A 280,675-nucleotide genomic window follows, 5' to 3' on the forward strand; every position below is an offset into this window, starting at 1 on the left:
TTTAAGGGTTTTGTTTTGTTTCGTTTCACCCTAGTATCACAGCTTTGAGGGCATTATTCTCGGTGCAAGCTCCTAGTTTCTTTGAGGAATGACCTATTGCTTGATTCTTCTTCTTCTTTTTAATCGTCAGAAGTCATCCATGTTGAGGGTTTCAGAGGAGAACTGCATGAGACTATGGGACTCCAGAAATCAAATCCTGGGTCTTTCTCTTCCGGGACTACGATCTTCAAATAACAAATTAAGAACCAGGCTTCCCTGTCTGCACATAAAGTATTTGACTCACTTGTAGCCTAAATTTCCCTCTGCCGCCGGGGGTGGGAGGTACAGATTAATGCCTGCGTTCATTTTTTTTTTTTTTAAATTTTTGGATAGGATGACAGGTAGGGTCTATCATGTTGTCCCTGGGACATAACAGCAATCAGATCCTCTGCCCGACCACCTTCTTCTTCCTCCTCCTCCTCCTCCCCGGCCTGGTCTCTGTAGCAAAGGTGGTTAATCTGGGCTGGAAACAGGGGTAACCCACAAGGATTTAAACTCTCAGATTAGCCCTCCGAGGTTCAGGCTGTGGGAGTATCAGGGTGATTCGCTGCCCCAGGATTCTTTGTTCTGGCCACCATAGAGGTAGTGCAGGTAGTGTTTGATTGCCTGGCTGAAACGGGGACTGGAGCCTGCTGGGTAGAAAGCTTGAATCACAGACTAGGAACCCAGGTTCTGTTGGGGCTGACAGTTTAAGAAGCTGGTGTGGTCTTGTGTGAGGGTGTTTCGGGGACCCCCGGTGTTCCAGAGTCTGGGTGACACCGGGAGTTAAGAGAGAGCCACTCTGGGTGGTGTGAGCTGGCCGGCTGGCTCCTGCTTTCTGTGGTCATGTATAGTCTGTGCCCGCTGCAAATGTTGCATGCATGCATTCATGCCCTGACCCGGTGACAGGCTAGGGGTGTGTGTGTGTGTGTGTGTGTGTGTGTGTGTGTGTGTGTGTGTGTGTGTGATTCACCTGCACAGAAGGCACCTACTGGGGGGGGGTTGTAAACACCACATGGGTGACATGTAGGGGTGTCTCCTAGAACCACAGTGAAGTCACACCTCGTGGTGCGAACCTTGCGGGTTCAAAACACAACTTGTCCTTCACCGGCCAGAGGCTCGCTGCTGCCGCCGCCGTTCCAAGACTGTCTGTCTGTCTGTCTGTCCGTACCCCTTCAGCTGTCATGCCGAATGAAAGAGGCTGGTCAGGACAGCCTCTCGGAGGCTAAGCCTCTCTCCGGTGGGCAGGTGGTTGCCCTCCTCCTGCAGATGGGGAAATGGGCTAAGCCGGACTCTGAGCCAAGGCAGGAAAGCCCCCCACCAAGTTAGGGGGTAAAACGAAGGGATCGCAGGGGTGAAGTGTTCGAAGGGATCAAGGAGGGAGCAGAGCCTAACAGCACTTTCCCAGAGCTTTCTGAAAGCTCTGAATCTTGGCCCTTTCTTCCCCTCCACTGCGGTTTGAAGCGAGAGCAGATTTTCTTCACGTCTCCCGCCTGCCCCGTCTTTCGTCTTTCCTCTCCCTCGATGCCCTTCAATCGAAGAAGCTGAGTTAGACATTTTCCTCCGTGGAAACAAAAGTTAAAGAGAGTTCCTGACCTGCTAGCGTTCATACTTTAACAGACACAGTCTACCTTTGGATGGCCAGCAGGCCGTGTGTGTGTGTGTGTGTGTGTGTGTGTGTGTGTGTGTGTGTGTGTGATTGTATATGTAAATACATGGTGAGTAGAATTCGGTACAAATGCTGATTTCTGAAGTCCTGGGTAATGAGTGGCTATACAAGAGTTGAAAGATTTATGCATGTGTGTGCGTGCGTGTGTAAAAATACCTTCTCTGTAACCACTGGTGCATTGAGCCCTTTGCATGTCATTTTTTTTTTCGTTTTTGTCGGGGGATTTTTTGGTGTTGTGTGTGCCAATCCTGGGCACTGTCCCTGAGGGTTTTTTTGGGGGGTTTTGTTGTTGTTGTTTGTTTGTTTGCTTGAAGCTAGCGCTCTACCCCTTGAAACCACAATTCCTCCACCTCCAGCTTTTTGGTCGTTCATTGGAGATAAGAATCTCACGGACTTTCCTGCCCAGGCTGGCTTGGAACCCTTGATCCTCAGATCTCAGCCTCCTGAGTAGCTAGGATAACAAGCATGAGCCACCAGTCCCCTGGCCTCCCTTCGCATGTAAATACAAATTCTTTACTCCCACGTCCCCTAAAATGGCCCAACATAAGTGGGTTGGGAGAGAGATACACGGTTCTCAGATGGGACTAGAGACTAAGAAAAGATAGGAATGGAACTTAGGGAGCTGTAGGATGGCTCCCCAACACTGCCCAGAGCTCCCACACATTCACACAGAGTAACCTGGGCTCCTCACCCCAGGTTTGACTGGCAACAAATTAAAAAAGAAAAATCTTTCACCAGAGGTTAGGTGCGTCCAACCTTTTACCCAAGACAGAAAGATAGGGTATGTGGAGCCCCCTGGTGGTGGGTGGAAATTGGGGGGCAAGAGACCATGAACCCTGAAACTTTCTAAGACTGAGCTCTGGAGACCCCCCTGGAGCATGCAAATCCCTGGTCTCCAGGAATGGATCCTAGGCTAGATTTTTTTTTTTTTTTTAATTTTCCAAGCCCGAGAGCCCCTGCAGGGTCTCGACTTTGCTTGTCTACCGTGGGAGTGGCCCAGGGACCTGCCCTGTTGTCTTTGCCCCTCACTTTGTGGGGCCTCAGGTGCCTTTGGGGGCTACAAGGAGAATTGAGACCAGAAGCCCAGGCCTCAGTCCTCTGTGATGGAGGTCCCAGAGATTCTGTTCTAGGACATAGACGCTCTCAGCTCTGCCTTGGGGATAACCAGAAATGTGTGTGTCCTCAAACCCAAGTCTTTTTAAAACAATTTTTTTTCTTGGTGTTTTGTTTTGTGGTGTGGTGTGGTGCCAGGAACTGAGGTCTAAACTCAGCCTTCCCACTGTCCCTGAGCTCCTTTGGCTCAAGATTGGTGCTTTACCACTTGAGCCACAGCTCCACTTCTGGTTTTTTATCTTAATTTTTCTGATTAATTGGGATTAAGAGTCTCAGAGGTTTTCCTGCCTGGGCTGTACTTGGACCACAATCCTCAGATCTCAACCTCCGGAGTAGAAGGAGCTAGGATTACAGGCGTGAACCACCGGTGGCAACACGGCTCTGATTTGATGATGGACTTGATTTTGGGGCCCTATCACCCCAAGGAGCAGGCCAGAGCCGGGTGAGGAAGATACAGGGGCTCGGTCTGTAACCTTAAGCATAATGTTTCAAATTTCCCTTTTCTCATTGATAAAGTACTGATGATAGCATATATCTCAGAGGTGTTAAAAATATTTGAATATTCTCATTGAAAGTAGATGCTTGATGATGTTGTCCCATTAAGCAAAGACAGGAGGGAGGGAGAGAGGGAGGGAGAGAAAAGAGACAGAAAGGGAAGGGAAGGGAAAGGAAAGGAAGGGAAGGGAGGCCTTTAGTAATAACGTCGAAAGAGTCCAAACAGCTTCCCCTACCCAAGCCCCCTCTGAGCACCCCAAGAGCCCAGACAACCTTACCAGGATCCAGGCACAGGGGAGATTGCGTTCATCCTACACAGTTGTCGGCAGAAGGAGGAGTATCTTATTGCCCTTCCCAATAAACATCTTTACTCCCAGGGGCACCGAAGTGAACCCCAGGAGCTGCCCAGTACTTCATCATGCAGGCCTTGCTGGCTTTCTTTGGAGAGAAAGGTCTGGCTGCACCCCCCCAAGGGCAAGAGACCCAGGGGCCTTCCGTGGCCTCCCTCCAGGATGCGATCGTGTTTACATTCGTCTTTCCTTTTATTTTATCTTTTTTTTTTTTTTTTTCAAAAGAGCAGAAAGTAGCCACCCAAGGGGAGGTGGCAGGGGGGTCAGCTGGGGGCAGGCACCGCGTCCCCCCCTCCTCGCCTTTGTGGAGAAACGGGAAATCTGAGGGGCAAACGCAGGAAGCGGGTTGAGCCCAGCTGCAGCCTACAGAGGCCCCGGCCTTGGGTGGCGGGCAGAGGAGGGCAGGGCAGGGCAGGAAGATGACCCTGGGTGTCCTAGACCTGTCACAGGCCTGTGGGGTGTCAATGGTGGTGCAGATTCTCACTCGATTCCCAGACGCCTGCTGAACCCCGCATTTCAGCTCCGAACAGCAGCAGCAACAAATCAGGGGTGAGGGGAACGAACTTCGGGTGGTCTGTATCGAGGGCCTGGGAAAGGAAGCCCCTCCCAAAGTCTCTAATCTCCCTGGACTGTGACCCCAAGATTCTCCCCGCTTCCCTCTGTACCCCATTCCCATAGGGAGACCAGCTCTGATGCCGCCACCACGTTCAGATGCCAGCCCGCCCAGTCTCTTCCAGCATGAATAGTATTAAATGGAATAAAACAAAAACCTCCCCCCCGCCCCCGCCTGGGGTTCTTGCTCTGTGTAAAAGAAAAGAAAGCAAAAAAAAAAAAAAAAAAAACCCAAAAAACAAAACAAAACAAAAAAAAGTGGTTGACCAAGGTAGGCAGAAAAAAAAAAAAGCAAAAAAAAAAAAAACCATGATTTCCCCCCAGGAAACTTTCATTTCTGCTCTTTGCTCTTATTTTCTGGTAGGTTTCGAGGAGAGGTGGGGGGGGGGGAGAGAAGGAAATTTGACACATATTTAGACCAAAAAAAAAAGCTATTCCCCACCCTCCCCAACAATCACCGAAGACTGTAAGGACGAGCAAAGAACCAGGAAACCAAGCCTTTGCCCGTGGTGACACTGAGTCTTTGTCTTCTTTCCTGAAGCCCCCAGGACGGCTGACCGCTGACCACAGGGGTCAGTGCCCTGGGAGACCCAGGGAAGGAACGGAGTGGGGGGGGAAGGGGAGGAGGCAGCGTTCACCCCAAACCAGGCAGGATCGGGGAGATTTGTAGTGCTCTGGCCTTGAGGATCTATAAAACCCGAGTTCGTCCTGGAATTTCCATTTTCCCCTCACACACCTCCCCTCCCCGAGTTCTGCCACTCAATTCTTTTTGTTGTTGTCGGTGGTGGTGTGTTTTGTTTTTCTATTGAAAAACTCCAGGGAGGGTGAGGAGTAGAGACTCCCCCCCCACACTCTGTCCTCACAAGCCGAGTCAGGCTAAACTTCTTATTTTATTTTTTCTGAACTGTCGTGTTGCTAACCCGCTGGGCTGAATGGGTGGATTTGAACTCGCCGAACGTCTGTCCCAGCGATGCCTCTGTGCCTTGTGGATCGGATCATTCCAGGCCAGGCCTCCTCCAACACCCTCCACCCTTGCGGGTACCTGCAGAAAATCTGCAGAAAAGGCAGAGGAGAGTTGGTGAAGCCTGAAGTTTTTCTTCTTTTTTTTCCTTAAGTCGGGGTGGGTGGTTCTACCACTTGAGCCATACCTCCCCTACCAGCTTTGGGCGATTCATTGGAGATAAGAGTCTCCTGGATTTCCCTTCGTCCCCCTGTCCCACCCCCCCCACTCCCCAGGCTGGCTTCAAACTATAATCCTCAGATCTCAGCCTCCTGAGTAGCTAGGATGACAGGCAGGAGAGCCAGTGATCCGGGCTCAGACGTGGGATTTAAAAACATTTTGTAGAGAGTGGGCCTGGGACAGCCCCCCCAAAAAAATTGTCCCCCAGTTGCACCTGGGTAAAGTGAATGCAGGCAGACAAGAATCCCTTCCAAGGAAAAGGAGATCTGGGGAGGGGAACACCTCTCGGTTTCCTAGACCTTCCAGTATATATCTTCCTAGCCAGGGCTGTAGTCCCCCCAAAGCACCCCAGAATTCCACAGACACCCTGCCCCTCCAGGCCTATGTGGTGTATAAACCCCCGAGGCCCGGGTGGCTTCTCACCCTCTCCACCTCCTATTGGCTGCTCCTCCTCCCCAGGCAACCAGCACTGGGGTCTCTTGGTCCTCCCTCCCACCCCCGCTCCGAAACTGGAGGTGCCCACCACCACCCCCCACCCACAGATGAGAGATAAAGGATCCAGGCGCTGACCTAAAGACCCGGATCTGGCCTTTTCCGCACCCCCAGAGCTACACCCGCGAATCCACTTCCCCTGTAGCCGCTGACCCAGCGCCGGCCAAAGGCTGGGTAGAAATCAATCTACAATCGGCCTGGTGTTTGCACGTGTGGAATCCGGAATGGGTATGCACAGGACTGCAGGGGTGTGTGTGTGTGTGTGTGTGTGTGTGTGTGTGTGTGTGCGCGCGTGGCCATGCACGAGTGCCTTTGTCATGTGTGTACCATGGCTGGCTGGTGTGCACACTGACATGTGAATGACATTTACAAATCGTACCTTACAAGGACACAGGCCTTACACTCGGGGTGTGTGTGTGATAGTGTGTGTGTGTGTGTGTGTGTATGTTTGCGCCGGGCCCTGGGGTTTGCATCCCTGAGCTTCTTTTTGCTTTCCCACTTGAACCACAGCACCACTTCCAGCTTTGTTGCTGTGGTCGTTCATTGGAGATAAGAGTCTGATGGACTTCAGGCTGCTTTGATCCTCCGATCTCAGCCTCCAGCCCTCTCCAGGCAGTTGTCAGTCGATGTATCTGCCCTGGGACTGAGCTCCAAAAAGAGTCCCCCAGGATGGAGCGTACCCCACCCCCCTCTTCTCCACCCAGGCTGCCCAGGAGGCCCATTGTGACTCAAACAGGGTTCATTTGCAAATTCATTCTCAGGGGCTGGGCACTTCAGATCTAGCCAGAGTACAGGTCAGCTCCCGTGAATGTAGGGCTGTGGCCCCTGGCTAAGGGACCCCCCCCAAAGCCTGTGAGGGGGGGCAGGTCTGAAAGCCAGTCAATCAAAGCCAGGAACCCAAGGGCCCTAAGTCCTGCCAGACCAGAACGGAGGTTCTGAGCTCTAATGCCCCTGAGAGATGAGAGACCCCAGAGCTCCCAGCACTAACTCCCCAGCACTGAGCTGAAGCCCCTAGTTAGGGGTATCTACCCCCCTACTTGTACCTTCCAGGACAATCACCTGGAGACAGACAGACAGGCAGACAGACAGAGACAGAGACAGAGAGAGAGTACTAGGGCTTGAACTCAGGGCCTGGTCACTGTCTCCTTGCTTTTTTCCCCTCAAAGCTGGTGCTCTACTCCCTGAGCCACAACACCATTTGTGGTTAATTGGAGATAAGAGGGGATGTGACCAAAAGGGAATGCTACTACACTCCATTGTTGGTGGGAATGTAAACTGGTTCAACCAATCTGCAAAGCAGTCTGGAGGTTCCTCAAAAGACTAAACATAGAGAGCTTTCCATTCCCATGCATTTAGCCAAAAATCACAAACAAGGCCACACTAAAGCCACCAGCACAACTATGTTCACTGCAGCATTATTTACCATAGGTAAGATATGGAACCAACCCCGATGCCCCTCAGTAGATGAATGGATCAAGAAGAGATGGTATATATTCACAATGGAATTCTAGGCTTCCATCAGAAAGAAGGACCATTGGAGACAAGAGTCTCACAGACTTTTTTTTTTTTTTTTTGCCAGTCCTGGGGCTTGATCTCAGGGCGTGGGCGCTGTCTCTGATTTTCTTTTGCACAAGGCTAGCATTCTACTGCTTGAGCCACAGTGCCACTTCTGGCTTTTCCTGTGTATGTGGTACTGAGGAATCAAACCTAGGGCTTCATGCATGCTAGGCGAGCACTCTACCACTGAGCCACATTCCCAGCCCTCACAGACCTTTTCTGACCTGGCCGGCTACAAACTATAATCCTCAGATCTCAGCCTCCTGAGTAGCTAGGATGACAGGTGTGAGCCACCAACACCAGGCAGGAATATCCTTAGAAATGTTTCTGTACCCTTGTAATCTATTGCAGAATAACATGTGTGACTGTACAGTGTGTGTGTGTGTGTGTGTGTGTGTGTGTGTGTGTGTGTGTGTGGCTGCCCCAGGTGGCAGTGTTCAGCATCACCACCTCTCCTTGCCCCAATCTTGGGGATCCCTGGACAACCACACCTGCCCCCACAGAAGGCTGCCACTGGCTGAGGGAAGATGGGGGGGAGGGGGAATCTCCACTCTGTGTTCAGACCCCTTTGCTCTCAGCCACCTCAACGTTGATTGGGTCCAGGTTTGTGACCAAGAGCCAGACCAGAGTCGTCTGTAAACCCCACCTGACGGCAGGGCTTCTTGGCTGACGCCTGTAGTCCTTCACAACCCAGGAGGCTGAGATCTGAGGATCAGGATTGGGGTTCCAAGCCAGCCTGGACAGAAAAGTCTGCGAGACTTTTCTGTTCAATGAACCACCACCACCCCAAAAAAAAACAGCTGGAAGTGGCACTGTGGCTCAAGTGGTAGAGCACCAGCCTTGAGCAAAATAAATAAGCTAAGGGACAATGCCTAGGCCCTGAGTTCAAGGCCTAGGACCAGCGTGCGCGCACGCACACACACACACACACACACACACACACAGCCCAGGACCGATCAACATTATACCTGAAGATCTGCCATGTCAGTACCTTGGCAAGCCAAATGCCAAATGCAGCCCCTGTCCTGGGTTTGCTGTACGCCAGCCCTCCTAGCGATGTGGAAGAGATTGACAGTGCCTTCACCATGACCCCGAAGGAGTTGGTTCCTCTTCTCTGACCTGAATTGTGCAGCTGAGATCAGGCCTTCCACATCAAGCTCTTTTGTTGTTTTTTTTTTAAAATGTTTTGGTACGTATTCAAGTTCACACTCCACCCAGCGTCTGAACAAAGAAAGCTTCCATGCACCAGCCATGGAGGTCTGTCTACCTCTACACAGTGGCTGGTGGTGGCTGGTCTTGGGGGGGGGCGGGGGTTTCTGAAATTACCCTCTACCTCAACTCCTGACCTTAATCATTCCCACACAAGCCTCCTGGCATCGAGCCTGGTCCAGGTTATCAGGGCTCTGCTCTAGGCCTCCAAAGGTAGAGACAATCAGCACCACCACCACCACCGCCACCGCCCCCTCTCCCGGGCTCAGGCTGTTTAAACCAGAACAGTTAAAACAGGAAAATCTGCAAGGCCTGCGTTCAGGAGGAATCCGGCTATTGTTGGGTCAAGAGATGATATTTTTTGTTCCTAAAATAAAAGTTACATTTGCTGCTTTAGACACGCACTGTGCGCACGCGTGCGCGCGCGCACACACACACACACACATAAACACACACACACACACACACACACAAGCTCAGAAGGCAGCCATAGCTGCCAAATGGGAAAGTTTCCTTTGCCATCCACAGTTGAGGCCCTCCAACAAGCCTGAATTTCACTAGGCTTTGAGGGGTACGTTCACAGACGAAGCTTTTGTTCATCTCTCAGGCAAAAACAAAAGGATTTCAAACTCCATTTCTCTTGCCAGACACCAGTAGCTCATGCCTAGAATCCTAGCCATTTAGGAGAGGCTGAGATTGGAGGATCTGGGTTCAAAACCAGCCCCAGGCAGGAAAGACCATGAGACTCTTTAACTCTCATTAAAATAATAGCTAAAAAAAAATAATAAAATAGCTAAAGCTAAAAAAAAAAAAAGCTAGAGGTCTTGTTCAAATGGTAGAGTGCCTGTCTAACAAGTGTGATTCAAATCCCAGTATTATCAAAAAAACAAAAACAAAACGGAGTGGGGGGAGGGACGGAATCCTTCTTCTAGAATTTATAGATAATAGAAACACCAGCTATATAATCTCAGCACTTGGGAAACAGAGGCAGGAAGGTCTTGAGTTCAAGGCCAGCCTGGGCTACATAGAAAGACTGTCACACACACAAAACAACAAAACCAAGGGGCTGGGAAAGTGGCTCAGTAGTAGAGCGCTTGCCTCGCATGCATGAGGCCCTCGGTTCGATTCCTCAGCACCCCATAAGCAGAAAAAGCCAGAAGTGGCACTGTGGCCCAAGGGGTAGAGTACTAGCCTTGAGCAAAAGAAGCTCAGGGACAGTGCCCAGGCCCTGAATTCAAGCCCCACGACTCACACACACACACACACACACACACACACACACACAACCAACAATAAAACAACAGCTTTCAGAAACTAGCTGGAGAGGGGGAAGAGGGGGACAGGTATAGCTCCACTGGTAGAATCAATGTGTACCATGTGTAAGACCCAGGGTGCATCCTCCTAGCCCTCCCCACCAAATAAATAACAAACTCCAAGGAAAGCAGGGAATCTAGGCAGATCATAAGTGGGTGCATCTTAATGGAAGCGGGGGCCCCACAGACACCTTCCTCCCCAAGTTCTCGGCCATCTGAACACCAGGGCCAGGATGGGAGGCGAGAAGCCTTGTTAGCCCTGTGTCATATGTCAGATGACTTTTTTATTGCTATTGTCGGTCGTGGGTCTTGAACTCAGGGCTGGGCGCTGTCCCTCAGTTCTTCAGCTCAAGGCGAGCACTCTATCACTTGAGCCACAGCGCCACTTCTGGTTTTCTAGTGGTTCATTGGCGACAAAGAGTCTCACGGACTTTCCTGCCCCAGGCTGGCTTTGAACCCCGATCCTCAGATCTCAGCCTCCTGAGTAGCTAGGATGACAGGAATGAACTACCAGTGCCTGGATGTCAGGTGACTTTTTAAAGACTGTCCCTGGACCAGTCATCAACAGTGTTCACCTGCAAAATGCACATTGTGTGTGTGTGTGTGTGTGTGTGTGTGTGTGTGCGTGCGCATGCGCCAATCTTAGAGCTTAAACTCTGGGCCTGGATGCTGTCCCTGAGCTTTTGTGTTCAAGGCTGGTGCTCTACAATGTGGAGCTTTTTGGTAGTTCACTGGAGATAAGAGTCTCTTCAAGTTTCCTGCTCGGGCTGGCTTTGAACCTTGATCCTCAGATCTCAGCCTCCTGAGTAGCTAGGATGGCAGGCGTGAGCCACTGATGCCATCTACAAAGTGCAATCTCAGGTTCCACCATACCTCATCCTTCTTGGGAAATCACACTGGCTTGGGGGAGTGGGAATTGGGGGGTGACCAGGGCTAGCACCCCAATGCAGAGGCCCCTCCAAGCGTAGAAGGCCAGCAGTCCCTGGGGTCCTCGGGCGGGTAGCTTCTGCGGGCAAGAATGACGGCCGTGAGATTCCGCTCTGACTGAGTTTGTTCCATTCCGGGAGGAATAATTTGTTTCGTATTGGAATCAAAGCGCCTCTCTTGGCTCTTCCGTTTTATCTCGGCCGCTCAAGGCCCCGTGGGAAGGGGGCTCAGCCAGGGCCCAACGGCTGCTTTCCATTAGGGCCAGCATGGTCTCCATTATAACGCCGGCTCCGTGCAAGAGTCTGTCCCTGCTAACGGGACGCAGCTGACCCTCCTCTGTGCCCTGACACTCCAGGGACCTGCCCCTCCCTACCCTGGTACAGATACCTCCACAGCGGGAAGAAGAACTGGGTGCCTGGAGCTCACCTAAGCCCTCAGTGCATGGACATCAGCTCCACAACAGGGCTGTCATGGTGCCTGCCATTCAGACAGCATCCCCTCCAAGGGCACTGGAGGCCTCTATCTGCTTGGTGAAAGGAAGTTCACAGGTCTCTGGAAATATAGGACCACAGCCTACCAAAGGTGATGGGAGAGGAAGAAAATATTGCAGGGTATTTCAGTTTTGTCTGAAACCTAAACCAAACCCTGTCAACCTGGCTTTATTGTGACTCTGTGTGTGTGTGTGTGTGTGTGTGTGTGCCATTCCTGGGGCTTATACTTATGGTGGGCATTGTCCCTGAGCTCTTTTTGCTCAAGGCTAGCACTCTACCACTTTGAGCCACAACTCCACTTACAGTTTTCTTGTGGTTCATTGAAGATAAGAGTCTCATGGACTTTCCTACCCAGGCTGGTTTCAAACCAGATCCTCAGATCTCAGCCTCCTGAGTAGCTAGGATGACAGATGTGAGCCACCAGTGCCTGGTAATGTTGTAGGTGTGTTATTGTTATTGTTGTTGTTGTTGTTAAGCTAGTTTGGCATTGGGGCTGGGAAGGTGGCTCAGTGGTAGAGCGCTTGCTTTGCCTGCCTGAGGCCCTGGGTTCGATTCCTCAGCACCACATAAGCAAAAAGAAAAAAAGCCGGAAGTGGCGCTGTGGCTCAAGTGGTAGAGTGCTAGCCTTGAGCTGAAGAGCTGAGGGACAGCGCCCAGGCCCAGAGTTCAGGCCCCATGACCAGACCAGACCCAAAAAAAAAAAAAAAAAATCTAGTTTGGCATCAACCGCACACATAGTCTAACCTATCAACGTACAGAATATATATTTTTTTAATTTATTATTTGTTTTTTGTCGGTCATGGGGCTTGAACTCAGGGCCCGGGTGCTGTCTCTCAGCTCTTTAGCTCAAGGCAAGCACTCTACCACTTGAGCCATAGCACCACTTCTAGTTTTTCTGGTGGTTTGTTGGAGGTAATAGTCTCACAGACTTTCCTGCCCAGGCTGGCTTTGAACCACAATCCTCAGATCTCAGCCTACTGAGAAGCTAGGATGACAGGTGTGAGCCACTGGCGCCTGGCTCAGAAAATTTAAAAAAAAGAAAGAAAGAAAATCCATGTTAGACCAGTGGCTCACACCTGTCATCCTAGCTACTCAGGAGGCTGAGATCTGAGAATTGTGGTTCAAAGCCAGCCAGGGTAGGAAAGTCTGTGACACACCTGTCTCCAATGAACCAGCAAAAGGTCAAAAGTGGATGTGTGGTTCAAGTGATAGAGCACCAGCCTTGAGCCAAAAAAAAAAGCCAAAGGAGAATTGCCCAGGTCCTGAGTTCAAGTCCTAGAAAAAGGAATAAAAAAGCCACAGGATGAGGGAGAAGAGAATTCCAGGACAGGCTCAACCACAAGCCTGACTGATGCCTGGCCCACCCAGTTCTGAGCAGGTGCAGCTCTGAGCAAGACGGTGGGGAGAAGGATCTCAGGACAGCCTGGCTGCAGGGGGGAAAGGGGGTGTCCTCCGCTGAGAAATCCCCTACACCTCAAGTTCTGCTGCTTAGAGAAGCCAGAAATCAGCTTCTCTCCCAGCATTCCCCAGGGCCTTGGGCTGCCCAGTGGCCACATTTCAGGTGGTGCCACCATTGACCACAAGGGGGCAGAGCAGAGCCAAAGTCAGTGAGAGAAGAGTTGTGAGCAGGCAGGTTGCATTCACAAACACACACACACACACACACACACACACACACACCACCTCACTCCACCCAGGGGCATGGCCTGGGTCAGGGGAAGGGGGCTTCCCACAAAAACTAAAGTCATGGGCCGGGCGCTGGTGGCTCACACCTGTCATCCTAGCTACTCAGGAGGCTGAGATCTGAGGATCACAGTTCAAAGCCAGCCCGGGCAGAAGAGACCTTGAGACTCCTATCTCCAATAAACCACCAGAAAACCGGAAGTGGTGCTGTAGCTCAAAGTGGTAGAGCGCTCGCCTTGAGCTGAAGAGCTGAGGGACAGCACCCAGGCCCAGAGTTCAAGCCCCAAGGCCGACCAAAAAAAAAAACCTAAAGTCTTCCATCCCAGAGTCCAAACACCCTCCGGGAGGAGGAGAGGAGAGGCTCAGGGGTTATGTTTAATAATACTCATCATAATAGTAATAGTTACTAGTAATGTGTTGTACAGAGAGGCTACCATAGTCTAGGTAGGTAATGACTAGACTAGGCCACCAGGTATTCATTACCTGACTAGCTACTCAGGTACTCAGGAGGCTGAGATCTGATGATCCCAGTTCAAGCCCAGCCCGAGCAGGAAAGTCCATGGAACTCTTTTTTTGGGGGGGGTCCATTCATGGGGGCTGAACTCTGGGCCTGAACGCTGTCCCTCAGCTCTTTAGCTCAAGGCACGTGCTCTACCACTTGAGCCACAGTGCCACTTCCGGTTTCCTGGTGGTTCATTGGAGATAAGATTCTCACGGACTTTTGCTGCCCAGGCTGGCTTTGAACTGGGATCCTCAGATCTCACCTCAGATCTCAGCCTTCTGAGTGGCTGGGATGACGGGTGTAGGCCACTGACTGGTAACAACTGGTTTTTTTTTGTTGTTTTGTTTTTTTTGAGGTGTCAGCAGAGCTGTCTAGATCTCAAGAGGCTGAGATGTGAGGATCCAGAATTGAAGCCAGCCTGGGGTAGGAAAGTCCATGAAACTCTTTTATCTCTAATTAACTACCAAGTAGCCAGAAGTAGAGTTGTAGCTCAAGTGGTAGAGAACCAGCGTTGAGTAAAAAAAAAAAAAAAAAAAACAAAAACAAAAAACTAAAAGACAAGTGTCCAGGCCCTGAGTTCAAGCCCCAGGACTGACAAAGAAAACAACAAACAATAACAAAACCAAGGACTTCAGCCAACAGGAAGTTGCGGAGCAGGTGTGGAAACCCACGCTTCCCTCCTCATTGACCACCACTTCCCCTACCTCAGTGCTGCCTTCTCCCTTGTTCTTTAGAGCTCAAAGACACTTCTGGAACACAAGATCTCAGCCCCTACTGAGTCACTGGGAAAATTGATTCATCATACAAAGGAAGCTTGGGGCATGGTGGTGCATGCCTGTAATCCCAGTACTCAAGAGGCAAAGAAGAGGGGGGGATCTTGAGTTTGAGGCTAACCCGCCTAAATTGCAAGACTTTGTTTAAAAAAACAAACAAATAGGGCTGGGAAGGTGGCTCAGTGGTAGAGCACTTGCCTTGCATGCTTGAGGCCCTGGGTTCGATTCCTCAGCACCACATAAGCAAAAAGAAAAAAGCCGGAAGTGGCGTTGTGGCTCAAGTGGTAGAGTGCTAGCCTTGAGCTGAAGAGCTGAGGGACAGCACCCAGGCCCAGAGTTCAGGCCCCACGACCGGACCCAAAAAACAAACAAACAAACAAATAAACAAAAAACAACAACTAAGAGCCGGGGTAGGGCACTTGCCTGGACCTGCAAGGCCCCAGGTTTGGTCCTCAGTCCTGCAAAACAAACAAGACATGGAATTGTCTTTGATTGTCTTAATGAAGCTACACCAAGGGGAAATAAAAGTCTTGGGGAATAAATACCCCCTGCTTCAGCCGCAAAGCCCCTCCCCCCCAAAAAAAACCCCAGGGTTATCTCTGTCCTAGCTCTAGTCCTGGAGGGAGACAGAGCATGGAGCAGGAGGGTGAACTTTCCCCTAGAAAATGGCTCAGCCAGGATCGGGGGAGGAGAACCAACAAGTCCACACTCTCAGCATCCAGGGAAGGAGAGAACTTCTGATGGGAATCCTGAGAAAGAACTTGCCACCATTTTTTAAAAATATTTACATGCGGGCTGGGAGGGTGGCTCAGTGGTAGAGCGCTTGCCTCTCATGCACGAAGCCCTGGGTTCGATTCCTCAACACCACATAAGCAGAAAAAACCGGAAGTGACGCTGTGGCTCAAGTGGTAGAGTGCTCGCCTTGAGCTGAAGAGCTGAGGGACAGTACCCAGGCCCAGAGTTCAAGCCCCACAACCAAAAAACAAAAACAAAAAAACCCAGAAGATAGTAATGGATGGATAGATAGATGGATGGATGGATAGAAGATAGCGATGGATGGATAGATAGATAGAGGATGGTGATGGATGGATGGATAGACAGAGGATAGTGATGGATAGATAGATAGAAGATAGTCATGCATAGATTACCCATAGATAATGGATAGAGGGACAGATATAGTGATGGATAGATTATGCCTAGATAAATGGGCAGACAGACAGACAGACAGATACATAGATACGTAGTTACATAGATAGATAGTGATGGACAGATCACCCAGGGATAGATGATAGATGGACCAGGAGAGCAAGTGGCCCCTTGGAGGCCTCCCCCACCCCACCCCGCCCCGTCCATGGCGTGCCAACCGCAACAGAGACCACCCTGATGGGCGCAGCGCACCTCCCCCGCTCGCCAGACCCCCCTTGCCCCCCCTCCCCGCACAGACCAGGGGCAGCCCCCCCCATGAAGGGGACCAGCCCGGCCTCACCCAGGTGCAGTGCGCAGCGCGGCCGCCAGGGGGCGCGCGGGCCCCGGCCTGCGGGAGCCCGGGGCTGCCAGGGGGCCTGGTCTCGCAGGGCCTTCCCTCCCTCCCCTCCCCACTTCCTGCGGGGAGAAGGGATCAGTGGGGGGCAAACAAGCCCCCGTCCCCCCAAAAAAAATAGATTGAGACGTCTTTGGTCTGGAAAGGCAGGCCCTGCGGATGACGTCATGGGAGAAGGCACCTGCACCCCCACTTTGTTCCTCCCCACACACTTCCCTTCCATCCCCCGTGCAGTTCCACGGGCGACCGCCAGGAGCGCTGTGGGGCGGCCTCCAAGGGTGTGTGTGTGGTGTGTGTGTGTGTGTGTGTGTGTGTGTGTGTGTGTGTGTGTGTCTGTCTGTCTGTCTGTCTGTCTGTGCCAGTCCTGGGGCTTGAACTCAGGGCCTGGACACTGTCCCTGAAGCTTTCTTTTGCTCAAGGCGAGCACTCTACCACTTGAGCCACAGCACCACTTCCAGCTTTTTCTGTGTATGTGGTGCTGAGGAATCGAACTCAGGGCCTCAAGCATTCCAGGCAGTCTACCACTGAGCCTCTTTCCCAGCCCCACTTTTAGCTTTTTTTTTTTTTGCTTAACTCTGACACTCTTACCACTTGTGCCACAGTTCCACTTCTGGAGATGAGAGTCTTGTGAACTTCCCCTACCTGGGCTGGCTTTGAACTGAGATCCTCAGATCACAGCCTCTTGAGTAACTAGAATGACAGGAGTGAGGCACTGGGCCTGGCTGGACCGTTTTTGTTGTTGCTTGTTTTCTTTTAGAGACAAAGTGTCCTAGCCACTCAGAAGGCTGAGATCTGAGGATCTCCATTCAAAGCCAGCCCAGAGCAGGAACATCTGTTAGACTCTTATCTCCCATGAACCACCAGAAAACTGGAAGTAGCACTGTGGCTCAAATTGTAGCGCACTCTCCTTGAATTGAAGAGCTGTCCCGACAGTGCCTAGGCCCAGAGTTCAAGCCCCAAGACCAACAATAAATAAAAAATAAAGAGACAGAATGATCTGGAAGCCAGGGGTATGAGATCTCTCCAGGCTTCTATTTTTTACAAACAAGGGATTGGGAGAGAGATTCATCTTTGAGGTGACTCAGGATGGAGGCCTCCACTCCTCTCTCCCCACCCCTCCCAATGCAGTTAAGAAACCATCAATGTTTGCAAATAATGCAGAGTTGTTTTGTTTCTGTCCTCCAATCTGATTATTCCCACGGAGGGAGCAGAGTCAAGGCCAAACAATCCAAACTAATGGATGACATGGATATGTTTGGTCGTAAATGCCCTGGGATGATTTTTAATACTAAATTCGAGTTGGTATTCACTGTATTAGTAATTCCCAAGTACAAATAAACTCATTAATCCAGGGATGTATTCCCCCTCGGGAAGCTACAGATGGCTTTTGAAGGGTCTTCCCAGCAGAAAACTTCTTCTCCCTGCCCTCCTGGAGTGTTCCAGAAACTTGGCCAATCAAATGTTTTTCTCCTCAGTCTTTGATGTTTGAACAGACTGATGGTGGGCATGATCTTTGGTCTTAGTGGTTAAGAATGAGTTTAGAGTCCTAAAGATCAAAAGGGAATTTAGGGTCCACTAGGAAAGTCAAAATAAAGACACAGGAATTCAATTCCTTCGTTAACTCACTCAAGCATCGATGAATCAGGTAGTGTGCACCACACACTACCCTGGGTATTTGTCCAGATTCATTTCATTGAGCAGATGGGGACAGATGCAAAACCTTTCAAGAAATTTGCTTAGGCCGGGAGCTCACGCCTGTAATACTAGCTATTCAGGAGGTTGAGAACAGAGGATTGCAATCAAAGCCACACCCAGGCAAGAAAGGCTATGTATGAGACTCATCTCCACTTCACTTCCAGAAAACCAGATGTGGAGCTGTGGCTCACGTGGTAGAGCTTTAACTTTGAGAGAGAAAAAAAAATTAAAAAGCTCAGGACTGTGCTCAGGCCCTGAGTTCAAGCCCCAGGACTGGCACACAAATAAATGCTTGGCTAGTGCCAACGGCTCACATCTGATGTTAATGCTAGTTACTCAGTCAGGAAGCTGAGATCTGAGGATCGTGGTTCAAAGCCAGCCAGTGCAGATAATTCCTAGAGACTATTTCCACTTAACCAGCTGAAAGCCAAAAGTGGAACTGTGAGTCAAACGGTTGAGTACAAAAAGCCAAATGAGAGTGTGAAGTTCTGAGATACACACACAGAGAAATAAACAGAGTTCTTGGGATCATTAGAAACAACAAATCCTAACGGGGCGCTGGTAGCTCACGCCTGTCATCCTAGCTACTCAGGAGGCTGAGATCTGAGGATCATGGTTCAAAGCCAGACCAGGGAAGGAAAATCCATGAGACTCTCTGATCTCCCTTGAACCACTGGAAGTGGCTTGTGGCTCAAAGTGGTAGCGCTCAGGGCCTTGAGCTAAAGAGCTCAGGGACAGCGCCCAGGCCCACAGTTCAAGCCCCACGACTGACAAAAAAAAAAAAAAAAAGAAGAAATGCTCAGCACAAGGTATGATAGATCTAGTAACTAGCGTTTATTTATTCCAGCCAGAGTCAGCCTCCTGCAGATCTCCTGAGAGCTGTGTATTGCGTGCTGGCCCCAGGGTGCTCAGAAATGAGTCAAATGTCAGTTTCCAGCCCAAATTGCCGCGAGGGCTAATTCCCGGTGCTTCTCATTGCTCAGCCTTTCACCATCTCTTGCAACAACTGATAATAGCATGAACCCAACGTTGGTCAATTTTTCACCATTTGTTGCCAAACCGACCTCACTTCCTGCAAAGTAACCTCATTTCTGTTTTCGATAGGGCTCGCGGGTTCAGAGAATACTGAGGACACAGTGGATCTAGATTCTGCGAGAGGGCTGATAACGGGGCCTGTGGTCTCTCTGTGGCCAGGAAGGCAGAGCAGTTAGCAAGACTTCTAACTGGCCTAAATGATCCCTTTCCAAACCCATTGACAGAGCTGAGAAGGTTGGCTGTGAGAACCTGGAAATTAAAACCAGTGTGGTCATGAAAAAAAAAATCTCTGGGCTGGGAAAGTGGCTCAGTGGTAGAGTGCTGGCTTCACATGCCTGAGGCCCTGGGTTCGATTCCTCAGCACCACATAAGCAGAAAAAAAAAGCCGGAAGTGGCGCTGTGGCTCAAGTGGTAGAGCTCTAGCCTTGAGCTGAAGAGCTGAGGAACAGCATCTAGGCCCAGAGTTTAGGCCTCACGACTGGACCCAAAAAAAAACCAAACCCATTGACAGAGCTGAGAAGGTTGGCTGTGAGAACCTGGAAATGAAAACCAGCATGGTCATGAAAAAAAATATCTCTGGGCTGCGAAGGTGGCTCAGTGGTAGAATGCTGGCCTGACATGCATGAAGCCCTGGTTCGATTCCTCAGCACCACATAAGCAGAAAAAGCTGGAAGCCGGGCACTGGTGGCTCACGCCTGTCATCCTAGCTACTCAGGAGGCTGAGATCTGAGGATCGCGGTTCAAAGCCTGCCCGGGCAGGAGAGACTGTGAGACTCCTATCTCCAATGAACCACCAGAAAACCGGAAGTGGCGCTGTAGCTCAAGTGGTAGAGCGCTTGCCTTGAGCTGAAGAGCTGAGGGACAGCACCCAGGCCCAGAGTTCAAGCCCCACGACCAACAAAAAAAAAAAAGAAAAAGCTGGAAGTGGTGCTGTGGCTCAGGTGGCCTAGAGCGCTAGCCTTGAGTACAAAGAGGCTCAGGGACAGTGCCTAGGCTGTGAGTTCAAGCCCCAGAACTGACAAAAAAAAGTATATATATATATATATATATATATATATATATATACTGGCTCAAAGTGGTAGAGCGCTCACCTTGAGCTGAAGAGCTGAGGGACAGCGCCCAGGCCCAGAGTTCAAGCCCCACGACTGACCAAAAAAAAAAAAAAGGGGGGGGCTAGGAAGTTGGCTCAGTGGTAGAGTGCTTGCTTTGCATGCCTGAGGCCCTGGGTTCGATTCCTCAGCACCACATAAGAAAAAAAAAAAGCCGGAAATGGCGCTGTGGCTCAAGTGGTAGAGCGCTAGCCTTGAGCTGAAGAGCTGAGGGACAGCGCTCAGGCCCAGGGTTCAGGCCCCACAACCGGACCCAAAAAAAAAAAAAAGGGTGGAGGGAGGAAGGGATGATGCAGAACATGATCTCTGAAAGTTATGAATGGCAACCCAGGACTGAGTCCCCCTCTCCCCTACCCTCCCCCCCCCCCCCCCCCCCCCGCCGCTGTTGAACCCCCTCCTCTAACGGAAGCCGCAGGTCTAGGGCCTGGTGTCCATCTGTGGCCTGCTCCACCCTCTCTCCTTGTGGGCAAAATGCACATTTTGTTCCACTTGCCATTTGCTTTGCCATGAGTAGACTGCTTTGCTCATCCTTGTCTGAGTCCGGCCTTGAATTGTTTCTCCGAGAAAATCAAGCACTCCCTCACCCGAACCCCCGACCCCCCCCAATCTTGGGTCCCAAATCTGGCCAACCCATGAGAGGTCACCTGAACGATGGAGAATTACGGGGGCATCAGGAGCATGGGCTCAACCCAACAGCCGAGAGACTCAGGACCTGCAGGCATTTGAGTTAGTCACACACCCCAAAGGCTGAGAGTCTAGAGTCAAGTGTGCCCTATTTATTTTTTTTCTCAGCCTTGGGGCTTTGACTCAGGGCCTGGGCGCTGTCCTCGAGCTTTTCTGCTCAAGGCTAGCACTCTACCACTTTGAGCCACAGCACCACTTCTGGTTTTTGAGTGGTTCATTGGAGTTAAGAATCTCACGGGGATGGTTCTGTCTAGGCTGGCTTCGAACCACGATCCTCAGATCTCAGCCTCCTGAGTAGCTAGGATGACCTGAGTGAGCCACTGGTGCCTGGCCATTTATTTATTTATTTATTTTTAATAGGGTAAGTTTATAGTTTCCTAGAAGTGAGCTGTATCTCTATGACAGAAAAGAAGTGATTTAGGAGTGAAGGTAGGGGGAAGACTAATTTAAATCTTGGCTGAAGACTTAAACCTTGCTAAATATCTGGGTTTGTGCCTGCATGTGCCCAAACTGTTTATAAGAAATGAGTAATCAAGGGGCTTGGAAGGTGGCTCAGTGGTAGAGCGCTTGCCTTGCATGCATGAGGCCCTAGGTTCGATTCCTCAGCACCATATAAGCAAAAAGAAAAAAGCCGGAAGTGGCGCTGTGGCTCAAGTGGTAGAGCGCTCGCCTTGAGCTGAAGAGCTGAGGGACAGCACCCAGGCCGAGTTCAGGCCCCACGACCGGACCCCCCCCAAAAAAAAAAAAAAAAAAGAAATGAGTAATCAAATCATGCTACAACGACAGCATTATTATTTTATTATTTTCTTAATTGCCTGTTCTGTTTTCCTTTTGTGGTACTGGGGAGTGAACTCAGATCTTGTGAGTTTTTTTTTTTTTTTTAGATCTTGTGAGTTGTGAGGGAGGCACTCTACCACCCAGCCATGCTTTGGGCCCTTTTTTCACTTTTTGCTCTGTTTTTGTCAGTCTTGGGGCTTGAACTCAGGGCCTGGGCGTTGTCCCTGAGCTTTCTTTGGCTCAAGGTTAACACTTTACCACATGAGCCACAATATCACTTCTGGCTTTTTTCTGTGTAGATGATACTGAGGAATTGAACCCGGAGCTTCATGCATGCCAGGCAAGCCCTCTACCACTGACCCACCATCCCAGTCCACCAGAAGCCTTTCTGCCGCCTCCCTTTGCCCACAGAACCCTGTGAGCTGAGCCAAGGCGCTGCCCAGGGCCCAGGGCAGGGGCAGCTCCGGGCTAAGCAGGCCTAACCTCCAGCTGGCTCTCCTCAAGGAACCCGGAATGCTGCCTAGCCTGTCCTACAGGCTGTCTGTGTCTGCGCACTTGTCTTTCTCTGAGTGACATTCTGCCTCCAAAGCAAGGCTCAGCTGTGATACAGCACCAAGGTCCTGCCCTTCTGCTGCCCACCCTCCCCCTGACCCTGGCCCCCAGTAGAGCATTGTGGTGAAAGGCTTATTATCCCACCACTCCCTAGGCTGAGACAGGAGGACTAGCCTGGGCAGGGTGGGGTGTGGTGTGTGTGTGTGTGTGTGTGTGTGTGTGTGTGAGAGAGAGAGAGAGAGAGAGAGAGAGAGAGAGAGCGCGAGAGAGAGAGCTGTGTCCAAAAACAAAAAGAAAAACAAAACAAATAGCTGGGGGTCAGTGGCTCACACCTGTCATCCTAGCTACCCAGGAGGCTGAGATCTGGGATCATGGTTCAAAGCCAGCCCAGGTAGGAAACTCCATGAGACTCTTATCTCCAAATAACCACCAGAAAAGCAGACCTGGTGCCATGGCTCAAGTGGTAGAGTGCTAGCCTTGAGCTGAAGAGCTGAGGGACAGCACCCAGGCCCAGAGTTCAAGCCCCACAACTGACAAAAAAAAGACAAAACAAGTTAGTTAGTATGCACATCTTCCAAAGATGGGATTGTTTTTTGTTGCTGTTGGTCATGGGGCTTGAACTCAGGGCCTGAGTACTGTCCCTCAGCTCTTCAGCTCAAGGCAAGCACTCTACCACTTGAGCCACAACACTACTTCTGGCTTTTTCTGCTTATGTGGTGCGAACCCAGGGCCTCATGCATTCGAGGCAAGCACTCTACCACTGAGCCACCTTCCCAGCCCCTCCCTGAGCTCTTTTGATCAAGGCTAGTGCTCTACCACTTTAAGCCACTTCCGGTCTCTCTGGGTGGGAATGTAGCTTAGTGGTAGAGTGCTTGCCTAACATTCATGAAGCCCTAGGTTCGATTCTTTAGTACCACATACACAGAAAACACCGGATGTAGTGTGCTGTGACTCAAGTGGTAGAGTGCTAGCCTTGAGCAAAAGAGGCTCAGGGACAGGGCCCAGACCTTGAGTTCAAGCCCCAGGGCAGGCCAAAAAAAAAGGTCTCATAGACTTTCCTGCCTGGTCTGGCTTTGAACTACAATCCCTAGATCTCAGCCTCCTGACTCCTGAGTAGCTAGAATGACGGGCGTGAGCCACTGGTGCCCTGTAGAACTTTTCTAATAATATATAAAAAGGATTTTTTTTTTTTTGCCAGTCAGTCCTGGGGCTTGAACCCAGGACCTGGGCACTTGTCCCTAAGGCTTCTTTTGCTCGAGGCTGGTACTCTACCACTTGAGCCACAGCACCACTTCTGGCTTTTTCTGTTGATGTGGTGCTGAGGAATGGAACCCGGGGCTTCAAGCACACTAGCTGAGCACTCTACTACTAAGCTTCCTTCCTTCCTTCCTTCTTCCTTTTCTTCTGCTTGACTTCAAAGTGTCTCTATTTCCAAGTGCAGGGATTATAGGTATGTATCACCACACCCAGTCCAACTAACAATTTCTATTCTGGCTAACGTCTGGCTCCGTGTAATCTTGCATGTGAGTAAAATGACACAAGCCGCTGACTCCTGTCATCCTTTCAACAGCCATACCATAAATATCTGGCTGAGGTGACGCAGCATACCTTCCTGAAAGCAGCCCATCTCCATACTTCCTCATTGTTACCCACAGAGGCATCTGGGCCCATTCTACACTGCCAGCCACACCGGTCGCCAAACAAACAAACAAACAACCAGAAAATAAAGATCTTGGGTTTCCAAGTTCCCTTCAGGGCTCTAGTGGCTCGTGCCTGTCACCCTAGCTACTCAGGAAGCTGAGATCTGAGGATCCAGATTTGAAGCCAGCCTGGGCGGGAAAGTTTGGGAGACTCTTATCTCCAGTTAACCAGCAAAAGGCTTCACGTGGAGGTGTGGCTGTAGTGGTACCAGCCTTGAGTGAAAAAGCTCCCTCCTCTCCACTCCCACCGAAGGTCTGGGCTTCCTAGGCAGGAATTACCAGGGAGCCTCTCAGGGAGAGGTGTTTGGCACTTGCTTGGCCGTGGCAAACCTCTAAGCTGTGGTACTGACTCACCAGTCCCCCCAGGCGCCGATACCCAGATATTCAGGAGTTATCAGGCCACTGCACTGGCTGTAAAACTCCAGGCAGGCTGTTAATTTCCTCCCTTCATCTCTAGACCCTGGCCCCAGCACCGTGCTGACACCCACCACCAAGTTCTTCACTCCCCAGTCTTCCTTTCAGCACGGAGCTCTTCAAATATTTGGAACTAATTTCCCAACACTTTATCCTCCACTGATTTCTATAATCCTCCCATCTGGGACCTGCTCTCTCTCTCAGGCTTCAAGGTCCTGGTAATTACTTATCCTTTCTAACTCAATTACAGGAGTTTATTTATTTATTTCAACTTCCTCTTTCCTTTCATTGTTAAAGCCAGAAGGAGAATTGGATTAAGAACCTGAGATATCTCAGACCTCCCTTCCTGGTTGGGCCTTGTTCCCTAGAGATCTCATTTCCAACCAGTTCTACCCCACCCACCTTACTCTTTGTCATTCCACCTGCAAAAGGAAAAAATGAAGCCCAGGCTCTGGTGGCTCACAATGCCAGTGATCCTAGCTACTCAGGAGACCCAGATCTGAGGATCATGGTCCAAAGCTAAGCCCACACAGGAAAGTTTGTGAGACTCAACACCAAAAAGTCAAAGTGGCGCTGTGGCTCAAGTGGTAGAGTGCTAGCCTTGAGCAAAAAAAGCTCAGGGACAGTTGCCCAGGCCCTGAGTTCAAGCCCCAGGACTAACACACACACACACACACACACACACACACACACACACACACACTTAGAGGCATATATAAGAGTCTGGGGGCCAGACACCTGTGGCTCATGCCTGTAATCCTAGCTGCTCAGGAGGCTCAGATCTGAGGATCAAAAATTCAAAGCCAGGGCTGGGAAGGTGGCTCAGTGGTAGAGTGCTTGCCTTGTATGCATGAGGCCCTGGGTTTCATTCCTTAGTACCATAAAAACAGAAAGAGCCAGAAGTGGTACTGTGGCTCAAGTGGTAGAGTGCTCGCCTTGAGCTGAAGAGCTCAGGGACAGAGTCCAGGCCCAGAATTCAAGCCCCACGACAGACAAAAAAAGAAGAAGAAGAAATGAAAAAGAATGTGGAGAAGGAGCATCCGGACCTGTGAGCAGCTCTTTGTCTTTGTAAATCCCATATAGAGTTGAGAGCAGGATTTTTTTTTTTTGGGGGGGGGATGAAGTGGGGGAGGAGCATTCATTTGTTCATTCATTCAACGAATAAGGCTTTGAGACACTTGCAAGTGTCAGGCCCCACGCTGGGCAGCATTGTGAGATGGATGAGGTGAATGAGACAGGGAGTTTGTTCCCCTGGGACACTCAGGGTTTGGGGGTGGGGGTAGCCCAGACAATGAGCGTCCAGTGACAGACATGGCAGAGAACTGTGGGAGAAATACTATCCACCCCCAACACACACACACACACACACACACACACACACACACACACACACACACATATTTCTCCTTTCCACAATCATCAGACCTACACCTCCAACTCCCAAACCAGAAGCTCAGGGCTCAGAGCAGCCTCCAGTTCCCGCTCCGGGGCCAAGCTGACTTTACTTACTCAGGAGTAATGGAGACTGGGTCCAAAGACCTCACAGTGAACTCCCTACACTCCATCCAGGGGAGTCTCTCTCTCCCTCCCTCTTCTCCATCTCTGTCTCCTCTCTCTGTCTCTGTCTGTCTCTCTGCTTAATTCACTAAGTAATTAATTTGTGCTAGTCCTGGGGCTTGAACTCTGGGCCTGAGTGCAGTCTCTGAGCATTTGTGCTCAAGGCTGGTGCTCTACCATTTGGGCCACAGCTTCACTTCTGGCTTTTTTTTTTTTTTTTGTGGGGGGGGGGTAGTTTATTTGTTGTTTAAGAGTCTCATGGACTTTCCTGCCCAGGCTGGCTTCCAACTGTGGGTCCTCAGATCTCAGCCTCCTGGGTAGTTAGGGTAACAGGTTAGGCATGGATACCCAGATGATTGTTCGTTCATTTCTTTCTTTCTTTTTTTCTTTTTTCTTTTGGGTCCGGTGGTGGGGCCTGAACTCTGGGCTTGGGCGCTGTCCCTCAGCTCTTCAGCTCAAGGCTAGCGCTCTACCACTTGAGCCACAGCGCCACTTCCGGCTTTTTTCTTTGTCCTTATGTGGTGCTGAGGAATCGAACCCAGGGCCTCAGGCATGCAAGGCAAGCGCTCTACCACTGAGCCACCTTCCCAGCCCTCTTTCTTTCTTAAATTTTTTTAAATTTTATTTTTTGTCGGTCATGGGGCTTGAACTCTGGGCCTGGGCGCTGTCCCTCAGCTCTTCAGCCTCAAGGCGAGCGCTCTACCACTTGAGCCACAGCGCCATTTCCGGTTTCCTGGTGGTTCATTGGAGATAAGAGTCTCATGGACTTTCCTGCCTGGGCTGGCTTTGAACTAATCCTCAGATCTCAGCCTCCTGGGTAGCTGGGATGACAGGCGTGAGCCACTGGTGCCTGCCCAGGATTTGAGTCTTTACTGTGGATTGAGTCTTTTTGTTCCTTCTCCAGGCCAGCTAGCCAGACGGCACCCTCGGAAGTGACCACAACCAAACCTCTAACACCCACTTGGTCTCTCCAAATCCACTTTGGCTCCTGATCACCAGCCTGGATGCTTATACTAGAGCCTAGATTTTGCCATCTTCTCCCAGCTACTGCCCTCTGGTTGCCACATTCTTTCCCTGAGCCTCACCTCAGCCTGGAGCCTAGAGGCTAGGTGAGCAGAGGTAAGAAAAAGTTACCTGTCCTAAGGCTCCCAACAGAGAGACTTGGGTCACTTCCTCATTTCCAGCAGGACCATAAAGCTGAGAAAGCTCTGTAGTAGATCTTTATCATTTTGTTGTGTTTTGCTTAGCTTTCCTGAATACTGGGGTTTTACATCCTCTTTTGCAGAGTGTTGGTAAGAGGACTCATTGTTGTTATTTATGTATTAATTGTGCTGGTCCTGGGACTTGAACTTGTTTAGCTTTGTATTCTCCAGGCTCAGGCCCTACCCCTTGAGCCACACCTCCACCTCTGGCTTTTTTTTTTTTTTTGGTCGGTTGTGGGGCTTGAACTCAGGGCCTGGGCGCTGTCCCTCAGTTCTTCAGCTCATGGCAAGCGCTCTACCACTTGAGCCACAGCACCACTTCTAGCTTTTTCTGTTTATGTGGTGCTGAGGAATCAAACCCATGGCCTCATGCATGCAAGGCAAGTGCTCTACCACTGAGCCACCTTCCCAGTTCCCTGAAGAGAGTTTTTAAACACAGGAAATAACAATATAAAATAGAAACCAATTAGGCACAGTGAGTAACACTCATAGGAAGCACTTGATCACTAAATTTACATTTCAGCAGACAGAATTACCAGGGCAAATCCTTCTAAGTCCTGAGCTACAGTGCAAAATGCATCTCTCAAGGAGGGGGTGGGGGTGGGGGGGGGGGAGGTGGCAAGAAAATCGTTTAAGGAAAGCTGCATTCAGCTTTGTCTGTCTGGAACTGTGGTAAAAGGTGAGAGTAGGAAGGCGGCTGGCTCCTCATACCTGTAATCTCTGCACTATGGAGGCAGAGAGGCAGAAGTTCAAGACCAGCTTGGAGCTACATAGAAAGGCTCTGTTAAAGGAGGAAGAGGAAAATGAAAAGGAGGAGAGGGGAGGAAGTAGAGGGTGGAAGAACAAATAAGAGGAGGAGGAGGAGGAGGAGGAGAAGAGAGGAGGAGGAGAAGGAAGAGGAGGAGGAGGGGCGGAGGAGGAGGAAGTTGTTGTTGTTGATGATGATGATGATGATTCCACTTCCAACTTCCAAGTCCTCCCCAGATGTGCATCTTTGGAAAATAACACCTGCAAAGCTCATTGAATGAACCCGAGGGGAAGTGCAGGCACAATTTCCGGATGCTGTTATAGGGAGAGCTCTGGATTTCTGTGCTTTGCTTGGCCTGTGTTACATCCTCCAGGCCGTTTAATCCTATGAACCGTCAGGTGTGTTTTCCCTGTTCTTCCCCGACCTTCTTCTCCTTTTTAAAATAACAGATGACCTAATGGGGTTCAACACTGACGATCATTTTTGGTTTGTTTTTAAATCTTGCTGCCCTGAACGCCATGCCTTAGGCCTTGAGTGGCATCTTCTCAGAAAGCAGTGAACAGGCTATCATCATGGAGGGAGGTTGGGGGGACTGAGTGGTGTGGTAGGCACAGGGGTACTGGCCCCAAAGAGATGGCATCTGATTCCCTGTTTCAGCACCGTGCTACGTGGTTGTATGTGAAGGAGAGGACTGTGTATTTGCTGAAGATTTATGCAGCAAGACCCCGGGTTTAAGCCCTTGAAATCCAGGTGCAATGCTCTGGGTCTGATCCCTAGTTACCTCCCCCCCCAATCTTTTTTTTTTAATTTTTTGGTGCCACTATTAGAGCTTGAGCACTGTCCCTTAGCTTTTGGGCTCAAGGCTGACCCTCTACCACTTGAGCCACACCTCCACTTCTAGGTTTTCACACAAGTTAACTGGAGGTAAAAGTCTCCTGGACTTTCTTGGCCTCAAACCTTGATCCTCAGATCTTGGCCTTCTAAGTATCTAGCTAGGATTACAGGTGTGAGCCTCCAGCACCCATCTCCTGACCTTTGACTTGTACATATTGGTGCCACTGCTTCATGAATGGCAGAATGACTGGCCTGCACTATCACACCAGACTTTTTTTTTTTTGGGTGGCTTTGAACTCTTGGAGTTTAATTGATTTTCTGGCTTTGGCCTCCTGAGTAACTGAGATTTCAGGGAGGAATCTCTGTGGCCAACTTTTTCACTACATATCATCATCATCATCATCATCACCACCTTTGTCTTTGGTTGTCCAACTCTTTTTTTTGGGTCCGGCCATGGGGCCTGAACTCTGGGCCTGGGCGCTGTCCCTCAGCTCTTCAGCTCAAGGCTAGCGCTCTACCACTTGAGCCACAGTGCCACTTCCGGCTTTTTTCTTTTTGCTTATGTGGTGCTGAGGAATCGAACCCAGGGCCTCAGGCATGCAAGGCAAGCTCTCTACCACTGAGCCACCTTCCCAGCCCTCAAATATATTTTCTTTATAAGGTGGAGACAGAATAATGGAAAAGTAACTGATTAGTTCATCTTAGGTTATCATTTCTGTAAAAAGATTAAAGCCTAGGAAACTTCAGGATAGGGCTGTGGAAATTGAGGAAATTTGGCCCTTATCTCCATAGTGCTGACCTCTCTGCGGGTGGGATAATCAGTTTACTGTGAGCTGGGTAACAAGCATCTGTACAGGGAGTGACCTCGATTTGATTTTTAGCCTAGTCTGAGCAGGAGCTTAGTCCAAAACAATGGCCTTCTGCAATTTCTACTTAACAATGGGGAAGATTATTTCTAGTTCCTGTATAGCCTGCTGCCTTTCCTGGCACAGCTCTCCTTCATGTGTGGCTTTTTTTTTCTTCTTCTTTTTTTTTGGTGCTGGTACTGGAGCTGGAACTCAGGGCCTAGGCACTGCACCTTAACTTTTTTTTTGGTCAGTCGTGGGGTTTGCACTCTGGGCCTGGGCGCTGTCCCTCAGCTCTTCAGCTCAAGGCAAACGCTCTACCACTTAAGCCACAGCGCCACTTGCATTTTTCTGGTAGTTCATTGGAGATAAGAGTCTCATGATTTTCCTGCCCCTGGCTGGCTTTGAACCATGATCCTCAGATCTCAGCCTCCTGAGTAGCTGGGGATGATAGGTGTGAGCCACTGGCACCTAGCAATGCTGCAACTCTCAAATGCTGCCATTGAGCTTTTTTAAAATTAGTACTAAGGTTGAATCTAGGGTGTTGTACATCCTAAGCAAGTGATTTATACTAAAGAACATCTGGTAATGTGGTTTGGTGGTAGGGTGTTTGCCTAGCATGCATGAAGCCCTGGGTTGGATTCCTCCACATACACAGAAAATGCCAGAAGTAGTGCTGTGGCTCTCTTGGTAGAGTGCCAGCCTTGAGCAAAAGCAACTCAGGAACAGTGCCCAGGCCTTGAGTTCAAGTCCCAGAACTGGCAAATGAATAAATAAATAATAACATCTCCAGCCTTTATCCTGATCTTTTTTTTTTTTTTTGGGTCTGGTCGTGGGGCCTGAACTCTGGGCCTGGGCGCTGTCCTTCAGCTCTTCAGCTCAAGGCTAGCGCTCTACCACTTGAGCCACAGCGCCACTTCTGGCTTTTTTCTTTTTGCTTATGTGGTGCTGAGGAATCGAACCCAGGGCCTCGAGCATGCAAGGCAAGTGCTCTACCACTGAACCACCTTCCCAGCCCCCCTTCCTTTTTAAAATCTCTCAAATGACCGTATTCCTTCCTACTCTTATCTCCACTGTTCTTTCTGATTGGGAGAGGTTCCTCCCTGGTTACAGTTGGCTCTTCTTCAAACCGGAAGCTATTTGTTCCTTCCTTAGGGGACCCTTTGCTTCCCTTCTAGGTTAATTTCCTTATTATCATTTGCTTCCACAATTATCAGTCATTCTCCCTTCCCCCCCCCACTTATGACACTTAGTTGTAATTTGCAGTTAATCATGGGATGATTTCATTAATGACTTGTTTCTTCCTGTGCACCCTAAGCTGCAGAGATGGAATTGTTTTGTTCATCCATGTCTCCATTATCCAGCCCAAAGCCTCAGTCTGAGTGGCTAGGACTGAGGCACTTGGTTTTGGAGTGCCAGAGAGGAGTACTGAGGATATGGGTACTGTCTCTTAGCTTTTGCTTTTTCTTTCTTCTTTTTTTTTTTTTGGGCCAGTCCTGGGGTTTGACCACTGGGCCTGGGTGCTGTCCCTGAGCTTCTTTTGCTCAAGGCTGGCACTCTACCACTTGAGCCACAGCACCACTTCTGACTTTTTCTGTGTATGTGGTACTGAGGAATGTTCCAGGGCTTCATGCATGATAGGCAAGCACTCTACCACTAAGCCAACTTCCCAGCCCTCTCTTAGCTTTTTTCCACTCAAGGCTGACACTCGTAACACTTGGCTTTGAACCCTGATCCTCATATTTTAGCTTCCTGAGTAGCAAGGATTATGTAATCCTTGGGTGCCTGGCCACGTTTGGTGGTTTTTTTTTTTTATTTTAAATACTATTTTAATTTTTAACTTTCTATTTATTCTCTCTCTCTCTCTATATATATATACATTCTCAGTGGGGCTTGAACTCAATACCTTTGCTTTCTACTAGGCTTTACTTATAGAGTCTGTGTCCACATGGAGGTATTCTAGGGGCAGAGGGTACCCTACAGGAGCTTTATAATAGGTAAATATTCAGACAAACATTGTATTTTTTTTAAAAAGGATCTAACCCCAGACTTCACGCATTCTAGGCAAGCTCTCTACCCTTTACCTCTCACCCTGCCCCTAGCCCCACAATGCTCATTTTGCAAGCAAAGTCGTTTCGTTACATCCAAGCTGCTCAGTAAAGGCAGGACTGTGAAATTTCCCTGCTGCTGCTGCTGATGTAAGACCACAGGAAGAATAGGTAGACAAAAAGGGGGTGGGTGGGTTGGGCCACAGGTAAGGCTCCCTGCAGACAATTGCTCCAGGTGTCTGTATCTTAAACCTGGGAGGGGAGCCCTGGGGAGGGGGGGGGGGAAGGCTGGCTTGCATGGGGGGGGGCAGAGCGCCTGCGCAAGGTCCTAGGTTCAATTCCCCCCTCCTCCCCGGCCCAGGTTGACCAAAGAGGAGGGGGGCAAAGAATCTTGGGCTCTAGTCTTTGACGTGTCCGAAGGGATCGTCCACCGCTCAGTCACGCCGTGGCTAGCTCTGGCCCCGCACCTCCATCCAAACCCAGGGGAGGAATCTGGGGAGCAATGAAGTGGGGAGCGGTGGTGGGGACGGGGGTGGGGGGGAGAGAGGAGTGTACCCGAGAAGTGGGAGAGGGAGGGTGCAGAGGCTCCCAAGACCCAGGACAGGTGCTTGGGTTCTGTCCTAAAAAAAAACAACAAACCCCCGCTCGCTTGGGGAATTCCATTCGCCGCAAACCCCCTTTCCCCCCCCCCTCCCCTCCCGCCCCGAACCTGATGGCGGACCAGCCGGGTGGAGAGAGGGAGCCGCCGGGCTCTGCGGCGCGGCGCGGCACGGCGCGGCGGTCAGCTGGTGCAGCCGCGGAGGCGAGCGATTGGCTCTCACGCGAGCGGGCGGAGCGATGGGCGTGTCCGCGCGGGGGAGGGCGGGGTTTGGAGGCGCGCGCGCACGGCGGGGGCGGCGGCGGCGCGCGCGCGCACACACGAGCCGGCGGTCGGTGTTTGGCAGCGGCGGCGGCTGTGGCGGAGGGAGCGCGGGGCCATGGCGGTGCGCGGCGGCGGCGGGAGGAGGGTGTAGTGCGCGGTGTGGACAGACAGGGGGTGACGGAGAGAGGCGAGGAGGATGGGGGCGCGGGAGCCGGGCGCTGGCGGCGGCGCGGGGTGCTGACGGCGCGTCAGGAACCGGCGGCGGAGCGGCGGGCAGCAGCCGCCGCGGCGCAGGGCAGGTGAGTGCGGCGGCGGCGGCGCGGGACCCGGATGCGGCGGCGGCGGCGCAGCCGGAGAGTCTTGACTGGAACGCTTGTGTGTGTGGTGGGGGGTGTGTGGAGAGGCTTGCACCCCAATTTCCTGTCAGCGTATGTGTGTGGAAAGGTGTGTGTGTGGGGGGGGCTCCGCCTGGGGCTCCCCGAGATCAGCGGCGCCCCAAGGCCTCCGAGGCTCCGGGCAGCCCGCCGCCGGGGCGCCTCGCGGGTGGGGCGGGGCGGCCTTTGCCCCGGGCCGGGTCACACCGCCGACACCTCGGGGGCGGGGGGGGGGGTCCCACCGCCCCCCCCCCGACACCTCGGGGGTTCCCCCCCACACACCCCGCGACTCCCTGTCAGGTGCTTCCTTCTTTTTTTTTTTTTTTTTACATTTATACGGAAATGTGTGTTTTAGGGAATTCCGCACTCGAGGGTGGGGTGGGGGGGCGGCGCCGGGGCCTAGGTTTCCAATGCACCGGTGCATTCATTCATTCATTCATTCGTTCGTGGGTGGGTGGGTGGGTCCCGGATGGGGTGGGGGTGGGTGGGGGGAGCTGCATCTCCTGGAAGCCATGGGCAGTGTGGTCTGGGTGTGTGTGTGTGTGTGTGTGTGTGTGTGTGTGTGTGTGTGTAGGGGGGAAACCCCTTTATTCCTGCCGAGCTATCTCTGCTTGTTGCTGCTGCTAACCTCAGTTGCTTAAACACAACCCCCCCATAAAAGCGTGTCTCCTCCCCTTCTCTCTGTCTCTCTCTGTCTTTCTGTTCCCCCCTCTCTCTCCCTCCCTCTCTCTCCCTCCCTCCCTCTCTCTCTCTCTCTCTCTCTCTCTCTCTCTCTCTCTCGTGCTGGATGGAGTCCTGAAGTGTCTTTTCCAAGTCTTGGTGAATGAAGGCTGACTTTGGTCTCAGGTCCTAAGAGAGAAGGGTAAGGAAACCCCAACGGGATTGATTCAGAAGGGGTTTAGGATGGACAGTGACGAGACACCTTGAACTTGAGTTGCTATTTATTTATTTATTTATCTGTTGGTCCTGGGGCTTGAACTCAGGGCCTGAGTGTTGTTTGTCCCTGAGCTTTCATCGCTCTAGTCATTCCCTCCCCCCTCCACCCCCCCCCCCCAAAGCTAGTGCTCTGCTACTTGAGCTACAGCTTTTCTTCTCGCTTTTTTGGGGGGTAATTAACTGGAGTTAAAAAGTCTCATGATTAGGCTGAGGAACCCCGTTCACAGCCAGCCCGGGTAGGAAAGTCTGTGAGACTTATCTCCAATGAACCACCAGAAAATTAGAAGTGGAGCTGTGGCTCAAGTGGTAGAGCGCTGGCCTTGAGCTGAAGAGCTCAGGGACAGACAAGCCCCACAACAGACCACCCCCCCAAAAAAAAAAAAAAGTTATGACTTTCCTGCCCTGAGTTGGCTTCAAACCATGATCCTCACATCTTAGCGTTCCAAGTAATAAGGGTTACAGGCGTGAGCCACCAGCTCTGTGCTTGAGATGCTTTCTGTTGTCTAACCAATCTTAAGTGACACTTGAGTTAACTTGTTACAGAGTATAAAGGCAAGGGGAGTTTTGGAAACAGACTCCTTTTTCTGTATTGCTACATCCTTTAAGGGAGTGACAAGTGCTTGTGTAAACATCTCTGTGGGCAGTCTTGCTGTCTGGTGAAGTCACCATAATTAAATTAGATGAGTACTCACTTATTTTGAAGTACTGATGGATGTTTGGAAATATGATTCCTAATAAAATCATCTCCAGCGAGTCAGGGTTCTCAGCAGTTCATTAATCATTTGGGGATTTTTATGTTACAATGTAAGGTTTTATGGTAAAAGCAGAACTGTGTAAGGGACATACTATTTTTAGAAGGCAGGTATGGAACTAAAGTGAAAATAATTAGGTTTAAAACTGGAATTGTGTTCCCCTAGGCCAGTGTCATTTTAAAAACAAAAACAAACAACTTTACACCCTGATTCACATGCTGACTGGGACATTCTCCTTCATGGTGTTTTTCTACAAGTGGAGAAAATCAAGTTTTGTTTTTTTTTGTTTTTTCTTTTTTTCTTCTTCCTTCAGTGGCCTGGATGGGGCTTGAACTCAGGACATGGACACTGTCCCTTACCTTTCTTCCCCCCGCCCCACTCAACACTGGCACTCTACCACTTGAGCCACAGCTCCATGTCTGGCTAATTGAAGATGAGTCTCATGGACTTGCTTGCCCTGGCTGGCTTTGAACTTTGATCTTCAGGTGTGAACCATCAGCTCCTGGCTCTCTCAGACTCCCTGGTCTCACTTTGAACTAAGATCCTCTAGATCTCTACTTTCTAAATTGCTAGGATAATAAGTGTGAGTCACTGTCTGCATCTCTCTTTTCCCTAGTAGAAGCACTAGTAGCCACAGTTGAAAGACTGAGAGAATTTACCTCTGGAGTTCTAGGCCTCAACCTGGGCTAGGATAGCAGGAGGTAGGCCAAGGTGCTTTGCCCAGTCTTTAGGTTCTGGGTTTTGTGTGTTGGAGATTGAACTCAGAGTCTCATGCATGCAAGCACTCTACCACTTTGAGCCAAACTCCTAGCTCTTTCCCCCCTATCCCCGCCCCCCCCCCCCCATTCCCCTACCCCCCAGGAAGGGTCTCCACTAACCTTGCCTTGGGATCTCAGAGGTGTACCACCAAGTCTGGCTGGCCTCAGATTTTTCATTGATAGAATGTAGATGTGTTTGTGGCAGATAGATGGATGTAGTAGAAGGGCAGGGGGTAGATGGGATGACTGGCTATCACACAATAGGAAAGGACCCAGCAAGTTACTAGAGTGTTCTGCCTTTTTCTCTCTTAGCTTTTATTGACATTTCCTTCTAGAATTCTAAACATCCCATTGCCTGAGGGCTTTCGTTTCTCTACCTGTGTTTTGTTTTGTTTTGTTTTTTGCAGTTGTGGGATTTGAACTTAGGGCATGGACACCATCTCTGAGCTCTTTTGTCACAACTTTTTTTTTTTGGGGTCTGGTTGTGGGGCCTGAACTCGGGGCCTGGGCACTGTCCCTCAGCTCTTCAGCTCAAGGCTAGCGCTCTACCACTTGAGCCACAGCACCACTTCCGGCTTTTTTTCTTTTTGCTTATGTGGTGCTTGGGAATCGAACCCAGGGCCTCATGCATGCAAGGCAAGCACTCTACCACTGAGCCACCTTCCCAGCCCCCCCTGAGCTCTTTTGTTTAAGGCTAGTGGTCTACCACTTTGAGCCACAGCTCTACTTCTGGTTTTTGAGTGGTTAATTGGAGATGAGTCCTATGAGGGCTGCTGCCCAGACTGGCTTTGAACTACAATCCTCAGATCTCAGCCTCCTGAGTAGCTAGGATTACATATATAGATACGTATACATATGTTTATCTTTCTCTCTCTCTCTCTCTCTATGTGTGTGTGTGTGTGTGTGTGTGTATATATATATATATATCCACATTTCCAGCTCTTCTTTAAATATTGTCAACAGGGCTAGGAAGGTGGCTCAGTGATAGAGCGCTTGCCTTGCAAGCCAGAGGCCCTGGGTTCGATTCCTCAGCACCACATAAGCAAAAAGAAAAAAGCTGGAAGTGGCGCTATGGCTCAAGTGGTAGAGCGCTAGCCTTGAGCTGAAGAGCTGAGGGACAGCACCCAGGCCCAGAGTTCAGGCCCCACGACTGGACCCCCAAAAAAAAGTAAAAAAAAAAAAAATATATTGTCAACAAACTATTAACCTTTTTTTTTTTTTTTTTAAACCAGTCCTGGAGGTTGAACTCAGGGCCTGGGCACTGTCCCTGAGCTTCTTTTGCTCAAGGCTGGCACTCTACCACTTGAGCCACAGCACTACTTCTAGCTTTTTCTGTTTATGTGGTATTGAGGAATTGAACCCAGGGCTTCATGCATGCTAGGCCAGTACTCTACCACGAAGCCACATTTCCAGCCTGCAACTCAAAATTTTTTAATCCATGGTCCTGAATTAGAAACCTATTTTTTTTATCCTTTTAATTTTTTTTTCAGTCATGGAGCTTGAACTCTGGTCCTGGGTGCTGTCCTTCAGCTCAAGGGGAATGCTCTACCACTTGAGCCACAGTATCACTTCTGGTTTTCTGAGTGGTTTATTGGAGATAAGAGTCTCACAGACTTTCCTGCCCAGGCTGGCTTTGAACTGTGCTCAGCTTCCTGAGAAGCTAGGATTACAGGTATGAGCCATTGGTGCCCAGCCTGATGTCCATTTCTTGTTTTCTTTTTTTTGGTCGGTCGTGGGGCCTGAACTCTGGGCCTGAGCATTGTCCCTCAGCGCTTATCTCAAGGCTAGTGCTCTACCACTTGATCCACAGTGCCACTTCCAGCTTTTTCTGCTTATGCGGTGCTGAGGAATTGAACCCAGGGCCTCACCAATGCAAGGCAAGCACTCTACCACTGAGCCACTTTCCCAGCCCCATGATGTCCATTTCTTAACCTATTATTTTCATGAGAGTGTGTCTCTGCCCCCCTCCCAATTCTGCTTAGGTGAAACATCTACTAGCCATTCTTAATTCATCTCTGCCTCCATCCCACACAGAATGGGTCCTCAACAAACCTCCATAATAGATTCCAAATATAGCAAGCCTCTGGTCTTGCTGATTTTCACACCATCTGGCCCATCATTGCTTCTTTTCCTGCTCCAGTGGCTCATTGTGCCAAGATTTTACCTTTTGTTTTCTCTTTGGAGATAGGGTCTGAATTACATAGTTCAAATGGTTTTGAACTTGCTATATAGCCCAGGGTGGCCTCTAACTTCGATCCTCCTGCTTAGCAACCCCCCAGTGCTTGGAATACAGGTGTGTATCAACAGTCTTGACTAAGAACTTTGTTCAATCAAAATCTGGCCACCTTCCTTTATAGGCACATTCGTGCAAGAGAACATGGGTATGTGTGTGTGTGTATTTCAGAACCAGTTGATTTAGAGTTATGGTCTTTGGGGATAAATGTTTCATATGATGTTTGTTACTGATTTGAGAACTTTGTCATGTTGTGGAACAAGACAGATTAACTCAGGACTTTTTTCTGTCCAAGTCTGACCTGTGATTGAAGAAGGGTGTGGGGGCTGAGAAGGTGGCTCAGTGGTAGAGCGCTTGCCTTGCATGCATGAGGCCCTGGGTTTGATTTCTCAGCACCACATAAGCAAAAAGAAAAAGCTGGAAGTGGCGCTGTGGCTCAAGTGGTAGAGCGCTAGCCTTGAGCTGAAGAGCTGAGGGACAGCGTTCAGGCCGACGACTGGACCCTCCCCCCCCCCAAAAAAAAAAAAGAAGGGTGTGGAAACACCAGAAATATACTATTCCATTGTCAAAGTAGGATACAGAGGACATACCTTGGAAGAAGAAATTTTCTTCTCTTGTACTTAACTTGAATGTTAAGTACAAGAAAGAAAAATGAAGAAGGCATGGATATTCAAGCCAGCATGGGCCGCCTGTCCTTCTTTTACCACAAGATGAAAAAATGAGGGGGTCCCTCAGCTCCCTAATTTCCACACTAGAAAAAAAAAATCACAGGAACTTGAAATTCAGACAGGAATAGAATTTTAAGGACCCTCACAAAAAGGAGAGTCTCATAGAGTAGAAGTTTTACCAAGGATTTAGTATGACAGGATAGAAGTAGGGAGGAATGAAAGAAAAGAAAAAATAGAACAAGCCAGGCGATGGTGGCTCACATCTGTCATCCTAGCTACTCAGGAGGCTGAGATCTGAGGATCGTGGTTCAAAGCCAGCCCTGAGACACGAAAATCTCCAAGAGTGTTATCTCCGATTAACAACCAGAAAGTTGGAAGTAGAACTGTGGCTCAAGTGGTAGTGCCTTGGCTGGGAAGGTGGCTCAGTGGTAAAGTGCTTGCCTTGCATGCATGAGGCTCTGGGTTCAATTCCTTAGCAGAAAAAGCTGGAAGTGGTGCTGTGGCTCAAGTGGTAGGGCGCTAGCCTTGAGCTGAAGAACTCAGGGACAGTGCCCAGGCCCAGAGTTCAGGTCCCACGACTAGCAAAAAAAAAAGTGGTAGTGCCTTAAGCAAGAGCTCAGTGACAGTGCCCAGGCCGAGTTCAAGCCCCACTTCTAGGACGCGCTGCTCCCGCCAGGCAAAAAAGAAAAGAAAAGAACATTTCTTGCCACTCCAGACAAGGAATGGGAGAAAAAGACCCCAAATAGTTGCTCTTAGCTGTGGCTTCAGGCGTTTTGAGCTGGGAAGTACACATGGTCATGTCACCTAACACCCCCTGATTACAAGACAGTGCTTCTGGGTACCTAGGAGGTGCCATCTAGTCCTGTCCAGCACACTTCCCTTCTCCTTACCCATCTTCGTGTTCTCTTGTCTCTTTACTCTCTTCCTGGCTCAAAGGAGAAGTCAGATCCAGACAGCTGCCGTCTGTGTCTCCTAGCCTTGTAACCGAACATCTCCCAGACAGTAGGAAGACTGCAGCCACTCCGGTGTTCAGTTTTCACTCCCGGTTCTGCTACAGTTCTGCTATAGTTATTCTTAATTTCCCTGTCTCCTCATCTATCTTTTCTGTCTCATTTCCCTCGCCCTCCTCTCTCCTTTAAACTCCCACCTCAACTTCCCAGCTTTTGGGGAACTGGAATTTTCCCAATGTCCCTTGTTTCTTCATTTCCTGGTTTGAACAGGCAGCGCTGTTAAGAAGTACCTGCCACAGTCCAACGTCCACCAGTCCACGTGGTGAGATGGGCCGCCGTCTTCTAGCAGAACCTTTCCACTTTTCTTAGCGCGTCCGGATTTTCCATGCAGGGGGGGCCTAGCTGCGCTCGCACTTCCTCTTTCGCTGCTGCTTCACTACAGTTAGTCTGTAGCTGTGTGGACTGCCTCAGGCTAAATGTTCTGAGTCACAAGCTTCTGGTTCAGCGAGGGAAGTGGAAGGATTCCTTGTGTGGTTGGGATGTGCTAGGGCCTTACCAGCAGGTGATCTGATAACGTAGATTGCTTTTCTCTAGTTAAGGCTAGTCTTCTGAGTCAAGGGACTAATGACTATTTTCTTTCTTTTTGTGAAGTAGTGAGTAAAGGTTTTAATTAAAAGCCATTTCTAAAGCAATTGTTTATTTTGTGATGGTACAGGGACTTGAACTAAGGGTTTCATGCTCTTGCTCAGCTCAGCCTTTGTCTCTAGGCTGGCAGTCTTATCACTTCAGCCACAGCTCCACTTCTGGCTTTCTGCTGGTTAATTGAAGATAAGAGTCTCTTGGACTTTTTCTGTCTGGTCTGGCTTTGAACTATGATCCATAGATTTCAGTCTCCTGAGTAGTTAAGATTATAGGCATGAGCCACCGGCACCCACCATTAAAAGACATTTCCGAAAGAGGAATAGCATTGAGTTAAAAACAAAAAACAAAAACTTATTAAGTAGGCAGGTGTTGGTAGTAATCTTAGCTACATAAGGAGACTGAGATCTTAGGATCACAGTTCAAAGCCAGCCTGTACAGAGAGGTCTATGAGACTCTTTATCTCCAGTGAGCCACCAAAAAGCCACAAGTAGAGTTGTGGCACAAGTGGTAGACTGCTAGTCTTGAACACAAAAGCTCAGGGACAGTGCCCAGGCCCTGAGTTCAAATCTCAGAACTGGCACCCCCCCCTCCAAAAAAAAAGTGAACACCTTCCCCCCCTCCTCCCCAAAGGCTAATAGAGACTGTCTAAGAAGTACTAATAGAGACTAAGTACTAATAGAGACTGTCTAAGAAATGTTGGGGATGACTGAAAGAAGATCATGCATACATGGCATCACATACCTTCTCACATTTATTTATTTCTTTATTTTAATGTTTTGTTGGTTATGGGCCTGAACTCTGGGCCTGGGCGCTGTCCCTCAGCTCTTCAGCTCAAGGCGAGCGCTCTACCACTTGAGCCACAGGGCCACTTCTGACTCTTTCAGCTTATGTGGTGCTGAGGAATCGAACCCAGTGCCTCATGCATGCAAGGCAAACACTCTACCACTGGGCCACCTTCCCAGCCCCTACCCTTCAGAAAAGCTGAGATTAACTGGAATTCCCACATACTTACTTTACTGATATCCCAGGGTAACAAGAGACCAATTTTGTCAGGGATTATGACCTGAAGTCTACCACTCCCCCCTTAACCCCTCTCATGGTTACCTCCTGCTAGCCTGTGTGCATTTCATTCCTATCCTTAGTTCTTTGGTACTCAGCCTTCCCAGGGCTGAGGGGAGGTATGGCAGTGTGGCTGCAACATTTACCCTCTTTACCTGGTTCCAGGCTAAAGCAGTTAATCTAGAAGTTTCCTCAGAAGATTTATAAATCTTAACACTGGCTGCTCTTAAAGCCCCAGTTCTAGGATCTTTTCTAAGTTTCTCCTTCCCAAGGACATCCCTCCCCCACTCAGGTTGAGAACAGGGTCTTGGTATGTAGCCCCGCCTGGCTGGGAACTGGAGATCCCCCTATCTCAGCTTCCCAAGTTCTGAAATTACAGGTCTGCTTCTTATTTCTTCATTCAGGGTACCAGCCTTGACTATTGAGCCCATTGCTTGGCCCATTGAGTGCTAACCTGGAAAGTCCCGGTTTTGTGGTGTTGCTAGGCCAGGTGTGCTACCAGGGGGCTCTTGCTGTCCCAGTCCTCTAGGGCATTGGGGGCGGGGGGGGGGGGGAGGATTGCAGCATCTCTTGCCCCACAGCCTGGTGGCCCAGCTGTTGCAGCCGGTGGTCTCCCCACCAGGCAAGTGCTCATTTGCCTCGAGGGGAAATGTGATCCTGATTATCCTGCCTGCAGCAGGAGGATTACGTGGATTAAAGGAAATCCGGGGTAATCCAGAAGCTTTATTTTGAACTACAGTTCAACCACATTCCTGACCACAGTGTGTGCCTGCATCTCTAATAACTAATTTATCACATTTGCTAGCTGTAGCCCTTTTCCAGTCGCAGTCCTGTCATTTGAAGTCCGCGGCCGTTGCCAAGTGGCAGGAAAGACCGGAGAGGAGGGAGGCAACCAGCCGATTGCCTTTGTGATTTAGTGTTGACAAGGAAACCTCAGTGCTTGTTGGACCTTGAAGAGCCAAATTCCACGAATTCCTCACCTGCTGAGCCACTGGGAAGAATCTGTGACTGTCAATGGGAGGTCAGACTCCATCTTGACACTTACTGACTCGTAGTCCAGTGAGTAATCAGCACTTGAGATTACTCTGGAAATATAAATGTAATCTGATGTGCAGTTTTTCCTTTATTGATAACTGGAATCCCTGCCATCAGAACTGTGTGAGATGCTCAGCATGCCTCAGACAAGTTACACATAGCACCTCGGCGGCGGCGGTGGCTTTCTCTATTAAATACTTGAGGTATGAGCATTTAAAATGATGTCTTCTCCCCCGCTCCCCTGGTGCTGGGGCTTGAACCCAGGGCCTGGCTACTGTCTCTGAGCTTTTGGGCTTGAGCCACAGCTCCACTTCCAGCCTTTTGCTGGTTAAATGGAGGTAAGAATCTCAGGAGCTTTTCTGCCTGGGCTGGCTTTGATCCTGAGATCTCAGCCTCCTGAGTAGCTAGGAGTGGTGTGAGCCACCAGTGTCCAGTCCTTCTTTTTTGCTAATTTTTTTTTTTTTTTTTGCCAGTTGTGAGTGTTGAACTCTGGGCCTGGGCACTGTCCCTCAGCTCTTCAGCTCAAGGCTAGTGCCCTACCACTTGAGCCACAGCACACAGCACCACTTCTGACTTTTTTCTGCTTATGTGGTGCTGATGAATCGAACCCAGGGCCTCATGCATGCAAGGCAAGCACTCTACCACTGAGCCAACTTCCCAGCCCCTGCAAATGTTCTGAAATGGGTTTTATTCTGACCGTCATGGGGCTTGAACTCTGGGCCTGGTTGCTGTCCCTCAGCTCTTCAGCTTGAGGAAAACGCTCTACCACTTGAGCCAAAGCGCCACTTCCAGCTTTTTCTGCCTTCTATGGTACTGAAGAATTGAACCCAGGGCCTCATGCATGCAAAGCAAGCACTCTACCACTGAGCCTCTTTCCCAGTGCCTATCCTGACGTTTTTATGCAGTACACTTCAAGCATATTTTTTCCTCTTTGTCTTTTGTGTCAGGTATAAAAAAAAAATCATTGAAGACTCTCTAAGCAGTTAAATGATGTGCTTATAATTACATCAACACATCTTTCTCTTAGAAATCGCTGTTTGGCTCGTCTCCTTATGGAGATCTAGTTCTAGTTCATTTTGCAAGGGGAAAGAACACTTTAAAAATGGGAAGATGAACTTCCTAATTCTTAGTTGTGCTCTCTGAGTTTCCTAAAGGTTGGTCACAGTATCCATTGAAAAGAAATTGCAGAAACCATTCTTATGGAATAAATGAATTCTTTTTTTTTTTTTTTCACTCTTTCAACAAATATTTATTGGGAATCTACCAGGTTCTAGGAATTGTTCTGGACACAAAGGACATGATAGTATACTCCAAAGACAGTAACTCTGCTTCCATGGAACTCCCATGTTAGTGAATTGGAATCAGAGAAACAAGTAACTAACAGAGGGCATGTTAATTCTTTTCTTTTCTTTTTTTCTTAGTTAAACAATTATTGGAATAAATGAATTCTTAAGGAATTATGTATTTTGCATACAATCAAGGCACTGGCCCAGGTATATAAGCAAGAGAGAAAGTAAGTGTCTTTAATAAGGTTATGTTGGTGTTTAGTTGGATTGGGACAGATTTTTAGCTTACTTTGCAGAGTTGTTTGGTTGTACCAGGGTTTGACCTCAGGATCTTGTGCAGGTTGCTCTACCACTTGAGCCACAGCTCCACTTCCAGCTTTTTATTTATTTTATTATTTTTTGTCTGTCATGGGGCTTGAACTCTGGGCTTGGGTGCTGTCCCTCAGCTCTTCAGCTCAAGGCTAGTACTCTAACACTTGAGCCACAGCACCCACTTCCGGCTTTTTCTGTTTATGTGGTGTTGAGGAATCGAACCCAGGGCCTCATGCATAGGAGACAAGCACTCTACCACTGAGCCACCTTCCCAGCCCTACTTCTAGCTTTTTAGTAGTTTGTTGGATATAAGAGTCTCATGGATGTAGTGGGAAAGTGGCCAGAGTCTCATGGACTTTCCTACTTCAAACTGTGATCCTTATATCTCAGCCTCCTGAGTAGTAGCTAGGATTACAGATGTGAGCCACCAGCACCTAGCTACTGAATTATTATTATTATTTTTTGGTCATGGGGCTTGAACCTGGGGCCTGGGCACTGTCCCTGAGCTCTTTTGCTCAAGGCTAGTGCTCTACCACTTTGAGTCATAGAACCACTTCCAGTTTTTCAGTGATTAATTGGAAGTAAGAGTCTTATAGACTTTCCTGCTTGGGCTGGCTTTGAACCATAATCCTCAGATCTCAGTCTCCTGAGTAGCTAGGATCATAGGTGTAAGCCACAGGCACCCAGGTGAATTTTTTTTTTTTGGGTCCGGTCGTGGGGCCTGAACTCTGGGCCTGGGCGCTGTCCCTCAGCTCTTCAGTTCAAGGCTAGCGCTCTACCACTTGAGCCACAGAGCCACTTCCAGCTTTTTTTTTCATTTTGCTTATGTGGTGCTGAGGAATCGAACCCAGGGCCTCTGGCATACAAGGCAAGCGCTCTACCACTGAGCCACCTTCCCAGCCCTGAATTTTTTTTTTTTTAATAGTGAGCATGATGGATAATATTTTTTCTACTCACATATCAAACCCCCTATTTTCTCAGCTATGACATGCTTGTGTGGGCTTTGTTCAGAGAATTTGCTAACATGAATGTCTTTGTATTGCTTCCTATTTATGGTGACAGTGAAAAACAGGTATGACATTACTAAAAGCTTAGGTGCCTGACTTCATCTTTTTTTTTTTGGTCAGTTGTGGGGCTTGAACTCTGGGCCTGGGTGCTGTCCCTCAGCTCTTCAGCTCAAGGCAAGCACTCTACCACTTGTGCCACAGCGCCACTTCCAGTTTTCTGGTGGTTTATTGAGATAAGAGTCTCATGGACTTTGCTGCCCGGGCTGGCTTTGAACCGCGATCCTCAGATCTCAGTCTCCTGTGTGGCTAGGATGACAGGTGTGAGCTACGAGCTCCCGGCTTCATCTTCTTAAACATAGTAGTGGTTGAGGAACTTACTTTAAAAACTGTTACTTTCTAAACTATTCATATACCTTTTTTGCTGAGGCCAAGAACATGTCCGTCAGTTACTTTAGCATTTTACTTCCCTAGAAATAGTGGTAAGCACATTAACCTGTGTGTCAGTTACCTAACAATAAGCTAATGCTTTTCCAGTATACCATGGGCCGTCATTGAGCTGACTTGGGTCAGCGCTCAGACCTTTGGAATATCCAGTCAGTTCTGCTGAGAGCAAGTTTTCCTGGTTCAGAAGCTGCAGACTTCCTCAAAATCATGGCACCGAGCCTCTGTGGTGTAGAGCTCCCTAGTACAGTTGAGCGTGGAGGCCAGGAGAAAAGGCCATCCGTTCCAGCGCATGAAGGCTGAGCTGGCCTTGCAGAACTGTAGAGCCGGGAGCCCAGCACACAGTCTCTTGGCTACACGGAGCATCTTCTGAGCACTCACGCTCTGGGCCAGCATTGCTGATGCCAAGCTCCAGTTTCATCTCAGGCCCTTGCTGCACATGTGCTTCTGCAGATGTCTAACCAGTGAGCAAACCTAGATGGCTGGGCATCTGGGTACTGAGCCTGGAGGGCCAAGCAAGAGACAAACTTCCTTCCATAATGTTACCATTGGGGCATTGGGATTGGGATGATGGGGGGCGGGGAGGGAGGGGTCATTTGTAAGAAGCATTGATTTGAAAACGAATGCAGGAAATAGTGTGAAATTGTATGTGTGTGTGTCTGTATGTGTGTATGTGCGTGATGTAGTGCTGATTATGGATCCTGGAACCTCACAAATGCCACACAAGTGTTAGACCACTGAGTTTGACCACGAGCTCAAGAAAAAAAATGGGGTAATAGGGGGTAGGGGAATACTACTGAGAATTTTACCCAGGGCCTCATGAGTCTCAGTACTAAGCTAAAGCCAGCCCCCCCCCCCCCCACCTATTTCCCACCTATTTTTCTTACTGTATTATGTGAAATTTCAAATACTTAGGGCTTTTATAAACTGAGGGCACTTCTTTGTATTCTTTCTTCGTCATCTGTCACAAGCATTCTCCCCACCTGAGAGAATGCCTGTAACCTTTTTAAAACAGTGGTTCAATTGTCTCTTGGCACAAGTGGATGCTTTTTATTTAGCCAGAAGACTGAGTCGTGGGCGTTTGTGTTCGGTTTAAGATGCTTTTAAGGATCTGCTTCCCTAGTTCCTTGGGGCGGGACTTTGGAGAGGTCCAATCCAGATCTAGCGTGCCACACCAGGTCTGAATATGTTCTCTGTTCTACTTGCAGCATTTGCCAGTTGGTCATTAAACAAGGGATTTCTTTTTGATATGTTTCTGTTGGCTAAAGAAGTGATCATGGGGAAATTATCTTTTATTTTTACCTGTAATATTAGAGTTGTGAGTATTTTATTCACAAGACATTTGTTGAGAGGATGTTTAAGGCTGTATGACATCTTGGGGAAGCAAAGTTGAAGAAGGCTCATAGCTTCTGACTTCAAGGAACTAAATATAGATAGACAAACAGCGAATTGTTATATGTGTGATTGATCCTCAAATTGTGGGATGGAGGTTTCTGGGGGTTCCCGAGCTCTTGGTTGGTGGAAAGTTAAACTGTTTTCAGAACAACATTACATTGTTTGTCTTTGCCTTTTTGCTCTCAAGTCTTTCACAAGTATACAACAGCAGTAAACTTGTGAAATCTCTGTAGAGGTGGTAATCTAATCTTACTGTTTTCTGTTAAGCCAGACAAAGGACGTTTATAAAAACATCAAACATGTCATTCTTCTCAGTAACAATTTTCTTTTGAAAAATATAATTTTCGAGGCGGGGAAGGTGGCTCAGTGGTAGAGTGCTTTCTTTGCATGCATGAGGCCCTGGGTTTGATTCCTCAGCACCACAGAAGCAGAAAAAGCCAGATGTGGTGCTGTGGCCCAAGTGGTAGAGTGCTCGCCTTGAGCTGAAGAGCTGGGGACAGTGCCCAGGCCCAGAGTTCAGGCCCCACGACTGACCAAAAAAAAGAAAATTTTATATATATATATATATATATATATATATATATATATATATATATATATATATATATATATATATAATTTTTTTCCAAAAATAGAAATAATTTGTTTGGCTGGGCCTGGTGGAACATCCCCTTTGGGAGGTTTTAAGAAGGACTCTTATGCAATACTAGTGTATTCTGATTGTCCTGGCACAGGTGAATTATAAAGAAACAAAGGGCTGAAGCAGAGACTTGAGGCTAAGGTAGGAGGATCTGTCAGTCATTAAGCAGTGGAGCCTACTGGGGCAACATAGTGGAACCCTGTCTCAAGAAAAAGTGGAAGCAGAGATGGGTTAGGAGAGTACCAGAACAGCACAGACAAGAAATGGGCTGCTAGCTGACTACGGCTGCATCCGAGCAATGCAGTTGGGAGACTGCAGGCTTTGAGAGATAGAAATGGGGTTTTGTGTCTGTCTCTGGGCTGGTGGATGAAGAGTTGCAGAGCAGAGCAGTGGCTCTCCATGTTTATTTTAGCCTGGTTTGAAGTGAGCTCACAAGTCCAATTAAAGGTGTCAGGTAGACAACACACAGCTCTGAAGCCCTGGAAGAGACTCCCACCAGAGATAGGAATTTTAAGTCATTGGTGTTTGGTGATAGTAAGCTTCAGGGACTGGTAAGATTCCTAGTCATAAAGTAAAGAGGACGAGAAGATGAATGAAGCCTGAGCCTGGGATACTCAAGCAATTCCCAGTTATTCTTAGTAATGAACAGAATTTTTAAAAAGCACATAGCATGCATGTGTATTCTCCAGTAATACACTCCCTCTTTTCTTTCTTTTTTTTTCGACTGGTTATGGGCCTGAACTCTGGGCCTGGGTGCTGTCACTCAGCTCTTCAGCTCAAGGCTAGCGCTCTACCACTTGAGCCACAGTGCCACTTCCAGCTTTTTTTTTTCCTGCTTATGTGGTGCTGAGGAATCGAACCCAGGACCTCAGGCATGAAAGGCAAGTGCTCTACCACAGAGCCACCTTCCCAGCCCCTACACTCCCTCTTTTCTATAGTTACATTTGACCATGTGTTTTTATTTCTAATTTAGCACTAGTAAGTAGAAACAAATCTTAGGACTCATTCCTAGAGATAAACCTCCAGCAATACAAATAAATTCACTGGATGAGTTCATTTGTTGTAACATTGTTTGTGATTGCAGTCTAAATGCCTGTAAGTAATGGGATGCCCCCAAAGTGGAAAGAATGAGGATCTCTGGGCTGATACAAAGTAATTGCCAGGGTATTATTAAAGAAAAGAAGCAGAGTGCTAAACAGTATCTATATAGGATGTTACTTTGGGGGTGAAAAGAAGAATGGAAATAGGGAAATAGATGTGTATTTGCTCATTTGCAAAAACTGATGCAGGAAGCTGGTAAAACGGGTTTAGAGAGGTTGGGGACTCTGTGGAAAGGGTTGAGGAGAAATGAGGTAGTAGGGAAGGGAGTTAGGGGAGGTCTCTCTCTCTCTCTCTTTCTTTCTTTCCTTCCTTCTCTCTCTCTCTTTCTTTCTTTCTTTCCCGGTCGTGGGGCCTGAACTCTGGGCCTAGGCGCTGTCCCTCAGCTCTTCAGCTCAAGGCTAGCACTCTACCTACCACTTGAGCCACAACGCCACTTCCGGCTTTTTTCTTTTTTTGCTTATGTGGTGCTGAGGAATTGAACCCAGGGCCTCAGGCATGCAAGGCAAGCGCTCTACCACTGAGCCACCTTCCCAGCCCCTAGGGGAGGCTTTTCTGAGCAGATCTTCTCATATAGTTCTGTCATTTGGAACTACACTGATGTTTTATTCAATCAAAGGTAAATACATAAAAGCTATTAGGATAGGAAGAAAAACTCAAAATAAAGATAAGTGAACATGACTTCATCTATCCTAGTACATAAAAGCACATGGAAAGCGAGAGTAAAAACTAAATGAATTACTGCACAGAACTCTGCATGTAAAACCCCATGCCAAAATCTGTAATGATATTCTGAATTCAGAAGCTTTATTTTCTCATAGTGCTGTGAGTTAGGCTCTCCTACTGTTTATAACTCCAACCTTTTAACCTTTTTTCAATCTGTATTTTTTTCCCTTCTTGCAACACACACACACACACACACACACACACACTTTTTACAGTTTTATTCTTTGAGATAATTGGAATACGTTCCTAATATTTTCAGGTTTTTTCTTTTATCTTTTTATTTTTTGGTTGGTCATGGGGCTTGAACTCTGGGCCTGGGCGCTGTCCCTCAGCTCTTCAGCTCAAGGCGAGCACTCTACCACTTGAGCCACAGCGCCACTTCCGGTTTCCTGGTGGTTAATTGGAGATAAGAGCCTCATGGACTTTCCTGCCCAGGCTGTCTTTGAACCTCAATCCTTAGATCTCAGCCTCCGGAGTAGCTAGGATTGCACGCATGAGCCACCAGTGCCCGGCTTCACATTTTTTAATATGACTTTTGTTTTTTTCTTTTTTTTCTTCTTAGTACTGGGGATTGCTAGACAAGCACTCTACCATTGAGCTCTGCTCCCAGCCCTATTTTTGTGTTTGTGTGTGCGCGCGCGTGTGTGTCCATGCTCACACGTGTGCGTACTGATATGCTTGAATTCAATGTTTCACGCTCACAACTGGTACTCTACCACTTGAACCACATCCCCACTTCCAGCACAGTTTTGAGGGCTTGTCTACTTATACAGGCTCTTAACTATTTTCAGATCTTCACCTCCTAGGATTACAATTGTGAGCTACCAATCCCTGGCTTGATCTTTTCAAATCACTAAGTGCTTCAAGTTTTGTTGTTGTTGTTGTTGTTGTTTTTTAAAGTAGAGCCAGGTGCCAGTGGCTTATGCCTGTAATTCTAGATACTCAGGAGGCTCAGATCTGAGGACTAAGGTTCAAAGCTAGCCCTGGCAGGAAAACCTATAAGACTCTTATCGTCTATTAAATCACAGAAAAGCTGTAAGTATCACTGTGGCTCAAGTGGTAGATTGCTAGCCTTGAGCAAAAGTTGCTCAGGGACAGCACCCAGGCCCAGAGTTCAGGCCCCATGACCGGACCCCCCCACCCCCCAAAGGAAAAAAAAAAAAAAGAAGGAACACTGCTGAGAAGCGCCTCTGTCCCATCCTCATCACTGGTGTGCACTGTCCTAAGCCTCTCCTGTGGTATCATGTGCACAGAAGGACAGATAGCCAGATGGACTGATTGGTCAGTTTTATTGTATTCTGTTCTGTATTCTGCAGTGTTTTGCTTTGTTTTTGGTGTAAGTCCTGGGGCTTGAACTCAGGGCCTGGGCACTGTCGCTGTGTTTTTTTCCGTTCATGGTTAGCACTTCGCCACTTGAGCCGCAACACCACTTCCAGCTTTTTGGTCGTTAATTGGAGATAAGAGTCTCATAAACATTCCTGGCTGGGCTGGCTTTGAAATACGCTCCTCAGCCTCCTAAGAAGCTAGGATTACAGGCAAGAGCCACTGGCACCTGGCCTTCTTTTTGTCTCTTCCTCCTCCTCCTCCTCCTTCTCCTCCTCTTCCACTTCTACCTCTACCTCCATCTTTTCCTCCTCCTCCTCCTCCTCCTCCTCCTCCAGCTGGGTAGCCCAAGCTGGTCTCAGCACTAGTCTCGTGGTCTCATCATGTTTGGCCTCATAGTGAACAACACTTATTTTAATTTGACAGAAGAAACATCAAATGAAATGGAAGCAATGACTGGCCTGGGCAGAGCCTGTGTCACTCAGCATCCTTCCCAGCCTATTTGCTCTTAGTGCTTGTTAGTCTTGACATCTACTGGGAATGTACAAACTCCAATACACTATGTCTTCTTTCTTCTCAGCGGTCAGGGGAGCTTGATGAAGGCACAGTGCTTCAGCCTGGTTTTCCTGCAAGTGCTGTTCTATGCTTTGAGTTGCCTTTGCAGCCATTGTGGTGCAGGTATGGGCAGCCAGGGATGGGTGCTAGGCAGATTCTTGGAGCTCCATGCTCTTGGCCTTCAGAGAGCTTGGGCTTCAGCCTGAGATTCCTCTTTTGCTCTGCTGCCATTTTGGTGAAAGACCTCATGTTTTATGTCTACTGGGAAAATGACAGCCAGACTTCATCCCTAATGTGTAGAGCCTACTAATTAAAAAAAAAATGACAATTCAATAAAACCATTGGTCATAAGCTGAGGGCAAAGGAACACAGGTAAGAAATATAATAAAAAGCTCTTTAACTCCATTGGATCTTCAACCTTTATATTAACATGGATAATTTTAAGCAATTAAGTGCCATGTAGTAATAACATTTTAATACAGTACATTTAGATTAATACCTTTTCTCTTCTTTTTTTTTTTTTGGTAGTGTATCTTCTGATCTGAAAGTCTTCCATGAAAACCACAGTTTCAAAAAATAAGTCATGTCATCTGTTTTCTTTAAAGATTAAAATGGGGGCTATAATTTTGAGGTAAGTGCCAATTTATATTTTTAAGTTCCTTACATAAAATTCAGAAGGAGAATGTGCACATTGGTTAGATTCTGAATCTTGTAGCTAAACTCTGAATTGTGTATGTGTGAAATCTTAGGCCTTGCTTTAATGTAGTCTGGTATTTAGGGTTATTAAACATAGAATTAAGATGAGAACTTTTTGAAGGATAAAAGGAGGAGTGGTATCAAAAACTTTTTGGAGAATTGAAAACTAAAGAAACTTGAGGTTTCTTTCTTTTCTTTTTTTTTTTGGTTTCTTTTCTTTTTTTGGTTGGTAGTGGGGCTTGAACACTGGGCTAGGGCGCTGTCCCTGCGCTCTTCAGCTCAAGGCAACTGCTCTACCGCTTGAGCCACAGCACCACTTCCGGTTTTCTAGTGGTTTTTATTAGAGATAAGAGTCTCATGGACTTTCCTGCCCAGGCTGGCTTTGAACCTCGATCCTCAGATCTCAGCCTCCTGAGTAGCTAGGATTATAGGCGTGAGCCTCCGGCCCTTGGCTGAAACTTGAGGTTTCTTTTTTTTTTTTTTTTTTTGCCAGTTGTGGGGCCTGAACTCCGGGCCTGGGTGCTGTCCCTGAGCTCTTCAGCTCAAGGCTAGCACTCTACCACTTGAGCCACAGTGCCACTTCCAGCTTTTTCTGCTTATGTGGTGCTGAGGAACTGAACTCAGGGCCTCATGCATGCAAGGCAAGCGCTCTACCACTGAGCCACCTTCCCAGCTCTGAAACTTGAGGTTTCTTGAGGCAAGTCTCAGTATGTAGCCTGGGCTGGACTTGCACATGTGATCCTCCTGCCTTAGCCTCTTGAGTCTTTGTTAAGCATGTGCCATTGTACCTGGCTAAGAAACTTCTTTTGGATTTGACAACTAGAAAGCCGTTGACCTCAGCAGGGACCATTCCAGGGAGATGTTTATGGCAGAATGGAGCAAAGAATGTAGAGGAAGTGGCTAGGTCTAGATAATTCATTTATTACACCAATGGTAGGTCCTTGGAACACAGCGACCAAGTCCAGGAACACTGGAGATAGCAGGAATGATACTTAAACATAATTAATGCCCAACTGTTTTCCTAATTCCATCTTCTTCTCTCCTTCCCTCCCTCCCTCCCTTTTTCCCTCTCCCTCGCTTGCTAGGTATTTCAGCACTACCAAGTAGTAAACTATTCTTTAGAGTAGTTTAAATATTAAAGAAAATGACTAATCTCTTACCCTGAGGAGGCTGGAAAGTTGCAAAGACATCATCAAAGGGCTTCAAAGGGCTTACCTCTTACATAAGAGCAGCAGCCTTCAGAACCAAAACAGAAGGACAAAAGAGAAGGGATGAGTCAAGGAGCTTTTAGGCAGAGGAAGAAAATTAGAGCATTTGTTACCTTTACTTTAAAGTTAATTATTTTTTTTGTGCCAGTCCTGGGGTTTGAACTCAGGGCCTCAGTACTGTCCCTAAACTCTTTTGCTCAAGGCTAGCACTCTACCACATTTTGAGCCACAGTTCCACTTCCTGTTTTCTGATTAATTGGAGATAAGAGTCTTAAGGACTTTCCTGCCCAAGCTGGCAGATCCTCATATCTCAGCCTCCTGAGAGTAACTAGGATTATACACATGAGCCACCAGGGCCCAGCTGCCGCTGAACTTTTTTGTTCAAGGCTGGGGCACTACCATTTGAGCCACAGCTCTACTTCTTATCCTACCTTTTTTGTGTGATGTTGTGAATCCATCAAACACAGTGACTCACATGTGACAGAAGTACCCTCTACCTCTGAGATATAACCTTAGCCTCTTTAGCCTACTTTCTTTTTTTTTTTTTTAATGTGTGCTGGTACTGAGACTTGAACTCATGGCTTCGTGCTCTTGATCTGCTTTCTTACTCATGGCTCTTACTCATGAGCCATGGCTCTAGTCTGGTATTTTGCTAGTTATTTGGAAATGGAGTCTCACAGACTTTCCTGCCTGAACTTTGAACATAGATCCTCAGCCTCCTGTGTAGCTAGGATTATAGGTATGAGCAACTGGCCTTGGCTTATCCTACTTTTTTTTTTTTTTTTTAATAAGGTGGGGGTTAAAACTTTCAGACACATAGCTATAGTTAATCAATGGCAATTTGGGATCAAGGGAGAAGATAACACCGAGGAAAAACATTGTAGGGTAATTATCAAATTCAGCAGTTCTTAATGAATAGCTGCATTGTGCTGAGCACGCTCACAGACATGACCAGTGTTTCCAAGAAACTGACGACCGGAACCAACAGGGGAATACCAGCCTAGATTAGATGAGAGAAGGAAGGAAATAGGGCAGGTGGTAGAGAGTAACTGGCTGGCCAGAGGACATTAGGTAAGGTGTGAAAGACAAGAGTGAGGCGTGCAAATCAAGCTAAGTGCAAAGCTCTGGACTGATTAGAGCCGGATGTGCTTTAGGCATTAAAAAGAATTCCCTCCCACTGGATCTCAGCAGGTGGCTGGGGACCAGAGTAGGTGATAGAAGGCCAAAGAGATAGGCAGGAGAGGGCACACAAGTCCCCATGGTCAGGGCAAGGAGTTTGGACCGAAGTCTTACAAGTTTTGAGCATGGAAGCATCATGGTGTGTGTTAGATGCCTTGCTTGCTGTCGTGGTGGAAGATTACAGGTGCAGTGCATCCTAGAAAGTGCAGTGAAAGGCTGCTGAGTGGGCCAGTCTGGTAGGGCTGCACTCTTCCCCTGAGCTGTGTCCATAACATCACCCCGCTTTTAAAGGCTACATTTAATAACTACCAAGTTTGAAAATTTTCACCTTGGTGTGGACTGATTTCCTGGTTCATAGCTAGGGAAAGATACTCCCCATTTCCCTCCATGCTGTTAAAGGAAGAAAATGATGGTGGGGTTGCTCCTAGTATAGAGATGTTCTTGGCGATTTCACCTTCTATGCAGTTAGGATAGGGACAATCTCAAGAAGGCTCAATAGCGACATTATTTAGGTGCTGGAGCCTTATACATGCTGAGCACTGAGCAAATATCTCTGTGCCTCCTAGCTAAATGACCTGCCTTAAGTTGAAAGTCTGCCTTTAGGAGCTTCTCGCTGAGTTGTATAATCTTTATGAACAAACGAACGAGCACTCCAGTGATCAGTGGTGTGGTTGAAACTTGCCTTCCAGCTTTTGCCAGTTCCTTTTCCTCCCGTTGTTCTTCTCTGCCTCAGGGCTCTTTTCATTCATATGTATTGGATGTTTACGCAGTCAGAAATAATGTTCATAAAGATGATATTGTTGGGCGCCTACAGTTTCTGGACCTCTGATAATGTGATGTGCTCTTTGCTTTTCCTGAGAAAATAACTGTGGTCAGATTGTCCTGTAGTCTGCCCTAGACAGTGAGCACATTGTGAAGGAAATGGGGCTGTCTGCGTTGCATGACCTTTCCAATCTGGCCTGTTTGAGGCAGTAAGCAGCTCACGTAGCCTTTTGACTGCCACATGATGGAGGAAGTGGTACGTAAAGATGTGGACACAGCCGCCTTGTCCTCTAAAGAGTTTGCCAGTGTAAGAGCATGTTAGTCACCTATGCTGTGAAATACAGCTTTGCCTAGTAGGTTCCTAGTTTTATACACACAACACATAGAGTATACATACTAAAGGTGTCATTGTGTGGTAGTACAGGTTAAGTGTCCTGATCTGAAATGCTTCATAATCCAAACTTTTTTAAAATTTTTGTATTTTGTATTTGTTTTGGTCTGCTGTAGAATTGCACCAGGGTCCTGTGCTTGCTTGGCAAGTGTGCTTTCTCTGAGCTACATCCCCGGTCCTTCGAAAGGGTTTCTCTCTTTTTAATGAAACAACGTTTCACTGTGTTCCCACGTGGGTCTCAAACATACCAGGTCCCACCACACCTGGCTGCTGCCAAACACTTCGAATGTGAGACCACACATGGGAAATTCCCCACCTGACATGGTGTGGTGGCTTACAGTCAAAAGTAGACGTACTCAAGCGGTGTGTAAAATTTATCTCTAGGCCATGGGTACAGAAGTATGTATAAACATAATTGAGGTTTGTGTCCAGACTCGAGTGCCATCCCATAGATTCCTCATTCCATGCAGGTGTTAAAAATCAGAAAGGGAGCGCAGCAGTAGAGCACAGCTGCCCAGGGCATTGATGAAAGGGAACTGGGCAACTTGTGGGTGGAGATGGAGAGAGGGAATGGGATCGAATGAGGGAACGGATGACACTACCTGAAAGACAATGTTCTTATTTCCAGATGTACGTCAAAGAGACCCCACTGTATATCACCTCTGAAACAACAATAAATTGGAAAAAAAAATCAGGGATAGACAATGGCTCAGTGGCAATGTGCTTACCTAATATACCTGAGCCCTAGTCTTCAATTCCCATCATGGAAAAAAAAGTCCAAAATTTAAAATGATTCTAGTTCTGAGCATTTCAGATAAGATACTCAACCTTTAAATCTTTTTTCTCCTGATCATGGGCCTTGAACTCAGGACCTGGGTACTATCCCTGAGCCTCTCTCTGCTCAAGGCTAGAGCTCTACTACTTGGGCCACAGCACCACTTCTGGCCTTTTCTGTTTATGTGGTACTGAGGAATCGAACCCAGGACTTCATGCATGCCAGGCAAGCACTCTACCACTGATCTACAGTCTCAGCCTCAACCTTTAAATTTAAATAGAAAAATAAAAAATCACATTTTTTCGGTTTGGGAATATGAAGTCAGAGCTTCATACTTGCCAGGCAGGTGCTCTATCTCTTGAGCCTTGCTTTCCAGCCCTTTTTACTTCTATTGTTGTTGATTTTATCATCATCATCATCATTATCATCATCATCATCGTCGTTGTTGTTTTTATTATTGTCAGTTGTGGGGCTTCAACTTTGGGCCTGGGCGCTGTCCCTGAGCTCTTCGGCTCAAGGTGAGCGCTCTACCACCAGAGCCACAGCGCCACTTCTGTTTTTTTTGTAGTTCATTGGATATAAGAGTTCCACAGACTTTCCAGACTGATCTTGTTTTGAACCATGATGCTCAGTTCTCAGCCTCTTGAGTAACTGGGATTATAGGCATGAGCCACCAGCACATGGCTTATTTCCATTATGTTTCCATTATGTCTTGAGTTTATAACCAGGCTGATCCAGACTTAAGTCCTTCTATTCATGTTTGCTAGGAATCTAGGATGACACATGTACCACCACACCCTGACTATTATTGGTTGAGATGGGGTTTTGTGGAGGTGTGTAACACTTAGGGAGACAGAGGCAGGAGGCTCTGGCATTCATGGCCAGCTTAGACTGCATAGTAAGACCCAGCCTCAGAAAACAAACAAAACAAAGTAACATCAAAACAAGTATAAATGTAAAGAGTTCAGGTCTTTTGGGTTACCAGATGTCACGATATGAGAGGAATTATTATCCTCCAAACTAACAGCACTGGGTCCATTGTGAGTGGGCCATACGCTGGAACGGAGAGACGGTTTTATGACAGGAACATGTGGTGCTGCCTCAGCTCATTAGCCCAGGATATTTGTCCATTTTCCTTTGCTGTGACAAAATAACCAAGTCTGGGTGATGCCTAAAGAAAAAAGATTAATTCAGCTCCATTTTTTGGAGCTGCCTGAAGGTCAAGATCAGACAGCCGTCAGCCTGGCCTCTGCCCCACAGCTGCTCACCTGGCAAAATCTGAAGCCTGAGCATGGGGTGGGTTGGCCAGCTCAGTTGCAAGAACAAAACTGGGGTCCCATGAAAACTTCAGCTGGTCCCTCAAAGGCAAGTACTCCATCAAACTGCTAGGCTTGGCCTCTTAAAGGGCCACCCCTCTCTTGCACGTCAGCCCATTGGGCACCAGACTGCCTTGAGGTTCTTCCCTTTTGGTAAAGGTCTAGACCTGCCCACCTCCCCTGGCTTACTGTGTCCTCTAGAAAGAAGTCTTGGTAGTCAAGAGCTGGTAGCTCACACCTGTGATCCTAGCTGCTCAGGAGGCTGAGATCTAAGGATCACGGTTCAAAGCCAGCCTGGGCAGGGAAGTCTGTGAGACTCTTAGCTCTCATGAATCACTCAGAAAACCAGAAGTAGAGCTGTGGCTCAAAGTGGTAGAGTGATAGTCTTGAGCAAAAAAGCTTAGGGACAGTGCCTAGGCCCTGAGTTCAAGCCCCATGATTGACAAAAAAGAAGCTGACGTCCCCAAGAAGAGACACTTCCTCAGTGTTCTGAACACTGAGAGGCAGGCACGAAAGCTGCTCACAGAAGCATTTTGTCATTCCTGGCTGGATGGCCCAAGAGGAGAACTGGTCCCCAAACTAAAAGCTTCAAAACACACAAGCAAGTAATAAATAGTTGTACAGAGCAAACTGAAATCACCATGCAGGGGAGTAATCCTGGAACGGGTGGGAAGAAATCCCAGCCTTTGTAGGATGCTCTTTTAATTTTTATGGCTTGTAACTTAACTTTTGAAATGACAGTCGGCAGAAATAGCTGCACTGTGCAGAGCGTGGAGTAGAGCTTTCTCTCCAGCTGTAAGCTATTTAAAATTCTTCTCGTGTTGCTGTTTGCCATCCAGATGGCTTTCTGGCACTGGCACAGTTCCTAGATGTGATGTGAAGGCCCGTTGGTTACTCACCAGCTCCTCCACCGCGCCGGTCCACTGCGCCTTATGACTCACTGTCACAGTGGTTCTGCGAGCGCACTCACTTTCAGTCACTCCTGCCCACTGTGGTGGCACTCGTAAACAAGAGCCAGCAGGAAACGAGAGGAAGAGCCTTAACATCCACAGTCATGTGTACCCGACGCCGGAGCATATCAGGGCATCCCCACTGGAGCAAGAAAAAGAAAGGCAGCTCACCACACAGTCGGTCTTCTGACTCAAACACATGTCCGGGTGGAGGCACCAAAGTATACCGGGGGCTCGGCAAGCCGCAGTTGTCTCTGTATTTTTGCTTCACTCCTGTTGCCTCAGCTCAAGTGTTCATCTTGGAAGTCAGGTTGGAGGGGGTACCCCTCTGTCTGCAGCATGTCCCTGGGGTCTCTACTATGCTGACAGCGTCCCATTCCTCATCCTGCCGGCTCTTCAGTTACCTGTTGGCTCTCTGCTCTTTATGAACTGCTCTAATCAAACTACTTCTACCAAGTAGACCTCCTTTGCCATGTCTTCAAAGACTAGACAAGGCCAGCATTGCCTATTCCATATTGGGAGTGAAACCTCGTCCCATTAAGTTTTTGTTTTTGTTTTTGTTAATATAAAGGTGATGTGTAGAGGAGTTAGAGTTTCGTAAGTCGGGGAAAGAGTACATATAAATTTTTTTTGGGGGGGGACGGTGTCAACCCTTCCCTCACTCTCCCAGTTTTTCCCTTGCATCTCCATCCACAAATTGTATAATTCATTATCAGCCTAGTGTCTAGTGAGTACCACTGCTGCATTTGTTCCCCCTTGGTCCCTCCATTTCTGTGCTCCCCTTACTCTCCCAAAGACATATAAATGAACAAACAAGACAAAAAGAAAAGAAAAGGAAAATAGCAACAAAGAAAATACCGCTTGTTTCATTTTTTTTTAAAGTAACTTGTAATGTTCCATATATGTGTATGTTGCATAATGGTTAACTCAGGGTAAACATTCTCCAGTGTTTACCGTTTCCTTGTGATGTGGTCTTGAAAGTCTTTGCAGCTTTTGATGTGTACGGCACCCCATTGTGTCTGTGGTCCCACACCATGCGGGGGTGCCTAGGCCTTCTTGTCCTGCCTGTCACTTGGTGTCCTTGAGCAGTCTCCCCCTATACCTTGCCATCGCATTAATTTGATGCATTTAGGGAAATAATCAGGGTGCAGGCAAACCAGGGGGATAAGCTCTGTCCAGCAGTAATAAGTTGCTTTGGTCTGACAAACTGCCAGAAAGGTCCTCCTTTCCCTTGCAGTACATGTTATAGATACATGCCTAAATTCCCCGCCCCCCCCTCTTTTCCCTAGTCCTGGGTCTTTAACTCTGGGCCTGGGCACTGTCCCTGAGTTTCTGTGGCTCAAGGCTAGCACTCGTACCATTTGAACCACAGCACCAGTTCTAGCCCTTTCTGTGTATGTGGTACTGAGGAATCAAACCCAGGGCTTCATGCATGCGAGGAAAGCACTCTAACACCCAGCCCTAAATCTCTCTTTTTTTGGGGGGGGGGGTCCGGTCATGGGGCCTGAACTCTGGGCCTGGGCACTGTCCCTCAGCTCTTCAGCTCAAGGCTAGCACTCCACCACTTGAGCCACAGCACCACTTCCGGCTTTTTTCTTTTTGCTTATTTGGTGCTGAGGAATCGAACCCAGGGCCTCATGCATGCAAGGCAAGCGTTCTACCACTGAGCCACCTTCCCAGCCTCTAAATATCTCTTTTATCTGACAATTGTGTTTTAAGTTATTGGGAAAATTGAAGTTATTTAAAATTCATCTCTGTGTGTGTGTGTGTGTGTGTGCGTGCGCGCTCGCGTGTGTGTGCACACATGCGTGCATGCACGCGTGCATAGCAGTCCTGGGGTTTGTACTCAGGGCCTGGGCATTGTCTTTCAGCTTTTTTGCTGAAGGCTAGCACTCTACTATTTGATCCATAGCTCCACTTTCTTTTCTTGTTTTGGTGGTTACTTGGACATAACGAATCTCATGAGCAGCCAAACCATGATCCTCAGATCTCAGCCTCCTAAGTAACTAGGATTATAGGGATGAGTTGTTGGAACCTGTCTCTGGATTATATTGAAATTCAAGGTTTCATTGTAGAATGCCGGCTCTCTCTCTCTTACACACACACACAGACACAGACACACACACACATTTTTCTAAGTGTCTTTCTTTTCTGTGTGACCCAGGCTGACCGACCTTGAACTTAGGGCCTCAACCGATCCTCCTGCCTCAACCTCCCAAATGGCTGGCTTGTCATGTTTTCCTATTAACATTGGTCAGTGTATTTTGCTCTGAATCCTAGGGCCCCATGGTTATGAGTGTGCCTCAGCCCCATGATGCCTCCTGCTATGGCAGACATCCTTGACATCTGGGCGGTGGACTCACACATAGCATCTGATGGCTCCATCCCTGTGGACTTCCTTCTGCCCACTGGCATTTACATCCAGCTGGAGGTACCTCGGGAAGCTACCATTTCTTCTATTAAGCAGGTATGCCACTGGTTAGAAGTTCTGGACTCCCACGGCTATTCTCTGCATCACTTTATTTATGTAGATCCTGGGAAGTCAGAGAGAAGTTTAACCTGTAAGTCATTATATTTGAAAGGTTTTGGTCCATGTCTTGTTTCATGGACATCTCAGCCAAGCTTATACTGTTCCCACTTGTGGCTAGATCTTAGGTCACAAGTGACAACTGAATTAAGAAAAATTGGCTTACATTAGCTGTTTTGAAATGTTTGTTCGGGTTTCTAAAACTGTCAGAGTTGAGTTAAAAATCTTTTAAGTGGCTGTCTTTGAACTTGTTATACTAATTTTCTCTCATGATGTGTGATTGGTCCCATTCCTCCTCATGCTGACTCTCAGGGAAGAATTGTCTACCAAAGACCAACATGCATATGAAATCGCTTTTCTAAACTTTCTCTTTAATGTTTTTCTTCTTTTTGTCTTTTAATAGGGTCTTGCTGTGCATCTCAGGTTGGCCTGGAACTCAAAATATAGCCCAGGCTCATTTTGAATTCCAGAACCTCTTACTTAAGCTTCTTTTTTTTTTTTTTTTTTAGTACTGGAGATTTTTCTTTCTTGTGTTTGTTTTGTTTTCTGTTTTTTGAAGACAGGGTCTTGTATAGCTGGCCTGAAAATGGTTAGGCAGGTACTCTCATCACTGACCCACACCTCCAGCCATTGTGTTTACATGTTATTCCTTTTTTTTTTTTTCCTGTTGGTTGTGGGGCTGTTCTACCACTTGAGCCACAGTGCCACTTCCTGCTTTTTCTGCTCATGTGGTGCTGAGGAATCGAACCTAGGGCCTCATGCATGCAAAGCAATCACTCTACCACTGAGCCACCTTCCCAGCCCCTTACATGTTATACTTATGGTAGGGCTTAGAATTCACCTCGCCAGGCCCGTAGTACTGTGTACTTGGTTTGCCCATTGGAGGTGTGAGTTGTATGCAGTGCTGCAGAGTGTTCTTGGATTCCTGTGCCAGGACTCCGGTTGTAGAAGGTATTATTTCTCCTGCAGATGCTATGGAAGCAAGTTCACCACTACCCAATGTTCAACCTGCTCATGGAAATTGACTCCTATATGTTTGCATGTGTGAATCAAACTGCTGTTTACGAGGAGCTCGAAGATGAGACGCGAAGGCTTTGTGATGTCAGGCCTTTCCTCCCAGTTCTCAAGTTAGTGACGCGAAGTTGTGACCCAGCAGAAAAACTGGACTCAAAAATTGGAGTCCTTATAGGAAAAGGTAATTAAAAAGTTCCTAGCATGGATTACTAATATACCTGTTGTTAAATGTATAAGAGTTACTGCTTTTCCAAGTGCATGCTGTCCATGGACCAACAGTGTTCACAGTTTGAGAATAAGGTAAGTGCAGAACAGAGAGTAAATGTTTGGAAATTCCTCTAGCAATGAGACATTGCCACAGGATCCTAGAGCTTATGTCTGATACCTATAGACATACAGTGACCTGAACAAGAGACGGCAAAGGATTAGTTAGAGGCAGGCTGGTGGAGGAACCGAGAGGCATGGACAGAGTTGAGCCATTTAGAAGATGGAGTAGATGTGACTTATAGTGGATAAAAGATTTTTTTTTTGTTAGGTGCATATGGTATCTAGTGTCCTTGTGTGTAATCTGTATTATCTGTACACAGAAAGAATGTGTACCGGTTGTGATAGACAAAATGCTCTAGATGCTTGAGTCTCCCCCATTTACAGTCCAGAGCTAAAGCTATCCGCAAAGATCATATTGTATCCACAGAATGTTGTCTCTGTGCTAGTGTTTGCCCTGCCATTCCCCTCTCAGATCTCTTCTCCCACACACAGGGTTTTGCTGTGTCACTCAAGATAGCCTTAAACCTGTGGTCATCTTGCCTTAGCCTCTCTAGTGTTGGAATTACAGAGGTGTGCTACCATGCCCAGCTAAGATTCTGTTTTAAGGGCATTTTTAGGTTCCCAGAAAAGTTTACAGGAAGGTACAGATGTTCTTAAGCACCTTGCCCCCCTTCCCACCACACAGTTTACTGTGAAATAACTTTGTAGGCTTATTTTTTTAATACCCTTTGGAGCAGCATTTAAATTCTTAGCCTTTCTCATATATTTGAATTGTGTCTTCTTTGATTTGTAAAGAAAGGTACGTGCCTTTTCTTTTTTTTTTTTTGGGTCCGGTGTTGGGGCCTGAACTCTGGGCCTGGGTGCTGTCCCTCAGCTCTTCAGCTCAAGGCTAGCGCTCTAGCACTTGAGCCACAGCACCACTTCCAGCTTTTTTCTTTTTGCTTATGTGGTGCTGAGGAATCAAACCCAGGGCCTGAGGCATGCAAGGCAAGCGCTCTATAACTGAGTCACCTTCCCAGCCCTGTGTGTGTCATTTTAGGTGGTTTAAATTGCATAGTTACACTGGGCACTGATGGCACACGCCTGTAATCCTAGCTACCCAGAAAGCTGAGATCTGAGCATCACTGTTCAAAGCCATCCTGAGCAGGAAAGTCTGTGAGACTCTTATCTTCAACTAATCACTAGAAAGCCAGAAGTAGTGCAATGGCTCCAAGTGGTAGAATGCTAGTCTTGAGCAAAAAAGCTCAAAGACAGCACCCAGACCCTAAGTTCAAGGCCCATGACCACCACTACCACCACCACCAAAAAAAATAATGTATATTACAAATTTTAGTGGTTATATGGCAGGTATGTAGTACATATTGCTTTAAAGGTTTTAAGTTTGAGCAGACTTAGTATTTATTGTGTCACCTGACTCTTTTTTTTTAAGCTGGCCATGGGTCTTGAACTCTGGGCCTGGGCACTGTCCCTGAGCTCTTCAGCTCAAGGCTAGCATTCTAGGGCTGGGAAGGTGGCTCGGTGGTAGAGCACTTGCCTTGCATGCATGAGGCCCTGGGTTCGATTCCTCAGCACCACATAAGCAAAAAGAAAAAAGCCGGAAGTGGTGCTGTGGCTCAAGTGGTAGAGCGCTAGCCTTGAGCTGAAGAGCTGAGGGACAGTGCCCAGGCCCAGAGTTCAGGCCCCACGACTGGACCAAAAAAACAAAACAAAACAAAACAAAAGGCTAGCATTCTACCACTTGAACTACGGCACCACTTCCAGCTTTTTCTGTTTATGATGGTACTGAGGAATTGAACCCAGGCTTCATACATGCTAGACAAGCACTCTACCACTAAGCCACCTTCCCAGCCTTCACCTGACTTCTTTAGAGATCTTTCCTGATACTTTCTAATTTTGTCTGTTTGATGAAAAGCCAAACATCCAAGTTAGTTCTGGTTGAAAGTACTTTGATTTTCTTTTATGATTGTTAGCCTTTGAAATTGACACCTTTACAAAATGTGTTTAGGTCTACATGAATTTGATGCCTTGAAGGATCCTGAAGTGAATGAATTTCGGAGAAAAATGCGCAAATTCAGCGAAGAAAAAATTCAGTCTCTGGTGGGATTGTCGTGGATTGACTGGCTGAAGCAGACGTACCCACCAGAGCACGAGCCATCCGTCCTTGAAAACCTGGAAGACAAACTCTATGGAGGAAAGCTCATCGTGGCTGTGCACTTTGAAAACAGTCAGGTATCACCGTGGTTTTGAAGGAAATTCTTGGTATTAAATCTCTGCTTTTCACCTGAATATGGCTTCTGTCTGGGACGTGTCAGAGCATTTCAGATTAAGATGGGAAGGATGTTTAAAATTCTGTACAGCAGTATAGATCTACTGCACACATGCTATTTTTGGTTTAGAATAGTGTTGTACAATTGCACTATTCAGTTGTTTTTTACAGTTAAAAGAGGTATTGAAAACCTCAATCATAGAGAGACTTTTTATTATTTATTTTTAAATTTTTCTCATAAAGGTGAGATCTGAGGATCTCAGTTCAAAGTCAGCCTGTGCAGGAAAAGGGCAGATGAAGTCCGTGAGACTCTTACCTTCAATAAACCACTCAGAAAACCTGAAGTGGCGCTTGGCTCAAGTGGTAGAGTGCTAGCCTTGAGCTAAAGGGCTGAGGGACAGCTCCCAGGCCCAGAGTTCAAGCCCCACGACTGACAAAAAAAAAAAAAAAATTAGAGTAGCTGTGATAAAGAATCCTGCCTTCTGACATTTTCCCCTTATATAGAGAAAATACAATTGTTATCATCTCTCAAATTATAATGTGCTTGAAATTTCGTCTGAGTGCCAGGCGCCTGTGGCTCATGCCTGTAATCCTAGCTACTCAGGAGGCTGAGATCTGAGGATCGCGGTTCAAAGCTAGCCTGGGCAGGAAAGTCCGTGAGACTCTGATCTCCAATAAACCACTAGAAAACCAGAAGTGGCGCTGTGGCTCAAGCGGTAGAGCGCTCTCCTTGAGCTGAAGAACGCAGGGAAAGCGCCCAGTCTCAGAGTTCAAGCCCTACAACCAACAAAAAACAAAAACAACAACAAAAGAAATTTCGTGCCGGGCGCTGGTGGCTCACGCCTGTAATCCTAGCTACTCAGGAGGCTGAGATCTGAGGACCTCGGTTCAAAGCCAGCCTGGGCAGGAAAGACCATGAGACTCCTATCTCCAATAAACCACCAGAAAACCGGAAGTGGCGCTGTAGCTCAAGTGGTAGAGCACTCGCCTTGAGCTGAAGAGCTGAGGGACAGTGCCCAGGCCCAGAGTTCAAGCCCCACAACCGACAAAAAAAAAAAAAAGAAATTTCGTCTGAGTGAAGACTTTAAGTATCCTTTCAGTACTGTTTAGGGATTTCTGCAAGGGCTAGAGAGGTAGAATAGGGACATTACTGCTGAAAAGTGATTAACATTCAATATGGAAACAGTGGCTCAGTACAATTTACCTTTCTGGGTCAACCTGACTTTCCTTATAGATGGGTTAAGTCTCTCCTGGGGTATACAAATGTTAATATAACCATCATAGTAAAGGGCACGTGAAAGGAAGTGTTGAACAGAGGGAAGAGATGAAGAGGGTGGAGTCTTCCTGGATTTCAGGCAGTCGTGGAGTTTTGAGAGCATGTGGTCAGACTCTTAATTCTTTCCATGGTCCCTGCTGGCCTGAGCCTCTGCTCGAACCCATCCACTGCAGGTGCGCAGGCTTTGCCTCTGAAGAACAGTATCCTCACTGCACAGGCATGTGGTCGAAGTTGGGATCAAAATATTTTAGATTCTGCCTTGCCCTCTGTGACTTCTGCCCATCACCATGGTGTCTGTGTGGTCTTCCAGGTGCCCGATTCTCAGCTAGTGTCTCCTTTGTTAGATGCTAGACACATCCTGATGAGCTCCTGGACTTCTGGATGATACAAACCAGCAAACTATTAAGCTGTCAACATTGTTTTGAGCAGTCACATAGAAGTTTTAGATGTATTTGGCCAAGTAAACCTCAAATTTTCATTTATTACTGGTGGAATTTCATGAATGCCTGTCACCAAAAATGCAAGAGTGACATCGTCAGAATAAAGGCATCTGGCGGCCTCCTCCATCTTGGTGCATCCTAATCCCCCCTCTTTCCCTCCTCCTGCTTCTGTAGGCATCTCACTTGCCCACTTCACTGTCAGCTGCTGAGAAACAGCACCCAGGGAACACTAAACTAAAAATAAAGTGTGATGTAACAAGTTGTTCATTGGGTTTAAAAAACATAAGGCTAGTAGGAATGCTAGCGAGCCACTGCTGTGAACGCCACCACACCGTGTGGATGTTGTATCGTCAGGATGAGCCAGCCTTCAGGTGGCATATAGAAATGAGGTGGATAGAATCTTGGGCCTGTCATCTCAGTTTTACAAAGCAGCAGTCCTGGAAGTCAAATCCCATATGTATTATTGAATGGGGGACTACTGGTGTGGCGTGCCTTGCACACAGTTTTGAAGTCCTTGGTTTGTATAAAATTGAATTATATATAAATCTATTTCCTTGTGATGCCCTCCCACCGCCATCTCCCCACTAACTGGTGAGCATGAGTGCCTTATCATTTACCCCACAAACATTTTTCTTCTATTGTGTTTTTGTTGTTGTTGTCTTCTAGTTTTAAACTTGTACATATTATGTTTTTGTTTTTTTTTTTAACTGATTCATTGAAGGTTCTTGATTTATTTTAGAGGGAAGACAGGCTGTAATCCTGTCATTAATATGTTCAGCAAAGATGGGTGAGGTGGTGTGCAGTTCTAGAAATAACAGAAAACGCCCTAAGTTTAGGTTGAACCAGTTTGACTTGGAGATACCCCATGAAAAAGGGAGGTGACTTAGTGAAAAATACTGCAGAAATCAATGTCAGGTCAATATAGAGTTTGGTAGAATTGGTAGAATTGTAGTTGGTTGCTTTGAGGGTTTTGAGGGTTGCTTCCTGTGTGTGGTATGTGATCATGTGGTGTGAAGTTACTATGCCAGATCATGAATTCATCTGTACTGTTTCTTTTTCCATTGAGTTTTATGATGAGCAGACATAGTACTGCTCAGGATATACAGGACCTAGATTCCATCCCCAGTACTCATTTGTACATTTGGACAGAATAGATAATTTATAGTTAAATCTTTATAAAGGACTATTCTTACCAGTGTTTAGCCTACACATTATTCTTTTTTTTTTTTTCTCTAGTGCTAGAAATTGAACCTAGGACTTCGTGCATGTTAGGCAAGCACTATACCACTGAGCAATCCTCCCAACCCCAGGTTTTGTAGCATTTTAGAGAAAGATGTGTATAAGAAAATCCCTAAGACCCGTTACCTGAGAGTAATCCTTAGTTAAATACTAATCTTACTGCTGGAGGTGTGGCACTCAGTATACAGTAAAGTGACTTACAGATTGTCATAGACAGTTGTCTCAGACAATTTTTTATGTGGGCACACAGAATGTAGAAAAATCTACTTAAGTAGAAAGCATAATTATTGTTGTTTAGTATTTGTTGTTCCATGCAAACAAATAGGCACACCTGCACATACTACTATATTCTAATTTCAGTGGTGGTTTCCAGCACAAGTATAAAGTTCACGTTCTCTCTTAAACATTCTGTGTTTGTAGGATGTGTTCAGCTTTCAAGTATCCCCTAATATGACTCCTATCAAAGTAAATGAATTGGCTATCCAGAAACGCCTGACTATCCATGGAAAGGAAGACGAAGCCAGTCCCTCTGACTACGTATTGCAAGTCAGCGGGAGAGTGGAGTATGTATTTGGAGACCATCCACTAATTCAGTTCCAGGTACATATGGGAACTTTTCTTCCTGATGTAAGAAAAGGCATGCCTACAGAAAAACCACACAGAACCCAGTAAAACCCACCGCCCCCACCCCGAAAACCACTTGAGGCAAGGATGGCCTGTATCCTTTTGCTGGGGAGACCGCTGGGAATGCATACCTAGAACTGTGTACTGCTAAAGGGCGCCTCAGGGATCCTAGGACAGTGTGCCTGCCGTGCAGGAGCCATACTCACCTTTCTGGCTGATGGGCTGAAGTATGACTTTGGCACCTGACTAGTAGATTTAAGTCCAGGTCTTGCACATCCCAGGTATGTGATTTACCCCTTCTGGGTTATGAGTAGTTTAGCTGTTAAGTGAAGGAATAGTTTCTCACCTAGATAGCTGTGAAGATTAACACTGACATGTAAAATTTCAGTTGTTAGGTACTTGAGTGTTCAATACAAGATAGCTATTTTATGTGTAGTGTTTTCTTTTTTTTTTTTTTTTTGCTGGTCCTAGGGCTTGAACTCAGGGTCTGGTCACTGTCCCTGAGCCTCTTTGTACTCAAGGCTAGTACTCTACCACTTAAGCCACAGCGCCACTTCCAGCTTTTTCTGTGTCTGTGGTACTGAGGAAATGAACCCAGGGCTTCATGCATGCTAGGCAAGCACTCTTACCACTAACCCACATTCCCAGCCCCTTATGTGCTGTGTTGTTTTTGTGGTGCTGGGAATAGAACTGGGGGTCCCTGTACATACTAGGCAAGTGCTACATCAATGGGCTAAATCTTCAGCCTAGAATTTTTTGACACAGGCTGACATCCAACTGGTGATTCTCCTGCTTCTGCCTCCTAGGTGTTGGAATTACAAGCATCTGTCACTATGCTTAGTACTATGTAGCAATTACAAATGATCTTAACTCTTGATGTGGATTATTTAAGGTATGCTTTTGCAGGGCCATGGATATGGTGGTGTTCAATTTTATTTTATTTTATTTTTTTTTGCCAGTCCTGGGGCTTGAACTCAGGGCCTGGGCACTGTCCTTGAGCTTCTTTTGCTCAAGGTTGGCACTCTACCACTTGAGCCACAGCACCACTTCTAGCTTTTTCTGTTGATGTGGTATTGAGGAATCAAACCCAGGGCTTCCTGCATGCTAGGCAAGCACTCAGCCACTAAGCCGCATTCCAAGTCCCTCAAATTTGTTTCTTTCTGTTGATTTCTGTGTTTGCCTGGAAGTCCATACATACCTCCTTATTTCTTGCCACTGTAGTATATCCGGAACTGTGTAATGAACAGATCCCTACCCCATTTTATACTGGTGGAATGCTGCAAGATCAAGAAAATGTATGAGCAGGAAATGATTGCAATAGAGGCTGCTGTAAACCGACATTCATCTAACCTTCCTCTTCCTTTACCACCGAAGAAAACACGTGTTGTGTCTGTAAGTTTCATGTGGGAACCTTCCCTAACCCCAAAGCCATGTGATTTGCTGGGAAATTCTAAGTCTCACACATACTTCCTTCATTCACTTAAAATAAAACTGGAAATTGAACTAACTAGGGCATTGGTAGGCAAGTGCCATAGCGCTTGAACCATATCCCCAGCTCTTGTTACATATTTGAGACAAGGTCTTGCTGTATAGTACAGGCTGGCTTTGAATCTGTTATCTTCTTGCTTCAGCCTTTCAAGTGCTGAGATTACAGGTGTATACTGCATCTGGCTCAAATTAGTGTTTTTGATATGATTTGCCTGTAATTCTTTCAGTATTCAGTATTTTGGGCACTGCTTTTCCCCCCAGAATATATTTGTATAAAGTAGATAGGGTTTTTGTTTATATAAAGTTAATATTTTCCCACTGACTCAATCTTTACATATTTACATTCTTTTTGACAATATGGCTATAGTAATATAAGTAGTCAGTCTCTGCAAAGTTTTCAGTACTGCTCTTAGCAGTGGTGGAATGTTGCCTGTGTTTCATTTTACCATCAAAACCAAGTGCTAGTGGCTATAACGCTTAGTTTATTAGGATTGTTGTTGTTATTGTTTTGTCTCAGCAGTTAATCATCTCCTAGTTAATCAAACCTGGGGCTGTGCCCGCCACAGCATGCTCAGCAATGCTACATTGACTCCCTGTGATTGCCAGTTGTGGGACAGAGCTTGTCTTCATGCTTGTGGTGCAGTGACAGACAGCTGGTGCTGTGGTAGAGTGCTCATTATGTTCACTAAAGTATCTCGGTACTTCATTCTTTTACAGCATGTTTGGGACAATAACAACCCTTTCCAAATTGTCTTGGTAAAAGGAAACAAGCTGAACACAGAAGAAACTGTAAAAGTGAGTACTTTCACACATGGGCTTTTGCCTCTGCTGTGCTATTTGAAGAACTCCCTCAGAGACTCAGTAAAATTCATGAGGATTAAGTTTTACACATTTCCATCCATTACACGAGATGGAACCTGACCACTTGTCCTAAGACTACTGAGTATTTTTGATGTATTGTTTACCTACTGGAAAGATCCTCATTTTCCCAGCATGCATCATGTAGAGAAGCTTGCTTTTAGATCAGGAATTTGGCAAGTGAAATTTAAACCCCCAACCTCAGGTCGTAAGTTTCTGTGCAAGCTTCCCCTCCTCTCAGTCTTGCCCCGAGCTGTGCTCAGCCTCCACTTTTAGCTTTTATTTTCCCTAAACTTGCTGAGCATGGAGGAAAATAGATGACTACATTCTAGACCACAAGTGGGTAACACGTGGGGCTTTATTGCACAACTCTATACAATTAGCTAAAGACCTGATGAGACATTTTGCCTGAGTGGCAAACATTCGTTTTTCCCTATTTTGTTGGACAGGAAATTAAGAGAATAGTTTTGTGATCTTAGAAAGTGATTCAGTTAGTTGGACATGTTTGTTGGCATGAAGTTACACTCAAGGGAACCTTGGCAAAAAATTACCAGTCACTTGATTTTTTTTCTTCCCTCTTGCTATGCTTCCCAGGCTGGCCTAGAACTCCTGGCTCAGTCTCCTGAATGCTGAGATTACAGATATATTCACTACACCCACTTGCTTTTTGTTCAGAGATATTAACAATTCTGTAGCAGAGTAGAAAAGTAGTTACCAGGTCTGAGAGGTGAGAAATGGAGGAAAGTAGGCCAAAAGGTACAAAGATAGTTATCTTGGATGAACAGTCCCAGAGATCTGAAAATATGATAACTTCAGTTAATAATACTGTGCACATACTGAAAATTTGCAGAGTAGATTTTAGGTACTCTTACCAGGAAAAAAGGGGGGGAAGGAGGAAAATTATATGTGATGCTAGGTATGTTAATTTACTTGAGTATAGTAATCACTATGTAGATGTATATATTAAAGCAATAGTATACCGTAAATGTGTACAACTTAATCTTGGAGTTTGCTGTGATTAAGGTAAGGGTTTTGGTCTTCTTCTCACCTAGATATCTACCTCCCTCCCCTTTTTCCTATCACCCCAGGGCCGCCTCCATATTAGGCAAGCACTCTAACTCATGAATTATACCCCTAGCTCTTTTGTTTGTATTTGTTTCTGAGATAGGGTCTTGCTAACTTTTGCCTGGGCTAGCCTTATACTTAATTCTCCTAGTCTCTGCCTCCTGTGTGGGATTGTAGGTATGCCCACCCATGCCCAGCATAGATGTTTAGTTGTTTATTTATTGCCAGTTCTAGGTCTTGAACTCAAGGCCTGGGCACTGTCCCTGAGCTTCTTTTGCTGAAGGCTAGCACTCTATCGCTTGAGCCATAGTGCCACTTCTGGCCTTTTCTGTTTATATGGTACTGAGAAATTGAACTCAGGGCTTCATGCACGCTAGGCAAGCACTCTACCACTAAGCCACATTCCCAGCCCAGATGTTTATTTGTGTGTGTGTGTGTTCACTGTCAACTTGTCTATTTTAGTGATGATTTAAAAAGCCTTTCCTTCCTCTTACTTTCTGAATGTTTTCATAAAATTTTTCCTCTTTAATGTTTGAAAGAATTTGTTCAAACCATCTAAAGACTTTTAATTAGAAATTTATTTTCCTTAGTGGACATATACATATATACATATGTCAAATATATATAATATATATATGCAAAACCTTGTTTTTCTCTTAAGTCTGGAGATTTTGTTTTATCTTATTAATTTTATTTTCTTAAAGTTCATAGACATCCTATATATCACCTTGTTCCAGCATAGCGAACAGCTACAAATTTAGCAGTTTAAAATAACACTTTGAGCTTACTATGTGCAGCTTACAGTGTAGGTTCTTTGCTTATGCTTATGGTCTTACAAGGTTATAATGAATTGAGTGTTGGATTGTAATCCAGAAGTTAAGTCTGACTGGGCTGCATTTCTTTCTGAAAGTATCCTTTTAAAAAGTTTTCTTTGGGCTGGGCACTGGTGGCTCATGCCTGTAATCCTAGCTACTCAGGAGGCTGAAATCTGAGGATCGCGGTTCAAAGCCAGCCCGGGCAGGAGAGACCGTGAGACTCCTCTTTCCAATAAACGACCAGAAAGCCGGAAGTGGCGCTGTAGCTCAAGTGGTAGAGTGCTCGCCTTGAGCTGAAGAGCTGAGGGACAGCGCCCAGGCCCAGAGTTCAAGCCTCACGACCGACCAAAAAAAAAAAAAAAAAAAAGTTTTCTTTGGGGGTTGGAGGCGTGGCTCAGTTGATAGATTGCTAGCCATTGAGCAAAAGTGCTGATTGTCTCTTTAAATATGCTAATATCAGGGCTGGGAAGGTGGCCCAGTGGTTAGAGCACTTACCTTGCATGCCTTAGGCCCTGGGTTCGATTCCTCAGCACCACATAAGCAAAAAGAAAAAAAGCCGGAAGTGGTGCTGTGGCTCAAGTGGTAGAGCGCTAGCCTTGAGCTGAAGAGCTGAGGGACAGCGCCCAGGTCCAGAGTTCAGGTCCCACAACCGGACCCCCCCCCCCCCCCAAAAATAAGTTAATATCAGTTCCTCATCATTTACATACTTTGAGTATAGTATATAAAGGTGATGTAAAGGTTTGCTTGCATTGCTATTGTGTAAATTCAGTGGTTGACGATAGTATTCAAGAATGCAGATACTTCATTTTGATCAGAATAACCTGCTGTTTTGCTTTCTCTTTTCCTGCCCCCTCCCTTATTGATCAACAACTTCCACTGAGCTTCTCTGTACCACCTAATTCATCATTGCAATGTATTTCAGAATTAGTCGCCCTCCATCTTTGGCAGTGCTGGGGATTGAACCCAGTGCTTTGTGCATCCTTGGCAAGCATGTTTCCACCAATATTCACCTCTAGTCCTTTAGCTCTGTCTTTATTTGTATACTGATATACATTCTAGTCATTTAGCTCTGTTTTCAACTCTCCTTGGCCTCTCATCTCTGGATTTAGAGACAGTGAGGACACACACACACACACACACACACACACACACACACACACACACACACACGAGTAAAATTTTCTGAGACATTTTATGTGTACTTTGTATTATCTTACCTCGAAAGTGGACCTTAGGGGTAGAAAAGGTCAGTGACTTCTTAGGTCATCATGGATATGAATATGTCTTCAGTTAGCTATTGACTTATAAATGACGAACTCATAAATTATTAAGAAATAGGAAGAATGGCCTGCTCATCCACTCATTCTTTCCCAACTATACAGAAGAGTAGAAAGGCCCCAACTAAATGCAGTCTGTGGTAATGAGCACTTGGTAGTGTTTTTTTTTTTAGCATTGTTGCTTTTTTTTTAGACTGTCTGAACCACTGGGACCTCTGGTGTGTCCACCCCATGAGATTTTGTAGCTGGCCTGTTACTAAGTGAAAACCAGGTCACATTCACCAGAGTTTATGATACTGTGTAGACACAGGCTTTCTAAAGGACGGTGTGTCTCTGCTCTTAGGACATCATTCTTTGTTCTGTAGAACAGTCCTTTCAGTTGTGAAATATTCATTACCTTGTGCATTTTTTTTTTCTTCTCCCATTGTAGGTTCATGTCAGGGCTGGCCTTTTCCATGGTACAGAGCTCCTGTGTAAAACCGTTGTCAGCTCAGAAATATCAGGGAAAAATGATCACATCTGGAATGAGCCACTGGAGTTTGATATTAATACTTGTGACTTGCCACGAATGGCTCGATTATGTTTTGCTGTTTATGCAGTTTTGGATAAAGTAAAAACGAAGAAATCAACTAAAACTATTAATCCTGCTAAGTACCAGACCATCAGGAAAGCTGGAAAAGTGGTAATGATATTCTAACTTGTGAAAATAGTTTATATAGTGAAATAGTTTTCAAAGCTGTTTGAAGTAATTGAGAAGTATAATAAAAGTATATCACATAGTTTTGATCCCTGAGAATTGATTTAAGATGACATTCAGTCTCCATGATTATGTCATGTTCTTTTGGCAATGTTACTTTCAGGGAGGTCACATATTTTAACAAGAAAATAAAAAAGATGCTTTAAAAATAACCAGTATAGAACTGGATGTTGGTGTCTCATGCCTGTAAACCTAGCTACTCAGGAGGCTGAGATCTGAGGATCGCAGTTCAAAGCCAGCCTGGGTAGGAAAGTCAGTGAGACTCTTATCTCCAATAAACCACCAGAAAACTAGAAGTGGCGCTGTGGCTCAAGTGGTAGAGCGCTCGCCTTGAGCTGAAGAGCTGAGGGACAGCACCCAGGCCCAGAGTTCAAGCCCCACAACTGACAAATAAAACACCAACCAACCAATCAACAAACAAAAAAACTCCTCTAAGTGGGTGCTCATGCCTGTAATCCTAGCTACTCGGGAGGCTGAGATCTAAGAATCGGAGTTCAAGTCCCAACACTGACCAAAAAAAAAAAAAAAAAAAAAAACCCAAAGCGTATTTGGAAGTAGAACTGTGGCTGAAAGTGGTAGAGTGCTAGCAAAAAAGCCCAGGCCCCAGGTTCAAGCCCCACAGCTGACAAAAACAAAACCAAGACAAAACTGGTCCACAGTCACTTAAAACATTCTGGATGCAGATATGGTTGTGTGTGTTTTAGAGTCTGGGGTCTGGGATGCAGGCATGCGGTGAAGCCTACCATACTATGAGGTGAAGGATGAATACTAATGGTGTATATGGCAAATAAGACTTATTAACTGCCTGTCACCTCTGTCCATGTTTTGCTATGGTCCCTTTAGTTAGGAAGAAGCCTTTAGTTTTGTTACTTTCAGTTGGAATTGGATTTTGAAATTTTAGATAAAGGCCGATGTCTACCTGCCTACTAACAGGGTCTCTATGTAGCCCAAACTGGCCTTGACCTTCAGACCCCCAAGTACTGTGCCACCACATTGGGCTTAGAATCAGCAATGTTTGTTTCTTTGCCACTTCTGGAGACCTAGATCTATAAGTGCCCCAAAGAAAAAACCTGATACAGGCTAAAAGCTCTGTGTCATCCTTTTTCTTTTCTTTTTTTTTTTTTTTGCCAGTTCTGGGACTTGAACTCTGGGCCTGGGCACTGTCTGAGTTTCCTTTTGCTCAAGGCTAGCATTCTACCACTTGAGCCATACACAGCACCACTTCTGGCTTTTTTGTGTATGTGGTACTAAGGACCTGAACCCAGGACTTCATGTATGCTAGGCAAGGACCCTACCACTAAGCCCTCATACTTTTTCTTGTTGAGTCATTAGAGATTCCTAATCATTGTCAAAGACTGTACAGCAAGCATAGCAGATTTCTATTGTGGTATGTTAATTAGCATTTAGGTTTTCCTTAGCTGGTACAAATATGTCTGTCATTTTTCCATGTGCATCTTCCTTTCATTTTGGGTGATATTTTTTGTGGTGGTAGGGGAATCATATTCATTTCTAAAGAAATTCCTAGAAATACCATTGAAACAGAGGGCCTGAGTTGGTTCGTGCCTTGAAGTTTATTCTTAGTGCATTTATACAGTGATGTCTTTTTCAACAGCATTACCCTGTAGCATGGGTAAACACGATGATTTTTGACTTTAAAGGACAGTTGCGGTCTGGGGACGTAATTTTGCACAGCTGGTCTTCATTTCCCGGTAAGATTTCTATCCTAATTCCTCGTGTTGCCCTGTGTTTCTTTATGACTCACCATCCTAGCATTTTACTAAGTAAGTCATCATTTTATGTCTTTATGACGTATCCCCAACCAGACTTATACAGATCACTTCAATACATTCATAAAATGATTTGTTTCTGACTGTACTTTTTTACTTTTTACTTCACTGAATGAGTTCTCGCTTTAATCACAAAAATTCTCATAAGGAATAGTATCTTCCTCTTGTCTTATTCCTCTTCTTCTTTTTTTTTTTTTGGCCAGTCCTGGGGCTTGAAATCTGGGCCTGAGCTCCTTTTCCCAAAGCAAACAAGCACTCTATCTCTACCATTCGGGCCACAGTGCCACTTCCATCTCTCTCTCTCTCTCTCTCTCTCTCTCTCTCTCTCTCTTTCTTTCTCTCTCTCTCTCTCTTTTTTGATGTTCCTGTGCTTGAACTAAAGGCCTGGGCACTGTCCCTAAGCCTCTTTCTGCTCAAGGCTAGTGTTCTACTACTAGTGCCACCATAGAGCCACTTCCAGCTTGTTTTGAGTAGTTTATTGGAGATAAGAGTCTTAATTGGGACTTTCTCCCCCAGGCTGGCTTTGAACCATGATCCTCAGATCTCAGCCTCCTGAGTAGCTAGGATTATAGGTGTGAACCACCATGCCCCAGCTACTTTTTCTTTTTTGTTTTTTTGGGCCATCCTGGGGCTTGAACTCAGGGCTTGGATACTGTCCCTGAGCTTCTTTTATGGTTTCTTTTTTCTTTTCTTTTCTTTCTTTTTTTCTTTTTTTTTTTTGTCGGTTGTGGGGCCTGAACTGTGGGCCTGGGTGCTGTCCCTCAGCTCTTCAGCTGTAGACTAGCACTCTACCACTTGAGCCTCAGCCCCACTTCGGCTTTTTCTGCTTATGTGGTGCTGAGGAATCGAACTGAGGGCCTCATGTATGCAAGGCAAGCACTCTACCACTGAGCCACCTTCCCAGACCCCCTGAGCTTCTTTTGTTCAAGGCTAGTGCTCCACCACTTGAGCCACAGTGCCACCTCCAGCTTTTTCTGTATACGTGGTACTGAGGAATCGAACCCAGGGCTTCATGCATGTTAGGGAAGCACACTCTACCACTAAGCCACATTCCCAGCCTAAGACGTAAGTTTATATATGGGAAATTTTAGATTGCTTTTTCATCTTGAATTTAGTTACCTATAAAATTAGAAAGTTGTATTCTCCAAACTCCAGAGTTTTCTGACTTCATTGCAGTTCTAAAATTCCATGTGCAAATCTGCGAATGTGCATTACCTAGGTGGCCAAGAGATGTTGTAGACCAAGAGATGGAGAAGACAAACCACAACGAAGGAGCAAAAGTAGCGGTCCATTTTTGTGAGCCTCCTCATGGTAGATGCATTACAAACTCACACTGAAATTATTTTCAGGCATTAACAAGTAACCAGAAACTTATTGATAGAAGTGATTACCAAACTCTCTGCAGTGACACACTTTCTAGGCCATTTTCACGGGATGAACTCCATAGCAGGATTCTTTTTTAAGGTTAGTTTCAAAAGCGCTTTCCTAATAATCAAAAATTATTTGCATGTTTCAGATGAACTTGAAGAAATGTTGAATCCAATGGGAACTGTTCAGACAAATCCATACACTGAAAATGCAACTGCCTTGCATATAAGGTTTCCAGAGAATAAAAAACAGCCATACTATTACCCTCCTTTTGATAAGGTAAGCTATTTATTTAAAGGGTCATAATGTGTGGAATAATTACATGAGTATTCTATTCCCTGGCAATGTGCGTTTAGAGGTCAAGCTCAGTGTGTCAGTTTTTCTGTCAGAACTTTCCATGTGTTGGCAGTGTGATTCAGTGGAAAGGCCACAGAAGGGGGTGCCCTCAAAGTCTCTTAGGCTTGGTTTATCACTGACTAAGTAAGATGTGGAATCTCTGGACTTCAGGGTCGGTCTCTCTCTCTTTTTTTTTTTTGTACCAGACCTGGGGCTTGAACTCTGTGCCTGGGCATTGTCCCTGAGCTTTTGTTCTCACGGTGAGCACTCTGCTACTTGAGCTACAGTCCCACTTCCATCTTTTTTGGTATGTTAGTGAAGATAAGAATCTCAGAAGTGCCGGGCGCTGGTGGCTCATGCCTGTAATCCTAGCTACTCAGGAGGCTGAGATCTGAGGATCACGGTTCAAAGCCAGCCCGGGCAAGAGAGACCGTGAGACTCCTATCTCCAATAAACCACCAGAAAACCGGAAGTGGCGCTGTAGCTCAAGTGGTAGAGTGCTCGCCTTGAGCTGAAGAGCTGAGGGACAGCGCCCAAGCCCAGAATTCAAGCCCCAGGACCGAACAAAAAAAGAGAAAAAAGATGTGGGTCAAGTTGTAGAGTGCCAACCTTGAACAAGCATGCCAAGCAAGCATGAGACCCTGAGTTCAAGCCCCAGTACCAGAACAACAACAACAACAAATATATGTATATGTGTGTGTGTGTGTGTGTGTGTGTGTGTGTGTGTGTGTGTGTGTGTGTGTGTGTGTGTGTGTGTGTGTGTGTGTGTGTGTGTGTGTGTTATGCAACTCAATATTTCTTCCGTCATTTTTTACTTCAACTGGGTTGTATCCACTCATGAAGTAACTTTCTCATTTCAAATTCTTTAAAGTATTGTTATTCTGGTTGTGGTGTTACATACCCGTAATCCCAGCACTCAGGATTCTGAGGAGAAGGGATGGTGACTTTCAGGTCAGCTCTGTAATGAGATTTTGTCTCAAAACCAAACCAGAATAGAGTTTTGATATAAGGAAGGACATGCATGAGGTCCGGAGTTCCATCCCCACCATCACTAAAATGAAGTTTTTTCTGACTAGTAATTTATAATCAAATTAAACTTCTGTGCAGTAAAGCCTTAGCTCTGCATCTTAGTTTGCACTGGGCAGAAAACAACCACATTCTGTTCCTCATCTGCTACCTTTCTGTGGTGGCTGACTTGTCCTAGATACAAATTCCCCATCACCCAGGGTGACTGGTGCCACTCTCTCGGCCTCGTGTGACTGGCCAGCAGGTTTTTCTTTTTTGGGTCTGGTCGTGGGGCCTGAACTCTGGGCCTGGGCGCTGTCCCTCAGCTCTTCAGCTCAAGGCTAGCGCTCTACCACTTGAGCCACAGCGCCACTTCCAGCTTTTTTCTTTTTGCTTATGTGGTGCTGAGGAATCGAACCCAGGGCCTCAGGCATGCAAGGCAAGCACTCTATCACTGAGCCACCTTCCCAGCCCGAGGCCAGCAGGTTTTTAATGACGGGCTGAGCTGGAGCTTGCAGTTTACAAAGATAGCATCCTATACAAGTATTTTCTGCATTCGTATTTTCAAGAGAGGTTTTTTTAAAATGTCATCTACAATGCCGGGCGCAGTATTCCTAGTTACTCAGGAGGCTGAGATCTGAGGATCCTGGTTCAAAGCCAGCCCAGGTAGGAATGTCTGTGAGACTCTTATCTCCAATTAACCATCAGAAAACCGGAAATGGTGCTGTGGCTCAAGTGGTAAAGCGTTTGCCTTGAGCTAAAGAGCGGAGAGACAGTGCCCAGGCCCAGAGTTCAAGTCCCACGACGGACCAAAAGTAAATAAATGAGTAAAAATAAATTTCATCTACAACTGTCCATTCAGCCTTCCTTTTCCTTTATTTTTCCATTTATTAGTTTCATTCATTGTTTATGTGGTACTAAGGAATCGAACTCAGGGTAGAGGGGTTGCTAGGCAAGCCATATTCCCTGCCCCCTTTGCCTTTTTAATACCGTGGAATGTCTGCCTTGAAGATCAATTAGGAATAGAGATTTTAGTTAATATATAAGTGTGTTTATATTTAATTGGTTTCCTTTTTATTTTTTTTCTGGTCTTGGAGCATAAACTCATGGCCTGAGCACTGTCCCTGAGCCTCAGTGCTCAAGGCTAGCACTCTACCACTTGAGCCACAGTGCCACTTCTGGCTTTTTCTGAGTAGTTTGTTGGAGATAAGTCTTACGGATTTTCCTGCCTGGGCTGACTTGAAACTGTGATCCTTAGACTTGAGCCTCCTGAGTAGCTAGGATTACAAGTGTGAGCCTCTGGCGCCCAGCTTAATCAGTTTCCTTTAATCACCCATATTACATACGGTTATAAAATAAATAACCCCGATGTAAGAGGTCAGAGTTCCCACAGGTCCTGTTCTTTTCATTTAGGTTAATGCTTGCCTGTTGTAATCACTCGCATTTGCTTTTCAAGTCAGATGTGGCTTATGGTTATTGCTTGGCTTTAATAACTGCAATCATCATTTTATCATCATAACAAACCTATGGTTGTTTATACTCTGTCTATACTTGAGAATATAGGGCATAGTAGTTATGGAGGATTGCCTGACTCAGCCACGTGATAAGGATCTTTCCGTGCAGTACTTAGAGGGTACCCAGAGTTCTTCCTGCTGGACCAGCGAGTACCCTGTTTTCAAGAAGGAGCTTCCTATGTTAACTTAATGGATTTGCAAAATACGTTTAGGCTTTCCCTTGTTGCTAAGCCCCCCTTACAAATGGCAGTGCTGAGGATCCAACCCAGGGCTTGGGATAGGAAGTGCTTAGCCCAAGCCATACCCTCAGCCCCACCCTCCACTTCCAAGATCTAAGATTGAGAAAAAGCATAATGGACAAAGCTTATTCTATGCTTAGTAAAATTTCATGAAAAAAGAAAGAAAGAAAGAAAAGTACTTTTATCTGCACAGAAGCTAGGTTCTCTCTGGGAGTGGCAGTCTCATTGTTTTCCTGTTATCAGGAGTTAACAGCACTCTTTTTCTTATTTGTGTGTGGGGTGTGTGTGCTTGTGTGCCAGTACTGGGTTTTCCACTCAAGGCCTGGTATTCTCCCTGTTTTGTTTTGTTTTGTTTTGTTTTTCCCTTCAGGCGGGCGCTCCATCACTTGAGCCACACACCTTCAGCCTAGTTGTTTTTGCTGGTTGATTGGAGACAAGGGTCTCTGGCTGTGAACCTTGATGGTCAGATTTCAGCTTTCTTTGAGTAGCTAGGATTACAGGTGTCAGCCACTGGTACCTGGAAAGTACTGTTTTTCTTTTCAAATTCATGTTTCTATTATAAAGCAAAGAAATCCCAGGTCATATGTAGTTTCTTGTAGTCAAAGTAGAGTTCTTTATATTTATTTTTTATTTTATTTTATTTATTTATTTTTTGGGTCTGGTTGTGGGGCCTAAACTCTGGGCCTGGGCACTGTCCCTCGTCTCTTCAGCTCAAGGCTAGTGCTCTACCACTTGAGTCACAGCGCCACTTTCTGGCTTTTTTCTTTCTGCTTATGTGGTGCTGAAGAATCGAACCCAGGGAGTCAGGCATGCAAGGCAAGCGCTCTACCACTGAGCCACCTTCCCAGCCCAGTTCTTTATATTTATGATGCTGCAAGTATGAGAAGTAAAATTTAACTTCAACTTCTTTTTAAACAGATCATTGAGAAGGCAGCAGAGATTGCGAGCAGTGACAGTGCCAACGTATCGGTGAGTATCACGGTTGTCACTGGCCCTTTCTTATGCTGGCGTTGTGTGCATTGTTAGGGACCATCATCTCACTTATAGTAATAAATGTGGATCACCCACTACAACTGTGCTTACCCAGGCTCATGGGCTGCCTTGCATATGAGTCTCCCATGCGTTCATTACCATAAATCTGCCTGATTACAGATGTACATCTGTTGGTCTATCAGGTAATTACTAAGACAGGTAGATAAAGAATATAGGTAGGAGGTTGCATTTGTAGATGAATGTCTTATTCTAGTAATCCTTTATTACATTTTAATTTTACTTGAATCTGAGGCATGGATGTGTCTTCCAGTGTATATGTATATACACACATATACATGTCTGTGAATAAGAGTGTCTTTTAGGTCTAGCTTCCATGTATGAATGAAAACACAGCATGTTTTGTTTGTTTGATTGTCTTATCCTCTCAATATGCTATCTTTTAATTGCATTTTCTACAAATGTCATGCTTTTATTTCTCTTTATGGTTGTATAATAATCTAGAATGTATATATGCCTCCATTGATTCCATCATTTGGCTATTGTGAACAGTGCTATAAAACCATAGATATGCAAGATCTTTCTAGAATGTTGATTTTTCTGTCTTTGAAATATATGCCCAATAGTAGTATGGTGGAATCATAAGGAGGATAATTTTTTTTTACTTATATTGAGTGTACATATTATAGAAGTGTATCTACCTATATGTGTCTTTTTAGAACCTCTGTTCTGATTACCATGGTAGTTGCACAAGTGCACCTTTCAACAGTATATGACAATTCCTTTTTCCCTTCATCCTTGCCAGCATTTATTGTTTCTTTTTTTTTTTTTTAATGGTCAGTATTTCTTTTTTTCCTCTAGTCCTGGGGCATGAACTCAGGGCCTGTGCTCTGTCTCTGAGTTTCTTTTACTCAAAGCTAGCATCTAGGGGCTGGGAAGGTGGCTCAGTGGTAGAGCACTTGCCTTGCATGCATGAGGCCCTGGGTTTGATTCCTCAGTACCACATAAGCAAAAAGAAAAAAGCGAGGAGTGGTGCTGTGGCTCAAGTGTTAGAGTGCTAGCCTTGAGCTGACGAGCTGAGGGACAGTGCCCAGGCCCAGAGTTCAAACTCCAGGACCAACAAGAACAAAAAAAGTTGAGATGCTTTGCTAACTTTTTGTGTAGGTGTCCTTCAACCAGTTTCACAGTCTGAGTAGATGGGATTGCAGGCATGAACCACCCACTGTTCCAGACCTTTTATGTACTTATATTACATGGATATACATATGTATATGTGTATAAAAAGTATACACACAAATTATTGGGTAGTAAATCATTATTATTATTTTTTTTTTTTTTTTTTTGTCCAGTTGTGGGGCCTGAACTCTAGGCCTGGGCTCTGTCCCTCAGCTCTTCAGCTCAAGGCTAGTGCCCTACCACTTGAGCCACAGCGCCACTTCCGGCTTTTTTCTTTTTGCTTATGTGGTGCTGAGGAATGGAACCCAGGCATGCAAGGCAAGCACTCTACCACTGAGCCAACTTCCCAGCCCCGGTAAATCATTATTAAAGTATCTAACAGGCTTTTTATTTTGTTTGGTTGATTGTCTTCTGAAACTTTGTCTCTCTGTGTAGCCCAGGCTGCCCTCAAGCCCATAATCTTCCCGTCTCTGTCTCCCAAGTGCTTAGATAACAGTCACTGAATTTTTATAATAATTTTGCCAGTCCTGGGGCTTGAGATCAGGGCCTGTGTGATGTCCCTGAGCTTTTTTTGCTCAAGGTGAACGCTCTGACATTTGAACCACAGCCCCACTTATAGATTTTTAATAGTTAATTGGAGATGAGAGTCTCATGGACTTTCCTGCCTAGTCTGGCTTCGAACTGCCATCTCAGCCTCCTGAGTAGCTAGAATTACAAATCTGAGCAACTGGGGTCCAGCTACTTTAAATTGATTTTTTTTGAGTAGGACCTCCTTATATAGAGTAGGCTGCTCTCCAACTAAGGATTTTCTTGCCATAGCTTTCCAAGTGCTGAGATAATGGGCATGTGCCAACATGCCTGGCAAGATGCATCCTTCTTTGCTCTTCTTGAGATCAAACCTGGGCCCTGCCCAGCCAAGCAAGTGACCTTCTCATAAGCTACATGCCCAGATCACGTGGCCCTTCTCCTACAGATATAGATGTAAGCCAATGTGCAACCCAAGAAGGAACTTTGGTTTTCACCTCATGTGTTCTACTCATCTTAGGGTGTTTGGTTGATAGAAACTACAAATGAAAGAAAAGTCCGTTGAGTAAGTGACTGGTTCTTAACCCAAGAGCAATGCTGCCATCTAGCGTTTCCATATAGATTTTAAAAAGCGGCATTCTTCCTTTATAGAACTTTTTGAGATTAATTCTTCATCTTCAGCTTATAAAAGGATCCACTTTCATTAGCGTCTTTGTGGAGTCATATTATTGTATCTCACATAGTGAAGCTTACGTTTGGGATGTTGACACAGTTGAATTCTGTGAATATTTTACTTTGTTTAACAGAGTCGAGGTGGGAAGAAGTTTCTTGCTGTACTGAAGGAGATCTTGGACAGGGACCCCTTGTCTCAGCTGTGTGAGAATGAAATGGATCTTATTTGGACTCTGCGACAAGACTGCCGAGAAAACTTCCCACAGTCACTGCCCAAGTTACTGCTGTCCATCAAGTGGAATAAACTTGAAGATGTTGCTCAGGTAACAAAGGACCATCTCTGTAACTCCTCTAGAGTACATGTATTACTTGTGGGTTTATGGAAAGTACCGTATCATTGGATGGATTTATTTCCCCCTATTTATTTATTTATTTACTTTTTCTAGTCAGGTTCTTACTGTGTAGTCCAGATTAGCACCGAACTTGAGATCTTCCTGTTTTAACCTCCTGAGTGATGAGATTACAGGCATGCACTATCATACCTGGCCAAGCTAAATTTAATATTCTGCATACATAAAAATGTAAAAATTGGGGAGAACTGGTTGGTGGCTCATGCCTGTAATTCTAGCTACTCAGGTGGCTGAGATCTGAGGATTTTGGTTTGAAGCCATCTCTGGATAGAAAAGTCCATGAGCCTCTTATCTCCAGATAGCCAGCAAAAGCTGGAAGTAGAGGTGTGGCTCAAGTGCTAGAGTGCCTGCTCTCAGGCTTCTGTGAAATGAACCTGAAGATCCCATAGTGAGTCTTGTGGAACTGGTTTTCTGTGCTAGATCTCATCCTGTTAATGACTGAATAGTACTCTCTTAGAAATACTTTTCTTCTATTCATTCATCAGTTTATGAGCATATAGGTTGTTTTTTTTTCCCCCTCAGTTTTGGGTCTTACATTAAATCTTTAATCCATTTTGAGGTGTTTTTTGTTTTGTTTTTTTTCCTAACTGGCAAGGTAGCAGTGTCTAGTTTTAGTCTGTGGATATCTTATGCAGTGGAGATGCGTATCACATTTTTTTCTAGCATCATTTATTAAGAAGACTGTCTGTTCTCTGAAGAACATTCTTGGCACCTTCAGGAAAGATCAGTTAGCTTTAGATGTGTGGGTTTCCTTCTGGTCTTGCTGTTCTGTTCTGTTGATCTCTGTGTCTGTCCTTATGCTAGCATCATGCTGGGTTTTTTTTGTTGTTGTTCTTGTTTTTTTTTTTTTTTTTTTCTGGTCCTGGGTCTTGAACTCTGGGCCTGGGCACTATCCCTAAGCTCCTTTTGCTCAAGGCTAGCACTTTTATCACTTGAGCCACATCAGCACCTCCGGTTTCTGGTGGTTTATTGGAGATAAGAGTCTCACAGAGTTTCCTGGCCTGTCTGGCTTTGAACCATGATCCTCAGATCTCAGCTTCATGAGTACCTAGGATTACAGGCGTAAGCATCCCACTCAAAGTCCTTTTAATTTTATATTGAGTTATCAACTTGAGAGTGGGAGCAAAGAGAGTTTGAATTTCACCTCTAAGTGTTTCTAGATTATTGCTTTTTTTATTACGCCTTTACATCACGTAATATCTTGTGCTTCAAGAATCCCCATATTGGGCTGGGAAGGTGGCTCAGTGGTAGAGCGCTTGCCTTGCATGCATGAGGCCCTGGATTCAATTCCCCCACACCACATAAGCAAAAAGAAAAAAAGCTGGAAGTGGTGCTGTGGCTCAAGTGGTAGAGCGCTAGCCTTGAGCTGAAAAGCTGAGGGACAGGGGCCAGGCCCAGAGTTCAGGCCCCACGACTGCCCCCCCCAAAAAAAAACAACAAAAAAAGAATCCCCATATTCAGTGTCTTATTCTATTTCAGGTAAGTATCTAGTAGCTCTTCAAACTTACGTATAGAATATTTCATCAACAGATACTTTGTCCATCCATATTAACCCGAATGGATTCTGAAGGCATTGATAATTAAAGTGGTTTTTCTTTCTTTGTGGCTTGTCTCTGTGATTCTGTGTGCCAAAGGAAAGCAGATTGCTTTTGTCTTCCATCATTTCTGAACCCGTTTTAATTTTGAACAGCTTCAGGCACTGCTTCAAATTTGGCCTAAACTGCCCCCTCGAGAAGCACTGGAGCTTCTGGACTTCAACTACCCGGACCAGTACGTCCGGGAGTACGCAGTGAGCTGCTTACGGCAGATGAGGTAGGCCTGCCACCTGCTTTCCCTGGAGGCGTGTGGAAGAGGGTGTGGGCCTCAGTGTCTTAGGAGAGAGGAAAAGGTCCATGAAGTTTGTTTGAGACCTGGTAGCCAGGGGTTATTGGTGTGCTGGTCACTCAGGTGCCTCCTGCCTAGTCTGTACCAAACTTCCACACTGAATGTACGTCCTGAGCTATGCCATTTACATGATGTCTTGGCCGTGAGCCATGCGATAGGGTAAAGAAACTCCATTGAAACCCGTTCCTAGGTGCTAGTCACAGGCTGTGCTTATCAGAGGGCTTTTCACAGGACAGCGGCAGGGCTCTGTTCTTCACACACTCTATTCCACCCAGGATTGAGCCACCTTTGTATTATCTTGGTATTTTGCCGTGAGATGAAGAGCATGTTGTAGTTTGTGGGTTAAGTTGGAGTCCTGCCTAGGTTCCTGATAGTTTTGGCGGTTTCCCCATCCTCGCTTTGGGAACTGTTGTCAGGAATTCAGTGACGAGCCCATGTCCTCCTCTGTAGAGATGCTGCTTCCATCTTTCTACCTAGTAACTTATAAATATAGAATTAACTTAGGCATGCTTTAAATTGTACAGAAACACTCCCTTCCTTTCTTTTGAGCTAGTGAAAAGTAAAACAGTTTGCTTACATGCTTACGAAATTTTTTGTTAAAAAATGATTGCTTGGGTAAGTAGAAAAGATGCTTTGCATGATCCCTTGGTGGACGCCCCACTTTACTTCCCTTGGTAAAAGTGAGCTCTCATGCTTGCCACCTCCGCCATCTTTGCTGTGAGGCTGTGTCCAGCGAGATTGGCTCATGACCAGCCTGGACTCGAGCCCAGCCACATGGCTCAGAAGGGCCGTCTGCCACACGTGGTTGAGGCATTCTGTGTTCTGTGTCTTTCAGTGATGAAGAGCTCTCTCAGTATCTGTTACAACTGGTGCAGGTGTTAAAATACGAGCCTTTCCTCGACTGCGCGCTCTCTCGATTCCTGCTGGAACGGGCGCTTGCCAACCGGAGGATAGGGCAGTTTCTGTTTTGGCATCTTAGGTAAGTCATTCTCTTTAGTTCCAGTCCCCTGTGTGCTTGAGCTACTATGTCCGGTGTTGTAGGTGCCATTCTGTGCAACGCTCACTACTCTAGTTGTTTCTGACAACCCAGCTACAACATGTACATCGTTTCCACACTACCTCACCCACTCCCCTCTCTCTTCTTTCCCTTTTGATTTATTTATTTCTTTACTTATTTATTTTGGTTGCTGAGGACCAAACCCAGAGCTTTGCACATGCTAGGCAAGCTATCGTTGACGTATTCCCCCCGTCTCCCGCCCCCCCCCTTGAACAAGGAAGCTTCATAAGTTGAAAAACTGAGCATCTTGCTAATAATTGCGCATGCCCTGAGCAGTTCTTTTGTTTGGGTGGCATCTCTTATTTCTTTCGTAATAGAATCAAGAAGTTCACATTTTCATGTGGCGATCTGAGCATGGGGAAGACCTTGTATACATCCCTCTCTGCAGGTCTGAGGTGCACATCCCTGCTGTCTCCGTCCAGTTCGGAGTGATTCTGGAAGCGTATTGCCGAGGGAGCGTGGGGCACATGAAGGTCCTCTCCAAGCAGGTACCCCGGCTCTTGTCCTCACCTCCTGTCTTGCATCATGCCCTGTAGGCCATCTCACCAAGCACCACATCTGCACATCGCGTCATTGAGATGCTGTAACTTACAAGACTAATAAGAGTCCTTTAAGACAGCTCAGGAAGTTTCAGATTGTACAGGAGAATTCTAACCAAATGCCATAGGAAACACAAGCAGCCAGGACTGACTTCCTCAATTATATAACTTTCCTCACGCATTTGACCTGCCAGAGAAACTCCCAGAGGCTTCCTTTAGATGGTTTTAGGATTTAGAACTTTCCTGGCTGTTTTTTTTTTTTTCTCTTTTTCTCTTTTTGGTCGGCCACGGGGTCTGAACTCTGGGCCTGGGCGTTGTCCCTCAGCTCTTCACCTCAAGGGTAGCATTCTACCACTTGAGCCACAGCGCCACTTCTGGCTTTTTCTGCTTACGTGGTGTTGAGGAATGGAACCCAGGGCCTCATGCATGTGAGGCAAGCACTCTACCCCTGAGCCACCTTCCCAACCCCCTTTCCTTGCTATTAAAACAACTATATCGCCGGGTGCTGGTGGCTCACGCCTGTAATCCTAGCTACTCAGGAGGCTGAGATCTGAGAATCGCGGTTCAAAGCCAGCCCGGGAAGGAGAGACCGTGAGACTCCTATCTCCAATAAACCACCAGAAAACCGGAAGTGGCGCTGTAGCTCAAGTAAGAGCTGAGGGACAGCGCCCACAGCGCCCAGGCCCAGAGTTCAAGCCCCAGGACTGACAAAAAAAAAAAAACAAAAAACAAAAACCAACTATATCTAACCCACCTTTCTGGAAAAAGCCCTCTGGGGATGGTAGTAACAGCTAATATCTATTCACTGCCTATTTAGCTCCATTATTCCTCACAGGAGCATGTGACTGATAGTATTAATCCCATTGGTTTCATAGACCACTTAAATAAATCTCACCTGTCCACCTGACTAGTGTTCAGGCCTATCGTCTTCTAGTCTAATCTCTTCTCTATGACTTGGGCTTTTACAATAACCATCAAAATGTAGCCTCTCCTCACCATTTATACCCTTGTGCCTTTGCTCCCCCCTTCAGTCTCTAGTGAGCTGGAAAAGTGATCTTTATGGCAGGTTCTAGTGTGCCATTTCCTCTTAAAATTCCTACAATCATTTTTCCCTATTGAAAATAAAATCGAGAATTTCTGCCAGAGCCTAATAAAGTTGATCCTCTTCCTTTGCCCTCATCATGGCCGCTGTCTCCTTCCACCCCCTCACAGCTGCTCAACCCACACCACACACTCTCAGCGTGCCTTTTCAGCAGGGCATATTTATGAACAAATGATGCTCATCCTTCTTCTCTTCTAATGAGTTCTAAGAGGAAGACGGTACCATTTACATGGCAGCTCTTGTTATCTGTAAGCCAATACAATGACGTGTTGAAATGCTTCTGGTATTTGACTTATGCCATTTGAGACACTGTTCGAGGAAATGAGTATCAACACAATTAGAGATGGGGCATGAAATTACCCGACTGTACAAACACAGAAGAAACTCAAATTTGAAGTACTTCAAAAAAGTTCCTGTTTGTGTAACCCAGTTTTCATCTGGTTCCCTTGTCACCAGTGTTTGCACAGCCCCTGAAACTGTTAAGAAGCGCAGAGTCTGTGGTTTTGGCAGACGGTTGACTTGGCAGGCTTCAGCCATCTTGATTTTATCATCTGGCTACGTAGAACCTTCTTAGTTTCTTATGAGCAAGGTCTCGGCTTTATGTGTAGAAACTGCATGCTTAAATTCCTACTTTTACCATAATCTCAGTGGTTTTTCTGGCAGGGAAGCAAAAGTTCAGAATGAAAATATGATATAAAAGAAATCTGCTTAGTATTTAAAAAAAAAAAAGAAATCTGCTCATGGAATTCCAAATCACAGTGTTCATTATGTTGTTTTATGTTTGAAAAGATTTCTTTTATATTTTTAAAATCATTTATTGCGTTCAGTTAGACTGCTATATTCATCAAGTGTGTCTTCTGATTTGTGAGTGGCTGAGGATAGCATTCCTGTAAATTTTATGTAATAGGACACAAAAGACTTTCAGTTTTTAAAGCAGATTTTTTTTTTTTAAAGTAATGAGATTTGAACTCTAAGCTGCATACTTGCTAGACAGCCACTCTACTGGTTGAGTCATGCCTTCAGACCTTTTTCTTGCCCTGGGTTATTTTTGAGATAGGGCTTATCTTCCTGCACACGCCCTAGAGGACAGTCTGCCTATTTAAGGTTTCCTGTTGTAGATAGAATGTCAGGCACCAGCCTCCATGCCCTCCCTTTTCCACTGAGACACAGAGTCTCCTGGACTTTCTGGCCTACAGCTGGCCTAGAGCCATGATCCTCTGATCTCAGCCTAGGATAACATATGTCAGCCACCACACTCAGCTGTGGGTTAAGAAGGGATCTCACAGACCTTTCTGCCTGGGCTACCCTTAAACTGCTGTCCTCTCATTCAAGTAGCAAAGATTATAGGCATCAACTACTACTAGTGCATAAATGTTTTGTGTGTATCAGAGTTTGGACTCGGGGTCTCAGTCTCAATGGCTTTGCTTGCTGAGCTGGTGCTCTACCCCTTGAATCATGCCTCTAGTCCTGCCTTTTGCTGATGATTTTGGAGAGTGTGTAAGTTTTTCTACCTGACTTTAAACTGAGCTCATCCAGAGCTCAAGTTTCTAAGTAGCTAGGATTAAAGGCATGAACCACTAGCACCCGGCACATAAATGGTTTTGATTTTCTTGGCCATTGCTGATCTACCTGTAGTACTTGCATATTTGCATGTATCATAAGTTGCTTCTTCCTTCCTTCCTTCCTTCCTTCCTTCCTTCCTTCCTTCCTTCCTTCCTTCCTTCCTTCCTTCCTTCCTTCTTCTATCCATCCAGAACTACATTATAAAAAAAAGCAATTTAGACTTGGACAACAAATACTTTGCAGTCACCCATTCTAGCTATCCAATTAATGGAGAATCTACTGAGAAGATGTTGTACATAGTGATGGCAAGAAATAGAAATTTCAGGGTATGGTTGTGGTGCATACCTGTAACCCTTTTGAGTTCAAGGCCAGCCTGGTCTACATGGCAAACCTCATCTCAAAAAAAAAAAAAAAAAATAGGGGCTGGGAAGGTGGCTCAGTGGTAGAGCGCTTGCCTTGTATGCATGAGGTTCGATTCCTCACACCACATAAGCAAAAAGAAAAAAGCCAGAAGTGGAGCTGTGGCTCAAGTGGTAGAGTACTAGCCTTGAGCTGAAGAGCTGGGGGATAGGGCCCAGACCCAGAGTTCAGGCCCCACGACAGGACCCCCCCCCCCAAAAAAAAAAAATAGAACAAATAAGTAGCAGGTTGTTACATAGATATTAAGGTTGACTATCTGGAATGTCAGTCCCCCGATTTTCCTGTCACCTCTGGGCAGCACAGATGGAGGGAGTGTTTGGGATGATGGTCTTTCCTCAGTCTCTCCTCAGTGACCTGCACATCCATCCTCATGCTTTCATCCTTGCTGTTGCTAGTTTTTTGTTTTTTTTTTTTGTCGGTTGTGGGGCTTGAACTGGGCCTGAGCACTGTCCCTCGGCCCTTCAGCTCAAGACGAGCGCTCTACCACTTGAGCCACAGCGCCACTTCCAGTTTTCTGGTAGTTTATTGGAGATAAGAGTTTCATGGACTTTCCTGCCCAAGCTGGCTTTGAACTGTGATCCTCAGATCTCAGCCTCCTGAGTAGCTAGGATGACAGGCGTGAGCCATCGGTGCCCGGCTTAGCTGTTGCTGGTTTTAAGCAGGGTCTCACTGTCTGGCCTGTAAATCTCCATCTATGCAGTTCCTTTTTCCTAATTTGTAAGATTTAAAGAAGGAAGACTTAAAGGAAGTTAAGAGCAATGATGATACCTCAAGCGATGTGCCAAAACAAACTTTCATTTTCCTGTGTGTAAAATACTTGTCATATGCTGTTTCTGTTTCAGCTATCACACACACACACACGCATGCACGCGTGTATCCATGTGAGGAGTGTGCCATTTACTCATGTGATCACATGATGTCCTAGTATGTTTCCTTTCAACCTTCTTTTTCAGGTGGAAGCACTCAATAAGCTAAAAACATTAAATAGTCTGATCAAACTGAATGCAGTGAAGCTGAACAGGGCTAAAGGGAAGGAGGCAATGCATACTTGTTTAAAGCAGAGTGCTTACCGGGAGGCCCTCTCGGACCTGCAGTCTCCTCTGAATCCGTGCGTCATCCTCTCCGAACTCTAGTAAGTGGCTTCTGCTTTTACGCTGAGGCCCCCATGAAAATAGCAACGCTGAAAGGAATGCTGGGTCACGAGCAGTAGCCCTAGTCAGCAGAGTAATTAAGTGAGGAAGACCTGGTCCTCAAAGGCCTCAGAGACTGCACTAGTGTTCTGCCCATGGGCCAAATCTACCTGTGGATTTGTCCAGTCATCATACATGAATTTCCTTCATCCCCTGTGCATTTTAATTTCTCTATTACTGGTTTATAAGAAAATCCTACATGACCAAATTTTGGAAACCATAATGGATTATTTACTCTGTGTTAAAATGGGGTACTGGATGAATTTGGAAATATTTCCTCTTTGTCATTTATAAACAAATAATAAGTTGACAGACAAGCAATGAATGTCACTTGTGTTAATACAGTACCAATGTACTGTATGTATGGTTCACTTGTTCAAATGGATCCCTCGTTTTGAAACCTTGAGTACGGTTCAGAATAATCCTAACGTTAATCCAGTTATAGTTAATCCATGTTATGGTCACCAAGTGGGGAAATGAAAAGTCTAAGGTGCAAGGTGGCAAGAGGAGCAGTTGTTTGGGGCGGTGGGAAGGAGAGAAGGCCTTGGGCATCAGCTGGCATCTAGCCCAGCTGGCATCAGCACATGCCACCCCCATCCTTTCTACCAAGAGAAGGTCCTCTACCTCTGACGGTCACACACCCCAGAAGGAGTAGGAGAGGGGTGTCCACATCAGGTCACCAGGGGAAAACAACCGTCTGGGCAAATGACTTCATGCAGTGGGCTGATTTTCCTGGCTGGTTTGTTTCAGTGTGGAGAAATGCAAGTACATGGACTCTAAAATGAAGCCTTTGTGGCTGGTGTACAGCAATAAGATGTTTGGTGAGGACTCCGTGGGAGTGATTTTTAAAAACGGTGATGGTGAGTCCTGAGATTCTTACAGCTCCACATTCCTTGGGAGATTTCACTTGAGACACTTACCCCCACTTGACCCTCCAAGCTCATAAACATACTCTGACCTCAAAGCATTCTCTCAGTAAATATTTCTGCATTTATTTATTCACTCAGAGACAGGATCTTCCTATGGAGCCCAGGCTGGCCTCACACTCACCATCTTCTTGCCTCAGCCCTCTGAAAATGGGACTGAAAGTACTGTTTGACATAAGACATCATCCGTTCAGCTCTTCCACTTTGGAAGAACCACAATTCACTTGTGATTCATAAGAACTGTCTGTGTAGCTCTAAAGGCAAACAATAATGGAGTATAATACAAATGTAAGCTAATCCAGTTTGTGAGCAGTTTAAAAGCGTTTTGCTTAATTTCTGAAGTCATAGGATCATGGTAACAAATAAGCTTATGATATAGTGAATATAGTCAACAAAGAAATTTTTGGAAAAAAAAAATCCATAGCACATTTGCTATGGTTTTGCTTAGATTTGACTGAGTTGTCTAAGGTTACATTAATGAGTTACTTCGAATATAATTAAGCAGTGCTCTCCCTTAGATTTACGACAGGATATGCTGACACTCCAAATGCTGCGCTTGATGGATTTACTCTGGAAAGAAGCTGGTCTGGACCTTCGGTGAGAATTGTGGTGAATTAATGTCTGTGTCTCGTAGTGGATTCCCCCACAGTACATTGGTTCCTCCTTCCTGCAATACATTATTTTAAACGTGATCAGTTTTAAAACTGGACAGGTGGCCAGGCACTGGTGGCTCACACCTGTTATCCTAGCTACTCAGGAGGCTGAGATCTGAGGATTATGGTTCAAAGCCAGCCCACGCAGGAAAGACTGTGAGACTCTTATCTCCAATGAACTACCAGAAAACTGGAAGTGGTACTGTGGCTCAGAGTGGTAGAGTGCTAGCCTTGAGCAAAAAAAAAAAGAGTTGAAGGACAGTGCACAGGCACCGAGTTCAAACCCCACATTCGACAACAACACAAAACAAAACAAAAAAACCTCCACAAAAACTGTATAGGTGCTTGAAATTCCAGAATGAATTATAAGGTTTGGACAGACACATTACAGTCTGTGGTTTTCTTGATATTCTTTCAGTTTTAGGGTTTGAACCCAGGGCCTGGCTCTTGCTAGGCCGAACTCTACCACTTGAGCCATACTTGGTTTGCTTGTGTTTTGGTTTGGTTTTTTTGAGACAGGGACTTGATGTGTAGTGAAGGCTGGACTTCTACTTAGTACGTTGAGTGCTAGATTACTGGTGTGTACTACCATAGCTGGTTGAACCCATTGCTATGTATTTTTTTTTTTTTTTTGGGGTCCGGTCGTGGGGCCTGAACTCTGGGCCTGAGTGCTGTCCCTTAGCTCTTCAGCTCAAGGCCAGTGCTCTACCACTTGAGCCACAGCGCCACTTCTGGCTTTTTTCTTTTTGCTTATGTGGTGCTGAGGAATCGAACCCAGGGCCTCAGGCATGCAAGGCAAGCGCTCTACCACTTAGCCACCTTCCCAGCCCCCCATTGCTATGTATTGACTGAAGCAGACATTGTAGTAGGTTCTTTACCAAGTAATAAATATGTAAGCATAACACATGAGAAAAATTAGGACAATAAAGATTTTAAAAGTAAGCATTACAGAAATATTAAATAGCAGGCGGGAGTGGTAGTGTTTGTTTGCCTAGTATGCATGAAGCCCTGGGTTTGATTCCTCAGTGCCACATAAAAAAGGCCAGAAGTAGCGCTGTGATTCACTAGCCTTGAGCAAAAGCAGCTCAGAAACAGTGCCCATGCCAGGAGTTCAAGCCCCGGAACTGGCAAAAAAAGAGAGAGAAAGAAGAAAAAGAAAAGAAATATTAAGTAGCAGAGCTAAATTCAAATCTAGGACTGTCAAAGTTTATTATTTTCCCATTCTGTCTAGGTGAGAAAACAATAGCTGTGCCTTCATTCATCAAGGTATAGCGATCCCAAAGAACCTAAGTATAGGAATGGAAAAGAGTTTTCTACTCGTGGATCTTCCAGTGTCACGATTGCAGTTCTGATAGGCAGAAGGAAGTCTGCTGCACTGCTCTTTCCTCTCGTAGGACCGTAATAGGGAGCAGAGAGCATAACCACCTGCAGACAACCTGGCGCACCTCTACCAGAGTGCCCAGCGCCATCCTCCTGCTGTTACGTCAGGATGCTTTTGGGAGAGCTGTTTAAATCAAACATACTAGTAGCTGGGACCAGTTAGCAAATGAAGAATAATCCATAGTGAGGAGGAGTGATTGATCATTGTGGAGAAGCCACATTTACGGCTTGAGAACTATAAACCCCGTGGCTGTCGGTGGCTGCCACAGTGGGTCTGCCCTGGCCCTTTGCCGAGGCTCTTTGTGGCCGCTGATAAAGAGGCAGCCACATTGCTGTCTGCTAGGAGAAGGCTGTGTACCCACCCGAAGGAACTTGTCTGTCCAGCGGGATCTGTCCTGACTTTTTGTCCTCTGACCCCATGTTTAAAAAAAGGATGAAGGGCTTCAATTCTTTGAAGAGTTCATTTTCCAACTTATCTTTTTTTTCCCACCAAACTTTTGTGACAGTTTCTATTAATACACGCGCCCCACCCCCACCCCCAGGGGTCCTATTGTGTTTGGCTTTGGCCAGCTGCTCAGGTTAGACTGGGTCAAGCAGCACACTCTTGTAAGTTCAGTCCCAGATATTTGGGGACCTTCTGTGTGTGTGACTATTTTAGCACTTGTACTGGTGCCCATGCCTGCATGGGTGAAAACTGATGTGGTTGCTTCATTTCCTCTGATGTCTCCCAATGCTGTTTGGCGTGTTTCTTACCAAACGAGAACAGTTGTTGGCCACCAACATGTTGCAGGACTTTACTGCTTTTGGGTAACAAATGGCAGTGGTCAGTCAGCTACTGTCTAGTCTCATAGGTCATCCTTGTGTAAACTCTGGCCCTTGGTAGCCTAGCCATCCTCTGTGTCACCTCATCCCTATGAAACCAGTACTGGGGGGGTGGGACTCAGGGCCTCATACTTGTTAGGCAGGTGCTCTCCCTCTCCCCACCCCCCACCCCAGCCCTTTGAAATCATTTGTTTGATGGCTATCCTCACTCATCTCTTGTCTTCTTGGTGTTACTGGGTTTTTAACTTAGGTCCTTGTGCGTATTACTCAGCTTGCTTCCTTAGCGGGTGCTCTACTACCATGACTTCAGCCCTGCTTTTTGCTGGTTAATTAGAGCTGGAATCTAGTGGGCTTTTCTGCTCGCTCAGCCTCCTCAATAGCTATGATGATAGGCATGATCACTGGCAGCCTGCTCCATTCCTTTTTTTTTTTTTTTAAGGAAATGGACTTTTTTTTTTAATGAGAATCTTAAACTACCAGTTAAAAACAATTCTTTTCAAAGAGAAAATTTCAAAATTCAGTTGCGATTAAGATGAAAGTTCATATCCCTAGAGTAAATGCATTGCCTCCCACTCCTTTCGCTTTTATATCTGAGTTGCACTAATGGGTTTAGTGAGGCAGAATTTCTAAATGAGTTCAGTGGTACAGCTGCCAGCAGCCTTAGAGGAACAGAGAAGGAATGTGAAAGTAGCATAAGCATGAGGTAAAGGAATCATATGCCCTCCTCAGATGCGGGTCGATATGGCATCCGTGCCATTTAGAGGACACACATGGGGGCTGCCGGCCCCCCCTCACCCCCTCCCATCCCCTTCCCCCTGCAGACAGCTTATTTCACTAAGTTCTTGTTTAGTGGTAAAGGTGACATTGCTCCTTAGGTCAGAGAGTATGGGAAAGGAAGATCAACATTGCTAAAGTGTCGTCCTTTGGTTAAAAGAGTAGAGAAGTTCAGTGCAAAGAAGGTCTAGATAAGATGACCGGGTTGCTCTGGGAGTTTGTCCCCAGCGTGACTTCTGTCAAAGAGTCTCTCTGACAAGAGTGTTTTTTCCTTCCCGCTGTGAATGCTTTCATCGCAGCTGCTTTTGAAGAGGAAGCTTGCTGGCCTTGTGCCAGCTCGGCTTGCAGGGGAAGGGGGGGCAGGGGCGGGGCCGGAGAGCCAGAAGCTGCCCTCTTACCCTGGCAGGGCTGGCTTTGCTCGTCCTATGCCACGGACAGGAAAGGGTGTCAGTACCCACAGCAGTCCTCTGCCTCTCATGGACAGGTGCTCTTTCAGCAGGAGAAATAGATGAATAGTGCAGATGTGAAGCAACCCATTGATCTATCCATCTGCCAGAAGGTAATTAGACAATTCCGCTTGGACTTCCTTGGGTATTATTAGAAAGGTACTTAAAGAGACAGGATGAGCTTGAATTTTTCTTTGGAAGGAGTTTTAGAAACTAATATATAAAGTTCTTCTCTTAGCTGGTTGTTGTACACCCTAACATGTATCTCCCCCCCTTCCCCCCCTGCCCCCCTGCCCCCCTGCTACCATCTTCCCCTCCTCCACACCCAAGCCTTACCATGTACTGCAGGGCTCTGCATTGTCTTTCACCACATGCTCTCCCCTGCCCCCTCCTCATGGAACTCTCCCTGACAGCCATCCATGCCCCCATATTGCATGGTGCATTTGTGACGGTTCTTTCTGTCTCACCACCTGACAGGCAGGAAGGTGGGAAGGGGCACCATCTGACTGCGTTCACAATCTAGCTGCCCCCAGCTGTTTTCCAACCCCGTATGTTCTGTCCTCTGTGTATTCTGTAGCAGTCTGACCCTTATCAGAACCCTTCCAAGAGGCCTTCTTCCACTCTCATATTGCTCTTGGTATAAAACCACTTTTAGAGAATATTTACAACCAATGAGAAGAGAAAATATATAAAGAAAACATTCATCATAAGGAAAGTGTCTAAGATCAAAATATGCAGAGAATGTGAGTAGCTAATTTATAAAAGAAACCTTCTGTTTGGTGGTGTTGTTGTTTGTTAGTTTTTAAGAGAATCTAACTGTAGAGCCACGGCTGGTCTTGAGGTTTCCATCCTCCTGCCTCAGCTCCCGAGTACAGGGATTACAGGAACGGTTAAAAGTGTGACTTCGCAGCCGGGCGCCGGTGGCTCACGCCTGTAATCCTAGCTATTCAGGAGGCTGAGATCTGAGAATCGTGGTTCAAAGCCAGCCCGGGCAGAAAAGACCTTGAGACTCCTATCTCCAATAAACCACTAGAAAACTGGAAGTGGTGCTGTAGCTCAAGTGGTAGAGTGCTCGCCTTGAGCTGAAGAGCTTAGGGACAGCGCCCAGGCCCAGAGTTCAAGCCCCATGACCGACCAAAAAAAAAAAAAAAAGTATGACTTCCCCTCTCCCTCATCCTTCCATCTTTCTGTGTGTCTCATCTGTGTGTCGCAGGCTAGCCCCAAACTCAGGGATCCTCCTGCTTCAGCAATCTTGAGTGCTGGCATTATGGGTATGTACCCACACACCTGCCTGTAGATATATTTTCAAGGCAGCTGAATTAAATGTTGGACATGAGAGAAGGAAAAGACTGATGACCTGAAGTGTCTAGGCTTGAACAGCTGGAAGAGGGAAGTTGCTGTACCAAGACAACATGTTGAGTGCTTATCTGGAACATGGTACCTATTAGATGTTTGTAAACCCTGGCAGCCTCCTCTCTGCTTTCATCTCCCATGCGCCTGTCCATCCACACAGGCAAATAGAAAGCTTCACTAGCACAACTATGTAGCAGATGACACATGTAGTCAGAGCACTGGAATTCTCGTGAATGATCCCTAACAGAAGGCAGAACTTGTATTTTCCCTCATAGCAAGAACACATTAATGTGTGCTGCAGGGGTGTCAGTAATAACAAAACCGTTAACAATCAAAGGAAAAACCCTAGCAACTTACTCTTTTCCTTCTGCAAAGGGCAGCATGGTTCTTGACGCCCATTTTCCCCTTGCAGGATGTTGCCTTATGGCTGCTTGGCAACCGGAGATCGCTCTGGCCTCATCGAGGTGGTAAGCACCTCGGAAACCATCGCTGACATTCAGCTCAACAGTAGCAACGTGGCTGCCGCTGCGGCCTTCAACAAAGATGCCCTTCTCAACTGGCTTAAAGAGTACAATTCCGGGTCAGTTACCACTTCTTCCCCATGCAGCCAGGCAATGGCTACCCACCCAGGGGAAGAACCACCCTTACCCACCTCATAGAAAAGCAGAAGTGAGAAGCAGGTGTCTGCAAGGACACGTCAGCCTCCCTCCCGTCTGTGCACCACCACAACAGCCACGCTGAGAATGCCGACAATATAAGTTGCAGCCTGGGCATGTAAATGTTTTAGAGATAGCATAAGTTTTTAATTATGGGACTGTGAGATTAAGTAACTTCTGATAGGTTAACTGTATGATAGAAGCAAATGAATCTGTAGACTCTGGTCTCTCCAAACAAATACTTCAAAGTCAGATTCCGCCTTGGTCATTCTGCCATTGGCAGTGTCCAAGGACTTGGATCTGAGAGTCAAGTTTCTGAGTTTTGGTCTTGAGGCTTTTTCTCCCAAGAGCTTGGTTAGTCACCTGTGGCTGAAGTGGTTCATTTATATGGTTGGGGCCACAGTACTTGATTCTTCCAAATGGGATTCTCCTTTTGAGGTCAGAGCTGACAAAAATGCTCCCTACCCCAGCATGAGCAGCACAGCCTGCTGGTGCTTCTCACCACCCTGAATGTGACCCTGGCCTCCACGCCCACCCCAGAAGTAGGAGTTTAATTGGCTGAGGCTCAGTTACCTGTGCTCCTCCGCCAACTCAGCATGCGCAGCCCTATGGCCTTGGCAACTAAAGCGTTGCAGGTTCTCCAGTTCCCAGGGAAACGGGTGTGGTCGGGCCTCATCCCACACACAGTGGGCTGAGTACCGTGGTGGCTTCCATTTTCTCTTTTGTTCAGGGATGACCTGGACCGAGCTATCGAGGAATTTACTCTATCCTGTGCTGGCTACTGTGTAGCTTCTTACGTCCTGGGCATTGGTGACAGACACAGTGACAACATCATGGTGAAAAAAACCGGTCAGGTAAGCTGCAGTGCGGGGTCTGCGCAGGCCTCAGTCGTGGTCAAGTCCCGTCTCTGATTTCCCTCCGTTTGCTGCAGGCCCTTGTTTCACATACTGCAGTGCTGTGCCTGTGCATCTGTTTACTTAAATGTGGTTACTTTAGTGTTTTAAAATTAGGGGAAAAAGTATTGTGGTTATTTAAAAATCTCCTATGCTTTCGGTACAAGATAACTGCTTAGCGGCCAGGCATAGTGATACATGTCTGTAATCCCAGCACTTGGGAGACTGAGGAGCTGAGGAGTGAAGATTGTGAGTTTGTCCTCCATAGTGAGATCCTGTCTCAGTTGATCAATAAAACAAGAAGAAGAAGAAAAGAATATAACCAGTGGCAAAAAAAAAAAAGAAAGAAAACTTGGAGCTGGTGCTGGTAGCTCATGCCTATAATCTTAGCGACTCAAGAAGCTGAGATTGGCTGGGAATGTGACTCAGTGGTAGAGTGTTCTCCTAGCACGCATGAAGCCCTGGGTTCAGTTCCTTGGCACCACATACACAGAAACAGCCAGAAGTGGCGCTGTGGCTCAAGTGGTAGAGTGCTCGCCTTGAGCAAGAACAGCTCAAGGACAGTGCCCAGGCCCTGAGTTCAAGCCCCAGGACCAGTTAAAAAAAAAAAGAGGCTGAGATCTGAGGATCAAGGTCAAAGCCAGCCCAGGCAAGAAAATCTGTGAGAGTCTTCTCTCTAATTAGCCACCAAAAAGACAGAGGTTGACTCAAGTGGTAAAATGCTAGCCTAGGAACAGTGCCCACACCCTGAGTTCAAGCCTCAGGATTCTCTCTCTCTCCCTCACACACACACACACACACAAACATACACACACGCACACGCATGCACGCACGCACTCCCAAGTTCTGGTTACTTGGATCAAACGCTTCTATTTATCTGCATTTGTTCCTGACACCACTTAAGACGAATAATGAGAAACATTAAGCATAAACATGTAAACCCAAGAAGTCAGTGATGATAGGAAAAGGTCATCAGGGCTCGGGGTGACCCTGGAGAGGGGGCTGCAGCACACAGCTGAGAGAATGGATCCTTTCCCAGAGTACATTCAGCTTAACACTAGAGTTATTATTGAGTGTCACGATCTGAGGGCATGAGACATGCCCTCAGATCCCAAGGCTGTGGGCGAGCTCAGGTGGAGCTGGATGGTGCATGCGGGGCCAACAGAAATAGTTGGCCCCAGGTGGGACGATGCAAAAAAGAAAGGCCTGTTTGTTCCTCAGCTCTTCCACATCGACTTCGGACACATCCTCGGAAACTTCAAATCCAAGTTCGGCATTAAAAGGGAGCGCGTGCCTTTTATTCTCACTTACGACTTTATTCATGTCATTCAGCAAGGAAAGACGGGAAACACGGAAAAATTTGGCCGGTGAGTATTCTCATGTCAAGGTAAAAACGTTTGACATTTTGACATCTGACCAAGATATATATTTAGGCCTGGGAGGCCCTCAGTGTACAATAGAGGGCTTAGGGGGCAGAGCAGGGGAGGGGCCTATCAGGTTCAAAAGTGCTCAGGAAGGAGCTTGCTGGAGATCAGAACTGAGCTCCTAGGCTGGGAAGGTAGCTCAGTGGTAGAGTGCTTGCCTTGCATGCATGAGGCCCTGGGTTCCATTCCTCAGTACCACATAAGCAGAAAAAGCCGGAACTGGCGCTGTGGCTCAAGTGGTAGAGAGCTAGTCTACAGCTGAAGAGCTGAGGGACAGCATCCAGGCCCACAGTTCAGGCCCCACGACCAGACCTCCCCCCCAAAAAAAAAAAAAAAAAAAAAAAAACGAAAACAAAACGAAAAAACTGAGCTCCTGTGTGGTATCCACTCAGTTCGTATGCAGCCTTATGCCCGTGCCACAGCTGTCTCTGAAGCAGTATAGTGCTGGGGTTAGCTTGAGCCTAGGTTGCAGGCCAGGCATGGACACCCACATGTCCACATGTGCTATTTGTCTTCTTGCTGCTTCCTTATCTTAAAATATAGACAAAAATAATGAACTTTCAGGCCTACTGTGGTAACTAGGGATGTATGTCACATGGCCAAAATACACTATGTGTCCACAAACGAGTGCCATTGTAACCTTGTCCCCTGTCCAGACTAATGGAGCATGTCCATTTCTGGGGCTGGTTTTCTCTGGCAAAATCTGTTAGGTTAGGATGACTCTGTTGGAGATGATCACCTTGAAGAAGAGATGAAAGGCGGGATGACAGGGAGGAGCCATGCAGAAGTACCAGCATGATTTGGGGGTTTAGTGTCTGGAGTCCACACATGTGCAGAGCCCAGAGTGTTCAGAGTCCACGTCTCATTTTAGAAGCAGTTCTCGCATTGCATGGAAAGTGGAAAGCCTAGGCGGTTGCATGGCCCTATCATACAGTTCCAATTTAGTTTAGCTCCTGGAAAGGTGTGTGTGCGTGCTTGCGTGCGTGCATACATGAGTGTGTGATGGTAGAGAACTTAATCACTGGATATGCATCTTAGTCCTGGGACCGTGTTTCCAGAAGTCAGCCTGAGAACTGAAGCTTGAAATGGATGCAACTGTCTGAGCCTAACTTCTTTCCCTTATGCTCATCTCCATGGCCCCGTGCGCCTCGCCAAGGTTCCGCCAGTGCTGTGAGGACGCGTACCTGATCCTGCGGCGGCATGGCAATCTCTTCATCACCCTCTTTGCCCTGATGCTGACCGCAGGCCTTCCCGAGCTCACGTCGGTCAAGGACATACAGTATCTTAAGGTACACGGCCTGCCTTTGTGCCTTGCATTGTCTGTGTGGAGCTCATTTAGGGCCACCCATTTCACAGGAAGCGAGGGAAGTCATTTCCCGTGAGAGCTTTTTAGTGAAAGGAAAAGAAGCCAGAGAGTACGCATGGAGGAGGAGCTTGTGAGCCAGATGAGGCTGGGCCAGTTCTTCCTCCCCAACTTGCCTTCTATTCCAGGCTGTTGGCTGGCCAGGGAAAATATTTTGAGTATTTAGCAGTGATTGAGAAGCTAATTTTATCCATGACAAGGCCACATTTTCATGCCACTTGGTGGTCATCCTTCAGCCACTAAAAGCATGGTGCCTGATGGCGGCTGAGGGAGTCATAGCCAAGCCAGTCTCCCGATAGTGCTGTCTGTGTGAATCTCCCCTGAGGATAGATAACAATGGGACTTTCCCCTTGCCCTTTCAGGACTCTCTCGCCTTAGGGAAGAGCGAAGAAGAGGCACTGAAACAATTCAAGCAGAAATTCGATGAGGCGCTCAGGGAAAGCTGGACCACCAAAGTGAACTGGATGGCCCACACAGTCCGCAAAGACTACAGGTCCTAACAACGCCTCGGTTCTCCTAACCCCCCGTCAGTCTGCTTTCCTCCTCGTTTTGCACTCGCACTGAATTGAACTGGACCCCGCCAGAGATGTTATAAAGGGAATAGACTCCTGAACTGCGGCGTCATTAAGAACAATGCCCCCACCGAACTCTGAAGAGCCCTGCCACCTCCACCTCCCCGCTCCCCGCTCTGAATGCCCCCAGCTCATCATGAGTGCTGCCAAGTGATGATGATCATTTCCTGCTGAAACTGCACGCCAAGGAATGCCGCTGGGCCCGCGTGAGGTCTTTTTTGTTTTTAAGTTTTTGGTACTTTACAGGAGAGGTGTAAATACTTCTTTTCAGTGTTGTGCCTGTGTTATTACTTAGCCAACAACCTGTCCACGCTGGGGCCTGGGCTGTGTTTGCTTCCAGTGAAGCTGCAAAGAAAGGTATCTTCCTTCCCTTTTTAAATTGTGTAGAGTACAAATTATAATATAATTTGAACTTCAGATTATTTTTCAAAAGGAATCTTTTAAAAATCTGTGGAAACCCATTAATTTTGTTAATATTTATCTTCCATGACAGCATCCTTCCAAGCCAGACTTGCTGAAAATCTATGGGTGAGGCAGATATAATATATAATATAAATAGATATATAAATATGCTGCATATATATATATTTATAAGATTTCTAGTGGGAGTTCTGTATAAAAAAAAAAATGTTTCTTTGGTATGTTCCAGCCTGATTTAAGCAGAACTTTGTCTTAAGTTATCTTTGTTTTAACTGTGCGATCCAGTTCTTCCAGCTGCTTCTGTAATGAGGCACATTATCAATACCAATTTTATATGGTATCTAGGAAAGAAGTCGCTTCCTAGAACCTAACACATGAGCAGACATATGCAAGAAAGCAAGCAAATGAAAAGGAGCCTATTTATGGCATCATCTCCAGACCTAAAATTCAGTATTTTATTTTAGTACAATGCCAGCCTGTTCTTATTGTATTTATTAAAACTTGTAATAATGTGATTTTTTTCAATGATATTAGTTCAAATCGAATGGTTTCATGCCACACTGAAATCGTTTAATTTATTTGTTGAGGTACCATAAAGCTAGGGTGCTAGGTGGCAAATAATGTTTCTGTGCAATAGGAGCACTGGTTGAATGTGTAAATGAATGCTCTTTCTGGGGGCTGGGGAGATCCAGCACAACTACTGCTTATTCTCCAAAGAATATTGGGAGCTCTCGGTCCTCAGTGACGTGAGACAGACCACTGAGTGGTTGCCCTGTGACTGAGTTTTCTACAGGAATTTTATTAAAGATTGTTTAATTTTGTCATCCTTCTTAATGTTCTCAGTCAAATAAATGGGAGCTGGTTTTGGCCGTTTGGGGATACGTGAGCCTCTTCTTTATGAGCAATACAGGTCTTTGGAACTTGCCTAGAGTTCCTGAGAAATGGCTAAGTTGTTAGAAAAAAACACTTCCTGAGGAGTGGGCCGAGGGTCAGGGCCTCCTCCCCAACCTCTGCCCTTGTTTCCTAGGCCCCTCGGGCACACTGCGGGGCACTTCCTGGAGTCTGAGGGGAGCCCTCAGGTTTCCCATGGCTTTGGAAGGTGCCTGAGGTCTGGGGAAAGCTGTTAGTTACTTGGCACCTGCCAGCCATGTTGGTGCTCTCTTCTATGGGGCAGATGCTCAGAGCAGGCCAGCCACTCTTGAACGTGCCAGCCACAGCGAGGGGTTGGTTCTGAGCTTCCATTTCCAGCATTTCAGGAATGAGACTATAGGCTTGTCTAGCAATAACTCACCTTACATGCAATGCACCAAGCCACAGGCCAATGGTTTGGGAAGTAGCGTTACCAGAAGAAGGGGGAACCATTGTTTCCAGGGGGTGTCTCCGTAGCCCAAAGGAAGGCCTTGGTAAATCCATGCCAGCACTGGGAAATGTGTCTTGGAGAACAAGAGGGAAATGAACTCAGCAGTGCTGGACCCAGAATTTTGATTATCCCAGTTGTGTTCTCAGATCCAAAACTGCTGAGAAATTATGCAAGGATGGGTGTGAGTCTAACCACAAAGCTATCTATGTCTCTTATTCCTATTGCCTTCTTGTTTTCTGACAGGGTCTTGCTGTGTAGCCCAAGCTAGCCTTGAACTTTCAATCTCCCTACCTCAACCTCCCAAATGCTTGAGTGACAGGTATATGTTAACACATCTGGCCTATTGTTACTTTTAAAAAACTTTTTGCCTTTCCTGGGGCTTGAACTCAGGGCCTTGGTGCTGTCCCCAAGCTTTTGTGCTCAATGCTAGTGCTCTACCACTTGAGCCACAGTGCCACTTCGTTTTTTGGTTGTTAATTGAAGTGCCTACAGACTTTCCTGCCCAAGCTGGCTTTGAACTGTGATCCTCAGATCTCAGTCTCCTGAGTAGCTACGACTAAGGTATGAGTCAAGAGCTCCTGGCTTTATTATTTTCACACCTTTCTGCTGTGGTAGACTGTACAACCTGGTGTGCTTTTTACTAAGATAGGGCAGTTCAGTTATGCTTATGCACTATTTGCTAGCTTGGTTTGAATACACAAAACAATAATTCATATGTCCCATAATTAATTCAGGAGACACAGTTTCCACACAACAGCCATTTAGTCTTTTTATTTATTATTTATTTATTTATTTTTGTCGGTCACGGGGCTTGAACTCTGGGCCTGGGTGCTGTCCCTCAGCTCTTCAGCTCAAGGCGAAGCGCTCTACCACTTGAGCTACAGCGCCACTCCCCCATTTAGTCTTTTTTTTTTTTTTTTTTTTATTTTATTTTATTTTTTTATTGTAAAGCTACTATACAGAGGGTTACAGTTACATGAGTGAGGTTATGAGTACACTTCCTCTTGAACATTGTTACCCCCTCCATTGTTTTCCCCCTACCATCCCCTCCCTCCCTCCCTTCCCCGAGGTTCCATTTAGTCTTTTTAAGGTTCACAGAACCACATAATTTTATCTACTGTTTAATGAAATGATCTAATCAAAGTCTAAAGATGACTTTATATGACTTTTTCAAAAAGAACATATTCCTAAGCTAGGTGCTGGTGGCTCACTCATGTAATCCTAGCTACTCAGGAGGCTGAGATCTGAGGATCAAGGTTCAGTGCAAGCCTGGGCAAGAAAGGCTTTTGTGAAAGTCTTATCTCCAAGAAAAACTACCCCAAAACTGGAAGTGGCTCAAAGTGGTAGAGAACTTACCTGAGCTGAAGAGCTGAGGGACAGTGCTCAGGCCCAGAGTACCAGGAAGAGATCTTATTAGGCACCAGTAGCTCACACCTGTAATCATAGCTATTCAGGAGGCTGAGATCTGAGGATAGTATTTCAAAGCCAGGTCTGATGCCAGCCCAGGCAGGAAAGGCCATGAGAATCATCTCCAATGAACCACCAAAAGCCAGAAGTGGAACTGCAGCTGAAGTGGTACAATGCTAGCCTAGTCTTAAGCCAAAAAGCTCAAGGACACTACCCAGGTGCTGAGTTCAAATCCTAGAACCAGCATCAAAAAAAAAAAAAAAAAAGGAAAAAAAAAAAAGCTGTGTAACTAAATGGTTTCTTATGTGGGTACACATCACCGAAGCACAATCAATAAATTGACAGTGTATTTAAATTTTGTTTGTCCTGTTATTGCCACTTTGGTGGCAGTGGTCCTTGGTGTAGGCTCCTAATGACTTTTTGTCAGAAATATCTCCAGGTATGCTGCAAAAATTTCTCACTAATTTGTATTTATCATTTTACTTTAAGAAAAAAATTTGGGGGGGGGGGGGGCTGGGAAGGTGGCTCAGTGGTAGAGTGCTTGCCTTGCATGCCTGAGGCCCTGGGTTCGATTCCTCAGCACCACATAAGCAAAAAGAAAAAAGCCGGAAGTGGCGCTGTGGCTCCAGTGGTAGAGCGCTCTCCTTGAGCTGAAGAGCTGAGGGACAGCGCCCAGACCCAGAGTTCAGGCCCCATGACCGGACCCCCCCCCCCCCAAAAAAATTTTTTTTGGGGGGGGGGGTACTAGTGCTGTAACTTTGCTTTCTTAAAGCTCAAGACCCGCACACTACCACATGAGCCATGTCTCCACTTCTGTCTTTTGGCTGGTGAACTGGAGGTAAGGCTCATGGATTTTCTTGGTTTGGTCTGGCTTTGAACTTTGATCTTCAGGATCAAAGTAGCTAGGATTATAGGCGTGAGCCATGATACCCAGCCTGGTATTTTTCTTTCTTTTTTTTTTTAACAAAAAAAAAATCCAAAACAAAACAAAAAAACATGTTTCCATTCTGATGTTTTCTTGATATGCTTCCAGACAGAAAATATGTCTTATTTTCCCCAGTTCAGGAACCAACTGCTCTCGATCAGAGAGCGCAGGTGACTCACCAGAACCTGTACCCATCTGCAGGAACACAGGCAAAGACGCCAATTTTATTTCACAGTTTATTATAATAAAACTATTTGTGAACCTCTAGTGATTGTGGTCTGCTTTGTTTTCCGTTTGGCTTTAAAACACATCACATTATTTAAAAAATAAATTGTAATTGCTATGATTACACATAATTTTTTTTCCTGACCCTTGGGATATTAGTTTCAAATGACTTGGAAAATTAAAAAAAAAAGGAAACACTGCAGACTAAATGTACCAAGTACCTGTGGAACATAAATTTAATTACTACCACAGTCCTTAAAAAGTCCTGACCGTGACTTCTTCAGACTACAATTTATGAAGAGAAATCACTCAGGAGTCTCTGGGATTTCTCTGTTGTCCACCACGAGGGTGTGGACAATGCCCTCTCTCCGCTTCCCGCTGCTCACCGCTTTTATGTAACAGTCGTGCTTCCCAAGGCTGAAATGCGTTTCCGTCCCGTCGTCCACAAACTCACCCTGCAACAGGAGGGAGAGGCATCAGCACCCCAGAAACCTCTGTCTGCAGCATGAACACCAGCTGAAGGGGAAGCTTTTGCTAGCTTAGAACCTGAAGCTTGGATTGGATGCTCTTCACATGTCCATGGGGAATTCAGAGTTTCTGTGTTTTTTGTTTTTGTTTTTAAAGTGCCGGTCCTGGGGTTTGAGCTCAGGTCCTGGGCACGGTTCCTGAACTGCTTTTGCTCAAGGTGAGTGCTCTACCACTTGAGCCATAGCTCCATGTCTGGCCTTTTCTAAAGAGTTTTTTGGAGATAAGAGTCTCATGGACTTTCCTGGCTGGACTGGCATCGAACTGTGACCCTCTGACCTCTCTCTCCTGAGTAGCTGGGAGGACAGGTTTGAACCACCAGATGCCTGACATTGCAGTCTGGAATATTTAATCTCCTTTCATTATCAAAGCTCCACAATTAGAAGCTGGGCATGATGGAACACACCTATAATCTCAGCACTCTGGAGGAACATGAGATCAAGGCCAACCTGGGCTACACTATACAAAGAAGACAAAAAGCAATATCTCAATGGTCAATACTGAAATGATTATTTTGGGAACTTACTGCTGTTTCCATTTGCTTTCCATTGCACCAGACATCCATAGTGTCTTTTTCTGTAAAAATAGCATACATTTCAGAAGTTAGGAATCTATGATTTAAAGATGACAAGCTTGGCACACTGCATTTCTAAATTACATTAAACTAAAACTCAATTATTTTATTTATTTATTTAGTTAGTTGATTATAGGGCTTGAACTCTGGGCCTGGGCCCTGTCCCTCAGCTCAAGGCTAGTGTTCTACCACTTGAGCCACAGTGCCACTTCCGGTTTTCTGGTGGTTTATTGGAGATAAAGAGTCTCACAGACTTTACTGCCCAGGCTGGCTTTGAACCACCATCATCAGATCTCAGCTTCCTGAGTAGCTAGGATAACAGGCTTGAGCCACAAGCACCCAACAAGTCCATGAGATTTTAATCTCCAGCGCTAGAAACTGAACTGTGGTTCAGGTGGTATAGTGCCATCCTTGAGTGAGCAAATTAAAAGGACAGCAGCTGTTCAAGACCCAGGATTAATATGCCATTCGATTCTATAAAAATGTGTACTGACTTACCCAGAACAACTCGGAAGTCTTGACCATCCAAGTGCAGCACCCATGTGTTGGTGGTCTTTGATCTGTTTTCCATGTACTTCTTGAGGCTCTTCCCATTAATTTCTAGAGTATATTCATAAGCAAATCCAGTGACAGCGTCAATGTTTATGGTGGCTTTGGTCTCTGCGGCTCCAACTGTGAACGTTTCTTTGCCCACCAATTTAAACATCCATTCTTTTCTTATCTTTTCCTATGTAAGTACAATAAAATACGAATGTGAATGTACTACCTGATTAGAAATACCATGCAATCTCAAGAAAAAGTACAGAACTACTACTCAGTGAGCAAATGACCCATGCAATTGAAAGATCTTTTTATTAATTCATGATGTCAAGATTTCTAGAAAAAGCCGGGCGCTGGTGGCTCACACCTGTAATCCTAGCTACTCAGGAGGCTGAGATCTGAGGATCGCGGTTCAAAGCCAGCCCGGGCAGGAGAGACCGTGAGACTCCTATCTCCAATAAACCACCAGAAAACCGGAAGTGGCGCTGTAGCTCAAGTGGTAGAGCGCTAGCCTTGAGCTGAAGAGCTGAGGGACAGCACCCAGGCCCAGAGTTCAAGCCCCACGACCGACCAAAAAAAAAAAAAGATTTCTAGAAAAGAGTTGTTTTAAGCTTAAGTATTCCACATCTCTTCTCTGAGTTCTATAACTATTATGAGCTTGCTTTGCCCAGTAAATAACTGGCCACAATCCTAACTGTAACTACTGTCAGAAAAACCCAAGTTCCCACACGAAGAGGCCCAAGGCGACCATTTCCTACCTTCCCATCTACGTACACTACTCGCTTTCCTGATGTTGTCCCGTGTTCGAATTCAATCTTGTGGATTCCATCGCTCAAGGCCACATCCCACACAGCTACAAGATCTGTCATTTTTTCCATGCTGTAGAGAGAGATGAAAGCCATTGTATTATGGGCCAAAACTAGAACAACTATTCCAATATAAAATATCAGACTTTATTAAAGGCCCTAAGATTACCTAAGAAATCCTCACAGACTATGGAACTGTTTTCTTCCTAATTATTGTTTCCTCATGAGATGATATGAGTATACAGCGGGAGTAATTCCAAACAAAGTCACCTTAGTGCTAATAGGATTAAGAATCTATCAGTTTATCCTGTGTAGCACTCTCGGCTTGGTTGTGGCTTGGTTGTAGCTTTATACACGAGTCTGTTTAAAAAAAAAAAAAAGTCTCCTATTTCCTTAATCCCCCCTCACCCCATTAAAAAAGCCCAGAACTCAGTGGTTTGGCTTTGTTTATTTTAGATCTGATCACTTTCAAAACAAGACCTCTCTGAATTCTTCATACTTAAAACTAATCACTGGGGATTCATTGTAACAAAAACAAAGCTCTAATTTATTATAGTGGAACCGAAGAAAAAAGAGCTATGGAAGCAAATATCCTAGAAATGAGACAAAAATAATACAAGTTAGTAATCCTGAGGATTATTATAGGAAATCTAATTTTAAAACAAAGGACTCTGCCTTGTCAAGAGTTTCTGGAGCAGTGTAAACTGTGTGTGTGTGTGTGTAACACACCGGTTTTGGAGCTTTGAACTCAGATCCTGGGTCCTGTTCCTGAGCTTTTTCACCTACAGCTGGCATACAACCAATTACTTGAGCCACAGCCCCACTTCCAGCTTTTTGCTGGTTAATTGGAGATAAAGTGTCTCAGACTTCCTGCCTAGGCTGGCTCTGAACCATGATCTTCAGATCTCAGCCTTCTGAATAGCTAGGATTACAGGCATGAGCACTTACACTTGGATCATTGTTTTTTTGTTTGTTTGTGGGGCTTGAACTCTGGGCCTGGGCACTGTCCCTCAGCTCTTCAGTTCAAGGCAAGCGCTCTACCACTTGAGCCACAGCGCCACTTCCGATTTTCTAGTGGTTTATTGGAGATAGGAGTCTCATGGTCTTTCCTGCCCGGGTTGGCTTTGAACCACAATCCTCAGATCTCAGCCTCCTGAGTAGCTAGGATTGTAGGCGTGAGCCACCGGCACCCAGCTCATTGTTCTTTTCCTGTATCTAAATTAGAGATGGCAATTGAACTTGATTTCATCCTGGAGTAATTGCCAAGAGCTTTGTGCCAAAGGACCAGCAGACCCACATCCCTGGCAAAGGAGGCGTAGACAGTGGCTACCTCCAGTGGGTGGACGCTTCCTCTGCTCTAGATGGCAAAGTAGGCACCTTGTGCTTTGCATGCTACAGTGTGTGTCCTTGGCAGAGCCGACATGATTCTCTTCTGGAATACCCGGATAACCTTGGAACCATTCAAGGCAGGTTTTATGGCAAAGCAAGTCATTTACCTTTCATCATCTTCAAAGATGGGATTGTCGTCTCCAGATGCCATGGTTGGCAAAAGTCTTTAATCCAATTAGCAGGCAGGAAAGAAAAACATAAAAAAAGCAGAGATGCGGCAAAGAAGATTGGGAGCAGAAAAGAAGACATCTACAAAGAGTTTCTCTTAACTTTGCAATCCTGGTCTCAAACTGCATGCAATTTCTGAAGAAATGGCTTTTACATACAATAGAATTGCAAACTTAATTTCAGAGGAGTTCAAGCATGCAAATCAGCTAACTTTTTTTTTATTTTTTTGGTTGGTCATGGGGCTTGAACTCAGGGCCTGGGCTGTTCCTGAGCTTTTTGCTCAAGGGTTAGCACTCTACCACTTGAGCCACAGGGCCACTTCCTGCTTGCTGATGGTAAATTGATAAGAGTCGCACAGACATTCCTGTTCAGGATGGCTTCAAACCACAATCCTCAGATCTCAGTCTCCTGAGTAGCCAGGATGAGCCACTGGTGCCTGGCTATCATTTCTTAAAATTAAGGAGTAAACTTCTAACTCATTTCAAATATTGCATCATCTCTGGTCCGCAAACACTCTTAACAGATCCCCTGGGTTCTGTGCTTCTCAAAACCCCAAAGAATTGAGGCACAACTCAGGGACTACAGGAAACTCTTAAGATAAACACGATGCCTCTGGACATGCTGTCTTCACAGGGCATTTTAGAAGGGTTAAATAACAATCCACTCCCACCTCTCCCCCGCCATCACTAATAAGTGATGAATTTAGGGGAAGTGGTCAGGGGTATTTATACCAGCTCTTTAAGAACAAACTTCAATCACTCAATTAAGCACAATCAACTTAATAGTGCTGGTACTGAATGCACACAAGTTAACAGGTAGTGCTGGGCGCCAGTGGCTCACGCTGGTAATCCTAGGTATTCAAGAGGCTGAGATCTGAGGATCATGGTTTGAAGCCAGCCTAGGTACAAAAGTCCCTGTGAAACTCCTATCTCCAATTAACCACTCAAAAACCAGAAGTGGCACTGTGGCTCAAAGTGGTAGAGCACTAGCTGTGAGCAAAAAGAAGCTCAGGGACTGTGTCTAGGCCCTGAGTTCAAGCCCCACAACTGACAAAAACAAAAAAAAAAACAAAAAAACTAAGATTTTTCCTAGGGAACTGGAAACTATCCTATAATCATTTAGAAAGAAAAGGAAAACATTCTATTCAAAGCAGTAGAAAAAGCCAAATAGCATACTGTAGACTAGATAAGCCATCCTATATAAATCAGAGGGGACTTAGGGAGAGCACTCGAATTTTGCTCTATGAGATTCTAGAAAGTTCAGCAATGCAGTGTGCAAACCTGAAAGTACTGCCCTCTTTTCCGGTGCCACAAACTTCAGTATCTCCAACCCCACCCCCCCCCCCCAAGAAAACTGGGGGATGTCTTAATTCTAATAGCTTTTTATACACAAGTGTAAAAGACTGCACAGAAAGTTGGAAGGAAGTTCCCAGATTATACTGGACTTCAGATACTTTCTCTAAACCATCAACATTTCCTTCATCCATTCAACAATTTTTCAAAGACTACCTAAAAATCAGGTTTTTCTTTTTTTTCTTTTATGGCACTAGGTTTTGAGCTCAGGACCTCACACTGGCTACGCAGGTACTCTACCACTACAACCATACTGCCAGTCCTTTTTGTGCTTGTTTTTATTTATCTTATCCAGTCACTTAGCTGGCATGAGTTCTGCAGGGGAAGAATTCACCATGACATTTCCATGCTGTTTTTTTGTTTTATTTTGTTTTGGGGTCTGGTCGTGGGGCCTGAACTCTGGTCCTGGGCGCTGTCCCTCAGCTCTTGGCTAGCGCTCTACCATTTGAGCCACAGCGCCACTTCCGGCTTTTTTTTCATTTTTGCTTATTTGGTGCTGAGGAATCGAACCCAGGGCCTCATGCATGCAAGGCAAGCACTCTACCACTGAGCCACCTTCCCAGCCCCTCCACACTGTTTTGTTTTGTTTTTTTTCTGCTTATGTGGTACTGAGGAATCAAACCCAGAGTCTCATGTATGCAACACAAGCACTCTACCACTGAGCCACCTTGCCAACCCCAAACCCCAATATTGGGGTTTATTGTTATATTTATTCCTGGGGCTTAAACTCAGGGCTTGGACACTTTTCCTGAGCTTCTTTTTGCTTAAGACTAGCGCTCTACCACTTGAGCCACAGAACTACTTCTGGCTTGTTCATGTGGTGCTAAGGAATCAAACCCAGGGCTTCATGCATGCTATGCAAGCATGTTACCACTAAGCCACATTCCCAGCCCTCCACACTGGTTTTTAAAATCAATTTCACCCCTTTTACCATTCTACCTTCTCTTATCCGCTGACCTGCCTCCCCCCCTCCCCCCCCCTTCCCGAAACAATTTCAACAAGTAATGTATTTCAGACAGTCTCAAGTTTGTTTGTTTTCTCTCCCTGGCAGCCTGAACCATGGCCGTCATCCTACCTAAGACCTCCCACAGAGCTAGGCCCACAGGTGTGATCACTGTCATGCCTGGTTTATTTTGTTGAGATGGAGGTCTTGGTAACTTTTTGCTGGGGCTGCCTCGAACCTCCATCCTCTTACATAAGCTCTCTAGAATATGCAAATTCATAGAGTCAGAAAGCAGATCAGCAGTTACCAGGGATTGGGGGCAAAAGGAGGAGAGGGAGGTATGGCTCCATGGGTACAGTGCCTGTATTTAAGGGGCTGACGAAGTTTTGGAAAATGATGATGGAGGAACAACATTATGCATGCACATAATGCCACTGCAATGTACCCTTACAACTGGTACATTTGTCTTAAAACTGGTACATTTGCCGGGCACTGGTGGTTCACGCCTGTAATCCTAGCTACTCAGGAGGCTGAGATCTGAGGATCAAGGTTCAAAGACAGCCCTGGCAGAAAGGTCCCTATAAGTCTCATCTCCAATTAACGACTCAAAAACCGGAAGTGGTACTGTGGTTCAAGTGGTAGAACACTGGTGTTGAGCACTAAGAGGCTCAGGGTCAGTACCCAGGCCCTGAATTCAAGTCCCACAACTGATCAAACAACAACTGGTACACTTATGTTATATATCTTTACCATAATTTTTTTAAAATGTCCTGTACATATCATTGTCAGTATGGGATTTAAACTCGGGGCTTTGTGCCAGCTAGGCAGACAAACTACTACTTAAATCACACTTCTATACCTTTTTAAAATAAATTTTTTCCTACGGTTATTTTTGAGATAGGGTCTTGCTTTCTGCCTAGGCCGACCTGGAACGAGACAATATTTACAATTCCCACCACAGCTGGAACAACAGGCACACACTACCATACCCAACTTCTCTGCTGAGAGAACTGGGGTCCTGTTGTTTTGCCTGGTCTGGCCTGGAGCTTATGGGATGCCATCCTCCCAACCTCAGCCTCCTGAGTCGTAGCTGGGATAGTCAGCATGAGTCACCGGAGCCTGGCTTACAGCACATATGCAGTGGACAAACTGGACTGTAGGTGAGTTATATCAATAAGGTTGTCAAAAATAATAATAAGTTCCACGCTGGTCGTGTTCCTTGGGGTCTGATCACATCTATCCCTGTCCCCAATTTCTCCTCTTTGCATAGCAGTAATCAGAAATGTCTGTCGTATTTGTTAGGAACTCAGTTTTAGACACACATGGCATAGTCTATATTCATCCAGAATGCGAGTAGTTATCTCACTCACACACACACACACACACAAATGGAGAACCATATGGGGGGGAGGGGGGAAGAGGAGGAGAGGAGGAGGAGGAGGAGGAGGAAGAGGAGGAGGGTGCAGCGTCTGGGTGATCAAGAAGGGAAAGAGACAGTGAGGAGGAGGAGGGAGGAAGAGGAGGAGGAGGAGGAGAAAGAAGAAGGAGAAGAGGAGGAGGAGCAGGAGGAGGAAGAGGAGGGAGGAGGAGGAGGAAGAGGAGGGAGGAGGAGGAGGAAGAGGAGGGAGGAGGAGGAGGCCGGGTCCCGGTCCTTGAGGACCCAGGTTGTGCAAAATCATCCATTCTGATCGTGCTGGCCAGGGGGCCAGGCAGACCCGAGGGGCCCATCCGTCCCCCGCCCCGGGATCTTTCAGCTCCAAGGTTTCCCCCAGCGACGGGTCTGACCTTTAATGGGGTGCAGACAGGTCGGAGGCCACAGCGGGGTGGGGTGGGGGGACGGGACAGGACTCTCCCCCCTCCCCACCCCACCCCGACGTCAACCCCGACACTCCGTTGCACCGCCGCCCCCCCCATCCACGCGGGGGGGGGGGGAGTCCCCGCCCCGCGCCCGTCGCCGCCAAGGGGAGCGAGGACTTGACCGAGGGTGTGGGGGGGACGGGCGGGCCGCGATCTCACCTGTGCGCGGTGAGCTGCGGGGATGGGATGGGCGCTGGGAGACACCGGTTGATTCCGATCCTTTTAGGCCGCGCGGCCTCCGCCGGGAGCCCGCGGCGCGCAAGGCCCGGCCGGCGCGAGGCGGGGCGTCACGCTCCGGGTCTCCCGGGGCGCCCCAGCGCACCCCGGACCCAACCCCCACCCCCTCAGCCCGTCCCCCGGCCCTGGCCTTCCGCCCCGACCCTGCTCCGCGCCCTCTCTAAGGCCCTGCGGCCGTGAACAAACCCGAGCGTGGCACTGGCTCCCCAGCACCGCTCTAGGGAGCACCCCGACCTCCCCCGCCCACTTCTCTCACCCCCTTAATTTTTTTCCTCGGTGCTAGTCCTGGGGTTGGAACTCAAGCCCTAAGCGCTGTCTCTGAGCTTTTTTTTGGGGGGGGGGGGGAGGCTAAAAACTGGTGCTTCTGCCACTTGAACCACACACCTCCAGCATTTTTTTTTTTTTTTGCTGGTTAATTGCAAGGTAAGTGTCCAGGACCTTCTTGCCCGGGCTGGCTTCGATCTGCGATCCTTACAGATCTCAGCCGCCCCGCACCCCCGAAGAGGTGACCATCACAGGCATCGAACCACCAGCGCCCGGTGAGACAGAAATACAACTTTAAAGGTACGGTTCTACTGAGCACTCGACGTCCAAGTGCTGCGGGATGGGGATCTTATTAGCCCTGCACACGTTTGGCTCTTCGGTCTGGACTCATCCCTAACTATCCCTGTAGGGGGGGGCTCGCCCCCGTGCAGTCACGTGGGGGGGCCTCCAGACCCCCCCCCCCGCCCATCCCGGAGATCCTGGGATCAGCGGGACCTGCAGCACCAAAGCTTCCGAAGCCTCTCGGGCGATTCGCGTCGGCAGCAGCTGGGGGCGGACCCCACCCCCACCCCGGGGCCTCGGCAGCCACTATTTCAATCCCGGTCCCTTCCACACCTTGTCCACGGATCAGGCTTCGCCTAAGGGCGTCCTGAGGGTCGTGTCCAGAACTACACGTGGCATCTTCGGCCTCTCCGCAGTCCGACGTCTGGCTGGGCCTAACACCTGGTGGGCCTCTGGGAGAAGGGAAGGCTATCCACACACCATGTATAGACTACAGGTCCCGCAAAGGCCAGCGGATCCAGCGCACAGCCCAAGCCGGGGACGTCAAGGACATGCTGGCGCGGGAGGAGACACACAAGCCGCTCAGCAATCACGTTCACCTGCAGCCATTTAAAACAAACAAACAAACCACCACCCACTTCCGGCGCCTCCCAACGACGCGCCTCTCGTTGGTGAGTGACAGCACCTGGCAGCCTATAGCCGCAAGAGCAGATCCACGTTCTCCGTAGGTATTAAGCCCCGCCTTAGAAGAAGAGCCAATAGGAAGGCGGCGTGGGCGGATCCAACTCGTCCTTCCTAGTGAAGCCCGAGAGACTCGTTCGCGAGGGGCGTGGCCGAGCAGCGGCGAGGCCGAACGTCACGCTCGGGTTCGGCTAGCCGGCCTCCGTCGGCCGGCCCTAACGGTCGCGGGGGCGGGGCTCCAGGTGGCGGGGCGGGGAGCGGCGGGGCGGGGCCAGGCTGGGCGGGCTGCAGGCGGGAGGCGGCGGCGGAGGAAGGTGAGTGTGTGTGTGTGAGGGGAACGCCACGGAGGAGGCGTGAGAGGATTTCTCGGGGGTACCACCGTGCCGGGGGTGTGTGTGTGGGGGGGTTGGTACTGAGTCTCGTCATCCGGGGAGGCCCCGGGGTCGGTTTCCCGCCAATTAGAGCGGGCCGCGGCCTACCTGTGGTGGTGGTGGGGGGGGGGGCGGAATCACCGAGGGCTGAGGGGATTTCTCACCGGGAACCCCCAGACTGGCTTCACACTGGGGTGTGGAGGGGGTGCACTCAGCCTTGTCAGCGTCTTCCCCCCCCTCCCGCCCGGTACCGTGTCCCGCACCCCCCCCCCACCCCGGCCCGGTTCGCAGGTGCGGCGCTCGCGGCCTACCTGGCCAGCGGCGTCCGGCTCGGCGGGTCCGCGGTTTGTGTCCCTCGCCCCCCCACATACTCCCCCCCCCCACCTCCTCACCCACATCCCCGGGGCCGGGGGCGGGGGGGGGGGGGAGCCGGGCTTTGTGTGGATAATAAAGCTTGGTTAATGCCGGCCTTTCCCGGTGATTGTGAGGACTGAAGCAGCCGGCGGCCAGCTCCCCCCCCCCCACACCCACCCACCCACCCACCACACACACACACCCGCACCCCGTGCCACGGGTTAGCTTGGGGGGGACGGGGAGCCGGCTGTGGGTGCTGGGATTCCTCAGCCTCTGGTATCCCGGGCTGGTCGTCCGAGGGTGGCGGAGGGGGGTAGGTAAGCGAGACCCCTCCCTCCCCCCTCCCACCCCACCTCCCCCTCTTCCCTGTCTCAAGCTGTTTCCAGGATTGGGGTGAGAGTGTGGGGGGGGGACGGGGGAGGGGTTCAGGGCCTGCGGTCAGGGATGTGATTTATTTACTTATTTGTGTGTATTTGTTTATTCTTTGCCTGGGGCTTGAGCTCAGGGCCTGGGCACACTGCCCCTGAGCTTTTCTTTTGCTCTACCACTTGAGCCACAGCACCACTTCCACCTTTTTTTTTCTAAGTGGTACTGAGGAATGGAATCCAAGGTCTTCATGCATGCTAGGCGAGCACCTTCCCAGCTCTATTTTTTATTTATTTATTATTATTATACTTGGGATATTGATTGTCAAGCAGATTGGAACTTTCTTTGTCCACCTTTTGGGGATAGTTAGTTGGCTTGGAGTGGGGCAGTGTTTGCTTTAAGGCAGGCTCTAGGGGCCTTGTACTGGCCTCCGGTTGTAACCTCTTCCCCAGGTGAGAATGGTTTCCTTCAGATGACATTCCCCCTTAATTTGTGGTGGGTTCCGATCTTCGTGATAAACACCAAACAGTAGGTTGTAATATTTTGGGTGAGATTTTTGTTTGTTGTTGTTTTTTTGTTTGTTTTTCACTTGGGATAGTTTTTTTTGTTTTGCATTTGGAATTGAATTTTTGTATAGAGGCTTTGAAAGAGTTATGTTCATTATAGTAATTTGAAATATATACTTAATGAGAAAAAGTACAGATTTCAATGAGACTTGCTTGAGAAAGAATAGTTGCTAGTCATGTTTTACTATAGCTAGTTTATCTCCCCAAAGTGATGAAACAGCTTATTTACAATTTTAATGTATGGGACATGTTGCAGATCTTCAGACCTTTAAGGAGAAATTTAATAACTCTATACTTTTTTTATTTGGCTTTGTATGTCTTGAACGGAAGAATTTCAATACCCAGTCCCTACTCCCATGCTTACTTTAGGTTTTTAGGACATGGATTAAAGTTATAGCATTTGAGCAAAGGGATGACATTGTCCAAAAAATATGCTCATTACCTGACTTATGAAACTAACCTCTGTGCACATCACCTTTATAATAATAATTTAAAGCCTTGGTCCTGCAAAGCATTTGGTCTCAGTGTTCCAAATCTGTGTTCTATACCAACCCAAAGTGGTGAGTGGGCTGCTTTTGCACATTAGCATTAATAGAGACATGGAAAGCATTATGTTAAATTATCGTAGTAACTGGAAATACATACTTTTGAGAAAGCTTAAAGATTTGGGTGTGAGTCACTTGAGAAAGAACTGTTTCAGAGACCACAGAATGCCCTGGTCTTTGTGTTCAGGGGATAGTTTGTGGCTGAGAATGCTTCAATGTGGTGCTCTTGCAAGCCAGAATAACCTAAAGGAACAACAGGGGGCTGGGAATGTGGCTTAGTGGTAGAGTGCTTGCCTAGCATGCATGAAGCCCTAGGTTCAATTCCGCAGCACCACATAGATAGAAAAAGCTGGAAGTGGCTTGCCTTGAGCACAGAGAGGCTCGAGGACAGTGCCCAGGACCTGAGTTTAAGCCCCAGGACTGGCAAAAATAAAGGAACAATAAACAGAAGTGATGGTTTGTACCCGGCCAAATGTTTCGGTGAAGCTGGGAGAGGGAGGATGAGGGAGGAGGCTGTGGGGGCGTTAGCCTCACTGAGGAGGTGTTCAGGCATCAGTGGTTATCAGTGCCAGGCCTGTCTGCTCCGTTCTCACTAACAGTTTGAACATTTAAGATTTTGCTTTGTATCTTTTTGAAACCTAGATGAAGATCCAGTTTCTGACATGAGATTCACTGAGTGATCATTTCATTGAGATCAACTTGAATAACCAGGTATTCAGTGCAAGAGGAATACACCATGGCTGAGGTATGTGTCATGTGACTCCTTTTAACTAATAATCCTGTCAGGCAAATGATGCTCAGAGAAGTTAAGGAACTATTTAAGGCCATTGGTTAGCAGCTCTGATCAAGACCTCTGTCCCGATATGTGCCAACCATTTGGTTCTCTGTGTGTTTTCTAATCTTCACAATAACCCTGTGAGCTTAGTACTTTTATGATCCTCATTTTTTTTTTTTTTTTTTTTTTTTGGGTCCGGTCGTGGGGCCTGAACTCTAGGCCTGAGTGCTGTCCCTCAGCTCTTCAGCTCAAGGCTAGTGCTCTACCACTTGAGCCACAGCGCCACTTCCGGCTTTTTTCTTTTTGCTTATGTGGTGCTGAGGAATCGAACCCAGGGCCTCAGGCATGCAAGGCAAGCGCTCTACCACTGAGCCAACTTCCTAGCCCTGATCCTCATTTTTGATAAGGATACCAAGTGTCTAGCTTACTGTATAGTAGAATGTCACACAACTATGCCCGAATGCCTGGACAGCTCTGTTCCGGTCTCAGCTCTACTCTTCTAGCTGCCATTCTCAATTTTCATGGGGTTAGGGCTTTTTGGTTTTGGTTTTGGTTTTTTGGAGGCTGTGTGTGGGTGTGTGTGGGTGTGTGTATGCACGCATGCCAGTCCTGGGGCTTGAACTCAAAGCCTGACCCCTGTCCTTGAGCTTTTAAAACTAAAGGTTAATGCTCTAACACTTGAGCCATACCTCCAGATGTGCCTTATTTGTTAGTTAATTGGGCCTAAGAGTCTCACAGACTTTCCTAACCAGGCTGGCTTTGAATCTTCATCCTCAAATTTCAGCCTTCTGAGTAGCTAGGATTACAGTTGTAAGCTATTGTCTCCTGGCTCTTCTCATTCTTGTTTGTGTTGTTGTTATTGGCCATAGGACTTGAACTCTGGGCCTGGTTGTTGTCCCTGAGCTCTTCAGCTCAAGGTGAGCACTATACCACTTGAGCCACAGCACCACTTCTGGTTTTCTGGTGGTTCACTGGGGATAAGTAGGAACTTTGCTGCCTGGGCTAGCTTTGTCATGATCCTTAGCTTTCAGCCTCCTGAGTAGCTAGGATGACAGGCCTGAGCCACTGGTGCCTGGCCCAAAGAAAAATTTTGATAACCAAAAAAAATTTCCCTCTAGAATTAGCAGAGTTAGATAATAAAAGTAATGGATGGTAAAGTAGCCGAATTAGAAACAGTTGTATGTACCAGTCAGAATCCTTGATTGCTAGTTCGTGGTCTACTTAGGAATAGCGACTGCCTAACCACCTGGCACTCCCTTATCGTTGGAGTCCACCGAGTTGGAAGATGACCTGTAACTGTGGGTTAGACGCGGTACTCAGAATTTTCAGTAGCATCTTCCAAAAGAGAATAATCATTTTAGTGTCACATACTTTTCACATGTTCTAGATGAAATAGTCTCTCATTCTGCGTACGTGTAAAACCCCAGGCTGTTTTCTTGTGGAACAGAGAACATAAGAGTGTTAGTACTAGCCATCTGGGTAGTCCTATACCTTTGGCACAGGCATGGAATAATCTACACTGCAGAGCAGTGGACTCCTTGAGCTATAATTCCCTATAACTTCAGTGATACATTTCTCTTTTTCTTTAGGGCACTCAAATTTATTTATTACCAGTCTCTACTTCTGATTCTTCAAAAGAAGTAAACAGCACATCGTCAGCATCTCCTAATACCCAGGATTCCAGTCAGCTGTCACAGAGACTCCTGATAGAAAAACAGGTAAACTTGAAATATTGCAAGTGGGAAATCCAAACCCCAGTACTGCAAAAAAAAAAAAATTACTTTTGACAGTTTTAGCCGTCTTGTAAGGGAAGAAGAGCCTTTTCTTTAGTTAAACAGTGCATCTGTTCTCATTTTTATAAGATATCCATAAAAACCTATATTTATAAAACCCTTTGGAGGAAATGGTTCTGTTATTGAGAACATAGGAAATGTTATGTGAAGGTTTCTCTTCATGTCCTTTTTCTCTCCATGTACTTGTAGCAGGAAGAAGCAGAATGGGAAAACATAAACACGCTGTTGATGACATATGGCCTAAAACCTTTGTGTCTTGTCAAGAGGACGGACCTTAAAAGTAAGGAATCCTCTGCTTGCCCCATAAGTTCGACAGCTACTTTTCCTTTGAGACAATAGTCCGTCCTTACAGTATTTTGCACCATGTGCATCGTGTGTTTAAAATGCAGATCTCATTGTTTTTGATAAGCAGTCTTCACAGAGGATGAGGCAGAATTTGAAGGTGCTGATGGAGGAGACATCACGGCAGCAGAAGATGATCCGAGAGCTCATAGACTGCAACCAGCAGCTGAAGTGAGAGCGGGACAGGCTCCTTCCATTGCTCATAACCTAGGAATGCTGGCCTGGGGTGTAGCTCACATGTAGTGTGGGTCTCTCGCTCTGTCTCTCTCTTTTTTTTTTTTTTTTGGTGCCAGTCCTGGACTTGAACTCAGGGCCTGGATATTGTTGATTTGAACTTCTTTTTGATCAAGGCTAATGCTCTACCACTTGAGCCACAACGCCACTTCTGACTTTTTCTGCTTATGTGGTGCTGAGGAATTGAACCCAAGGCCTCATGCATGCAAGGCAAGCACTCTACCACTGAGCCACCTTCCCAGCCCCATGCAGCATTTTTTTTTTTTTTTTGTAATTAGAGATAAGAGTAACAGACTTTCCTACCTAGGCTAACTTTGAACCACAGTCCTCAGATTTGAGCCTCCTGAGTAGCTATGATTACAGGCATGAGGTACCAGTGCCCAGCTTAGAGTGTTTCTTTTTATCTCAAGACTCTGGGTTTTATCCTCAGTACTAAAACAGAAGAAGTAAGGCTAGCATGGTGATACATATCACAGCTACCAGGGGAGATGGAGGCAGGAGGATTGGGAGTTTGAGGCTAGATTGGCAGTTAGTAAAACTCTGGGTCAAAAACAAAACAGCCAGGCACAGGTGGCTCATGCTTATAATCCTAGCTACTCAGGAGGCTGAGATCTGAGGATCATGGTTTAAAGCCAGCCCAGGTAGGAAAGTCCAAGAGACTGATCTCCAGTTAACCACCAGAAAACCATAAGTGGCACTGTGGCTCAAGTGGTATAATGCTTATTTTGAGCTGAATAATTCAGGGACAGCACCCAGGCCCAGAGTTCAAGCCCCACAACTAACCAAAAAAAAAGCAAACAAAAGGGCTGGGGGGTGTGGTTCAAGAGATGGAGCACTTGCTGAACAATCCAAGGCCCTGTTTCAGTCCCCAGGTCGGGGAGGCAGAAGAGGGGGGAGGGAGAGAAGACATAAAAGTAGAAATACTAAAACTGCAACAGACTGTCTAGAACATCAGTAAGTTGTTCAGTGGGTATGGGTATGTTGGGGAATGGCTTGACTTTAATACTAAGAGATGGATTTGTGTCTTGAATTAGAAATGACCTTCAGCTAGAACAAAACCGAGCAGACCATCAGGAGCAACGGGCTAATGACTTAGAAGAAGTGATGGAGGGTGTGAAATCCAAAATTGGTGAATTGGAAGATGAATCGCTTAATAGGGTTTGCCAGCAACAGAGTAAAATCAAAGAGCTTCAGAAGGAACAGAGAGCTTTACAGGTACTGTGGCTTACACAAGTCCTTCGTTTACTGCTCCTATCTGATGTTACTAAAGTGCCGCTTGTGGTCTGGGTGACTCAGGATGCTTTCACGTGTGTGTCTGTGGCAAAGAACTGCAGTCAAGGGAACTCCACAGATGTCTGAGGTTCGTTGAAGATGCCCGCGGAGAGGCGATTCACATTGGCATAGGTTTTTAATGCCATCACTGCCCAGTCTTCGTTCACTTGGTGTGGGTTTCTCCTTGGTTGACCTGTGCCACTGCTACCTTTTTGAGGCTCTTTGTTTGGCTCCCAGAACCTTTGTTTCTCTCTCACCTCACTGGTCCTTCTTGATGTCTGGTTCTGGTTCTTCTCTTCCCCCTCACCTCTTAGTGTTGGGATGCCCCAGCGCTTTAGTCCGTGGAGTTTTGGTGTGTACTCCAGTCTAATTCATGGTTCTAGATTTACATCTGTAGCTCAAGCCTCCCTTCCCACTAATAACAGACTCAGCCAGCTGCCTGCTTGTATTTCACTTGGAAGTCTAAAAGGCAGCCATAACTATTATGCACAAAAACTGAGTTCTCTGGTACTATCTCAACATTAAATACTTCCCAATGTCACAGTCCCTTCATTAAACTTTGGGTGTTCATGATGGAGCCTCTTGGCACAGTCTATCCACATTAAAAGAAATAGAAAAATGAAGGACAGGAGAGTGAGGAGGGCTGTAGGAGGGACACTAGATTTGGAGTGGACTGAAGCAGACTTTGGGTGTTTACTATGATGAAAGGAAATGAGCATTTTGTGGCGATAACCAATTAGGGAAGGTGAAAGTGTCTCTGTCACATTATAGTTCACTATTTAGGCACATTCTTTGATTTTTTAGTATATGATCATTTGCACTTTTTAGATGGGTTAGTGATGCATGTTTTGCAAGTTGGACCAAGGAAACATTGGTTTTCTATGTCAGAGAGGTCAAGGAACCGAAGTGTTAGAGTTATGCAGAAAGACTGTGGGAGAAAGATTTCATGTGGAGATAAGTAATTATTCAATTAATACCCAACCTTTTTCCATTTAGCCTGTCAGGTAAGAGCTATCTATGTGGTTTGCCTGGCCTCTATATAAGGAAAGGATTGGTCCTGGCTAGGCACTGCTGGAAGGTGGTAGAGTTTTAGGAGGTGAGGCTTAGTGGTGGGAGGTCCTTAAACCATTTAGGGTCATAGTCTTGTAGAAGGTTATAGGACCCCAATTGTGGCTCATGATGTAAAGAAGTTTGCTCTGCCATGTGCTCTTGCCATGATGTGTGGGCCTTGCTAAAGGCCCAAGAAATGGGGCCACTCGTTCTTCCTCTGGAGCACCCGAAACTCTTAAGGCATATGTATACATGTATATATATAATATTATATATTATGTACATATTATATATATATATATATGTATTTTTTTTTTTTTGCCAGACTTGGGGCTTGAACTCAAAGCCTGGCCTCTGTCCCTGAGCTGCTTTTGCTCAAGATGAGCATTCTACCACTTGAGCCACTGAGCCACATCAGGCTTTTTATGTTGATGTGGTGCTGAGGAATCAAACCCAGGGTTTCATGTATGCTAGGCAAGCAGTCTACCACTAAGCCACATTCCCAGCCCCTAAACTTTTTTTTGTGCCAGTCCTAGGGCTTAAAGTTAGGACCTAGACTTTGTCCCTGAGCTTCTGCCCAAGGCTATCACTCTACCACTTGAGCCACAGCACTACTTCCAGCATTTTCTGAGTAGTTTATTGATAACAGTCTCATGGACTTCATTGTCCCGGCTGGCTTCAAACCACAATCCTCAGATCTCAGCCTCCTGAGTAGCTACAAGTACAGGTGTGAACCACCAGCACTGGCAATAAGATTAATTTTTAAAGAAGTCAGACTTTTCAAAAGTGGCTGTATCAATCAATTTACATTCCCACTAAGGTATAGATGAAAATTTCTTTATGCTGGTAGTGGGCTTGAGCCGAGGATCTATATTTTTTGTAAGTAAAGGTAATTTGACTTCTTCTTTTCCTATTTGTATCTCACTTATTTCTCTTGCCTTATTATTCTAGCTAAGAACTCAGTCACTATATTTACAGTTTTTCCTCATTCAGTATAATATTAGTAGTAGGTTTATTGTCGCTTTTATTATGTTGAAATAAGATCCTTTTATCCCTAACTTCTTGAGGGTTTTTTGTTTTTTGGTCTGGTCGTGGGGCCTGAACTCTGGGCCTGGGCGCTGTCCCTCAATTCTTCAGCTCAAGGCTAGCGCGTTACCACTTGAGCCATAGCACCACTTCTGGCTTTTTTTTTTTTTTTTCTGCTATGTGGTGCTGAGGAATGGAACCCAGGGCCTCATGCTCATGCATGCAAGGCAAGTGCTCTACCATTGAGACACTTTCCCAGCCCCTTCTTCAGGGTTTTTTATGGAAGGATGCTGAATTTTGTCAGATGCTTTTTCTATATCTACTGAGATGATCGTGCAGTTTTTGTCCTTGCTTCTCATATATGCTGTGTTACTGATGTGCATATTGAACCATCCTTGCATCCATCCATAGAATGAAACAAGTTAATCATATGTTTGACATTTGCATGTGTGTATACTAAGGCTTGAACTCAGGGCCTCTCTTGTCTTTTTTATTATGGCTGGTGCTTTGCCAGTTGAGCCATACTTCCAGTCCCAACATTTTGCTGGCTAATTAGAGATAAGGGTCTTGGAGGGTTCTGAACCATAATCTCAGATCTCAGCCAGGCATGTGCTACTGGTGTCCTGTGTATGTGAGCTTTTTCTTTTTTTTCCTTTTCTTTTTTGATTGGTTGTAGGCCTTGAACTCAGGGCCTGGCTCCGTCCCTGAGCTCTTTGTGCTCAAGGCTAGTGCTCTACCACTTTGAGTCACAGCGCCACTTCTGGTTTTTGAATAGTTAATTGGAGATGAGAGTCTCATGGATTTTTTTTCCCCGGGCTGGCTTCAAACTGCGATCCTCATTATAAAATCTTGAATATGTGCAAGTATACATTATGATTTCCTTTTGAAGTTTTCATATTGACATAGTACTATTCTTGCACCCATTTAAAAGCATCAGGCCAGGCCTGATTTATTTATAAATAAAAGAGCATGAGTGCTGACATTCCTGAGTGGCCTGTGAAGAAGCCTCTGTGTGGAACTATTGGAAAAGCACACCCTGGGTGTGCATTTCATAACCATCTTCACAAAAATCTCTTGCAGATGAAATGCCAACATTACAAGAAGAAACGAGTGGAACAGCAAGAGATTATTACTTCTTTGCAAAAGGAGATGTGCAGACTAAGGAAAGAGGAGGAGGAGCGTGTTATCACGCAGAACAGAGTGTTTTCCTACCTCTGCCGCAGAGTCCCCCACAGCATCCTGGACAGACAGTAATGCTCGCTACCCACCCCGCTGACCCTGCTAGGCCCCGTTCTTACTGTGAATCTATGTTGGAAGTGGTCTTTCCCGTAATAACTGGAGGAATTCTCCTGCTCCTTGTGATTTTCTTCCGTAAAGCCTGTATTTTTTTTTCTTTTGACACATCACTCTGGAGGAATGGAGTTAGACATTTGTTCAAAATAACAATAACTTGAAAATTAACAAAATTGAACTCCCGATTAATTTTAAAACTTTAATTTTTTTTTATTTTAACTGGTCTGCACATATTAATGGGATACTGTTTCAGTACATGCATAGATTAACGCTCTACCACTTGAGCCACAGCTCCACTTCTGGCTTTTTAATTGGTGTTTAAGTGGAGACAGAGTCTAATGGATTTTCCTTTCCAAGCTGGCTTTGAATCACAGTCCTCAGATCGCAGCCTCCTGAATAGCTAGAATCATAGGTATGAGCCATGGGTGCCTGAATTGCATTTCTTTATGGTGAAACTTTCAAAGTCCTTTTACCTTTTGAAATGTGTAGTAATTTACTACTGATAATCTCCCTGGGCAACAGCATGGCATAGCTTCTTACTCCTATATAATTGTCCCTTAGAAGCCACTGGTCAACTTTCCCCCCTTCTCTTCCCCTGGCATTCTGTCCTCCACTTCTGTGAGATCAACTCCTTTAGGTTCCACATTTGTGATCATAAACTTGTCTTTCTGGGATTAGCTTATTGGACTTAACATCACCTTTAGTTCCATTCCGACAGGGTTTTATCCTTCTTTAGGGATGAATAGTATTTCAGTGAGTGTGTATACCACTTCTGTATTATCTGTTCATCAAATACAAGAAGGAGTTAGCTCTGCCAGGCCCTCCTTCAATTTTCTCTAAGAGCAATGTTATGACCACTAACATGCCTTGTTCTATAATATGTAAAAAGATTTGAGAATCAACAGCAGTGTTGCTTGCCCTGAGCCTCCTGGATAAAATCTATTTCTTTGTTCCTCTGTTTAATGTTAGTGATGCATTCTTATATGGAAGCAGGTAAAACCTGGTATTCTAAACATATTCAAGTACTACTTTCCTCTCTGTTCATATCACCAATTTAATAGACAGGTTTATGTGTTTCAGTTTATTTTCAATTTTCAAAAATTGCTTTCTAATAGAGCACTAGCCTTAAAGAGCTGAGGGACAGCACCCAGGCCCAGAATTCAGGCCACACAACCGGCAAAAAAAAAAAAAATTGCTTTTTTTTTTTTTTTGTCGGTCCTGGGGCTTGAACTCTGGGCCTGGGCGCTGTCCCTGCGCTCTTCAGCTCAAGGCGAGCGTTCTACCTCTTTCTACCTCTTGAGCCACAGCACCACTTCCTATTTTTTATTTACTTTGAAGTACATAAAGCATTTACATAATTCTAGAGTCAAAACCACAATGAATTTTTTCCAAGAAGTTGTATATTTATTCTTCCCCTCTAAGCTTACTCTTCCTTCCCTTATAGGTACTTGATTTTAAAGGTTTATTGTGAATTTTAGTAATGTAAACAATACAGATACTATATTCACATCCTCTTTCTTGTCTAAAAGCCCTAACTCAGTGCTACAAGCTTCATTTTAACCAGTCTCACTTTTTCATAGTAGGATCGAGAATCTACTGACGAGGTGACAATAAGTGAGTCAGATGTATAAGAAGCTAAAAGTATAAATTGTTTGGATGACTGTTAAAATATGTATGTGCAATCTTATCCTTTTGAAGGAAAAAACAATTTCACGATAAATGTAGTATAATGGGCAGTAGGTAGGTGTGAGAGATTGGAACGATAAATGTATAATGGGCAGTAGGTGTGAGAGATTGAAGAGGGAGCACGGGAAGGGGTGGGTGAGAGGAGGAATTGTGATTTAACATTATTAGCAATGCAAGTGGTGTCAGAGCAGAGCACACACCAATGAGAAAAGCCTTGAGGTATGCGGAGGTGGGAGGAGCGTGCCCATGGTGAGACTGGAGGCGGAGGGATGGGTCCTGGGATGGCTTGCCGGGGAACTCGGGAATAGTGAGGGGGCCCAGTAGGTGGCTTTGTAACTAGACTCTCAGGAACTGTCCATTTTAATTGCAGAGAAAAGGCTTTCCAATTAGAGGAATACCCAAGCAGGAAGGGTTAATGTGTTTGGGAATGGTAGGTAATCCAAGAGGGCTGAAGTACTGGGTGTGAGAGGTATGCCCCCCATTGTGTAGTGTCTCCCCCCACGCTTCCCCCAATTGGGTGGTGCTGTCAGGTCCCTGATGCCTTCACAGCCACCACTACCCGCCATGTGCTTCCTCAGCTGCAGTATTGTCTCCCCAGTTCAGAACCCTTAGGGATCAAGTGCCTGTGGCTCACGCCTGTCATCCTAGCTACTCAGGAGCCTGAGATCTGAGGATTGTAGTTCAAATCCAGCGCTGGCAGAAAAGTCTATGAGACTTATCTCCAATTAACCACCAAAATCTGGAAGTGGAGCTGTGGCTCAGGTGGTAGAGTGCTAGCCTTGAGCAAAAATGCTAAGCGACAGCACCTGGGCCTGGAGTTCAAGTCCAGGACTGAAAAGAAAAACAAACCCAAAACACAAACAAAAAATAAATTTTTTAAGAGGCCAAGTGCCAGTTGGGTCTCATTTGTACTCCTAGCTACTCAGGAGGCTGAGACCTGGAGGATCACAGTATAAGGCCAGCCTCTGTTGAAAACTGAAAGACTGGAATTAACCAGCAAAAAGCCAGACTAGAGGTGTGGCTCAAGTGATAGAGCATAGTAATACCAAAAAAAAAAAGAGTCCCTAGAGTTCTTTCCCAATACACACGTTTGAATTCATACAAATTTTCTTTTTAGATAAATGTTAAAGCATACCACTATAATAAAGCATACCAGCTATAATTAGGTGATAATATTCTGCTTAAGAAAAAATACATTTGAGCTGGGTGTGGTGGTTCAAGCCTGTATTCCTAGCTACTCAGGAGGCTGAGGTCTGAGTATTGTAGTTCAAAGCCAGCCTGGGCAGGAAAGGCCGGGAGACTCTTATCTCTAATAAACCACTCAGAAAACTGGAAGTGGCTATGGCTCAAGTGGTAGAGCTCTTGCCTTGAGCTGAAGAGCTGAGGGACAGTGCCTAGGCGCCCAGAGCTCAAGCCCCATGACTGACAAAAAAAAAAGAAAATAATTCAATATGTCTTCTGTTTTCTAGGTTGCTTTGTCTAATTGATTACTATGAATCTAAACTTAGAAAAATCAATTCACAAAGGTATGACTAATCCTGGATTAGAATTTGTAATGAAAATGAAAGTTTTAATTTTTGAAACTTGAAGTACATTATGGAAATCTTTGTACTATTATCACAGTTAAAGTTCTTTTATAAAAATCTAGAAGATTATTTTACAAAGGTTAAAATGTATATATATATATTAAAAATATGTATATTTCATAATCACACAAGTATTGGTGAGAACAGAAATATTTTGTTTTATTGACAAGCTGTTCCTCAAGTTACTAGCACTACCCAGTCACTAAAATGCTGGCAAACAGGGCACCAGTGGCTCACACCTGTAATTTTAACTACTCAAGAGACAGATCTGAGGAGAGCAGTTCAAAGCCAGCCAGGGCAGAAAAGTCCAAAAGACTTATCTCCAATTAGCCAGCAAAAAGAAACTGGCCTAAAGGCATGGTTCAAGTGGTAGAGTGCCAGCTATGAGAGAAAAAGCCAAACAAGAGCATGAGCCCCAGTGCACACACACTGGGCACAGTGCCACATGAGTATAAGCTGGGGCGGCCCCACTATCAGAGAATGTTTTTTTTAATAATATAAATGCTTGTGTTTGGTTTGTTAAACAATTCCCCCCCCCCCCCCCCCATTAGGCCTTATAGCCTTCTAGGCAGTGAGGTGAGGTAGAGGTCCTCATCTTCCAAGAAGAGAGATGGTGAACAAGTGCATTATAATACTGGGCAGTAGTGCCATTCTGTGAGAACCAGTGATGTACTTTAGTTGGGTTCATTTTTGATTAGGATTTAGGATTTTTATTTTTTAGAAAATAGACATTTCCACGTAAAGTTCATAGCACATGTCTTTTCACAGGCAGTACAAAGAAGAGGAGAGTCAGTCAGAAGAAGACAGAGACTTCAGAGATACGGATTCCTCACCAAGCTATAAAGGCCTTCTCATGGTAGGAGGGCTGTCTAACCAGTGAGCACTGCTGTAGAGTCAAGTCACCCAGGGAGATTCACTTTGTTTTCTGTGATGTTGCAGTCATTACAGAATCAACTCAAAGAATCAAGATGCAGGATTGATACCCTTTTAGGTGAGAAACTGGACCTCCAAAAAGATTTGGAAAACAGGTGAGAGAAACTTCAGTCACCTTTCCTTATCCTTTGAAAAGTAAACACGTGCTGGAATTTGGAATGTGGAATGAGCCATTCCAGACCTTTACTCTCAAACTCGCCCAAGCACTGGGCACTCTTACCCGCGTATTACTCAGCTGTCTGTCATGGCAAGTGGCTGCAGCGGTTGGAAGCCCAGTAGTGGGCCGGAGATGGAGACAATGGCTAGGAGCCAGCATTGACAAATGGAAGACTGGGGAGAAGGTTGGAATAGACTTAGCAGTTTTCACCTTTATTGAACTCTCATTGATGTCCAATACATAGTGTATATTTGAGGTGCACAGTGTGAAAGTGTGGACAGTCAGTGGGGATAATCACCCTGAGAGTTTCTCTCACCCCTATCTTAATCTCTTCTTTCTCTTCCTCATGCGTTGGCCTCAGCCTGTGGTCTGCTTTCTATCATTATACATTAGCTTGTGATTTCCTGAAATTTATCAAAGCAGAGCCATGTTTTTTTGTTTGTTTTGTCCATCGTTGGGGCCTGAACTCGGCCTGGGTGCCATCCCTTAGCTCTTCAGCTCGAGGCTAGCCACTTCTGGCTTTTTCTGTTTATGTGGTGCTGAGGAATCGAATCCAGGGCCCCATGCATGTGAGGCAAGCACTTCCCAGCACCATGCAACAGGTTTTGTTGTTGTTGTTTTTTGGTAGGTTTTCCTTTTTTTTTTTTTTTTGTCGGTCATGAGGCTTGAACTCTGGGCCTGAGCACTGTCCCTCAGCTCTTCAGCTCAAGGTTGGTACTCTACCACTTGAGCCTACAGCGCCACTTCGGGTTTTTTGGTGGGTTATTGGAGATAAGCGTTTCATGGACTTTCTTGCCTGGGCTGGCTTTGAACTGTGATCCTCAGATCTCAGCCTCCTGAGTAGCTAGGATTACAGGCGTGAGCCACCAGTGCCTGGCTCTAGGTTTTCCTTTTTTTTTTTGGGTCCGGTCATGGGGCCTGAACTCTGGACCTGGACCTGGGCGCTGTCCCTCAGCTCTTCAGCTCAAGGCTAGCGCTCTACCACTTGACCCACAGCGCCACTTCCGGCTCTTTTCTTTTTGCTTATGTGGTGCTGAGGAATCGAACCCAGGGCCTCTGACATGCAAGGCATGCGCTCTACCACTGAGCCACCTTCCCAGCCCCATAGGTTTTCCTTTTTTAACTTAGCATTTTTTAATTATGAAATTTAACTTGACAAATTATAGTTGTATTTGCATATCTCATACATTTTACATATTTGAATACAACTACATATATTCTTATATATGTGTATTGGTAAAGTTATGTTTTGTGTGTGTGTGTGCATATATATGTATATATATATATGGGTATAAAATAATGTGATTTATGAATGTAACAAGCTAATTAGCAGACCAATGACCTCAAATACTGGTAATTTTTTATAGTGAAAGCATTTAAAATTTACTGTCTTAATGGTTTTTAAATGCCCACTGTGTTACTTACTGTCTCATACCAGTGGGTTTCTCCTCAAATTCAGGAGAAATCAGTGGAAATCTAGAACCAGCAGAAAGGTACCCAAGCAAAGCAATGCAAGGCAGCGCCACCTGCTGGCTATGAGCCATTAGACACAAAGTTGGCCCCCTGTCGAAGGCTAAACATTGTTGTGGTCATTGATAAGAAGTCTGCAGAGCTGCGGTAGGACAGTGTGTGTTTGTTGGTGTGAATACATAGGAAGGACTAAGAAGGTGCTTGGGAATAAAAGGCAAGGTAGAAGAGAGTGCATACTATCCCCCTGTGGCACAGGAGCCAGGGGATGACATAACGGAAGGACACGTGGCGTTTAGGTAGAGGGAGGTCTTAGTCTTCAAAGATTTGATCCCTAATATTCCAGCTTGATAAAGCTGGGTGGTAGATACACCAGGATTTGATATAGTATTCTCTGTGATTCAATCTGTATATTTGATAAAAAGTTCTAGATTGGCCGGGCTCCGGTGGCTCACGCCTGTAATCCTAGCAACTCAGTAGGCTGAAATCTGAGGATCATGGTTCAAAGCCAGCCAGGGCAGGAAAGCCTGTGAGACTTATCTCCAATGATCCTCCAGAAAACCAGAAGTGGCACTGTGGCTCACGTGGTAGAGCACTCGCTTTGAGCTGAAGAGCTCAGGGATAGCGGCCCAGGCCGAGTTCAAGCCCACGACCAACAACAACAACAAAGTTCTAGATTAACAACAAAAGTGAAAGAAAAATTTTAAATAGGAATTGTACAAAAGAAAGATCCTAATGTCCATAAGTACTTCATCAGAAATACTTTAAGAATTTCAGTATGCTTGCTTATGACAATAAACAATACAGCACTGTTTTGTTTATTGAATCCATTTGTCATTTTGTTTAGAAAGTTAAATTGTATTCCATATGATTTTTTTTTTCTACAGGCCAACACAGCATGAATTAAGACTTTATAAACAACAGGTGAAGAAATTGGAAAAGGCCCTTAAGAAAAGTGTTAAGTAATTATATTTTATCCAAGATATATCTGTTATCAGCATTTTGTTTGTTTCTTTGTTTATTGCGCCAGTCCTGGGGCTTAAACTTTGGGTCTGGGACACTCCTTGAACTTTTTTGCTCAAGGCTGATGGCTCTACTACTTGAGCCACAGCTCAAATGGTGGTTAACTGGAGGTAAGAGCCTCAGACTTTCCTGCTCCGGCTAGTTTTGAAACACGATCTTTAAATATCTTGCTGCCTGCCGATGTTTTTATAGTTTGGAAATTTCTCAGTACCTACATGTGGAAACAAGTTCACTTGCCCTTGCTATGTGGGGGGTAGTAGAAGAACTTGAGTAGAAATCAGATCCTTAATCAGATTTCTAATCATCCATTGGGCAAGTGAGCCAAACTGAAATTAGCAACTTTTGTTCACTCACTGCCATAACATAAGCAAGATACAGGACCACCAGGGCTGGCTCTTTGGGTTCTGTTTTGTTTTGTTTTTCCCCTGTGGCATGGCCCTAGGTGATTACCAGCCAGATGCTGGCAGGGTGACCATCTTTCTGCCTAAAATCTCTGCCCACAGGCTTCTGATTTTTGTTTTGTTTTTCAGGGGAAAGGGATGAATGGAGGGGGGGGCGGTAGGGGGCGGAGGGAGGGATAAGAGGGTGGGGAGTGTCTGAGAACAGACCTTCAATACAAACAAGAGATGGAAAAGAAAATTGAGGACACCCTGGCAGTACAGCCTAGAGGTTGCAGTACTGCCACACAGTGGTAACCTGGCAGCATTGCAGCCTGAGGGAGGGAAGAGTTTTGTGAGTGTGTAGGCCAGGGCCCTCTCACCCTATTTTAAGAAAATTTCACATCCTTTTCTGTGTCTGGGTTCCATTTTGGTCTTGGCATCCTCTGCCAGTGTTTCTTCTCTTTCCCTTTGAGTTTGGATTATCCCTGAGGCAGTAAGAGTCCAGCCTTTCCTGCCTGGCCTGCCTTTGAACCTCGATCCTCAGATCTTGGCCTCCTGAGTAGCTAGGACTACAGGCATGAGCCACTAGTGCCCAGCTAGATTTGTTTTTTGAGAGGTCCTCTTACTGTGTTGAGGCTGACCTTGAATTTGAGATCTTCCTGCCCCTGCCTCCCAAGTACTAGGATTATAGTTGTGTATTCCAGTGACTGGCTAGTAAAAGGTTAAATGGTAGTTAAATTCAGATTGTTTGCTTGTACTTTCTCTAAAAGCCATATTAGCTTCTCAGTGTGTTTTTGTATTCTACGTATATAATACGTTTATGGTGCTGCTTCCAGACAGTCTCTATAAATGACGGATGTAGATAGGGAGTCCAGTAGAGAAGCATTGTGAGCTCTGGAAGAAGGAGGCTGTCTGCTTAGTTCTGCTAGCTGGTTTGATGTGGGCATATACTTGCCAGAGGGCAGAGAACAGTCACTGAGGGCAGTGCAGAGCCCTAGGATAGTAACTGGGGTAGCCTGGCACCGGTGGCTCACGCCTGTAATCCTAGCTACGCAGGAGGCAGAGATCTGAGGATCACGGTTCAAAAGCCATCCCGGGCAGGAAAGTCTGTGAGACTCTTATCTCCAATAAACCACTAGAAAACTGGAAGTGGCGCTGTGGCTCAAGCAGCAGTAGAGTGCTCACCTTGAGCTGAAGAGCGCAGGGACAGCGCCCAAGCCCAGAGTTCAAGCCCCACAACCAACAAAAACAAAACAACAACAAAAAAGAATAGTAACTGGGGTGAAAAGTGAATCAGGAAGAAGCCTGGATGATGGATACCACTACTGATGTCTCAGGAGGCTGAGGCCAGCCTGGATACGGCCAGACCCTATGAGCAGTGCAGAGCCGCTAAACATGACAGGATAGAATTTTACTAGTCTGTTTTACAAATGTCAGGCCAGAACCCATTCACAAGTCATGGGGTCCATTTAGTGGGTTGGTGTCCCAGCTGAAAACTGATGACATTGAAATTGAAGAGGGGGTAATTATACAATATTTGGAGACTCTTTGGAGGTCTGAGGAGGAATGGAGGATATTTCCACAGCCTGTCTGCAGCGGTGTTTTGAGAAGGAGAGCGTTCAGTCTTAGGCTTCTGGTCTGTCCTTTCTTCTGAGTCCTTACAGCCATGGCACAGTGTTCTCTGGGTCTGTGTATTCTCCTGACAGCCCACAGGTCACTGTAGTCTCCTTTGCCACAAGTAGAAAACGAAAAGCGAGGCCAAGCTGTGTGGATATGGCTGCTCTGGTACCCAAGCCAGCGTCCTGCCACTGCAGAGTGTGGCTCTGGTATACTGGGCCTGGAGCCCGTGCCCCTCTTCTACTGTAGTTCTTCCCTGTGCTGCTGTTTTGGAGGGTGATTGGAGTTTTCTTCTTCAGTCTGGTCCCTTCTGTGTTCAGGGATGCCTTTTGATTTGAGGTCTGTTGGGAGGACAATATGACATGCATTTTCTGTGTGTGCATGCTCATTTAAAGCCTGCCTGTATAGAAGTCAAATGATACAAAACCCTTAGGAGGCCAGCTGGTTCAGTGAGTTGCCCATTTTAATCTAGTGTCTCAGAAAACATCTTGTATTATCTTGACTTTTCCCCCCTCTTCTTTAGATTACAAGAGCTTATCAGTCCTAAAAAGACTGAGGACACAGAAAGAAAAGATATGCCCAGCAAAGAAAACCATCAACCAGCCCTAGTTGACCAGAGATACTTTCAGGTATTGAATCGCTACTGTAAAGAATGGTGGTTGTGAGGACCTTGCTTTCTGTGGCAGTGTAATAAACCATCATGTGGTAAGGAACGCTTGTGCTGCCCGCCCTTGGCATCTGGGGGGAATCGGTTTCAGGACACCACACTCTGCAAAAGCCCACCTAAAAATGCCATAGTGTTTGTATATAATAGAGGTGATACTTACATGTCACCTGCCAGTCCTCGTAGGACCTAGTGTAAGGGAAGTGCACTGTAAGCAGCTGGAAGGTATCATTTGAGGAATAATGACTAGGAAATGCCTGTCCATTAATTTTAATTTTTTTTTTTTTGCCAGTCCTGGGCTTCAACTCTGGGCCTGGGCACTGTCCCTGAGCTCTTCAGCTCAAGGCTAGTACTCTACCACTTTGAGCCACAGCACCCCTTCAGGTTTTTGAGTGGCTTATTGGAGATAAGAGTCTCATGGACTTTCCTGCCTCGGCTGGCTTTGAACCGCAATCCTCAGATCTCAGCCTCCTGAGTAGCTAGGATTACAGACATGAGCCACCAGTACCTGGCTTACCTAGGGTTTTTAACTGTTGAATTAATTACTAATATCTGAACATTAAGAGATTTTACTTAAGTCTTCATCTCTGGCTCCCCTTATTTCCTGTGTGTTCTTGATCAGCAGTGAGTCTTTCCTGGGGATAGCTTGAGTGCTCAGCTAGTTATGCCCCAATCCCATCTTACTCCCCCATGCCTGGTTCCTCTGTGTATGGGAATTGTAGTCTCTTGATGACCACTTTTTTTTTTTTTTTTTTTTTGAGAGTCTGGTCGTGAGGCCTGAACTCTGGGCCTGGGCGCTGTCCCTCAGCTCTTCAGCTCAAGGGTAGCGCTCTACCACTTGAGCCACAGCGCCACTTCTGGCTTTTTTCTTTTTGCTTATGTGGTACTGAGGAATCGAACCCAGGGCCTCAGGCATGCAAGGCAAGCGCTCTACCACTGAGCCACCTTCCCAGCCCCCACTTTTTTTTTTTTTTTTGGTCTGTCATGGGACCTGAACTCTGGGCCTGGGCGCTGTCCCTCAGCAATTTAGCTCAAGGCTAGTGCTTTACGACTTGAGCACAGCTTCTGCTTATATAGTGCTGAAGAATGGAACCCAGGGCCTCCTGTGTGCATGGCAAGCACTCTACCACTGAGTCACCTTCCCATTTTTTTGTCTACTGGGTTGAAAGACACTTCCGTCATGTTTCTCTGTATGTATAAATGGATTCCTAGATTCTTCTATATTTGTTCTAAGCTCTGTTTTATTGTAGGTTTTGATACCCTTTGAAACCAGTATTTTCACATTTTTCTTGGCCATGTTCTTAAAACACATGAAATAATTTTTCAGGTTAAAAAAATCCTATTGAGATAAACCCTAGTTGTATTAACTTTATGAATTATGATCTGGATGCAGTAGGCTCATGCCTGTAATCCTGACTACTTGGGAGACTGAGATCTGGAGGGTTGAAGTTTGAGGTCAGCCCAAGCAAAATGTTTCTGAGAATATCTGCCCCCCTCCCCACCATTTCAACAGAAAAAAAATGGAGTACAGTGGTACATGCCTGCCATCCCAGCTATGCTAGGAGCTTAAACAGGAGGATCTCAGGCAAGCCAGCCCAGGCAGAAATCATGCTCCTATCTGAAGGAAAAAACGACAAAAGGTTTGTAGGTATGGCTCAAATGGTAGTTGTAGCTTGAAGAACAATTGCAGAGGAAAATGTGGTTGTACTTTTTAAACAAAACACTAGACATTGAAAAATGGGTAGGCCTTATGCTTTGCTTTTTAAACATGCTGTTTGGGGTTCTTTTGCTTGTCTTTCGATGATATACAATAGAGAACTCAACATATGTGGGCTGTGGTTACATTAGCATACACAGTAAGATACTTAAAATTCAGTTCGGGCATCAATATTAGAGAGTTACTAGCCATATGAGTATTATGAGGTTATAGACTTGGCCATGTGGTATTGTGCGTTTATAGACTTGGTTAGCCCTGCTTTTAGGAGAGATGTGCTATTTGAGGGTAAAGTCTCGGTGTTTCGAGGCACAGAGGCACACGTCTGTATCCCAGCACTTGGGAGATAGAGGCAGGAGAATCATGAGTTCAAGGCCAGCCTGGGTGACTCAGTGAGCTCAAGACCAGCCTGAAATGCATAGCAAGACTCTTGACTCAAAAAAAACAAAAATAAAAAAAAAATTTAAAAGAACCATGATGTCTGTATTTCTTTAAGTAGTTCAACTAAAAATATAGATAGAGCAAGCAAATATGGCCAGATGTGAGCTGCTGGATCTAGTATTGACCACAAGGAGCTCCTGACCATCAGTCTTGTGAATCAGCCTGATGGGGCTCACTGTGTCGGGATCCTGGGTTAAACATGATTCTGCCAAGATAAAGCCAGCCACATAGCTGCACACATTTTTCTGTTGGTTCTTTTCTCTGGAGAATGCTCAAACAGGGCCCCCTTTCTGTTCCTTTGAAAGCTTTCATAATAAGAAGTTGGAAGAAAGTACATTCAAATGCCGGGAAGACGTCCCAGCCTCATCCAGTCCCCAGCTTCTCCCTCCTGCTGTGTCCTCTGCCTTAGGCTCAGCCTGCTTCTCTGTGAGCACTGTACCTGGAGGGGTGCTCAGCTCCCTCTTGGCTCCCTCATTTCTCCAGGTCCTGCGCTGGCCTTGGCTTGCCCAGAATTGCAGGAAAGGGCTGGAGGTGGAGAGCAGACTGAGCCAGGGCATGATCTGGTTCGTGTAGGTGCATCCTAGCACTAGTGCCTGGGTGCTAACGGATGCAGATAGAGCCCACCCAGGAAGAGCGCGGTCTCCTCATTGTTCATTTACCGGAAGAGCATTAGTTATTTTCTCAATTGAAATAGTATTCCATGGCTGGGAAGGTGGCTCGGTGGTAGAGTGCTTGCCTACCATGCATGAAGCCCTGGGTTCGATTCCTTAGTACCACATACACAGAAAAAAGCCAGAAGTGGTGTTGTGGCTCAAGTGGTAGAGTGCTAGCCTTGAGCAAAACAAGCTCAGGGGAACAGTGCCCAGGCTCTGAGCTCAAGCCTCGGGACCGGGGGAAAAAAAAAAAAGTATTCCTAGATGAATTATATAATAGAACTGAAGTGAACAAGCACATTCTCCTAAGCTATACCAAAACAAAAAACCAACACCAGAGGCTGCATTCTCGGAGGACCTGTTTATTGTGAGCTTTTATGGGGGAGGAGAAAACAGCAGGCTTTTCTATAGGTCCTGTGTGGTCTCACACGTCTTCCCCAGTGCGCTTCTAACAGCCAGGCATCTCTCGCCAAGACCAGCACACCATGGTGTGTCTGGGACTTCTTTTTAGACTTCCTCCACCCCGACCCTCGCCTGAAGGTCTCTTAATACCCTACCTAGCTTAAGTGTGAGGGGGCAGAAATGAAAATAGAGACTAGCCAAGGATGTCCAGCTGGTTACGCTTCATTACATGGGTGGTTTTAAGGTAGATTTTAGTTTTTCTGGAAGGTTCTGGATCTTCTCAGAACTCTCTTCAGTATCTGATGATCCTGCTTACTGGCTGGCACTCTACCAACTGAGCTACTGATTTCTTGGATCTCATTGGAACTGTTGAACCATGTTAATAAGGTTTACCACAGCGTGGCAAGCGTCAGTCTCCTTGAAGGTCCTTTTCTGTTGGGACAGGGTGTCACTGTGTAGCGCAGGCTGGCTCTGAACTCACAATCCTGCCCCAGCCACTTGACTCCTGGGATTACAGGCATGTACCATCACACCCAGTTATTAATACCTGGGATAAGTGTTTTGACAGGAAACACTGTGTCTTTTAAAGGTGCTGTGTAGCATCAACTCCATTATTCACAACCCCAGAACTCCAGTAATAATTTACAAGCAGAGCAAAGGAGGAGCCCCAAATTTCAACAAAGACCTTGTGCAAGACTGTGGATTTGAACATCTCATTCCAATAATAGAAATGTGGGCAGATGAGCTGACATCCCTAAAGGTAAGACATGAATGCTCTTCACCTGTTTGCAAGTCTGTTGAACTCGGTGGCTTTTCTTAGCAGGACATGGCTGCTGCTGCTGCTGTTGATTTTGTCTGAAACTATAAGGGTGGTGGTGCACGGCTGTTAGCTGCTTGAGAGGCTGAAACAGGAGGATTGTAGTGTGAGGCTGGCCTCACACTATGACTTATTTAAAAACAAAACTAGAGCCAGAAAGGGGTGTGAGCTGCGGCTTAGTGGTGGACCGCTTGCTTGACAAGTTGGAGACGCTGAGTTCGATCACCACAAAACAAAAGTGGAACCTTGCTCCTTTTATATCTAGTGTGCATTAGTTGTGCACAGTAATAGGTTTATGACATTTTCCTATCTGTATGTAACTCTGATGATAGTTCTTAGCACTTTCTCTTGAACCCCTACACCCCATCCTCTTCTCCCAGTACTCCTATTTTATTTCCATGGCTTTTTTTTTTTTTTGTGGGGGGGGCTATTTTTAAAATCTAGACTCTACATATGAAAGTCAAGTGTGATACCTTTCAGAGTCTGGCTTACTCACTTAACATAATGTTCTCCAATTTATTGGGTTTTTTTTGGTGGTTGTTGGACTTGAACTCTGTGCCTGGGCGCTGTCCCTCAGCTCTTCAGCTCAAGACGAGTGCTCTACAACTTGAGCCACAGCGCCCCTTCCGGTTTTCTGAGTGGTTTATTGGAGATAGGAGTCTCACGGCCTTTCCTGCCCGGCTTGGCTTTGAACCTTGATCCTCAGATCTCAGCCTCCTGCGTGAGTGGCTAGGATGACAGGTGTGAGCCACCATGACCAGCTTCAATTTTCTTGAACAATGACGTAATTCAGTTTTTTTACAGGTGATTAACAGTTCACATACAGCTCATTTTCTTTACTCATCGGTGTGGCTTGGGCACCTAGCCTGGTTCTAGACCTGCACGTCGCAGGGAATGCTGTAGGCAGTGTCGCTAGTGTATAGAAGCTCATGGAGGCTTCATCCTTTGTTTTCTGAGCCCCTCCACACTGGTTTCCTTAGTGGCTGCACACTGTGTGTGACAGGCTGAGTCCTTTTTCCCTGTGTCCTGGGCTGCACTCATTTTTTAAATTGTGTTTATGATTGCATTCTGATGGGGTGAGTTACAATCTCATTTGGAATTTAGTCTGTATTCCTTTTTTTTTAAAGTTGGTTATGGGGCTTGAGCTCGGGCCTGGGCAATGTCTCCGAGCTTTTTTTCCTCAAGGTTAGTGCTCTACGACTTTGTACCACAGCACCACTTCTGGTTTGGGGGTGGTTCATTGGAGATAAGAGTCTCAGACACTTTCCTGCCTGGGCTGGCTTCCAACCATAATCCTCGGATCTCAGCCTCCTGAGTAGTTAGGATGACAGACGTGAGCCCCCAGCCCCCAGCAAGGATTATTTGGTCTTTGTGTGATTAATTTTTGAGCTCATTGAATAATCTGGATATTATTCCCCTGTCATATGAATATGAGCAAAGATTTTCTTCAATCTGTAGGCCATCTCTTAGTAATTGTCTCTTGCTTTGCAGAAGCTGTGGTGTATGTGGGTGTGTGTGTAAGTGTAAGAATGTCTTGGGGTTTGTACTCAGGGCCCTGGTGCAGTTCCTTGGCTTTTTTTTTTTTTTTTTTTTTATTGTAAAGCTACTATACAGAGGGTTACAGTTACATGAGTGAGGTTATGAGTACACTTCCTCTTGAACATTGTTACCCCCTCCATTGTTTTCCCCCTACCATCCCCTCCCTCCCTCCCTTCCCCAAGGTTCTTTTTTTTTTTTTTTGATTGTGATTAAATGATTACATAATTTCAAAGTCACAAGTTCATTCTAACTTCCCTGGAGCAAATTGTCTACCACAGTCTGTAATATATAACAGTGTTCACATGTTATATACCATATTTGTGATCAGCAGCATGAGGATATTTAGTAGTGGTTCAACCAGATGAGCGGGAGTTCTTTGTTTCTTAAGTCCTGTTAGTTTTGTCGTATCACCTAACCTTTTGGATTTAGCATCCACTTATGAGGGAGACCATGTACCGTTTGTCTCTTCGTTCTTGGCTTACCTCGCTCAACATGATTCCTTCTAGCTCCATCCATTTCCCTGCAAATGCCATTATTTTGTCATTTCTAATGGCTGCATAATATTCCATTGTGTATAGATACCACAATTTTTGGATCCATTCATCTGTGGTGGGGCACCTAGGTTGTTTCCATATCCTAGCTATTGCGAACAGTGCTGCAATAAACATCAGTTCCTTGGCTTTTTTGTGTAAGCTGCTGCTCTACCACTTGAGCCACAGCTCCACTGATCCTCTCCCCAAGAGGTGCTGGGCAGTGGTGGTGGGTTCTTGCTGACATTGTTTTCTGTGTAGGAGAGGCAGAGTCTGCTGTGTAATCTGAATACTCTGAGCATGCGCAGGGCAGCCAGTGCAGTGCCTGCTTGTGCTTCTGCCTTCCACGTGAGAGACTCTGCGTCCAGGCAGAGTCTAGGCATAAGTCTTGGAGGCCTCTCTAACGTAGCAACTGGTTAGATACGGCCATCTTCCCCAGATTATATTTTCCTTTTCTTTTTTTTTTAATCCGGTTATGGGGCTTGAACTCTGGGCCTGGGCATTGTCCCTTGGTTCTTCAGCTGAAGGCGAGCACTCTACCACTTGAGCCACAGCACCACATCTGGCCATTTCTGCTTGTGTGATGCTGAGGAATTGAACCCAGGGCTCATGCATGCAGGGCAAGCACTCTACCACTGAGCCACCTTTCCAGCCCAAGATTATATTTTTCTTAGGTTGGGTTTGACTGAAAAGAGGATTGTTTTGAAGGGTGAGTGCGTAAGCGATGGGCCATACACACATTATAGAATGTTACTACATTTATGCTTTATTTTATTGACGTGTACTTGTACACACGGGCTCAGTCTGGTATTCCAATACATTTTACAGTGCGCCACGTCAGATCAGAGCCATCGGCGTGCTCCACCTCCCACGTTGTAATTTGTTGAAGTTGGGAGCAGTCAGCATCTTCTCTAGGGACTAGCCATTCTGCACCACACAACACAGAGTTGTCAGCCTTCCTTATTCCGCCTGCTCCTTATTCCGCCTGCTCCCACCGTCTCCATCCCCCCACTCACCCCCTCTCCATCCCCCCTCCCCCTACCTGCTCCTCACCCTCTTCTGTCTCTTCTCCCCAGTGTTCCTCCAAGTCTCTGGAAGCCACCCCTCCATTCTCCCTGGAGGAAGGTCACTCTTTAGCTCTCATCTCTAAGTAAAAACGTGGTGTTTGTCTTTGGGAGTTTGGTTTATCTCACTTAACATAATGCCTTCTATTTCCATCTACATGACTCAAAATGACAGAATTCTAGTCTGCTATGGCTGAATAATACCTACTGTATACCCTCCACACACAGTTCCTTTGTCCATTCATTTGTCTTGGACACAAAGGTTGATTGCATATATTAGCAATTGCAAAAAATACCACAGTAAATGTGTGAGTGCTGGGATCACTTTGACATGTTAACTTTATTTGGTTTGGATGCATCTATCTTAATAGAAGAATGCTGGATCAAATAGGAGTTCTGTTCCTAGGTTTTTGCTGTACTACACTATATTCCCACCAACAGTATATAAACGATGGCTACTCTTAGTGGAATATTATTCAGCCATAAAAGGAATGGACTAAGTGGACATTGTGTTATGAATATGTGTGTACGTATGTGAGTACATACATACTTCTGTGTCATTTTTGCAGTGCTGAGAGTTGAACCCAGTCCCCTTATACTTCAGACAGTCTACGCTGAACTGTGCTTCTAGCCTAGCTTTGTAATACTCTGATTCTCCAGCATAAATTTGTAAAATTGGGTTTTTTTAAACCATAGATCACTTTATTTATAAGTGCACCTGTTGGTAGAAGGTTGTGTAACAAAGGTATCCTTATCGTACTGCGGAGAGACTTTTCCCCCCATATCTTTAATCTTTCAATTCTAGCGTTTATAATGTTTATTTGCATTGGGTAGGGTGGTCATGTCTGTAATCGAAGCTATTTGGAAGTCAGAGATCAGGAGTTTCTCAGTTTGAGGCCAATCCAGCCTCAACCTGGTGAGGCCAGGATGATCAAGAGCCGGAGGTCAGGCTGACAGAGTTTTAAGAACCTTCACCAAGGTGATGATGCTACATATCTATGTCTCCAGCCTGCATGGCTTGCTGGATTGTATTAGTGTTGCTGTTGAGACCAGCTGTCAAAATGGGTATTTATCATACCATGTAGTGTGTTTTGTCATAAAGGATTTGTACAAGACCCTGAAGATGCTGTCTGCAGAGCTGGTCCCGTGGCACAACTTCAGAAAGCAGAGCGAGAACGAAGGTGTCAGAGTTGAGGACCTGCTGCTCATGGTGGACACCATGCTGGAGGAAGTGGAGAATAAGGACAGACAGGTACTCGGGGCTCCTGTGGCTGCTCTTCTCCACGAGAGCCAAGGTCTGAGGGTGTGCACACATGTGCATGGCGTTTTCTGCCCCCTTTTGAACAGGACAGCAAAATGCCGAACCTTCAAATGCTGCACGCTATTGTCTCCCACTTCCAAAAACTGTTCGACGTGCCGTCCTTGAACGGAGTGTACCCGAGGATGAACGAAGTGTACACGAGGCTGGGGGAGATGAGCAACGCTGTGAGAAACCTCCAGGAGCTCTTAAATTTAGGTGAGGGCCTTTGTCCTGTCGGTCCCCATTTGAAAACTGCTCTCCTTGAGTCAACAAAGGGTAATTTATTTTATTTATTTTTATTTTTTTGGAAAAGTGTTGCTCAGTGTTCAGGGTGGTCTGGAGCTCACTGTGTAGCCCAGGCTGGCCTCAAACTCATAATCCTTCTATCTCAGCCTCTTGAGTGCTAAGGTTATAGACGTGGGCCACCCTACCAGAGGAAAAATTTTTGCTGGGTGCCAATGACTCAGACCTATAATTCTAGCTACTCAAGAGGCGGAGATTTGAGAATCAGAGTTTGAAGTCAGCCTGGGCAGGAAAGTCCATGAGACTTCTATCTCCAATTAACCAGCAAAAAGTCAGAAGTGGAGCTCTGGCTCAAGTGGTAGAATGCCAGCCTTGAGCAAAGCTCAGGGACAGCGCCCAGGCCCGAGTTCAAGCCCCAGTACTGGCACACGCAAAAGAAAATATGAGAGTTTTTCTCAGCTCATTGTTCCTTAGCTGTGACCCAAACCCACTCTATCCAGAGTTCTTGGGCTTATTCATCAGCCTTGTGGGATTTGGGGTTCGGAGTAAACTTAGGAGTCCTTCTGGACAAGGCCTTCTGAGGAGCAGGGGTGTGCACACACAGCATAGCTGCCTGCTCACCGCACAGTGCTCCTCCCCTACAGACAGCTCGTCTTCGCTGTGCGTGCTGGTGAGCACGGTGGGCAGGCTGTGCAGGCTGCTTCACGAGGACGTGAAGGAGCAGGTGAAGCGCGTGCTAGGACCTGAAGACCTCCAAAGGTACTGTGTGAAAAGAACCATCCAGGGCTGGGAAGGTGGCTCAGTGGTAGAGTGCTTTTCTTGCATGCATGAGGCCTTGGGTTCAATTCCTCAGTACCATATAAACAGACAAAGTGCTGTGGCTCCAGTGGTAGAGCGCTAGCCTTGAGCTGAAGAGCTGAGGGACAGCGCCCAGGCCCAGAGTTCAAGCCCCACGACTGACCAAAAAAAAAAAAAAAAGAATCATCCACCACTCTTGAAGTAGCATAGTTAAAGTCCTGCAAACTCCTCCTACGTTACTTTACCTTTCCTGTTCGGAATGGCACACTTTAAATAACGCCAGCTCTTATGGATGGACAAAGTGCCAGCATATTGAAGATGAAAATAGATGGTAAGCCAGGCACCGGTGGCTCACGCCTGTCATCCAGCTATTCAAGGAGGCTGAGATCTGAGGATCACGGCTCAAAGTTAGCCCGGGCAGGAAAGTCCGTGAGACTCTGATCTCCAGTGAACCACCACAAAAACCAGAAGTGGTGCTGTGGCTCAAGTGGTAGAGCGCTCGCCTTGAGCCAAAGAGCTGAGGGACAGCGCCCAGGCCCAGAGTTCAAGCCCCACGACCGACCGAAAGAAAAGAAAATAGATGGTAAACCCAAGTGCATGGGAGGTGGCCAGGGAGTCCACATACATCCTGCAGACTGTCTTGAGACCAGGAGCCATTACCATGGATATTTGCTAATTATTTGATAGGAGGCAAATGGGAAAGGTTTTGGGGGTGGGGGTTAGGCTTCACTAACATAAAAGTAGGTGTTTAAAGAAAAAAACTAGACTGGTCACCAGTGGCTCACGCCTGTCATCCTGGCTACTCAGGAGGCTGAGATTTAAGGATCACGGTTCAGAGCCAGCCAGGGCAGGAAAATCCGTGAGACTCTGATCTCCAGTGAACCACTCAGAAAACCGGAAGTGGCGCTGTGGCTCAAGTGGTAGAGCGCTTGCCTTGAGCTGAAGAGCTGAGGGACAGCGCCCCGGCCCAGAGGTCAAGACCCATGACTGGGAAAAAAAAGTCTTTAAGGCATTTTAAAAGACATTTAGACTGATCCCCAAAAGATAAGAGCAGATATTAAGGAGGTGAGCAGAGCTTGCAGCAGCGGCTCTAGGCTGTGTTTCGTGGCAGCGGTGTCTTGGCTGGGGCAGTGTCTGCAGCCACGTCACTGCAGGGGGGCACGGGGACCCTCAGTGGGAAACGTGGTGTAAACGGTGCATTTCTTAAACAGCATTATCAGCAAGTTGGAAGAACATGAGGAATTTTTCCCGGCATTTCAGGCTTTTATTAATGATCTACTACAAGTCTTAGGTAAGACTCCACTGGCTGTGGCCGACATCTTAGGATGTGCGCGCATGGGTTTCCGAGAGGGGCGCACCTTCACTACCCGGGCCACTGTTTTCACCCAGACTTGGTGTGAGAGTTCATAGGCAGGGGCTGCCTTGTCTGGAACTTTCCATTGGAATGGCATTACTCTGTCAGGCCCTGTCTCACTCTGTGGTGTAAGAAGTGGTGGGGGCCGGGCGCTGGTGGCTCACGCCTGTCAGCTACTCAGGAGGCTGAGATCTGAGGATCGCGGTTCAGAGCCAGCCCAGGCAGGAAAGTCCATGAGACTCTTCAGTAAACCACTAGAAAACCAGAAGTGGTGCTGTAGTTCAAGTGGTAGAGTGCTAGCTTTGAGCTGAAAAGTTGAGGGACAGCGCCCAGGCCCAGAGTTCAGGCCCCACGACCGACAAAAAAAAAAGTGGTAGGGGAAGCCCTGTGCCCTCGGCGGAGGGTCTCCTGCGGGAATCTGAGGCCAGAGAGAGGTGCTTTCTTATTTAAATGTAATTTCTTGTGGCTGTAAAATTAATGTGTTTTATTAAGATCAATTCTGTGTGTGTGCACGCATGCGTGTGTGCATGTTTATTGGTTCTAGGGATGGAACCCGAGGCCTGTGTGTAGGCAAGCACTCCACCATGAGCTGTAGCCCCAGCCCTGAGTCGCTCTGTACAGTGCTCATTGGAAGATGAGTGTGTACATAAACGAGTCAGCCCTCGACTTTTGAAAAGGAAAGGATGCCTGGTAGGCAGATAGTGGGAGGCTTAAGTTGACCTTGGTAGAAAATAAGAACACAGAGGAGCTCCGAGCGTTGTCTGTAGCCAGGGAACTGAGGGGCTCTGTGGTTGCTTTTGTGGGCTCCAGGTGCCAGGTGTCTGAGTCCTGTCCGCAGAGGGAAAGCAGGGTTCTGCTCCTTGCGATGATCATTGACTGGATCTGTGGTCAGTAGATTGCATGCTTCAATAGTGAACATTTTGCCAGGTGCTGGTGGCTCACGCCTGTCATCCTAGCTACCCAGGAGGCTGAGATCTGAGGATCTCAGTTCAAAGCCAGCCCGGGCAGGAAAGTCCTGTGAGACTCCCAATAAACCACTCAGAAAACCTGAAATGGCACTGTGGATTAAGAGGTAGAGTGCTAGCTTCGAGCTGAAAAGTTGAGGGACAGTGCCCAGGCCCAGAGTTCAAGCCCCACCACTGACAAACAAAAATACAACACAGTGACCATTTTGGTACTGTGAGGATAGCTACGACTTGGGACAGGTACAAGCTTCCTCATGGGCATCTTTACACAACAAGCCTGGAGGAGAGCATGTGCGTTAGAATGCCAAATTTCTTGGCTGATGAACTCTGCATTGTGATCAAGGTTAAAATTCTGGAGTTAAACATTAAATCTTGGGGGTTGGAGGCCTGGCTCCGTTGGAAGGGCACTAGCCAGTGAGCAAAAGAGGCAGGTACTGAGTTTTGAGTCCTGGTCACACACCTAAAAGAACTGAAATACTGGCCTGGCACTGGTGGTTTATGCATGTCATCCTAGCTACTCAGGAGGCTGAGTACTGAGGATCATGGTTCAAAGCCAGCCCAGACAGGAAAGTGTATGACACTCTTTATCTCCAGTTAACCACCTAAAAACTAGAAGTGGAGGTGTGACAGTACTCAGGCGCAGAGTTTAAGCCCCAGGACAGGCATTAAATAAGGAAAGGCAAAAAATAAACATTGGGAAAGTTCCTGTTTAACAAAACATACTATATATTATTGGCAACAACATTATTGACAACATATTATTGACATACTATATTATTGACAATATCTGGTTGTCAGCCAGGTATGGATCTAGGTTGTGTATTATATTTCTTTTTCGTGTCAGTGGTGTGGTTGGCTGAGAAAACCCCCAGGTCGGCGAGGTCTCTGTGAGGTTCTTTTAGAAGGCAGTTTCCTTACCTAGTGAGGAACAGAAGTCAGGGGACCAGTAATAACGAGTATCCCTTCCACGATCAAAGATAAGAACCAAACCCTCCCTTCTCCCGCATCGTGATATTTTGTGGTGAGTTCAGACAGGCGAGTTCTGACCGAAGCTAAAGGCAGCTCGGCAGCATGGCTCACGCGTTTTAGGCCAGTGGGGACCTCCCGTGGGGCGCGCCTCAGGGCACGGGCTTCACATGAGACAGGTGGCCGTGCCAAGCGGTTCCACCACCCACTGCTGAGGGTGCTAGGGGCTCATGCTGGACCAGACACCCCAAGGGGCTCTGAGCCAAGGCGGGCTCACACGCAGCCCCGGTCAGACAAGAGCCCCGCGTGCCCCACACCGTGCCGTCACCACCTTGTGTGCTGGAAGCTTTCACTTTCAAGTTACTGTTCTTTATTCTTGTTTTTCTGTTACAGAAATTGATGACTTGGATGCCATTGTACCTGCAATAAGGAAATTAAAAGTACTTTCATACTGAAAACAAACCAAATCATTTTTACTGTGTAAATTGTATTCCTAACCTTCTAAGCATTACAGAACTGATCTTATTTTAAGACAAGAGTTCTAAAATGTATTAGTCTCCAGAATTCATCCTTTTCTTAGTATTTGGGTCATTCTTCACCATATTATGTGTTTTTTTTTTAAATTAGCCTTACAATTCTTCTACAGAAAATAGCTGCTAAGTTATTGAAATATTGAAGTAATTTATTAGATCCTGTAATCATTTCTTAATTCTTGAGTGCTTTACAGTTTGTGGTCATTTTAAAGTAGTTTGTGTGTGAGACCCAGGGAGAGAGAGATTGCAGATGACAGAAAAGTTGGATTTAAGTTCAGGGCTTAATGGCCTTTGGATCAGGCAAGAGGAATCCCAGCCAGAAGGGCCTCTGCGCTCCTGGCACCGGTGTCAAGATATTCTTTAGAGCAGTCCCCATTCAGAGCAGGAGGGAGGAAAGGAAGAAAGAGAAAGAAGGAAGTGTGTTCTTTGTGTTAGGGCAGGATCTTGGATCCCAGGGTAAGAGAGAGAGAAATCTTGCTGAGAGTGTCCAGTTGGCAATCTTGTTGTAATTAGTTTTATAAGGATATAAGATTTCAAATAAACTGTGTAAAGACTTTCCAAATCTGAGCGCTGGTTGACTTATTTGCACTACTCACAGCGAAGGTCAAGACTACTCGCACCCCCACGCCCTGCCCCAGCCGGCCCGGCCCGACCCCATCCACAGCGCTGTCCTCGCCCCTCCCCGCTTCTCCACGCCAGCAGCCAGCCCCCACCCCCACCCCAGCCAGGGCCGCACGCTACATCCACGAGAGCCACTGCAGGGCCGCCTTGTGCTCCTCCCAGACCCAGCAGGCTGGGTTTGATTTCTCATCATCGCTGCTAGGATGTGGTAAGCATTTCCGGGAAGTGTTGTGGTGGGCTGGGAAGTCAGTGGCAGCAGACAAGCCTGCGGGCATGCTGCTGGGGCAGGTGGAAGACAGCGTCTTCCATCCCTTCTAACTTAAGCATCGTGCTTCTGTTAACTTGCAGCTGCGCTTCTAAGCAGGCCTCGTCGCAGAAGAACCCATGCTGAGGGTTGTTGGGTACAAAGTGGGTTTGGAAGCTGGGAGTGGCCTGCACACCTGTAACCCCCGTTCGCTGGAGGCAGAGGTAAGAGCTCACACGTCTCTGACAGGCACTCTGCCACTTGAACAATGCCCCCACCTTTTGTGTAGTGTTTTCAGATCGGGTCTCATGTTTTTGCCAAAGATGGCCTTGGACTGATACTCCTATTTTTATTGTCGAAATTGCTGGGATTGAAGGCATGCATCACTATGCCTGCCTGGCCTATGAATTAATTTAGAAGCAACGTTTTGATGCCTAACAGACATGTAAATGATATATAAAGCATATGCAATTAGGTAACAGTCTGATAAACATATGCCTATAAATTCATTGCAACAGTCAGTAGACATACCTCTCTGTCCAAGTTTTCTAACTTCCAGTCCTTCACTATTCTCTCCCATCCTTAGGCTCCAGCTCATCTGCTTTCCATCCATAGATTAATTTCACTTTATCGATTTTATATCAGTGGAATCACATATCTTCTTTTTTGCTTACAACTTTTGGGCACGATTTATTTTTGTTTTTCGGGGGGTCTGAACTCTGGGCCTGGGCACAGTCCCTCAGCTCCTCAGCTCAAGACTAGTGCTCTACCACTTGAACCACAGCGCCACTTCGGGCTTTTTCCAGGGCCTCATGCGTGCAAGGCAAGCACTCTACCACTGATCTACCTTCCCAGCCCTATTTTGAGTTTTTTACATGTCATTGCTTGATTCATTCTTTTCTTAGTTTTCTGCCGCATGCCTTGTGGTGGTTTAATATATATTTATTGAGTCGTGGTACAAAGGGGTTTCAGTTGAAGTCAGGTGAGTGCAATCCATCTTGGTGAATGTCCCATCCCTCAAGTTACACAGTTGCATTTGTATCTGTAAGCAGTGTGCATAGTGTCCACCGAGTATAATGACTGCATTTGCTCCCTCTTCCTTCCCCGCCCCCCCAAATGTATTTCTGCTTTCTGAAGTCCATTTTGTTAAATGGTTCTTTGGTTGTTCAAGGGAGTTGCACCCTTGGACTTACTTAGTGTACCATCCTTTAGTTAATCTGTTTCTGTGTACATGCGTAGAGCCCCATATATATCATGCATACTTGTGTATTAGCTCTAACTGCCACATGTGAGAGAATATGCGCCATCTGTCTCTGAGCCTCACTTGCTTCACCTAATGTAATTTTTCTGGGTGCAACATCCATTTCCCTGAAAATGACATTTTCTGAAAGACGAGTGAAATTCCTTTGTGTATATGTACCGCAGTGCCTTGGACCGCTCGTCCACTCTAGAGCATCGGGGCTGTTTCATAACATGGCTACATACACCACAGTTGCACGTTCCTGCTGTTGGCATCATCCAGTGTCTTAAGCACTGCCGTGTGCATTGTCAGGGTTTGGTGTTGATCAAGGGTTTGGCTCTCATAGGTGGAGGGTATATGTTGGTTTCTTACGTCATCCTAGCTAACGGGAGATTTAGAAAAAAAAAATTTTTTTCCCCGTCATGGGCGTGAACTCTGGGCCTGGGCGCTGTCCCTCAGCTCTTCTGCTCAAGGTGAGGACGCTCTACCACTTGAGCCACAGCGCCACGTCTGGCTTTTTCTGCTTATGTGATGCTGAGGAATTGAACCCAGGGCCTCATGCGTGTGAGGCCAGCACTGTTTCACTGAACCACCTTCCCAGCCCCTAGAAATAACTTTTGAGGTCTGACAATGTGTAGGCTTTCTTGGATTGTTTTTGCAACTTGAAAAGTTTTTAAGTATTTGTGTTGTTGTAGCTGGAGATCAAACACAGGCAGGTGACACCGTGATGCTGTGTGCAACCAATTTTCCAAACTGGTTCCACCCATGTATATGTCAGTGTAGCCCAAGCTGTTGCTGTCGTGCAGTATTTATTCTGATTATTAAGGAAACGTATGGGACATCTGCTTTTGCAGCACCTATGAGTCTTTATAGATGATCTCTAAAGTCATTTGCAAGTTGTTTTTGCCAGTCCTGGGGCTTGAACTCAGGGCCTGGGCGCTGTCCCTGAGCTGCTTTTGCTCAAGGCTAGCACTCTACCACTTGAGCCACTGCTCCATTTCCGGCTTTTTCTTTGTCTGTGGTACTGAGGAATTGAACCCAGAGCTTCATGCATGCTAGGCAAGCACTCTACCACTCAGCCCCACGCCCAGCCCTGTAAGTTATCTTTTTAAACTATTTTTTGTTGGCATCCATCAGTGGTGTGGGGAGGGGGATGGAGTTCTGCATCTACGCGCAGTGTCTCCCATCAGTCACCCCCTTCTGAGACGATGTGTCATGTGCAAATAAACTAGCCTGGCCTCCTTCCTCCCTCCACCCCGGTCTGAGGCTGTCTCTCTCTCCCGTCATTCATGTCACCTCTCAGCTCTTGGTTTCCTTGGTTACAGTGATATTTGTGTGTGCACTGTGGGTGAGTATATGCACAGGTGAGCACATAGGACAGTTGTAATCAGCTCCAGAAGTCAATGCCCACATGGCTAAAGGAGGAGAACAAGATGGAGAGAGCGAGGTGAGCACTTCCCTGCGGGGCCTATCAGAGGATGTGCGTTCACGGGGCGGGCCGGACAGGTGGCGTAGTCCTGTCACGGGCAGTGTGCGCGCCGAGCCCTTGTCCTGGCCATCAAGTGAGTGCGCGTCCGGCCAGCCAGGCCATCGGGGCCAAAACCCCAAGTCAAAGTGCGGCGTGTGTTGAGGTGCTCGTTTGCTCTTTTCTGCAGTGAAAATGCTGTCGTCGGCCGGGGGTTCATGCCCTGGCTCCCGGGCCACATGCTGCCCACGCGTGGCACCCGCCTTTCCCTCCTTGCTGGAATTGGTCGTGTGGCTGTTTGTAGCACTAGACCTCGGCGTGGGTGCTGAGTGCCTGCTTGTGGTGGCAGCCCTTAGGGTCCAAGTGTGCAGGTGTGGGCAAGGCCCCGCAGCCGCTGGGCAGGAGCGCTCGGCTTCCCACAGGCTGGCCACACCATCGCCACAACCAGGCCTGTGATTTCACTGGCCCTGTTACATTCTTCTCGAGGCCTTGTGTGGCGGGAGGAGGTGGTAGAGCCGCGACCTCTGTCCCGCAGCGTCCTTGCACAGGGCACACGTGTGGGTGGGAGCGTGCAGCTGGTGTCCCCCACCCTATGGCTGCACGGGTATAACAGAAGAGACGGCTGCGCAGCCACGGTCCGCCGTAGAAACTGAGGCCAGACCAGCTTAGTGGAAGAGGTGACTGCACTCAGGAAATGGCAGGAGACCCTGCGTGATTAGGGCCACCGTGCGAGGGACATTGGATGGAGGCTGGTGGTCCTCGGGTGCGGAGGCCGGGGGCACAGACATGAGTTACCACGCAGCAGCATCGCGTGGAGCCTCCAGAGCCTGCCCACTTCTCTAGGAGGCCCTGTGCTCCAGGGGGACCATGGCTGCTCAGACGCCGCGCCCTCACCACAGCTGCAGGACGTGGAGATGGCGGGGAGAAGCGGTGTTGGCATCAGCCCCCGGGGCGTCCGTCCGGCGTCAGCTCGTACCTGGAAGCCATGAGTGGGTGTGGGTTGTGTTGGGTGCATTGGGGGGTTGTGGGGAGGTGTTGGGAGTGGGGTGTGGAGTGTGTGTAGGTTGGGTGTTGGGAGTGGTGTTGGATGTGAGGTATTACGTGGAATGTGTTGGGTGCGGGGTGTATGGAGTGTATGGGGTGTGTGGTGTGTTGGGTTTGGGGTGTTTGTGGTTGTAGGAGTAGGGTGTATTTGGGGGTGAGATGTATATGGACTGTGTGGGTTGTATTGGGTGGGGGTGTTGGTATGTGGGGTATGTTGGGTGTGTGTAGAGTGGTGTTGGGTTGTGGGGTGTTGGATGTGTGTTGGGTATACTGTGGGGTATGTGCTATGTGGGGTGGGTGGTGTGTGTGAGATGTTGGGGTGTGTAGTGATGTGGGTGTGTGGGGTGGACTGTGGGGTGTGTGCTGTGTGGTGGATTGGGGGTGTGTGGGGTGTGGTCTGTTGGGGTGTGTAGTGATGTGGGTGTGTGGATTGGGGGTGTGTGGTCTGTTGGGGTGTGTAGTGATGTGAGTGTGTGGGGTGGACTGTGGGGTATGTGCTGTGTGCTGTGTGGTGGATTGGGGGTGTGTGGGGTGGACTGTGTGCTGTGTGGTGGATTGGGGGTGTGTGGGGTGGACTGTGGGGTATGTCTGTGTGCTGGGTTGTGGACTGTGGGGTGTGTGCTGTGTGCTGGGTTGTGGATTGGGGGTGTGTGGGGTGGACTGTGGGGTGTGTGCTGTGTGCTGGATTGGGGGTGTGTAGTGATGTGGGTGGATGTGGTGTGTGGGGTACATGGTAGGTTGGGGTGTGGTGTTTTGGGGGTGTGTGTTGGGACGTGGTGTGGGGTATATGTTGGGGGTGGTATGTTAGGGTGTGGGGTGGATTGGGTATATGGTGTGTTGGGGAATGTGGGGTGTATGGTGTGCTAGATGTGTGGTGGTTTGGGGCAAGGAGTATGGGTAGGGTGTGGGGTGGTGGATGTGTAGTGTGGTGGCTATGTGGTATGTTGAGGTGTGGGGTGGATTGGGGGGGTGTGGGCTGTTAGGTATATGTGGTATGTATGGAGGTGGGTGGGGGTGTGTTGGGGTGGTGTGTACTGCGTGTGTGAACTGTGGGGGGGTAGATTGGGGGTCTGTGGTATGGGGTATACGTTGGGGGTGGTGTGTTAAGGTGTGGGGTGTCTGGTGGATTGGGGATATGGTATGGTATGTGGGCTGTTGGGTATAAGTGGTGTGTTGGGGATATGGTGTGTTGTGTGTGTGGTGGATTGGGGGTGTGGTGTGTGTTGAGGAGGGATGTGTGGTCTGTTGGGGTGTGTAGTGTTGGGGGGTGGGATATGTTGGAGGTGTGTGTGGTGTGGGGTAGATATTGTGGGTGGTGTGTAGGAGGGGTATGTACTGTGTGTTGGATATGTGTGGTGGGTGGATGTGGTATGTTGGGGTGTGTGGTGGATTGAGGATGTGTGGTGTGTGTGCTGTGCAGGTATGTGGTGTATGGTGTGGGGTGTACTGAGGTAGGCCGTGGGGGGTATGTTCAGTGTGGTCTGTTGGGGTGTCTGGTATGGTATGTGGGGTGTTGGGATGTGGGGTGGGTGGGGTGTAAGTGTAGGGGTATGTATTGGGGTTGGTGTGTACTGTGGGATGTGTGGGGTGGATTGGGGGTGTGTGGTGTGTTGGCAAATGTGGGGTGTATTGTATGCTAATGTGTGGTTTGGGGCATGTGTGGGGTATCTGGTGGATTGGGTTGTGTTGGGGGGTGTGGGTTGGACTGGGGGTGTGGTGTGCTGTGTTGAGGGATGTGTGGTCTGTTGGGGTGTGTAGTGTGGGGGTGTATGGGATCTGTTGGAGGTGTGTGTGGTATGTGTTGGGGGCGGTGTATTGTATGTTGGGGGTGTTAGGTGTGGTGTGTAGGAGGGGTATGTACTGTGTGTGATGTGTTGGATGTGTGGGGTGGATTGGGGGTGTGTGGTGTGTTGGCGAATGTGGGGTGTATTGTGTGCTAGATGTGTGGTTTGGGGCGTGGGGTATGTAGTGTGGTGTGGTGGGTGTGGTATCTTGGGGTTTGGCGTAGAAGGGGTGTGGGTGTGTTGTGGGGTGTGTAGTATTGAGTTGGTTGTATGTGCTGTGGGTGTGTGTGTGATGAGGTGGGATGTGTGGTCTGTTGGGGTGTGTAGTGTCGGGGGGTGTGGGATGTTGGAGGTGTGTGTGGTGTGGGGTATATGTTGTGGGTGGTGTTGGGTGTGACGTGTTGGATGTGGTGGGTGTATGTGGTGTTAGGGTGTGGGCTGAATTGGGGAGGTGGGGGTATGTGTGTGCTGTGTAGGGTATGTGGTGTGGGGTATGTAGTGTGGGGGTGTATGGGTGTGTTGGAGATGTGTGGTGTGTGTGGCCTGTTGGTGTCTGGTAGATTGGGGGTGTGTTGTGTTGGGGTGTACGGTGTGGGGTATGTGTCGGGGGTGGTGTGTACTGTGTGTGGTGTGTTGGTGAATGTGGGGTGTATTGTGTGCTAGATGTGTGGTTTGGGGTGTGGGGTGGACTGGGTGTGTGTTGTGTGGGGATGGGATATGTGTTGGGGTGTGTTGGGGTCTGGTGTAGGAGGAGTGTGGGTGTGGTGTGTGGTGTATTATGAATTGGGTGTATGTGCTGTGGGGGGGGTGTGGTGTGTGTGATGAGGTGGGAGGTGTGTGAGTTGGACTGGGGGGGGTGTTGGGTATATGGTGTGTTATGTGTGTGGTGGGATGTGTGGTCTGTTGGGGTATAGTGTTGGGGGGTGTGGGATGTTGGAGGTATGTATGGTATGGGATATGTGTTGTGGGTGGTGTTGGGTGTGGTGGGTGGATGTGTGTGTTGGGGTGTGGGCTGGATTGGGGATGTGGGGGGTGTGTGTGCTGTGTAGGGTATGTGCTGTGGGGGTGTATGGGTGTGTTGGAGATGTGTGGTGGTGTGTGGTATGTTGGCGTGTGGGGTCGATTGGGGGTGTGTCGGGGATGGGATATGAGGAGGGGTGTGTACATACATTGGGTGGTGGGTGTGTGCTGTGGGGGTGTGTGGGTTGGACTGGGGGTGTGGAGTGTGGGTGTGTTGTGTTGGGGGTGGTGGGTGTATGGTATGTTGGGGTGGTGTGTGGGGTGTGGAGTATGTTTGGGTGTGTGGGGTGTGTGGTGGATGGGGTGTGTTGTTGGGGTGTATGGTGTGTTGGGGTGTGGAATACAGAGTGTGGTGTATTGTAAGTGGTGTGTTGTGTGGGGGTCAATGGCGGATTGGGTGGTGTGTGTGGTGTGTTGGATATGTAATGTGGTTGAGTGTTTGCGTGTGGTGGGCTGGGTGTGTGTTGGGGTGTGAGGTGGTTTTGGGGTGTGTTCTGGTGTGGTGTGTGGTATATGTTGGGGTGTGCTGGGCTTGGGGCCGGGCGCACTCACCACCGGGAGAAGCCCCTGATGAGGTCTTCCTCCTGCAGCTCCACCAGCACCTGCGCCAGCCAAGCCTGAGCCTCTGGGGGGCGCGTCGGCCCACCCGGCCCCACACCCGCCCCTCCACACCCGGCCCCGCCCACCCGCCTGGCCCCGCCCCTCCACACCCGCCTGGCCACACACGGCCCCGCCTGGCCCCGCCCTCCACACCCGCCTGGCCCCGCCCGGCCCCGCCCCTCCACACTCGCCCCGCCCACCTTCCCCAGCTCCTTCCGGCGGCGCGAGCCCGGCGGCCGGCGGCTCTTCACCGCCACGTCCAGCGACCGCAGCTGCGCCTCCTCCAGGGGCAGAGGAAACTCGAACCTGCGAGAGGCGGCGCCGGTTCCCGCCCGTCCTCTTCCCCCCCCCTCCCCACCACCCGTCCTCCCTCCCGACCCCGCCGGCCGGCCGCGGCGCCGTGCCAGGCTTGCGGCGGTGACCCGCGGGCCCGAGCCTCAAACCGGACGCCGGGACCCGGGACCTCCGGCCCGGAGAGGACGCGGCTGGGGGGGGGGGGAGGACAGGAGAGGACGCGGCTGGGGGGGGGGAGGACAGGACGGGGGAGGGGAGGGGGAGAAGACGGGGGAGGGGGAGAAGACGGGGGAAGCACGGGGAGGGGACGGGGGGAGCACGGGGAGGGGGGAGAAAACGGGGGAGGGGGGGACGGGGGAGGCACGGGGAGGGGGAGGACCGGCCCCGGCTGGCGGCCGCTTACGTCTGGTCGAACACGGGCTCGAGCGTGCGGGGCCTCACGGCCGTGCACCGACGGCCGGCCCAGCCGGTGTCGGGCAGCAGGTAGACGCGGACGTAGGGGTCGGCGAGGCCGCCGCTGCGGCTCGGCGTCAGGTCCCTGCGGGACGGCGGGCTGTGGCGCTGCGGGGCCGGCTCTCCTGCCCGCCTCACCCGCAGCGCCCCGAGCACGCACGCGAGGCAGCGCCCCACATCACCCTCGGCGGGGCCCCCGGCCGCCTCACCTGCAGCGGCCCACGAGCACGCGGAGGCAGCGCCGCAGACACACGTAGCGCACGGTCAGTTGCACCTCGCCGAGCCGCCGCCGGCCCCCGGCGCTGCGGAGAGCGCGCGTCAGACCCTGGGGTCTGCCCCAGCCACACCCCCCGGACCCAGCCCCCCCCCCCACGCCAGAGACACACACCCCGGCTCCGCCCACAGCCCGAGCCCCACCCCCCGGTCAGAGACCCAGCCCCGCCCAGCCACACCCCCGGACTCGCCCCCCCTCCCCCCCGCCAGAGACACACCCCGGCTCCGCCCACTGCCCGGCCACACCCCCGGACCCGCCCCCCGGCCAGAGACACACCCCCCGGCCCCAGCCCCGCCCCGCCAGACACACCCCGCCCGCCCCCCCCCCCCCCCCCGGCCCCAGCCCCGCCCCACCCCCGGACCCGCCCCCCGGTCAGAGACACACACCCCAGCTCCGCCCACAGCCCGGCACACCCCCGGCCGCCGTGGAGCGGGGGTTGGTTCCAGCACGGCCCGCGCCGTCCCTCGCCCGCTGCCCCGGGACCGCGGCACCGGGCGACCCCCCCCGCCCCCCTCCCAGTAAAAGAAAACTTGGGGGGCGGGAGGCGGGCGCGGCGCCCGGGCGCGGCGTACTCAGCCTGCGGGCGGCCGTCGGGCAGGTCGAAGCGGGACGAGGCCAGGGAGGAGGCGAGGGAGCCGAGCGAGGAGCCGAGCGAGGACGCGAGGGGGCCCGGCCAGGGCGGGGCGCGGGCCTCGGGCCTGGGGGACTTGATGGGCCCCGGGGAGTGCGGGCCGGGCACGGCCAGGAGGACGAGGCCCGCGCCCTTCCTCCCCGCGGGCGCGCAGGCGGGGCCGGGGTGCGGGGGGCTCCCCTTGGCGGCGGGGCCGGGGTGCGGGGGGCTCCCCTTGGCGACAGGACTGGACCGAGGGGACGTCCCATCGGCGGCGGGGCCGGGGTGCGGGGGGGTCCCGGCGGCGGGGCGCGGGGGGCACAGCGCATCCGCGTGCTCTGCTGCGGGGCGCGGGGCGGCGGCCGCCTCCTCCGGGGCGTCGGGCCCCTCGCGCGGGCTCCACGGCTCCCGGGGCTCGGGGCGCAGGAACTGCAGCGGGGAGGGCGGAGTTAGCGCCGGGCACTCGCGGCAGCGGGGGGGGGGGGGGACGGGGGGGGAGGCGGGGCGCACCCGCAGCACCAGCCGCATGCTGACGAGGCTGCGCAGGCCCGAGCGCTCGAGCGGGAAGCGGCGCTGCAGCGCGAGGTCGGCGCAGGCCAGGACGCGGCGCAGGGGCAGCTCCAGCGCGCCCAGCAGCGCGGCGTCCCGCGCGGCGTCCAACACCTGGGGGGGAGGGGTCAGCGGGGTCACACCGCACAGCCCACACCCCCGCCCCGCCCGCCCCGGCCCCGGCCAACCTGGAGACGGAGGCACTGAGCGGACGCCCGGCGCACGAGGAAGGAGAAAGCCTGGCTCCACACGGGGTCCCTGCTGTGCGGGCACGTCTGCGGGGGAGGGGGGCGGGGTCAAAGAGCGCCCGGCCCCGGGGGGGGGGGGCCCACGGCCCCGGGGGGGGGGGGGCTCACCTTGCTCGTGCAGGTCGTCGTGCCCACGGACAGCGTGACGTAGGAGGAGGGGGCGGCGCTCGCTCTGTTCTGCGAGGGAACAGCAGGCTCAGCCCCGCCCACCCGCTCAGCCCCGCCCACCCGCTCAGCCACGCCCTCGCTCGGCCACGCCCTCCCGTCATGGGCCCGCCCCTCCCTCCCTCCGAGCGCCCCGGGCGGGGCACAGGATGGCGGGTGCGGGCGCGGGTGCGGGTGCGGGTGCGGGTGCGGGTGCGGGTGCGGTGACCTCGGCCTCCCGGGCCGCTCGTACCTTGGCAAACCGGGACAGCTTCTTGGCGCGGTACTCGGCGTCGAGGAAGTCGAAGGGGCTCGCCTGCGGCACAGGGGGATGGGGGGGGGTCAGGGGGTGCGCGCGGGCCCGAGTGTGCGGGGCGTGCGCGGCGCGGGGCTCACCGGCAGGTGGCAGGCGCCCTCGAGGAACACCAGGAGCACGGCGGTGTCGCCGTCGCCGTCCTGCAGACGCACAGCACACGCGGCGGTCAGGGGTGCGGGCCAAGGGGAGCCCTCCCCCCCCCCCCCCGCGCGCCCCGCACTCACCCCCGCCGCGCCCGGCTCCGCCAGCAGCGCCAGCCACTCCAGCCGCAGGTGCAGCCGCCCGCAGGGGACGTCGTCCAGGGGGAACCACTGTGTGCGGGGCGGGGGGGGGGGTCAGGGCCTCCCCCCCACGCCGGGGTCCCCGCCCTCGGGGGAGGGCTGAGGCTGTGACCCCCGCCCGCCCGCCCGCCGCCTCTACCTCGTCCACCACGCGGCTGCTGCGCACGCGCCCCACGCAGATCTGCAGGCTGCAACACAGGAGGAGGGGCTCAGCGCCGCGCGGGGGAGGGGCACGACCCCGCACCGCGCACCATGCACACACCCCGCCCAGGCCACGCAGCAGGCCAGCCCGGACAGACCACACAGACAGACGGCCACGCCGAGCCCGACACAGCCAGGGGCTGGCGCTCTACCCCGAGTCGTGCCTCCAGCCCTGGTTTTTGCAGGTGGTCACGGGCGCCTCTCGCGTCCCCGGCCGGCGCCCCTCACCTGCCCAGGAAGTCGTCCGCGTCCGTGTCCTCGTCGTACAGGTCCACCTCCAGGTCCTGCCCGGGCACTTCGTACACCAGGAACTGGCAGGGCACAGGGGCGCGTGGGCCTGCGGCGCCGGGGCACGACCCCGGCGCCGGGATCCCAGCTGCTCAGGAGGCCGAGGTCCGCGAGGACCGCGGTCCAAGGCCAGCCCGGTGGGACCACCCCAAACCGGAAGTGGCGCGGTGAGCTCACCTCGAACACCTCGTTCCAGACGGGGCTCAGGTTCCGGTAGACCGTCCTGCTCCGGAAGTGCTGCAGGCCCACGCTGACCCTGGCGTAGGGGTCGGACTTGCCGCCCAGCCCCAGGAAGTTGTCCTTCTGCGCCAGCCCCGCCGCCTCCAGCAGGTGCACCCGGAGGACGCCCTGTGCACGGCCGGCCGTCACCGCCCCGCGTGCGTGCATGCGTACATGCGTGCACTGTCACGGGGCCCTATCACCGTCCCCGTGCGCCCGCGTGCGTGCACTGTCACGCCCGTCACCCTCCCCGTGCGCCATGCGTGCGCGTGCACTGTCACGCCCGTCACCCTCCCCGTGCGCCATGCGTGCGCGTGCACTGTCACGCCCGGGCCCGTCACCCGCCCCACGAGTCCCAGCCCCCCCCCCATGTCGAGGCCCCGTTCGAGCCCGGCCCGCGGTGGGGACTCACGCGGGGCAGCGGGAAGCGGAGGCCGCTCACGTCCAGCCCGCGCTTCACGGGCACCGTCACGCGGTTGGGCAGCACCAGGTGCGCGGCCAGCAGCTCCTCCAGCAGCCCGTCCGTCAGCGCGCTGCGGGCGGGGACGCGGGGTCGGTGCACAGGCCCCGGGGGCCCCGCTCCCCGCTTCCACCCGGCCCGGCTGTGCCTGCAGCACGCGCATGCGCACAGATACACGTATGCATACACGCGCACATGCGCACACATGCCTACATATACGCAGGCACACACCTGCGCATGCGCACACACACACACACACACACACACCCAGCCGGACGCCTCCCCGGTGCTCACTCGATCCCGGGCGCGTCCAGCAGGTTGGTCAGCCCCGTCCAGTTGATCTGCAGGTGCTGCGGAGCAGGGGGCGGCAGTGAGGCCGAGGAGGGCGCGCGGGGTCCCACAGGGCCTCCCACGCGGGACCCGGGGCTCACCGGCTTCTGCAGGAAGCACACGGTCACGGCGCCCACGAAGGGCTTGTCCACCAGCAGCGGCTCCAGGATGACCCGCAGCGTGCCCTGCAGCTGGAGTGCGCAGGCGCAGTCGGCGGGGGCCTGCACGCAGCCCTCCCTCCCCGCCTTTGTGCTTGTGTGCATGTGCGTGCTGTGTGCACCTGGGCCTGGGCCTGTGTGTGCATGTGCGTGCTCGCATGAACGCGCTGTGTGCACCTGGGCCTGCGTGTGCATGTGCATGCTCGCATGCACGCGCTGTGTGCACCTGGGCCTGCGTGTGCATGTGCGCGCTCGCATGCACGCGCTGTGTGCACCTGGGCCTGCGTGTGCATGTGCGCGCTCGCATGCACGCGCTGTGTGCACCTGGGCCTGCGTGTGCATGTGCGCGCTCGCATGCACGCGCTGTGTGCACCTGGGCCTGCGTGTGCATGTGCGCGCTCGCATGCACGCGCTGTGTGCACCTGGGCCTGCGTGTGCATGTGCGCGCTCGCATGCACGCGCTGTGTGCACCTGGGCCTGCGTGTGCATGTGCGCGCTCGCATGCACGCGCTGTGTGCACCTGGGCCTGCGTGTGCATGTGCGCGCTCGCATGCACGCGCTGTGTGCACCTGGGCCTGCGTGTGCATGTGCGCGCTCGCATGCACGCGCTGTGTGCACCTGGGCCTGCGTGTGCATGTGCGTGCTCGCATGCACGCGCTGTGTGCACCTGGGCCTGCGTGTGCATGTGCGTGCTCGCATGCACGCGCTGTGTGCACCTGGGCCTGCGTGTGCATGTGCGTGCTTGCATGCACGCGCTGTGTGCACCTGGGCCTGCGTGTGCATGTGCGTGTTCGCATGCATGCGCTGTGTGCACCTGGGCCTTGGTCCTGTGTGTGCATGTGCGTGTTCGCATGCACGCACTATGTGCACATGTGCCTGGGCCCTGTGCCTGTGTGCATGTGCATGTTCGCATGCACGCGCTGTGTGCACCTGTGCCTGTTTGCATGCATGCACTGTGTGCACGTGTGTCTGAGCCCTGTGCCTGTGTGTGCATGTGTGTGTTCACATGCATGTGCTGTGTGCACCTGTATGTGCTGTGTGCACCTGGACCTGGGCCCTGGGTCTGTGCACCCACGCGCGGGGCCTGGGTTTGAACTTGGGCTGATTGCTCACAGCTGGAGCTCTGCCCAGCCCTGGCACTGGCTTCCCGCAGGCGCCCCACTGGCCCACGCACCTGGATCCCGTTCACACCGGCCCGCAGCTTCTGCAGCTCAGCGCTTATCTCGCAGTCCCCAATGTAGCTGGGGGGGGGGGGAGAAGAGCTCTGCTCAGAGATGCCCCAAGCTCCCCGGGGTGGCACAGGGGGCCCGGCGCGGGAGGGGGGCTCCGTCCTGGCCTGTGTCCGCCGTGTCCCCCCACCACCTGGCCGCCTCCAGGAAGCCCTCCGGGCCATGCTCCCTGCTCCCGGGCCCGGGGCTCACCTGATCTTCAGGTCCAGCGTCACCCGCCTGCGCTCGCACATGTCCGTGTGGACCTGCACGCCGTTCACACGCGGGCACTGGGGGGAGGCGGGGGCAGGGCGGTCAGCGGCAGGACCTCCGCAGCCCGTGGCCAGCCCCAAGCCCTAGCCCAGGCCGGGTCCAGGGAGGCCTGGGCCTGGAGGCGGGCTCGTCGGGCACCGCCACGCAGCTCTGCTGTGCCATCCTGCAGCTCACGCAGGCCGCCTCGCCAGCACCCACCCGCCGCTCCCTGCAGCCTGGTGTGGTGGCTCACACATGTAATCCCCGCCACCCAGGAAGCCCCCACATCGGGAAGACTGTGGTCTGTGGCCAGCCAGGGTAAGAACTTCACAAGGCTCCTTGCCAATCAACGCTTTGCTACCGCAGGAAACGTAAACTAGGACTGCAGTCCAGGTGTGTGCCGGGGTCCAAAGAGACACCCCATCTCAAAAGAGCCAGCTTGGCCAGGCGCCAATGGCTCAGGCCTGTCACCTTTGCCACCCTGGAGGCTGAGCTCTGAGTATCACGGTTCAAAGCCAGCCCGGGCAGGAAAGTCTCTGAGACTTCAATCTCCAATGAACCACCAGAAAACCGGAAGTGGCGCTGTGGCTCAAGTGGTAGAGCGCTCACCTTGTGCTGAAGAGCTGAGGAACAGCGCCCAGGTCCAGAGTTCAAGCCCCATGACCGACCAAAAAAAATTAGCCAGCTTGCAAAGGGGCTGGGGGCATGACCCAGAGGTAGAGCACCTGGTTCAAACCCAGGGACGGCCCGAAGTAGATGTGAACCAGGAGCTCAGAGAAGGTGGGGTCGCAGGCACAGACGGGAGCAGAGCTGGACCGCTGGCAGTGAGGAGGAACTGGGGGTGGCCAGAGCACTGGGGTCTGGGGCTGCTCTGGGGTTCGTGGGGGCCCCCACAGTGGGGAGGACAGGAGGTGGGAGGAAAGTGGGGCAGGCTTCTTCCAGGAAGCCCACCAGCCCACCCCGCCGCCACTCCACAGCCCTGCCGCCAGCAGACCAAGGACAGAAGTCACGAAAGGCCAGGGGCCGGGCCAGGCTAGGCACTGGGGTGCAGACCGGATTCCCAAGGCTGAGGCGTGGCCCAAACCCCCTGGAGGGACCTGGGCGATGGTCATGCCCATCATCCTCAGATCTGGGGACCGTGGTTCAAAGCCAGCCCAGAGAAGTAAGTCCAGGAGACTCATCACCACTGAACCAGCAAAAAGCTGGGAGCTGCGCTGTGGCTCAAGTGGTAAAACACCAGCCTTGAACACAAAAGCTCAGGCACAGCGCCCCAGGCCCTGAGTTCAAGCCCCAGGACTGGCACCAAAAAAATATATCCACCACGGCAGGGCGTGTAGCACCTGAGACACTGCCAAAGCACCCGTGCGGGGTCTGAGCGAGGGAGGACAAGACTCCCGACCCCACTCAGGCTGCAGGGAGGCCGTGTGCTGAGGACGCAGAGGCCTTGGGGGGAGGGAGGAGGCACCCACCTTCTGTCCGAAGTAGAGCTTGGTGAAGGTGAAGGTCCGCAGGTGAGCGCTCTTGCCCCGGATCTTGGGTTCAAGTTTCTCCCGGATCTTGCTCTCCATGATCATGCTCAGGTAGGGCCAGATCTGCACGATGATCTGCGGGGCCAAGGCCTTGTCTGTGCTGGCAATGGGGACCCCGCCCTCCCTCCCTCCTACAGCAGCGCGCGTGTGTGTGTGTATGTGTGTGTACACGCACACGTGTGTCCTGAGCTATCATGATCAAGGTGAGCACTACCACTCTGAGCCACAGCACCACTTCCAGTTTTCAGGTGATTCACTGGAGATCAGAGTCTCATGGACTTTCCTGCCCGGGCTGGCTTTGAACCGAAATCCTCAGATCTCAGCCCCCTGAGTAGCTGGGATGACAGGTGTGCGCCACTAGTGCCTGGCTCAACCTTGTAACTTGTGTGTGCTCACACGGGCACTATGAAATGGCCAGGCGCTCGGAGGCGTTTCGGATGCCCATGGCAATGACAAGTCTGGAAATGGGAGAACGCCAGCTCAGCCCAACAACCGCCAAGACAGTGCTTCCTGCGGTCTAGCCGAGTCATTCCTGCTGTTGGGCCAAGCCTCCTGCCAGAACAGCGGGAAGCACAGAAGGTTCCAGGTGGGGAGGGCTCTGGTTTTCCCCACCTTTCTGCCGTGACTATGCATGCGCCAATCCCTACTGAACACTCTTAAAACAGTCAAAAAAAATAAAGAAGGCCGAGCGCCGGCGGCTCCCGCCTGTCATCCCAGCTACCCCGGAGGCTGAGATGGGAGGATTGCGGTTCAAAGCCAGCTCGGGCAGGAAAGTCCATGAGCCTGTTATCTCCCATCACTTGAAAACTGGAAGTGGCACTGTGGCTCAAGTGGTAGAGCTAGCCTTGAGCACGATGGCTCAGGGACAGGGCCCAGGCCCAGAGTTCAAGCCCCACGACTGACCAAAAACAAGCCGTCCTGGTGTGTGTGTGGGGGGGGGGGGGGGTCTTCACCCCGTGTTAGGTGCAGCCCAGGGACTCCCCCCCCCCCCCCGTCCCCCCGACCCCCAACCTCACCTTGTTGGCCCACTCGACTGGCTCCACGTCTGGGAAGCGGATCTAGAAAGGAAGCAGGAGCCAGCTTCAGAGCGGAAGTGCAGGCTGGGGCATGGGGCCTTGGGCCTGGCCGTCCGGCCTTGCCCTGGGCGGGTTCTCGGGGGTCTGCGCTCTGGCCCCCTCCCTACCCGTCCCCTATGGCTATCAGGGGACGCCGCACCCCTGCTGCTCTCCCCTCTCCTCTGCCACCTGCCCAGCTGTGGGGAAAGGAAGGGGAGAGGAGGGAGGGGAGGGGGCGGCTTGGGGAGTGCTACTTCGCATATGCAAATGAGCAAGGGGGCCCCAGGCTTCCCCCCCAGCTCACGCCTCACACACCCAGCCCCCGTTCCTCCTGGGTGGACACAGGCGTTGGGTGTCTGCAAAGGCAAGCTGGACGCAGCGGCTCAGGCCGCCATCCTAGCTGCAGGGCTGGGATCAAGAGGGTCGCCGTTCCGGGGCACAACAGTCCCCGCGACTCCACCATCTCCCCGAAAAAGCCGGGTCCATACCAACAGAAAGCGAAACCGGGAGGATGGCGGCCGTGACACACGACGAGGCAGCAAGGGACACCGGGTCTCAAACCCGGTGCAAAAGGACTGACGACCGGGCTCGGCAGCACAGTACCTGCGTCGCAGGTGTAAGGCCCCGAGTTCAAACCCAGGGGTGCCAAGAGAAGAGAGACAAAGAGGAAGGAGGAAGAAGTGAGTGCAAACCTAGCTAAGAAACCCATTTCCATCACGATGTAGTAACAAGCTGGGGCAGGTGGGGGGTCCTGAGGCCCCCTCCCCCCCGAGCCCCACCCAGTCCGGTCCCCTGGCTCCCCAGCCCGCACACGAGCCCCCTCATGCTTCCCTTCTTCCCGGATGTAGATGGTCTCCCTCGTGCCAGCCTCCTGCTGTTCCCGCTAGACGGGGTCTGGAGAGGTGCCCGTGCCCGTGCCCGCGCCCGCCAAGGAACAGCTCCGTGACGCCATGTGCTGCGTGCACGGGTGTGGGAATGAATGCACAGAAGGATGTACGAGGCGGAGCTGGGAAGGTGGCTCAGTGGTAGAGTGCTTGCCTTGCATGCCTGAGGCCCTGGGTTCGATTCCTCAGCACCACTTAAGCAAAAAGAAAAAAGCCGGAAGTGGCGCTGTGGCTCAAGTGGTAGAGCGCTAGCCTTGAGCTGAGGGACAGCGCCCAGGCCCGGAGTTCAGGCCCCACGACCGGACCCCCTACTCCCCCCAAAAAAACGATGCACAAATGGACAGACGACTGCACGCGTACATGCACATGCATGGGATGCAAGAAGGGAAGGCTATGCACAGGGATGTGAACGGACGCATGGACGGATGAGTGCACAAGTAAACACACGGACGCGCCAAGAGGCTCTGGCTCCCCGGGCACAGGGACAGACAGAGGGGGGCGAGGACGGCCCTGCAGAGCCGGCTGCCCCACCCCCCCCCCACGCGTGCCACGGGGCCTGGCCGGTGCGGGCCTGGGCGGGGTTCCCGCCTGGCCGGTCCCCCCGGCCGTCTCAGCTCATCCCGGGGAGCCGGCCAGACGAGAGATTCCTGAGCCGCCGCCCACTGCCTCGGTGAGAGGCCAGGGTGCGCCTCGTGGATGTTGGCGTGCTCCGGGCATGGCGGGGCTCCGGGCAGCGGGGGGGGGGGGGGGGGGGGCGAGGGGGCCGCGCCAGCACGGATGTTTTTATGTTGTGCCAAGCAAGAAGAGACGTAACCTGCAGCCAGCACCGCACCTCGCCTGAGCGGACAACGCTGGCAAGATGGCCATTCTCCCTGAGGCTCCCCTCCACACCCCCCTTTATTTTTTGGCCAGTCCTAGGGTTGAACTCTGGGCCTGGGCGCTGTCCCTCAGCTCTTCAGCTCAAGGCGAGCGCTCTACCACTTGAGCCACAGCGCCACTTCTGGCTTTTGCAGTTCATGGGGTGCTGAGGAATCGAACCCAGGGCTCCATGCATGCGAGGCGAGCACTCTACCACTGAGCCACCTCTCCCGCCTGAGGTCCCTCCTAAAACTTGCAATGTGGTTGGGCACCGGTGGCTCACGCCTGTAATCCTAGCTACTCAGGAGGCTGAGATCTGAGGATCGTGGTTCAAAGCCAGCCCGGGCAGGAAAGTCCGTGAAACTCTTATCTCCAATGAACTATCAAAAAGCAGAAAGTGACACTGTGGCTCAAGTGGTAGAGCGCTTACCTTGAGCAAAAAGCAGCTCAGGGACAGCGCCCAGGCCCTGAGTTCAAGCCCTAGCACCAGCACAAACACCGTTAAAAAACTAAGAGAACAGCCTGATGTCTATGAGAATCGGAAGCGTCTACCAGGGGCCGACTCCGCTGGGGCAGACTGCGGGCTGCAGTGGACAGGGCGGCACTCACGGTCAAGGGAAATGGGAGGGGAAGCTGGTATTACACGCAGTAGCTCCTCTGCAGGGCGTGTATGTTCCTGAGCCAAGGACAGCATCGCGGATGTGCGTGCACTGCACAAGGCACACCCGAACTCTAAGCCGCATGACATGAGGAAGCGGACTGGCCTGGGAATCCCTGCACCCCTCCCATTACCATTAATCAACTAGGCCGCGCACACATGAGGACGTGGCATATGGGGAGAGCAGGCACTGGTGGCTCCCGCCTGTCATCCTAGCTACTCAGGAGGCTGAGAGCTGAGGATCGCAGTTCTAAGCCAGCCCATGAGACTCTGATCTCCAAAGAACCATCAGAAAACCAACAGTGAAGCTGTGGCTCAAGTGGTAGAGCGCTGGCCTTGAGCTGAAGAGCTGAGGGACAGCGCCCAGGCCCAGAGTTCAAGCCCCACGACTGACAACAACAACAAAATGTTTCTGAGCTTTGAGCTGGTCCTGGTGGCTCACACCATAGCTACTCAGGAGGCAGAGATCTGAGGACTGTGGTTCAAAACCAGTCTAGGCAGGAAAGACCATGAGACTGATCCTCCCATGAACCACACACAAAAAAAGTAGGAAGTGGCGCTGCGGTTCAAGTGGTCGCCTTCAGCAGAAAGGCTCAGGGGCAGCGCCCAGGCTCTGAGTTCAAGTCCCAGGACTGGGACGCATGTACACACTCACACACACACACTAACCAGCAAAAAACAGAGTGGAGGCATAGCTCAGCATCAAAGCACCTATCTAGCAAGCATGAGAGCCTGAGTTCAAAACCCAGCACCACCGCTGAAAGCCCATGAGCCACGGGAGCGAGCCACGGAGTGAGATTTACACAGGACTCGCTGCAGTGTCCACGCCACGGAGTTCTGTTGACTTCACCATGGGCTGGGCACTGAGCTAGGCACTGAGGGCAGAGGTCAGAGAAGCAGCACGTGCCCTGCCCGAAAAGAACATTCCGCCCAGAGGACAAGACAGCCGGGAAGACTGGCAGGGCCAGGGCCAGAGGGGCAGAGGGGAGGGATTACAGCCCAGCCCAAAGCCTCAGGCCTGCGGGGTGACTCACGGGACTCCGGATGGCAGAGGATGGTACATCAGAGGGAACATTCCAGATGGAGGCAGGAACCACCCCTCCCCCACACACCTCCACCAACCATTTGCAAATACCAAAGGAATCTGTTACGTGCTCAGCCAGTGAAGTGGCGCACGCCTGTAATCCCAGCTACCTGGGGAGCAGCTGGGATTACCGGCATCGCACCCTTCTGGCCCGGTGACCACTCGAGCCGTTGTTCTAGTGGCAGAGTCGCCGCTTTGCTCGTGGGTTTCCCGAGGGCCGGGCAGACGCGCGCTGCTGGTGTCTGTGGCCCTCACACCTTACACGCCCTCCACGAGTGCTGGCCGAGGAGAGGGGGGAAGGGAGGTGTCTGGCGTGGCTGGGCCGGGCAGGGACAGAGGGAGACCCACACACCTCTTGCGACATGACAAGTCTATGAACCATCTCTCCTCCCCAAGGACCGGCGTGGGGCCAGGCCAGCGTGAGCCACCACCCAAGGGGCCCCCAGGGCAGCGAGCCCCCCACTCCAAGCCCTCCTCAGTTCTGAGGCTCGGGTCAAATGAGACAGCGCCCAGGCCTGCTCAGAGCAGCGGCTGCCTTTACTCCCGCTCGTTAACAGAAGCGCCAGTTCCAGCTACTGGCTCACACCTGTAATCCCAGCTGCTCAGGAGGCTGAGATCTGAGGATCACAGTCCAACAAGCCAGCCTAGGCAGAAAAGTCCAGAAGACTCTCGAATTAACCACCAAAAAGTCAGAAGTGGCGCTGTGGCTCAAGTGGTAGAGCGCCAGCTATGAGCCAAGAAAAAAAAAAAAAAGCCAAGCAAGAGCTTGAGATTATTATGAGAATTATATATAGATATAAAAAAAAAAAGGGCTGGGAAGGTGGCTCAGTGGCAGAGTGCACGCATAGAACCCGGGATTCGATTCCTTTATACCACATACACAGAAAAAGCCGAAGTAGCACTGTGGCTCAAGTGGTAGAGCACTAGCCTTGAACAAAAGCAGCTCGGGGACATTGCCCAGGCCCTGACTTCAAGCACCAAGACAGGCTAAAAATAAAAATAAAAAATAACGTAGTGGCTCGGGCCTGTAATCCTAACTATTCAGAAGGCTGAGATCTGAAGATCAAAGTTCAAAGCCAGCCTGGGCAGACAAAACTGAGGGACTCTTTTCTCCAATTAACCAGCAAAAGGCCGCGAGTGGAGGTGTGGCTCAAGTGGCAGAGCATGAGCCCTGAGTTGAAAAAGCTAAGCAGGGCTGGGAAGGTGGCTCAGTGGTAGAGCGCTTGCCTTGCATGCATGAGGCCCTGGGTTTGATTCCTCAGCACCACATAAGCAAAAAGAAAAAGCCGGAAGTGGCGCTGTGGCTCAAGTGGTAGAGTGCTAGCCTTGAGCTGAAGAGCTGAGGGACAGCGCCCAGGCCCAGAGTTCAGGCCCCACGACCGGACCCCCCAAAAAGAAAAATTAAAAAAAAAGAAAAAGAAAAAGCTAAGCAACCTGGGCGCAAGTAGCTCACACCTGTCATCTAGCTACACGAGAGGCTGAGATCTGAGGATCACGGTTCGAAGCCAGCCCAGGCTGAAAAGTCACTGTGATACATAAGTCTTATCTCCAGTAAACCACCAGAAAACCAGAAGTGGAGCTGTGGCTCAAAGCCGTAGAGCAAAAGAGCTCAGAGACAGCGCCCAGGCCCAGAGTCCAAGGACAGACCCCTGCCGCCAAAACAAAAACCCTAAGCACACATTCTCTTTCTGTGGTTCTAGCCAGATGTGGTGCACATCTGGCTAGAGGGAGGACGGACAAGGAAGGCTGGAAACAGCTCCCGTGGGGGGTGTGAGGCCCAGAGAAAAGGCAACTTGGGACTGGATAACGGCCCCCAGAGGAGAGAAGGGGCCTGGGAGCCCCCCCCCAACACACACCAGGTGCCAAGTCCCTGCCCCGCACCAGCCAGCAGACACACAATGGTGATCGCCTCACAGCGCTGCCAACTGATCACCACCAGCTGGTCCAAATCACACGCACAACGCTCAGGCTCTCCGTCCCATCTGCTCTCACCTGCCCAGGGCAACCTCCTACCAAACAGCCACTAGCCAAGCAAGGCACTCACTGCGTACCTGCTTCTAGCTGGCCCAACAAAGCAGCCACCCAGCTAGCTCTGTAATATCCTGAAGACAGACAGGGATCACGGGGATCACCGGGCGCCAATCCTCTGCTAGGACCAGAGGCCCAGCGGTGAGTGTGCACTGGGCAGCAGCCCGGCTGGAGTTCCTGCACCACGGAGTGAACTCTAAGGCAGGGTCTGGGTGCCTCGCCGCAGAAAGGGAGCTGGGCGTCCGTAGCTCACGCCTGTAATCCCAGCTACCCAGGAGGCTGAGACCTAAGGATTGAGGTTCAAAGCCAGCCTGGGCAGGAAACTCCGTGAGACTCTTCTCTCCAACGAACCCCCAGAAAACCAGAAGTGGCACAGAGTTCAAGCCCCTGTACTGGCACTGGTGCGCGTGCACACATGCACACACACACACACACGCAGGTCTACATGCACACTTTCCCCAGGAATCCACGGATACCCAGTCTCCACAGACGCACCTGCTCTGCATCCTGGAGCCCCGTTCCCAGCAGCGGGTGCCGGGGAGACCCCACACCTTCCCAGCACCCCTGTGGAGGTCAGGACCGCCTAGAGGTGGGGCTGGCCTCCCCTGCCCTGCTGCTCCCCCCACGTCCTCTCTGCAAAGCCTTCCACGGCCTCCTGCGGCCTGCACCATCAAACGCCAGCTCCGGCCTCCCTGCCTCCACCTGGTCTTGCTGCACACGCCGCCCGGCCCGGCTCACAGCGCCTTACAGCGGGGTCACCCGCACCCCCAGACGAAGCTTACCCAGGCTCTGAGGTCCGCAGACCCCGCGAGCCAGGCTTTTCCGCGTGGGCTCGGGCCTCAGAAACGCAGAAAGAAGGCGCCGAGACCGGGGAACTCCCGCAGTCTACGCTCCCGAGCTCTTCGGCTCAAGGCGAGCGCTCTACCACTTGGGCCACGGCGCCACGTCCGGCTTTTTGCTGGTTAACTGGAGATAAAGTCTCACAGGGCTGGGAAGGTGCTACGGGGTAGAGCGCTCACCTCGCAGGCGCGAGGCCCTGGGTTCAATTCCCCAGTACCACATATACAGAAAAAGCCGGAAGTGGCGCTGTGGCTCAAGTGGTAGAGCGCTCGCCTGAGCTGAAGAGCTGAGGACGGCGCCCAGGCCCAGAGTTCAAGCCCCACAACCGACAACAACAACAACAGCTGAAACCCACTCAGAGGCTCCGATCGCCGACACGTGCGGCCGGGCCGGGCGCCCGGGCTGCGGAGGCAGAGGGAAGGGGAGGGGCGGCCCGGAGCAGCCCGGGGCCCCTGCACCCGACCCCGGGGCCCCTGCACCCCGACCCCGGAGCCTCTGCACCCCGACCCCCGGGGCCTCTGCACCCCGACCCCGGAGCCTCTGCACCCCGACCCCCGGGGCCTCTGCACCGCGACCCCGGGGCCTCTGCACCCCGACCCCGGGGCCCCTGCACCCCGACCCCCGGGGCCTCTGCACCCCGACCCCGGAGCCTCTGCACCCAGACCCCCGGGGCCTCTGCACCGCGACCCCCGGGGCCTCTGCACCCGACCCCGGGGCCTCTGCACCGCGACCCCCGGGGCCTCTGCACCGCGACCCCGGGGCCTCTGCACCCCGACCCCGGGGCCCCTGCACCCCGACCCCCGGGGCCTCTGCACCCCGACCCCGGAGCCTCTGCACCCAGACCCCCGGGGCCTCTGCACCCGACCCCAGGGCCTCTGCACCGCGACCCCCGGGGCCTCTGCACCGCGACCCCCGGGGCCTCTGCACCCGACCCCGGGGCCTCTGCACCCCGACCCCGGGGCCTGCGCTGCTGAGAACACGCCCCGGCCCAACCCGCAGCCGAGGACCCTGCGCCTGGGCCCCGCGGCGGGGACCAGACCTCGTCTGGAGTTGGGGGGGCGGTTCTTAGGACCGGAGGCGCCGCGCCCCGCGCGCCCCAGCCGGCGGGAGCTCGTCCCGCACCCCGGCTCCGCCGCCCCCGGCCCTGCTCACCCCGGCCCGCGGGAGCCCGTCCCGTGCCCCGGCCCCGCGTCCCCCAGCCCCGCTCACCCCTCGTCCCGCGCCCCGGCCCCGCCGCCCCCGGCCCTGCTCACCCCGGCCCCGCGCCCCGCCGCCCCGGCCCCGCGCTCCGCTCACCCCGGCCCCGCGCCCCGCTCACCCCGGCCCCGCGCTCCGCTCACCCCGGCCCCGCGCTCCGCTCACCCCGGCCCCGCGCTCCGCTCACCCCGGCCCCGCGCCCCGCTCACCCCGGCCCCGCGCCCCGCTCACCCCGGCCCCGCGCTCCGCCGCCCCCGGACCCCGGTCCCGCTCACCCCGTCCGGCGGGAGCCCGTCCCGTGCCCCGGCCCCGCGTCCCCCAGCCCCGCTCACCCCTCGTCCCGCGCCCCGGCCCCGCTCACCCCTCGTCCCGCGCCCCAGCCCCGCCGCCCCCGGCCCCGCTCACCCCGGCCCCGCGCTCCGCTCACCCCGGCCGGCGGGAGCTCACCCCGCATCCCGGCCCCGCCGCCCCGCGCCCCGCTCACCCCGTCCGGCGGGAGCTCGTCCCGCATCCCGGCCCCGCCGCCCCGCGCCCCGCTCACCCCGTCCGGCGGGAGCTCGTCCCGCGCCCCGCTCACCCCGGCCCCGCCGCCCCGCGCCCCGCTCACCCCGTCCGGCGGGAGCTCACCCCGCATCCCGGCCCCGCCGCCCCGCGCCCCGCTCACCCCGGCCCCGCGCCCCGCTCACCCCGGCCCCGCGTCCCGCACCCCGGCCCCGCTCACCCCGGCCCCGCGCCCCGCGCCCCGCTCACCCCGGCCCCGCGCCCCGCGCCCCGCTCACCCCGGCCCTGCGCCCCGCGCCCCGCTCATCCCGGCCCCGCGCCCCGCGCCCCGCTCACCCCGTCCGGCGGGAGCTCGTCCCGCGCCCCGCCGCCGAGCAGCCGGCGCTCGCGCTCCAGCAGGGCGAAGGCGGCCTCCAGGCGGCCCCGCTTGGCGCGGCGGTTCCGGCGCCACCAGGTCCACAGCAGCGCGCCGAGCGCCAGCCAGGTGACGCCGAGCCGCAGGTACCCGGCCAGGTACAGCGGCGCCGCGCACAGCAGCAGGCGCGCCGGGCCCCGCAGCGCCCGCAGCAGCCGGCCGGGCGGGCGCGGCTCGGGGCGCGGGGCCTCGGGGGGCCCGGGGGCGCACGGGGCCGGGGCCGGGGCCGGGGCCGGGGCCTCCGCGTGCATCTCACAACCTCCCCGCAGGCTTCCCCGACGTCGGGGCGCGTTCTCCTCAGCGCCGCGGTGCCGGGAGTGAGGCGAGAGTGGGCGGGGCCGCGGGGACCCAGGAAGCACGAGGTCTCCGCCCCCTGGGGCGGGGCCACGAGACAAGGGCGGGGCCAGGGTTAGGAAGAGCTGGGTGCACGAGGTCTCCGCCCCCCAGGGGCGGAGCCAGGAGACGGGGGCGGGGCCCGGGCAAGGAATTGCTGGGCGAGGCCCAGGAAGCACGAGGGACCTGTTTTCTGGGGCGGAGTCAAGGGACATAGAGGCTTGGCCGTGGTTCAGGGGAGGGATGGGCGGGGCCGTGAGGGGGAAGGTCCAGGAAGCCAGAGGTTCCCGACTCCTAAGGCGGGGGCTCAGGGGAAGGGGCGTGGCCATGGTTAAGGAGAGCCCAGTGGGGGGGGGTGAGCTTGAGGGGGCGGGGCCCTAGCAGCCCAACAGTCTCCGCCCCTGGGGCGTGGCCAAGGCACAGGGGCGTGGCTGGATGTTCAGGGGAGCTGGGCGGACCAGAGGAAAGAGGCGTGGACACAGGGCTGGAGGCGGGCCCAGGGAAATTAGGCCGATCTGGGCGGACCCCGAAGTCTCCGCCCCTGCCAGGGGCGGGCCCAGGCGGGGCCCCAGTGCCCAGGCCTGGCCTAAGGGGCAGCCAAGCACCTGCCGGATGCTGCTCCTCCGTCCCTCGTTTTCTGGTCATGGGCTGCGGGCGCTGCTCCTTGTCTCGGAGGACCTGGGGTTCAGGGCCAGCTCTGAATGCAACATGGTCTCCCTGGACCTCGCTCGCTTAATGACATCTGCAGAGACCCTGTTTACAAACAAAAACACATCACAGGTACTGGAGATTACGACTTAGATATAGCTGATGGGCCCGCCACCATCCGACCACGCAACCCAAGCGTGTGTGCAATTACAGCTAATGTATTTGTATTTATTATACTTATATGTATATATTATTATATATTATATACTTATATATGCTATAAGATACATAAACAAAAGTATATTTTATATATCATATAATCATAAACATATACATTATATATTGTATATTTATAATATATAACTATATTTTTGTATATAAAATATATTTATTATATATATATAATTACATATATGTATATAGAAGAGGGGGACCCCAAACCAGGTTAAGGGGTCCCCAAAAGCCCAGCGAGGCTCCAGATGAAAACCCATGGGGCTTTGCACGCAGCAGACCCGGCCCTCACCCCCAAACTGAATACCCAAAAGGCCTGTGGTGGGAGAATTAGCTTTCTTATTACAAGTTCCCAGGGGGACATGTGGCTCTGACTACACTTCGAGGTCCACTGACCCAAATGGGTCCTTGGAAATCCATCTAGAAAGTTCCATCTTTGATTGGGGAAGATCCTTCCCCTGCAACACTTTGTGGCTGTGGGCTGCAGACTGAATAAGCCGGGGTGGGACCTGGTGAGGAGAAAAAGCAGACAGACTTTTCTAAAAGGCCTTCTTGGGGGATCCTACATTTGCACACACACACACACACACACACCACCCACCCGTCTCCCCATTAGGGCTCAAGCAGGTGGACCGTGTCTAGAAGGCATGAGGTGTGGGGGGGTGCCCTCCGGCACTAAGTGTCCACAGGAGTCAGGCTGGCTCCAGTGGGAAGGTTTAGAGCCAGAGAACTCAAGAAAACAGTTGCCTAGAAAATTTCCCCTGCCTGTCATCCCAGCCACTCAGGAGGCTGAGATATGAGATCCCAGTTCAAACCCAGCCCATGAGACTCTGATCTCCAGAAAACCAACAGTGATGCTGTGGCTCAAAGTGGTAGAGTGCTTGGCTTGAGCTGAAGAGCTGAGGGACAGCGCCCAGGCCCCATGACTGACCTGCCCCCCCCCCCCAAAAAAAAAGTAAATAAAACATAGCTCATCCAGAGTCACAGCTGCTCTGGCGCCATCTGCTGGACAGGAAGGGCAGAGGTCCTGGGCTGTCAGGGACTCAAGTAGAACAGCCACACCCGAGGTCAGAAGGGGGTGACCTCGGGATAGGGGGGAGCCCCAGATAAAAAGAGCTCAGCCCAGGTCCCACTGGAAGCTGCCCAGGAAACGTCCTCCATCCGCCCATGCCCTGGTGGGGGTGTGGTGGAACTTCCTGATTTCACACCGGGATCCTGGCTGAGTCGCCAGTGTGTCACCCAGCCCGTGTGACAGCCAGGAAATGCTACACAGGCCCAGTCAGGGCCAGGGAGGTAGACGGAGGCCTGGGCCACACACCCCGCCCAGGGGGAGAAGCCATGATCACAGGACAAAAATGTCTCCCCCAGCCAGGGGTCCCCCTGGGCCTTGGGAGGTGCCTCCTGAACTTCATCATGCTCAGGGATGCTTGTGCCCTGGCCTGTTTCCTCAGTATCTGGGGAGGGCAGGGCTGGAGGTTCAGTTCCTCCCCCCCCCCCCCACATGCGCAGAAAAGTCACTCTGAGTCACCAGGGTTCGTGACCCACCTTCAACTCACTGAGAAGGGGAGGGAGGGAGGGAGATGCCTGGAAAGATGTACTCCGGGCCCTGCACTTGCTAGGCGGGCGCTTGACCCCTTGAGTCACACCATCAGCCTCACCCTTGTGTTTTGCTTTATTCTTCAGCATTTTTATACCCCAGCTTCAGCCTCTGGCCACAGTCCTCACTCCTATGCCTCCTGAATGGCTGGGATGACAGCTGTGCCCTATCCTGTGCGAGTTGTTGGTGGAGATGGAAGCTTCCCTCACTTTTTTGGGGGGAGAGGGAGGCTTGAACTCTGGGCTTGGGCTCTGTCCCTCAGCTCTTCAGCTCCAGTCGAGCACTCTACCACTTGAGCCATGGTGCCACTTCTAGTTTTTTGAGTGGTTCATTGGAGATCAGAGTCTCTCGGACTTTCCTGCCCAGGCTGGCTTGGAACCACGAACCTCAGATATCAGCCTCCTGAGTAGCTAGGATTGCAGGTGTGAGCCTGGGACCTGGCTTGATCCTCCCATTCTCTAGATCTCTCTTCCAAGTAGCTGGGATTACAGGCGTAAGCCACCACACCCTAGAAGAGCAGGTCAATAGCTGAGCCAGAGGCTAGGTATCTATCTCTACAGGCTGCCTCCACCTACCTTCCTTCCTCCGGGGCTCTGGGCAGGAGGTAGATGTTCTCATGGCTGCCAGGAACTCCCTCCTCCCTGGAGTGGGGGGTGGGGGAAGGCTTACAAAGCTCTCGGAGAGGACGGTGTGAACACAAGACCAAGCTTCCTTCATTTCTTTATTAACAAGTGGCGGTTAACACCGAGACGGAATAGAAAAGTGAGGGGAAAGGCTCAAGCATCCTGGCAGTGGGCTGGCAGCCACCTCGTCCTGTGTTCATCCTGCGTAACAGTAATTCAAGTATCGCATGGTCTACGTGACCCCGGCTGACCCCCATGGGCGATTGGGGGTGGGGGGTGAGGGGCCTCTGGAGTTCCTTCTCTGGGTGGGTGGAGGGTGCTTCTAGGTTATGTGCTATGGCCAAGTGACGCTGTCCACACTAAGCTAATCACCCTGGGTGACCAGTACCATGACAAGGTGCTAGGCCAAGTCCTAAGAAAAAACACAAACAAAAAAAAACCAAAGAGCCCACCATGTTGGTGCCGGCCAGCCCCAGCCTATGAGGTGTGGAGTTCAGCTAGGACTAGTTCTGGGGACACGGGAGCCCTCTAAAGGGAGAGCACAAGGGCAGAGGTGTGGGGTGAGGGGGTTTCAGGAAGGGCGTGATCCAGGAGACGCGAAGGTAGCACTTTTTATTTTCTCTCTTCTGGAAAGCCACCGTGGTCTGTGCCGGGGGGCCTTCCTGACCTTGCTCCTTCACCCATCTCCAGTCCACAGCCCCACCACACAGGTGCGTTCTGTAATCCAGGGTCCCCGGCAGCCTTTGGGATGGAGAGAGCTTGGTCTTCCTTTACCACATCTTACATCCGGGAAACTCCTCTAGAATGACCCCTTGTGTCCTTCTTAGGGATAGAGGGAGTGGAAATGAACCGGGGGACAGCCCCCTCGATGCCAGCTCCTTTCTCCTCTGGTCTTCGGTCAGCATCAAGATAAACACGTGCTCTAAAAAGTAAGCTGCCTCTGCTGAGATTACAGGCGTGCTGGAGTCGCTGGTCCGTGGGGTCGGAGGGGAATGGCTTCAGGTGCAGGTCAGGACCTGTTCGAGGCTCAGTATGGCGTCTTTTTGCTTAGGGTTCAGCACAAAGGAGCGCTTTCCTTCCTGGTGGGGCAGGAAGGAAATTGGGGAGGAGTCGGGGTTCGGGGCGGGGGGGGGTCTTCACACATGTAAGAACACAACCCACACGTACTAAGAAACACGCCCCTGACAAAGCCAAGGGCGCTCCTTTAGTTTATATATTTTCAGGCGAAGGAAAACCTCTTTCACACATTTCTGTGGTTATTATTATTGTGCTGGTACTAGGACTTGAACTCAGGGCCTGGGCACTGTCCCTTAGCATTCTCTTCTCGAGGTGGGTGTTCTACCACTTGAGTCTCAGCTCTCCTTCCGGCTTTGTGCTGGTTCATTGGAGATAAAAGTGTCTCCTGGGCTTTTCTTGGCTGGTTTGGAACTGCGATCCTCAGATCCCAGTCTCCCGGGTGGCTGGGATTACAGGCGTGAGCTACCAGTGCCCAGCTTAGAAACCTCCTTGAGAAAGAACATGGTTGGGCCAGCCACTCATGTTCACAAAATCAAATTCTGTCTTCTCCGTTCCAGGCTCCGGGTGGTGGGCAGGGTCAGTTTCCTGTCCGGCTGGGGAGACCGAGGCCTCCGTGAATACCCATCATCCCCTCGCTCTTTTCTCCGGGGTGGAGTTAGTTTGGCACTGCTGGGGAAAACCCAATCAAGAGGATCGCAGTCCTGAATCCCAGACTTTGGACAGGACGGACAGTCTGCCCCGCAGGTAATAAAAATAATCGTCATTGGAATAACTTATAAATCTACAAAAGACAGGTCAGAACTCACACAGGGGAGGGGCGCGTGCGCACGAGCCGGGTATCTCGAGTGGAGATGAAGTCTCCATACTTGATGTAATGAATACCTCCCTCCCCCGCCCCATCTGCTCCCTGCGCCCTCCTGGGGCCCCAGGGCTGTGGTTAGAAAAGGGGGTTCAGTGTGGTTAGGCAGGGGGCATGTGGGTCCCCCCCCAGGGCAGGCCGGTTAGGTCGCTGTGGCCCAAGGCCTCCACGGGCCCGTCACAAGATCACACACTGGAGTTTGTGGGTACCGGTGGCCCGGTCTCCCCGCCATTTGGTTTTCTTCTTTTTCTTCTGGCTTTTATCTGGAATCTGTTGCCTTTTGGAGAAGGGAAGGGGAAAGAGACAGTCAGGAGGAAGACAGAATCGCCACCCCGCTACCCTTTCAGCCTGACTTGAGACATAGAGGGGTACCGCTCCGGGCACGGGGTTGGGGTACACGCAGGAGATTCTGCAGGCTGGTGGCTGGAGGAGGCTTGGCCACAAAAGAGGAAGAAAAACGTCAGGCATTGCGCTGCTGAGACTAACTCCACGCCACGGCTACGTTTATGGAAACCGTGAGCTCAGCCATGTGTTATGCTGAACATTTTTTTTTTTTGGGTCCGGTCGTGGGGCTTGAACTCTGGGCCTGGGCGCTGTCCCTCAGCTCTTCAGCTCAAGGCTAGCGCTCTACCACTGAGCCACCTTCCCAGCCCCGACGCTGAACATTTTATGAGTGAATGAAGAAGTAAATAATAGTAAGAGGGCTGGCTATTATTTATTTCTTCATTCACTCATTTATTTTGGGGCCAGTCCCGGGGCTTGAACTCAGGGACCAGGCGCTGTCCCTTTGAACATTTTCAAGTTGGCGCTCTACCACTTGAACCACAGCTCCACTTCTGGCTTTTTTGCTAGTTCATGGGAGCTAAGAGTCTCAGAGACTTTCCCGCGGGGGCCTAGCTTCAGATTGCGATTCTCAGATCTCAGTCTCCTCAGTAGCTAGAGTATTGGCTATTTTGGGTTTTTCTTCCCCATGTTTTTGAGTCTGAGAATGGGACTTGAACTCAGTACCTGATGCTTTCGCTCACTGGCTGGCGCTCAGCCAACTGAGCCATGCTTCCCGCCCCTGAGGGCTGGTTATTTTGTTTGGAGAGTTAGCAACTGTAACTAGAAATGGCTGCAGGCAGGTGGGTGACAAGCACAGCACCCCCGCTTGGTGACTGTGTGACCCCTAACTTGGAGGGAAAATCATTTCAAGCGTGCAGAACTGCCCGAAAAGCAAAGCAAGCTCACCCAGGATCCCGAGAAATAAGGGGAGAAGGTCGGGGTGAACTCGGGGGGTGTGCAGTGAGAGAACCCCACTCGGGGTTCCATGGGCTGTCCATGGGCGGGGCAGCAAGAGGCAACTGAGCCCTGGAGACTTCAGGCTTAGAGCCTGAGTCTGTGAGGGAATGTTCTAGAAACTTCACGTTACCATCGGGGGGCCTGTGAAGTCTGGGCCTGGAATCCCAGGGTTGGCTGTTGGGGGATTCCCATGCAGCCCGCCAGCCCGGGGCGGGGGGAGCACTCTGGTGTTGGGGGGGGCAGGGAGAGGGGCGCAGCTCACCTGATCACTCTGACCAGGTCATGGAAGGCTTTGTCCACGTTGAGAGGCGGGTCCTTGGCGCTGGTTTCTATGTATGAAATCTGGAAGGCAAAGATTCCTTCACTGAGCTCCGCACAGCCCAGCCCTACCCTTCATTTTATTTTATAATGTGCTGGTTGTGGGGCTTGAACTCAGGGCCTGGGCGCTGTCCCTCAGCACTTCAGCTCAAGACAAGCACTCTACCACTTGAGCTATAGCGCCACTTCGGGTTTTCTAGTGTTCACTAGAGATAAGAGCCTCACGGACTTTCCTGCCTGGGCTGGCCTTGAACTGTGATCCTCTGATCTCAGCCTCCTGAGTAGCTAGGATGGCATTCCCAGGGGTCGTGGGCAGCGCCCCCAGAGTGCCAAGCCTGCGGCAGCCGCAGCCTCTACTCTGAAGACTCCTCACCCTTGAAGGCTGGAAAGCCTGACTCAGGGCTTTACAATTCTGTCTGTCTCTCTAGGCTCAGATAGTAATTAAATGGCTCCCTAATAGAATATGACTCTGTCCAGATTCTCCTCACTGAGGCTGTATGTTTGACACCGCTCCCCTCCTCCCAGGCTCCTGCAGTTGGGGCTCCCGTGGCCAGCCATAGTCCTGGGCTGGGAGCGAGGACACAGGTGTGGAACCCTCCTGCACTCCCGAGTCCACCCGCCAGGGGGCGCTCACTCACAGGCGCTCCCCGGCCCTGGGGTTTCAGGACACTTGGCAGCAGGAGGACAGAAGAGCTGAGTGCTGGCGGCTCCCGCCTGTCATCCCAGCTACTCAGGAGCCTGAGATCTGAGGATCACGGTTCAAAGCCAGCCCGGGCAGGAAAGTCTCTGAGACTTCAATCTCCAATGAACCACCAGAAAACCGGAAGTGGTGCTGTGGCTCAAGTGGTAGAGCGCTCGCCCTGAGCTGAAGAGCTGAGGGACAGCGCCCAGCCCTGAGTTCAAGCCCCACGACTGACAAAAAAGAGAAAGAGAGAGAGGACAGACAGATGCAGGAAGCCACCTGCTGCTAGAACTGGGGTGCTGTGGGGGACCCTGTGGTGCCCCTCACCCCTGCCTGGGACCCGCCTTGCTTTCCTGTCACCCCATCTCCAAGCCTGTGAGCGAACCTCTCGGTTCTTACAAACACCCAGAATCATCCAGGGCTACGTGGCTCACGCCTGTTAATTCCTATTCAGGAGGCTGAGATCTGAGGATCAAGGTTCAAAGCCAGCCCAGGTGGGAAAATCCATGAGACGCCTATCTCCCCTGGACCAGCAAAAAGCTCAAAGTGGAGCCTTGGCTCAGAGTGGTGGAGCGCCAGCCTTGAGTGACCAAGCCCAGCGAGAACGTGAGGCTCTGAGTTCATGCCCAGTTCTGGTGTGCGTGCACACACACACACATGCGCGCACGCACACACACACACACACACACACGTGCACAGTCACAACCTACATTGTGTTTAGTCGCCATCTCTTTCCCTTGCTCTCTGGTGATTTTCCGCAGATGCATCAAATCCACCTTGTTGGCCACGAGGATCATGGGAAAGGACTCCCTGGGAAAGGATGGAAAAGCAGCCTTTCGTGACATCTGCGCCCCCTGCCGCCCGCCCCGGGCACTGCAGCCGCTCTTCCCTCCCGCCGCCCGTCGCTGGGCTGTACAGCAGGGCTTTGGTGCTTGGGGCCTGTAACTTGCTTTATAGCTTCAGGTCTGTCCCAAGACTCCTGGTGGGGTGCTGGCCTTTAGGGGGAGAGGGAGGAGTGGACCCCCCCAGAGCCTGTCCCCACGGCTTTCATGCGGGTAGCTGGGAAGGGCCTCTCCCTCCTCCGCGCCCCTCCCTCTCTCCTTCCTGCACTGGGGATAGAACCCAGGGCAAGGTAAGCGCTCGACCGCTGGGCCACCTTCCCAGCCCCTCGTTTTCTTTCCTTCCACTAACAACATGGACTCAAAACAGACTCTAAATCCTTTCGTTATTCATGAAATGCTAAGCAGGGGGGAAGACAAGCCTTTAATTAGGAGCTTATGAAGCTCAATGGGCCAAATGCAATTTAATCAAGTCTTCTGCGGGGGAAACTCGCGTCTCTCTCTGAACCTAACAGAAGCGGGTGAGACTCAGGTCGCTGAGGTAGTTTAGGGGGCCGGGAGGGGGCCCAGCCCGTCCATGGAGCCCGGGAAGCAGTTTGGCTGTGAATGCAGAAGGGGAGAGGGTGGGGGGCCGGGCATGGAGGTTCATGCCTACAATCACAGTGGCAAGGGAGCCGCAGGTAAGAGGATCATGGTCTGAGGCCAAGCTAGGCAAAGACCACGGGACCCAGCTAAAAACACGGCAAACATGCAGAGCTTATCTGAAAAAAAAAATAGCTGAAAAAGAAAAAGAAGCAAGGCTGAGGGCTCGGCTCAGCCCTGCGCGGACTCCAAGCTCAAACTCCAGAGCGCCAGACAACAAACAAAAGATGGCTGGGAAAGACCTAGAAAGAGCTAACAAGGACGAGGAGGAGGAGGGGGAGGAGGAGGAGCACAAGGGGGAGGAGGAGGAGGAGGGGGAGGAGGAGGAGGAGGGGGAGGAGGAGGAGGAGGAGGAGGAGGAGGAGGGGGAGGAGGAGGAGGAGGTAGTGGTGGCGGGAATCAGTTCAGCTCCTGTGTGCTTTAGCTTTTGCCAGAAAACTGAGCAAGGAAAGGAGGAGGGCAAGAAGAAAAGGAGGAGGGACAGGAGGAGGGGAGGGAGAGAAGGAAGAGGGGAGGGGGGAAGGAGAGGAGGAGGAAGAGGAGGAAGAAGAGGAGGGAGAGGATGAGAGGGAGGAGGGAGAGAAGGACGGGGGAGGGAGAGGAAGAAGGGAGGTAGAGGGGAGGAAGAAGAGGAAAAGGGGAGGAGGGGAGGAGGGAGGAGAAGAGGAGAGGAGGGAGGAGGGGGTGGAGGGGGAGATCAGGGAGGACAAAGGGAGGGGGAAGAGGAGGAAGAGGAGGGGGAGGAGGGGGAGGGGAGAAAGAGGGGAGGAGGGGGAGGAGGAGGGAGGGGGAGGGGAAGGAGAGGAGGAGGAGGAGGGAGAGGGAGGAGGAGAGGACGGCCCCCCTCACCTGTCCTTGACGCGCAGGATGAGCTGGTGGAAGCGGTCCACGTGTTCGAAGCTGGCCTTGTCGGTGACGGAGTAGACGATGAGGAAGCCGTCCCCGGTGCGCATGTACTGCTCCCGCATGGCGCTGAACTCCTCCTGCCCGGCCGTGTCCAGAACTGGGGGGACAAGGGGGGACGGGGTCAGGCAGGGGCTGCAGGCGGGGGCGCAGGTGCTTGCCCTGCTCCGGGGGAGGCGCAGCCTGGGGGAGGGCATGGGGCATGGGGGTCTCTCCCCTGCTGGGATGGGGCGCCCCCTGGTGGTGGGGGGGAGAGGGAGCTGGAGGTGGGGGGAGGGAACAACTATAAATGTCACCTATGAGAAGCAGATCCTGAGTACAAAGTCCGTGTTTGCTACTCACAAAAGATGCACAGAAAGCCACAGGACGAAGAAAATGCAAGAAGTGAAAGGCGGGAACGCGCCAGCCACGTGCTGGCCACAGCAGACACCACGAAACGGAATTTGAGGCCGGATCATTCAACAAGACAGACCCGGGATTTGTTTATAAACTGAAGGGTACAGGAAAAAAAAAAAAAAGGCCAAAGTGCCCGGTGCCTGTAGCGCACGCCTGTAATCCCGGCTACTCAGGAGGCCGAGATCTAGGAGGATCATGATCTGAAGTCAGCCTGGGCAGAAAAGTCTTGGGAGACCCGATTACAAAAATAACCAGCAAAAACACACTAACAGAAAACACACACACACACACACACACACACACACACCGCATAACAAATGGTCGAACACCAGTAACTGAAGACGCAAGTTGAACCATAGGGCAAAGGCCTTGAATTCAAATCCCAATATTGTGGAGGAGGAGGAAAAAGAAGGGGGAGGAAGGGAGAGAAGAAGAGGAATGAAAAGAACATTGCTGCCGGGCGCCGGTGGCTCACGCCTGTCACTCCAGCTACTCAGGAGGCTGAGATCTGAGGATCATGGTTCAAAGCCAGCCCGGGCAGGAAAGTCCATGAGACTCTTCTTTCCCATGAACCACCAGAAAACCGGAAGTGGCGCTGTGGCTCAAGTGGTAGAGCGCTCGCCTTGAGCTGAAGAGCTGAGGGACAGCGCCCAGGCCCAGAGTTCAAGCCCCATGACCGAACGTTGCTGGGCTGGACGCAACGGTCCGTGTGCGTCCTCCGGGCTAGGTAGGAGGCCGGAGTCGGGAGGACTGTGGGCCCAGCCCACGAGACTCCATCTTCACAGAACGGAAGCTGGAGCCCCAGCGACCACCCGAGCTGGGGGACCTGGGGGCGGAGGCTTGAAGGGGGTGAGACCCTACCCTACGAGCCAGCGGCCAAAGCCGGGGCTGGGTGAGTGGCTCAGGCTGCACTGGGCCAGCCTAGAAAGCTGGGGAGGGGAGTCTGCTCATCTGAGGGGGGTGGGCGGGGGGCAGTGCGCTGGACCTGGGCTGGTCACTCGCTGTGGGGGACGTGGGGGGGTTCATGAGAGAGAGAGAGAGAGAGAGAGCAGCAGGCCAGAGGACTGGCTGTCTGCTAGACACGCCCCCCCCAGTCCTTCCACTTGGGGGTGAACAATAAGGCCAGGCTGTTCTCTGGGGGAGGAGGGGGGGTCCTGGGTGTGAACTCGGGGCCTCGTACCTGCTAAGCAGGTGCTAGACCACCTGAGCCGCTCCCCCAGCTCTTTTTGCTTTCTGGCATTATACGGCTGTGCACTGCCCCTTGGCGTCTCGGTTGAGATGGGGTTGGGCTGACTCTGGCCTTCAACCACCATCCTCCTAACAAGGGCCTCCAAGGTTGCCGGGCATTACAGGGGGTGAAGCTCCGGCCTGCACTCTCGCCCCCCCCTTCCCTCCCCCCATCGCGATCTCCTTGGTGATGTCCCCCTCCCACACTCCCTGCCTCCCCCCGCCCAGCCCCACATCTCCCTCTCCAGGCCCAGAGCACCCAGCTGCTGCCTTGACTTCTGCCGGGAGGTGTGAAAGGCAGCCCACGCGGAACAGGTCCAGGATTAGATATGATTCCCCCTCCCCCTCCCCCGCACCCCCCCTCCCGAAATTCGCTTCTCTGCGGACTCCTCTCCTCCTCCCTCCCTCGACCTCTTTTGTGTCCTCTGTCCTCATACCCTTTACAGCAATACTAGGACAGACTCCACCCCTCCTCCCCACCAGGCATCCCCTGCCTCCATTTCCCCACCAGATCTTGTCCCTCTCTCCACTGGGAACCTTCCAGAAGCTTCTGAATTCCATCTAGCCACCCCTGCGTGGCTCCCCCTCACCTGCTGTTAAGCCCTGGCCTTCCACCTGTTCTCCAACACAGAGACCTGCCTCAGGACCTTTGCACATGCTCTTCTCGCTGCTCAGATGCAGGTTCCCCTTTGTCCTCCAGTTTCTTGCGATCTGCCCACCTGAGCCGGCCGCGGCTTCTCTCGGGCCTTTCCCCCTGGCCTGGCCTCGCGTCCTCCCCAGCGCCTCCTACCACCCACGCCACGCAGACAACACGAGGCTCGTGACAGTGGGGCCCGCGCTTCCCGCAGAGCCCCAGACAGGGCCAGGTGTGCAGTGGGGGCTCGCAAGTGTTTGCAGAGAGCCGGGCGCCGGCGGCTCGCGCCTGCCATCCTAGCCACTCAGCACTCGGAGTGATGAGGATGGCAGTTCAAAGCCAGCCAGGTCAGGAAAGTTTGGGAGACTCTCCTCTCCGAGGAACCACCAAAAAGCTGGGAGTGGCGCTGTGGCTCTAGTGGTAGAACACTAGTCTCGATCCACAAAAGCTCAGGGACAGCGCCCAGGCCCTGAGTTCAAGTCCCAGGATCTGCATTATGCTAGCAATCAGTACCCAGCTGCCTTGAAACCTTTCTTACTTTTTTTTTTTTTTTTTTTTGGGTCTGGTAGTGGGGCCTGAACTCTGGGCCTGGGCGCTGTCCCTCAGCTCTTCAGTTCAAGGCTAGCGCTCTACCACTTGAGCCACAGCGCCACTTCCAGCTTTTTTCTTTTTGCTTATGTGGTGCTGAGGAATTGAACCCAGGGCCTCATGCATGCAAGGCAAGCACTCTACCACTGAGCCACCTTACTTCATGTGTGTGTGTGTTGGGAGAAAGGGGGGAGTACTGGGCCTTCAACTCTTGCTGGGCTTTTCCATTCATGGTGGGTGCTCTACCACTTGAACCATGCTTCTGGTTTTTTGTTGCCAGTCCTGGGGCTTGAACTCAAGGCCTGGGCGCTGTCCTTGAACTTCTTTTGCTCAAGGCGAGCGCTCTACCATTTGAAACCCAGCGCCACTTCCGGCTTTTTCTGGGTCTGTGGTGCTGAGGAATCGAACCTGGGGTTTCAGGCATGTGAGGCGAGCGCTCTACCACTGAGCCACCTTCCCAGCCCTGTCTCCGGTCCTTCCGCAGAGCCTTTGAGCCCCACCAGGGAGGGGTCCATGGCAGCTGATCACCAGCCTTCCGTCTTCAGACCTCCACCCCCGGGACTCACCATCCAAGATGGCCCACTGGCTGTCGATCTCCGTGTGCTTCAGGTAGGAGTCTTCGATGGTGGGGTCGTAGTCGGGTACGAAGATCTTCTGGAAGAACTGGATGGTGAGGGCGCTCTTGCCCACCCCACCGTCCCCCACCACCACGAGCTTGTACGTGGGGAGATTGTCGCTGGGGACCGCGCTGGTCGCCATGTTGTGTCGGGACGTTAGACCTGGGGAAGCAAAGGAAGGGAGACTGAGGCAGGGGGAAAAGGGCGACCAAGACAGCCCCAGAGCCACCGTGGAACACACGGGTCCTCCGAGCCAGCTGGCGGCGGTGGCTCCCGCCTGTCTTCCCAGCCGCTCAGGAGGCTGAGATCTTGAGGATCGTGGTTCGAGGCCAGCCCAGGGAAGGGAAAGTCCCTGTGAGACTCTTAGGTCCAGTGAACCGCCAAAAAGCCGGAAGTGGAGCTACGGCTTAAGGGGTAGAGCACTAGTCTTGGAGTAAAAAAAAAAAAAAAAGAAGCCCAGGGACAGCGCCCAGGCCCTGAGTTCAAGGCCAGAACTGTCATCCAAAAGAGAAGCCACACAGTACAGCAGCCACAGGCCCAGGGGACCGCCCCGTCCACATCACGGAGGGGATAGTTCCCATGGCAACGGGATGAAGCTCCTCAGCCACGGTTGGCTGGGGAGGCAACTGAGCTGGTTCCCATGGCAACCTGGTTCCCCTCCCAGCCCCACCCACCCTCCTGCCCCGCCAGCAACCCACACACACCATTGCTCACACTGGAAACTTCTTCCCCAGACGGGCCCCAGCCACTTCATGACCCATGGAGAGGTGGTTTTGGTAGTTGCCTGCTTTGGTGCTGGTCCTGAGGCTTGAACTCAGGGCCTTGGGTGCTGTCCCTGAGCTTCTTTTGCACGATGTAAGCCACAGCTCCACCTCTGGCTTTTTTTTTTTTTTTTTCAGTAGTTCATTGGAGATCAGAGTCTCATGGACTCTTCCTTCTTCCCCGGAGCTGGCTTTGAACCCCGATCCTCAGATCTCAGCCTCCTGAGTAGCCAGGATTACAGGCATGTGCACCGGTGCCCGTTTTCACGGGCTCTTCCCGGAGTGGGGACGCCAGTGAGAAAGAAGTTGGGCTCAGCGAGTGTTGGGGGTACCTGGTATCAGCTCATCTAAGATGTTGGGTGTGCCCAGAGGACACCCTCGCGGGGGGGGGGGGGGGGGATGAGCCTGGCCCACCCAGAGGAAACGCCACGCATTCCGAGAGCTGCCCTTCCCTTCTGCACAATTCCCAGAAACGGGCAGCTTCCCCGGAGTGGCTGGCCTGCTGGCCGGCCTGGGGTGGGTGTGGAGGCCTCAGGGATGGAGGGGCACCCCTGAGTCAGGTTCACACTTCCTTCCCCAGCCTTTACACACTCCCCCCCCCCCCACCCCACCCCAGGCCGGCTCCCGGGGTTTTCAGATCTTTGCTGATTGAAGCTCAACAAGGTCATCCAAACCCCAACTCCACTAGGAGCCCGTCTGCCCACCACCGCCCCCTCCCTGCTAGCATCCCCCCCCCCCCCCGGTCTGGCCCACACTCGTGGCCGAGTCTGCCCTCCACGTGGACCCCCCCCCCATGCCTCGACCATCCTTCTGTCCCCTCCGTCAACCACCGTTGAGCACAAGCATCTCTGATGAGCCCCTTGCCTGCCACTGCCTGGGACAGCAGCCCTCAGTTTCCCCAAGCTACAGACAGCAGGGCTCCGTTCCCCAGGCCCTCTTCTGCTCCCCCCACCCCAGCCCCTTGTTTCGGGTGCCCTTCTTCCCTGGGCCAAGGGTCCAGTGGACCACCACGCCTGGAATCCCAGCTAAAAACAGGGGGATCGTGTGATCCGGGCAGGCCCAGGTCAAAAGGCACGAAGCCTAATCTGAAAAACAACGCAAGCAAGAAGGGCCGGGTGCATGGCCCGTGGTCGGACACCTGCCTTGCACGTGTGAGGCCCTGAGTTCGGGCCCTATTACAGCCACAAAGAAGAGGAGGAGGAGGGCCGGGTGTCGGTGGCTCCCGCCTGTCATCCTAGCTGCTCAGGAGGCTGAGATGAGAGGATCTCGGATCAAAGCCAGCCCAGGGCAGGAAAGTCTGTGAGACTCCTATCTCCAATGAACTACTCAAAAGTCAAAAGTGGAGCTATGGCTCAAAGTGGTAGAGCGCTGGCCTTGAGTAAAAGAGCTTAGGGACAGGGCCCAGGCCCTGAGTTCAAGTCCTACAACTGACAAGACTGAAAAATAAAGAAAGAAAAATCATAGGGCACACAGAAATCTGAATTGGTATAGAAAATAAAAGCTCCAAACTTGGGGCTGGTACAGTGGTACAGTGCTTGCCTTGCACACATAAAGCCCTGGGTTCGATTCCTCAGCACCACATAAGCAGAAAAAACTGGAAGTGGTGCTGTGGTTCAAGTGGTAGAGCACTTGCCTTGAGCTGAAGAGCTGAGGGACAGCGATCAGGCCCAGAGTTCAAGCCCCACGAGACACACAGACACACACACAGACACACACAGACACACACACACACACACACACACACAAGCTCCAGACTTGGCCCTGGTCTCGCTAACTCCCTGCAATCCTCTTTAGCTTGACTACAGCCTACCAGAAGGCAGAGAATGTTCTAGAAGCTTGGACAAGAGGCCAGAGATGAAAGGAAATGGAAACTCACCCGGAGGAGAGCCGGGCAGGGGCTCTTCGGCATGAAAGGAAATTTCCAGAGAAGCCGAGGTACAGTTGGGGGGAGGGGGAGGGAGGGAGATGGAGGGCACATGGAAAAACAAAACAAAAAACAGCCTGGCTTTCCTTTTCTTTCCATCATTTATATTCAAAATGTGATACAGCATTAAATGAAGAATGTATTTTTTAATGCATGACAAGGGGAAAAAAAAAAGCCAGGAAGAACCAGGGGTTGGGGTGTGGGGGGGATCCAATCTCCATTTTTCTTTTTAAAGGGTAGCTAGGCAGACTTGGGCCAAAGACAAGAGAAACTTCCTGAGCACGCACTGGGTATGGTAATGAGCACTGGGTATGGTAATGAGCAGGTCTGGGCTGGTGGGAGGGGTGGGGGCGTGGCCTCTCCTGGACTCCCAAGCCCAAGATCACAGCCTTTAGCCAGAGGCCACTTTCCACAGCTCCGCTCCCTAACAGCGGGTGCATTTCATCTTGCTTGTTTCCTCTCAGGTTTGGTTTTTTGTTTTTCCTGCCCTCCCTAACCGATGCCTGATGCCATTCATTCAGAGGTCACTCTGCCTCCTGGCTTACCTGCACCTGCAGGACTCCCATTCAAAAAATCATCCACCAGCCGGGTGCCGTGGCTCACGCCTGTCCTAGCTAGTCAGGAGGCTGAGATCTGAGGATCACGGTTCAAAGCCAGCCCAGGCAGGAAAAAAAAAATAGTGAAAGGATTTGCTGTTAGCTCTATAACCTCTGGGCCAAGTCGTCCTTGGTGCACAAGCAGCCAGAGCCAGGGCAGCGTCCTGTGCTCGGGGCTGGTCATTACAAAGCCTATTTATTCAGCCCTGATGCAGACTAGGTCCCTGCATTCACTTTTCCGCCCCGGTTGAGGTGAGGCTGGTGTTGTATTCTCCCAGAGCACATAGCTGTCCGCGCTCTGTTTTTCTGTGCCAGTCCTGGGGCTTCTTGAACTCAAGATCGGGGTGCTGTCCCTCGGCTTTTTTTTCCCCTCAAGGCTGGTGTTTGGTGGTTCACAGGAGATAAAGAGTCTCACGGCCTTTCCTGAGTAGGCTGGCTTAGAACTGCGATCCTCAGATCTCAGCCTCTAGAGTGGCTGGGATGACAGGCGTGAGCCACCGGGCTCTGCTGCTTAGTTCCTTCTGATGCAACAGAAGTCTTTTGTGGTAGACATCCAGGCTCCACACATACCTGACCCAGGGCTCTGTAAATACTTCTCGAGCCACATCATCCCTAAGCTTTAAAGCTCTTCAAGATGACGTCCTGGCAGGAAAGCATGTGGTGGTCGCCCGGAGTAAAGGCTTGACTTAAGAATCTGATCTGCCTAAGAAACATCTAGAAGAACAATGCCACACCCTCTGCTGACCTTTACTGAGGGTTACAGTTACACAATTCTGGGCTTGGGCGCTGTCCCTCAGCTCTTCAGCTCAAGGCGAGCCCTCTACCACTTGAGCCACAGCACCACTTCCGGTTTTCTGGTGGTTTACTGGAGAAAAGAGTCTCATAGACTTTCCTGCCCACGCTGGCTTTGAACGGTGATCCTCAGATCTCAGCCTCCTGAGACAAGCTAGCATGGCAGGCATGAGCCACCAGCGCCCGGCCAGTTACATAATTCTTTAATACTAAGATTCAAATTAGGTTTATGCTCTATGACTTGAATCACACCCCTAACCCTTACTGCTCTTGGTTAATTTTTCAGGGAGAGTATCATGACTTTTGTCCAGCTCTAGATCACAGTCGTCCTGTATCTATTTCCAGCATAGCTAGGAATGATAGGTATATGCCATGGAACACAGCTTGTTGGTGGAGATGGGGTCTTGCTAACTTTTTGCCTGGACGGGTCTTGAACCTCCCGATCTCAGCCTCTGGGGCTCCAGGCAGGCAGGCCTGAGCTCCACGCCCAACTTTTTTTTTTTTTTTTTAAATAAAGCTCTCCAAGGACTCTCTGCAAATGTACAAAGTACAGCCCAGAGTCTAGGATGCATGTCATCAACCCAAGTCACGGAAAATTGGAGTTGTCCAGGAAAATCAGTCCCTGGGAAATGGCAGTAAACAAGGTTTGTGGAGAGAGAGAGAGAGCCAGAGAGAAAAAGATTCTGAGTGTTCTAGCAAGGGGAGAATGGGAGACACTCAGTTTGAACTTCTAGGGGTGGGGGTTGGAGGAAGGGGGGTACTGGGGCTTGAACTTAGGACTTGATGCTGTCACTCAGCTTTGTTCTGTTCAAGGCTGATACTCTACTACTTGAGCCACCAATCTCCATTTCCAGCTGGTTAATTGGAGCTAAGTCTCACAGATTTGTTTTTGTTTCTGTTTTTGTTTTTGGTCGGTTATTAGGTTTGAACTCTGGGCCTGGGTGCTGTCCCTGAACTTGTTTGCTTAAGGCTAGCGCTCTACCCCTTGAACCACAGCACCACTTTCGGCTTTTTTGAGTGGTTTATGGGAGATAAGAGTCTCATGGACTTTCCTGCCCGGGCTGGCTTCGAACTGCGATCCTCAGATCTCAGCCTCCTGAGTAGCTAGGATTCCAGGTGCAGCTGGTTGGCTCAGTTTTACCTCATGCTGCTGTGTAAGACCTTGGAGAACACAGGCTGCAAGTCCTACTCATAGCTTGGTGAGCGTCCCAGCCCACGACACGCGCATGGGAGCGTGGGGGGGGGGGAGGGTCCCCATCTGAACCTGAGTACACTTTGCAGAAAAATCAATGAATCCCTTAGAGAACACCCTTAGTCCCTTAGTAAAAATGTGTGTGTGTGTGTGTGTGTGTGTGTGTCCGTCCGGGACGCAGGCAATCCACAGAAGGGCTCATCCTGCCCTCTAGTTCATCCACACCAAACCTCAAATAGGCAACTCCGGGAGAAATGCTCTTATTCACCAAGATATTTTGTTCAAGTGCCAAACGACCAGCTTCTCTCCTCCTTTTCCAACCCTAGAGTTCGGAAATCAAGCAAAAGCTTTGTTCTCTGCTTCTGATTTCTTCCATAAAAATCTCATACGTGCCAGGAAGCCCCCACCCAGTCCCGGATCAGTGGGAGTCGCCCCTCCCCCCTCCCCCCACTGTCCACTGAGGGGAGGGTGGGCCAGGGCTCAGTGGGTGAAGGTGGATGGAAAGCTGTGGGGGGAGGGGTGGACAGGAGCACCAGCAGTATCTCCAGCACTTCAGGCCTTGTCTGGACTCAGGGGAGGAAGGTCTCATCCAAGGCCAGCAGTATGTGTGTCCTAGGACCAGGTGATCACTAAAAGGCAGACAGCAAACTCTAGGGATAAATCACCGATTGGATGATAAGCCAATATGAAATGGCTAAGCCTCAAGGAATAAAAGTAAAATAAATGCATCTGTTGCTTAGGGGGAAAAAAATGTCTTCTATGATGAAAAACATGGGAATGGAAAACACAAGCTGATTTATACCAGAGGGAAGCTGACAGTCCTGGAAAATGGTCACTTGCTCCCCCCCCAACACCTCCCCAAAGGAAATGTCAAGGTCACATCTAGGATGGCAGATGACACCCCAAAAACAACTGGCAGCCCTGGAAAATCCCCACAGCATCAGAGTCCCGGGTTACCGCCCCCACTCTCCACCCCCATCAACCCCAGAACACACAGAGGTGCTAAGCAGCGTGGCCTGCAAACAACCCCTGCAAACTGACAAGAAATGAAGAGGTTGACAGAACGTTCACAGCTCAGGTTTCTGCTGCCCCGGGAAGAGCAGTCGGAGGGAAAAAAACCAAAACACTCTCAAGAGTGCTTTGTTCGGGGCTCAGCCCTGACACGTGTCAGGTATTAATACACGTCACCACGAACTCAACACAGGGACCCGTTAGTGCAGCCCACAGGCTCCGATTGTGCAAATGCACAACACAAAGCTGACCCCTGAGCATCTCAGCCCAGCACTGCCGGCCAACGAGAAGGCAGAACGGGTCAGGACACCTGGTCCAAAGTGAAGAACGGGAGGTTCTGACACGGGCAAGTTCTTGGCCCTCTCTAGTCCCAGTCCTACCATCAGCAGAAGTGGAGAATCACCACCACCATCGTCATCATCATCATCACCATCATCATTACCATCATCATCATCACCAGCAGCAGCTCTGGGGAGGTGAGCACACGGCCAGGGCCTGGTTTTTGGAAGCCCTGAGGTCATTACCACAGAGTTCAGAGGCCTGCAAATCACGTCTGCTGACTCCAGTGGCCAGGCCCAACTTTGGAGACTACAACTCACCCTCTCTAGGTGGCTCCAAGACGTTCTGTGAGTCTCTCAGAGGAGCAAGAAGCCACTGGAGAGACTCATCTCAGCTCCCTGTAGGATTTGAGTGCGTCTGGGGGGGAAGAGGGAGGTCTGCCCCTCCCTCCCTGACCTCCCACACCGGAGGCTAAGCGCCTCCCATGACCCCTGCCTGGGTTTTGCCGATCCTAGCACTGACTGCACTGGGCTGTCACTCGGTTTGAACCCCTGTGGGCCCCTTGAGGCTGGGGCTGGGCCTGTGTCTGGCACACTGTGGGTATCTGGGGCTGGGCCTGTGTCTGGCACACAGTGGGTATCTGGGGCTGGCACACAGTGGGTATCTTACCACCGTAGGCCCGGACGCAGAGGAGGACCAGCGTCCCGCTGTTTATGAACCAGGGCTGCTTGTCACGGTGGACATCACGGATCCCGGCCCCCGAACGCCATTTTCCCCGGGGAAGACGCCGAGCTCCCGCCAGTTGCCTCCACCCCCCCTCTCCGGGCCCAGGACGGCCCCGGTGGGTGTCTGGGTTGGGGGGGGGGGGCGCCACGCCTCCGCCCCGGAACAAAGCGCAGGCCCCGGTGTGTGTGGGGAGGTGGGGGTCTACTGCCCGAACCCCTCCCCGTCCAGGGCGCAGATCACTCACCCACAGCACCCGCACCGCTGGGCTGTGACTCTCAGGCCGGTCCCCAGGAGGCGGCGGACGCGGCCCGGCCCCCGGGGCTGCAGGCAGCGGTCTGCCCGGCGCGGAGCTCGCTCGGGTCCTCCGCCGGCGGCCAACCCAGCGCGCCGGCTCCGCCCCGCCCCACGCAAGCCCCGCCCCTCACAGGCCCCGCCCCGCCAGCGCAAGCCCCGCCCCTCACGCAGACCACGCCCCCACGCTAGCCCCAGCGCCCAAGCTAGATAAACCCGCCCCCTGAGGCCACGCCCCCGTCATCACAGACCACACCCCACACACTGGCTCCTCCCCCCCGACTCGCGCCGCCTTAAAGGGGCCGTAGCCCAAGAATCGGGGCTTTTGAGTCCACGGCTCCCAACTTCCTTGGCGTGGATTTAAGGGGGGAGGGAGAGGGGGAAACGCGTGACAGTCGCCCCCATTTCATTGTTTCAGTTCCGCTAGTTCCTTCTCCATCATTTTCCCCTCACTTTTTTTTTTTTTTTAAAAAGGGAAGGGGGCTGGGAAGGTGGCTCAGCGGTAGAGTGCTTACCTTGCATGCATGAGGCCCTGGGTTCGATTCCCCAGTAGTCCTTGGAAATAAAGAATCGCACTGGGATGTTCCTGCCCGGGCTGGCTTTGAACCGCGATCCTCAGATCTCAGCCTCCTGAGTAGCTAGGATGACAGGCGCGAGCCACCAGCGCCCCGACTGGCGGACAGGTGTCTTCTGTTGCCTCATTCTCTCTCCTAGAATTTTTTTTTTTAAGGTGCAACTCAGTGGCTTTTACTGTATTTACAAAGCTGTGCAGTTGCCATTATGATCTAATTACAAAATAGTTTAACCACCATCCCCCATTCCCTCCCAAAATAAACTTGTATGAGCAATCCCTTGTCACCCACACACAAAAACAAAAACAAAATACACTGATCTAATTTCCAGTCTCTAGGGATTTTGCCTATTCTGGGCATTTCCTATATAGTTATTATACAGCATGGCCTTTTGTGATCAGCTTCTTTGCATTACTACAAGGTTTTGATGGTTCGTACATATTGCTGAAGGTAGCATCATCATTCCTTGCCATAATCGATCATCTATTGGCTGTATGCACAAGATTGTGTCTGTCCACTCTTCAGTTCATGAGTATCTAAGTTTCCACTCAGAGGTTATTATGAATAGAGCTGCTTAGGAACATTCTTATAGGTGACTTCCTTCATAGCTATGTTTGCAATCTTCCTTAATGTATATCTTAGACTGAAATTGCTGGGCAAAAAAGTTTTCAACGATGGGCACTGGTGGCTCACGCTTGTTAGCTACTCAGGAGGCTGAGATCTGAGGGTCATGGTTCAAAGCCAGCCTGGACAGAAAAAGTCTGTGAGACTCTTATCTCCAATGAACCAGAAGAAAAACAGAAGTGGCTCTGTGGCTTAAGTGGTAGAGCGCTAGCCTTGAGCTGAAGAGCTGAGGGGCAGCGCCCAGGCCCAGAGTTCAAGCCTCAAGCCTGAAAGAAAAAAGAAAAGTTTTCAAGTTGGGTGCCAGTGGCTCACACCTGTCATCCTAGCTATATAGGAGGCTGAGATATGAGGATCGCGGTTTGAGGCCAGTTTGGGCAGGAAAGTCTGTGAGACTCTTACTGCCAATTAAACACCAAATAACCCAGAACTGGAGCTGTGGCTCAAGTGGTATAGCACTAGCTTTAAAGAGGGGTGGAAGAGTATAGCTCAAGGACAGTGCCCAGCACCAGCACCAAAAAAAGTTTTCAAGACCTGAAAAGTGGTATTTGCCTATCACCCAGGATGTATAAACAAGAGGATTGAAATCCATACTGGCTACGGCCAAAAAAAAAAAAAAGTAAGAGCCTATCTCAAAAAGAACCAGAGCCAAAGGGGCTAGGAACATGGATGGACTGAGTGGTAGAGCACCTACCTAGCAAGTTTGAAATCTTGAGTTCAAACCTCAGTACCATTAGAAAAAGAAGGAAAAAAAAATGGTATGGAGAGAGAAGTGGGGGAGGGGGGACTGGGGCGGGAATTCCAGCAGATATGCACGGCTAACCAGGTATGTCTGGCAGGCACTGTACAAAGCCAGACTCCCGTCCAGACCTGGGGCCAACATTTCCTGGGTTAGGACACAGATCAGAGGGGCTGCGCTTACTCAAGAGAAAGCCCTGAGGCAGGGATGGAGCAAACGTGCTAGTTGGCCCCTGTATCCAGGGGGAATTCTGAATACCAGGCGCCAAAGCTCACCCACTGGTCACGGGAGCAGCCAGGGGATCCATGGCCCAAAGGGAGCCCTCCGCTCCCCTGGACTCTTGAGTTCCTGAGAGACACAGCAGCATCCATCACTCAAGCGTTTGTCACAGCGACGGAATGCTAACTACACTCTACCAGAAGTGGATGTCACTAATACACTCTGCTGGAAAAGGATGTAGCTGCAAGGTAAAGCCCTCACCTATCATGCGCAAGACCCCGGGTTCTACCCCAGCGTGCTGGAAAGTGGAAAGGGGGCAGGAGAGAAGAGAACTATTTCTGGGCTGCATGACTCAGTATTAACAGAATGTCTATTCACTTCAGGTCACTTTGTTTTTCTTTTCTTTTCTTGGTTGGTTGTGGAGCTTGAACTCAGGGCCTGGACGCTGTCCCTGAGCCTCTTTGTGCTCAAGGTTAGCGCTCTACCACTTGAAGCCACAGCGTCACTCTGGTTTTTGCGTGGTTCATGGAAGACAAGAGTCTCACGGGGACTTTCCTACATGGGCTGGGGGTTTGAACTGTGACCCTCAGATCTCAGCTAGGATTACGGGTGTGAGCCACCAAGACCTGACTCAAGGCATTCTTTAGAACCAATGCAATCAGAATGCAATTTCCAACAGGATTTAAAAAAAAAAAGTGTTAGCAGGTTGACTGTGAAATTTACACAAGGAAAATAGCCAAGGGAATTCATAAAAAATGAAGTGGGAGTCTATCAGTTCCCCAATTTGCTGCTAATCCTATGCACAGCCTAAAGAGGAAGGAAACTCCCACTTGTCTTTTGAGACAGACACCGAGGCAGCCGGCTACAGTGAAGACCACTTTGCAGCTACGGATGCTGGTACCGTCAAAAATGCACGTGGAGGAAAATGACCCTTGGTCCCTAGTTCATCGTTTAAAACCAACTCTAGAGCCGGGCGCTGGTGGCTCACGCCTGTAATCCTAGCTACCAGGAGGCTGAGATCTGAGGATTGCGGTTCAAAGCCAGCCCGGGCAGGAGAGACCGTGAGACTCCTATCTCCAATAAACCACCAGAAAACCGGAAGTGGCGCTGTAGCTCAAATGGTAGAGCGCTCGCCTTGAGCTGAAGAGCTGAGGGACAGCGCCCAGGCCCAGAGTTCAAGCCCCACGACCGACCAAAATAAATAAATAAATAATAAAACCAACTCTGGTACACTGAGGTTATAGAATACCCTGTCAGAGAGAAAAATGAAACCATGGATATATGTGTGCAGTGCAGTGGCTTACACCTGTAGTCCTAGATACTCAGAGAGGTGGAAATTGGGAAGATTACAGTTCTAGGCTAGCTGAGAAGGAAACCAAAGTTAAGACCCTATCCCAACAACAACAACAAAGCTGGCGTGCCTTCCACTCCCACTCCAGTTGGAAGTATAAATAGGAGGACTATAGTCCAAACTTGTCTGCACCAAAAAATATAAGACCTCATTTCAAAAATAACCACAGGGGGGGGCTGGGAAGGTGGCTCAGTGGTAGAGCACTTGCCTTGCATGCCTGAGGCCCTGGGTTCGATTCCTCAGCACCACATAAGCAAAAAGAAAAAAGCCGGAAGTAGTGTTGTGGCTCAAGTGGTAGAGCTCTAGCCTTGAGCTGAAGAGCTGAGGGACAGCGCCCAGGCCCAGAGTTCAGGCCCCACGACTGGACCCAAAAAAAAACCCACAGGGCTGAGGTGTGTGGCTCAGTGGTAGAATGCTTGATTAGCAAAAGCAAGGGTCTGGGTTCAAATCCTAGTACTGTGAGAAGAAAGTGACCTTGGATTGAACATGTCATAGACTTGTAGTCTCAGCTCTGAGGCAGGTTGAAGCAGGAGACACAGAAACAAGTTTGACCAGCTAGGACAATATCAAGAGACCCTATTTCCAGAAAGAAACATACTAATGAGCAATGAGATGGATCCTAGGTCTTTATGTAGAAGTAATAGTCTAATGATTCCTTTTATGATAGGTTCTTTACAATTGCTAAATTAGAACTTATTTATGTATTTATTTATTTGTCAGGCCTAGGGCTTGAACTCTGGGCCTGGGCGCTGTCCCTCAGCTCTTCAGCTCAAGGTGAGCGCTCTACCACTTGAGCCACAGCGCCATTTCTGGTTTTCTGGCGGTTTATTGGAGATAAGAGTCTCATAGACTTTCCTACAGGGAATTGGCTTTGAACTGCGATCCTTAGATCTCAGCCTCCTGAGCAAGGGCTGCTCTCCGATTTGGGCCTCTGAAGAAATCTCTTTGAGTAAAGCCACCCACCTATGGCAGAGATCAGACTAACATGATTTCAGTGAGCCTCAATGAGAGAACCTTTTGCATGAAAACAAAGTCAAACAGATCAACCAGAAAGCCCATTTCTTAGGGTAGGGTCTCATGAAAAACAGCAGTCTTTGAGAAGACATCAGGCTTTTGGAGAGAGCAATCAAATCCCTGACTCAAATCATCAGTCTCAGCAGATCAAGAACCCAGAGGAGGTTCCACAGCTTCTATAACGAATGAGATCGCTGGGAGTGATCACAAGAGACTTGGGTGTGTGGTGTAGAGGTGTGTTAGGCAAACCCAAGGACACGTGGCATCCCTAAATGTAACTCTGGGACTCAGAATACAAATGCGAATGCATTTGTAATAAACCTCACATGTTTAAAAACTTTTCCCGTGTTGTCTCCAGGGATCAAATGTCTCTGCCTGTGCTGACGGGAAGAGTTGAGCATCTGATCTGAATCTTACTTTGGGAATTAAATTTCAAGAGTGATCCCACACAATTCAAGAGCTTCTGCCCTTTGAGGGGCAATGCTGTGTTTAAAGTGGCTCAGTGAGCTGAGGGCTGGTGGCTCATGCCTATCATCCTAGCTGTTCAGAAGGCTAAGATCTGAGGATCGTGGTTCAAAGCCAGCCTCGGGGCAGGGAAGTCTGTGAGACTCCTATCTCCAATCAACCAGCAAAAAGCTGGAAGTGGCTCAAGTGGTAAAGTACCAGCCTTGAGCAAAAAAGCCAACTGAGTACTAGGCCTGAAGCTCTAGCCCCTAGTACTGGTACCAAAAAAAAAAGAAAAAAGTCTGTGTATGTGTGAACAAGTGTGCGTGCTGGTACTGTGGCTTGAACTCAGGGCCTGAATGCTGTCCTGGAGTTTTTGTGTTCAAGGCTAGTGCTCTACCATTTTGAGCCACAGCTCCACTTCCAGGTTTTTGGGGCTTTTTTTTTTTTTTTTCTCCTCTGGTTGTGGGGCTTGAACTCAGGACCTGGGTGCTGTCCCTGAGCTCTCTTGCTCAAAGCTAGCAATCTACCACTTTGAGCCAAAGCTCCACTTAGGGTGTTTGAGCAGTTCATTGGAGATAAAGAGTCTCACAGGGACTTTTCTTCCTGAGCTGGCTTCAAACTGTGATCCTCAGATCTCAGCCTCCAGAGTTACAGGCGTGAGCCCCGCGGCCCAGCTGACTTACAACTTTTTAGTGGCTAATGGGAGATAAGAATCTTATGAACTTTCCTGTCCAGGTTGAGTTGGAACTCACGATCCTTAAGTGCCAACCTCCTGAGTAGCTAGGATGACAGAGAATATTTCCATGTTCATGAAACCCTGCTTCCTTTCTAGGCACACATCACACAAATATGGGAGGAAAAAACTGCTGAGCCCCCAGCAAGCTGGTTAGGAAAGAGGGATGGAGTGGGGGAGGGAGGAAGGGAGGAGAGAGAGGAGGGAGAGAAGAGAAAAGAGAGAGGAGAGAGAAAGGGAAGGAGGGAGGGAGGGAAGAGTGAAAGGAGAGAGGGGAGAGAGGAGAGACAGAGACAGAGACAGAGAGACAGAGAGACAGAGCGGGGGAATGCAATTAATTGCATAGCTCCAGGGGAAGGATCTTTTTCTCAGTGCCCTTAGACTGACGTAGGCTTCAGCCAATGAGAGCATCCCTCATCCCACAGGCTCTCCTGTCATTGGCTGAGGCCCAGAGTGGGCGTGGCCTACACTTCCAGGCCCGAGGAGCTGGTGTTTGAGTTGCCCAGGCAACCGTAGGCTGGCACCTACAGTTGTTGGTGGGTGCAGTTGTTGTGTTGGGTGGTGCAGTGCTGAGGACTAAGTACTGTTGGAAGCTCGTGCAGCGGCTGGGGTCCCCAAAGCACTTTAAAAGGAGGTGGGTGGGGGGGGGGTCTGTCTGAAGGAGGTTCTGGTCTCTGGCTGATTCAGAGACGGCTGAGGCTTCTCAACCCCTCACATCCGCAATAACAAGGCTCCCATCTGACCTGGCGAGAGCCATGGGCAGCAAGAAGAAGGAAATGGCCCTGCAGGTGAGCCTGTCCAGGGGTGCTGGCTCCCGGCACTTGGGGTGAGGTTGCAGGGTGGTGAGGAGCAGGTGGGGTTCCATATTAAAAGTGGCAATTCTTACTTTAAAAAAAATTTTTTTTTCCTCTTGTGCCACTCCTGGGACTTGAACTCAGGGCCTAGGAGCTGACCCTGAGCTGCTTCTTGCTCGAGGCTAGCTACTCTACCACTTGAGCCACAGCTCCACTTCTTTTTTTGGGGTAGTTTACAGGAGATCAGAGTCTCATGGAGTTTATTTCCCCTCCCCAGGGCTGGTTTTGAACCGTGATCCTGAGATCTCAGTCTCCTGAGTACCAAGGATCACGGGCGTGAGCCACGGGTGCCTGGCTAAAAATGGCCATTCTTTCTAGTAGTACTACAGACCCCTAGCAATGACGAACTTCTACTTAAATTGACACACACCAAACTGGGCAAAGGTCTCTTGCTTCCAGTGCAGATACAAACCACAGGACTTAGACACACACCAAAACAGGCCAAGACAGGATGAGCCAGCACAATCCACCTGACTGCTGTGTGTCTTGTCCAGACGTAACTGCAGAGAATATGACACACAGCTCTTTGCGTTCACATGTGTCTATTAACCTGAGATACTTTGAGCCACAGATTCATATCCAAATTTTTTTTTTTTTGGTCAGTCGTGGGGCTTGAACTCTGGGCCTGGGCGCTGTCTCTCAGCTCTTCAGCTCAAGACTAGTGCTCTACCACCTGAACCACAACGCCACTCCTGGTTTTCTTGTGGTTCATTGGGATTTAAGAGTCTCATAGACTTTCCTGCCTGGTCTTGTTTTGAACCACAATTCTTAGATCTCAGCCTCTTGAGTAGGATTACAGGCGTGAGCCACTGGCACCTGGCTGACTTTCAGCTTTTTGGTAGTAACTAGAGATAAAAGTCCACACACACAGTTTCTTGCCCAGGGTTGGCTTTGAACCTCAGTCCCTCAGAGTTCAGCCTTCTGAGTAGCCAGGATGACAGGTGTGAGCCACCAGCGCCCAGCTACTGTAACATGGTATTTGGAAGTGTCTGAGAACAGTGCCCTTCATTCATAGGGGAGTAGTTTTGGCTGGGGGAGTAGGAAGAAGAGAAGAGAACATTGAGGGTGAAGTCTTGGATACATGTTCCAGAGAGAGAAAGATCTGGGAGGAAATATGTTAAATAGTCTCCGTGACATAACCTTTGAACCTCTGCCTTCAGGTCCATGTCAGCACCCAGGAACTTTGGGAAGAAATGCTCAGTTCCAAAGGACTCACTGGTAAGGGGAAGTCAAAAGTAACCTTTTAGGGTGGGAAGGTGGCTTAGTGGTAGTGTGCTCGCCTAGCATGCATGAAGCCCGGGTTCGATTCCCCAGTGCCACATACACAGAAAAAGCCAGAAGTGGCGCTGTGGCTCAAGTGGTAGAGCGCTAGCCTTGAGCAAAAGCAGCTCAGGGACAGCGTCCAGGCCCTGAGTTCAAGCCCCAGGACTGGGAACAGTACCGTGAGTAGCGTTTTCTGTGGAGCCGACGCACTGAGCATCCCCAACCCTTGCTTCTTCTCGCAGTTGTGGATGTCCATCAAGGCTGGTGCGGCCCCTGCAAGCCTGTGCTGAGCCTCTTCCAGAAGATGAGGATGGAGGTGGACCTGGACCTTCTCCATTTTGCACTAGTAAGATGCTCTCTCCGCCAAGTCTCACGACACTGAAACACATGAATGGAAGTGTAAAGCCCAGTTAAGGAGCAGAAAGCACGAGCTGCTTTTGCAGGTCGCTGAGCAGCATCATTCGTAGACTGTTGGTTGGTTGATTTCACCAGAATGCAAAGGCTCTGAGGCCTCCAATTCTTACAGTCCTGATAGCTCAGGCCCTTCCTCTCCCTCCCTCCTTCCCTCCCTCCCTCCCTCCCTCCCTCAGTTCCTCCCTCCTTCTCCTCCTTGTGCAGGAGCAACATTTGCATCTGCACGCACGCACGTGTGCGCGCGTGTGCGCACACACACACACACACACACACACACACACATATACCCCAGGACTGGGACTAAACTCTCTCTTAGCTTTTTCAGCTCAAGGCTGGTGCTCTGCTACTTGAACTACAGGTCCACATCTGGCTCTCTGCTTGCTAATTGGAGATAAGAGTCTCAGAGAACTTTCCTGCTTGGGCTGGCTTTTTGTTTTTTTTGTTTTTTGTTTTTTTAAATTTAATTTAATTTTATTTGTGAACATACTGTACAGAGGGGTTACAATTACATGGGCAGGATAATGCGTACATTTCTTACCAAGCATTGCAGCCTCCTCTTTTGGTTTACCCTTCACATCCCTTCCCAGCCTCCCCCCTCCCCCCCAATCCCAATCCTTCTCCTTCCCCCCCTTCCCCCCCCCACCGACGTTGTAAAGCTCGTTTTGGACATGACAACTTGTACTTCTCATTGTTGCAACAGGTCCACCTGTATCCTTAAACAACTGGTTTTTCCCCATCTCCTCCACAAGTTATACTGACATCAAATATAGTGAAAGCAGGGGTTATACTGTGGGGGAGGGACATACAAAGCAACAAAGAGATAATCTTATAAATGCGTTAGAAACACATGCATGAAAGAAAAAAACATTAAAATACATATCTAAGGGTTCATTTTCCTGACATCACATTATCTGACCTTTTCCGCTTGACTCATACATATACTAGATATTGCAAATAAGGGAAACCAGGGGACCTATGTTTCTTTGGGCCTGGCTTACTTCACTTAATATAATTTTTTCCAAGTTTTTCCATTTCCTGACAAATGGGGCAATGTCATTCTTTCTGATGGAGGCATAGAATTCCATTGTGTACATATACCACATTTTCTTGATCCATTCATCTACTGAGGGGCATCTGGGTTGGTTCCATATCTTAGCTATGGTAAATAATGCTGCAATAAACATTGTTGTGCTGGTAGCTTTAGTGTGGTCTTGTTTGTAAACATTTGGGTAAATGCCCAATTGGGCTGGCTTTTTGAACCTGAATCCTCAGACCCCAGCCCCCTGAGCAGCGAGGGTTGTAGATGTGAGCCACTGATGCCTGGCTGTGTTTCCTCCTCTTGGTTCTTCTGGTGACGGTCACAACTGTCACCAATGTGCTGACAGGGATGGTCCTGATCAGAAGCAGCAGGAGGCTGAGCTGGGAAGGTCGGGCAAGGGCATAGAGCTCCCGTGGCCCAGACCTGTATGTGGCACCCGGCGGGTCTGCTGATGGTTTGTTTTTCTTTAGGCAGAGGCAGACTGTCTTGAGGTGCTGGAAAAATACCGAGGGAAGTGTGAGCCGACCTTTCTGTTTTATGCAGTAAGTATATCTGCAGAATAGGAAGTAGTTGATGATTGAATATCCTCAACATTCAAAGCAGATGCACTGTAGTCTCAGTGATCCAAACAAGGGACACGTCCCCTGGAGCGTTTTGCTTTATAATTTCAAAAACACAGTGACACATGCCCTGTGAGGTAGTTCTTGCTCATCCCACTCTCCAGATAGATCACATAAAAAAGCACTTGAAACTTCCATGTACCGTCCTTTCCTTCCTTCTTGCGCTTGTCTGCCTGCTTGCCTGCCTTTTCTTTCTTGGGACTAGGATTTGAACTCAAGGCCTTATACTTGCTTAGCTTACTTGCTCTGGCGCTCTTACCACTTGAGCCATTTTCCCAGCCCTGCTTTTTGTTGATTATATTTTAGAGATGGGGTCTAGCAGACTTTTAATTGTTGTTTAGGCTGCCTTCAGTCCTTCAGATACCAACCTCCCAAGTTGCCAGGGTTACAGGTCTGAGCCACTATGCCCAGCTGATGACTGGTCTTTTCAGAGAAGGTGCTCTTTTTTTTTTTTTTTTGTCGGCCATGGGGCTTGAACTCTGGGCCTGGGCACTGTCCCTCAGCTCTTCAGCTCAAGGCGAGCGCTCTACCACTTGAGCTACAGCGCCACTTCCGGTTTTCTGGTGGTTTATTGGAGATAGGAGTCTCACGGTCTCTCCTGCCCGGGCTGGCTTTGAACCGCGATCCTCAGATCTCAGCCTCCTGAGTAGCTAGGATTACAGGCGTGAGCCACCAGCGCCCGGCGAGAAGGTGCTCTTGTTAAATAAATATCAGCCATACTGAGTTACAGGTGTGTAGTGATCCTCTCTGGAGGCAGTTCTGGAAGGAGGAACATGGGGCAGAAAGTAAAGGCCCAAGAGAAGAAGAATCCTAGAACCAGGAGCTTTCTAGAACCCAAGAGGCTTGCCACTGGGAAAACCCGAGCATCTGAGGTGGATTCCAACACAAGGAGGGAGGGCGGAGGCTTTGGGGTGGATGGACCTTGGATGGGGGCGCAGTTGTAAACTGTCACGTGGTCTCCGGAGGAAGGGACTTCAGGTGTGTGCACTACATCGCTTTTGCAGGGGGGAGAGCTGGTGGCTGTGGTCAGGGGCGCAAATGCCCCACTCCTGCAAAAAACCATCCTCAACCAGCTGGAGGCTGAAAAGAGGGTGCTGACGGACGGCAGAGAACGCAAAGTGGTGAGTGAGGTCACCTCCCCAAGCACAGGCTCACTAGCGTGCTCGCCCAGGCCTGTCTATACCAGGTATCACAGAGCCCAGCTATTGGTTGAGATGAGGTCTTGAAAACTTTTGGACCCAACTGGCCTCCAACATTGATCCATCTCTGTCTTCTGAGTAGCTAGGATGATGACAGGTTTGAACCAGCAGCTGGTCATGGGATTCATATTCAACTTGAAAACAGCACGGCTCACTCTGTTGAATAGACTGGATCAGAAGCGAATACATTTTCTTGTTTACCTTTCATTTTCCTGGGCCTCCTCCAGGGAAAATAATTATCTCTTTGCTTCTCTGCCCGGTACAGCCTATCATTTCGGATGTATTTACATTTCAATACTTTTATCTTCTCAACAAAATGTCTACTCTTTTTTTCTTTAGCCTCTAGTGCTCAGGAAGAAAAGCAGAATGTAAACCCCTATTTTCTCACTTGATCCTCGACGACTAAGAAGGATCTTGTAAAGTCTCCAAGACTTAGAATCTACAACTCCCCTTCCTTTCTGTTCAATATTTGAGTCATTTACATTCCATTGGTGTGTGTGTGTGTGTGTGTGTGTGTGTGTCTGTGTACTGGTCCTCAGGATTGAACTCTGGACTGGGCACTCTCCTTTAGCATTTGTGCTCAAAGCTAGCACTCTACCATTTTCAGCCACAGTACCATTTCTGGCTTCTTAGTAATTAATTGGAGATAAGAGTGTCACAGAGGGCTGAGTGCTTGCTTAGCACGCATGAAGCCCCAGGTTTGATTCCTCAGTACCACATACATAGAAAAAGCTAGAAGTGGTGCTGTGGCTCAAGCCTTGAGCTAAAGAAGCTCAGGGACAGTGCCCAGGCCCTGAGATCAAGTCCCAAGACTGGCACAAACAAACAAAAAAGAAGTATCATAAACTTCCCTGTCCAGCTGGCCTCAAAATGTGATCCTTACATCTCATCCTTTTGAGTAGCTAGGATGACAGGCACGAGCTACCAATGCTTGGCCCCATTTCATTGTTCTTTTTGTGGTATTTCTAAGTGGCTAACTACCTCTCTGCTCATGACCCACTTGTACTAGATTAAAGACGAGGTGCTTTCTGACGGAGACGAATGGTTTTCCCAAGACGAATACGGTGGAGGAGGCGAGGACTTAGGTGAGTTGCAGAGGAACTGAGCAAGGCACACTCAGACTGGATGTGGGTTTTGCACACGTGATACATCAGCTTATTGAGCAATCTGAACCCTGAGGAGATTAAGTCCTTGAAATGTGTTTATCTCTAATCGCCCGGCTTCAGCAAACATCTTGTATCCATTTATTTCCCCACTGTGAATGCTGTTCAAACGTAAGCAGTTCAACAGGCATGCAATAGGCTCTGGGAGGTATATCCCTCACACTACCCACCAACAACAAAGGAACTCCAAAATGCAACTAAAACAAAACAAAACAAAAAACAACCTCCCCCCCCCTCCCCGCCAAAGCTGGTCACTTTGGTCTTGTCTCAGGAACACTTGAACTGGGACCACAAGGGCTGGAGCGGGTGAACAGTCAGGACTTGGGGCAGCCATTATTGCCCGTGCGGCTGGAGAAGCCAAAGGAGGAGAGGGGCAAGGAGCTAGAACAGCATGAGGAGCACAGGGCAGATAGCAGTCAGAACCCTACAATCACAAGAGGGAGACCAGAAAGGATGGGGGTGACTGGGATCCAGCCCTAGGCCAACTCATTCAGTTGTTTCTGGGTTTCTGATCTCAAATAATCTGTCTGGCTGTTTGTCTTTCTGTCTGTCTGTCTGTCTGCCTGGCTGGCTGGCTATCTATCTCCATCAATCATCTATCTATGTATGTCTGTCAATCCTCTATCTGTGGCTGTCTATCCGTTTGTCTCTATCTCTCTGTTTATTTTGGTACTAGTACTGGGGCTGGAATTCAGGGCCAGAGTGCTACGTCTTAGCCTTTTTGCTGAAGGCTAGCCCTCTTGCCACTTGAGCCAGGTGTCTACTTCGGCTCTTTGCTGGTGACTGGAAACAGGAGTCCCGTGGACTTTCCTGCCTGGCTTGGCTTTGAATTGTGATCCTCAGACCTTTGCCTCCTGAGTAACAAGGATGACAGGCGTGAGCTGCTGCCCTCCTGCATGAGTCAGTCTCTCTTGCTCTCAGCCAGGCGGACGTGGCAGTCTGAGCCTCGTTCAGACTAGACTCTATTAGACTCCAGATCTGCAGGGCCCAGTCAGAAGCCAGGGGAGGGAAACCTGGGATTGCCAGCCTGTGCCTGGCTTTTGAGGCCCTGGAGCCTTGGAGAAGAGGCAAATGGCCTCCTGGGAGTCTCCAATACCAGCGACTAACATCTTCCCTGTGTTCACTTCAGTGTCTATAGATCAGACCTGCACCTTGGCAATCATTAAGCCGGATGCAGTGGTCCACGGGAAGATGGATGAGATTATTATGAAGGTGAGGGAGACAGCACTTCACCTGTGCCAGATCCTCAAGGCCTCTCTGGTAGATAAGCAGGAGGGGCTGGGGGCTGGGAAGGTGGCTCAGAGGTAGAGTGCTCGCCTCACACGTAAGAGGCCCTGGGTTCGATTCCTCAATACCACATAAGCAGAAAAAGCCAGAAGTGGCGCTGTGGCTCAAGTGGTAGAGCGCTCGCCTTGAGCTGAAGAGCTGAGGGACAGCGCCCAGGCCCAGAGTTCAAGCCCCATGACTGACAAAAGGGGGACATGGGGAAAAAATGGGAGAGTAGCATTCTCCTTTGGGGAAAGCAAGCTTCTGAGAGGCAACTCAGCTTCCTGTTGAGGAAATGGAGATATCAACTCTAACTGGGACTTGATCTACCCTAACAGCCTCCTCATGTGTATTTTACAGATCCAGGAAGCTGGGTTCGACATTCTGGTAAATGAAGAGAGAACACTGACAGAGAGGGAAATGCGACTTTTCTACCAACACAGGGCCGGAGAGGTATCGGGCTCTCTACTCATCTCTCTTCGACCCCCCCCCCCCCCCCCCGCACTATACACACACACTGGCAGTCGTGTGAGAGAAGTTAGACTACTGTGGAGAGCAGGTATAGGAACAGGAGTGGTCATGAGTCCCGGCTATAAGAGTCAGGTGTGCTACTCTGGAAGTAGAGTTAGGAGAATCGCTGTCCAAGGCCAGCCTAACCAAGGTTAGCACAAGATCCTATAAGAAAAGCACACTAGGGGCGCCGGTGGCTCACATCTGTAATCCTAGCTACTCAGGAGGCTGAGATCACAGTTCGAAGCTAGCCTGGGCAGGAAAGTCTGTGAGACACTTATGTCCAATGAACCACCAGAAAACCATTAAGTGGAGTTAGTGGCTCAAAGTGGTAGAGCGCTTGCCTTGAGCTGAAGAGCTCAGGGACAGTGCCCAGGCCCAGAGTCCAAAACAAAACAAACAAAACAAAACAAAAAAATCAGAAACCAAAGCCTCAGGCATTAGCCCTTAAGACATTACCAACTGCATGGGCTGGGAAGGTGGCTCAGTGGTAGAGTGCTTGCCTTGCATGCATGAGGCCCTGGGTTCGATTCCTCAGCACCACATAAAAAAACAGAAAAAGCCAGAAGTGGTGCTGTGGCTCAAGTGGTAGAGTGCTTGCCTTGAGCTGAAGAGCTGAGAGACAGCGCCCAGGCCCAGAGTTCAGGTCCATGACCGGCAAAAAAAAAAAAAAAGACATTACCAACTGCCACTTTAAACATATGACTCATCTACTTGGGAGTCTGTTTGACCTGGCTTGAGTTACAGCACCACCTATTGGTCAGGTTGGGGGATAAAAATCAGTCAAACTAAGGCCAAATAAAGTGAACGGGAACAGCCATGGGCTGGTTGCTGTTGTGGCTGGTTTGTCCCTGAGCTCTCTGCACTTCAGCTCAAGGCGAGTGCTCTACCACTTGGAGCCTCACTGCTACTTCCGGTTTTCTGGTACTTCATTGGAGATAAGAGTCCCATGGGCTTTTCTGCCCGGGCTGGCTTTGAACCACAATCCTCAGATCTCAGCCTCCTGAGTAGCTAGGATGACAGGTGTGAGCCACTGGTGCTTGGTTTCATTTGGTCCTTGACACACTTCTGTCCGGCTTATTGTAACTACATCCTGTCACAATATAGGTGGCTGATCATCCCCGCCGAGATGCCTGAAGGCAGGGACCTCTTATCTATGGACATGGGGAAAAGGGACAAGAGCGCTTACTAGCTCTCTCCCATTCTGGGGGTGGTGGTGGTCTGTCTTGGTGTCTAGGAGACATTGGAAAAGCTGGTCCACCACATGTGCAGCGGGCCCAGCCGCCTCCTGATCCTCACCAGGGCCGAAGACTCCCAGGATGTGGTCAGTGCCTGGAGAGTCCTCATGGGACCCTGTGACCCGGATGTAGCCAGGAGGGAGCAACCTGAAAGGTGATGTCACCAGCTGCGGTCCCTCTGCCCCTGTCAAAGCCAACGTCCCCACCACACGGTCCCGGGAAGTGGATTCTAGGATCGCACTCGAGCCTGCCAAGTCAGGCACTCTGGGGAATGGTCTGTGGGCCAGACTCGACCCCTTCCACTTCCGCTGTCCACCCTGGGTGACTCAAGGGTCTGATGTCTCAGTATCCTGTCCAGCACGATGCACTAGGCAGGTGCCTTGCTTCTTGCCTCTGTGAGTAGTTACCCTGGTGTCACCAATGTCAAACCCACACCACCACAACCAAAAGGAACTTAGCAAGAGACCAAGGAGCTGTACTTGTCCCTTGCAGTATTTTTTTGGGGGGGATGGGGTGGGGGTTGGGCATGGGGCCTGGGTGCTATCCCTGAGCTCATTTGCTCTACCACTTGGAGCCACAGCTCCACCTCTGGTTTGCTGGTAGTTCACTGGAGATAAAAGAGTCTCACAGACTTTCTTACCCAGGCTGGCTTTGAACCACAACGCTGGTATCTCAGCCTCCTGAGTAGATAGGATGACGGGCATGAGCCACCAGCACCTGGCCCTTGCCGTCCTAAGATGCCTAGAGCACATCCCTCCTCAGGCTCAGGTCTCCCATCTGTACAATGGGTGCATGAACAACCACGTTGAAAAGGCAGAGCCTTTCAGCACAGTACTTGCACCCAAGTCTTGCTAGCAATAAGGTATGGGGTTACTGTGAAGACTAACTAGCTCAGCAGGAGCAAAGCTGAATCAGCCCTCGGCATGGTACGGAGCTCTTGGGGGCAACACGAACAAAATGGCAGCTCAGGTGCTTCTGTCTACTCACATGGTCAGCGTGGGCATGGCAGAGCCTTCCTCTTGGGGCTGTGCTGGAATGTGACAAGGCCCAGATGTTAAGCACATGGCCGAGTGCTCCTGTTCTAGCTTTCGGAGCTGGCATTCTGGAGTTTTGTTGTTGTTTTTTTTCCTACAAAGAGAAAGCAGTTCCACCGAAACTCACTGGTAATTGGTAACCATATTGGTATATTCCCAAAGGACACACTCATCTATTTGTTTTTTTCCTGTCAGCCTTGGGGCTTGAACTCTGGGCCTGGGCGCTGTCCCTGTGCTCTTCAGCTCAAGGCGAGAGCTCTACCACTTGAGCCATAGCGCCACTTCCCGTTTTCTGGTGGTTTATTGGAGCTAAGAGTCTCATGGCCTTTCCCGCCCTGGCTGGCTTTGAACGGCAATCCTCAGATCTCAGCCTCCTTAGTAGCTAGGATTGCAGGCATGAGCTACTGGCACCCAGCACTCATTTCTTTTTTGTATTTGGCCAATGTCCCCAGTCTCCGGGCTCAGTACGGCACAGAAATGCCATTCAATGCGGTCCACGGGAGCTGGAACAGAGAAGAGGCAAGCAGAGAGCTGGCCTTGCTCTTCCCCAATTTCAGGTTTTCAGACAACGACACAGAAGCCCTTCAGGGTAAGTCATCAGAACCCAACTGGCCTTTATTCAGTCTGAGGTGAAGAGGAACTGGGTTCATTATTTAACTAATCAAGTGTTGTTCTGAAAACACGGGGTCCTTCTGTAACTCGAGTTACATACACAACTGAGTTTTCCGTGTCTGAGTCTTGTGTGCTTTCATAGCACAACAGTACTGCTTTTCTAGTTCTTGTTTTTAATTATTTTATTTTTGTGTGTGCCAATACTGGGGTTTGAACTCAGATCTGGTTCTCACTTGGCTTTTTTTTTTTTTTCAGTCAAGGCTGGGGCTCTACTGCTTGAGCCACAACTCCACTTCTGGCTTTTGGAGGTTAATTGGAGATAAGGAGTCTCACAGACTTTTCTGCCCAGGCTGATTTTGAACCCTAATCTTCAGATCTCAGTTTTCTGCTAGCTAGGATTAGAGGTGTCAGCCAGTGGCCTTGTGTATGACATCCTACATGCTGAATAAATGTTATTCCTTTTGAAATATATATATATATATATATATATATATATATATATATATATATATATAAATAATTTGGTCAGTTGTGGGGCTTGAACTCAGTCTGGGTGTTGTCCCTGAGTTCTTTTGCTCAGGGCTAGGGCTCTACCACTTTGAGCCACAGTTCCCCATCTGGTTTTCTGGTGGTGGTTCGTTGCAGGTAAAGAGTCTCACAGATTTTCCTGCCTGGGCTGGCTTTGAACTCTGATCCTCAGGTCTTAGCCTCCTCAGTAGCTAGGATGACAGGCATGAGCCTCTGGTTTTGTGTAGGACATCTTAAATGATGAATGAATGTTATTCCTTTGGGGGAATTTTTAATTTCTCACTTCTAACACACACATTAAGCTCTCCCTGGTGCTTCTCCTAGCCTAACTCCTATCTTAAGGCTAGGTGGTTTGGTTCTGTTTGCTTGGGGGTGGCCAGCGGGCAGAAGACCTGGGCTGTGGCTGTTGCTGAACTTCTATCATCCCACAGGTGATGAGACCCAACCAGAGGCAGGCCCCATGGAGGTACTTTGTGCTCCTGACAACATGGACAAAGACCCCATGCTGCTCTTCCAACCCCGTGACTAGAGGCAAGACCACAGGGCCACCCAATCACAGGTCAGCACATAGAACAGAGTCTGAGAACAAGACCTATGCCCGTGATCACCAGTGGGGTTCTGCCTTAACTGTCCTTTAAGGGCAATCCAAACCATAGTCTATGCTTCCCGGCCTTATTAAACAGTAGAGAGGACATACTGGTTTCCCCTCTTGCTTCTGGGTTTTTATAACACCAGTGAGCCTGGGCTGGGAAGGTGGCTCAGTGGTAGAGCGCTGACTTAGTGTGCATGAAGCGTTGGGTTCAATTCCTTAGTACCACACACATACACATACAGAAAGCTGGAAGTGGCGCTGTGGCCCAAGTAGTAGAGTGCTAGCCTGGAGCAAAAGCTCACAGACAGTGCACAGGCCCTGAGTTCAAGCCCCAGGACTGGCAAAAAAAAAAATCATTGGGCATGAGTCATCATACTCTGCTAAGACAATAGTGAATAGTGTCACACGGGACAGGGGTGGAATTCCAGACAAGCTCATCTCCTTTTTTTTGGTCAGTCATGGGGCCTGAACTCTGGGCCTGGGCGCTGTCCCTCAGCTCTCCAGCTCAAGGCAGGCGCTCTACCACCTTGAGCCACAGCGCTACTTCTGGATTCTTCTACTTATGTGGTACTGAGGAATCGATCGCAGGGCCTCATGCATGCAAGGCAAGCGCTCTACTACTGAGCCACCTTCCCAGCCCAGAAGCTCATCTTCCAACTGTGATCTTGAACACAGCACAGGGCAAGCTGATGCAGCCAGCACGTTGCTGTGCTGTGCTCTTCTGCTGTGTGCCCATCTGCAGCAATCCTGCACGCCATTGGGGAACATCTCTATTTTCTTGGCATGTCCCTCCCTGTTTTCCTTGGTTCAACATTAAGACCCAATGAGCCAAGGGCCGGTGCTCACGCCTGTCATCCTAGCTACTCAGGAAGCTGAGATCTGAGGATCATAGTTCAAAGCCAGCCTGGGCAGGAGCGTCTGAGACCCTTACCTCCAATGAAGCTCCAGAAAACCGGAAGTGGTGCTGTGGCTCAAGTGGTAGAGCACTCACCTTGAGCTGAAGAAGCTCAGAGAGAGTGCCAAGGCCAAGTTCAAACTCCACAATTGACCAAACAAACAAAACCCCAGATTCCTTGGTTGGGAGTGGGGGCAGGGAGCCTTCACTGAATTGCTGGCTTAGCCACGGCTCCAGAGTTCTTCCTCTAAGGGATGGAGGACTTGGATGAAAAGGGTCTAGAACCCCAGGGAACACCTCTAGGCGCGCACCACACCCTCTTCCCAGTTTGTTCTTGGCTTCTTTGTTAAATTCACCAAACCTAGGCTTCCTCAGCTCTTGCTAAGCGAAAGGGGCTGGGTCCCCCCACTGCACATCAGGAAGGAAACACCCATAGACAACACCTTCCTTGGGTGCTGATTGTGTCAGGAGTCAATCTAGACACTGGCAAAAACTTCCCTTAAGTGGGCAGCTGGCTCCCAGAAGCCAGCACGTCCTGGAAGCACTGCATTTTTCCACCAGCCTGGCATGAGCCATTCTCTGGGGAGCCCTGGGCTGCTCTGGGGAGAGGAGGTGGGAACCAAGGCCTGGCACACTGGCTTCATCTACTAGTCCCTCGAGGGAAGATGGGAGAATTCGCGAGTGGCTTCTGGCTACCTACTCTCTGGGCCTGGCTTCCCATGCCAGATCATGGGGGAGCATTGCATCTGGATGGGCTTCTAGGGGTGTAAAAGCCCCTCAACTCCCCGGTGTGGGTTTCCGGTGGGAGAGGGGCAGGCCTTGTTAGTAAAGAATCTTAGGCTCAGGGGCTGGGAAGGTGGCTCAGTGGTAGAATGCTCGCCTAGCATGCATAAAGCCCTGGGTTTGACTCCTCAGCACCACATACACAGAAAAAGCCAAAGTGGCACTGTGGCTCAAGTGGTAGAGCGCTAGCCCTGAGCAAAAGAAGCCCAGGGACATTGTCCAGGCCCTGAGTTCAAGCCCCAGGACAGGCAAAAATAAAAAAGGACCCCAGGCTCCATTCAACGGCCTGGCTCTGGCCTGTCCTCAGGAAACACTGCCGGGCAGCATCGAGGCCAAGAGCCCAACAGGACACAGAGGTAGAAGTGAGAGGAGGCTGGACCAAGCTTCCCGTGGACCACAGAGCCAAGTCTGGGCACTGTGACCAGGGAAGGTCCGTGCTAGGGACAGAAGAGGGAAGCAGCCCTACCCCAGGTGACACGGGGTTGGGACACTTTCCTGCTTGGCCTAATCAGGGCCTGGGGCGGGAGTGTCCCCCCCTTCTCCCTTCTCAGTTCTCCCTATGACGGTTCTATAAAGGGGCCTGCTCAGCCTTCCTCCTGGTCTCTCCCCTGGGGTCCCCCCCAGAGCTTCACTAAAATCCTCTCCCTGCCACTGTGTCCTTGAGGGGTGACCATACAGCTGACTCCCATTAATTGAGTTCAGGTCGGCGGGTGGCAGCCAGGGGTACATACCCCAGGGAAGACGGAGGAGGAAGGGGTCGATTCCTTGGCAGTGGGGGTCTTGGTGTCTGGGAGCGGCCACCTGTGGACCCCCGTGGGAGCCCTGAGGCATAGACCCCCCTCCCCTCCCCACTGCCAGCCCTTCAATCACCAAGAAAAAGCCACCAATGATGATCTACCAGTTCCTAATGATCCAGACGTGTGGAAAACAGACTCACTTTTTTTTTTTTTTTTTAAAGAAGTTGCCATGATTTTTCTTGGCAGTTTATTCTCATGTGTTAAAACCAGATCCAAACACTCCCAGAAGAACATGTATGGTTCTGAATAAAGTGCTTGGGGGGGGGGGGGGCCAGGAGGGGGAGAGAAAGAAAGCAACTTATTTATTACCTGGACATTCTTTTCTAGTTTGTAAGTTCTGGGTTACAATTTGGACACAAAGGAGAGCGGAAGCCCGATGCTGTTCCTCCTCCCTCCATCTTCGTGCTTCTGGAACACGGCACCTGTACACGGTGGTAATAATGAATACATCTCCCTTCGCTCCGAGAAGAAACCAAACCAAACTATAAAGCACTTCTCTCCAGTACTGTTTCTACGCCCAGGCAGGATCTCTCCAGAGTAAGTGTCAGGGTGTTAGTTTCCTGGGCCTTCACTCTCATCTAGGTTCAAGATTGTCTCAGCAAAGCAAGTATTGGTTTCTTGATATTTACCTGGTACTTTTAGATACCAACACTAGAGAGTTTTGTGTTTCCAATGTCAACTAAGGATTTCTTTTTCCCCCAGTAATTAAAAGTGACAAGGAGTAGGCCCTAAAGAAGGCTGAATTCCTAAATAAATTGGTTTTCTTACATGAGCACTCCTGGGATCTGCATATAATCCAAGTTCCTGCTGGGGCAGGTTTTAAAAATCAGTAAATACCCTGGAAAAATAAAAATAATGCGGACATCTCCGTGTTTGAATCTTGGGAGGAGGGTCATGTTGAGAACAGGAAGCGTTGCATTAAATACATCTTAAAAACATTCATTCACAATCAACCATGTGAAGCCTTCCAACCAAGGAAGGTGGGAGTTGGAGAGAGGGCGCTGTGTGGTGGGCGCAGCCCCTCGGGAGTGGCCGGTGGGCGGGCGTGGGACCCCATCGGGGGGCAGACACGGTGGCACGCTTCAGTCAGGAGCAACTTCTGTCGGGTTCACCGCAGAGCGACCGCAAGTTGGAGCTGGTGTCAAGCCAAGGGGTACAAAGGGCTGCCAAGAAGAAAGACGTCATCTGCGATCTTCCTGGGGGGGGGAAAGAGTCTCGTCCTGCCCACGAGCGTCTTGCGGGGATGGCAAAGAGGCAGGTTTCTCGGCGGGGCACCCTGTCCCTTCCTTCCAGGGATGGGTCGCTGAAACCTCGGGAGCTTCGCAGTGACACGACCCTGCTGCTTCAGAGAGCGCGCGATCCGACTTCACCCCACCAAGTGAACACCCCTGCTTGTGGCTTGGGGCCGGAGCTTTCCACGCCAGCGGCAGGCTCTCGCACGGCTCAGCAGCTCCGGGTGCTTCCTGCAGGACTTCTCGCCAGCAGCGGGGACACCTCGGGGTGTGAATTTGTTGCCTCGCTCGCTCCACCCTGGCCTTCGGACTTGGGGCACCTGAGAATGGGATGACGGGGGCTGCAGGAGGCTCAGCGCCTGCGCACACCGTTGCAGCCAGGCGCGCGGTTTCACACAGCGCCTGCGCACACCGTTGCAGCCAGGCGCGCGGTTTCACACAGCGCCTGCGCACACCGTTGCAGCCAGGCGCGCGGTTTCACACAGCGCCTGCGCACACCGTTGCAGCCAGGCGCGCGGGTTTCACACAGCGCCTGCGCACACCGTTGCAGCCAGGCGCGCGGTTTCACACAGCGCCTGCGCACACCGTTGCAGCCAGGCGCGCAGGTTCACACAGCACCAAGGACAGAGCCGGCTGACAGCCAAGTTTGTTTTTTTCCTGTGAATTTTTTTTTTTTTTTTTGGTCTTTGTTTTTATAAAGAAAAATCTATGTAAGTTGAGGTTCAGAAATGCATATATATATATATATATATGTATATATATTTTTTACTTACAAATATTCATCTGACCAAAATTCAACATAACCTTTATGGAACACTAAACAATTGTTTTGTTTTAAAATAACATTTCATTCAAACTGTATATAATTCAGTAAAGTTTTTTTTGTTATTTTCTTTTATACAGCAAGCAATGCTTAAACCCTGGAAAATCTGTAGAAAAGAGATTTTCACACAAAATAAGAAAAGAAAAAAATCTGAGGTATCCCTCACCCACACATACATTCAGTTGACTCCTGTGTACACACGCACACACACACACACACACACACATGTGCACACGCACACACACATACGCACACTCATTCCCACCCACAAAGTGGCTGCAGCATAGGCAAAAAATTGTAGGTCCAAAGGAAAATGATTGATTGTTCTAATAAAGAGTCCAGGTAGCTCAGAAAAACCAAACCAAACCAAAATACAATGTTAATAGTCCTCTGAGGAAAATACTACCTCAAAAAAAAAAAAAAGTTCTCAAGATGAATTTGAGATCTAAGCCTACTAAATTGCTTTTGCAAAACAGCTCCCTGCAGTCCAAGGTGACTTGTGCAAATAGAAGGAATCAAATGAGGCTAGTCCTGTGCATCCTTAGGCCAGGACCGAGGGACACTGGCAGGTGCCGGGCTGGGCCGGGCCAGGCCGGGCTGGGGAGCTCCAATCACGCCAGGTACTGCTGCAGTGCGGTCTTTGCCCTGAAATCACAAAGGTCCTGTTACCATCATCTCAGAGGCAAAAAACCCCCAGGGCCAATGATAGCAGCTGACATTTGAAAAGGCTGATCTCCAAGGAGACCTGGGAGTCCAGCTTCAAACCCAGGTCGGGCTGTATCTTTCTGCCTGGCACTCTCTGTCAGGTGGCTGGTTAAGCCCACCGTGGCTCGGGATCTACGAGTTTCCTGTGATGGTGGCACACAGCTGTGATGGGTGAAACTCCTTGGTGGTGTCTCAGCACTAGAGGAAGTTACTTAGGACTCTGGGAGGCAGAGAGAGGAGGAGAGCTGAGTAGGCAAAGGTGCTGAGGGGTTGGCTGGAGGCTGCGTGGAGGGAGCCAGTGGGCTGAGGCTGTCTCATGGTTGAAAGGCCTCCTCACACTTGGCCAACGTGGGCTGTAGGTTGTCATAGTGACTGGCAGAGAGCAAAACAGGGGATGGCCTTACCCAATCCTTAGCAAAGTGGCCTCCTTTATGGGAGAATCCTCAAGCGCAGTGGATTTTCAAGAGGATGCAATTGAGGATGAGGAAGGCTGCGTTTATCTGTGTCTGGGGTACTAAGGAATGGAACCCAGGGCTTCATGCATGTCAGGCAAGCACTCTACCACTGAGTCACCTTCCCAGCCCTGCATTTCTATTCTAACAGTCAAGTGGCCTCTGGACTTTCTCCAGATACCACCGGCCAGAGCTCACTAACTGCTGGACAAGTGAGAGGCTATAATAATCTCCTCATTATTACTTCTCTCACTCGAATGTCATAGTTGGTCCATGGGAAATCCAATTCAAACCTTTCATGAAAGAATGTAACACAGCCCAGATAAAACAAGGATTGTAGCTGGGAGCTGGTAGCCCACACCTGTCATCCTAGCTACTTAGGAGACTGAAATCTGAAGATTGCGGTTCAAAGCCAGCCTGGGCAGGAAAGTCATGAGACTCTTATCTCCAATGAGCCACCAGAAAACCAGAAGTGGCGCGGTGGCTCAAGTGATAGAACATTATCCTTGAGCTGAAGAGCTGAGGGACAGCGCCCAGGCCCAGCGTTCAAGCCCCACGACCAACTGAAAAAAACAAAACAAAAAACAAGGCTCTTTCCCGTTGCTACTCACTTGTCACAAAGGTTTGAGTCTGGCGACTGACTCAGTTTATGGAGGATATCTACAATGCCCATGTCTCGTAATTTATCCTGGCGTTCCTGTGAACCTGTAAGATGAGCACCGTCAGGTTACAGGGAACGAGATGCAGGCGGCTGCTGAGCTCAAGTCTCAGCACAGTGCTTCCCTCCTCTCTCCTCTGCCTCCCGTCTGCCCCAGTGTAACTGGATTGCTCCCTCCCTCCCTCCCTTCCTTTCTCTGTCCCTGTCCTTCCTTTTGTTGTAGTAGGGACTGAACTCTCAGTTCATGCATGCTAGGCAAGGGCCCTACATTTGGGCCACTCTCCAGCTCTTTTATTCCAGCCTTGAACTTGCAATCCTCCTGTCTCTGCCTTCTCAGTAGCTGGGATTATAGATGTGCTCAACCACACCTAGCCTCTCCTACACTTCTAAGTGGTCTACGCCTCTTGGTTCTCCTTCTAGCAGTCCATCCTGGACTTCATTCCGTGAATGAAGTCATGGTGGGATTCTTCAGCCTGGCACAGACCTGTCATTCTTTTAGGACGGACCAGCAGCTTCCTGCTCCAAAAGTTCTTGTTTTCTACTCTCCTCCTCTCTCCTGGCACTGTCTGCTACTGCCTCTTGGTAGTAGCACAATCCACACCACTCTGTTCTTTCCCCACCGAAGAGCCCGGTGACCCCTCATGCACGCAACCCCCCAGCAAGCCAGACTCTAGGCCTGGATAGAGAGCAGATACTGGCATTCCAAGTTTCCCAGGAGACTCGAAATGGTCCAGCCAATCCAGCACTGACACCCGGGGCTCTCTGCCACCCGTGCATGCCTTGCTGGACCCTGGACCCACCCAGGGAGCACGAAGGCCATCTATGTCCACCATCTACCCTTCGAGATGGATTTAGTTGGCCTGAGGTGATGCTAACACACAGCCAAGGATCTCTGAACCGTACGGGCTCTGTATAGATGGACACCACGCGCCCCCCTCTGCACCTTGCCTCTCCGACTGTCCTTTTTTTTTTTTTTTTTTGTCGGTCATGGGGCTTGAACTCTGGGCCTGGGCGCTGTCCTTCAGCTCAAGGCGAGCACTCTACCACTTGAGCTACAGCGCCACTTCCGGTTTTCTGGTGGTTTATTGGAGATAGGAGTCTCACAGTCTGCCCGGGCTGGCTTTGAACCGTGATCCTCAGATCTCAGCCTCCTGAGTAGCTAGGATGACAGGCGTGAGCCACCAGCGCCCGGCCTCTCCGAGGCCTCTCCGAATGTCCTTAAGTGCACTTCTTTTGCTGATAACCGAACACCCACCTGCCCCGCCCTGCGCTCTCCTCTCACCTTCCTCTCTCACGTCTTTCCTCCTGCACGGGGAGGGATGAGCGCATCTCACCCTCATGATTCTGGGGTGCTTGTTTGACACCCCTGCCGGTTCAGGCTGGGGGCTGGCTGGTCCAATGCAGCGAGTGGGCTCCTGCCCAGGGGCTCGGGGGCACCTTTGCTGCCTTGCCCTACATGACTGTCTTCCCATAATATAACTCAGAACCAATCTCCCCGATTTCTTACCTTCCTCTTCGTTCCATATGAGGTTTGATACACAAAACATAGCGGCGAGCTGCAGTTTGACGTGTGAATGGCCCTATGGATGCAGAGAAGGGATGAAAAGCAAAAGGTGGATGATGTCATTTGAAGAGGCTTTTTCTGATATTCTGTAGATCACTGGAAGAGCCTCTGGGCTTGAAGCCGAGGCCAGAACCTCTACGGCCTGGAGGACCCATGAGTTACTCTCTGTAACTGTCGGGGTCAGGCCTGGCACGAATCTGACCAGCCTTGCCAGGAGGTATCCGAACCCATTCTACATCCACCTCACGAACCACAAACCACCTCACAACTTACAAACACTCTACCCTCCCAACATCGCTTGTCCAACGTAAAATTAGAGAACACAGCCACGGCAGAAGCTGAGTAATTAAACCATACCTATGTCTATAAGAGTATGCAAAAAATAAAAAATAAAAAGACAAGATCTCTAATGGATTGATCAAACGTCCCAAGTATGACTGAGGTGCCATCCATGGTTCTAAAGGACAATACTGGTTATGTTTCCGTATGTACTGACAGCGCAAACATCCTGATTAGGTCCACTGTTCACGGGCAGTGATTTCTCTCGCTGTACGAAAGAGGGGTCGACAGTGAAACAATCTGTAAAGATGATTTCCCCACTGGTCAATGTGAAGAGCCTTCTTGTACACTTAATGTACACTCCTCTGTCACGCCTGTCATCCTACCTACTCAGGAGGCTGATTTCTGAGGATCGAGGTTCAAGGCCAGCCGGGACAGGAAAGTCTATGAGATTCTTATCGCCAATTAACTACCAGGAAACTGGAAGTGGTGCTGCGGCTCAAAGTGCTAGAGTGCTAGCCTTTAGTGAAAAAACTAAGGGACGGTGCCCAGATCCTGAGTTCAAACCCCATGGCTAACCAAAAAAAAAACAAAAAATAAAAAAACCCCAAAAACCAACAGATCTGAGGGAATTCGCTGGCAAGGTAAGTAATGATTTGCTGAAGGCAAGGACAAGATATCCTCTCGTGTAGGACTAAACTCCTAAGACAGAGGCGTGGAGACATGGCCAGGACCTCCTCCATTTGCATTCTGCGGTTAGGGATTCTGTTTTTACTTTTACCTCTCAACCATTATAGGGACATGTCTGCTTTGGGCTCCATTAAGAAAGAATACAAGTTATCATCTGCTCCTGGCGGGTGAAGAAGGGCAGGGGCACTGGCTTACAAGAGAATCAGCAAAGGACACAGGCAGGCTGAGAGCACATTTGGGTTTTGTGCATGTGAGTCCTCAGCTTGGCTCTGCGCTTTCTCTGCAACATCTGAACAAAAGCGGGGGTGGGGGGGAAGGGGGCGGGCACTCAGGCTCACCATGTAATACTTGATTTTCTGCAGGATGTCATCATTGGTCATGATGAGCTCTTTTGCTGTTGTCCCGTCGGCTATGTTGGCTAAGATGCACAGTGTCTGGAAAGCACAAACAGCCAGGGATCAGGAAAGCTCTGAGGTGGGGCTGGAGGGGAGGCTCAGGTGGCAGAGCGTGTGTGAGGCGGAGTTCAAACCCCAGCAACCACAGGGGAAAAGAGAACATAGGAAGGGAGGGAGGGAGGGAGGGGAGACCCTAAGTTATCCTTCTCGCAAAGCCTGGATTTCTCACTCCTGCGCCCCTTCCAACCCACCCACACACACCACCCACACACACACACCAACCCGACCACACCCACCCACAGCCCACCTCAGCCAAGGCGAGCTCAAACCACCACAGGGGTTTCCACACGAGAAAGAGCACATACCTGCTCCTTCACCTCAATACTATGCTCTCCTTCCAGTATCAGAGTGACCGCCTGCATGATCTGCTTCCCGTGAGTACTCATTATTTTGTCTATGTGCTGCAAAACAACGGGGAAGGCAGGATTATCATCCAGGAAACCAAAGAAAAAGACCACAGAGAGAAGCCTTCCAGAAGTTTAGTGATGGGAGACACCACGCCCTACCCTACAAGACTAGATGGCAAACCTCGGGGGTTCAGTATACTCTGAAGCCACATTTTACCTTCATATAAAACGACCAGGAAGGGAGAACATGGAGTTGAATACAGAACTAAAATCCCTGGCGTTCCTCAAGCCCAAAGAACTAAATAAAGCAGCACAAAAATGACTGGGGGGTAGGGCAGGGGGAGGGGCGGTGTGATGCATGTTGTGGCTTTACTACTATCCTGGCATCCTGGGGCAGGGGCTGATGCGTGCAGAAGACTCAAAAGACCAGAGAGGTTCCGAGAAGGGAGCAGGCACATTTTCATGTCTACCTGAAGGCCTTCAGACACTTGCTCGCCCCTGTAATCTTAGCTACTCGGGAGGCTGAGATCTGAGGATCCCAGTTCAAGGCCAGCCTGGACAGGAAAGTCTGTGAGACTGTTGTCTCTAATTAACCACCGTGAGACCAGAAGTGGCGCTGTGGCTCAAAGCGGTACAGCGCTCATCTTGAGCTGAAGAGCTCAGGGACAGCTCCCAGACCCACAACCCACCAAACAAGAAAAAAAAAGAAAAAAGAAGGCTCCCCACAGCCAGCGACGTGGTCCTTCCACTCTGCCATGAACTCACTGATCTACAAACACACCTTCTGAGGTCCATCTCGTGAAAGGGGGCAGGGAGGGGACCTCTGTGAAACAGACTGAACAAGAAAGTTCTATGGAGAAGCAGAGGCCTCAGGGATAGGGATTGAGGCAGCGAAGAAGAGCCATGCTGACTGGCAAAGCAGGTGTAGAGTAAGATACAAAGGTGGGGGAGGGGGGAAGGAGGAGAGAAGAGGGGGAGGAGCCGTGCAGGGTGGTGGGTGGGACTAGATGGTAACCTCTAAGGTATCCTATAGCTCCCAGAGCAGCTCTGAAGATGGCAGGCAACCCCACAATGCCTTGCTTCTCTGGGGACGGATGGGATTAGGTCACACTTCCGGGCAGCATTTACTTACGGGCCGAGTGGAGAGGAGATTCCGAAGGAGGCCCAGGGTCTTCATCAGCACATTCAAATCTGAATCTGATAATAACCGGAAGAGCTGTTCAGTACTCAAGCTTCGTAAAATATCGGCTTTTATTTTTTGTTCAGCCTGAAATGCCATATTCTGAAAGGATCGAAGAAGTTGCAAGAATCATGTCTACATTGACTTAGTACGATGAGATTGCATAGTAACTGATATTTTCAAACCACAAGCAGCAGGGATACAAAGTCCTTCGGCGTGTGACACACTGCTCTGAGCTCCTGCTCGTGGACTTCACCCTTCTGTGTGCTGGGAGTCTAACTGCCACTCCCAGACAAGCTTTCCTGCGGGGAATGGAGCCGCTTTCTGACTCACCGGGGCATCTGAATGTCTTTCAAGATCGCTGAAAAACTATCAAATATACTTAGTGCTTTTTAAATTTAATGTTGGTCCTTGGGCTTGAACTTAGGACCTAGGCATTGTCCTGAGCTTTCTTGCTCTCTACCCCCTGAGCTACAGTTCCACTTGCGGTTTGTTGTTAGTTTGGGGTTTGTTTTTCTTGGTGGCTTATGAGAGGTTAAGAGTCTTTTTTTGTTGTTGTCGGTCGTGGGGCCTGAACTCGGCCTGGGCACTGTCCCTCAGCTCAAGGCTAGCACTCTACCATTTGAGCTACAGTGCCACTTCCGGCTTTTTCTGCTTATGTGGTGCTGAGGAATCGAACCCAGGGCCTCATGCCTGCAAGGCAAGCGCTCTACCACTGAGCCACCTTCCCAGCCCAGGGTTAAGAGTCATGGACTTTCATTCCTGGGCTGGCTTTGATCCTCAGATCTCCTGAGTAGCTAGGATGACAGGCATGAGCCACTGGCACCCGGGTCACTCATTACTTCTTGGAGCACCTTTGTGAGTAAGGAGAGTATGATGACTACTGGCCATCTTACCAAAGACAGCCAGTATGGGCCAGGTGCTATGCGCTTGCGTGTGGAGAATGACTTCTCAGTTCTCACTTATGGAAAGAGGCAGTGGTCTGTTACCTCGGCTGTCATGAAAGCACCCACGGTGTTCACGGTGCTACGCCAGCTGCTCGCACGGCCAGACCCTTCGCAGAGGATGCACCCCTGGGGGTAGCAAGGGTGTCCTGGCTACAGTAACACACTTGGCCAGGAGCTACTTTGCTTCTTTTTCTTTCATAATGTCATTGTAAAAAGCAAAGGAAACATTAGCTTTCTCTATAAAGCTGGCAGCTCTCTACGAATACCCGTATGTCCAGAAGGAAGCTTTGTCATGAATGAAGACAGCTGCTCACTGCTCCCCGACCGGCAGGAGCCAGGCCCCAGTGGCTGCGTCACTTACAGCTCAATCTGAAGTTTCTCAGGTCATGAGTACACCTATCACCTTAGTTTTTTTCTTTTTTTCCAGTCATGGACCTGAACTCTGGGTCTGGCCGCTGTCCCTCAGCTCTCCAGCTCAAGGCGAGCGCTCTACCGCTTGAACCACAGCGCCACTTCCGGCTTTTTCTGTTTATGTGGTGCTGAGGAATCGAACCCAGAGCCTCATGCAGGCAAGGCAAGCGCTCTACCACTGAGCCACCTTCCCAGCCCTTTTTTTTAAATTTAAAAAGAACATTCCAGGCATTTCAAACGAAGCACCAACTTTTGACAATACCTTTATTTTCTCTGTAAACTGTGACTTTAAAAAAGATTAACGTACCATTAAGGCCCAAATTCCATTCACTCGTAAAGCAGGATTTTCACTCTGGGTTAATCCACAAAGTAGTTCCACAGCTCCCGATTCTAGAATTGGCTACAGTTGACAAAAGAGAAGAAACACAGACCACAGCTCTCAAATCAGATTGGCAAGCTAATGTGTCTACGCACCAGCAGCTGCACGGGGCTTCTCTTCATACACACGCAGCCGGGGCCGTGGTGCTGTAAGTCACTCTGAGGAAGGCAAGGAGACATTGTCCTCTCCCAAATTACGACAATGAACATGTGTCACTTCCTTTCTTTTTGGGGGGTCTGGGGATATCTCCATTACCTGCTCGTTTCATACCCACATCTGCCCCCTGTCATTCCCCATCTCTAGGTCCTTGCTCCTCTCAAGCTCCCCAACCTCTGTCCCCGCACGCCCCTCATTTGCGGTGCACTAACCGTAGCCATAGCTGAGGCGTGTCTCATGACGCGTCCCTGAGCACTATTCCTAAGAACCATGGTTTTCTAGTCATGCGCGCATACTTGGCACACTTCTGGCCATTTCTGACAACTTCGGGCCATAGGCTAGAGGATTAAGGTTTGCCATCACCTATAAATGCTGAAAAGGCCACATGACAAGATGGATTCTAGAAACATCTTAGCCAATCAAAAGGCAGTCCCTTTCCAGATGGCCTTTTAAAAGTGGTCCTCATCCTACTACATGGAACATGGACGAGTTGTGGTGTTTGTAACTGCCACGATTGTTCTATCAGCTCTCATTCCGTGTGTCCACACCATCCATCATACCCCATCATTCAGATAAAGCCCCCCTCTCCCTAAGTACAGGATGCCAGCATGGAGATCACAGCATAGTTGCTAACGTCAAGGAAATCAGCATCACATTAAAACAGCACTTTTTATAGCCCTGATTCCAATTCTATCAATTGGTCCAACAGTGTTTCTGTAGCATTTCCCTTCCAACTCAAGATCGGGTTTATTCCTTTTTTTTTTTTTGGTTGGTCATGGGGCTTGAACTCTGGGCTTGGGCGCTGTCCCTCAGCTCTTCAGCTCAAGGCGAGCGCTCTACCACTTGAGCCACAGCGCCACTTTCGGTTTTCTAGTAGTTTATTGGAGATAAGAGTCTCATGGACTTTCCTGCCCGGGCTGGCTTTGAACGGTCCTCAGATCTCAGCTAGGATTATAGGCGTGAGCCACTGGCGCCCAGATGGGTTTATTCTTAAATGTTAAAAAAAAAACAACAACTCATATTAGTGATCTCTCGCTTGAATCTGTCCACCTTGTTTCCTAAGCAGGTAAGATCTCAGGTAAGCTGAGAGTCATTCAAGATCACTGATGGGGTGGCAGAGTATATGCAGACCAGGAACAGGCCAAGACCCCACTGAAGGGCAGAAGGCTGTGTCCTCTCCTACTTTTCTCCTTCAAAGACCTTGCTGGGCAAGACCTCTAACCACTTGAGCTATGCCCCAGCCTTTTTGCTTTTATTTTGTTTTTGAGACCGAGTCTCATTAACTTTGCCCAGGCTGGCTTCAAGCTTGAGATCCTCTCTGCTTCCTCCTCTGAGTGGCTGAGGTAAGTGTACTCTACCGTGCCTGGCTTTAGGTAATTATTTCTTTCTTTTTTTTTTGGTTAGGTCGTGGGGCCTGAACTCTGGGCCTGGGCGCTGTCCCTCAGCTCTTCAGCTCAAGGCTAGCACTCTACCACTTGAACCACAGCACCACTTCCGGCTTTTTTCTTTTTGCTTATGTGGTGCTGAGGAATTGAACCCAGGGGCTCAGGCATGCAAGGCAAGCGCTCTACCACTGAGCCACCTTCCCAGCCCTGGATTAACTTTAAACTGTAATGTCTTAAGTCTTATTTTACTGAAGCAGGGTCTTGCTAGCCCTTACAAGCTGGCCTCCAATTCCTAGGTTCAAAGGGATCCTCCTGTTTCAGCCTCCTGAGTAGCTAGGACTACAGGCACATGCTACTGTGCTTGGCTTTGTAACAGCTTTTAAATATGTCAGGAAACAGTTAACATTATTTTTATATAAATAACTTATTTCTACCCTCCCCCCACATAGAGCAATTCTTAAAGCCAACCCATAAATTTGAGGAAAAAAAAAGAGAAAGCATTTGACTAAGCTCTAGCAAGACAAGGCAATGTGTGCCAGGTAGAGAAAATCAGAACTAACCTCTTTGCTTGGAGAAAACTCGAGAAGAAGATTACATAACATAGAAGATGCTACTACTAGGATTTCATCTGGTGCATTCTGTAAAACCTATGGAATAAAAACATTCATTGTTTGGAATCCTGGACATGACTAAATAAAGAAAATTACCTAACCATACAACACGTAAGAGCCACACTAAAATTCACAAGTCGACATCCAATATGGACCAAATAGGATCTCATCAAAATAGGAGCAAAAAAAAAAAAAAAAAAAGTCATAAAAAATTTTACTGAAAATCAAATGTCTATTCCTATGGTTTGCCAGTAATTTGAAAGAAACAAAAGGGAAATAGCAAGGAGATTATGTAAACTGCCTCTGAACTATGAGAAATCAATTATCTAAAGCAAGCCATTGGGTCTGGAAGATAGCTTTTTTTTTTTTTTTTTGGTTGGTTGTGGGGCCTGAACTCTGGGCCTGGGTGCTGTCCCTCAGCTCTTCAGTTCAAGGCAAGGACTCTACCACTTGAGCCACAGCGCCACTTCTGGCTTTTTCTGCTTATATGGTGTTGAGGAATTGAACCCTGGCCTCGTGCATGTGAGGCAAACGCTCTACCACTAAACTACCTTCTCAGCCCCGGAAGATAGCTTTTAATAACCCCTTTATTATATGTGCATGGACACATCCCTGAAAGCTAGATAGAAATTGTGTTACTCCATTCTGAGTTTAGTATAGCTGAGCCATCAGAGAAAAGGGCTCTACATATAAAATAAAAAAAAAAATCTTGGATAGAAACCAACAAATCAAGACCAAGTTGCTTTGAAAAAGATGTAAGTAGGGCTGGGAAGGTGGCTTGGTGCTAGAGTGCTTGCCTTGCATGCATGAGGTCCTGGGTTCGATTCCTCAGCACCACATAAGCAGAAGAAGCTGGAAGTGGCGCTGTGGCTCAAGTGGTAGTGTGCTAACCTTGAGCTGAAGAGCTGAGGGACAGTGCCTGGGGCCCAGAGGTCAAGCCCCAGGACTGACCAAAAAGAAAAAAAAAAAAAGAGAAAAAGACACAAGCTAGAAACAACCAACTGTGGGAAAATGAAAGAAAGCCTTGATCAACTTAGGCAAAGCCTTTGAAATCTTGGGGGAGAGCCAAACCTAGCCCAGAGGCTTCCGGTAAGAGATCGTGGATCTGAAATGGGTGAGCAGCTGTCTTCCCAGCGAGGGAAGGCACTGGTGCTACAGCTGGAGCGTGGATAAACCACCTTTCTGAACTCATCAAGAGGAAACATTCAGGAAAGACAAGGCCAGCAGGAAGTGAAGGCGTGATTGGTCCAAAGGGCTGATGTGTGCCCTACACAGTAAGGGAGTGCCACTAGATGGAAACAGTTTGACTCACGTCACCCGGTGCTTACGTAGGATTGAGTACGGCTGATGCGACTCACATACCCATATCAAGACATCCTTTCAAACCCTTCTGGTGTCCCGATAGCTCCTGACTGGAAAATCACATACGCAGTCCACCAGTCTCCTTTAGCCAGAACAGCTCTAGGATTTAGTGCTTGTTTTCTCTCCCTCCTCCTTCCTTTCTCTTTCTGCCAGCTGTAGGGCTTGAACTCAGGGCCTGGGTGCTGTCCCTTAGCAATTTTAACTCAAAGCTAGTGCTCCACTACTTTTGAGCCACAGCGCCACTTCCAGCTTTCTGGTAGTTAGATAAGAGTTTCATGGACTTTCCTGCCCTGGCTGGGTTTGAACCACAATCCTCAGATCTGTCTCTTGAGTAGCTAGGATGACAGGTGTGAGTCACCAGCGCCCACCAGTAGTGTCCCACAGCCTATGGCACTGGTCCAACTCTTCCACCTGATTCTAATACCCCTCCCTCCCCCTTTGCTGGCATGATTCATCACACCCCGCCCCTCCTGGTATCCCTTCCAGTTGCCCACACGGAACCGTATGTGATGTTTCTGCGCGTGCAGAAACAATTGCCTGATCCTTCCTTTTGCCTTTGAGGTCTCCGGCACACCCCCCTCCCCCCATGCCTCAAGCCTTTCCTGTCAGTGCTATACTTGATGCTCCTAACACTAGCCCGAAGCTTGAAGTGAGAACTAGAGCCCCGCAGAAAAAGGTTTTGGTAGTCTACTGTGCCAGGAAGCTTTGCTGATTGGTGTTTAAAAAAAAATTTTTTCTCTTTTCTTCGAATTGGAAATTACAAGGATAGCTCTAGAGCTAAGGTTCAAGAGGATTACTAACACCCTGGGAGATGAGGGACTAAGGCTTTTTGTTAATACAGAAATCCAGCATTTCTCTCTCACGCAAGGCTCCGTCCTCAGAAACTGCAGGGAGACTGACAGAGGCTCAGAACCATCAGCTTCAAGGAAACACGTTCACAGCGCCCTGGGTACTCCTGGGCTCAGCCTTGAGGACTCCTTTGTTGTTGTTGTTGGCCACGGGGCTTGAACTAATGTCCCTGAGCTCTTTTTGTTCACCGATAGTGCCCTATCACTTCGAATCACAGCTCCACTTCTGGTTTTCTGGTGGTTCATTGGAGGTTAAGAGTCTCACGGACTTTCCTGCCCGGGCTGGCTTCAATCCTCAAGATCTTAGCCTCCTGAGTGGCTAGGATTGCAGGCGTGAGCTACCAGTGCCCGGCTCAAGGAGGAGTCCTCCTTACCTTCATTAAAGGTTTCCACACCGCGTGATCCTGGAAACTGGTTCTAAGTTGCTGTACAGATCTGGATAAACTGTGCAAACATCTACAAAGAATAACCTGAAATTAGCTTTACCAGGAAGCCCAAACTCCCCTTTCAAATACATTGCTTGGCTTTTCACTTATCACTAACATCCACTGCTAATACATCTATGGAAGCCTAAGTCCGCTACCATAAAGACCCTTCCCGCGTGCTGGATGCTAGGTTCTCTGGTAGGGAATAGCACACAGTGCATGAATTCACCTGAGCCTATGTTCCAGGGTAATACTTGCATTGTGCACTTATTACTCGGCAAAGGACTGGAGAAGGAAATGGGTTAAACACAACGGGCAAAAAGAGTTGGCTTGAGGCCACAGAGAGCTCATACCTGACAGCAGCTAAGCGCACCTTGACACTAGACTCAGACAAGCCAGTCACAATTCGGTCCATCATATTTTCAGTCTCAATGATCTGGAGAAAAAGGTTAATGCTGCATAAATAACAACACGCAGGTGACAGAACATAGCTGCTTGTAAATACAAGTAGGTTAAGGTCCATTACACGTTTCAAGTAGGTTTGAGCAAAGGAGTTTTTGTCGTCATTTTTTTTTGACCTCTCAATCAATCTCCTGCAGGGGGGAGGAGGGGAGAGGCAACTCATCAGAAAGGCAGGACCAACCCAGGCACAACGACCCAGGCTGAGTTTGACAGATGGAAGAGGAGAGCTATGTTTATTTTTTAAAGACATTTAAACCGGTATGAGAAGGCAGAGGTACTGAATAAACAATTGTGAATGGGGTTGGCAGGAGGTTATAAATAAACTTCCACTAGGGAGGGTTCAACCAGGGAGAATCTAGAAAGATCCACCATCCTGAGTCCTCAGGAAGTTAAGATCTGGGGGTTCATGAAGGTTCATGGCTACTTCTTACCAAGTGAACTAGAACGAAGTTAAACATTCTCAACAGTTCCCCTTCTACCCCCTCCCTTTCAGTGATGGCACCCAGGCCACCCAAAACTAGGAGGCTCCAGAGTCAAAGGTCAGATCAAGGAGTATGCTTTGGTAGGTTCCAAACACTTGGCGGCCTCAGCAGGTGTCTACTGACCATTTCTTCTTTTCCCTCTGACTTGGGAAGGCTCGTTATGAGTGCTAAGTTGTAAAGCTATGTCTCTTTTTCGTTTATTTTTCAGACAGGGTTTGTTTTTTTTTTACTGAGACCTGCCTCTACATGGATTACTGAGATTACAAGCATGCACCACCATGCCTCGCCTCAAGACTTTGAATCATTTTGTTCTTTGTCTCCCCTCTCTACACGCCTCCCTTCCCTCCCAACAGGGTGCCTGGGTGACGAGACGCATGTATTGAGTTCCTCTTTACATACATGGAGAGTCGCTAGCGAGTTTGGCAAAGGGCCTACTGAAGACGGGACCATCTAGGGTGTGGGAAGGGCCGCAGTGGGGTCCTCCTTTCCTGTGTGTGTTCCTTCATTTTCTTGACTCAGTCTTTCATTCTTCAAGTGCTTATTCAGAATCAGCTGTGCACAGGCCGTGTTGTAGGTGGGAGTCGTACAGTCAATGAGCAAAACGGCAAAGCCCCTGCCCTCCTGGAGCTTACATTCTAGGACCCGCAACGTACGCTAGGCTGGAAGGAGGCTTCAAATGGAAGAGAGTTGTCTCAAAGGCTGTCAGTCAGATGCTGAGAGGAGCAAAGGGGAAAGTGCTTTCCTTGCACATTTGCAATGCGTTTATTTTTATCAACAGGAAAAGCATCCTGGTTCCTTTATTAAATGTTTACTTTTTGTTTGTTTGCTTTGCTGGTCCTGGGGGCTTGAACTCAGGACCTGTGCACTTTATCAAGGCTGGCACTCTACCACTTGACCCATACCTCCACTTCCAGCTTTTTGTTGGTTTTAACAGAGATAAGAATCTCATGGACTTCCCTGCTTTGAACTCAGATCTCAACCCAAGTAGCTGGGACTACAGGCGTGAGCCACCAGTGCCAGGCTCTTACATTTTAATTCATACTACTGCCAGTTTTCTTCAACTTATACTTTGTGACAAGTTCTACTTGTTCCTTAGAATGAGTAAAAGAGAACTGTTTTTCAGTTTATGCTGCAGATCACAATCTAATGGATGATCACTAGGCATTGATCAAGTATCGGTCAGCATAATAGTAGTACTTTCTTACAAAAAAAGAACTGGTCTCAAAAACTACAGGACTGTTTGCTATGGCAATACTTGAACTTGACCCTAACATGTGGTCAGGATTATTATTAGAAACTACACCTGCTGTGGCAGAGAGGAGCGCTGATGTTCACTGGGCAGTGTGGTCAGTGCAGTTACTGCTAATCTGCTCATTTCCTGCCACAATCCTACGAGAATCCAGGCCAGTTATTACAGGCAATCTGAGTTCTTCTGAAGTTAACACACAGGCTACAACTGCTGCTGGGCTCAGTGACACCCTTGCCCCCTTCCTCCCCCCCACCCCCATCTTCTCTTGGGCTTCTTCTCCCTCTTCAGGTCACAAGAACAACTTGGCAGCACCGCCCTCCTGGGCTTGTGTGTGACCAAGACCCCTCTCAGGAAGTTAAGAAATGTCCATACAGGCCACAGAGGCTGATTACGGATGCAAGGCTGGGAATTACATGGGATACAGAAAAGTCCAGGCCCATTTAAGTTAATATCCCTCTGTATGACTGCTCGGTTTTCATTTCCATACTTATTCATAGAAATGAGTTTATCTTGAGCGTTTCTTAGGAACAGCTGATTTGTTTTAATGAGAATATACCAACAATGTCCCAAAGCAAGGATGGTCTTTGGTCTAGAGGTCAGATTCAGCCGAAGGCTGAATCTTGCAGCCCAACTGCAAGCCTTGAGAATAATCTGTTAGAAGCCAGGCATGGTGGCACATGCTTGTAGTTCCAGATACTTAGAAGGCTAAGGCAAGGGGATCACTCGAGTCCATGTGCTCAGGGTTAGTTTGGACAACTGAGATCCCCTTCTCAAAAATCAAGAACAAGACAATAAACAAATAAATTAAAAGTCTAAAGAAAAAGAAATCTCTTATAGTGCTGAAATAGAGACTTCCAGGGCAAGGTTAGCTCTTTCACATGGTGTGTATTTTCTCCACTCTTGGTTTTTCTATTTATTCCTTCTCCTTTCCCCTCCTAGCCACAAGAGGGCACTTTAGCTTCTCTAGTAATAATTCAGTTCCCATTTTCTGCACCTTAAAAATGATACCAAGTGAACATTTCTTTTTCTTTTTTTTTACTGAAACAAACAAAAAAAAATCCTTCATTACTTGGGGAGGAGGAGAAGAGACAGGAAAATCTACAGTGGTTAAAATGGCTTTCAGAGATCATGAACTCAGTGAACTAAAATTCCATTTTGACAAGCATACATTAAAAAAAAAAAGGAAACACTGTAAGAAACTACACACAAAAAGGAATATAATCAAAGTTTATAAGGCGTAAGTATAAAGGTGAACTATTGCATTGATAAAATTAAAAGCGATCCAAATGATTATCTTAACAAGAGATAAAAACTAAAGGCATTCAAAGGAAAAGGAATCACTTCTTATACAGAGAAAATAAGGATTTTCCACTTCTAAGCACAGACTTCAAGTAACTTTTAACACAAAATGATGTTTCTCCCATTATAAGTTCTCTCACTGGTAGGTACTTGGAACGATAAATGATTCAAATAATTTCCCAGAAATTAAAAGATTTCCTAAAAGCCCAACAGAATGCCCAGCATGTAAGAACATCACAGTGTCTTGACCACACACAAACTATCATCAATAAGGATAACTTAGTCTTTATTTGCCATCTTTCAACAGCAATGATCAATAGTGACCCTTACCAGGCAACTGTACAGATTAGGAACACAAATGTTAATAAGACTGCCCATTAGACGGTTCGGTTGCAAGTATTTCTGCAACATGATACCACAAATTAAGCCATGAGTTCCAAAACAATAGTTTATTGACAAAGAGTACAAAGAGGTACAAGTGTGCATCCTATTCCCCCCGTTCTGATTTGTCTCTCTTCCTCCCTTCCAGTTCATACCACACCTGGCCTTACAGCACCAAGAGCAGGTGAAAGTCCACTCCTGTCTCTGGAGGGCCTTCGTAACCACCAGGACCCAAGCCAACGTGCACGTAAGGGATACACTCCAGGACAGCCTCAGTTATGACTGAGTTCCTTCTCCCGTACCACACACCTCAAGTGAACGGGCAGAGCAGGGGCCACAACCTCCTCTCAGCTTTAGATATACAGGCAATAGTGCATGCCTAGCATCTCTGCCTCCAAGTAACGGTTTGTAAGTGAAACCTTTTAGAGGTGTCAAAGATCATTTTTAGCGGTAATGTGGTAATGCTCCCTAAAAAGGGAAAAAGAAACAAAAGAAACTTGCTAGCTGCGCTAGGCTGAGGCGCGGGGAGAACACTCGCAGGTGAGCTGTGCTTTTCTGCACTGATTTCAAGTCAGCAACTGATGCGTCTGACCTTATTGCTATTCTCCCATGACTTCAAAGATGGTTTACCTCCGACTGATTTCAACAAACAACGTTGTTCTACATGTCCCTTTCCAATGGGCATGAGGAACTTCTTTGAATGATGGGAGGTACAAACACCGTGTGGCTATTGGTTTTGCTTTTTTGTTGTTGCTGTTGTTGTTTTTGGTTGGTCGTGCAGCTTGAACCCTAGGCCTGGGTGCTGTCCCTCAGTTCTTCAGCTCAAGGCGAGCACTCTACTACTGAGCCACACAGCACGACTTCCGGTTTTCTGGTGGTTCATTGGAGGTAAGAGTCTCATGGACTTTCCTGCCCAGGCTGGCTTTAAACTATGATCCTCAGATCTCAGCCTCCTGACTAGCTAGGATTACAGGTGTGAGCCACCGGTGCCCGCTATGTGGCTATTGTTAAAAAAAAACAAAAACACTGGGGTAGAGATGATGGGGAGAGTCAGGAAACAGTGGTGTCAGCAGATACTGTCACCTGCTGTGTGGCTTTGCTCCCTGGAGATTAGGACGGGCTTGAGCAGCCTGTAAGGACATGTTTTGAGAGGTAACCTCCAGCAACTTTTGGTTTGTGGAAGGAGCCAGGCAGAACGTTATCACTACTCTACTTCCTGCCTAGTTCTTTTCTAATAAAGAAAGAATTACGAGTTTAGTGTTGGACTAGCCTGGTGGCACAAGGATCCTACATCAGTGACACATTTGTGGAGAACTGGAAAATTCAGATGACCACTCACTAAACATAAAACCATCATTCCACAAAGATTTTATTCACATTCAACTTGCACAGTAGCAAAAAAAAAAACAAAAACAACCCCCCCAAACAAAAAAAGAAACCCCAAACATAAAAACTAAGCCACATATCAGAGAACAATATACAATAAGAGATTTGAACTTCTCCATGGCATTGGAAGGAAATTTCCATAAATAACATTTACAATTCTAAGTGTTAGATCTTTTCAAAGTGTCTGAAGCTTCACAGTGCTAGAAGTGATTCTTATCAGAACACATGCAAGAATGTGCAACACAATAATCCATATTAATGACACACACACACACACACACACACATACTCACACACACGCACACACAAAAGCAGGCCGGTTATTTGTCATTCCAGCATGACCATGAAACTCTAGGCTCTCACAACAAACGCCCACCCCCCCCCCACCCCCCCAGATCCAGGCCCCACTCCTTCTTCACTTATGCCTTTGTCACTGCTTTATTCTAGTCACAGTCGCTGTTAGTGCTCTTCGGGACTCTCAGGGTGGCGCCACGCCCTGCCTGCCGGCTGTCAGGACTGGGGGACGCCCTTCTCCCACACTCACCTTCTTCCGGATGTCCTCGTCGTTGGCGCCCAGGGAGGCGTAGAGCTTGAAGGCCGCCTGGCGGAGCTCGTGAGCGTGCTTTAGGTCGTGATCCAGCTACAGGAGAGAAAAGAACATTCAGTCCAACTCTGCCTGCGACTCGCATTCTCAATCAAAATGACCGACCAACTATGGAACGAACGTGTGGAGGGTGATCAGTTAGCTCTGGGTTCTATCACACATGCCTGAGGCCACACGTGGCTTGCATCGGCAGGATGCGCCCTGGCAGCCCGCATCTCACAGGGAACCCCCAAACTGACACTAGAATAAGAGAACGCCCTTCTAAATGTCTGCCCCGCAAATCTCCGTGTTCCCAGGGGTAGTTATAGGAACAGGGATGCTTGCTCCTCACACCACATGAAATGGGGCAACAGAAAAGGAGGTACGCGTGGGCTTCACAAGTGCTAATGGCCATGCTGAAGTGGGTGCTGGCAATCAGATTTTTAGAGGACTTTCCAAACGGGGAGAGAAATGTTGGCCTGATTTCAGCAGCATTTTAAAAAGTTTTAGAAACAGAAACTCTTTGTGAAAACTTACAAAACAATACACCACAATATGGGCTGGGAAGGTGGCTCAGTGGTAGAGTGCTTGCCTAGCATGCATGAAACCCTGGGTTCCATTCCTTAGTACCATATAAACACAAAAGGCTGGAACTGGTGCTGGCTCAAGCGGTAGAGTGCTAGCCTTGAGCCAAAAAAGAAGCTCGGGAACAGTGCCCAGGCCCTGAGTTCAAGCCCCAGGACTGGCCAAAAAAAAAAGAAGAAAAAAAATATATATATACGTATAGATTTACATATAGATAGATAGATCACAATACATTAGTTATATATTAGCTGTAGTTACTATTACAGTTATCTGAGATTTATGTTCAAGCTGCTTTTGTGTTGAGAACATTACTAAAATGATCAGCTGACATGAGCCATTAGATGCTATCTAAACACATGGATGGTCAAACTTGACAGTCTTTCCAAACACCTGCTGCTTCAACAAACTACCACAGAAGGGATGTCCAAGCATACTCTCAGAATACTTTATTTATTTGTCAGTTGTGGGGTTTGAACTCTGGGCCTGGGCACTGTCCCTCAGCTCTTCAGCTCAAGGCAAGCACTCTACTAATTGAGCCACAGTGCCACTTCCAGCTTTTCTGTTTATGTGGTGCTGAGGAATCGAACCTGGGGCCTTTATTGCATGCAAGGCAAACACTCTACCACTGAGCCAACTTCCCAGCCCTCTCAAAATACTTTTAATCCTAACGAGCCAGTCATCAGTATAATACTGATATGAATAATTTAAAATGGGGCTGAGTTCAGGGTTTGGGCTCTACCATTTGAGCCACATATCTACTTCCAACTTTTGGGGAGTTTAATGGGAGTTAAGGTTCTCAGACTTTCCTGCCTAGACTGGCAGATCTCAGCCTCCTGATAACAAGCGTGAGCACGTGGCTAGGAGTACACTCTTTCCAAAGGAGTTACCTTAGAAAAGTCCTGATAAACTCCAATGGTTTAGGTGCTGTTTAAACCATTTTGAGACACTCATTTCAAACTCCTGAGAGACTAACTGGCATACTGGCTCAAAACAACAACAAAAGCACTGTCAGTGATATAACGTTATCAACCAAGAGTTTTAAATTAACTGTCACTGATTAAAATGTGTTAAATCCAGTGAGTACTTATCATGTAGAGTAACAAAAACTCCATAAACTATCAAATAGAAAATAAAAACGAATTTGAAGTAGTTATGGAGACAATTTTTTTGGAGGGGTGGGGGGAACTGGTCATGGGGCTTAAACTCAGGGGCCTCCCTGAGCTCGTATGCTTAAAGCTAGCACACTATCACTTTAAGCCACAGCACCACTTCTGGTTTTCTGGCAGTTAACTGAAGGTAAGAGTCTCACAGATTTTCCTTTTGCTGACTTTGAACTGTGATCCTCAGATCTCAGCCTCCTGAGTAGCTAAGATTACAGCTGTCACTCACCAGCACCCAATACCTTTAAGACAATTCTTAAAGGTAATTCCAAAAGTGTCTTCTGATGGATTATGGAAGGAGCCTTGGAATATACCAATAGGTCCTTTTATTTTTTATAAGTTCTAAAGGATCTGCCTTTAAATAAAGTCTTAACTACATTCTAGCAGCAATATGGAGTCATTTGGCAGTACAGGGAACTGAACTTAGGGCAGGAAGAAACCTCTGGACAATCTGCCACCAAAATTAAAGATGACAAAACAAAACCAACTATTGTTTAGCATCAGGAGGTCATTTTTTTTTTAAGCATGTTACTGTAAAGGAAATGAAAGGGAAAGACTCCGTTCACAGCAGAGCTCATCTATCCTCCGCCAAACAGCCTGCACATGAAGACACATCAGATGTTCTTGGTCTGGGGGTCAGCCAATAGGGTGCAACAGGAAGCCTCAGTCAGCACTCGGTTGCATATCCATGCACACTGTAAACAAATAGCCTGAGGGAAGCAGACTAGTCCACTGGTTCAGGATAGTGCAGCCCTTATCCCGGGAAAGAAGACCTTGAGGAAGAGCAGACCTGTAACTTGAAGACAGGGCGGTGGACATGACTAATGCTAAAGGTTATTTCAGGCCCTTACTGAGACAGAGAAAGGACATATGTGAATCGTGTATTTTCAACACTGCAGTCCTGCTGGGTGAGATGTTTTCAAATTCATACCATGGAGAGGTCATGACAGCAATTACACTGGGACCAAAGGAAATTCCAAAACAGCAGTGGCTACTCATTAGGAGGCAGTACCCTCTCTGCGATGACCTTCTTAAGCACTGTTTCTAACAGAATCTCCCACTCTTACAGAAACGGACAGAGCAGAACTGGCTGAGAAGCAACAAATCAGAGGAATACCTTTCAATTCTAGACAACTTCTATTTCAGAACAAGCTGGCGTGACTGGATCCTTCACAGTCCCAAGCTAGAGGTCAAATGGCGCTTTTGTCATTCACCTCTGGCAGGCCTAAAGCACTGTGTGAGCAGAGAGAGGGAAGGTGGGAAGGGGTGGCAGGAAAGACGGAGGGCGGAGGGTAAGACGAGGCCACTCAGTTCACAGTACAAAAGATCACCCTTGACCAAAAGGCAGAGAATGAAGCCGCAGAGCTGATTCTGGGCCATCGTCGGAGTCTGTGCGCAGTGGAGACTCTGCTATTTCAGAGCCTTATTTGTAGGCTAGGAATACAAGTTTCCTTGTCCTGTTAATGTGCTTCCTAAAAACTTTCCTGACAGGAAATGGCAAAAACCACAAAGCAGTATCATCTCTGTGAACAAGGCTAAAAAGACTGCTTTATTCAGACAGGCTAGCCGGGCACCGGTGGCTCACGCCTGTCATCCTAGCTACATAGGAGGCTGAGATCTGAGGATCACAGTTCGAAGCCAGCCGCAGCAAAGGCAATCCATGAGCCTCTAATCTCCAATTAATCATAAAAAAAGATGGAAGTGATGTTGTGGCTCAAGTGGTAGAATGCTAGCCTTGAGCTGAAGAGCTCACTGACAGTGCCCAGGCCCAGAGTTCAAGCCCCCGGATCGGCAAAAAAAAAAAAAAAAAAGTGGGGGGGAGTGAGGGTGGGTTTGAGCTATAACTAGAAACTGTTAAAAAGTGAGAGCAGTATGGAAAAGTAGAATCCCCCGTCGTGGCTGCTGAACAGGAAAGAGAACACACCCGTTTAATGTCGGTGATGGCACTCACGGAGCTGGGGTACTTGAAGTAGTCGGCCAGCATGGCAATGAGGTGGTCAGTTATGCTGGCGATCCTCTGCAGTTCTACGTCGGGCTCAATCAGATAGGCCAGTGTCTCCGCTCCCTCCACCCTCTCCTCCAATAGTCTTTCCTTACTGCACATTCGAACCAAACAAGGCAATGTCTGAAATACAGGCAGAGAGCAATGGTTGGCTTTTGAGGAAAGGCAAAAGTTTGATCAAGAGCACGTAGAAACTTCACTGACTCAATGGAGTCATGTGAGATCAAGTATTTCCTCTATTGGCTTTCAGAGAATAAAAGGTTCTCTTCAATGCAAAAACAAACAAAATGCAGTGTATAGGTTAATCGCCGATGTGTGCTGGTACAGGGAAACTGCATCTACAAGGTATATTAACAGAAACTCTGCTTACAAGTGAGCAGAGCCAGGCACCGGTGGCTCACACCTGTCATCCTAGCTACTCAGGAAGCTGAGTAGGAAGGAAAGCCAGCTAGCAGGAAGGAAAATCCAGTAAAATCTGTGAGACTTTTTTTTTTTTTTTGCCAGTCATGGGGCTTGACTGACCTCTGGGCCTGGGCACTGTCCCTTAGCTCTTCAGCTCAAGGTGAGCGCTCTACCACTTGAGCCACAGCACCACTTCAGGCTTTTTCTGTTTATGTGGTGCTGAGGAATCGAACCCAGGGCCTCATGCATGTGAGGCAAGCACTCGACCACTGAGCCACCTTCCCAGCCCTGATTTCGTGGGTTTAAAGTGAATGAATGAATTAGCTTACCTTCAGTACAATGCAGCTGTCATCAGTCCGAATTGCTCCAGCTCTGCACATGTAAGTTAAACTGGAATAAAATGACAGAGTAAGTCTTTACTTCAGGTTTAAAACTTTTCTTTTAGAAAAATGTTTTGTCTTTTAAGATTTTGTGAAAATAACAAGTAGTGTCATTTATTTGGAGGGAAAAGGCTTTGCCATTCCCTCATCTGAGGTTCGGTCAGCTCAGTAATAAAACTAGAAAAGATTCAGAAACAGTATGCCAGAGATGTATATTAAATATTATAAATATAAATATATACAGTACATGTATATTTTTATATTTTATGTAAATTTAAATACATACATTATCAGTAGTGGGGCTTGAACTCAGGCTTGGACATTGTACCTGAGCTTTTCTGCTCAAGGCTAGCACTCTACCATGTTTAGCCACATTGCCACTTCTGTGTTGGGAGTGGTTAAGCCTCTCATGAACTGCCTGGTCTGGCTTTGAACCATGATCCTGTTATCAGCCCCCTGCATAGCTAGGATTACAGGCATGAGCCACCAGTGCGAGCATAAATACATATGTATATTTAATATCTACAAAATTGGGCTAGACCTGGTAATGCATGCTTGTAATCTAAGATACTCAAGAGGCAGGATTCCCAATTTTGGGCTAGCTCAGGCTACAGTGTTACCCTATCTTAAAAACAAACAGCCTAACAAACACATATATTTTGAAGCTAAGTGCTAAGCATGTGTTGACTTACTTTTTTTAGGGGAAGTAATTTTCTCTGTATGTTTTGTCATTGAATTTTCTATCATAAAAGGGAAGAAATGTTAAAAATAAAATATGAGATTAACAAAGCGTCTCAGTTTAAGTGGGATATTCTAACTCCAGCAGCAGAAGACAATCACAGAAGAGAAAGCTTGTATTTGATTAAACACAGTGATCCATCAGAAATTAGCTATTTGAACGTTACCAGTCACAGCTTTAGAGATAAAGTAAATGAACTGGTTCTCACTTTTCTTTTTTTTGTCGGCTGTGGGGCCTAAACTCTGGGTGTGGGTGCTGTCCCAAGCACTCTACTTGAGCTACAGCGCCACTTCCAGTTTTTTTCTGCTTATGTGGTGCTGAGGAATCAAACTCATGGCCTCATGCATGCAAGGCAAGTACTCTACCACTGAACCACTTTCCCAAGCCCCATATTTTTATTTTTGAAAATAAATTTACTTCTGAGTAAAAGATAAAAATAATTTGTAGAAAGATGAGTACTTCAGAAATTCAAATTAGTGTCACTTTTGTGTTCAAGTCCTTGGTAATGTGGGAGGAGGGGGAAGGATGGCTAACACATCCCCTGTTTGGGTTTTATAAAAAGCTAGAAACAATTCTATCATCTGTATTTGTCTTGTGTTGCTTACATTATCATACGGCTTGTTATTGTCATTTTAGCTACTGACAGGAAAACTTTACCTTGCTAATAATGAAGTGCTCATTTTGAGGTTGAGACAGAAACAGGAAACAGAAACATAATACAAATAACTGATCCAGAAGGCACCTGTGGTTCACAGACAAGCCCCCGTTCTCTTGAATATAAAACTCAATAGTTGAGTTAGCGGAGCGCTGTACCACAGGCGCTAGAGGTTCGTACGTCAGAATGTGTGCACATTGTGTACACATCAACTCCAGTTCCTAGATCTCTGGATTTTCCTGGCTTAGTGCTGAAAGAGGACACTGATTCTACATGATCGAATTCTGCATTCATGTGAACTGAGAGCCGAGGAAAGAGAGTAGCTGAGGCTATAATAAGGTATGGTCTGCCGTCTCAGCTATAAAGAGACTTCCTATACAGCACAGTACTGGTAATAAAGGAGTTCACAATGCCCTCACAGATGTGGGGGGCGGGACGGGGGGGGGGCCCACTGACAAAGGAGGCCGTTCCGCCGCACGGCTCTGACAGTTACCATTTGGCAGACGTGAGCTGCATCTCGATGGGCTTATCCCTCTGCAACATCTTCACAAAGATCTGCGGCAACAACTCTCCATCAACCAACACTGGAAATGACACGAACAGCAGCAATGAGGGCAACTCTCGACATGCACAAAGTGGGTGAGGTAAATCACGAAGGGGCCATGGAAAGTTCCAGCCTACCGTTTACCAGAGTCATCGATACCTGGGGGTTTTCAAAAGCTAACACGGAGAAGCATTTCAGTGCTTGCATTCGAACCTGTAAAGAACAGAAGGACAAACAGAAGGCAGGCTAACTTTAATTCTTCCAATATGACTTTAAGGTTAGAAGCTCAGCTCCTCTCTTGAAGAAATAATTACTTAATTCTGCTTAAAATACTGAGGATGGCTTGAGGGCACAGCTCCAGGCTAGAGTATTTAATGCCTTGTGTGTTTGAGGGCCTGGGTTCAATTGCTAATACTGGGGGAAAAAAATGAACTAAACTGAACGAAGGCTTGGGGAATCACAATACCCCCCGTGTATTTGAAAAGCAGAATAAGAGCCAAAATTAATGTTGAAGTATAAAACACTATCATATAAAATACGTTTCTTAAATTTTTACATATTTTTTTCTTTAGATTTTTAAATATCTTAATAGGCTTAATAGTAAGTGGCAAGCTCTCTCAAGTGGATGCTTCTATTTCTTCTAAACCCAAATCAGAAATGTGAAGGGAGGCAAATTAAAAGAAGAAAAAAAAAAAATGTACTGGGTGGAGAAGGGAAAAGCACACAGGGCGAGAGAGTGCTCCTACCGCTGTAGGCACACTATGGTCTGGGCTGGTGCCAGGGCCCAGTCTCTTGACTCACATGAGAGTACAAGGTGCCCAAGGGCCATGCTGTTTCCACCAAACCACCTTACCCTCACTTCTGAGGCGGAGTCTTCACATAACTGCAGGCTGCCTGCAGGCACCCGGAGGAGGAGAGGAGGGACCTGGGCATGAAGAAGACCCGCCCCTCACCTGACCAGTGCCCTGCAGCACTAGCAGGTGCCCAGAGGGGGAAGCAGACTCTGCTAATACAATGTGACTAGGGTGCAAACCTTCCCATGAGCTCCACCTTCCCAGCCTCTGAGTCTTAGGATGTGTGGTGGGAAGGAGGAGGGATGGAGGAGGAGCCCAGAAAAGCACAGAGGAGAGGGGAGCTCAGCAACTGCTCCCTGCTGTGCAAGTACTGCCAGGTTCTGGGTCACTACATGTGACCTTCCCTGCCAGCAGCTCCATTCCAGCTGGCTCCTCCCCATTCCTACCGGGGAGCCCTGGGAGTCACAAGGAGGAAGGCTGAGAGAACGTGAACTGGGTTCAATGTGAGCAAGAAACAAACCTGGCTTACTCTCTTTTCTGCCACATGGGCTTCTAACGGGGCAGAACAAGATCAGCCCAGAATTTGCTACCACGGATTGGATGGGCAACACTGAGCGGCCGGTGTTAAGTCAATGCCAGACAGTAAGTTGTGGGGCTGCAGAGAAGCCAGGAAAAAGAAAGAAAGAAGGAAATGTGCAGGCCGGGTGCTGTGGCTCATGCCTGTAATCCTAGTCAGGACGCTGAGATCTGAGGACTGCGGTTGAAAGCCAGGCCTGGCAGGAAAGTCTGTGAGACTCCTATCTCCAATGAACCACCAGAAAAGTACAAGTGGTGCTGTGGCTCAAAGTGATAGAGCGCTTGCCTTGAACAAAAAGAACTCAGGGGCAGTGCCCAGGCTCCGGGGGTTCCAGCCCCATGACTGACAAAAACTAACACCCCAAAACCCCTAGTGATGTGCAGACTTTGATCTTCAGTCAAAATATGAAACAACACATTGTTCAATGCAGATGTATGCTGCAAGTTTAAGTTGCTGTGGCCCCATAAATGTTTGCGTCTTCACTGCTCCAGGCAGCCGCAGCTTCTAGTACATTCTACAAAGTACCTGCTGAAGCAGAAGCTTCAGTACTGAAGCCGAAATCAAGGAGATATGAAAATACCATGCAACCAATGAAAAGCAACAGCAATGCAAAGAACAGCGTCTTGAGAAGATGGAGATGAAGGGGGGAGGCTGGGAAGGGATGTGAAGGGGAAACAAAGGAGGAGGCTGCAATGCTTGATAAGAAATGTACTCATTATCTTGCCCATGTAATTGTAACCCCTCTGTACAGTATGTTCACAATAAAAAATAAAGATTAAAAAAAAAAAGAAGATGGAAATGAAGGGGCACCTTTTAAAAAAAAACAACACACTCTCTAGGTGACCCAGCACTCTGTAACAGTTCCTCATAAAGCACTCCTGACCCACGTCCATCAGTGAAGTGGGACAACGTGGGGGCCTCTGTCTCTACAACCAAAACCAGGGGAGAAAAAAAAAAATCTGGCCATGAGTTTTGCCATCTTACCTTGTAGGAGAGTGAGGTGAGTAGGTGAGCAATGTTCTGAACTGCGCCGTGGTTAAATAAAATTGTTTGATGATCTGGCCCCTGTAAGAAGAAGGGAGAATACAACACGTTAACCAAAGCATGTTTCGTTCCATGAAGAAAAACTGCATTTATGACTGCATAGAGTTCTCTGTTACCCCTTGAAAAAGTCAACCCCAGAAGAGCAGAGTGGACCTTGTTTTAGTCCTGAAGGGGAGAGCAGGGCGCCGAGAAGCTAGTCCTCGGCAGTCACTGCACAGAGCCCCATTGGAGCCACAGAGTCGCTGTGAACTCGGCGCTTCATGGGCACAGCCCGGCCCTAGGCCTGGGAGACCAGACAGTGGTGCTACCGTTCTTCGAACTGGAGTCTGATGGGCTTCGTGAGAGAGATCACAAACCAACTGCGAGAGACCCTCACCAACCACACCACACCTGGACAGTTTCTGGCCTACAACACTCTGTAACTGTGATGGGAATGTGCTTCTTCTCACTTTTCCTTCGAAAATGGGTACTTCTTAGAATAGGAAGTTATGGAGATAGGAAAATAAAAATATTTTATTTTTCATCAACTATTCTGTACTCATCAATGTCACAACGATCTTCCAAGTGGCAGAAGTGAAGTGTTCATGTAAAGCTTTAATGGTGCCACAATTCTAATGTATTTTATGGCCAATCTCATTCAAGGCATCCATGAGAAGTCTACTGAAGCCAGGGCCGGGAAGATATCAAATGACTTTAATCAGAAGAGAACAAAACGTATTATGAAAAGGCAGGCTAGATATCTGGCCAGGAAACTCTGTTGAGACTCTTAGCTCCAATTAATCAGCAAAAAGAAGCTCCAAGTAGAGCTGTGGCTCAAGTGGTAGAGTGCCAGCCTTGAGCAAAAGAGCTCAGGATCGTGCCTAGGTCCTGAGTTCAAGACTGGCATACACACATAAAACGGTACCTACAATTGCACTTGTATATGTACTCTCATCTCCGGAAGAACACAGAAACAAGGCACGTATCTCAGAACAACATGTAAGATTTCCCATTATGGAGAACACTGGTATGGTTCTTACTTTGCAGCAGTGTGAGAAGATCTGACAGATGTACTCCTGGGTGTAGCGGGACCTGCTCAGCAGCGCCATGAGGTGTGGTATTACTGTGGCATCCTGTAGAGGAAGGGGTGGAGAGGACAGTAATGAGGAACTTAGGTACTGCGCATACACCCTTGGTAGGTATACTTCAACTCATATCTTATGGGCAGTCAAACAAGTCTGTTTAGGGGATGAGGTGAAAGGAAAGTAAGATGGCCATCTGCTCATGCAAAAACCAAGGGAAAGGGTTCAATATTCATCCTTGAAACCAATAAAAGCAAGTAATTCTCCCTTCCCATAATCAGCCTATGTTCTTACAATAAAGTACTATCACTGTAGGAAGACTCATCAGAATCAGTGCTGAAATGGAGGTGACTGCTATGATAGGGAAGGTAAGCAGCATATAAGGAAGAACTACTGTGTAGAAATAAAACGTGACAATTTTCATCTTGAGGTGCTTTGGTAAGTGCCAGTAATGACTACAATCTCTCACAATGACTGTAGCTGGCTACTTTCAATCTGCATTAGCCAAGATAATTTAGAGGATTAGTCCTTCTTACCTGAAGCCCCAAACCGGCCCACTGTTGACACAGGGTGGCCTAGGAAAAAGATCAAAACCTCCCCAAGGATCCCCTAGGAGTTTCCTTTTATTTACCCTACAGAAGAAAGGACAGGGCGAAAGGGAGTTTTAGCCGGAACCACAGATGGCAAAGGAGACTTGCAACCAGCATCCCAGACCACGCTTGTCCTCCACCCATGCAGACTCCCAGAAGCTGTTTAGCAAACCTTGCCCTGTGGTTTGAGAAAGGATCTAAGTCTGCATCCTAACTAGCTACAGAACAAGACTGATCCTTCTAGTCCAAAGGCCCTTACAGAAGACAAGAGGATGAGAAAAGCATGCCCCACGTATGCAAAAGCTACTGAGTGGCAAAGACAGAAGTCATCTCATCCCATGTGCCGTCATAAGCAGAGAGAAAGAAAAAAACTTAGGAAACCTCAAAAGTAAGTCAGGTAGTCAGTGCTCAGAAAGTAGAGAAGATCAAAGAGCAGTTCCTCCGGCAGAAAGCAGGAGGCAGGGACAACCACAGAGCAGGCAACTGAGAGGCGGGCAGAAGACTCCCAGCACCTCACCCCCTCCTGCTCCCCACAGCTCTCTCATGCGTCTGCACGCATTTCCACAGCTCCATCCCAGTTCACACACGCACCCTTCTCTGTCAACTGAGTTGAGGTATCCGCAGTTCACAGATGACTAAATAAGACTAAGAACAGTTACGTAACTGCCCAAAGTTACCCATCCAATAACCAGGACTTCAAACTACAAGTCCTGCCCATTTCTGACTAGACAGCCTCATTTCTAGTGACAGTCTACAGCTGGCCTGCGCACACTCTAACCCAGTCGCGAGCACTGGAACATGGCGGTTCTCAGGCCCATCCCACACCACCCAACCCTTGTTAGGATTCTCCAGTGTCTCCAGGGAGTAAAAAGTGACATGGCCTGTAATTTAGATGATCTCATCGTCTAAATTTACCCTCTCTGGGCTTTATTAATCTCATTTAAAAAAATAAAATGAAATAAAAGCCACACCCCAGTGGTTCACGCCTATCATCCTAGCTACCCAGGAGGCTAAGATCTGAGGATCGCAGTTCAAAGCCAGCCAGGGCAGGAAAGGCCATGAGACTCTTATTATCTCCAATAAACTACTCAGAAAACCGAAGTGGAGCCGGGCGCTGGTGGCTCACGCCTGTAATCCTACTACTCAGCTACTCAGTAATCAGCTACTCAGGAGGCTGAGATCTGAGGATCGCGGTTCAAAGCCAGCCCGGGCAGGAGAGACCGTGAGACTCCTATCTCCAATAAACCACCAGAAAACCGGAAGTGGCGCTGTGGCTCAAGTGGTAGAGCACTCGCCTTGAGCTGAAGAGCTGAGGGACAGCGCCCAGGCCCAGAGTTCAAACCCCGTGACCGACAAAAAAAAAGTTCAATTGGCCTAGATTAGAGTCTTCCAAGTTACGCACTACAACCCATTGGTAGGATAAGGATGGGTCTGGAGCAGTTAGAAAAAGCAAGTGAATGGTGACCGATGGCCGACGCACAGCGAGCTCACCGTATAGAGCAGCTCCTCGGGCGTGACGGGGCTGGTGAAGATGGTGCGGAGGCATCGGAGGCATGCTTCGATGAACTTCAGGTCTGGAGACAACAGTCCTGCGAGCAGAGCCGACGCGTGAGGCTCCCTCTCCCCGGGTGACACGCTACGACTCGACAAGCCCACTCTGACCTTTCTGCGGCTTCCCTTACCCACCTTGCAGTAAGGCAGGGATGATATGGCAGTCCAGGAGAGACTTGACGTTGTTCTCAGTGCCCATCGCGAGACTTCCTAACACCACCGCACATTCTGCCTTCAGCTCTGTGCTTGAAGCTTCTTGCTGAAGCAAATACAACAATCTACAAAGAAGGGGATTGGGAAAGAGATGAGAAAACCAGAGTTAATGCGATAAAGCAACACAAGATAGGAGACCTACATTACCTCCCCCAGGGGGGAAAACATGGCTGGCTGCACTCATCTGACCCTCGGTAGATAATCAGCTATTTCTACTATCTGGTCAGGCACCAGTGGCTCAAGGCTGTCATCCTAGCTACTCAGGAAGCTGAGATCTGAGGATCATGGTTCAACGCCCAGCCCAGTCAGACAAGTCCCCGTGTCCAATCAACCACTGAAAAACTGGAAGTGGACCTGTGGCTCAAAGTTGTAGAAAAAGCTCAGGGGCAGTGCCTAGGCCTTGCGGAGTTCAAGTCCCACAACTGACAAAAAAGAGAAGCATCTGAAAAGATCTAGGAGATCTTTTTTTTTTATTTTCAACAAAAGAGCTTAACAGGGTATGCACTTGAAGTCTGTGTACAGTGGTCTCGGTGGAAACAGTGCCACAGCCGCATTGCCTGCTTCTCCCTCCCCAGGGGAGTCGCTCAGAATGCAAAGACTCTCACTGCCAAGTTCTGTCGGGTCTTAACTTCAAAGTGGAAATGGAGCCTAAGTCCACACCGGTAGTGATGAGACTGCAGAGCTGAGGCCTCGAGAAGCTCTTCAGGCAAGGAAAGCTCTCTCTTCTAACTCTCCCGTGTAGGGAATGAGAAAAGCCTCCCATTTCCGCTCCAGTCCAGCTTATCAAATTAGTCCTACTCCCCAAATCTCAGCCCTCCACAACTTAGGACAAGTTCAGAGTAACACTCCAGCATTCTGACCTTACATGTGTGCACCATCCATGCATGTCTATATATAACATGTGAGCTTTTTGCATAGTTTGAAAGAAGACAGTTTTTCAATAGAGTACTTGTCCAGTATGTGACAGGGAGCCTGGCTTCTAGTCAAGTTTTATAGAGAGAATGATGGAAGGGAGACATGGATCAGAAAGCGTTGAACGCATAATTTGACATGTTGAATTGAAACCCTTTGTGCAACTATTTAAATATAATATAAAAATAAGTTTATTAAAGTATTAGAGATAGAACAGAATATTTAGCTGTCTATCCATCCACAGAATATCTATATAAAATAAATCTAAATCCTCAGAAAGGGGAGGAGGGTCAATAATATTCCTGAATTCCCAGAGTATTAACAGAATCATTTCTTTCTTTTTTTTGCCAGTCTTGGGACTTGAACTCAAGGGGCCTGGGCATTGCCCCGAGCTTCTTTCACTCAAGGCTAGCACTCTACTACTTGAACCAGAGCATCACTTCTGGCCTTCTCTGTGTATGTGGAGGAACCCAGGGCTTCATGCATGCTAGGCGAGCACTCTACCACTAAGCCACATTCCCAGCCCCATTCCTGAGCTTCATTTGCTCAAGTCTAGCACTCTACCATTTGAGTCACTTCTGGCTTTTTGGTGGTTAATTGGAGATAACAGTCTCATGGACGTTACTGCCCTGGCTAGCTTTGAACATCAATCTTCAGATCTCAGCCTCCTGAGCATCTGGGAATACAGGTATGAGCCACCTATACCCAGCCACAATCATTTCTCATTCTACTTGCTGGCATGTGTATGTACATATACAACACATATTATAACCATATGATATAGATAGGCTATATATACAGATTTCCTTAGAGATAATCCAGATACTTCAAAGCGTATCTTTTTTTTGGGGGGGGGGTCTGGTCGTGGGGCCCGAACTCTGGGCCTGGGTGCTGTCCCTCAGCTCTTCAGCTCAAGGCTAGCACTCTACCACTTGAGCCACAGCGCCACTTCTGGCTTTTTTCTTTTTTCTTATGTGGTGCTGAGGAATCGAACCCAGGGCCTCAGGTATGCAACGCAAGCACTCTACAACTGAGCCACCTTCCCAGCCCCAAAGCGTATCTTTTAAATAAAAGGATTTATTTTAAAAATAGGAAAGACAATACAAAATCAAAGGAGCATTCTGACTGGCAGTTAGGAGCTGCATTAGGAACTTAGGAAGAATGGCAGAAAGGAAGTTAGAAGCAAACAGACCTTGGGACAGCTCCTAAAACGATGAGGTTGGCTTTCTGCTTGTTGTTTCCAATGACAGCATTTTTCATGTCTCTGAATGAAGGGAAAGAAAAGAGGATGACGTATACTGACACGACACATTGTAGAGAGAGGGATTCACTCCACTTGCATGCCACATCTTGGATTGGCAAGTGTGGAGCACTGACCACTTGGTGTGTGACAGGGAAGGGACAGCGCTAGGCGCTCAGTGACCAGAGGTGCGTGCGTGCGTGTGTGAATGACAGCTATGTGGAGAGGGAGAGCAACTACTGAGTTGCTGTAGGGAGGCCCAGCGTCCTGAACATAAAGAAGTACAGGCCACCTTCAACACCCAATTCAAACCAGCAGCCCTTGAACACATGGGACTTGTTTTAGGGGATACTCTGCCCACTTTTCCTCTCTTTCTGACTTCAGTCAGACGACTTCCTGTGATTCCCTTTTATCTGCTTTACTGTCCATGTGCCGCATGCTTTGCTGGTTTTGTTTTTTCAATGGCTGTCTTCGGATTTCTGGGCATCATTTAATGAATTGGGACTTTCTCGTGGAGCCACACTGGCCAACGGGGCCTGCAGGGGCGCTTCCATCTCCCCACCTTTCTTTGGGCTGCTAGGAAGGTCTCAAACTTTATTTGTCCACTGGTTAGAAACAACAGAGTACATTGTACTCGTTTGGCTTTACGCAGCCAAGTATATTTTAGGCAGATTAAGCTATATTAAACATTTTCACTGTTCTCCTATATTGGCCAGTATGTTTATTCTAGCCACATGGGGCTCTTTAGCTTTCAGGGAGAAAACTACAGTAAGAGTACCTACGCTCACGATGGGAGAAACATCAACCCCACACCTCCTAACGCCTTAAAAATGGTCAGATCTGCTGAATCCCGGACATGGCGCTTCCCTTCCCTGCGGTGCTGCTTTCCTTCCCAGCCTCCCAGCTAGTCCTTTATGCTCCCTTCCTCCCTTTCTCTTATGGCTTCTTGCTGTCTGTTCCAAATGCAGCTCATTCGTTTACCTAGCAGCTACCTACTCATGGTCTACGTTGTGCCAGGTGCCACCGTGGCTACTCTAATCTAGAACCCTCAGCTCTAGTGTTTCCCCGGTCTCCTCATTCTTCCTAAACTGAAACAAGGTGTCTGCCCCATGATCCCATTCCAAACATAGGAAATAGGAATAAATTAAATGTTTTTATAGACAAAAAAATACACCACCCCCCCCGAACCAATTTACCAGCTCTCTTGATAGTTTACCAAAAAAAAAAAAAAAAAAAGATAGGAAGAAGGTAGCCAACCTGCTAAAAAGTTAAATGCAGACTGAAGAAAACATAATTAGTAACATGTACATTGCAGCTGGGAGCTGGTGGCTCATACTTGTAATCCTAACTAAGGAGGCTGAGATCTGAGAATCACAGTTCAAAGCCAGCCCAGGCAGGGAAATCTGCAAGATTCTTATCTCCAATTAATCACCAAAAAGCCAGAAATGGAGGTGTGGCTCAGAGGTAGAGCACTAGCCTTGAGCTGAAAAAGCTCAGGAACAACGTCCAGGCCCTGAGTTCAAATTCAGAACCAGAAGGGAAAAAAAGAATTCTTGCTTTGGCTTTAACAAGTTAAGCTGCCTATGATAGAGAGCAAACAAATTCCATTCAGTGTTACAAGGCGAGGATAGTAGCTCACCTCTATGAACAAGCTAAAACTAAAAGAGAAAATAATCATAATTCTCCAGGGCTCTAGCAAATCTAAGGACAGTGTAGTCTGTCTGTCCGTCCCTCCCTCCATCACACATCTGTCATCCTCATCCTCACATCTGAGCTTACATCACTGTTACATCCTCCAGAAAGATGACCACCACACCTCCGGCTTCTCTGTGAAAATACACCTGTCACTTTGTTACAACCGAAGTCTGCTGCCCTTTCAAGGCAAGAAAAGTAAATCTGACCTGGAAGTAGCAGAGAAATTCCTACCAATGGATCATTACTTGTGATTCTAGACAATGTGCCACAGAGAAATACGCACCTTTGTAAAAGGCAAACTCAACCATCACACAAGACAGGAGCACAGCAAAACTAAGTGAGATCGCTGTGTAATTACCTCTAACTTTACAATATGCGATCATCCTCACCACAGCCCTGAGGGGCGTCAACCCCGCTGGGGCAGACGAGGAGGGCACGGCTAGCTGCGGAGGTGTTTTCAGAACCCCGTATTCACTGACAGCCAATCCTCTGAAGCCACAGCTACTATACTAGATGATTATTCCATTACCTTCAACACATCAGGCCTTGTAATAAACTTGACAGAAAATGAAATTTGGTAGATTCATTTGCTTTTCTCTTTATATATGTGTGTCTTTTAGTTAGACACGTTTTCCCCAGATCAAAGGAACACAATCTCTTCTTTTTTTTTTTTTTATTGGTTGTGGCACTTGAACTCTGGGCCTGGGCGCTGTCCCTCAGCTCTTCAGCTCAGGCGACTGCTTTACCATTTGAGCCACAGCTCCACTTCCTGCTTTTTCTGTATAAGTGGTACTGGGGAATCGAACCCAGGGCCTCATGCATGCTAGACAAGCACTCTACCACTGAGCCACCTTCCCAGCCCAAGAACAAATCTTTTGCCAATCAACTTGAATCTCAGGGGAAGGGGTTGCTCTAGTTAAATTACTGCAATTCAACCATTTGATTTTGAGCTCAGCACGGTACTAGGCACTGGAAAGCGTACAGAAATACCATTCAAAGGACCTGTTCTGAAGTATTCAGTCTTCTTATAGAGACAGAGGCAACACAATGTAAGGCAGGGCTGGGTTATCACAGAGTGCTCACAAGGCTAAGAAACCAGATGCTAAGTGACCCAGACAGATTCCTACGGCAATGGTAAAGAACCAACACAATCCTAGGAAAGTAGATGCAGAGGGAAAAGCAGAATACAGCCCATTTCTGAGCAATGCGAGGATCCTGGACTGAACTACCTACCCAGCCCAAGGAAGTGAATGTGCTTTCCATCAAAAACCCAAGTCAACTTAGAGATGCACTGTTTACTTTTACACTATGTTTACTTTTACTATGTACACTAAGTGCAAGGGAAAAAGGCTTGGAAATTGACAGTAATTTAGTTCATTCTTATAAACTACAATGTGATACATATACTTGGAGCATAAATAATTTTAGATACAGTTCTGATCTGTATCAAAAAGAAAATCACAAAATGCTGTAAATATTTAAGTCTTTCTATAGTATCTATGGTTCCTTAATAAAGAGAACAGCTGGGGGCCAGTGGCTCACGCCTGTCATCCCAGCTACTCAGGAGGCTGAGATTTGAGGATCCTAGTTCAAAGCCAGCCTGGGCAGGAAAGTCCGTGAGATCGTATCTCCAATAAACCACTCAGAAAACCGGAAGTGGTGCTGTGGCTCAAGTGATGGCACATTTTCCTTGAGCTGAAGAGCTGACAGACTGTGCCCAGGCCCAGAGTTCAAGCCCCATGACCAATACATAAACAAACAAACAAACAATTAATTTGGGGGCTTAAAGGCATGGCTCAAGTGGTGGAGAAACTGCCTAACGAGCACAAAACCCTAGCACTAGCAAAACCACAACAAAACAATACAAAACAAAGAGGACAATTTTGAAAATTAAACCCTGGCTCAGAAATTAGGGTGTTTATTATAAAACTACTTTATCAATGTAAGATTCCATATCAATTTACATTTTCCAAAATCAAAGCATAGAGTAGCTACATTAATAAGTACCCAAGCACCCAGACACTTTTTTTTTTTTTTTTGGTCCGGTCATGGGGCCTGAACTCTGGGCCTGGGTGCTGTCCCTCAACTGTTCAGCTCAAGGCTAGCACTCTACCACAAGAGTCACAGCGCCACTTCCTGCTTTTTTCTTTTTGCTTATGTGGTGCTGAGGAATCGAACCCAGGGCCTCATGCATGCAAGGCAAGCACTCTACCAATAAGCCACTTTCCCAGCACCCACTTTTTGAGGTCTATTATTCTTTAACTCTACCTAATAATGTCTAGTGAAGATCAAAAAATATATTAGAACATTATGGAATAATGGGAAGTCTACAGATATAAAAAAGGCATATACTAAAATACATAAATACATAGCTACTTGTGGTAGTCACAATATTACACTTATATACACCCAGATTGCTAGTGTATTTAAGCAAAAATTACAGAAACTTGATGTAATAAATTCTAGATAACCCTGCCTCTCTTTTAACCATAGTTCTCTGAGCAGATCTGGTTTAGAACATACTGTTCTTTTTTTTTTTTTTTTTAATTGTAAAGCTACTATACAGAGGGTTACAGTTACATGAGTGAGGTTATGAGTACACTTCCTCTTGAACATTTAGAACATACTGTTCTAAATAAGCAGGACTCAAACTGTTACATCTGGTGTTAAATGTTCTTTGTATGTATTTATTGTGTACATTTATTAGAAGAATAACAAATTTTTGATAGCACTAGGGTTTGAACTCAGGACCTCCCATTTATTGGCTTGCTTACTCAGCTCAGACTGCTTGAGTTGGGCTGGTTATTTAGAGATGGAGTCTGGTGGAATTTTCTCCCCAGGCTAGTCTCAAACTGTAATTCTCAGATTTCAGTCTCCTGAGTAGTTATGATTACAGGTGTGAGCCACTAGCACCCAATAAGGAAATAAGTTTTTAGGATATTAACCTAGAATTATGTTAAAACTATTTAACTTAAAAGTTTCAAAAAGCAGTGCTGGGAAGGTGGCTCAGTGGTAGAGCGCTTGCTTTGCATGCCTGAGGCCCTGGGTTCGATTCCTCAGCACCACATAAGCAAAAAGAAAAAAGCCGGAAGTGGTGCTGTGGCTCAAGTGGTAGAGCACTTAGCCTTGAGCTGAAGAGCTGAGGGACAGAGCCCAGGCCCAGAGTTCAGGCCCCATGACCGGACCCCCCCCCAAAAAAAACAAAACAAAACAACGAAGTTTCAAAAAGCCTCATGCTTTGTGATAGGAACTTGTTTCTTTAGCTCAGGCAGGAAGATATATGTCCATAGTCTATTGAAATCTTAGGCACTTCATTTTCTAGAATCGGAAAACTAAATAATTATTATGAAACCAACCTCTTCAGTAGATTAAAATTCCCACCCCCCCCCCCTTTTTTTTTTTGGTGCCAGTCCTAGCTAGGGCTTGAACTCAGGGCCTGGGCGCTGTCCTTGAGATTCTTTTACTCAAGGCTAGCACTCTATCACTAGAGACTCAGCACCACTTCTGGCTTTTTGTGCTTAACTAGAGCTAAGAATCTCACAGACTTTCCTGACATTGGAGCTTTCAGCAAGTCAGAAGACCTATGGACAAAGCAGCTTAGCTTTGCCATGGTTGAGCTGGAGTAAATATAAGATACTATGTGGCTGGTAATATTAACTAACACTGGAAGAGAGGAAGGGGACCAGCTTGCTCAAGTCCAAATGCATCTGCTCACGACCCTGCTCTGTGCACCCCTGTCCCGGAACAGCTCAGGCCTTTAGTCCTGTGTGTTTCCCAGTTCCATGAGAAGCCTTAGGCTAGACCTAAGCTAGGCAGCCTCTTTACAACTCTCGTGTGAATTGTAGCTGGGGTGCTGAATGGCAAAAGGAGGGACAAGTCACCTTTGCGTCTCATGGTTTCCTATCTGTCCGGCTTTATTTGTGTAAAGTATAAGCCCCTCCAGTAGTTACTTTAAAATGTTTCCTCTTATTAAACATGTGGAAATTTTGGAGAAAAGGGCATGTAGGTTATTAAGAGTTTATCTAAATTTCTAATGACTGCTTTCTCAATTCTGGTATTTCAGACATCACTTGGAAATCTAATAACAATTGGCGCGTTAACTAGAAATAAAGCAAAACAAAAGCAAAAACAAAAAGAACTAACAAGATTTACCAGCTTATTCTCCCCTTGGCTTTCCAGTTACAAAACTGCAATTTTATTCTCTTCTTTTGTGGCTATTGAAAGCAGCAAAAGCATTCTCCAAAGGAAATTCCTTTATTTATTTTTTTAATGTGAAACAAGTATGCTGGGGGCGGGAGTGGGAGGGCGACAGGGAAGAAGCTAATCAATCAGGTCAGCTATAACTATCCAACAGACAAATCTTTTATAATAAAATACAAAAAGGCTCAAATGACAGTCTTTCCAAAAAGAAGCCAAATGGAGGAAAAGAGTTATAGCCCTGCATTTACAGAAGTATAGTAGGTAGCAGATTAAAACAAAACAAGCAAGACTTTTTGAAAGACTCTTAAATACATACTACTTACATGACACCTTGTAGAACTTTCTGGGGATCAGGGTCAAATAGCCTGTCAACATAGTGGCGACTGCTAGCTGTTACTTCCTAGAAAGTAGGGGAGAAATGATGACATCTGAAGCCATGCATATCAAAATTCATAGCCCCACCCCCAACAGCAACCAGCTACATCATCTACCTAAAGGAAGGTGCACAGATTCCTACTGAAGACTTCTTACTGCCTTCTCCTCTCTGTCTGGAATATGCAGGCAAGGGGTTTCTTTCTTTAAAGAACTGCAAACAGCAGTGTTCCCTTCAAGATGTCAAAGATCAGTATTTTTTTTCCAAGAGCACCCCATATCAAAAAAAACAAAGTCCATGGAATTACTGCAAATATTGAAACTGAAACTGGCAGAAGAGTTTAGGAAATTAACATAGTTACAAAGTACAAAACTTTGTTCATTTAAAAGCTAAAGGGGAAAAATACTAAGGGTATTTCTGTAGCTACTTTGCTAATTCATTTTGAGAAAAGCTTGGGAAGCATGACAAATGGCAAGTTGGAGAAGAAAGAAGACACCAAATCCCATTAGAACCTTAACCGGACAGTGAACTCACTCTGGTGAATCCGGGCAGATAGTCTCCCTAGACTTAGGAAGCAAGCTTGCAGAAACAAGTCACATATGTATAAGTATTTTTAATATAGAGAAATATAAGCTCAGTGCTGGTGACTCATGCCAGAAGTCCAACCTGCTCAGGAGACTGAGATCTGAGGATCTCAGCTGAAGCCAGCTTAAGCAGGAAAGTTCCAAGAGACTTATGAAGAAAGAAAGAGAGAGAGAGAGAGGGTGAAGGAGGGAGGGAGGGAGAAAGGGAGGGAGGGAGGAAGGGAAGGAAGGAGGGAGGGAAGGAAGGAAGAGACAGAGGGAGGGAGAGACAGAAAGAAAGAAAGGCAGGAAGGAAGCAAGCAAGCTGGAAGTACAGCCATGGCTCAAGTGGGAGAACACTAGCTTTGAGAAAATTAAAAAAAAAAAAAAGCTCAGGGACAGTCCAGGCTCTAAGTTCAAGGCCCAAGACCATACCAAAGAGAGAAGGGGGGGGGCATGCGCGCGCACACAGACCCCTAGACACACAGACACACACGGGAAGGCGAGGGATAATTGATGTGACTTCTGTTTAGTATATACAGAGGATGGAGAATTTGTCCCTTGAACTGACTCAGAAAAAAATAAAAACTTCAGTAATAGAGTTGTCACACTTCTGTAAACAATTCAGAAATGGGCTGATTACAGGTCCAACAGAGCTATCTATCTAGTCTAAACTAGATGAGGCTGGGTAAGTTGGAGAGTTAGAACAGAAAGAGTAACTGGAGCCAGGTAGTGCGTACCTATAATCCTAGCAATTGGGGGTGGGGGTGGGGAGGGGTGAGGCAGAAGGATCTCAAGAAATCCAAGGCCAGGTGGTTAAACTATGTCTTCAAAAATGAAATACTAAAAACAAAACAAAACAAAAAAAAAGGGAGATACTTACCTCCTTTTACTTGTATTTTGGGGTTATGGTTATTTGTTTACTTGGATGGCTAGCTCTTTTATATTTAGTTTCAATGTTGCATTATTTAAAACAAAGAGAATATACTAAAGAACCAGAGGAGAAGGCTTTGTTGCCCACTTGCTTTCAGAAGTGGGCTGGAATATGCTCATACATTGCCACCCGTTAGCCATAAATCATCACCAAGAGGAAGTAACTTTTCCAGCGTAGTCGGTAGAAGATGGAATACCAGCTTGAAACTCGGAGTTACAAAACAGTAGCTTTGGATGGGGCTGGGAAGGTGGCTCAGTGGTAGAGTGCTTGCCTTGCATGCTTAAGGCCCTGGGTTCGATTCCTCAGCACCACATAAGCAAAAAGAACAAAGCCGGAAGTGGCGCTGTGGCTCAAGTGGTAGAGCGCCAGCCTTGAGCTGAAGAGCTGAGGGACAGCGCCCAGGCCCAGAGTTCAGGCTCCATGACTGGACCAAAAAAAAAAAAACAACAAAACACAGTAGCTTTGGAGAACTGTACAAATTCTCGATTTGTGGCAATGAAGGGAACCCAAATCAGCAATGTGCTTTCCTTTTACACCCTCACTCAATTACTTTACCACTCACTTCCAATATGAACCCCATGTATGAAAACCCAACAGTAGAAGGAAACAAGCCACGAGGACAGAAATCACTGTACCCACTACAGACCACTAAAGCTCAAGGTCGTTTTCTTAACAGAACCGAATCAGAGTTGGAAGGACTCTTCCCAATTCCTTGCTGTGCAAACACATGCCTCTGATGATCTTCATCCAGGTCAGACCATTAAATCTTAAATAAAGGCCACAAGCAACAACACAAACATATCATGAAGCAGTACATCAAGAGCAAAAGCTAGGGCACAGCAGTGTGTGTGTGTGTGTGTGTGTGTGTGTGTGTGTGTGTGTGTGTGTGTGTGTGTGTGTGTGTGTGTGTGTGTGTGTGTGTGTGTGTGTGTGTGTGTGTGTGTGTGTGTGTGTCATAGTAGGGTGGGGGGGGGGCTCTGTCAATCCGTGTTTTTTTTTCCCCTTGGGTTTGTTTGTTTGGGGTATTTTTTCTTTTTTTTTAACAGTAAGTTCTGGGCTTGTTAAACCCTTAGCCTCTCTTCTGTTTGGTGGTGGATCTTGGTTTTACTGCTCCCTCTTTTCCGTTCCACAGCTCTACATGTCTAGCCTCTCAATGTGGTTAGGAATCATGAAAAGGCTGAAAGACACGTGTCTGAACAGCAACCCTGCTGCTCTGCATCTGGCTCGTGGATGCCACTAGCGCCGGCGATCTAGAGCCAGGCAGTGCACTGAAGATGACAAGCAGAGCAGGCCCAATGTTTCTTCCTACTGTGACTGTGTTCGCTCTTCTGTGTCCCCTGCTAGTATTCGAAAATACAAGTCTGCCCAAGACCAAGGCAGCACTGAGGAGGAGTCACTAGCTGGGAGAAGTCAGGGAGGAAGGCTTCGTGGGCAGTGATATCAGGAAGGACAGGGAAACAAGCCAATGTTAGGATCTCAGCCCCAGGACATGTAAACCAACATGCTTACACATCAGTATTTGCTGCTGGCTGTGCAGAAGAAGGGTACACACCTCCAAAGAGAAGACAGCTCAGGAAAGCCAGGGCCAGCAAACACCTCTCACAAGCCTGATGCAGCCAAGTGAGGCTACTTGGGTGCCACTGTGGTGTTGTGCCAGCCCACAGTTAAGTTACGTTAGTGCTCAACACTGAGATTGCGCAACAGAGAGACCCCTTGCCAACTCTCCGGGTACACTTTGGGAGTGATATTGTGCCCGCTGCCTTGTGACTAAAAAGGCTTTATTTATTTGCTCAGACTCTTAACAAGCAGCAATAGCCTATGGCCTTGGAGCTATCCATGGTGCTTGGGCCGGATCTGGCCGCTGCCACTGGCTTTCCTATCATAGTGCTCCTCTAAGGGGCTACCTGATGCACCATCTGCACTGCAATGATCACCATCAGGACCCACTTCATACCCAGGCCCCCCACACCATCTGTTAACACAAAGCCCTTTCTGTGGGCGTGACATCTTCATGGGAGATGGCTAGCATATTCTGAACCAAAAAAAAAAAAAGAAGGGTCTTGACAACCAAACCCCACACAACACCTTGTATGAATCTTTAAGTTGTCTTGTGATACTTTGATTCCCGTCCTCCTATGACTTAAAACTGCATTTTGGCTCAGCATATGCTGATGATAGACACCAGGACAAGTTAAAGGTATTAATTCAGAACTAATGCTGGGATTCAAGTACCCACAGCTCCTTAAAGTTATATATGTTTTCTCTGATGAAGAGGATGTGGAGCGGCATACCTGGGAAGGGCTAAGAACCAGTTATCTATAAATGTGCCAGCAGACGAGACCACATGGCCAAAGAGGGAAAACTTCTGGGTGCCGTGCCGGATCAAGACAATGCTCATGGCTCTTCCTTTTCCTTGGTCTTCTTATCCCATCAGTCATCATGCACATTCAAGCTGAATAAAAAAAATTTGAACCCTCCTCCCTGACCAGGGCAAAAGATGCTAATATTCTGTAATAATTTTCCTGGTGGCAAGCATCTCCAAATTTTAACAGGTCCCATGGACTGGAAATGCTTTTATATCACAATTTATTTCCCAATATAAAGCACACTCTTACTAATCTTCCTTCCCAAATACCCCTGTTATGAATATACCAAAGAACCTAACTAGTTCTTTAATCTTTTCAGTTGATGGAATGATGTCAAAATGAAAAGGTTGAGGCGCACTCCTGCAAAGCTGACCTCCAGTGGAATGCCTTTCATTCCTACTCAAGTGGCCCAGGGATCCTGGCAGGGTTCGGTGATAGCAGCTTCGCTCCGACTACCAGAAGGAAACAGGAATTTTGTTTTTGTCGAATAATACCCTCACCAGAACTCCACATGGCAGATGGTATTGTGAAACAACCGCCAACTCAGAAATCGCGAAGATACAAGCCACAGGCTGGGGATGTGGTCAGTGGTAAAGCACTCATACAGGGCATCCGAAGCCCTGGGTTTGTATTTACATACTGAGTATTTTAAAATTTAAAGACTCAATACACAGGCCTTTCTGATTCTTCATAGTTCAAGAGCCTTCCTCAATACTGGGTGTCTGAATCTAGGTGGCGATTTTATCTTAAAGACACAAGAGGCCCTGAAGCACACAATAAGCACCCCGGATTCTTCAGACCCTACCACTGAAGAGAAGGAAGTTCCTCTCCTGACTAACTCATGACCACCTGCTGATGTACGCTGTGCTTAGTGGTAGGGTAAACTAATACACATTTTTAAAGGTGCTCAACAGATTTCATTCTGTATTGATGATTAAAAGCCAAGGCTGAAGCAGTCTTGGGTTTGTCAGTTGCCTATGTAAGAGAGCAAATCAATACGAAACAACAGGCAAAGCCAAACAAATACAACCAGCAAGAGCCCAACGAACTCAAGTTCTATCTGGATTCTGAATAGCCTGTAGTTCTAATGGCTGCTTGTCCAAAAAAAAAAAAAAAAAAGAGCAGACTGGCATTTGGAAGACTGTAGAGAAGGCGGTTTATTTAGCCTGACCTGTCTATATCAGCCTACAATGTGATCAAAGGCATATTTACCTTGCCACTCTCAAACCAAACTCAATCCTCTTAACAAGGTCTTGCTTGCACAGGCATAAATTTTCAGTTTGTTAAGTCTAATTTTCTTTTTAAAAATAGGTCTAATAATTCTTCACTAAATGGAAGATTCCGTGGATTTTTTCCTGTTTTATTCTAAAAATTTCACATTTTACAATAAAATCTATCATTCACTTTAAGTTACTTTTTGTGTAAGGTACAAGGTTAAGATCAAAGTTCTTTTGGGGAGCCAGGTACTCATGGCAGTAATCCTCGCTACTCAGAAGGCTGAGATCTGCGGATCACAGAGCAAAGTCAGCCCAAGCTGGAACTCTTATCTCCAGATAATCACCCAAAAGCCAGACATAGAGGCGTGATTAAAGTGATACAGCATCAGCTTTGAGAGAAAACGCTAAGGGGGAGCATGAGACCCCAAGTTAAAACTCCAGTACTGGAACAAAAACAAAACACAACGAGGTTTTTAGGGGAGGGAGTACAAACCCCAAATCTTACTCTACCACTGAACTATACCTGCAGAACCAAGGTATTTTGTTGTTTTTGGTGGTACTACATTACTAGGATGGTATGCTAAGACCTAGCCACGCTTCCAGCCCTATTTTGCACTATTTTTAGGCTAGGGCCTTGCTTAGCACCCAGGAGAGTACCTGAGCAGCAATCCACTAACTTTCAGGCTTTCCCATGAGCGTAGGAACACAGCTGTGTGTCTAGTTTCTTACTGGTGAAGATGAAGTCTCATGGACTTTCCTACTTGGGCTGGCTACAAACCACAACCCCGTCTCCCAAGAATCTTAGGATGACAGGTGTGAGCCACTGCACCGAGCTCTGGGGTGGGGAGGGAGAGGTCTCACGAACTTTCCTACTGGGGCTGGATGCAAACCACAGGCCTCTCATTCTCAGTCTCCTCCTGTTCTCAGTACCCTGAGTCCCTGGGATTTCGGCACCAGCCACTAGCGCCCGGTCATCCATGTTCTTGTCTAACCTAGATTTAAGAGGATGGAACAATAAGCTATACATCTGGAGAAAGTACTTGCCAATACCCATTGGTGTTCATATATACAGCTTTCAACAGTCAGCAATTAAAATGAACAGTCCAATTTGGAAGTGGGCCAAAAGATAGGAAGAAGTATTTCACCAGAGAACATACAGATGGCAAATAGGCAATGGAAAGATTTTTGAACATTACTAACTACTAGAGAAATAAATGCCAAGATGAGCTGGTGTCACACACCTGTTAGACCAGTTAACATGAAACATGAGAACAGCACTGGAGAGGATGCAGAGAAAATGGGTATCTTGACTGTTACCAGTGGGAATGTACAATGGTACCGCCACTCTGGACAAGTTCATCAGATCCTTTGCACACTGAGCACACACTAACCGTGTGCCCTGCAAACTATACTTCTAGGCTCTACATGACTGCTCACAGCTGCTTATAATGGCCCAAATAGCAAACAACCAAAATGTCCAATAGATGAATGATTAAACTGGCATAGGATGGGATCCCATTCCATATGATGGATGCTACTCAGCAACAACGATGGAACACACAAACACACCACTGATAGCACAAATACCACCTGTGCATGTGGTAACCTGGACATATTTCAAGAGCACTATGCTAAGTGACAAAAACCAATAACAAAAAGCCACGTTATATGATTCGGTATATGTAACATCATAGAAAATAGAACTACAGACGTGGACAGCAGGTCTGTAGTTGTCAGGGGTTAATGATGGTCAAAGGGGTAGAGAGGGTAGGTGTGACTAGACTATAAAGAAGTATTGGAGCGGGCGCTGGTGGCTCACGCCTGTAACCCTCGCTACTCAGGAGGCTGAGATCTGAGGATCGCGGTTCAAAGCCAGCCTGGGCAGGAAAAGCCATGAAACTCTTATCTCCAATGAAACTACCAGAAAACCAGAAGTGGTGCTTTGGTTCAAGGAGTAGAGAGCTCGCCTAGAGCTGAGGGACAGCGCCCAGGCCCAGGCCCCACGACAAAAAAAAAAAAAAAAAAAAAGAGGTGTTGGAAGGAGATCTCGTTGGGGGCAGGAGGGATGATAATGGTGTTGTTTTCTACCTGGAATGGAGGTGGTCCATCCATGATGGACAGAAGATGCGCATGCTTACCCCAGATACTGTACTGTTATAGAAGATGGAACCCATGGGGGAAACACCCAAGAAGTACACGTGAAGCTCTTCGTGAGCTCTTTGCTACTTCCAAAGGATCTATGCTTCTTTCCAAACATAAAACAACCTGAAGTCTACAGAACCTGGGAGAACTTACAAATCTGTTGAAAGGGGTGAGGTTGTAATGCTGAACGCAAACCAGACATAAAGAGAGAGATCATGGGGCTATCCACAAAGAGTTGGAGGGGGCCCAACTCCCAAAGCAGACAGTCCAACCAAGCATCAAGTACCTAGTATTGGTAGGACACAAGAGTTTAGGAAAGGCCAACAGATCACTTCCGAAGTAACTTACTCTCTAAGATAAGGCAGAATAATTATACACAGCCCTGAAAAAAACAGGCCCCTTTGTCTGGAAGTCTCATCTGTCTTTTTTTTCTGTCTTTTCTTGGGCTCCCAGCTAAATGCTTTTATTTGGGGGGGGGGGGGAGGGGGTCCGGTTGTGGGGCCTGAACTCTGGGCCTGGGCGCTGTCCCTCAGCTCTTCAGCTCAAGGCTAGCGCTCTACCACTTAAGCCACAGCACCATTTCCAGCTTTTTTTCTTTTTGCTTATGTGGTGCTAGGGAATCCAACCCAGGGCCTCATGCATGCAAGGCAAGTGCTCTACCACTGAGCCACCTTCCCAGCCCCTCAATGCCTCTTTTTGAGTGAAAACCTCCCTATTTCTGTAGGACTATTGGATGTGAATTCTCCTTACCCTGATACTAACATCTCCAAGAAGACCTACTGTGTACCTGTCTAATACCATGCCTGGCAAAAATGCCCAAAGCTCCAAATACATTAGAGGAAGAAAACCTGTTATACAAAGTTGTAATTCACACCACAGACAGCAGCCAGTAAGTTACTGCAGTTTGGAAGAACCCAATGATCAACTTCAACCTGGGAAGGCGGTTTCTCTGAGAAAGATGGTTCAAGGACAGAATGAAGAATCTTAAGTTCAAAACTAAACACAAGCAAGGTGTGGTGGTCCACACCTGTGATCACAGCACTTGGGAAGGTAAGGCGGGAGAAGCGAGAGTTGGGAGGGCAGTCTGAGCTACAGGGTGAAATCTCTTCTCAAAAGACAAACACACAAGAAACTATTCACTACGTTAAGAAACCCACTAAAGATTGAGGCTGGGCACTGTGGTAGTTGGAGCCTGTAACCCTAGCTACTCATGAGTTCAGGAGGATAGTGGTTTGAGGTCAGCAGGCAAAAAGTTAGTGAGATCCTATATCAGTGAAACGTGCCGGTGTGGCAATACACCTGTAATCCCAACTGCAGGTATAAAGTATAGGTAAGAAGATCACTGCCTGAGACCAGCTCTGGGCAAAAATGTAAAGTAAAAGTATAAAGGGGGAGGGGGTGGGGCCTGGAGGCATGGCTCAAACGGTAGTACCTGCTTGGCAAGTAGAAAGCCCCAAGTTCAGCTCTCCAGGCGAATAAATAAACAACAACAACAACAATAATAATAATTCAGAGGAGTGATTATCCCAAAATGTCTTTAGGAAAGTTAATGTAGAAATGGATTTGAAACAACAAGTACAACAGGAGAAAAAAATAATGAAAGACATGAAGAATGCCTATAATCCCAGAGACCTGACAGGCTGAGTAAGAAAGATCCGCTCGTAAGGTGAAGGTCAAAGAATAGAGGTTTAAAAAAAAAAAAAGGCAGGCTGGGAAGGCGGCTTAGCAGTCAAGTGCTTACCTAGCATGCATGAAGCCCTGGGTTCAATTCCTCAGTACCATATACACAGAAAAAACTGGAAGTAGTGCTGTGGCTCAAGTAGTAGAGTGCTGGCCTTGAGCAAAAGAAGCTCAGAGACAGTGCCCAGGCTCTGAGTTCAAGCCCCAGGACTGGCCAAAAAAAAAAGATCAACTGATAGACAGATAAACACACTTTCAATGAGATTAGAGCTAAAGCAAATTCTAATGGAAAATCTGAAGTTTTTGAATAAAATATGGGGATACTATTTACTAAAAAGTGAAGCGAGTAACAAACTTAATTGAAAGGCAATCAGGGTTAGAGGCTAGTCCAGGCAAATAACTAGCAAAGCTCTCTCTCAACAAATAATAAGCCAAGTGTGGTGGTGCACAACCATGATCTAACTAGGCAGAAGACACATGTAGAAAGAAACCATGAGTTCAAGTCCCAAGACCTGCATAAAACTAAAAAAAAAAAAAAAAAAAAAAAGGTTTTTCACTTTGTTGTCACCTGCAGCATTTTCAAGGCCACGGTTGCTACTTGGCTCTAGGGCTTTCAGATGGGTGTGCTTGTGGGAGACGAGAAACCAGCTGCAGTTACCTGACACATCACCCATAATCCAACTACCCTCTCCACCGTCAGAGCGCCTTCCTGTCTCTTCCTTTCTTATTTCCAACACCCGCCAATGGACCATTAGTAAAAAACGGACCATGAGGAGTACAGACAGCTAAAACTTGCTGCTGTCATCTCCCAACAACTTTCACTATGGGTCCTGGTCCTTTTCAAGGGTAACAGTGAAAGAGGCAAAGTGGTCTTCCTGTTTAGCTGAGGAAGGGAGGGAAGAGAGGAAGGAAGGGAGGTTGGTTAACAACTATTACTTCTTGCCGGACGGATACGTTCCTTCTTCTTTCACTAGTGGGGTTGGGGGGGGGGGAGAGGGACTGGCTGGCCTTGTCCATCCCTTTTAATAAGAGAAAAAAGGAAAAAGAAGTACATGAAGATGAAGCTTAGGAAGGAAGAAAAGAGAAATGGAAGGAGAAGAGGGGGAAAAAAAAAGTGGATAACCAGGTAGACAAGGAACATATCTTTAAAACTCCACGGAAGGAAAAGGAAGATTTCCAGAGACTACGTCCACTTGGAAGAGGGGTGGTATCTACATCTCCAAGAAGCTGGGGGCGGGGAGGAGGGCTGTCTGGTGGGTGAAGTGGGGTGGAATGGGGTGAGATTGGGGTGGGGTGAGGTGGGGGAGGAGGGAATGTGGTGAGGTGGGGATGGGGTGAGATGGGGTGGGATGGGGTGAAGGGGGATGGGGTGAGGGGGGATGGGGTGAGATTGGGGTGGGATGGGGTGAGGTGGAATGGGGTGAGATTGGGGTGGGATGGGGTGAGATTGGGGTGTGGTGGGGATGGGGATGGGGTGAGGGGGGATGGGGTGAGATTGGGGTGAGGTGGGGATGGGGATGGGGTGAGGGGGGATGGGGTGAGGTGGAATGGGGTGAGATTGGGGTGAGGTGGGGATGGGGATGGGGTGAAGGGGGATGGGGATGGGGTGAGATTGGGGTGGGATGGGGTGAGATGGGGATGGGGTGAGGTGGAATGGGGTGAGATTGGGGTGGGATGGGGTGAGGGGGGATGGGGTGAGGTGGAATGGGGTGAGATTGGGGTGGGATGGGGTGAGGGAGGATGGGGTGAGGTGGAATGGGGTGAGATTGGGGTGGGATGGGGTGAGGGAGGATGGGGTGAGGTGGAATGGGGTGAGATTGGGGTGGGATGGGGTGAGATTGGGGTGAGATGGGGTGAGGTGGGGATGGGGATGGGGTGAGGGGGGATGAGACGCTGTCAGAGCCACCAGCCTGTCCCCAATCCCCTCGTTCTCGCCTCAGCCCCCGGGGTGGGGTGGGGGGGTGCTGGGGGGGACGGACCCCCACCCCACGCCCGGACCCCAGGCCTCGGGCAGCGCGCCGGGCGCCCGGGGGGGGCGGCGCGGCCTGGCCGCGGGCCGGCGGGCCGCGGGGGTGCGGAGGGAGCTCCGCGGAGGTCGGACCCCCGGGCCGGGGCCTGCCGGGCGGCTGGCGCGCGCGGCCGCGGCCCAGGCGGGGCGGCGCGGAGGCGGCTCCCGCGGAGTCCGCCCGCCGCCCGCACCGCGGGGCTCGGGGGAGGCAGAGAGAGGACGGGCCGGCGGCGGCGGCGGCGCACTCACCGAGAGGACGCTCATGCGGATGGGGGTCTCCAGCAGGCACGCCATCTTGGGCCCTTCCCACCCCGGCGGCGGCCGGCTGCCGGCGCGCGCGCGGGGACACCCGCACTTTCGACACGCTCGAGCCGTCCGCCGGAGCCCCTCACACGCACACGGCCCCACACACCGGGCCGGACACACCTCTCGGTAACCCGGAGAGGGGCCGGGGTGGGGGGGGGGGGACGGACGGAGGGAGGGAGAGGGGGGGAAACCGCGTCAGACGCCGGCCGGCGAATCGGCCGTTGCGAAACAGCAGCTACGCTCGGGCTGGGGGCGGGGGCGAGTGAGAGGGCGCGGGCAGCGCTGTGCGCATGCGCGAAAGGGCGCCCGGGGTGTTTTTTTTTTCCCCCTTCCCTCTTCTCCCCGCGCCCGGTCGTACGTGGTGGGCGGGGGCCACGAGGATGTGGGCGGGGCCTCGAGGGTGTGGGCGTGGTCTCGAGGGAGGGGGCGGAGCTTTATGCTGGCGCTCTGCAGAGCTGCCGGGGGATTCCCTTGGTTGAGTTCACGTTGGTTGGGTTCACGTCTTTTCACGTCAGTTTTCAGAAGCAGAAGAAAAATCCAGTAGGTGGAACCGCCCGCATACTTTTCAGGTTTGCTTTCTCACGCTCAAATTCTCGGCCCTGTCTTTACACCGCACCCCTAGGGATGTGATTATTATTTCCATTTTACAGCTGGAGGCAGGGGATCTCAAAAAACAAATAAACAAAACCACAACGAACACCGGCCCGGGTGTGACAGGTGCACGACCCCACTTCTCCTGCTGTGACATCAAGAATGGACACTAGTTAGGACGTCGGGGCTCATCAGTTGCCTTCGCTTGGAGAGATCATTCTGTTGCCAATTAGTTTCCGTTTTCTCCAGTGTTAAATAATGAGAGTTCACGGAGGCTCCATAGACAAAGTACTTACAACACGCCTGGAACGTGGAAAGCATTGCACAATAGGTGTGATAGCCTGTTTCCAGCCTCTGAATCAAATGTGTGCGTGTGTGTGTGTGTGTGTGTGTGTGTGTAGGGGAAATTGATCAAATGTTTGAATGTTTTATATTAAAACACTGAGAAATGAGGCCACGTGCCTAATTTAGGCTGTTACCTCTACCCTGAATTAAAGCTATCTATAGCCTTCCGAGTGGAGTAGATTTAAAAAAAAATCTATCCCTCACAATTGCTTCTCATTGATTTTCTCTGTTCTTCCCGACCTGAGTGTCTAACTAAAATAATTGCAGCATTTATCAGCCCCAGCTTATGGGGACTGCTTTCCTTTAAAAAAAAAAAAAAGTTGAATTCCTAGAAGGTAAGAATTTTATTTAAGATAACCCTGACACTTTAGCTCTTTTCCCAAAAAAACGTCCACAATCTGTCTACTTGCTTGTTGGCATCTTTGATCTCTTGTCTTTCATGGATGAATTGGATGCTTTTCGCAGTTTCTGACACATCTACTTTTATTCAGCTTACTTTCTAATTAGGGAGATAACTATTTGGTAGGAAAATCTAGAGTCCCAAGTCCCATTTTTTAAACTTAATAATTCCAGAAGCTTTTAGGAATAGTTTTTTAAAAAAATCAGTAAGTTCTTAAGTTGCCTATTAAGAACATATTATTTGTGAATGTCTTTAGAAACAAAATTCACACTAAAGAATCAGCCACTCTCTCTTACACACTTGTATTAACCTTGGTTTAATTTTTAGCAAAGGAAAACTTCTATTTCCAGGGCTTTCATTTACCCTTCTGGTTTTAAGTTCTATCATCTGTCAAACTGCTAAAACACAAGGACTAAGAGATAAGAGACACACAGAGTTGCAGTGCACACCAAAATCTCCAGGGCAACCAGATGCCCATGGCTCACTCAGAAGATTGAGTTCTGAGGATTGAGGTTTGTTCTCAGCCTGGACAGGAAAGGCCAAGAGACCCTGTTCCCCAATTAACTACCGAAAAGCCAGAAGTGGAACTGTGGCTCAAGTGGTGGAGAAATAACCTGGAGCAATAAAAACAGGCAACGCCCAGGTTCTGAACCCAAACCTCATTACTGGCACAATACATACATAAGTAAATAAATAATATGTAATAAATATAAATAAGTAGGGCTGGGAAGGTGGCTCAGTGGTACAGCGCTTGCCTTGCATACATGAGGCCCTGGGTTCGATTCCTCAGCACCACATAAGCAGCAAAAAAAAAAAAGGCCGGAAGTGGCGCTGTGGCTCAAGTGGTAGAGCACTTGCCTTGAGCTGAAAAGCTGAGGGACAGCGCCCAGGCCCAGAGTTCAGGCCCCACGACCAGACCCAGAAAAAAAAAAAAAAAAAATATATATATATATATATGCATAAATAAGTAAACGCAAGTAAGTAGAAATAAGTAAAAAAGATATAATGCATATGTTTATAAATAAAAATATGTAAGTATGTTTATATATTATAATATACAATACAGTATATAACATACTACATATATGTAGTATATAATGATCTCATATGTTATATGCTATAATATGTGTAATTATATAATACCCTATATGCAAATATGCATAAGTATATAATACATTACAATATGATATAGTATATATTTATGTATAACTATGTAATTATGACATAAAGGTGACTTATAAATATGAAATATTTAAAGTATAAAAACAAATATAAATATAATTTAATTACAATTCTAATATATATTTATATTTAATAAATATGTTATGTATTACATTGTATAGAAATGTGGTATAGTATAAATATATCACATATCACATATAAATATTATATACTGTATCTCTATATAATTATATTGTATATAATTATCTGTAATATATTATAACCTATCACATATAATTTATCATAGACTTATTTATATATGTATAACTATCACATTGCCATATAAATATATGATTTATATAATATATACACGTATATAATATATAAAATATAAATGTGTATATGTCGTATTTATATTTATATATATTGTATTTCTATAAACAAATACATGAATAGAAACAAACACTTCTGGTGTTGGCGGTGCCCTTCCGGCTTCCGCTCTCGCGCGACTTGCGGGCCGGAAGTTACGTCGCGCTCGCGTCCCAGGCGGCCCCGGGGGGGCTGCGTGATGTTGGCGGGAACTCCGCGGGCGTCGGACGTCCGGCGGCCCCGGGACGCGGGCGAGCCCGCGGCGTTGCGGGCAGCGAGATGCGGGTAGCCGTGACCGGCTGCTGCCATGGGGAGCTGGACAAGATCTACGAGACGCTGGCGGTGGCGGAGCGGCGCGGCGCGGGCCCCGTGGACCTGCTGCTGTGCTGCGGCGACTTCCAGGCGGTGCGCAACGAGGCCGACCTGCGCTGCATGGCCGTGCCGCCGCGCTACCGCCACATGCAGACCTTCTACCGGTGAGCCGGGGGCCGGGGGGCCGGGGGGGGGGGTCGGGGGGGACGGGGGGGGTACGTGGGGCGGGAATGTCACCGTCCCTCCCCCCTGCCCGCACACACCCGTCCCGTCCCGTCTGCGGGCCGGCCGCCGTACTCGGAGGGACTGGACAGGTTCCCCCCCCCCCCCCCGCTTGGTCCTGGGCTGAGCCGTCTGGGGGCGGGGGGGGGGGGGGAGTCGCTCCGTTAATCATCCCGCAGCTTTGCTCTGGGCCCAGGCCCTGCCCCTGTTTGAGACGCTCAAGTGACAGCCGTGGACTCGATCAACTTCTTTACCACACTGGATCGTGCTGGCCTCAACGTTAGGCAGAGAGAGAGAGAGAGAGAGAGAGAGAGAGAGAAGGAGAGGGAGGGAGAAGAGGGTTCTGCTAGCCTAAAACTCAGGCGTGTGTGTGTGTGTGTGTGTGTGTGTGTGTGCTGGGACTTGAACTTGTGTGTGTGTGTGTGCTGGGTTTTGAATTTGTGTGTGTGTGTGTATGCTGGGACTTGAACTTGTGTGTGTGTGTGTGCGCGTGTGCTGGGACTTGAACTGTGTGTGTGTGTGTGTGTGTGTGCTGGGACTTGAACTTGTGGCAGGGGGCGGCTGTCCCTTTTCTGCTTCGAGGCAGATTGATGCCCTACCACTTGAGTCACAGTTCCACTTCCTGTTTCTTTACAGTTAATTTCTGGGCTGGCTTTGAACCTCAACCCTCAGATCTCAACCTCCTGAGTAACTAGGGTTATAGGCATCTATAACCTTATAGCCTATAACCCCTTCCTTCTTTTTTTTTTTTTTTTTTTTTTGGTCAGTCTTGGGACTTGAACTCTGGGCCTGGGTACTGTTCCTGTGCTCTTCAGCTCAAGGCAAGCGCTCTACTGCTTGAGCCACAGAGGCACTTCCGGTTTTTCTAGTGGTTCATTGGACTTTCCTGCCCGGGCTGGCTCTGAACTATGATCCTCAGATCTCAGCCTCCTGAGTAGCTAGGATTACAGATGTGAGCCATCGGCGCCAGGCTAACCCCTTTATTCTTAAGCACAAGGGTGGATACAGGAGACCTTTACAAAGAGTTTTACAACATTTTTGAATGAGATCAGCTTTGTCCTCTAGACATTATTTTACATCTCTGCTTGATTTGCCGACTGAGAATTTTACCTTTCTGTTTCTAGGTATTATTCTGGAGAGAAAAAGGCCCCGGTTCTCACCATCTTCATTGGCGGAAACCATGAAGCTTCAAATCATTTACAAGAGTTGCCCTATGGTGGCTGGGTGGCACCAAACATTTATTATTTAGGTATGTGATCATGTGTCATAGTTTGCTTTGAAGAGATGGAAGGACTTGTTGGAATTTGTATTAATAGGCAGCATCTTGAGATAAATAGTGTTTTCAGAATGTCAATTTTATCATTAATTTTATCATGAAAATTTACTTGACATAGTTATGTCAAGTAAAATTCCATAAAATTGCATAAAATTCCAGGCCCCTGCTTTTCCCTTAGAAAAGCAATTGCCTTTGTCTATGATAATTGTATTTATTCCTTTACTTACTTACTATCAGACTTGGGGTTCGAACTCAGTGCCTGGGCTGTATCCCTGAGCTTTTATGCTCCAGGCTAGCCCTCTACCGCTTGAGCCACAGCTCTACTTGTGGCTTTTTGGTCATCAATTGGTGATAAGAATCTCATAGACTTCACTGCCCTGCTGATTTTGAAATGTTATCCTCAGATTTCAACCTCCCGAGTAGCTTACAGGCCTGAGCCTCTGTAGTCCAGCAGTAATTTTATTTCACTGCACAATTTTCCAGGTTTGGCAGGTGTGGTGAAATACCGAGGTGTGAGGATTGGTGGCATCTCTGGTATCTTCAAATCTCATGACTATCGAAAAGGTATTGTCATCGTGAAAACTTGTTCTTCACTTTTAGGACTTACCTGACTTAGAGTAATGCAAGCACGATGTACACTGTGACATAGTTATTGCACTTTATTTCTCCTGTGAATACTTTTATTCTCAATTTTTATGTTTCATTTTGTTTGTTGCTTTTCTATGCAGGTCCTGGGACTTGAACTCAGGACCTGGACTCTGTCCCAAACCTTCATTTTGCTCAAGGCTATGCTTGAGCCATAGCTCTACTGCCAGCTTTTTTAGTAGGTCAGTGGAGATAAGACTCTCACAGCCTTTTCTTGCCTGAGATCCTTGGATCTCAGATCTCAGCTTCCTGCATATCTGTGTCAGCATTCACCTGACTTCTATCCTAATTCTCTCCTGCCTTTTTTCCTCTCTTGCCAGGCAAGCCCTATGCCTAATTTGGTGTTTGTCATTCACTAGATTACTAGTACACCTAGGAAAGCTGGGAACAATGTATCAAACAGCATGTTTGCAACTTTATATAAATGTATCTTATTGCTTGTGTGTTTCTATACATTGCTTACTTATTTGACATAATTCCCAAACCATTGGTTATCCATGTGACTCTAATCTGTTCATTCATAGCTATGAATTTTAAAGTTAGAGGAATGAATAGCTTGGATTGATATTGATTAATCTAACTTCGTAAATTAAGTTGGCAGCCAAAACTTACATCATTAAAGTAATTGTCAAGTCACAAGTTTGTTCCTGTCCTTTTCCTCTGTATGGGGTTTTTCTTTTTTTGTGTGTGTCGGTCCTGGGGCTTAAACTAGGGGCCTGGGCTCTGTCCCTGAGCTTTTATACTCAAGGCTAATGCTCTACTACTTGAGCCACAGCTCCACTCTGGCTTTCTGTGAACTTTATTTTTTTTTTTTTGGGTCTGGTCGTGGGGCCTGAACTCTGGGCCTGGGCGCTGTCCCTCAGCTCTTCAGCTCGAGGCTAGCACTCTACCACTTGAGCCACAGCACCACTTCCGGCTTTTTTCTTTTTGCTTATGTGGTGCTGAGGAATCAAACCCAGGGCCTCTGGCATGCAAGGCAAGCACTCTACCACTGAGCCACCTTCCCAGCCCCCACTTCTGGCTTTCTATGGATAAGAATCTCATGGTCTTTCCTGGCATCGAACAGTAATCCTCAAATCTCAGCCTCCTGAGTAGCTAGGATTACAGACATCAGCCACTGTACGGCTGTTCTTTATGGTTTTAACCTCTGGCATGGATTTACATAGACAGGCTGTTGGCTACGCCTATAATTCCATGTATGTTATATCCATCTTTGGAAGACAGTTGATAACATAGCTTGTTTCTCTTCTGATTTAAGGTCATTTTGAGTGTCCCCCTTACAATTCGTCCACCATAAGGAGTATATATCATGTGAGAAATATTGAAGTCTATAAATTAAAACAGGTATGTAGAAAGTCCATTACAGCAGACTTGAGAGGGGGAAAAAAAAAAAAGTTCAGTGATTTGGTACCAGAATGCATTTTGCTCCTCTTCATATGGTACTTCGGAGAACAGCAATTTGATATTTCTAAAATTTAGCATTTGAATTGCTTTCGGAGGTTCACAGATGGCCAGACTTTTGTTTCTTAATAGCTAACAATTCTTTTTAAGGACTTAAGGTAAAAGTAAAGAATTATGTATAAAAGCCAAGCATTGTGGTTCATGATTATAATCCCAGCTGTGGGATATTTAAGATGGTCCCTGAGGCAGAGAGAAGCTGTTTCTGTCTGTTTAGATGGGTGTGTAGCTTCCTGCGTGAGGACGGGCCCCCCGCGATGAGTTCTGCGGAGAGGTTCCAGACATCTCCGTGGTGGGCATCAAGTGGACGGGATTGTTCTGGTTACTTCAGCTCTTGTTCAGGGTTTTTTCCTTCCTGTTCTGTTCTTTAAAGCTGAAGCAGCCTATAGATGTATTCTTATCTCATGATTGGCCCAGAAGTATCTATCACTATGGAAATAAGAAGCAACTCCTGAAGACCAAGTCTTTTTTCCGCCAAGAGGTGGAGAATAACACGCTGGGCAGCCCAGCCGCCTCGGAACTCCTGGACCATCTGAAGCCCACTTACTGGTTCTCCGCCCACCTGCACGTCAAATTTGCAGCCTTGATGCAGCATCAGGTAGAGAGCCAAGTCCTTCCTCTTTGTCTCTCATCAGCACTCACTGAACACTCGTGAACTAGACGCAGTGGGCGCAGCTGTACAGCTAGAAAGAGAAATGAGAGTTCACTCACCTCTTCTGAGTAGCTCAGCACAGAAAGTAATCAAGCAACCAGCAATTACAAAGCAGTCTGAGCTTGGTGGGAAATTGTCGGGTGTTGTGGGAGCTCTACACTGGCTCGGTGCAGTGGGGAGGGGGATTGAGGGCGGAGCTGAGCCCTGCAATGCCAGGAAGAAATAGCCTCTTTCCTTTTTTTTCCGGCCATTCCTGGGGTTTTGAACTCGGGGCCTGGGGACTGTCCCTGAGCTTCTTTTGCTCAAGGCTACCACTTGAGCAATAGCGCCACCTCTGGCTTATGTGTAGATGGTACTGTGGAATGGAACCCGGGCTTCATGCATGCTAGGCAAGCACTCTACCACTAAGCCACATTCCCAGCTCCCGTGTGTCTTTTTGGTGTCTCTGTGTTGTGTTATGCTGGTTAGTAAGGTTTGACCTCAGGGCTTTAAGCTCTTATTTCTTTTCTTTTGTTTTGTTTTAATTCAAGTATGGTGCTCTACCACTTGAGCCACAGCCCTACTTTTGGCTATTTGCTGATTAACTTAGATAAGCGGCTCATGGACTTTTCTGCCCAGGCTGGCTTTGAACCTCAATCCTCAGATCTCAGCCTCCTGCGCAGCTCGGATGACAGGTGTGAGCACTTGCACCCACCAGCACTTCAGTTTTCAGGGAGACATGGGTGTTGCCTCCACTAGGACCTTCACATTCATGAATTCTCCCCGCTTGCTTTTTCTCAGTTCACTTTAAAAAAAAAGCTTTTTAGGAAGAATAATTACATAGCAGGAAATCAGCCTACAATTCAATGATTCTACTTCTGTTCCAGTTATGCAGATATCACATGACCCAGTTTGGTGACTTTTTTGGTAATACTGAGGATTGAACTCAGGGCTTTGTGCTCGATAGGCAGGTATTCTATTGGAGCCATGCCCCCCAGTCCAGCCTTGCCTTCCATGACACAGCGAATATGGAATACTTTGGGGGGGAAAGTAACATTCTTTTGATACACCGCTTAGGAGCACTTGTGATAGTGTCCTAGTCAATATATGAATGACCTGTGATACGTTAATATTCTCCCATTGTGTCTTATCTTGCCTAGGCCACGGATAAAGGAGAGACAGCCAAAGCAACCAGATTTTTAGCCTTGGACAAATGCTTACCACATAGAGACTTTCTTCAGGTAAGCAAACACAAAACATTTTGCAAAACAGTTTTTACTCTTGCAGTGATTAAAAATGTTGGTTTGGTTTGGTTTGGTTGTGCTGGTCCTAGGGCTCGAACTCAGGTCCCAGACACTATCCTTGAGCTTCTTTTTTTTTTTTTTTCTCAATACTAAGACTCTTAATCACTCAAGCCACAGCTCTACTTCCAGCTTTTTTTTTTTTTTTGTAGTTTATTGGAGATAATATTCTCAGGGACTTCCCTGCCAAGGCTGGCTCCAACCCTTAGATCTCATCCTCCCGAATAGCTGGGATTACAGGCATGAGCCACTGGCGCCAGGCTCAAATACCTTTATGGTCTGATTAGTTTATCTTAAGATACTTAGGCTATGCAGACGGTATCTGTTATCACCTCATGGTGCTGCTTTCTCCGCTAGGTCTTAGAAATCCCACACGACCCCGGTGCGTCTGACCAGCTGGAGTATGACGTGGAATGGCTGGCTGTCCTCCGGGCCACTAACGACCTGGTGAACGTGACCGGGGGCCTGTGGAATATGCCCGAGAACAACGGCCTGCACGCACGGTGAGAGGAGCGTGCACTTTGCGTGTGCAGGGAGGTCTCTGCGGCTTCTATGTCGTTTTGTTTCGTTGGGTTTCTGGGATGGACGGGAGGCAAGGGGACAGTGTTCCTCTGGGAAAACCTACCAAATGTCTGCCCGGTGACCTGACCTAACCTGGCGAGGCCCAATGGTTGCATGGCATCTTCAGCCTGAACGGCTGTGGCCATTACCCCCGGCACGCCCTGGCCTGGGTGCCATCCCTGAGCTCTTGTGCTCAAGTCTTAGCACTTGAGCTACAGCTCCACTTCCACCTTTTATTTTATTTTAATTTTAGGGAAGGTGGTACTTATTTGGAGATAAGAATCTCCTGGACTTTTCTGTTTGAACCATAATCCTCAGATCGCAATCTGACCATACAGAATTTTGCTGGGTGATTCATTTCCTCTGTGTGCACTTGCCAGTTACTATTTGAGGGGGATCACATGTGAAAATGGATCGCTCAGGCTGAGAAGGTAGCTTCGAGGTAGAGTGCTTGCCTAGCATGCGTGGAGCCCTGGGTTCAATTCCTCAGTAACACAGACACAGAAAAAGCCAGAAGTGGCACCATGGCTCAAGTGGTAGAGCGCTGGTCTTGAGCAAAAAGAAGCTCAGGCAGAGCGCTCAGGCCCTGAGTTCAAGTCCCAGGACTGGCAAAAAAAAAAAAGACCATGGATTGTTCTGCCTCTTATAGGTGGGATTACAGTGCCACCGAGGAAGCCATGAAGGAGGTGATGGATAAGATGAACCAGGACCTCAAGGTGCCCTGCAACTTCAGCGTCACCGCGGCCTGCTATGACCCCAGCAAGCCACAGGCCCCAGTGCAGCCTGTGCACAGGATCAACCCGCAGACCACTGAGTTCTGTGCCCAGCTTGGCATCACAGACATGAACGTGAGGCTTCAGGAGGCCAAGGAAGAGCACCCACCTTGTGGGGACTACGAAGAGCAGGAGGAGGGGAGCGACGACTCTGGAGAAGACCGGAGCGAGTACACCACCGACACCTCCGCCCTGTCCTCCATTAATCCCGATGAGATCACGCTAGATGAAGAAGAGGAGGAGGAGGAGGAGGATTGTGGAGGTTCACCCAGTGACATGAACACACCCTCAGCAGAACCTCCTTCCTATCAGGCTTCCGATTTCTCCACAAGCTTTTCTGATGTGAGGGTCTTGCCGGGGTCCATGGTTGTATCTTCCGATGACTTACCAGGCTCTCCCTCGGGTACCGAAGGGGGACCCCTAGAGGACGATGGGAAGGACTTCACTGAGTCGCCCTTGAAGAGGCTGAGTAATGAACACGAACCTGAACAGAGAAAGAAAATCAAGAGGAGGAATCAAGCCATCTATGCGGCGGTGGATGATGATGGCGCTAATGATGATGCCGAAGCCTGACACGTTGACTTGCCTTCCTATTATGTGTACATAGGTGATTTTTTTGAGACCCTATTTTTAGAGTTGGATTTTTGGTGCAAGGATTACCTTTGTAATAATGAAGTTATAAAAGGGGATTATTTTTTTTTTTTTTAGATATCAACTTGGTCTTTAGGCCTTTATATGTTTTAGATACAAATGCATTAAAGGTTCCTGTCCAGTTTTGATTGACCTAACGTCATTTACCTCCATTTCTACACCCTTACCGCTCATGCACTTGATGACAAACACATCTTCTGAAATACGGGACTGTGAACACAGAGGACACATGGATTTTTTTTTCAAGGAGTTAAAATTATATGTATTTTGATGTATTCAAAAAGAGGTATATTTAAGATGTTTTCCAAAGTCCACATCACTTTTGTACATATAATTATGTATCCCTCCTTTTCATGATCTTCCCCCCCAGCAATCAGCTTAATGTCTGTCAGAAATAAATTGCAATTGGAGATGTTACATAAAATTTCAGGAAGTTATTTAAATATTAAACATGGGTAAGACATACAGTCTCATACTTCATTGCTGAAAAGTGGTATCCTTATTGGCTTCTGCATATTGTATTTTAGCTTTAGCTTTCATTTCATGCACGTATAGTGAGTATATACAGATTATTTTCTCCACAGTGCAGCTTTCCTTGTATGAATTGATCAAGGTATAGCTGGACATCACTGGCTCATTCCTGTAATTGTAGCTACTCGGGAGGCTGAGATCTAAGGATTGCCATTCAAAGCCAGCCCAGGCAGGAAAATCTGTGAGACTTATCTCCAGCTAGCCACCAAAAAGCCAGAAGTGGAGGTGTGAGGCTCAAGTGGTAGAGTTGCTAGCCTTGAGCAACAAAACCTCAGGCACAGCACGTAGACTTTTTTTTTTAATTTTTATTTGTCCGTCCAGAGGCTTGAACTCAGGGCCTGGGCAGCTATCCCTTAGCTTTTTCACTCAAGACTGATGCTCTCATCACTTGAACCCACAGCTCTACTTGTGTGGTTAATTGGAGGTAAGAGATTCACAGCCTTTTCTTCCTGGGCTATCTTTGAACCGTGATCCTGAGGACTCAGCCTCCTGATAATCTAGGGTTTCAAGTGTGAGCCACCAGTGCCACCAGTTAGGATAGTTTTAGGTTCACAGTAAAACAGAGGGTGGTCAGAGATCTCCCATAGACCCTCTACCTCCACGTATGCCAGACTTCCGCTAGTCTCACATTCCTTTACCACTCAAGTCCATATATCTGGACTGACAATCATCTCCCAAAGCTGATGGCATGTGTCCTTTCGTTCTGGCTGCTGTGTATTCTGT

General features: G+C 48.9%; 8 protein-coding genes across 17 annotated transcripts; 4 read left to right on the forward strand and 4 right to left on the reverse strand.

The window, feature by feature from the left end:
* The first annotated feature begins 32,113 nt into the window (after positions 1–32,113).
* On the forward strand, positions 32,114–103,706 carry Pik3cb (phosphatidylinositol-4,5-bisphosphate 3-kinase catalytic subunit beta). Of its 2 annotated transcripts, none has more exons than XM_042665760.1 (24): positions 32,114–32,285; positions 50,705–50,807; positions 59,734–59,920; positions 60,950–61,175; positions 63,267–63,490; positions 66,903–67,082; positions 68,328–68,498; positions 69,312–69,389; positions 73,040–73,291; positions 74,979–75,075; positions 76,670–76,800; positions 80,534–80,584; positions 83,113–83,301; positions 85,079–85,200; positions 86,108–86,251; positions 86,718–86,817; positions 90,907–91,085; positions 91,894–92,003; positions 92,588–92,666; positions 97,910–98,077; positions 98,884–99,007; positions 100,268–100,413; positions 101,627–101,759; positions 102,196–103,706. In XM_042665760.1, exons 3-24 carry the CDS (start codon positions 59,765–59,767, stop codon positions 102,331–102,333), a joined length of 3,198 nt encoding a protein of 1,065 aa, XP_042521694.1. In that variant the 5' UTR covers positions 32,114–32,285; positions 50,705–50,807; positions 59,734–59,764; the 3' UTR covers positions 102,334–103,706. The 2 variants fall into 2 exon arrangements, with proteins under 2 accessions (XP_042521694.1, XP_042521695.1); XM_042665761.1 differs by lacking the exon at positions 32,114–32,285 and adding an exon at positions 41,573–41,596.
* Positions 103,707–106,610: 2,904 nt separating this feature from the next.
* Positions 106,611–116,301, reverse strand: Faim (Fas apoptotic inhibitory molecule). 3 transcript variants are annotated; one of them, XM_042665764.1, is made up of 6 exons: positions 116,013–116,301; positions 110,684–110,740; positions 109,140–109,260; positions 108,340–108,568; positions 107,794–107,843; positions 106,611–107,197 (listed from the first exon to the last, which is right to left on the reverse strand). In XM_042665764.1, exons 2-6 carry the CDS (start codon positions 110,725–110,727, stop codon positions 107,048–107,050), a joined length of 594 nt encoding a protein of 197 aa, XP_042521698.1. In that variant the 5' UTR covers positions 110,728–110,740; positions 116,013–116,301; the 3' UTR covers positions 106,611–107,047. The 3 variants fall into 3 exon arrangements, with proteins under 3 accessions (XP_042521698.1, XP_042521699.1, XP_042521700.1); XM_042665765.1 differs by lacking the exon at positions 110,684–110,740 and having other exon boundaries at positions 106,701–107,197; XM_042665766.1 differs by lacking the exons at positions 110,684–110,740; positions 116,013–116,301 and adding an exon at positions 115,056–115,160 and having other exon boundaries at positions 106,701–107,197.
* Positions 116,302–116,630: 329 nt separating this feature from the next.
* Cep70 (centrosomal protein 70) lies at positions 116,631–149,736 on the forward strand. Of its 2 annotated transcripts, XM_042665762.1 has the most exons (18): positions 116,631–116,674; positions 119,205–119,307; positions 120,927–121,055; positions 121,320–121,410; positions 121,520–121,643; positions 122,741–122,921; positions 126,135–126,304; positions 129,503–129,559; positions 130,388–130,475; positions 130,559–130,647; positions 133,064–133,138; positions 135,720–135,825; positions 139,660–139,830; positions 144,123–144,272; positions 144,368–144,536; positions 145,208–145,322; positions 146,573–146,652; positions 149,040–149,736. In XM_042665762.1, exons 2-18 carry the CDS (start codon positions 119,299–119,301, stop codon positions 149,099–149,101), a joined length of 1,866 nt encoding a protein of 621 aa, XP_042521696.1. In that variant the 5' UTR covers positions 116,631–116,674; positions 119,205–119,298; the 3' UTR covers positions 149,102–149,736. The 2 variants fall into 2 exon arrangements, with proteins under 2 accessions (XP_042521696.1, XP_042521697.1); XM_042665763.1 differs by lacking the exons at positions 116,631–116,674; positions 119,205–119,307; positions 120,927–121,055 and having other exon boundaries at positions 121,321–121,410; positions 121,543–121,643.
* Positions 149,737–153,688: 3,952 nt separating this feature from the next.
* Esyt3 (extended synaptotagmin 3) lies at positions 153,689–175,193 on the reverse strand. The gene is made up of 23 exons (XM_042665753.1): positions 174,453–175,193; positions 166,028–166,069; positions 164,952–165,086; positions 163,444–163,520; positions 163,197–163,263; positions 161,966–162,055; positions 161,829–161,884; positions 161,487–161,607; positions 161,033–161,203; positions 160,796–160,878; positions 160,506–160,554; positions 160,310–160,396; positions 160,166–160,225; positions 160,023–160,085; positions 159,734–159,802; positions 159,566–159,652; positions 159,339–159,491; positions 158,791–159,257; positions 158,154–158,246; positions 157,895–158,029; positions 157,398–157,503; positions 157,150–157,199; positions 153,689–153,725 (listed from the first exon to the last, which is right to left on the reverse strand). Exons 1-23 carry the CDS (start codon positions 175,191–175,193, stop codon positions 153,689–153,691), a joined length of 3,039 nt encoding a protein of 1,012 aa, XP_042521687.1.
* Positions 175,194–179,389: 4,196 nt separating this feature from the next.
* On the reverse strand, positions 179,390–195,612 carry Mras (muscle RAS oncogene homolog). The gene is made up of 6 exons (XM_042665730.1): positions 195,492–195,612; positions 187,916–188,128; positions 184,451–184,604; positions 182,831–182,930; positions 181,383–181,462; positions 179,390–180,116 (listed from the first exon to the last, which is right to left on the reverse strand). The coding sequence occupies exons 2-6, from the start codon at positions 188,106–188,108 to the stop codon at positions 180,017–180,019; spliced, it is 627 nt and encodes a 208-aa protein (XP_042521664.1). The 5' UTR covers positions 188,109–188,128; positions 195,492–195,612; the 3' UTR covers positions 179,390–180,016.
* A 6,377-nt stretch (positions 195,613–201,989) lies between these two features.
* On the forward strand, positions 201,990–213,503 carry Nme9 (NME/NM23 family member 9). The gene is made up of 11 exons (XM_042665754.1): positions 201,990–202,022; positions 203,249–203,306; positions 203,594–203,697; positions 205,275–205,346; positions 206,429–206,545; positions 207,633–207,708; positions 208,916–208,998; positions 209,413–209,505; positions 210,800–210,954; positions 212,287–212,423; positions 213,406–213,503. The coding sequence occupies exons 1-11, from the start codon at positions 201,990–201,992 to the stop codon at positions 213,501–213,503; spliced, it is 1,026 nt and encodes a 341-aa protein (XP_042521688.1).
* A 3,236-nt stretch (positions 213,504–216,739) lies between these two features.
* On the reverse strand, positions 216,740–268,777 carry Armc8 (armadillo repeat containing 8). 6 transcript variants are annotated; one of them, XM_042665725.1, is made up of 23 exons: positions 268,669–268,777; positions 257,460–257,536; positions 251,194–251,265; positions 249,012–249,154; positions 248,817–248,914; positions 246,694–246,786; positions 245,615–245,695; positions 243,397–243,472; positions 243,209–243,299; positions 241,271–241,331; positions 240,462–240,662; positions 236,754–236,849; positions 231,304–231,386; positions 230,900–230,981; positions 228,265–228,351; positions 226,092–226,184; positions 224,379–224,528; positions 223,205–223,300; positions 222,783–222,878; positions 221,419–221,491; positions 219,865–219,958; positions 218,698–218,741; positions 216,740–218,644 (listed from the first exon to the last, which is right to left on the reverse strand). In XM_042665725.1, the coding sequence occupies exons 1-22, from the start codon at positions 268,711–268,713 to the stop codon at positions 218,708–218,710; spliced, it is 2,022 nt and encodes a 673-aa protein (XP_042521659.1). In that variant the 5' UTR covers positions 268,714–268,777; the 3' UTR covers positions 216,740–218,644; positions 218,698–218,707. The 6 variants fall into 6 exon arrangements, 5 of the variants coding, with proteins under 5 accessions (XP_042521659.1, XP_042521660.1, XP_042521658.1 ...); XM_042665726.1 differs by having other exon boundaries at positions 216,740–218,741; positions 240,489–240,662; XM_042665724.1 differs by having other exon boundaries at positions 216,740–218,741.
* A 3,004-nt stretch (positions 268,778–271,781) lies between these two features.
* Positions 271,782–279,835, forward strand: Dbr1 (debranching RNA lariats 1). Its single transcript, XM_042665756.1, has 8 exons — positions 271,782–272,067; positions 273,250–273,374; positions 273,885–273,965; positions 275,305–275,390; positions 275,878–276,102; positions 277,296–277,376; positions 277,794–277,939; positions 278,647–279,835. Exons 1-8 carry the CDS (start codon positions 271,871–271,873, stop codon positions 279,341–279,343), a joined length of 1,638 nt encoding a protein of 545 aa, XP_042521690.1. The 5' UTR covers positions 271,782–271,870; the 3' UTR covers positions 279,344–279,835.
* The last annotated feature ends 840 nt before the right edge of the window (positions 279,836–280,675 follow it).

Source organism: Dipodomys spectabilis, unplaced genomic scaffold (assembly GCF_019054845.1).
Source record: "Dipodomys spectabilis isolate Male_0828 unplaced genomic scaffold, ASM1905484v1 ptg000342l, whole genome shotgun sequence".
NCBI lineage: Eukaryota > Metazoa > Chordata > Mammalia > Rodentia > Heteromyidae > Dipodomys > Dipodomys spectabilis.

What these genes read in the sequence shown, in the direction of transcription:
- Pik3cb (XM_042665760.1), top strand. Translation starts at nt 59,765, where the DNA reads ATGATGCCTCCTGCTATGGCAGACATCCTTGACATCTGGGCGGTGGAC. An exon ending in ATCCACTAATTCAGTTCCAG is followed by an intron (nt 67,083 to 68,327) that starts GTACATATGGGA and finishes TTGCCACTGTAG; the next exon opens with TATATCCGGAACTGTGTAAT. An exon ending in AGGACATACAGTATCTTAAG is followed by an intron (nt 101,760 to 102,195) that starts GTACACGGCCTG and finishes TTGCCCTTTCAG; the next exon opens with GACTCTCTCGCCTTAGGGAA.
- Faim (XM_042665764.1), bottom strand. Translation starts at nt 110,727, where the DNA reads ATGGCATCTGGAGACGACAATCCCATCTTTGAAGATGATGAAAG. An exon ending in TAGTGTACGTAGATGGGAAG is followed by an intron (nt 108,569 to 109,139) that starts GTAGGAAATGGT and finishes GTACTTACATAG; the next exon opens with GAAAAGATAAGAAAAGAATG. An exon ending in AGACTTCCGAGTTGTTCTGG is followed by an intron (nt 107,844 to 108,339) that starts GTAAGTCAGTAC and finishes CTATTTTTACAG; the next exon opens with AAAAAGACACTATGGATGTC.
- Cep70 (XM_042665762.1), top strand. An exon ending in TGGAGAATAAGGACAGACAG is followed by an intron (nt 144,273 to 144,367) that starts GTACTCGGGGCT and finishes CCTTTTGAACAG; the next exon opens with GACAGCAAAATGCCGAACCT. An exon ending in CCAGGAGCTCTTAAATTTAG is followed by an intron (nt 144,537 to 145,207) that starts GTGAGGGCCTTT and finishes CCTCCCCTACAG; the next exon opens with ACAGCTCGTCTTCGCTGTGC.
- Esyt3 (XM_042665753.1), bottom strand. Translation starts at nt 175,193, where the DNA reads ATGGCCACGCCCCTTCCCCTGAGCCCCCGCCTTAGGAGTCGGGAACCT. An exon ending in TCCGCTTCCCGCTGCCCCGC is followed by an intron (nt 161,204 to 161,486) that starts GTGAGTCCCCAC and finishes GGCCGTGCACAG; the next exon opens with GGCGTCCTCCGGGTGCACCT. An exon ending in GAGCCCGTGTTCGACCAGAC is followed by an intron (nt 157,504 to 157,894) that starts GTAAGCGGCCGC and finishes CGCCTCTCGCAG; the next exon opens with GTTCGAGTTTCCTCTGCCCC.
- Mras (XM_042665730.1), bottom strand. Translation starts at nt 188,108, where the DNA reads ATGGCGACCAGCGCGGTCCCCAGCGACAATCTCCCCACGTACAAGCTC. An exon ending in CCAGTGGGCCATCTTGGATG is followed by an intron (nt 184,605 to 187,915) that starts GTGAGTCCCGGG and finishes TTGTCCCCCCAG; the next exon opens with TTCTGGACACGGCCGGGCAG. An exon ending in ATCCTGCGCGTCAAGGACAG is followed by an intron (nt 182,931 to 184,450) that starts GTGAGGGGGGCC and finishes ATCCTTTCCCAG; the next exon opens with GGAGTCCTTTCCCATGATCC.
- Nme9 (XM_042665754.1), top strand. Translation starts at nt 201,990, where the DNA reads ATGGGCAGCAAGAAGAAGGAAATGGCCCTGCAG. An exon ending in CAGTTCCAAAGGACTCACTG is followed by an intron (nt 203,307 to 203,593) that starts GTAAGGGGAAGT and finishes TTCTTCTCGCAG; the next exon opens with TTGTGGATGTCCATCAAGGC. An exon ending in ACCTTCTCCATTTTGCACTA is followed by an intron (nt 203,698 to 205,274) that starts GTAAGATGCTCT and finishes GTTTTTCTTTAG; the next exon opens with GCAGAGGCAGACTGTCTTGA.
- Armc8 (XM_042665725.1), bottom strand. Translation starts at nt 268,713, where the DNA reads ATGGCGTGCCTGCTGGAGACCCCCATCCGCATGAGCGTCCTCTCG. An exon ending in ACGAGGACATCCGGAAGAAG is followed by an intron (nt 231,387 to 236,753) that starts GTGAGTGTGGGA and finishes CTTTTTCTCCAG; the next exon opens with ATCATTGAGACTGAAAATAT. An exon ending in CATATGGAACGAAGAGGAAG is followed by an intron (nt 219,959 to 221,418) that starts GTAAGAAATCGG and finishes CTCATCTTACAG; the next exon opens with GTTCACAGGAACGCCAGGAT.
- Dbr1 (XM_042665756.1), top strand. Translation starts at nt 271,871, where the DNA reads ATGCGGGTAGCCGTGACCGGCTGCTGCCATGGGGAGCTGGACAAGATC. An exon ending in ATCTCATGACTATCGAAAAG is followed by an intron (nt 273,966 to 275,304) that starts GTATTGTCATCG and finishes TTCTGATTTAAG; the next exon opens with GTCATTTTGAGTGTCCCCCT. An exon ending in CACATAGAGACTTTCTTCAG is followed by an intron (nt 277,377 to 277,793) that starts GTAAGCAAACAC and finishes TTTCTCCGCTAG; the next exon opens with GTCTTAGAAATCCCACACGA.